At 35.2% G+C, this 258926-nt stretch overlaps 28 protein-coding genes, 3 long non-coding RNA genes, 1 other non-coding gene and 3 pseudogenes across 56 annotated transcripts; 16 read left to right on the top strand and 19 right to left on the bottom strand.

Annotated features, from left to right (window-relative positions):
* Positions 1-193: 193 nt before the first annotated feature.
* On the bottom strand, positions 194-4653 carry LOC133673998 (ABC transporter G family member 11). The gene is made up of 10 exons (XM_062094960.1): positions 3619-4653; positions 3100-3389; positions 2744-2915; positions 2536-2658; positions 2123-2251; positions 1742-1936; positions 1540-1626; positions 1143-1415; positions 896-1003; positions 194-789 (listed from the first exon to the last, which is right to left on the bottom strand). Exons 1-10 carry the CDS (start codon positions 4030-4032, stop codon positions 448-450), a joined length of 2133 nt encoding a protein of 710 aa, XP_061950944.1. The 5' UTR covers positions 4033-4653; the 3' UTR covers positions 194-447.
* Positions 4654-18039: 13386 nt separating this feature from the next.
* On the top strand, positions 18040-23945 carry LOC133674157 (uncharacterized). 2 transcript variants are annotated; one of them, XM_062095162.1, is made up of 6 exons: positions 18040-19049; positions 21017-21237; positions 21355-21595; positions 21725-21810; positions 21935-22026; positions 23236-23945. In XM_062095162.1, the coding sequence occupies exons 1-6, from the start codon at positions 18912-18914 to the stop codon at positions 23451-23453; spliced, it is 996 nt and encodes a 331-aa protein (XP_061951146.1). In that variant the 5' UTR covers positions 18040-18911; the 3' UTR covers positions 23454-23945. The 2 variants fall into 2 exon arrangements, with proteins under 2 accessions (XP_061951146.1, XP_061951145.1); XM_062095161.1 differs by lacking the exon at positions 18040-19049 and adding an exon at positions 19926-20660.
* Positions 23946-24831: 886 nt separating this feature from the next.
* LOC133674538 (uncharacterized) lies at positions 24832-31501 on the top strand. Of its 3 annotated transcripts, none has more exons than XM_062095702.1 (8): positions 24833-25212; positions 25318-25543; positions 25698-25933; positions 26499-27186; positions 27662-28028; positions 28881-28975; positions 29749-29943; positions 30468-31501. In XM_062095702.1, exons 2-8 carry the CDS (start codon positions 25337-25339, stop codon positions 31074-31076), a joined length of 2397 nt encoding a protein of 798 aa, XP_061951686.1. In that variant the 5' UTR covers positions 24833-25212; positions 25318-25336; the 3' UTR covers positions 31077-31501. The 3 variants fall into 3 exon arrangements, with proteins under 3 accessions (XP_061951687.1, XP_061951686.1, XP_061951685.1); XM_062095701.1 differs by having other exon boundaries at positions 24834-25212; positions 25312-25543; XM_062095703.1 differs by having other exon boundaries at positions 24832-25543; positions 29749-29793.
* Positions 31502-32631: 1130 nt separating this feature from the next.
* On the bottom strand, positions 32632-35217 carry LOC133674539 (pentatricopeptide repeat-containing protein At4g21065-like). The gene has a single exon (XM_062095705.1). The coding sequence runs from the start codon at positions 35041-35043 to the stop codon at positions 32887-32889; it is 2157 nt and encodes a 718-aa protein (XP_061951689.1). The 5' UTR covers positions 35044-35217; the 3' UTR covers positions 32632-32886.
* Positions 35218-35413: 196 nt separating this feature from the next.
* Positions 35414-39942, bottom strand: LOC133674363 (alpha-galactosidase-like). 5 transcript variants are annotated; one of them, XM_062095418.1, is made up of 15 exons: positions 39694-39941; positions 39344-39625; positions 38295-38353; positions 38148-38204; positions 37994-38028; positions 37777-37880; positions 37513-37588; positions 37300-37424; positions 37039-37122; positions 36875-36939; positions 36648-36730; positions 36469-36559; positions 36335-36384; positions 35979-36119; positions 35414-35798 (listed from the first exon to the last, which is right to left on the bottom strand). In XM_062095418.1, the coding sequence occupies exons 2-15, from the start codon at positions 39577-39579 to the stop codon at positions 35712-35714; spliced, it is 1293 nt and encodes a 430-aa protein (XP_061951402.1). In that variant the 5' UTR covers positions 39580-39625; positions 39694-39941; the 3' UTR covers positions 35414-35711. The 5 variants fall into 5 exon arrangements, 4 of the variants coding, with proteins under 4 accessions (XP_061951402.1, XP_061951403.1, XP_061951405.1 ...); XM_062095419.1 differs by having other exon boundaries at positions 39774-39936; XR_009835215.1 differs by lacking the exon at positions 36335-36384 and having other exon boundaries at positions 39344-39942.
* Positions 39943-42960: 3018 nt separating this feature from the next.
* Positions 42961-44447, bottom strand: LOC133673736 (probable aquaporin TIP3-2). The gene is made up of 3 exons (XM_062094611.1): positions 44089-44447; positions 43677-43927; positions 42961-43555 (listed from the first exon to the last, which is right to left on the bottom strand). Exons 1-3 carry the CDS (start codon positions 44216-44218, stop codon positions 43160-43162), a joined length of 777 nt encoding a protein of 258 aa, XP_061950595.1. The 5' UTR covers positions 44219-44447; the 3' UTR covers positions 42961-43159.
* Positions 44448-47385: 2938 nt separating this feature from the next.
* On the bottom strand, positions 47386-48983 carry LOC133674030 (uncharacterized). Its single transcript, XM_062094984.1, has 3 exons — positions 48484-48983; positions 47958-48181; positions 47386-47486 (listed from the first exon to the last, which is right to left on the bottom strand). Exons 1-3 carry the CDS (start codon positions 48768-48770, stop codon positions 47386-47388), a joined length of 612 nt encoding a protein of 203 aa, XP_061950968.1. The 5' UTR covers positions 48771-48983.
* A 13080-nt stretch (positions 48984-62063) lies between these two features.
* On the bottom strand, positions 62064-65940 carry LOC133673956 (uncharacterized). 2 transcript variants are annotated; one of them, XM_062094903.1, is made up of 6 exons: positions 65579-65940; positions 65063-65222; positions 64216-64570; positions 63426-63453; positions 63134-63293; positions 62064-62399 (listed from the first exon to the last, which is right to left on the bottom strand). In XM_062094903.1, the coding sequence occupies exons 1-6, from the start codon at positions 65628-65630 to the stop codon at positions 62288-62290; spliced, it is 867 nt and encodes a 288-aa protein (XP_061950887.1). In that variant the 5' UTR covers positions 65631-65940; the 3' UTR covers positions 62064-62287. The 2 variants fall into 2 exon arrangements, with proteins under 2 accessions (XP_061950887.1, XP_061950886.1); XM_062094902.1 differs by having other exon boundaries at positions 63134-63296; positions 65579-65939.
* Positions 65941-72501: 6561 nt separating this feature from the next.
* LOC133673648 (organic cation/carnitine transporter 7-like) lies at positions 72502-75584 on the bottom strand (annotated as a pseudogene).
* Positions 75585-78965: 3381 nt separating this feature from the next.
* Positions 78966-83500, bottom strand: LOC133674346 (organic cation/carnitine transporter 7-like). The gene is made up of 6 exons (XM_062095399.1): positions 83113-83500; positions 82641-82981; positions 82027-82264; positions 80657-81170; positions 80294-80496; positions 78966-79445 (listed from the first exon to the last, which is right to left on the bottom strand). The coding sequence occupies exons 1-6, from the start codon at positions 83188-83190 to the stop codon at positions 79194-79196; spliced, it is 1626 nt and encodes a 541-aa protein (XP_061951383.1). The 5' UTR covers positions 83191-83500; the 3' UTR covers positions 78966-79193.
* Positions 83468-88203, top strand: LOC133674029 (uncharacterized). Its single transcript, XM_062094982.1, is given in 8 exon segments — positions 83468-83719; positions 85364-85481; positions 85484-85527; positions 85602-85655; positions 85724-85804; positions 87080-87149; positions 87236-87324; positions 87780-88203. Coding segments are annotated over 8 exon segments (843 nt in total). The 3' UTR covers positions 87915-88203.
* Positions 88204-88773: 570 nt separating this feature from the next.
* On the top strand, positions 88774-92207 carry LOC133674541 (myb family transcription factor PHL6-like). The gene is made up of 8 exons (XM_062095708.1): positions 88774-89035; positions 89294-89957; positions 90126-90321; positions 90408-90484; positions 90577-90616; positions 91070-91151; positions 91236-91305; positions 91747-92207. The coding sequence occupies exons 2-8, from the start codon at positions 89370-89372 to the stop codon at positions 92041-92043; spliced, it is 1350 nt and encodes a 449-aa protein (XP_061951692.1). The 5' UTR covers positions 88774-89035; positions 89294-89369; the 3' UTR covers positions 92044-92207.
* Positions 92208-92674: 467 nt separating this feature from the next.
* On the bottom strand, positions 92675-95259 carry LOC133674540 (protein REPRESSOR OF SILENCING 3). 2 transcript variants are annotated; one of them, XM_062095706.1, is made up of 4 exons: positions 94876-95259; positions 94461-94712; positions 93951-94352; positions 92675-93836 (listed from the first exon to the last, which is right to left on the bottom strand). In XM_062095706.1, exons 1-4 carry the CDS (start codon positions 95242-95244, stop codon positions 92967-92969), a joined length of 1893 nt encoding a protein of 630 aa, XP_061951690.1. In that variant the 5' UTR covers positions 95245-95259; the 3' UTR covers positions 92675-92966. The 2 variants fall into 2 exon arrangements, with proteins under 2 accessions (XP_061951690.1, XP_061951691.1); XM_062095707.1 differs by having other exon boundaries at positions 93987-94352.
* Positions 95260-102045: 6786 nt separating this feature from the next.
* LOC133674792 (vacuolar protein sorting-associated protein 26B-like) lies at positions 102046-107476 on the top strand. 4 transcript variants are annotated; one of them, XM_062096040.1, is made up of 12 exons: positions 102047-102187; positions 102290-102335; positions 102443-102517; positions 102618-102692; positions 102810-102882; positions 103450-103494; positions 104120-104231; positions 105061-105127; positions 105459-105503; positions 105752-105807; positions 106090-106265; positions 106574-107476. In XM_062096040.1, exons 2-12 carry the CDS (start codon positions 102333-102335, stop codon positions 106750-106752), a joined length of 906 nt encoding a protein of 301 aa, XP_061952024.1. In that variant the 5' UTR covers positions 102047-102187; positions 102290-102332; the 3' UTR covers positions 106753-107476. The 4 variants fall into 4 exon arrangements, with proteins under 4 accessions (XP_061952025.1, XP_061952024.1, XP_061952026.1 ...); XM_062096042.1 differs by having other exon boundaries at positions 102443-102536; XM_062096039.1 differs by having other exon boundaries at positions 102443-102692.
* A 967-nt stretch (positions 107477-108443) lies between these two features.
* On the bottom strand, positions 108444-112361 carry LOC133674432 (probable protein phosphatase 2C 44). The gene is made up of 5 exons (XM_062095531.1): positions 111361-112361; positions 110790-111047; positions 110423-110699; positions 110056-110210; positions 108444-108947 (listed from the first exon to the last, which is right to left on the bottom strand). Exons 1-5 carry the CDS (start codon positions 111430-111432, stop codon positions 108810-108812), a joined length of 900 nt encoding a protein of 299 aa, XP_061951515.1. The 5' UTR covers positions 111433-112361; the 3' UTR covers positions 108444-108809.
* A 2570-nt stretch (positions 112362-114931) lies between these two features.
* On the bottom strand, positions 114932-118008 carry LOC133674434 (uncharacterized). Its single transcript, XR_009835231.1, has 2 exons — positions 117715-118008; positions 114932-115559 (listed from the first exon to the last, which is right to left on the bottom strand). It is a non-coding gene; the product is annotated as an uncharacterized LOC133674434 (long non-coding RNA).
* Positions 118009-118203: 195 nt separating this feature from the next.
* LOC133674433 (organic cation/carnitine transporter 7-like) lies at positions 118204-121363 on the top strand (annotated as a pseudogene).
* A 2122-nt stretch (positions 121364-123485) lies between these two features.
* LOC133674408 (organic cation/carnitine transporter 7-like) lies at positions 123486-126530 on the top strand. Its single transcript, XM_062095494.1, has 7 exons — positions 123486-123768; positions 123874-123924; positions 124018-124286; positions 124436-124673; positions 124835-125348; positions 125472-125674; positions 125956-126530. Exons 2-7 carry the CDS (start codon positions 123883-123885, stop codon positions 126211-126213), a joined length of 1524 nt encoding a protein of 507 aa, XP_061951478.1. The 5' UTR covers positions 123486-123768; positions 123874-123882; the 3' UTR covers positions 126214-126530.
* Positions 126531-127561: 1031 nt separating this feature from the next.
* Positions 127562-140299, bottom strand: LOC133674407 (uncharacterized). The gene is made up of 25 exons (XM_062095493.1): positions 140060-140299; positions 139764-139908; positions 139569-139631; positions 139334-139435; positions 139017-139185; positions 138785-138883; positions 137789-137938; positions 137485-137524; positions 137190-137247; positions 136995-137077; positions 136768-136866; positions 136550-136665; positions 136342-136460; positions 135771-135841; positions 134384-134489; positions 134065-134204; positions 133611-133772; positions 133428-133531; positions 132056-132234; positions 131157-131346; positions 130486-130585; positions 129347-129515; positions 128741-128823; positions 128557-128633; positions 127562-128193 (listed from the first exon to the last, which is right to left on the bottom strand). The coding sequence occupies exons 1-25, from the start codon at positions 140123-140125 to the stop codon at positions 128022-128024; spliced, it is 2862 nt and encodes a 953-aa protein (XP_061951477.1). The 5' UTR covers positions 140126-140299; the 3' UTR covers positions 127562-128021.
* A 3750-nt stretch (positions 140300-144049) lies between these two features.
* On the top strand, positions 144050-148608 carry LOC133674114 (glucan endo-1,3-beta-glucosidase 6). Its single transcript, XM_062095100.1, has 2 exons — positions 144050-145378; positions 147242-148608. The coding sequence occupies exons 1-2, from the start codon at positions 145047-145049 to the stop codon at positions 148356-148358; spliced, it is 1449 nt and encodes a 482-aa protein (XP_061951084.1). The 5' UTR covers positions 144050-145046; the 3' UTR covers positions 148359-148608.
* Positions 148609-148832: 224 nt separating this feature from the next.
* On the bottom strand, positions 148833-150664 carry LOC133674028 (3-ketoacyl-CoA synthase 15-like; annotated as a pseudogene).
* Positions 150665-151937: 1273 nt separating this feature from the next.
* LOC133673676 (heavy metal-associated isoprenylated plant protein 28-like) lies at positions 151938-152602 on the top strand. The gene is made up of 3 exons (XM_062094524.1): positions 151938-152020; positions 152112-152187; positions 152283-152602. The coding sequence occupies exons 1-3, from the start codon at positions 152015-152017 to the stop codon at positions 152534-152536; spliced, it is 336 nt and encodes a 111-aa protein (XP_061950508.1). The 5' UTR covers positions 151938-152014; the 3' UTR covers positions 152537-152602.
* A 1430-nt stretch (positions 152603-154032) lies between these two features.
* Positions 154033-155642, bottom strand: LOC133674090 (uncharacterized). 4 transcript variants are annotated; one of them, XM_062095069.1, is made up of 3 exons: positions 155418-155642; positions 155063-155225; positions 154033-154304 (listed from the first exon to the last, which is right to left on the bottom strand). In XM_062095069.1, the coding sequence occupies exons 1-2, from the start codon at positions 155577-155579 to the stop codon at positions 155070-155072; spliced, it is 318 nt and encodes a 105-aa protein (XP_061951053.1). In that variant the 5' UTR covers positions 155580-155642; the 3' UTR covers positions 154033-154304; positions 155063-155069. The 4 variants fall into 4 exon arrangements, with proteins under 4 accessions (XP_061951053.1, XP_061951052.1, XP_061951054.1 ...); XM_062095068.1 differs by having other exon boundaries at positions 154033-154332; positions 155070-155225; positions 155418-155641; XM_062095070.1 differs by lacking the exon at positions 154033-154304 and adding an exon at positions 154384-154662 and having other exon boundaries at positions 155066-155225.
* Positions 155643-156862: 1220 nt separating this feature from the next.
* LOC133673964 (chloroplast envelope membrane protein-like) lies at positions 156863-161291 on the top strand. 2 transcript variants are annotated; one of them, XM_062094915.1, is made up of 7 exons: positions 156863-157891; positions 158541-158626; positions 158799-158972; positions 159255-159369; positions 159846-159943; positions 160404-160440; positions 161081-161291. In XM_062094915.1, the coding sequence occupies exons 1-7, from the start codon at positions 157229-157231 to the stop codon at positions 161147-161149; spliced, it is 1242 nt and encodes a 413-aa protein (XP_061950899.1). In that variant the 5' UTR covers positions 156863-157228; the 3' UTR covers positions 161150-161291. The 2 variants fall into 2 exon arrangements, with proteins under 2 accessions (XP_061950899.1, XP_061950898.1); XM_062094914.1 differs by having other exon boundaries at positions 156865-157891; positions 160404-160539.
* A 2707-nt stretch (positions 161292-163998) lies between these two features.
* LOC133674516 (squamosa promoter-binding-like protein 12) lies at positions 163999-169800 on the top strand. 4 transcript variants are annotated; one of them, XM_062095668.1, is made up of 8 exons: positions 163999-164180; positions 165836-166263; positions 166413-166456; positions 166606-167340; positions 167505-167650; positions 168026-168226; positions 168425-168820; positions 169478-169800. In XM_062095668.1, the coding sequence occupies exons 4-7, from the start codon at positions 166688-166690 to the stop codon at positions 168769-168771; spliced, it is 1347 nt and encodes a 448-aa protein (XP_061951652.1). In that variant the 5' UTR covers positions 163999-164180; positions 165836-166263; positions 166413-166456; positions 166606-166687; the 3' UTR covers positions 168772-168820; positions 169478-169800. The 4 variants fall into 4 exon arrangements, with proteins under 4 accessions (XP_061951652.1, XP_061951650.1, XP_061951651.1 ...); XM_062095666.1 differs by having other exon boundaries at positions 167975-168226; XM_062095667.1 differs by having other exon boundaries at positions 167505-167671.
* Positions 169801-171139: 1339 nt separating this feature from the next.
* TRNAI-UAU (transfer RNA isoleucine (anticodon UAU)) lies at positions 171140-171213 on the top strand. Its single transcript has one exon. It is a non-coding gene; the product is annotated as a tRNA-Ile (tRNA).
* A 48-nt stretch (positions 171214-171261) lies between these two features.
* Positions 171262-176226, top strand: LOC133674581 (YTH domain-containing protein ECT1-like). The gene is made up of 8 exons (XM_062095769.1): positions 171262-171652; positions 171748-171788; positions 171866-172058; positions 172160-172242; positions 172352-172741; positions 173113-173643; positions 174510-174722; positions 175303-176226. The coding sequence occupies exons 1-8, from the start codon at positions 171616-171618 to the stop codon at positions 175726-175728; spliced, it is 1914 nt and encodes a 637-aa protein (XP_061951753.1). The 5' UTR covers positions 171262-171615; the 3' UTR covers positions 175729-176226.
* A 1365-nt stretch (positions 176227-177591) lies between these two features.
* On the top strand, positions 177592-183081 carry LOC133674179 (putative ABC transporter C family member 15). Its single transcript, XM_062095191.1, has 11 exons — positions 177592-177776; positions 177891-178214; positions 178299-179725; positions 179840-179926; positions 180013-180612; positions 180747-180911; positions 181092-181386; positions 181605-182125; positions 182213-182276; positions 182363-182602; positions 182714-183081. Exons 2-11 carry the CDS (start codon positions 177899-177901, stop codon positions 182815-182817), a joined length of 3819 nt encoding a protein of 1272 aa, XP_061951175.1. The 5' UTR covers positions 177592-177776; positions 177891-177898; the 3' UTR covers positions 182818-183081.
* Positions 183082-187248: 4167 nt separating this feature from the next.
* On the bottom strand, positions 187249-194174 carry LOC133674603 (uncharacterized). 3 transcript variants are annotated; one of them, XM_062095809.1, is made up of 17 exons: positions 194018-194174; positions 193657-193899; positions 192969-193502; positions 192480-192578; positions 192346-192398; positions 192125-192182; positions 191707-191789; positions 190954-191031; positions 190644-190723; positions 190000-190196; positions 189832-189906; positions 189500-189540; positions 189291-189396; positions 188878-188960; positions 188492-188565; positions 187807-187929; positions 187249-187649 (listed from the first exon to the last, which is right to left on the bottom strand). In XM_062095809.1, the coding sequence occupies exons 2-16, from the start codon at positions 193837-193839 to the stop codon at positions 187817-187819; spliced, it is 1857 nt and encodes a 618-aa protein (XP_061951793.1). In that variant the 5' UTR covers positions 193840-193899; positions 194018-194174; the 3' UTR covers positions 187249-187649; positions 187807-187816. The 3 variants fall into 3 exon arrangements, with proteins under 3 accessions (XP_061951793.1, XP_061951791.1, XP_061951792.1); XM_062095807.1 differs by having other exon boundaries at positions 187249-187929; XM_062095808.1 differs by having other exon boundaries at positions 187249-187929; positions 193657-193871; positions 194018-194136.
* A 1061-nt stretch (positions 194175-195235) lies between these two features.
* On the top strand, positions 195236-210977 carry LOC133674169 (uncharacterized). The gene is made up of 27 exons (XM_062095176.1): positions 195236-195397; positions 195488-195796; positions 195891-195950; positions 196044-196136; positions 196222-196450; positions 197120-197226; positions 198160-198222; positions 198821-198921; positions 199479-199573; positions 199709-199729; positions 200103-200198; positions 200287-200407; positions 200563-200742; positions 200949-201145; positions 202005-202276; positions 203884-203985; positions 204228-204404; positions 204519-204707; positions 206849-207090; positions 207168-207314; positions 207809-208025; positions 208718-208846; positions 208972-209112; positions 209728-209790; positions 209869-210036; positions 210243-210302; positions 210568-210977. The coding sequence occupies exons 1-27, from the start codon at positions 195392-195394 to the stop codon at positions 210640-210642; spliced, it is 3660 nt and encodes a 1219-aa protein (XP_061951160.1). The 5' UTR covers positions 195236-195391; the 3' UTR covers positions 210643-210977.
* Positions 210978-216050: 5073 nt separating this feature from the next.
* On the bottom strand, positions 216051-218242 carry LOC133673658 (beta-amyrin 28-monooxygenase-like). Its single transcript, XM_062094500.1, has 3 exons — positions 217212-218242; positions 216697-216884; positions 216051-216568 (listed from the first exon to the last, which is right to left on the bottom strand). Exons 1-3 carry the CDS (start codon positions 218167-218169, stop codon positions 216269-216271), a joined length of 1446 nt encoding a protein of 481 aa, XP_061950484.1. The 5' UTR covers positions 218170-218242; the 3' UTR covers positions 216051-216268.
* Positions 218243-231421: 13179 nt separating this feature from the next.
* On the bottom strand, positions 231422-232530 carry LOC133674328 (uncharacterized). Its single transcript, XR_009835202.1, has 2 exons — positions 232421-232530; positions 231422-232205 (listed from the first exon to the last, which is right to left on the bottom strand). It is a non-coding gene; the product is annotated as an uncharacterized LOC133674328 (long non-coding RNA).
* A 678-nt stretch (positions 232531-233208) lies between these two features.
* LOC133674327 (uncharacterized) lies at positions 233209-234536 on the bottom strand. Of its 2 annotated transcripts, XR_009835201.1 has the most exons (3): positions 234228-234536; positions 233823-233982; positions 233209-233708 (listed from the first exon to the last, which is right to left on the bottom strand). It is a non-coding gene; the product is annotated as an uncharacterized LOC133674327 (long non-coding RNA). The 2 variants fall into 2 exon arrangements; XR_009835200.1 differs by having other exon boundaries at positions 233209-233982.
* Positions 234537-238278: 3742 nt separating this feature from the next.
* LOC133674555 (probable serine/threonine-protein kinase PBL17) lies at positions 238279-242446 on the top strand. Of its 2 annotated transcripts, none has more exons than XM_062095736.1 (6): positions 238279-238661; positions 239121-239443; positions 240004-240139; positions 240586-240722; positions 241052-241175; positions 241439-242446. In XM_062095736.1, exons 1-6 carry the CDS (start codon positions 238526-238528, stop codon positions 242242-242244), a joined length of 1662 nt encoding a protein of 553 aa, XP_061951720.1. In that variant the 5' UTR covers positions 238279-238525; the 3' UTR covers positions 242245-242446. The 2 variants fall into 2 exon arrangements, with proteins under 2 accessions (XP_061951720.1, XP_061951719.1); XM_062095735.1 differs by having other exon boundaries at positions 239118-239443.
* Positions 242447-251134: 8688 nt separating this feature from the next.
* Positions 251135-258362, bottom strand: LOC133674490 (cycloartenol synthase-like). Of its 2 annotated transcripts, XM_062095613.1 has the most exons (19): positions 258250-258362; positions 257851-258073; positions 257554-257739; positions 257372-257461; positions 257086-257280; positions 256906-256990; positions 256596-256762; positions 255908-256096; positions 255458-255571; positions 254991-255113; positions 254738-254860; positions 254564-254662; positions 253743-253799; positions 253102-253148; positions 252866-253009; positions 252479-252656; positions 252228-252308; positions 251794-251877; positions 251135-251621 (listed from the first exon to the last, which is right to left on the bottom strand). In XM_062095613.1, exons 2-19 carry the CDS (start codon positions 258049-258051, stop codon positions 251502-251504), a joined length of 2283 nt encoding a protein of 760 aa, XP_061951597.1. In that variant the 5' UTR covers positions 258052-258073; positions 258250-258362; the 3' UTR covers positions 251135-251501. The 2 variants fall into 2 exon arrangements, with proteins under 2 accessions (XP_061951597.1, XP_061951598.1); XM_062095614.1 differs by lacking the exons at positions 257851-258073; positions 258250-258362 and having other exon boundaries at positions 257372-257476; positions 257554-257694.
* Positions 258363-258926: the final 564 nt, after the last annotated feature.

Genomic DNA, 258926 nt, shown 5'->3' with positions numbered 1-258926 from the left:
TCACAAGACCTTAAATTGAAAGATCCCATTCCTAAAAACAGTCTAGGTTTTGGGCCAGCATTCTACTTGTGCAATGTACGGCCGAGTTTGAGGCCATTTCAAGTTTATTTTTCTTCTATCCACGTGGACAGAATATTAACGATTCAGGATTCCTTCCCTTCCCTTCCTTTACTTGATTGAAATAGGTAGTGCGTTTGATTCACAAACTCACAATTGGCATTGCCAAATGCACATTATGACAAAGCCTTTGGTTTGTAAGTACACATTACACAGACAAAAGTTAATTTTTGTCATCATCAACTTGCACCCTATGGTTGAAACATAACTTGTTCTATATATTTAACAAGTGGTAGAAGTAATATCAATATCAATATCGTCTGTTTAAACTGGAAGAAATTGAGCATGATACATTAATCCATTAATTTTTTGCATTCCTTGATCTACCTTTTATTTGGATCGATGATCGGCAACATAATTCCTCAAAGAAGGTGAGTGGGTGAGACCATCAGGAGCAACTGTTGTATTTTGAGTTCCATTCTTCTGCTGCATTCTTCTCCTTGCTATGTAACCTCTGATCCAAGGGGTAACATCCTCACTGATCTTGATCATGATAAAGAAGATGACGCGGTAGATGACAATCATACTGAATATGACGCTGAGATCTACCCATTTTGACCGGTGCACATCAATCTGGAATATGTTTTCCAGTATGTACTCACCAGGTATCTTGGGAAGATCAGGTGATTGGTTGTCGAACAGCAATCCTTTCAAATCATTTTGGTATTGTCCCTGAAAGGCATACATAGACATGCCTCTTTAATTGCTTTCAGCTACGTACAGATGTAAGGATGTTCTTGATAAATGAACGAATGTATGCATGGAGGTTCACTGTTACCTGTAGAGCCCAGAAGTGGAAGCTAATGTATGACATTGGGTATCTCCACACAGGCTTTGGTATGTCATTTGGGAGCCTAAAGTATCCAGATACTAGCATGAATATTCCCTGACAATGACATGAAGAAAACATGCAGTTAGTGTTTGTAAGGGTGGTTAATTTATTTATTTATTTATTTACTACAAGTAAATATTAACAAAAGAAAATATATATATATATATATATATATATATATATATATAGAAACCTGAATTCCTGCCCCAATGATAATGCCCATTAGGAAATTGGGGACAATGCTGGCTATGGCCATCATCAAGCTTTCAACTACGGTGACACTAGCAAAAAGGCACAGCACGAAGAAAAGATAATGTTCAAATCCTGGATGAAGGCGAACCATGAAATAACAAACAGTTCCAGAGATAAAAGTTATCATTATCAGGAACGGCATTGCAGAAATGGTGTTGCTAATCACAAATGCGATCACGCCATAGTGCCCATTTAGCCTCTCTCTCTGGAAGACCTGCGAAAAGAAAAATAATTCAACTAGCAAGCGCCGTCATTATTAATTAGCAGTTTTGACAAGGCAAGTGTACGTAACTTGTGAGCAATAGCAAAAAATTAAAAAAAATTAATTAATTAATTACCTTCATCTCTTCTACAAAGGAAGGAAACCCACCAATTGACATGAACGTGACAAAACCAAAGACAAACGAGGCACATGACCCTCTTGCCTGTTCCGGATTAATCCAGAGAAACAAATATTTTTAGTTAGAAGATATATACTCCTCGTAAATAACAACTAACTAAGCTTAGGAGCAGAGGATTGATACGTTTCATTAACAGTACCAGTATAGAATTGTAACCCGTCCCCACGTTGAGATAGATAGTTCCAATGCAGACAGTGACCACAATATAAATCACCAGTCGAAGCCAGTAATACCCGAAATCCCTTGACATGTTAATGAATGAACGCTTTGTCAGAGTAAAGGCCTGCATCAAGAAACTAGCCCGGCTTCCTCCTGATTCTAGCACATCTCCTTTCTGCGACAACAGCATCAATTAGCTAGCAATTTTGAATCCTATTTAAATGGTACACAAACGAGAAAAATGAGTTGATGGCAATAAGCTGCTACTGTATGAGAATTGCAAGGCTTTGCTAAAATTAAATCTGTGAAAATGTTGATCAGATTGCAAACTGGAGGAGCACCTCGAAATTAAAACACTTACAACTTTGGATATCTCCTCCACCTTTTCTCTTGCTGCATAACAGTACTGAGAAGTACGATAGTAACCAATCAGAGATCTGATAGCTTCAGCCGTGGTTATCTTCTCTATAGGATCATCACTTGCCTCAAACTGAGCAGAAACACAAGTTAGTTAATTAAGAGAATTAATTATCAATCAGGCCTAAAGCAACAAATCTAGGGAAATTTAGAGAGAGAGAAAATGGGCAAGAATAGATCAAACGAAGGCAATCCAATCAGTTCTTTCATTGAGAGATGCAAATCAATATTGCGTGATCTCCTTTAAAATAAAACTAGCCTGTAAATTCCTGAAGTTGCTAGTACAAGTCAACTCATTTTTCAATAAAAACCAAAAAAAATAGATAATTAATAATTAAATAAGAACAAATGCTATACCCGCAGTTTCATGGACCCTTTCAGAGTAGCCTTCACTTTGTCGAAGTCAGAATTGATGCACCTAAGGAAATGATCAGAAGGGTTTCTCAAAGCAGGGCAGGGAAAGCCAGCTTGTGCAAAGAACTGTACGTAAGGAAGGGTGCTCATTCAGTGTTTGAGTTAAATGATCATGTAGATTATATATATATAAAGGAGCGAGGATTCTTGCCTCGTATGCTTCTGCAGCCTGACCGAAGTAAACAGTTTTGCCTCCTGAAAGCAAGTACAATCTATCAAAAAGCTCAAAAACTTCGCTGCTAGGCTGGTGTATTGAAGCAATGACAGTTCTTCCATCTCTAGATAAGCCGCGAAGCGTCTGAGTTACAAAGAAAGCTGAAGCACTGCCACACACACGCACATACACACACATATAATTCCACAAATACACACACACACACACATATATATATATATATATAAAAAATTATTAGAGTCTGGTGAAGGAATTGAAAAGGGGAAAAACAATTATCTCATTAAAAAGAAAAGAAAAATATTAGGAAACAGAATAGAATTATATGTATGTACCTGTCAAGTCCACTAGTTGGTTCATCAAGAAAGAGCAGTCTGGGCCTCATCAGGATTTCAAGAGCAATGCTGACCCTTCTCTTCTCTCCCCCACTGATCCCACGCAAATGCCAATTCCCAATAACAGTATCGGCACAATCTTGGAGACCCATCTCTATTATGGTACTCTCAACCAACGCACGCTTCTCGGACCACGGCATCTTATCAGGAAGACGTAGCCGAGCTGAAAAGGAGATTGTTTCCCTCACCGTCAAAGTACCGAGCAAGTTGTCATCTTGTGTCACATACGCCTAATTAATTAAGTTCAAAACGGTATTTTAATTAATTTATTAAGTAATTTCTCTCTTGGAATAAATAATGATATTGCTTAAAATTAATATTGTACAAAAGGTAGTTAATTAAGAGCTAGAAAAGCAGAGCATATATATATATATATATATATATATATATATATATATATATATGGAGTAATAAACAGAGAAGAAATGAAACTAGTAGAGAAACAGCTTGTATACTCACAGCAGTCCCAAAAGAGAGCTTGGTTTTGCGACCATTGAGGAGGACCGTTCCAGAGAGGAAGGCATTAGCAGCAAGGCGACTCGAGAGAGCATCAAGGAGAGTAGATTTGCCAGAGCCAGAAGGACCCATAAGTGCAGTGAGAGTTCCAGGCTCGGCATAGCCAGTAAGTCCCTCCAAAACATTTTGTGTTTCTCCACTACCTAGGGTAACCATCACAGTCAGATCCTTCCATGTAAGCCTTGCCGACACATCTCCTACGAATTCTGTGCTCGTTCTGTCTCTCCAAAGGGTCTCGCTCAGAGGACTCAAACCTCCTACCACTGTTCCATCCACCGCTATTCCCTCTACAATCCCTGATGGTATGCTTGCCTCTATCTCCATTATTACTTTATTCGTTGATGGGTTCCTCGCCATCCTTTAGATAATATTATAGCTTGTATTGATCAAGAGAGAGAGAGATCAAATGCAAGAGAGGATCGAACCAAGGCAAATTAGGATGCAGCTGGAGGCAAGAAAGATGTGATGAGAATATATAAATGTGTGGGGATCATAAAGAAACCAAAGGTAGAGTAGTGAGGTATATATTGTATGAATTTGACCGATTGAGGTAGGAATAACTAAAGCAGGTTAAAATCACAAAGTCTCGTGCAAAGAGAGCCTCGACTGATCAACAACTTCGTTAATTTTGCTTAGTCGTCTTTGTTGTGTGACAAAATCTGACAGCAAGCTGCAACACAATTTGTTTTCGCTAGCACTCCACATATAAATGTCATGTTTGAGATTCAGCAAGCTGGTTGGCTTCGAGAATCAATTAGATTAAAAAATGATCTTAAACATAACCGAAGGAGTAAGTTGATGCATGGAATTAGGTAGAGTAGTAGTGTAAGAAATACTCCTATGGCTCTGATGGGCGGTTTTGCTAGAATGTCAATAATGAGAAGAGAAGATTGGATTCATAAAAAGAAAGAAAGAAGATAAAGAAAGAAGATGACGAGCAGAGTGAGGGAGTTAACAGATATTGGATGCACCAACAAGATTACCATTTTTTCCCATTATTATCCAATAAATGTTTTCTGGCAGGTGTTGGTAGCGGCATTTAATTCAAGACCCACCAGCATTGAAAACCCAACATCTTCTACACAGCACATAATATTATTATTGACTCGTTTATGAACTAGATTTTGGAAACCAAACCTGCGTATACGTACGTGCCTCATCATCTATACATCCATACACGTACGTACGTACATTTAACTGTATCAATTAAAGCTTGATCAAGTGATCATGACTAGTTTGTAGTAGAAGAGTCGACTCTTGTACGCGCATCACTTGGGGCATCACCTCACTCTTTAAATTATTATCACATGTATAGTTATTTTTTAAATTTTTTTTATTTAAAAATATATTAAAATTATTTTTTATTTTTAAAAAATTATTTTTAATATTAATACATTAAAAAAATTAATTTCAAAAAAATTTTGATTTTTTTAAAAAATATTTTTTAAACGCAACATCCTCACATACAAACAAATCTTTGATACTTTTTTTAATTGGATTGAAGGCATGAAAAATTTTATTTTTTATAGTGATTAAAAATAAAAATTATCTAGACATTTATAAAATAAGTTACACTTAATTTCTTTTTTTTTGGTTGACTGATTCTTAAAAGGAGGGGTGTTGAAACTTATCGAGTAGCATGTAATTCCTCTAGCCAATTAATAATAAAAAAAAAAATTAAAAATATTAAAGTTCAAAAAAAATAGTCAAATAATTAATTTGATAAAAATAATTGTAACTTTAAGTTCGATTATTACATCGATTTAAAATTCAACAAGGAGATTTTATAGATTACGTTCTCTACAGTGGTTTTACTTTAAGACAGCTAGTATTTTTTTATTATTATTATTAATATGGATGTTCGGGTCAATTTGTTTGCACCCCAATTAATCCCATAAAATCTAAAATTAACGACCATATTATAATATTTCCTTTTCTTATTCTTATTTACAAATGTTCAATGTAGTTTTGAATAGCCTTACTAGTTCTAATAAGTTAATAAGTTAAGGTTATATTTTTATCTAAACTACCTGATCTTATGAATAAATCTAATCACCCAATTATCTCCTAATAGATCATTAATCTTGGTATTGAAGAATTCTAAATTTTGTGAAATGTTGAATTCTAATAGTCAACTCACTAGAATTAACTAAGGTAAAAAAATACCCTCAAATTAGATTCAAAATATGTTTTTTTTACTTTTCTTAATATTTTTATTTTAATTATTTTTTTCTAATCAGTTCCCAATTAGAAAATAGTTTGTATAAATAGTTTGTATGTTATTTTCAGAAGAGTTTCATAAATTATTGATTTTTCAAAATATTTTAGAGTTTTTCTATATAATTTAGGATTATAACTATAGGACTTTAAAAAAATCCTAGTTTCATTTTTATTTTCATGTTCTGCTGAACACTATGTCATCAAGTCTCAACTTTACTTTAGACTTTATATGATACCTAGAGCTCCATTTTTTTATGAAAAAAATGTTTTTGAAAAAAAATTTAATTTTTTTTATTTTTGCATTTGCTTCAATCTAATTGATTTTTGTATTTTTTACTCATTTTAATATGTTAATATTAAAAAAAATTAAAATTATTTAAATATATTTTCAAACGAAAAGTATTTTAAAAATCAAACGTTACAATAATATTAAACTAAACGGCTCTTAGCTTAATCATAACACTCTACTATGAGTCTATTTATCATTATATAGAACAATGGCAATCTCTATTAGTGTTTGCTAGATATTTCAGTCATGCTTTGCTGTAAGTTGGATTATTTTTTGGCTAAAAAAATCAAATATGTAGTCTTTTTTAATATTTTTTTGACCGAAAAAAATTCATAATTATAAATTAAAAAGTCTATACATGCATTTGGGTTAAATAAACTTTTTTAATGCCAAATAATGAACATGTAAGTGTTATTAATATATTTTTTGACATCGATTAAAAAATTAATTGTGAATTAAAAAGTCAATACTTGCATATAATAAAATAAAGTGAAGATTATATGTGTTAATAAAAATATGTAAGATGTCAAATTTTTAATGTAGTAAAAAAATAGGATAATATTGCAATTGTTATGGTGAAACACCATTTATTTTTAGTTTTGTATAATAATTTTTGAAAAAAAATGTAAAAAAAAAGATTGCAAAAAACAATTACAAAATAATGAAGATAAGAGCAAAAAAATATAAAAAAATAGGACAAGTGTAAAATGATTAATATTCCAACAATAAAGAATAAAAATTAATATTAAAAAATATTCAAATTGAAAAAATGACATTCTAAACTTTAAAAATGTCAATAAATAAATATGCATGGAGAGAATATATATATATATTAAAAATATTATTTTTATTTGTAATGATATTATTTTTATTCAATTTTAATTGGTAAATAGTTAAATAGTTAACTGGGTTGAATACACATACGTATGTAATAAAAACGAATTTAATATGTATATATATCAATTCAAATTTTAGTAAATAGTTTTGTCTTTGATGTTGGACCTAATGACATTTCTTTTACATACTGAGAACAATACAGATAAAATTAATTATATTAGTTATCATAAAACACAAGTTAGATATATTTTGATACAAAATATTCTTATACTCAAATTAAATAATTACAAATAAATAAATAGTCAAAATCAGGTCACATCACATTATAGACAACTAGGCCTCTAACGATATTTTATTTATTTATTGAGAGTGCTATGTGTTGTTAACCCAAAACATAAGCAGTTGTATGGCTTTCCTTTCGTTTAGTAGAAAGATTACTTTATTTGTAACAGCTGCCTCGATAGCGAAGGGTCTTCCAAGCCCCGAGGAAGCTGAGTGCTTAGCACTGAATTTGGAGGCATATTCGTTTATCTAAAATTATTAGTCTTTAAAGATTATTTGGGTTCTATTAATGATTCAATACACAACTATTTTAGTGTCAAATCAATACAATATAACGTTATAAATTGTGTATATGACACAATACTCAACGTTTAGTTTAAACATGTACATAAGATGTAGCAATAATTAGGTGCAATAATTTGATGGACACCGCATCATGATGGTAGGGGCACAGAACAATCACACGTAGAATTAAAAATTTTTTAAAAAATAATTTCATGAGGGGTGTAGCTAACTGGTTAAGTTTTGAATTTGCTTTGTAAAAGTCACCAGTTTTAGTCTTATAAATCTTAGAGCCACTAGAAGTTTACATGATCGTTAACTTTAGAGCCCAAAGAATTAGTCGAGATATGCATAAACTAGCCTGAATATTCACGTTAATAATAATAAAAAAATCTTTTCTTGATGGCTTTTCTTTTTGTCTACTTCATGCAATTCACATCAAAAAATAAAAATGACAAATAAGTCGTAGTTAATTTTTTCAATTTCTTAATTGTTTGCAAATTGTATGGTTTATAATTCCCACATTTTATTATTATTATTATTATTTTCTTGATGTTAATAAATTGCAGTTCTAATTAAAACCTTAGGTTTTTTATTATTATTTCTCTAATCAATGTTTTATTTATACATATATGTAAGTTATTGTTTTTCTTATAATATTGGAATTTATTTATTTATTTTTAATTTATTAACATATAAAACTACTCTTTTAAAATGATAATTTAAAAGTAGAAAAAGAAGGAACAGAGAATATGATAACAGAGTTGATGCTCTGGAAATTGCGGTACCTTTATTATATAATGTGTCATATATATATACAACGCAGTAGAGGCATAAGTAGAAGTGGAATAGAAGTCCATGATTACAAAGGAAACTAACAATCTAACTGTCAATCTTTATCTTATAAGGACTGTATATCTTTTTCCTAAAAGCATTGGTATAATTAATCTTTTACGTATTAGATAACTGTTGCTAAAGAATCGGCTAATATTCAGCCTTCTTCCAATACTCCCCCTCAAGCTGGATCAAGGGGATTAATTGATCCAAGCTTGGACAACAGTCGGTGAAAATGAGCAGAGGTCAAAGATTTTGTGAACACATCAGCAAGTTGATCATGACTACGGACATAATGAGTTTGGATAATCTGAGACTGAACTTGTTGACGAATAAAATGGCAATCAACTTCAATGTGTTTTGTTCTTTCATGAAACACAGGATTGGCTGCAATATGCATGGCAGCTTGGTTGTCACAAAACAAGGTCATAGGGATGCTACTTGGAAAACCCAGTTCAGATAGGAGACCTTTAAGCCAAATTAACTCACAAGCAGCTGATGCCATGGCACGGTATTCAGCTTCAGCACTAGAACGTGCAATGACATGTTGTTTCTTGCTACGCCAAGAGACAAGATTACCACCAACAAACATACAATAGCTAGTAGTTGACTTGCGATCAATAGCATTGCCAGCCCAATCTGAATCACTGTATCCGGTTATCTGAGTATGATCGTTTTTGGCCATGACAATTCCACGTCCAATAGAACCCTTTAGATAGCGTAGGATGCGCTTGACAATACTCAGATGGAGAATAGTAGGTGCATGCATGAATTGGCTAACAAGGCTAACTGCGTAGGCTATATCAGGTCTCGTAATGGTAAGGTAAATGAGCTTACCTACAAGATGCTGGTAGTGATTAATGGATTGAAGGGGCTCACTGTTTTTGGCAAGCTGCAATTTACTGTCCAATGGAGTAGGGGCAGGCTTGGCATCCATCATCTCAGCATCTTTGAGTAAATCAAGAACATACTTGCGTTGATTAAGAAATAATCCTTTCTGAGAAGCTGCCATTTCTATTCCAAGAAAATACTTCAATCTGCCAAGATCTGTAATTGGAAAGTGATGTTGTAAGGTGGCTTTGAGATGTGATATAGCCTCACTGTTATTTCCTGAAATAATAAGATCATCAACGTAGATAAGAACCACCAATGTTTCCTTAGGTCCAAGATGAACAAATAAGGATGAATCTGCATTACTTCTTTTGAAATCAAGCTCTTCAAGAACAACACTTAATTGAGCATGCCAAGCACGTGAAGACTGCTTCAAACCATAAAGTGATTTGTGAAGTCGGCATGCTAAGGTAGGATCTGAAGCTTGAGGATGACCAGGAGGCAATTTCATGTAGACTTCTTCCTCAAGGTTCCCATGCAAGAAGGCATTTTTTACGTCCATCTGACACATTAACCATCCTTTGTGTTACGGCAACTGATAATAAAACACGAACAGTGTTCATCTTTGCAACAGGAGCAAAGGTTTCCTTGTAATCCACTCCAAAGGTTTGAGTAAATCCCTGAGCTACAAGACGTGCCTTATGTCTGTCAATGGTGCCATCAGATTTAAACTTTGTTTTATACACCCACCGGCTGCCAACAACATGTTTTCCTTTGGGAAGTTTGACAATACTCCAGGTTTTATTCTGAGCAAGGGCTAGGAGTTCATCATTCATGGCACGTTTCCATTCATCTTGAGTATTAGCTTCCTGAAAATTTCGTGGCTCTTGAACATTAGATATAGCAGAAAGATATGCTGTATGATCAGGGGAGAGCTGTTCGTATGTAAGGGAATCTGAAATAGGATGTCTTGCTGCAAATGTGACAAAATCTTGCATTTTAATTGGAGGAGCACGATTACGAACTAGATTTTTACGAGTCTGTGGCAAAGGAATAACATGAGTCTCCAATTCAGATTGCTTATTTAGGGAATCACCCTCAGGATTAGCCATAACAGGATTAGCAACCCTTGTGCTAGAAGGAGGTCCTGTAGTAGACACAGGGATACTGCTACCGGAATTTGCATTGGGTTCAGAGTGTTCATGATCTTTTTCAGATTCTGAAATAATTTGACCGAAACTCTCTGTACCTGAGGGCTCATCAGTGTTTGATGATGGGGTGTTGCTAGTCGTGGGAGGTAAGACTGAAGGAGATACCGTGTCTGCAAGAGCTGGATAGGGAAGAGGAAAAATATCTTTTGAAGATGTCTGCTGATTTATCTCACAATAGTATGGAATAATTTCTTCAAATTGAACATCTCTTGATATGAATAGTTTCCGGGAATGAGGGTGATAGCATTTATATCCCTTCTTGGTTGAAGAATATCCCAAGAAAATACACTTAGCAGCCCTTGCGTCAAGTTTATCACGATTTGAAGCCTGAATATGCACAAAACATATGCAACCGAACACCCTTAAATGTGATACATCAGGTGATTGTTTCTGCAAAACTTCAAGTGGTGATTTAAAAAACAACACTCGGCTAGGTAGCCGATTAATAATATATGCAGTAGATAATACTCCTTGAGACCAAAAAGTTTTGGGAACATGCATTTGTATCATCAAGGCTCGAGTTTTTTCTAGCAGATCTCTATTTTTGCGTTCAGCTACCCCATTCTGTTGGGGTGTACCAACACAGCTAGACTGATGTAAAATGCCATGAGAAGCTAGATACTGTGTCATTTTTTGAGACATGTATTCGGTGCCATTATCAGATCTAAGAATTTTAAGTTTCGTAGAAAATTGATTTATGACTAGCGTATGAAAATCCTTAAAAACATCAACAACCTCACTTTTGAATTTTAAAAGATATATCCATGTTACACGAGAAAAATCATCAACGAAAGTAACAAAATACTTGTAGCCATCAAAGGATTCAATAGTTGGTCCCCAAACATCAGAGTGTACAAGTTCAAACATCTCATTGGCTCTAGACATAGAGGGTGAAAAAGGCAGTCTGGTGGATTTTGATAAGTGACATGTATCACAAGTGATGTTTCTGGCATCTAAACTGGGCATTAATTTTGTAAGAACATTCTCGGAAGGATGGGCTAAACGTTGATGCCATAAAACTTGATCCTGACTAAGAGAAGAAAGAGCAGAAATTTGAGGACGCTTAGAATCATTTGAAAAATAATAAAGCCCTTGAAAAAAGAAACCTTCACCAATCATCCTCTCGGTGGCGCGGTCCTGAAAAAGAACTCGGTGAGAATCAAATATAACACGACAATTTAATGTTTTGGTGACCTTGCCAATGGAAAGTAATTGGAATGGAAAAGATGGAACATATAAAACCAAAGACTTAATATTTTCAGAGAGCAATTTAATTTTCCCTTTACCTTCGACAGGGACATGTTTTCCATTTGCAACAGAAATATGGGTTGGAGTAGTGATTTTTTTGAAATGATGTAAGCTAGTCATTTTATTTGTTATGTGATCAGAGGCACCCGAATCAATGGCCCAAAAATTATGCACAGTACTAGCAACTAAAGCAGTTTTAAAAGTAGTCAAAATACCTTCTAAATTCTCTTGGGATAGATGATCAGAGTTTGCCAGGAAACCAGCAAACTTACCAAGAATAGCTGTAGAATCAGAATTGCTTGAGGCTGCCAAGCTAGCATCACCCTTTTCCTTAAGATAATTGGCAAAATCATTAAGAAGAGCAGACGGGTTGGTAGAAAAGTTCACTACATTACTTGGAGAAGAATCATCAGTAGAGCGAGCAACAATGTGAGCTTTATATCCATAACCCTTTTGAAGTCCCTTTTCCTTTTCAAAGTTAGGCTTTAATTCTGGATGAAGGATCCAACACCGCCCGATTGTGTGTCCAAGATTATGACAATGAGTGCACTTCAAATCTGGTCGTTTTCCTTTGTAAGATTTATTACTTTTCATCTGTCTGGTAACAGCGTATACACGGGTTTCTGGCAAGGTGATTCTTGGCTCTGGATTCATGATTTTTCTGCGAGCTTCCTCTCGCTGTATTATAGCACAAACATTCGCAAGGGATGGAAGATCAGAGTTCATTAGAATTTGACTTCGAAGGTCTTCATAATCTGGACCAAGACTGGATAGTAATTGGAATATCTTGTCTTCCTCATCTCGTTTTTTCAATACTGCAACATCAACAGTATGAGGTCGATATAATGCAAGTTCACTCCACATACCTTTTAGAATTCCAAGTAGTTGCACATAAGTCTTGCCATCTTGCTGCAGATTAGCAAGATCTCTTTTGATTTGAAAAACACGAGCTGCATTGTTTTGATTTCCATACATCTCCTTCACAGCCTCCCAGAGCTCCATTGAAGATTCTGAATAACTAAATATTTCAGCAATATTGTTCTCCATAGAATTAAATAACCAAGACATGACAAGTTGATCTTTGCATTGCCATGCTTCATAATTCTGCGAGAAAGAGTCAGGGGCCTTGATATGGCCATTAATATAGCCAAGTTTGGACCTTCCACCAAGAGCAATTGTTACAGCTCTTGACCAAGGAAGATAGTTGAGTTCATTCAACAAAACTGAACCTAGACGTTGGTTTGGATTACTTTGATCTCCTTCTGATGTGTTAAAAAATCTGTTGATGTCATCAGCACCAACATATTTAGAAGAGTCTTCCATAGAAAGCTTTAAGTAAAATGCAGGTCAATCGAAACCTGCTCTGATACCATGTAGAAAAAGAAGGAACAGAGAATATGATAACAGAGTTGATGCTCTGGAAATTGCGGTACCTTTATTATGTAATGTGCCATATATATATACAACGCAGTAGAGGCATAAGTAGAAGTGGAATAGAAGTCCATGATTACAAAGGAAACTAACAATCTAACTGTCAATCTTTATCTTATAAGGACTGTATATCTTTTTCCTAAAAGCATTGGTATAATTAATCTTTTACGTATTAGATAACTGTTGCTAAAGAATCGGCTAATATTCAGCCTTCTTCCAATAAAAAGTTACTAGATGACACTGGAAAAAATTTCTAGATCTGCCACTAACCGGTACAGATGCACATATTGAAGTAGTGTCCATTGAAGATCTAACAACTTCACTACCCTCTCATATTAACACATTAGCTAACATGCAATGTAGAAGAGCAATTAGGTCCCTTCAATTTTTGAATTTTCAACAAAAATAAATTTTTTACCCTGAAAGTGCCTAAAAAACAAAGATGGGCTTGAAAAGATTTTTTGTTTCAGGTTGATTTCGGGTTTTGAGATTTTTTTTTTGTTTTTTAAGGTTATGAATGAGTTTATCAAGATATCTATGGTGTTTTTCCAGGTGTTTTTGGTAAAAAAAACAAATATTAAAAAAATAGGTTTTTTGGTAAAAAAATGCATTAATCCTAATTTTTCAACCACCATAATGGTCAGAATCTAACCAAAATCAAACAACATGTCGTTCATCGTCTGATTTAATCTTCTACAAAAAAAAATCATGTCATTTGCCCCATCTGCAATAAAATAAGGCCCCAAGTGTGCAAGCCCTTACTAAATTGAATATATAATTAGCATTATTATACCCTTCTAATACTATTGGGTGACAGTATATGTAGTATTTAAGATTATGGTAAAAATTGTTTTTTATTTGGAAACGCATTAAGATAATATTTTTTATTTTTTTAAAATTAATTTTTGACATCGACATATCAAAAATATCCAAAATCATAAAAAAAAGAAGTTAATTTGAAGCGAAAAAATAAAATAAAAATTTCAAAAAATGTTTTTTGAACACAAAAACAAACATAATCATAGTGTAATTCATAGTCTAAAGTGTACTTAAAATACTTGAGTATCCTTTTTATTGTCTTCCAATGATCCATGTTTGGATTACTTGTAAATCTACTCAGTTTATTAAGTGAGTAAGCAATATCAAGTCTTATTTAAATTATTTAAGAATATTCTAATTGGTTTATCTTCTTACCTCTATTCTTGAAAAAATATACACTTATATCAATTAGTATTTTGATAGTGTTTTCGTTATCTTTAAAAAATTTCTCAAGAATTTTCTTAACATAATGAAATTGAAACAATATGAATTTATTGTGTCTTATAAATTCTTATTCCTAATGTGACATCTACAATACTTAAGTTTTTTTGTCAAACTTGTTCGTTAACACTTTTTTAGTAGACTTGATTATATGATCATTAGTACCTAAAATTAGTATATCATCCATGTAAAAACATACAATGACATAATCTTTATATGTGTTTTTAATATAAACACATTTATTAAGTTCGTTGATTTTGAATTCATTGAACAACATAACCTTGTTAAACTTTTCATGTCATTGTTTAAGTGTTTGCTTCAAACCATGTAATAATTTGACAAGTCTACAGACTCTTTCCTTGTCCATTGATAATAAATCCCTCGGGTTGTTCCATGTAAACTTCCTCTTTAAGGTCACAATTTAAGAAAATTATTTTAACATCCATTTGATGTATTTCAAGTTTATTAATAGCTGTAATAGCTATTAATGTTCGTATACAAATTATTTTTGACACAACTAAAGATGTGTCAAAATATTCTTTATCTTTTTGTTATCTAAAACTTTTAACAAGTCTAGCTTTATATTTATCAATAGTACCATCAACTTTTATCTTTCTTTTAAAAATCCGTTTATGGCCTATTGGTTTACTTCCAGGAGAAAGTTCCACTAGTTCTCATGTATGATTATTCATAATAGATTTAATTTCATTTTTAATTACCTTCTTTCTATAGAAAGCTTTCAGACATGACATTACTTTGGAGGAGGTTCAATGTTTATTTTCTAACAAGTATGTTAAAAAATCAAGACTGAGTGTTTTGGTCATTTTTTTCATTTTTCTTTTTCTAAACTTAATTTCATCATGTTTTGATTAATGATGATTACTCAAGCTAGTCTCAATCATTCTTTTAAGTGAATAATTTCTCGTGCTTTCTTTCATGAAAACATATCCTTAAAGAATGTAGTATTCCTTAATTTTATAATAGTATTAGGATGAATATCCTTAATACATGACTTATGTACAAGAAATCTATATGCATTATTATTGTATGTATATCTGATAAATACATAATACACAGTCTTAGGTCTTATCTTGATTTTTTTTAGGATCAGGTAGTGCTATATTTGCAAGACACCCCTATGCTTTGAGGTATTTATATGAAGATCTTCCATCTTTCCACAATTCATATGATGTTTTTCTGAATTTTCATGGGATACTTTGTTAAGTGTATAATTGGCAATTAGAATTGTCTTCCACCATAAGTTTTAAGGTATTCCTGAACTTATCAATATGACATTCATTATTTTTTTTAACGCTCGGTTCTTACATTCCACAATGCCATTTTGTTATGGTGAATAGGGATTAGTAGTTTGGTGGATAATATCATTTTGGGAGCATAATTTATCAAATAGTGCTTTGTATTCTCTACCTCTATCACTTCTTATTACCTTTATCTTTTTATTAAGTTGATTTTCAACTTCATTCTTGTAATGTTTAAACAGTCAAAGAGCTTTATCTTTGCTCCTTAGAAAATATGTATAACAATATCTTATGTAATCATATGTAAAAGTGATATAATATTTTTTTTCCATTTCTAGTATGCACAAACTTTAAATCATAAATACCTGAGTGAATTAAGTCTAGAGGTTCACCATTTTTTTTAATTATTTGAAAAGAAGATTTTGTGAATTTTAATTCTACATAAATTTCATACTTATAATTTTTTTTTCCTACAAAATCATACTTAGTAATAATTCATGGTTTATTAATATTTATGTATAATTATAATTCACTTAACCTAACTTACCATGTCACACATCACAAAACTCAAACAAATAAGAAGAAGAAGCATTTTTATTTTTGTTCTTATCATTGGTTACAATGGTCATTACATTCATTTTAAAAAGATCATAATACAAATACTCATTTCCTATAAACATAACACTCTTATAGAGTATAAATTTATCACTCTAAAAAACTATTTTAAAATTATTTTTACTCAATAATGAGTTAGACGCTAACTTCTTCCTAATTTTAGTAACATGAAATACATTATTAAGGGTGAGAAGCTTTTTATAGGTCATCTTCAATATGACCTTTCCAACACCCAATATCTTAGAGGTTAATGAGTTTTCCATGTATAGATTTTCTCTATTCACTTATTTATACATGGAAAATATCATCTTCTCAGAGTGTATATGTTTTGTAGCACTAATGTCAACCCACCACTACTCATGATTGTTGATAATGTTGACATTTAATTGATCATTAAACTTTTAATTCTTTTTAATTTCATCCCTGATTTCAATTAATTGGGTCCCTAGAGTTCAATGCCTTTTTCAAAATAATCATTGATTGTGAGTTTCTTCAATTTAGCCCTTAATTGACCTTAAAATTCAATTTTTATTGCAATTTCACCCCTGATTTAAACTAATTGACTATATAAAAATTAAGTTTGGTCCTTTAAAATTTCAATTTTCTAAATTAAGCTAAAATTGGGCTCCAAAACTTAATTTTTCACCAATTAAGTCTCTAATAAAATTAATTTGACTTTATTTAAAGTATAATTAAGTCCTTATACCTAATTAAATCCTTTAATTGGATCCAAATTAATTCTTAAACATAATTAAACTTTAATTTGGTCCATGATTAAATCAAATTGGCCTATTACAATTCTAATTATGTCATTGGGCTTAATTTTTATGCATATTCATCCAATAATGATTTGATTTAACCTTGAATCTATATTATCTCTTTAGTTTTGGATACAATAACCCAAAATAGGTTATGACAACAACAACAATAAATATTTTTTTGCGTATTACATAAAGCCAAGTCTCTCAAAAATATAAAAATCTTTTTTTTTCAAAAAATATAAATTCAAAGTGTGTGTATGTGTGTGTGTATTAGCATTCATGTTGGATTTAATAACCAGTTTATTAAATCTACGAGAATTTGATTAATATTTCAATAACCCCTGAAATTTTAATTCATGGAATTATTGTATAAATGTTGGACCTACAAGTAGAGTGATATTTAAATATCAAGAGTTGATCATAAAATTCTCAAAATTATTTTAAATATTCATCAATTTTAATTGAGAGTATTTGTTTATTGCAATACATGAAATGTGGAAAGTTTTTCTATAAGAATTTATTTGAGCATACGAGCCCATAATAAATTTAAAATGTCAGATTTATTTACATGACTAAATTTCCATCCTAAACAATAAACAGACTACCGGTTAGAAAACCATTAAAACCTTTAAACTACATTCAGACCACTCAATATAATTTATCTAAGGCAAAATGTATTAGAGGTATTAATACTTTTCTTAAACATAATTAATTCTTTGTTTATAAAATTTCTGATAAAATCAGTATATTTCTTAATGACTAGATAATCTAGTCACTTGTAATATATCTAGTCACGTAACAATTCTAATACCCACGGCAATGGGCATGCTAATTTATAGAACGTTCATGTTTTTAAAATACAAAATGCATTATTAAATTTTAAAAGGAAAATCAGACGTAAAAAGAAAAAGAAAAAGAAAAGTTAGGAGAAGTGGGATAAAAAAGAAAAGACAAGAGAAAGGAAACTAAGGGATCTAAACAGTGGACACAAACACGCGGCGAAGCGAACACCCACAGCCCGGACACCACTGTGAATGACTCTTGCCGACAAACTTACACACAGCTCACACAGTCTCTCTCTCTTACGTGTAGTTACTGTCCGAAAGGCAGAAATATATACCGTCTTTGTCTTCTTTCTTGTTTCGGTTGAGAGTGCTGTAGTATAACATTTCTTCTAGGAGCTATAATTAATAAATCTCAGTTTGCTTTGAGATTGAACTGATTTTAAATTTAAGATGCATTGCGTTTTTCTCTTCACTACTACTCCACTCTCATCTCCCTTCCTCCTCGCCACTCCTCTTTAATTAATTAAACTCCTTCCAACCCTGTCCTCGATTGCCTAATAGCAGCTATCGCTGCTGCCCCCCTCCCCAACAAAAACTAAGCAAATTAGAGAGTGAATTAAGGCGTTGGTTTGTCTTCCAGTTTAATTTGGAATTGGCCATCAATCTTTCTTTCCCTTTTCTTCTGCTCTTAATCTGTTTCGGTTTTCATATTAATTTAGTTCTCTGGCTAGCTTGGATTTTGATAATCTCTCTCTCTCTCTCTCTCTCTCTCTCTATATATATATATATATATATGTGCGTGCAAGAAATGGAAACATAAATTTGGGGTTGCTTCCTTCTTTTGCCCGAGTATGATTATATATATATAAAAAAATCAGCGAAGAAATCGCCAAAATAGTAAGCTTGATGGGCCTCTCTCACCAGTCAATCAGTTTCTCTATCCCTTCGCTTAAATGAATTGGTCGATTGAGTTGCCCGCAGCCCGCTTCTCTCTCTGCCTAGCTAGCTAAGAAAATTGAATTCAGTGAAGAACAGGATACCGCTTACTCCTACTACTACTACTAGGTAGTATCATCGTCATCGTCATCGTCATGATGGACCTGAGTGGTAAAAAAAGCGCAACGCGGTCTGTGTTGGTGCCTTCGACAACTCATCAGCGGCAGCACTCCAATCTGGAACGCTTTCTTCAATGTGTAACTCCAACTGCTCCTCCTAAATTCCTTCCCGAGGTAATCTGCCCTTTAATTCCATTCTTCTTTTCTTTTTCTTTCTTGTTTAATTGAATCATTTTTTTCCTAATTTTTTTTTCGTTATAAACTAGTAGAAATTAACACAAGGGTTGGTAGGGTTATTCGATTGCAAATTCATAATCTAATGGTAAGTTACCATTAGGCCTAAATCTTCGTTTTTTGAATTTGTTAAATACACATGAAAACACACACGCACGCACAAACACACTTTATTTCTTTATAATTATTCCTCCTTTTTTTTTTCCTCTCTCTTTTTGGCTTTTGTCTTTTGCTTGTGTTTTCATGAAGAAAAAAAAAAAAAAACGAAGTACAAGAAAAGCAATGCAGTTGTTAAATTTGATCTCAGTCGTCGCTTTGGGGGAAAAACCGATTACCTTTTCTTTTTATTCCTTCCTTTTCTTTCTTCTTTCTTTCTTTCTTTAAATCAACTTGAAAAAATAAAAAATTTATATTTAGAGTTTTGATATTTTACATGAATTTTGTTTGAAACAATATAAGATTATAATTTTTTTAAAAAAATATGAAGTATAATTATTTTATATTAATTTTTTTTAAAACAATCCATATAAATATAAATTATTAAAAAATATAAAATATAGTATAATGATTAAAAAGTAATATAATTATTTTATATTGAAAAGTGAAGGGTAATATAATTATTTAATATTAAAAAGTTAATATAGATATTAGAAAAAAATATTAAATATAATATACTTATCTTATATGTTATATATAATTATTACAAACCAAAAAAATTATAAAACAATTAATGTAGGAGTAGATTATAAAAAAAATATGAAATTAAGTATTCATAAATTATTTTTATATTTTTTAAATTTATTAAAAAATAAAAAAAAATCCATCTGAATTACACCGGTTACCCGTATTTTTAGTTGACCCGGTGAATTGCACAAGATCAGAATTTTATGATTTGAAACCCGGTCAATTTTCCAGGTAAACCTATTAATTTACTCCTATTATTTTACTTGCTGTCTCTGACTCTGTGGTGTTGTGGGCCTAACTAGATTGATATTATTTGTCGGGTTGTACTGGACATAGCCCATTTTCATAAGGGTCTTATCCATTTCTATACCGTACCTGACGGATGCCGCGAATATCCTGTTTCTCTATATTTTATAAAGATTTTTATATCACGATGAACTGTCCCTTTCTTTAATTTTCTTTTCTTTACACACAGCCACGTGAATGATTTGCCATGTGTTTCCCGTTGCTGAAACTTGGTACTCCACCACAGACCAAACAGATAAATGTAGTATTTATTACTTTATTTATTTTATTTTCAATTTTAGTCCTTTTCATCTTGATGTCATGCCTCATCGCCAGAGAGGAAGAAAATCTCTCTCTCTCTCTCTCTCTCTCGACCAAGGTCAAAATGTTACTCTACGTGCTTTTATTGTAGCATATGGTCCCCGGTTCCCGGTTCCCGGTTCCCTGTCATTGATAATGGATGGATCGGTAGTGGGATTAAGGAATCCTTTCATTTCAGGCAGCCATGCATTCATTTCTCAATTTCAAACATGGTCCCATAGCACATGTGCTCTTGTGGTGTTGTTTAACCCCAAATCTTTGGTGAGTTAATCGATTCCATTCATGGACATGAATTAAAAGGGGACTAATAGCATGCTTCTCACTTAAGTTGCAGGTTTTTTTTTTTTTTACATTAAAGTCCCATTATATCCATCTGGGAGAGTAATCTGGTCAATCAATTGTATGCAAGTATGCCAAAAAGACCAAAAAGATGAGAAAGAAAATTTTAAAAAAGAGAACTATATTTTAATTTGAACTCTAAAAAATGTTGCCATAAGACATTACACTAATACACTCCATGTTAGATTGTCTTTCCTTGGGAAGTAAGCCTTGAACATGCGCTTTTAACATTAAGTACCGTTGTCGTTTCAAAATTTGCTTTCTTGAATACTTTGCAGAGCTGCATTCGTGATCTAAATAGCTTATGGCAACCACCTGGTACTAAGGATATGGTTGAATATTTCACTTTGGGAGATTTATGGGATTGCTACGATGAATGGAGCGCATATGGTGCTGGCACCCAAGTAGTGTTGAGCAGCGGTGACACCATTATGCAATATTATGTCCCTTACCTGTCAGCCATTCAGATTTACAGCAATAAGTCGGTGGTGGCTTCCAGGTTTTGTAACATTTTTTCTATTCATCTTTTATCTACCAAGATTCAGCTGATAGCAGCTCCTTTGTCTCTGATGATTTGCGGCAGTTAGGTTGAGCTACCGTGCTTTTCTTCTTGTAGGGACTCAAGAGAGTATAATGATGTTGTCGAATTTGAAAGTGATTCTTGGAGCGATGACAGCATGAGTGATAAACTGTCGAGGTCGCTAAGCAACAATTCCAGCAAGACATGGGATACCATTTCTGAGGATTCAAGCTTTGACCATGAGGGTTCTTTGTCAATGAGGGATAAGCTTGGCTCTCTGTCCTTTCAGTACTTCGAGATATCTTCTCCTTACTGGAGGGTTCCACTTTTAGAAAAGGTTACATTTTCTTCCTGCTATTGATTTCCATTTAGCACAAAAAGCCCTATAAATCCCTATAGAATGTTGTACTTTTATGTTTATTGCTATGCTAGGTACATGCCTTTCTGATTTTTTATTCCTTCTCAGATAACTGAATTAGCCAGGAATAATCCGGGATTAATGACACTCAAGAATGTGGATCTTTCTCCGGCGAGTTGGATGGCTGTTGCTTGGTAAAATCGATTGGTTTCCTTAATGCATTTTATCCATGGTTATCTAGCATTTGTAGTCCAACTCCAACGTTTTTCCTTTCCATAACAAGGCTATAGTAATTGTATGGTCTTGATTGTTGATTAGGTACCCCATATATCACATTCCATCTCAGGGAAATGAGAAGGACCTGTCATCATGCTTCTTGACTTATCATACACTTTCATCATCTTTCCAAGGTATCCTACTATCTTGCACCTTTTATTCATTTCCAGATTTTTGTCTGGATTTTCGAATTTCAAAGAATAAAGCATCTTTATCCTAATTCTTCTGAGTCTCATTTTTTATCACAGTTATTCAAAATGACATGGAATTGACTGATATGAACTTTCCTGGGGTAGCACAGTTTCAACCTTCTTGCACTCTCATTTTTGTGTTTTATAATATCCCATGCTTTACAATGTAGACCAAAAACAGTGCAATTTATAATGCCTTTCTGAATATTGATGTAAACAGGTATCATGAGATTAGGACTTGTAGGAATGAAAATCAGGACATGATTGGATTGTAAAATGTTCCTCATGCTTCAGTTCAAATAAGTAAAAGAAACCTGAGACACCTTTTTTTTTTTTCCATACGAAAGATATACCTATTCCTCAAGTGAAGGGAATTTTGAAGTGATATGAAAGTATTTAGTCTTGTAGCACAGAGATAAAACTCAGGGGATATTGGAAAGCAATTTTATTTTTCATCATCCCCCTAACAACCAGATGGTGCTTGGAAACTACTCAATCTTGTCCTACAATCCTTCACTTATGCTGGACTTGTGAAATTTGTTTGAACATTGCATTTTAACCTTGAAGTTGCAATTTATCCATATCAATTTCAAAATGTTTTTCTCACTCCGAGGATACATAAATATTGTGTTACCACTTATCAGAATACAAACTAATCATTCTTCTCTCCATTTTGGGCCAGCTGCCAAATCCTATAGCCTACCATGTTACGTCCAGCATTGACTTCACCAATTTCCTCCACAACTTACAACTTACTGATGTCTATTAGTGTAGTACCTGAAGAAGCATTCAGAATCCCCTAGAGAATTTAGGTCACCATAATTGATTGTTGGGCCTAATCTAGCCATCTTTGCAGAGCTTGTTGGTCTCAGATCCCATGAATCCATACCATCTCGTATCTAGTACATATTTGTAACTCACGTGACATATAATTTATGTGGCTTTGTTTGATTTTGTTGGATGGCTCTGGTTCTGGTTTTGCTCACTGTTCTTTGCTTCAATGCCTATCCAATGCCAAGGAGCTTTTGGATTTGATTTGTTCCATGGCCTTTCAGATCAATTCTCTCAATGCTATCCATCTATTTTAGAGAGAGTTGTTGTCACCTAATGTTTAACAAGTTTCTCCACCTTTGTTGGCCTTTGCTTCTGCAGATTGCGTCAATGAGGATGGAGAGGGAAATGTCTGTATATCCCTTCCTCCATTCGGTCTGGCCACATACAAATTGCAAGGGAATCTTTGGATAAATCCAGAGACATCTGATGATGAAAGAATGATTTATCTTGAAAGTGCTGCTGATTCCTGGTTGAAGCAGCTAAATGTCCACCATCATGATTATAGCTTTTTTACCAGCTGCCAGTACACCATGTAAATTGGTTTGTTCTCTAACTTGTTTCCCTCCCACCTAGGTTTGTTTTTCTCCAGTGATCCAGCAACCACCATGAAAACAGTCCCTCGTTGGCAGTTCTGATATTAACGTATAACTTTATTATGCCCGCCTACTTTGGATAGGCATACATGTAAAAAGGTTTCAAAGTTAAATGTAGTTTGAATAAGCCATGAAAGCAGTTCCCCAGTATACAATGGCTTATTGATCCAGAAAGTTTTGTTAGAGGGGGAGTTTGTTTTGTGGACTGAGTTGTTTTGAGAAGAGGAAATCTCTCTTCAGTTACACAATCAGCAGAGGATATCTCTCTAACAGTTTCCTTGGCAAAGAGGAAGAAGAGACTTAAAAAAATGAGAGTTTGTGGATCGGCAGCTTAGTTTCAGGATGTCCATTTTCTTAATTTCTTATTATCTTGTAATCTGAGCTTTGTATCACAAGGATCTGTTGCTAGTTTCTAATGTGCAAAAGTGTTGTAAATGGATTTTTTCTTTCTTTCTGTTTTAGAATTTGCACTGGCTACTTGTGTGATAAGCATGTGCATTTATATCACACAAAATCTATAAGTGAATGGATGGGGTGGAGAAGTGAGATTGTCTGTGTGCCTGTCTATCTATATTCGAGAATCAAATGATAATGAAGTGATACATGAGGGCTTTGCCGTTCCTTTTTCAATCATATTCCACTCTTGCAGCAGGATTAAGCGTGGGTTTAGTGTTGTGTTTCTTGCAGCTTGATTAAGTTCGGGCTTAGTATTCTGTTGAAGTGTACAATGGTTTTTTTTTAAATTGAAAATGTATTAAATTAATATTTTTTATAATTTTTTTTATGCCTGCACATCAAAATAAAAAAATAAAAACATCTTAAAAAAGTAAATCAATTTAATATTTTTTTTCAAATAAAAAACAATTTCAAATCAAACTAAAAACTAATCTCTTACCTCTGAAAGTTGAATATATTTTTCGTCCGGTGGAGTGTCCATTTGTTTTGAGTTTGTGAGAATGAAAACTGTGAAGCTTCCTCTCCTTTATTGGAAAGTTTCGGCTCTTTCACAAATAAGCAGAATTCAAAACCGAAATTCCTTATATTCTCCCACCATTTCTTAAACCCTAGTATTACTTGAAGAAGACACTTTTTTAGTTTTTTCAATGTGTTATATATGTTTGAGATGAAATGGAGAAATGGGTAATATATTTGGGGTCAATACTTCAATAATTATAAGTAAATACTGATATAACTGGGATGATTTAATTTCCATATATTAAATGTTATTAATTTATGGAAATAAATATATCAATGATATAAGTAAGACTCTTCATGTAAATCATAGAAGTGAAAAGGAAAAGAAGGGAGGTAGTAGCGGGTAATAATAGCAACAAGTAATATACCTGGTTCCCCCCTAAACCCCATCATCAACCCCTAAGCCATACTGTACTGTACAGGACAGAGTAGACGCGAGTTGCTATTGAATTCAAACGTATTCTATCCAACAAGAAGAAGATGGGAGGCCCAAGCAAAAAGCAAAAGCAAAAGCAAAAGCAAAAGCAAACAAGAAGCTATCTCTTCTCTTCTTCTCTCGAGCAAACAATAAACATACAAAACAAAGCAGCTAGTAGCAGTACCATTACTTATTATTATTGCAATAACATGATTTTATTGCTTGCTTGATTTCTTTCCAGTAAATACCATCTTGCTTACATAAGTTAACTTCTCCCCATTTCCCTTGTTTTTGTTCTTTTACACTCTAGTAAGTCAGTCAATCTCAGATAAACAATAACACCTCTCTACTCTTAGTTTCTTTATGTTTTTCTTATGTTGCTGACCAAATCATTTCATTGACTGGAAGCAAAAGGGAAGTGAAGTCGGTGATCATGTGTTCCGTGGCAGTGATATTCGGTGGTGGCTTTGTTTCTGGCCTGCTCACTCTTGTTGCTTTACAAGCTCTGGGTGTTTACTTCTTTATTAAAAGATTGAATCGAAAGACTCATCTTCAACCACAACAAGAAGCATCACAGTCTCCTCCTCCTCATCAAGACCTCGATCCCCAACAGTCCCTTTATTATGCCTTTAACAAGAAGGTCTCTTTATTATCTTTCAATCTCTACTGACTAGCTTCTTACGTTTACTTCTTTGAATTCTTGTCAAAATGCTACTTTTTCTTTTTTTATTTATATATTGTGAAAGACTGATACTTTCTTCTTATATTAGGACTGATTTACTTTTGTGACTTAGGGAATTGTCTGGGTTCTTGAATCAGATAAGGTTCCCGGGAATTGGCCTGTGGAAAAAGTACCAAAAGATCAAAAGAGGAAAAGGGAGATCCTTGAGGTTACTCCCATTCGAAAACATGCAAACATCAAGGACAGGTCACTTATTTTGACAGATTCAAGTGGTTCACATAGAGCTATCCCTTTGACAGGTTGTGTGATAGAAGCCGTTTCTGCTACAAGCCTTCCCTCAAGAAAATGGTAAATATTGTCTTTATGAGACTCTTTGGTTAGTTACTATTACATTGTACAGTTTCACACATTCTAATTATTCAGTTGCCTTTTTAATGCTTTCTGGGATTTGTTTTGCTATTGACAAGTAAAGGACCAAAGACGTCATGCCTCCTACTTCTCTGTGTGTAAATTTTGGCTTAGAATTTCTTGTTGGAAAAGGAACTTCAGCCTGACAAATCAGTATGATTATTTCTCATGCACAGCTCCTTTTAGTGGTCGCAACCATCAAGATTCCCATAACTGCATAAAGTGTTGCCAAAGTAATGGTCAGTGCCATTAAAGTGACCACATATGTTCAGGATATCAACTTCTCTCGTCATTTTTAACCAGTTTGATCAGGGCTGAAATACTCGCTTTTAAAAACCATACTGAAATTCCTTATTACTAAGCTCAGTAGAATCGAATTTTGCATTCATTTAGTGTTGGAAATATCCGCGTTACATAATGCAGTTACACATACCTTAATAAGTTATGAAGTCTTTTTCACCCTTGATATAAGCAGAAACATGACTCATCTCTAATGCTATCACAGGGCCGAAAGATTTCCGATAAAAGTGGAAAGCAAAACTTCACCAATATATAATGCAAGTAAGACAGTGTTTATTTTTCTTGAGACGTCCTGGGAGAAGGAGTCATGGTGCAAAGCCCTGCGTCTTGCTTCAAGTGATGACCAAGAAAAACTCAACTGGTTCACCAATTTGAATGAAGATTTCCACCGTTATTTGACATCCTTAAATACAGGATACCCTTCATTTATGAAACCTTCAGTTGGGTTCTATGCTGAGCCAATAGATAGGGCTAGTAGTAGGCTTGATGGTTCTGAATCGAAGGTTCTCCTGTTTTGGAAAAAGCTTGCCAGAAAGGCATCAAAGGCTAGTGTCGAAAATAAGGTGACTTCCTTGTTAGGCCGTGAAGAGAGAAAGATTAATGATAAATATCATCCATCCCAGGACCCAGCTTTTGCTGGTAGTGTGGGAAAGAATGCTCCAACATTAAAGGATCCTATCATCTCTGAAGAAGAAAATGTAGCATTACCTTCACCGTCAACCTTTTCTCGTGCATCAAGCCAAAGCCAGTTCTCCACCATTTCTAATACAGGCACTGATGAAAAGTTAAATATTGATGAGGGATCACTCTGCTGGAATTTGATTATTTCTCGGCTCTTTTTTGATGCCAAAAGCAATGCCAAGATGAAGAGTTTAGCGCAAGCATGGATTCAGGTCTAGTATTTCCCAAATTATGTCCAACAGAACTTATGCTTGTCCATTGATGCATGTTAGATTCTGCTATGTGTAGATGATGCTTTTGCTTGTAGTTTTATCATCAGCAGCGTGTAGCAATGTTGGGATTGGGCTATAAATTAATTTCCATTTTGATGTAAATGCACTTAGAAATATAGCCTCAATATAGGTTCTGTTGCGTACTCATGCTCTGGCCTTCGCTAATTCCAAATGCTTGGACTTTTTGCTTGTGCCCTGACATAGTAAGTAGATAGAACTCTTGCAACAGTGAATAAATCCTGCTTCCTTCAGAACTTAACTGTGGTCAAAGGGAGGAAATCCCACAGGCTAGGGTGAAGATATTTCAAATTAATGCACGTAATAGGTGTTCTTTGAAGAGTATGCTTATGCTTTTTTTCTGTTTTTTAGATTTAGATGTACTCAGACATTTTTCTTTCCTAATTTGGGATAACAGGGAACATTGTCCAATATGAGGACCCCCAGTTACATTGGTGAAGTCATATGCACTGATCTAGAACTTGGAAATCTTCCACCATATATTGATGGTATTAGGGTTCTTCCTACAGACATGAACGAAGTATGGGCATGGGAATTTGACATCGAATATTGTGGTGGGGTGGTGCCAGGTATTGAAACAAGACTGGAAGTTCGTGACCTAGTTATGGAGAAAGGTGTGGTGAATACAGACTCAGGATCCAGCTCTATTAGGGATGTTTCTTCAGACCTTCTGGAAGGTTTTGAACATCTTGGAGAGCAGTTGAATCTTTCTGAAGGGACTGTCGATTCACATGAATGGAAGGATGAGGGTAATACTAAGCCTGGTAAGTAATTCTTTACTGATTTACGTTTTGTATGCTCGTTTGCTAGCTAATGCTTTCGAATGCTATAAACTCTGATGCACAGAGATAAAAGCCTTATATGATTGTAAAGTTGCAATCAAACTTTCGTAGTGATTCTGCAATAGGATTTCATGCCTTTGGAAGAGTCTGATGAGTTTCTTTGGCTGTCATACGTGAGAAACAAAATACTGGAATGCTGCTAACTGCTTTTCAACTTTATAGTTAATTCAGACCATATTTGTGTTGATATTATTTGAAATGATAATGGTATGCATGCACTTGGATGGATGCATTCACTCATGCAAACAACATAACATCAGAGGATTTCAATGCAAACCAATTCTAGGATCCTGCTCTTTCTTACCTGGAAAGCCGTAAATGAGGTCAAACTTTCTCAAGGGATGTGCTTGTTTCACATTTCTCTGTTCATGCAGGAAGTGAATTGGTGTCTTTCCATTAATGAACATTGCATATATCCTCCAAAGAATTGTGGCTTTGTAGACAGAAACAAAACTACGAGGATGGGATGGTTATCTGCTTATCCTAGTCAAGATAGGTGCATGACATACATGGCCATTGAATTATCCTGGTCCATGCAATATCATCTTGAATTAGGAATCAAGGAGGAGGTAGACCTGTGTCAAGATGATAAAGATGTACTATTCCTTTATTCCACTTATTGCAACGGGATTCTTTATTCCACTTATTGTAACAGTGTTAATGATTAATGCTTTTATTCGTTGTTGGTTTGGACATTAGGAATTGTTAATTGACTGATTTAATGAAAATCCACAATAAACAATACCAATTGACTCTCTTCTTTTCTTGCTACAGATAAATTAAAGGACTCTAAAAGTGGTGCATCAACATCAACCGATTTATCTAGGTGGAAGTCCATTCTTAATTCTGTCGCGAAACAGGTTCTGCAGGTTTGTAAAAAACCTTTTTCTGTATGTCTAGAGTGTTTCTACTTGTTTATGAAGACGCATGTATCCTTATTTGATGTTGTTTCTCCCTTGAATTAATGTGAATTCAATAGTAGCATTTGCCTGTAATTCAGTATCTTAGTTATGTTACTATCATCGACACTGATATACATTTGTTTCCCACATTTTTTTTCAACCATTGGTTAGATGAATCCTCGTGACATGACTCCTGCTATAGCTGTATAATGAGAATAGTATTCAAACATAAAAATTTGCCATTTCTGTTGTTGGCCCTTCAAGCCGGAGTCAAAATCATGTGGCTAGCATTCTCTTGTGTTTCTTACTTCTTCATTCCCCATCAGTTGTGCTTGGCATGGCCTTTTTTTTTTCCTCATAAGGAATATTGGATCTACGATGCTTTCTTCTATTCATTTGCCTCTATTTCAACATCCTATTTTGTAGGGAATCTACTTCCTATGTTTATAAGACCACCTTAACCATGCAAAATTCATCATTGTAAAATTTGCAAATTGATTTTAACGGTAAATTATTTCCTGCTTGGTTGAACACTTGGAAAAGAAACTAATAAGAATGATAAAAGATTACTTAGGATGGTCACAAGAGGTGGAACCATACAGATGATGCATTATGGTTTTAAGAAGCGAGTCCTGTCTATTTCATATTATTACATGTATTGAACGATTTGGAGGGTACATGCAGAAGTCTCCTTAACTAAAAGTGAAATTGCCCAGTAACTGATTGATCATCGATTGCAGGTGCCACTTTCATTGTCAATAAGGGTCGCATCTCTTCGTGGAACGGTGAGATTACATATTAAGCCACCTCCTTCTGATCAGTTATGGTTTGGCTTCACATCCATGCCTGATGTGGAGTTTGAGTTGGAGTCTTCTGTTGGGGAACACAAGATCACCAGTGGACAAGTAGCTTCGTTCCTGATTAATAAATTTAAGGTGTGGAACTTCCTTGTTTCATAGGACTACTCTTCAGTATTTTTTTAAAAAAAACTTTCCCTCAACACAAACGCAATCATCACTTGGGTCGCTACGTTGCTTGACAGGATGTCTGCATTAATGAGCATGCAGCTCTAAGTACTTCATTTCCCTTTCTCAATGTTTATTGCAAGCAGTTCCGTCATTTCAGTGAATCATATTCTGATTAAATTACTTACGACTATTTATAGCGTGTGATTTTTATGTTCACCGATGGGAGCATTTTCTTATCACAACTCCAAACCCCTGTATTTGCCTTTGCTTTTTTTTGCTTTGGAATAGTTTAGGACTCTTACTTGTCATATGCGAGATTGACACTTCACTGAGACTTCCTTTTATATTATCAGTTTGTCAATTGTGATATTCCATCAGAGTGCTTTTAGTTTGCAGCTCATGTTTGGGGTTTTAGGTACTTTTATGGAAATAGGATAGGATGAATGATAGATGGAAGGTAGGTTCATCTGATGCAAGTCTCAATAATGCAGGCTGCGATCCGCGAGACGATGGTTCTCCCAAACTGTGAAAGTGTTTGCATCCCCGGGATGTTAGCAGAGAAGAATGACTGGGTCCCTCGAAATGCTGCTCCTTTTATATGGATTAATCAAGAAGCCGCTAGTGATAATGACATTGAACTTGAGCTCTTGAACTCCCAACTTGATGCAAAAACCAATATTGAAGTTAGCAGAGGAACCTCACTTGATCATCCAGAAAGCAAGCATCAAAAAGCTGAAAATGTTCAACAGTCATTTTCTGATTATTCAGATGCATTGCCACGCGCATTAAGCTCTAACAAGCCATCAATGAAAAATGACAAATCATCGCAAGATCTAAGAAGTCCTTTGTTGACAATCAGTGAAGCACAAGAAACTGGCCGAGGAAGCAGTGGATATATCTCGGAGAGTCAATCACTACTGTCTAGGTCTCTTATAACTCTGGAGAAACAGACTCATGCTGTTGAAGAAATACCTAAGAAAATGGGAAGGAGAGCGAAGATGCTTGATCTAGGGAAGAAGATGGGGGAGAAATTCGAAGAAAAGAGGCGGCATATTGAAGAAAAGGGAAGGAACATCGTTGACAAGATGCGAGGACCATGAAAATGCAAAACAACTAGAGATTGTTGGGTGAGACAAAATGGTGTCAAGTGCTTTTGTACTCATAGTGGAATGAAGGCATCGATTAATTCACATAGATGATTCTGTTTTGTGGTGCTGAAAAGTCCTTGGGTACAGATATTCATTCATGAAGAACAGGCTACAATAGTGCCCGTATAGAAGAGCAACTCAAGACCTTGATTTTATGTAAATAGGACTTTGTTGTGGGAGTGACATGACTAGTTAGAGTAAGGGGTTTTAACAATGCTTTGTTTTATTTTTTTCATTAATTTTTTTTTTATTTTTATATTAAATATTAATTTTATTTTTTATTAAGTTATCACACTTATCATGTATTTCACAGGTTAATTGATGTGTTAACCTGATTGATTAAATTTTTTTTCTTTTATAAATTAATTCTTTTTTAATTTCATCATTTAATATTAGATTGATTGAGCATTAGATTTCAATATTGGAAGCGGTGCATTGTTCTTTTTCCAACAATGTGATGTGTACTAACAAAAGATGTTTGGTTAAGCTGCCTTAAAGGTTTTCTCTTTTCTCTCATTTCATAGAAAAAACACTTATAAACTTAAAAAAAAATAATTTATTTGGATTTTGATCTTTTTTAAAGTTTGGAATTTTTTCAATTTCATCTCTGAAAATTTTGTTGAATTTGATTTTTTTATCCGATTTAATCCCTTTCAATTTTATTGCATTTTTTTATTCATATTTTTTTTTATTAATTATTTTGATTTGAGTGCTATATTCATATCATTTTCTTGATTTATTTTTTAAATTGTGCCTCAATATTTAATTTCATTTGGTTTTTTATGTAGTTTTGGTCCTCGTTTTTTCAATAACTTTTTTTTTAAATTATTTTCTTAGTTTTTTTTTGTTTTTCAATTTTACCCTTAATTATTTTCTTTTATTTTTTAATATTATGATTGGTCTGCATTATTTGGATTTTAAATTGTTTTACAATTATATATTTTACTCTTTTATTTTTTTCATGGTTATCTTCTAACACGGTAGTCTTTTATTTAAGATTTGAATGTTTTTATTTTATTTTAATTTATCCTTTAACATTTTTTTTAGTTATTATGATTTCAGATCTCGAGTAATAAGTTGATCAAGTTAACCATAGTTGTCTTAGATTTTATTTTTCTTGTTTTTTTATGAAATTGATTTTTTAACATTTTTATATTTTAACTCCTTAAATTATGTGATTTTTTATTGTTATTTTTTTAAATTAAAGGGCTATTTTGAATATATACAGGGGGAGACTTTGAGAATTCAAAAAAAAGAGAGGAAATAATAAGAAAAGGAAAAAACAGCCAGAGCAAAACTCGATTTTTTTTAGCACACACCCGCTCTTTAATGAACGCAGCGCCATGAGGAATAAAAAGTCATTGTAAATGTTCTACACTTTTAGTTTGTTTTAATTTAATAGTAATAATATTTAATCATTGTTTCTACTGTCTACCAATTTTGTTACTGCTTTATGGCCGCAAAAAATCTCTCTGCTTAATGACAAAAACTCTACATGGATGACAAATAAAGCAGGCTAAGTGTGTGGCTCGACTCATTTTGATGGGCTGAAGTTCAGCTAAAGAAGATACAGAAATTGTTAAGTTTCTAGACCTCGTTATCCCTACTTTCTGTCGATTGCAAGAGTATACAACGATTGAAAATGTCTTGTCAAGGTGCACCCTGAAATCCTGGGATTTCTTCAATGGTTTTTTTTTTTTTTTTTTATCACTTCGAGATCATGTAATTAGCGAGAGAGTGATTTGGGAGCAGATGAGTAAAATCACCAGAAATCCTTGCATGTGCATGTACCAGACTCAAAATGGTGGAAGCGGGAACCATCTCTCACAATAAGATGCCTACATGTAATCTTTGAGATGAATTTTAAAGCAGAATGGCAATCAACACAAGTTCGATGATTCTTCATAATCCTTAGTGTTGAGCCTGCTTCAGTACTGATGAGACCAAATGCAATAGCTAATCTCTCACTATGAACTTTCAATGCTTCCTCCTTCTCTTCCCTTTCCAAGTCATGAATCACAGTATCTGTTTCCGGAACATATCCAGCTTCTGCAAGTTTTAAATTTATTTCCTCTAGCTTTTTGTAGATATCAATAGACTGAGTGTGTGATCGATCTCCAGCAATGAAAACCTGGACAGAACCATTGATCTCTACCTGGCTCCAACCTGGTGCTTTAACCAACCCTCTGTCAATCATCAAGCTCCTTGTTACAGCGGCCTCCTTCCACTTTCCCATGGACGTGTATAAATTAGCCATTAATACATAATTAGCATGGCTTCCAGGATTCATATATAACAGCTTTCTAGCTGCTAGCTCCCCCAGCTCAAGGTTGCAATGTTTCGTGCAAGCACTAAGAAATGGAGCCCAAACTTGAGCTTGTAGTTTGACAGGCATCACTCTAATGGTTTTCAAAGCCAATTCAAACTGACCAGCTCTGCCGAGAAGATCCACCAAGCACATATAATGTTCTACACTGGGTATTATTCCAAAATCCTTCTGCATGCTTTTAAAAAATGTGAGTCCATCTTCAACCAATCCAACATGGCTGCAAGCCAACAATATGCTTGTAAAAACAACAGCATCCGGCTTTATTTCTTTTATTTCTAGCATCTTGTGAAAGAGACCAAGAGCCTCTTCTGCCATCCCATGAATGGCATAACCGTTTATCATGGAACTCCAGGCAGCTAAATCCTTATCTGATATCCTCTCAAACACTGATATAGCCTTGCCTATACTTCCGCACTTGGAGAACATGTGTATCAAAGAGGTTTGTACTTGCCTATCTGACTGAAACCCATTTGACAAAATGTACTCTTCAATCTCTTTGCCCATGTCCAACGACCCCAAGTCAGCACAAGCTGACAGGATAGTAGCCAGAGTTGCTCCATTCGGTTTGATAGCTGTCTTCAACAGCTTCTTAAAAAGAAGTAAAGCTTCAGCAGGATAACCCATGTGGGTGTACCCACCAATGATAGAGGTCCACAAGAAAACAGTTTTTACAAGTGCCATATCAAACACTTTTCTAGCTGAGATGAGGTCTCCACATTTTGCGTACATGCCGAGTAGCAAGTTGTCCAGAGGATCTTTATTCTCACATCCACATTTGAATATGAGAGAATGCAGCGATGAAGCTGCCATCAAACTCCCTTGTTTTGCACAACCTTTAATGAGATTTATAAACACTACAAAGTCCGAGTTGATGGTGCTAATTGTTCTCATTCTATTGAACATGCTGAAGGCTTTATCGACATTCCCTGTATCTACGTAGCCACCAATAATTGTTGACCAAGAAACGACTGATATTTCATGCATCGAATCAAGAATAGCACGCGCTTCATGGACTTGACCATACCTGATATACATGCTCATCACAGCATTGGCTAAAGGTATGTGATCATAGGTATTTAAAAGTCCAAGTTTAAATACGCAACAGTGTATAGATAAGCCTTGTCGAAGATGAATAGGGGTGGTAGACAGAAAGCTCAGGAATGTGGTGGAGCTTAGATCCAAACCAAGAAGCCGCATTTCTCGAAGTAGCAAAGTGGCTTCATGGAACAAAAAAGAACGACAATAAGCAGAGATGATGGAGTTCCAAGAGACGACAGTTCTCACAGGCATTTCATCGAACACCTTCCTTGATGAGGGCAGGTGATGGCATTTTGAGTACATGTCAAGAAGAGCAGTCTGTACAAAGACATGGGCTTGAAATCCAAGAAGGAAGGTATGGGAATGGACCTTAGTAGCGTCACGTAAGGAGTTAGTGTTGGAGCAGGCTTTGAGGACCAAGGGGAAAGTGAAGTCATTGCCATGAAGTCCAGTTCGCAGCATACAAGAATAGAGGTCTAGAGTTCTGGTGAAAAGGGCAGAATTGGTGGAATCCCGGATCATCAGGTTCCATAGGTAAACTGTTCTTTTCATGTGCAATATATTTTTTTTGTTGGGTTACTGTCGTCGTATAAGAGACGCATGGTCTGAGAAACCTGCACCACTACCTAGTCGGCCGGCGGCGACTCGGCATCCAGTCCAGCATTTCGAGGCACGAGAATGAGGATATGAAATTGAATATGGTGGTGTTTTGTTTTCATTTCTAAATTCTTATGAAGTAAGAGTGAAGGGCTTCAAGCACAAGCAAAGAAATGGAAGGGCCCATGAAATAAAATCCAAACAAGCAACTGAGAGAAACACAAGGGCCTCCCTCCACAAGGCCCATAATCAATCTTCTTTGTTTTCTATATATATATATATATCCTCTCAGAGGAAGGAATGCCAGTTTCCGCGCTAATCCAAATCAAATAACTTCTTCTGCATTTATTTGATTTGATGCATCGAGGACAATCTCATTGTTTATGATAGAAAGTAATAATAAAAAAACATCAAACTAATAAATTTTAACAAAGTAAAATAAAGAAATTGATACACAACAAAAAAAGTCCATGAAACGGGTCAACTATTTATTTAAGCACGTAAGGCAAAGGAGCTAATACAGTGAATGCTGCTACAATTCAACTCTTTTCCTCTTTCTCTTATCTTCCTTTCTTCTAGCCAGGCCAGCTCTTCCATGCATTCCGATCACAGCAATGTGATCGCTACTGGGGAGTCAGGACATACATTTTACAAGCATGGGAATCCAAATCAGCTGATATCTGTCCTTTAACTGATGGCTGATTAGAGTGCTGCATGCATGCGATTAACAAAGTAAGTGTATGCATGTCTCTCTCTGTGTGTGTGTGTGTGTATACTACTCCCTGGCTAACCTAACCTATCATATATATTTGTGTATAGATAATATCAATGCCATTAATAATCAAATGAAGATGTTCGAATAAATATATATATATTTTTAATGATCTCACCGCCCATAAATCTCTAGCATTGAAAGTAGTCGTTGGATCAAGGCCTATGTCAGACCAGTAAGCAGTAACTGTAGCTCTTGAGGAACCTCTATTCCATAGCACCACCGCTATCTTATTATTGCTAAGAGGGCCAGCCCACACCTACCACGCATATATATGCATTTTAATTAAATCATCAACCTGTATGCTATATAAATACATGATTCATGATCACAAATCATGAATATAAATATATATATATATATATATATATATATATATATATATACACTTATAATACAATTATTAATATCCACACTTACAAATACAAAATTAGTATACATTACAGTACAATATTTATCACGTATTTAGCAGACCTCTAAATCTCCATTATTCTTAACCTTTTTCCCCTGCACTCCAAGCTTATCTGCCCACATGCAATGCAGTACTTATTTAAAACCTTTCTTAACTAATAAAGCATTATATATATATATATATAACACGCACACACCTTGATTAACTGCAATAACTTCCCTGTTGCTTAATATTTCAAGTGTTTCATCACTCATTGTTCGAACATCACATCCAATGAGAAGAGGAGCCTGTGATTAATTAAACAAGAGATCAATGATTCATAGAAAAAATATATACATCTTCAAATTAAGCTAGCTACTTAATTTATTAATTTACCTTGGCTAACGCCCATATGCTGAAATGTGAGCGATATTCCTCTGTTGTCATGCCTCCATTTCCAACTTCAAGCATGTCAGGATCTGCATGTTATACACCAACTTAATCAGCTATATACTTTGGGTTTAATACATAATTAATGTTTATATATTAATTAAGCTTTGTCACCATTAAATCCTACTACATGCAAGCAGAAGAGTTTATTATAGTGAGTAGAACGTACGTACCGTTCCAACCTCCAGGTGCAGCATAAGACGCCCATTGATCGTTTTGATCTGCACAGGATGTCATGCTGCAGGTTTCAAGAAAAGGCAAATTAATACCAGCCAGGAGATTTAATTAGTATTAGTTTCCACAAGAAACTAAAACATACTACTACTTCATGACGTACCTATTCCAGTTATCAGAAATGTCTCCTGTTGTTCTCCAACTATTTCCAACATTCGATGCCCAAGTTGCTGGGTCTTCCTGCCCCCTGCGGTTGTTTTTTTAGCAAGTTAAAAAGGAGATTTTAAGGGTGATGCTAAGGGTATTGAATGAATGTTCTTACTGATTCTTGCTTATTAAAATAATGATCGATAAAAAAAAGATGAAAGATTTATAGCAAAAGAAGTTAAATGGCTCTTACATTATCCTTGAATGAAATCCTTACCATTCACACAGTGAAAAGAAGATGGGCCTTCCAGAATCTAACAAGGCCTTGCTCATTACTGGATATCTCTCCTTTGGGCTTGTACCATCATTGTTACAGTTATCATACTTCAAGTAGTCCACTCCCTTCATTTTGTTTCACATGATCAATCAAAATGTAACCGATTATGATAAAAGAGCAACTCCAGTACTGTATCTATACACGTATGTTTACCCAGGAAGCAAACGTTTTTGCATCTTGTTCCTCGTGGCCTAATGATCCAGGCATTGTTCTACTGCAGGTCTGACTCCTAATTAATTCACAAAATAAATTCAGTCAAAAAACCAGAGAACATTACATAATCTCTTAATTTATGATCGATGATAGGCGGTAACTCACGATCATATCTGGTATCTCCTCAACCCTTTTTAAGAAATAATTAATAAATATATTCATAATCCTTATCTGATAATTATATGTGAAAGAGAATATATATACCCAGCATCGGAGTAAATTCCAAGCTTCAACCCTTTTCCATGTATATAATCTGCCAACGCTTTTATTCCCGAGGGAAACGTCGAAGCTTTTGGAACCAAGTTTCCCTGGCAACAAACAAACATTTTTATTTTTATTCCCAATCCCAGAGCTGCACACGCTCCAAACATATATATATATATATTCAGAAGTGATCACAGAATTAAAGAGAGATTAGCACCTCAGAGTCCCTGTTAAGTTCAGCCCAGCAATCGTCTGCAAGAGTATATATACATGTTGGATGAATATATATTTATTTATTCAATCTTATATATCAATTAGGCAGCAATCTACTAATTAATAAAGTTACAGTTGACCGACGTCCGATAGTCTACCTAAATTTACGTGTTCATATCCTAGAGCAGCAAGGCCAGATGAAACCATTGCATCCGCTGCCAAGACAACCAAGGAAAAATCAATTTTGGATTTTCCAGATCTTTTCTTAAGAGCCAATCTTGAAATAATCAGTAGTATTCAATTACCTGTATCCCTAATCAATTTCTCTTCAATGTTACAGTGAAAATGGTTCCAACTATTCCATCTGATCATCAATATGGGCAAGCCATTTTCAACAATTCAACAATGTTATATAGCTAGCTCATACATATATATAGCAACCATAATAATTAAGAAGTGGGGAGAAGATTAAAAAAAAGAAAGAAGATAAACAATAAGAGTTAATATATGGAAAATAATTAAGTAAGATTGGTATGGGTATCGTCTAAAAACATGGTAGATATTAATTATTTTTAAAGTATATTTTACTTGAAAAGATAATGAAATAATATATTTTTATTTTTTAATCACAACTACAAATTATTATTATTATTTGAGAAATCCTAATTACAACTAGAAATTACTGCAACGACACAGTTTAATTGAGATCAAATACTAAATTAATTAGTACATACATGCCGGATTGATTATTATGTCTAACTTTTAATTCAAAGAAAGAAATGAGATGTATGTGATATATCCAAGGAAAATAAAAAAAAAATGTTACGTTGAATATTTTAAAAAAATAAATAAACTTATTGGATCCTATATTTATTAAGATCGACGGTCCATAGTTTATAATTTTCTTAAAGTTTTCTAGCTCTTGATATTTAATATTTTTTAACAGAATATTCATTGATTAAATTCGGTATATAACTGAATTGATTTTCAGTTTTCTTTTCCATTATTTTTCTCTCTATATATACATATGACACACACACACACACACACATATATATTGACCTTAAGATTAATCTAATCTTAATTGAATGGGAACAACAACTTGTAGATTTAAAAGAAAGGAAACCACTAGCTAGCTTCAAGAAGTCACACAAGTGGCGCCAGTGTGTAAACAGTCAATATAGATCATGAAAGTTGTATATATCGATCGTTGCATATATATACATAACAATTAATTATGATGATGAAAGTTATATATACTTGTGAAGAAGAAGAAGACAAAATAATAGTAATAACAATAATAATGAATTAAACGAGATAAAAGGGCGGCAGAGAGGGAGGGAGGGAAGGGTACCCCATGGGTGGTGCAAGACCGAGTCCATTTGCAGAAAGACCCCTCATCCGAGAAAGCTGACGATCATCATGACTTGAATTGGAATATTGTTTTCCCATGTTGATTGGACGACCAGCAGCATCAGCATTTGACACCAATCGCAAGAAGAAGAAGAAGAAGCATATCGATAAGGCAACCACTCCTGATCCGAGCTTGCCCAGCATAGATTGGCTGCTAGATTGATGATAAACCACCATATTGTATATACGCAGGTAGGAAACTGAAGTCAAGTCTCTATGATATCTGAAAGAGAGGTTCGAGTCAGGCTGGTTCTTGGTGGAAGATATATCTATATGTATATATACACACACATGTAACTGCCGGCATCGCTATATGGAATTGCGTGGTGTCGTATTTTATAGAAAGAACAAACAAGGGATCGTTGGTCTACCACAGCTCAGCTCCACTGCGTACGGCTATTTCATTTTCATGAAATTAAGAAAGCAAGTTCCCTTCATGGATTTGAGGATGGAATTAGGACAGGAAGGGAAAAAAAAGATGTTGAAAGTAACCGGCAGGTCTTGAATAGCGATATATATACCAAGAGTTCCTGAAGGCCTTTAACCTACATATATATATATATATATATATATATATATGCGCGCTATTATTACATTTCTCTTGGGAAGAAGTTAAGAAGCAGCAGAAAAGGAGTTAAGAGCAGGAGAAGAAAGTTCATGGAAGGAGAGCAAGAAATTCCTGTCCATCATTTAAAACGTCATGATCCTTTTCTCATTTCAACATCGATGTTATGCTGATATCATAAAAAGAAATTTATTAAATTTATAAAGAAAAAATATATTTATTTATATATATAATTCAACGCGAGGTGGTTTAAGGAATATAATAAAAAAAAAGTAAAAGATATTGAGAAAAATTCAGACTTGAGAGATTTTTTTTTCGATTTATCGAGAGATTCATTAGATTTTGCATAGCATAGGCCTTTCTTTACATAATAACCAAAATAAAATAAAGTTATTAGAACAAAGACCAAGAAAATTCTCGAATACAATTAATTAAGCATAACTATCTTAATATTTGGTATTGTGTTCGAAAATATTTTGTATTTATCTTGAAAGTATATTAAATTAATTATTTTTAGTGTGTTTTTGATGATTTTAATATATTAATATTAAAAATTAAAAAACATATAAAAAAATTATTTTAATATATTTTTAAATAAAAAATAACATATACCACAATATTAAAATCACTCGACATGACATTAATGAAGCCGCGTTGCTTTATGCAACCAATCTACACGAAATTAAGGTAAGATAACCGCGTTGATTTATGTAGCCAAACTTATGGAACGGGGACGGCTAAAAAGCAAAGTCTTCGCTTCATGACATCGACATTAATTTATGTCTTAAATCCATTTCAATGGGAATTCATTGAAAAAGACCTTGTGGAGATTTGAATTTCATCTGTTTAATTTCTTAGCCATTACGTATCGGCTACGGCACATGACGTATATCGACTAACTCTCTACTGTTTATTACATTTATTTATTACTACCTTCTTTCTTTGACCTCTCTTTCTAAATCGATGGACTCCTACATTGACTTATTTATTGTTTTTTTCTTGCTCCCCCCTCCCTGTTTATGGTGCTTTAGATTTATTTATTTTTTTTAAAAAAATTCCTCTGTTAAAACAAAACTATTATATATATTTTTACTTCCTTAAGTATATTCCAGCGCTAGTTATAGATTCACTTCCCTTGTTGCTGACTGCATTAACCTTTACATTTTGATCCCCCAAACAAATTTGTTAATGCATAAATTCTATTTTTTTATTTTTCAAAAAATAAAGTTATCTATTACCCCCCCCCCCATCTTATTTACTCAGAAATCAGCACAATTTTCTTCTTTCTTTAGAAAGCTTAATTTGGTCCACTCCTATCAGGTGAATGATATATAAGAAGAGGAAGTGTGTGTGTGTGTGTGTGTGTGTGTGTGATGTAATTGAATTTGTGATAATGATTAATTATAAATAGTCATATATAAGTTTGCCCGAACTAGATAAAAATTAACTCCAAACAAATTATGTGAATGACCTTTAAAATATATTTGTTAACTAGTGGAACAAGTTTAGATCAAGAGAAGATTTGTTTATACTAGACAATAATAACATTTAAAAAAAACAATAATTTTGATTTGATTATTAGATCGTGCTTAAATTTTTATATAAATTTTTAAAGGTAGCTAGAGTTTCTAACTAGAATAACAACTAGATAAAATTGTTAATTTAACTTTTAGATATTTATATTTTAAAAATTTTAATACAGGCCTGATTTTAATAGTTTTTTTGTGATTTTTTTATTTAATACTATTCTTGGATTTGATGTTTGAAGTAAGATTTGTTTATTTGTTTAAGGCTTTACAAACCTGCTAAAGAGGGAGATTTCATGATTATTATTTTATAGAAAATAAAATCTGTTAACTTGATGTTCACATCAATACACCCTTTTACTTTTACTTGTTAAAAGTTCCATAGTTTTTTTTTTTTTTGTTCTCTTCAGCTTTTGGTTGCATCAATACGTAGTGATGTCTATTAATCTCCCTTCTTCTCTGACGTTTCCTGAGACCACCGACCTCTGCATCTAATTATCTTTCTACGCAAATGCAATTCAAGATAAACTCAAGGAATCATTGCATTACGAGGCCTAAAATACTACCTTGTTCTGCTGATTCTTTTCGGGATGCTAATGGCTTCAAGGTCTTTGTGCTTTCTGATTTACACACTGACTACCCAGAACATGAAATGGGTCAATTCCTTATCCATCAAGGCCTACAAGAATTCTTCTTTCTGGTGATTTTGCTGAGACTTGCCACAACTTTCACTTCACCATGTCCCTTTTGAAGCATGGATTTCAACATGTCTTCTATGTTCCTGGGAATCATGATCTTCGGTGTCGCTCTGAGCGAGAGGACCAACAACAAGATGTAAGCAACCTTGTTTTAATTTCCTGCTATGCTTTCAACAATTTCACTTTATGTTTTTTTGATTTCACTTTATGTTTTATTCTCATTTCTTTCCTTTTGTGTAATTATACAAAAACCAAAGTACATAGGAATACGTACCCATATTAGTTTTCCTCTTTGAATGTAACTATTTTTTTTATATACTTTCACTGTCCCACTGTGGACAGTCCTTTGTATTAATGGTAACAAAACAGAAACAGAAAGAGACGTTGAGACATTGATTGATTATAGAAACAAATCAACTGCAGCAACAAGGAAGGTTACGTTGGAGGATAAGATAGAAACAGAAAGAGATGTTGGCTGATTATGGAAATAAATCAGCTGAGAATTAGGCTATTTAATGTATCCAATTTAAGCAACTTGTATTGCTATATAATAATCAGCAGCCCTTGCAGAATGTATTGCTGTATATTCACGTTGTTTTCTTAAGAAACAGATAAACCTTTTAATATACCTATCCTCTGCAACTTTTCTCTCTTTGTAGCAGCGTTTCACTTTCTTCGTGTGTGTGTTCTGCTACAGTGCTACTGCTTTGAATATTTTTTTTTGCAAAGTTGTAGCAAAAAAAAGAGAAAAACATGCGATAAAATACAGTAAAAGAAAGTGTCTGGCACACCTTTTATTTCCAAGCATCGTTATTCATGATCTAGGGAACCCTTAACAAAAGACAAACTCCTCACAATCACGATGTTCCAGACCCAAAAGGCAGAGAAAGAGACAAACACAGAACAAACGAAACAAGGTAAAGATAACTACTGACAATACATGAAGCAAATTTGATTAAGGAAGAGGACTAGTAATCTTCAGGAGCCAAGGGCTGATGCTGATGAGTATGGTGAGCTACTGGCTCTGCTGAAATCACAATGTACTCATAAATGAGGGCTGCCAAGCCTCCTCCAAGGAAAGGACCAACCCAGTAGATCCAATGGTTCCTCCATCTCCACCCAATTAGAGCAGGCCCAAATGCTCTTGCTGGGTTCATTGATGCTCCATCAAATGGACCACCAACCAAGATGTTTGCCCCAACGACGAACCCAATTGCTAGAGGTGCAATGATCCCCAAGCTTCCCCTTTTGGGATCAATAGCTGTTGCATACACTGTGTATACCAGTCCAAATGTCAGTGCCATTTCCAATAGAAGCCCATGCACCTCTCCAACCCCTGATTGCACATGGAATCCAGCTGGTATCTGCAGAAATCAATTGTCTGGTTATACGTACATATATCACTGAGAAGAGAGGGAAACCTGTCACAGAGAAAGTGTCAAACAAAAATCAAAGAGTGCTAAATATATATGCCATGTATCTTACCATGCCATTGGTGACAAGCCTCAACAAGAGAGCCGCGAAAATAGAACCCAAGAGCTGAGCAACCCAATAAGAGACTGCTCGAATAACCGAGATCCGGCCACCAACAAGTGAGCCAAAGGTAACAGCAGGGTTTACATGGCCACCTGATATGTTGATGCTGGATGCCACAGCAGAAAACAGTGCCAATGCATGTGCAAGTGCGACCACCAGCAGCCCTGAAGCTGGTGGTCCAGTTCCCTTGTATAACTTATCTGCGCGCAAAAGTAACCAAGATCAATTAAACATATGAAGTTCAAAGTGAAAGAAAAGAAAAGAAAAGCTTCAAGGTAGGCAGAACTTAATTAATAGAAGAGATTGAAGATGAAAGAGGATCGTGTTGGCGAGGGGATTAACAATATAAATTTTATAATACCGAGAGCAAGAATAGAGCCTTCGCCAGCAAATACAAAGATAAAAGTGGAGACCAATTCAGCCAAAGCGGCTCTCATGGCGTCAGGGCGGGTGGCCTCATCAGCCTTCCCAAATGCATATCTGCGAGGCATAGTGTGTCTTAACTTGGGTGCAAATGATATTTTTTTCTTTTTTCCTTCCTTTTAGCAGTACTCGATCCTCCGCAATATGAATATGGTAGCTGTGAAAGAGCTCAACCAGTACTGTCCAATAAGAAAATCCCACAACGAGCTAGAAGAAGTACTAGTACTGATCAAGGCGATATCAATATAGTTTCTCTCAAGGTAAAGATGAGAAGGGAAGAGTAGGGGAGAGTGGCTGGCAAGCTAGGCAGGTGGGTTATTGCATGGACGACGAGGTGTGTGGCTGTTATAGCTCAAATCAGCCGAAGAGGAGGTGGGACCCATATGGACATTTGGGGGATGGCAGGGAGTCCATGTTGACACGTAGGGTTGTATGTGCTACCTCTTCACTCCAAGTGGAGCGGTTGCTTTCCTTCTCCTATTAATCCCTATCCCAGTCTCATGTTGTAAGCTATGTTTTTTTTAAGTTTTTTTAGAATAGAGGTTTTTTTAAAAAATAATTCTTGTTTTATATTTAATTTTTGAAGATTTTTTTTATTTTATACAAATAAGCTTTATTTCATATAAAAAAATATTTTTAGCTAATATATAATAACAAAAATAAATAATTTTTTTAAAAAAATTAAAGGATATAATTAGAACAAAACAATTGAAGAACCAGAAAAATTAAAAAAATAAGTTAGGCATTTGGACTTGGTCCAGGTGGCCTGGTATGCCTAGGCCTTAAAAAAAAAACTTAAACCCTCATGCTTGTACTTTTTTTTTTTTTTGTAAAGAGTAGATGATTTATAACAAACAATATATCTACTTTTATCCAATTGGTAACCAGAAAATTTGTGGGATGAGTTTTTGGATAAAAAAAACTATCTGATCAATTTTTGCCTATAAACCCTTAACTAATACATTTATAACATCAAAAAACTAATTTATCAAGTTAAAAAACTTAAAAAAGGTCTAAGAACACAAAATCAAATCGAGTAATTTTTTTTCTCGGATATGTTTCTTCAGGTAATATTGAGATTCAAAATAACCACCATTAGACTCCTCTCATTAAATGAAAGTCATCGATACTAAAATTAAATTCTTAGAAAAATGTTAATGATGTCTTTCTCTCTTCTCACCAGAATTTAGTATCTTTCTATCTTCTCTTTCAAACCCATAGACTTAAGAAAAATGAACTTTTGGATCAATATTTAATTTTTGAAAATTAGAGGGACTATGAAAGTTGAAAAGATAAAATAAAAGGATAAAAATTAATTAATTTTTGAATCAAATTTTAGATTGGTAATAAAATTTCTTTGTGATTTACACTTTGTCCTTAATATTAGCCCCAAACTTAACAAAGTTTACCTCAACTTAATAAAGTTTGCTAATATGATGACAACTGGAGGCAGTGGCGGAGCTAGAGTTTCTTCAATGAGGGGGCAAATTATTAACAAATAATATATTATATAGATATGCATTATAAATCAATTCAAAACATATATACTAATTCATATCAAGTAAACTTAATTTAAAAATATTTTTAAACTAAAAAAAACTTACATTATAATTGTCGGGGTTGATTTCAATGACTTTTCTTTGAATTTGATGGAGTTACATGACTTGAAACTTTAATTGACTCTTCATCTTCAAAGAATTTATGCTTGAAATACTTGTCTAGTGACATGTTAATTTAATATGAACCTGTTGGATTTTTTTTTATCATCATTAGTGTCTATATAATAATTAACATAACTACACAATAATTCACTGTTAAATAAAAGTCAGTTGAGTTACACAATAATTCTAAATCTTTCATATGAAATTCATAGCAAAATACACATCAATTCATCAAAATTAAAACCTATTTCAATGCATATCTATATGCATATAATAAGTATGTTGATTAAATTATACTTAATCATTTCTAGATATTTAGTTGAGGAGCAATGCCAAGTGTATGTTTAAGAGGAACAATTCTTGAAAAACATGATTTCTACTTGATATTTTACTTACAAACAAATCATGTGAAAATATTAAATTTCAATAAACTACTCTGTCAATGCAAGAAATGTCTAGAATAGTGGTTTTGCATGAATATTAATTTATTCCTTTATAATAAGAAAAGAAATATTTAATTGATTAAATTAGCAGATTTAAATATTTATTTTCAATATATTTGAACATATTCATATCAAAACCCCTAAATTATCATAAACCCTAATATTTTTAATAACTAATTAAAAAAGAATAAAATAAAAATTAAATAATGAAATAAATAAAAAAAATTACTTAAAATATAAAGCAAAAAACAAAAATAGAGTAATTACTTAATTATACTTGATGAGAAATTTACGGGAAAGGCAGGAATAAAAACTCATAAAAATAACAAAGTGACACAGTATCTCATGAAAATAACAAAACAGCAAAGGCAGGAATGCAAAATACTCTTTGTTAGTCAGGGGACTCCATATTTTTATGCCGGTCCCATTGATTTGATATATAAACAAAAGGAAAATTGAGAAAAAATTAGGGAATGAGCTGTGTGTGTGTATTATATTATAATAACAACTTTTCTTCTTCCATCTTCCGTGCGTGCAGTAACAATTCACTATCCTCATATATTAATATTTTAATAAAACAAATTAAAAAAAAAAGTTAAGGGGGCAATTGCTTTTTTTTTTTTATCTTTTTGTGGCTTTGTTACTGACTAGAGGTTTATATAATCGTTAACTTTATAAGTTATGGAATTAGTTGAGGTACGTGTAAGCTGATCCGAACATCCATAATATTAAAAAAAAAACACAATCCCAAAAAAAGTAAAAAACTTGGATGATGAAAAGGAAAAGTGTTAAAGTAAATGTCCTAGGCTTTTTAGTATATTCTTAAATACGTGCCCGCGCTCCACAGCGGATTTTTTTTTCAATCATGGTGGCGAAGTTGGTTAAAACCTGTGCTAGATCATTGAGAAGAAGACAGACTTTAACGGCAAACAATCATAAGGGGAATTATTCTAATGCGTAAGTAGTGGCATAGATAGTAAGGCCTTAAAATGCAGAGGTGGTAACACACAATCATGAAATCGTATGTGAAATCCAAACAACAACCGAAGCTTGACCAAGGCAAGCGTTTTTTTTTTTTTTTTTGTCAACGACAAAAAAATTATAGAGAAAGCAGGATCTATCCAGGAAACATTAAAACATCTCCATGGAAAGGCAAAAGAGGTCAAAAAGCATCTTGTCAGGAAGCGCCAAAATCCTAGCAGCTCTTGGGACGAAGCATGTCAACAGGTGTCCTGCAGAGTTGTTTATTGTAATCAATATGGATGGTTTTAATTAAAATGTAGCTCATAGCAATAAGTAGCAGCAAGGTAAGGTAGAAAACTAAGCAGGAACCATGTTAAACAGCCATTAGAAAGCAAATCAGAACAGCCAGCAAATTAAAGCATACGAAAAACATAAGACTAATCAGGATATAATGAATGGAGGAAGGAGGGGGGGGGGGGGAAGCTAGATTGTGGATTATTTTTTGACAGTGCATTCTGCAGCCCAGATGGCTGAGGCGTGAGGTTGTCTCAAAAAACCCTGCAAGTTACGTGTGTCCTTTTCATTTTGACAGTGCATCTGTTCTCAAAAAAGAACAGCCAAACATTCAAATGTTGTGTTAAACATGACCAAAGAGAGAAAGCGGAGGAAGGTCAGGTGCATGGTAAGCAAAAGATGCCTAAAGATAATAACAAAGCATTTTAAAAACTTGAAGATCAGACCAGAACCACCCAAAACGACAGATAACAGCCTCCAATGTCCTGCAGATTTTTTTTTGTCATTAAAAAGATGTGAGTAGATGCAAAACAAATTAACCTTCAATTGGGATGGTGTCGTTGTGCGTCCCTTCTTGGCATGGGTTGGCGAATCACCGTGGTGCTGCATATGAGGCACATTGTTTGTTGCTGGTGCAGTTGTTGAGATTGCTTGTGCTTTCGAGCTCAACCTGTAACATTGGAAGCAAGAAAAGATGAGGAGGAAGACATACATGCACTTTTTTATTTTTTTCTTACCAGGTTAAGGGTCAAAACAGCCAAAAGCCAAGGAAAAAAAGACTTCGCAGGAGTGAAAAGCGCAAAATGGCTGTTAATGAAAAATGGTTTATTTATCTTGTTAACAAAAAATCTAGCGAGTGCATAGCAATTGGAACACAGCTTGGATTGTTAAGATAATTGAAAACAGATTAACGGAATGGCTGATAAACTGGAAAAGAATGCCAGCGGGAGCTATGCAAGGACTGTTGTGTACCTGGGCTGATCACTCTCATCATGGAAATCAAGTCTCCTTTTTGTCCCAGTTAGATTGGCTTTATCGAATTCCTGATGAGCATCTGAAGAAGTTACCTGGGATGAAACTGAAGAGGTCGCAGGGAGGGCTGGAATGGTAGTTGGAGTAGGCTGGGTGAAAGAGATGGATGCAGTAGCCTCCGAGAACGATGGAGTTATGTTTGAGGCAGGTTGTGACTGGACGCACATTGCAGGGGTGGCAGGAGGCTCAATTAATGTCATCAAAAACATTTGCGACCAATCTCGCATCGATTTAAAGCAGGTCTAAAAGCGCCAAAGTGAAGTTGGAAAATCCAGGACTTGTTGAGCTTAGCAATCATTGCAGGTGGCGCGGTTGACGGATCGCAAAACCCTTTGTCGTAGACATAGTGGTGTGCAGTAGAACAAAAGAAATTCTCTACGGTTTTTCCGACCATAATGAAGCTTGTTACATCATGTACATCTATGACGATGCATTCAACCCGAAACCTGTATTTAAGTGCCAAAAAAGATTTGAATAAGTAAAAATTGAGATGATGATTCTGTAATGGAAGATAGGAAACCAGTTTATTGTTTACAAATGAAGACATTATAATCTGTATCTAAGAGAATGGTACATGCCATGTGGAACAGGTGCAGAGGGCAAGGGATCGTGCTCAATACAGCGACGGTCACTCTTGTTGCCAGACAATCTTTTGTTGCATTGTGGGCAGCTATCGTACCCCCACCCATTGAACGGATCGTAGTCTGAGATCGATGCACGGCAAGTAAATCTCTCGTTCTATTGAAACAGATGAGGCTGTTCCACAAAGGTTCGGTTTTCCTGTAAGAAAAAAAATCCATGCTGTAACACGAAGTAATTTATTCAAATCAGATTTGAGTCTTTTCACAAAACATAAGGATCGAATGATTTAAAATTCTTGCTGGCAAGGATAACAATTATAACGTATGGAAGGAACAGATGAGAGAGTAGTGTTCAACAGGTTCTTCATACCAAGGTACTCAGACACATGGAAACCAGCAAACACCGCAATGACTGGTGCATCGACATTTTCTAGAACATTCTCATTAAAGCTTCTAGCAAAATCACCCCAAAGAGTCATCACCCCTTGTGTTTTCAAGCACGAACTCCTTATCCTCAAGGTTTTTTCCACGGACTAAAACGTGCTCTAGCCGCGGAATTCCTTTCAGCCTACCAATTAGTTGTTGGGAAATTCCAGAACTCAAACACACATCAATTTACGTGGTTCGGCAACCTGCCTACTCCACGGAGCTACTGGTTTGTATTAATCACTTCAAAGAAACAATACAAACAAAGGAGGAGGAGAAAAAACTCTTCTTAACTCAACTCTACTCACTCAAGCTCTCTCTGCTGCTCTCACTTTTCTTCTGTTCTCTCTGTGTTTTTCACACACACACGCAGCTCTTCACTGAGCTTATATATATACAAGATGGGAGTGAAGGGGCATAAATCATGCCTTGATTTATGCCCACCGTTTGTGTCCTCCACCATGTGTCAAGTGGGAGATTAGGTATTCCCACTTGCATATGGTGGGACATTGTTTGTCTTCCACTTGCTAACAATCTCCCACTTGGAGACAAACAATGAAATCATCTTTTATCCTTGAAGACCAACTGAAGTTTTGCACAACTTCAGTTTATCAAGTGTAACTCCTTTGGTTAACATGTCAGCTGGATTCTTGCTTCCGCAGACCTTTTCTAGCAGTAGTTGCTCCTCGTCTAGCAATTGTCGGATGAAGTGATATTTGATCTGAATATGCTTCGTCCTGGAGTGAAATGCTGGATTCTTGGCAAGGAAGATTGCACTCTGACTGTCGCTGTACAAAGTACCCTTTTCATTCATCTTGCCCAATTCTTTCAGGAAACTCTGTAGCCATACTATCTCTTTTGCAGATTCTGAAACTGCAACATATTCAGCTTCGGTTGTTGAAAGAGCGACGATCTTTTGCAAGGTAGAACTCCAGGAAACAGCAGTACCTCCTAGAGTATATACATATCCTGTAGTGCTCTTTCTGCTATCAACATCTCCTGCTAGATCAGCGTCTACAAAACCTTCAAGTTTCAAATCACCAGCTGTGAAGGTAAGACATGTCTCTGATGAACCTTTTAAGTATCTCATGATCCATTTCACCGCCTCCCAATGTTGCTTTCCAGGATTGCTCATATATCGGCTTACAACTCCCACTGCATGGGCAATGTCTGGTCTAGTACATACCATAGCATACATCAAAGAGCCGATAGCTGAGGCGTATGGAATCTTATCCATGTATCCACTTTCTAGCTCAGTTTTTGGTGACTGGTCTTTGCTGAGCTTGAAATGATTCCCCAGAGGTGTACTTACTGGTTTAGCATTATCCATACTAAACCTGCTGAGAACCTTCTTGACATACTCTGTTTGTGAAAGCTTTAGTATGCCTTTGTCTTGATCTCTGATGATTCTCATGCCAAGTATTTGTTTAGCAGCTCCCAGATCCTTCATTTCAAACTGTTTTGACAATTGTTGTTTCAGCTTGTCAATCTCTTCAATGTTGGATCCTGCAATCAACATATCATCCACATATAATAGTAGAATGATGTAGGAGTTGTCAAAATGTTTGACATAGCAACAGTGATCAGCCTGGCATCTTGTGTATCCCGAACTACACATGAAGTTGTCAAACTTCTTGTACCACTGTCTTGGAGCTTGCTTCAAACCGTATAGGCTTTTCTTTAGCTTGCAGACTTGGTTCTCCTTTCCTGGTATTTCAAACCCCTCTGGTTGTTGCATGTAAATGTCTTCCTCCAATTCTCCATGAAGAAAAGCTGTTTTTACATCTAATTGTTCAAGATGTAAATTCTCTGCTGCTACTATCCCCAGAACAACTCTGATTGTTGTAAGCTTCACAACTGGAGAAAATATCTCAGAGTAGTCAATCCCTTTCTTTTGTTGAAACCCTTTTACAACAAGTCTTGCCTTGAACCGTTTGCTTCCATCATGCTCAGTCTTTACTCTGTAGACCCACTTGTTTTGCAAAGCCTTCTTTCCTTCAGGTAGTGTGGTCAGCTCCCAGGTTTTGTTCTTCAGCAACGAACTCATCTCATCCTTCATGGCTAACTCCCACTTGCTTGAGTTTCCATCTTGTAAGGATTCTTCATAACTTAGCGGCTCACCACCATCTGTCAGCAAAATATAATTCAGTAGAAGTGTGAACCGTTGTGGGGGCTTTACAGTCCTTGAAGACCTGCGAACATAAACAATTGGTTCACTTGGCTCTGCATCATCTTGTGTAGTGGTGGGTACAGATGTGCTTGAATCTTCTTGTAAAGACTCTTGAGTTTTGTTTTGCTCGGTAACATCGGGAAGCCCTTCTAATCTGATGAATTCAGATTTTTGTGGACTTGTATCTGAATCAGTCATATCTGTTTCTGCACTTGATCTGTCTTTGTACAAAACTTTCTCATTGAAGATCACGTTCCTGCTTCTGATAATCTTTCTGTTCTGATCATCCCAGAACCGAAATCCAAATTCTTCATCTCCATAGCCAATGAAGAAACATTTCTTGGATTTGGCATCTAGCTTGTTGCGAGCATCAGAATCTATATGCACATAGGAAACACACCCAAAGACCTTTAAATGAGAAAGTTGTACCTCTTTTCCTCTCCATACTTCCTCGGGCAATCTGAACTCCAAAGGAACTGATGGTCCACGGTTGATCAAGTAAACTGCAGTATGAACTGCGTCAGCCCAGAATGTTTGAGGTAGCCCTGAATGCAGCCTCATGCTTCTAGCTCGTTCATTGATGGTCCGGTTCATTCTTTCAGCAATGCCATTCTGTTGTGGTGTGCCTGGAATGGTCTTTTCCATTCTGATACCATTAACAGCGCAATACTCCTTGAAACCTCCATCAATGTATTCTCCTCCATTATCAGATCTTAAGCATTTCAACTTTAAACCTGATTCATTTTCAACCATAGCCTTCCACTTCTTGAATGTTTCGAACACATCAGATTTATTTTTCAGAAAGTAGACCCATACCTTTCTGCTGAAATCATCAATGAAAGTTACGTAATACCGAGAACCTCCAAGAGATGCCACTGGAGACGGTCCCCATAAATCTGTGTGCACTAGTTCTAGCTTTCTTGGTCTTAAGGCCCTGCCAACCTTTAAGAAACTAAGCTTCTTCTGTTTTCCAAGAACACAGCTTTCACAAATGTCTAGATCAACATTTTTAAGCTCTGGCAGTTTTCCCTTCGACTGAAGTATCTTCATCCCTTTTTGACTCATATGGCCGAGTCTACAGTGCCATAGCTGTGCTTGATTTTCTGCTTCAGTAGAGGCAATAATGTCTGCAAATCTTGTGGTCATATACAGGGTGCCGGTTTTCTTTCCACGAGCCAAAACCATTGCTCCCTTTGATACCTTCCACATACCTCCAGAAAAAAGGATTGAATGACCACTCTCATCAAGTTGTCCGACTGAGATCAGCTTCTTCTTTAGTCCAGGAACATGCCTTACATTTTGCAAGTTCCATGTAGATCCATTCATTGTCTTGATCTGCACTTCTCCTATACCCACAATCTTCATTGGTTGTCCATCGGCCAGATAGACTACACCGTGATCTCCAGCAACATAGTTTTGCATCATCTCATGGTGTGGTGTACAATGGAATGAAGCACCAGAATCAAGAATCCAATCATCAATTGGACTTTGTACAGCAAGAATCAAAGCGTCTTGCACCTCATCTGTGGTAGCGTTTGCAGAGTCAGCTTCAGGTTTTTTCGGTTTTGTGCAATTCCTCATGAAATGACCAGGTTTGCCACAATTCCAACATTCAACCTGCTTTCTGGGTCCGAACTTGCTTTTACTTCTGTATCTTGATTTGGATCTGCCTCTGGATAAACCTCTATCCTGTCTCCTCCCTCGAGTGTTAATGTTGAGAGCTGATCCTGAACTTGAACTTTCACCTGAGTCTTTCCTTCGCACTTCTTCAGCTAAAATCAAGTCTCGGATATCATCATATTTCAGTTTGGATTTTCCAGCTGAGTTGCTCACGGCTGTCCTCATACCTTCCCAACTGCTTGGAAGTGAAGCTAGTAAAATGAGTGCACGGATCTCATCATCAAACTCAATCTCTACAGATGACAATTGATTTGTGATAGTATTGAAGTTGTTGAGATGTTGCGTGACGGAGGTGCCTTCTGTCATTTTCAGGTTGAACAACTTCTTCATCAAGTGCACTTTATTGTTTGCCGAGGGCTTCTCATACATCCCAGACAAAGCTTCCATTAGTCTTGCAGTGGATCTTTCTTTTGTAACATTGTGCGCAACTCTTCTTGATAAGGATAGCCGGATAATACCCAAAACTTGTCTATCAAGAAGCAACCAATCTTCTTCTGGCATATTTTCTGGTTTGCTCCCCAACAGAGGAAGATGAAGTTTCTTCCCATATAAATAGTCTTCAATTTGCATTTTCCAATATCCAAAATCTGATCCATCAAATTTTTCAATTCCCGCAGCCTTTATTTCATCTGCCATTTTTACTGTATCTCCGATTTGAATTTGTCAAATCTGACCTTACAGATGTGTCCGGAACGGCCAAAAATATTGGAAACGACACTGAGATCACCCCAATCGGACTTCGGATGGCTCAGATCTTAACAGTCAAAGTTTTGGATCAACGGACGGTGCAGATGAAGCCGCGTGTCAGTCCAGAATAGTGTCTGCGAAGCACTGGATCAAAACTCACTTTTGCTGACGTGTCAAGATGACGTGGCATCCACGTAGGCAACTGGGACCCACGTTTGCTGACGTGGCAAAAGCACGCGTAATTTTGGCTGACGTGGCAGTTGATGACGTGTCTGCTGACTGGACGGATGACGTGGCGGATGACTGTGCAGGGTTGCTGGCGTGGCTGCTGACTGGCTGCTTGCGTGGCGGGTCAACCCGGTTCAGTTGCAGACAATCGGGTGAAGACGACGCGTGGAGAGCGTGGCGCGAGTGGTCGCGCGTGGGCAGTGCTGTCGTCGGCGCGTGTTGGCGCGTGCGGGCATGCAGGACGTCGGTTCTTCGCCGGGTTTTCACCAGTGAATTCGTCTCTTCTTCCTCTACGCTATGGTAATGTCAAAAACACGTTTTGAGAACTTTGATTTTTGAGTTTGGATCAAACACCCTCTTTTTCAAGAACAAGCTCTGATACCAGTTGTTGGGAAATTCCAGAACTCAAACACACATCAATTTACGTGGTTCGGCAACCTGCCTACTCCACGGAGCTACTGGTTTGTATTAATCACTTCAAAGAAACAATACAAACAAAGGAGGAGGAGAAAAAACTCTTCTTAACTCAACTCTACTCACTCAAGCTCTCTCTGCTGCTCTCACTTTTCTTCTGTTCTCTCTGTGTTTTTCACACACACACGCAGCTCTTCACTGAGCTTATATATATACAAGATGGGAGTGAAGGGGCATAAATCATGCCTTGATTTATGCCCACCGTTTGTGTCCTCCACCATGTGTCAAGTGGGAGATTAGGTATTCCCACTTGCATATGGTGGGACATTGTTTGTCTTCCACTTGCTAACATTAATGACATCTTTTTTTTCTAAAATGAAAAACGAAGTTAGTGCATGGATAAAAAGAAATTAAACTAGAATAACCAAAGAAAAAGACCTTTAAGAAATTAGTTTGGCAAATGAGATTGTTAATTGCGCGCATACCTGCCAATAGTCGCAAACCCTTTGCCTTTGTGAGAACGTACGCAAAGTCGGTGAGCTTAAAATAGCATCGAGGAATAACGGGGACGAAGGTCTCAAGCCTGGCAATTTTAAGATCTGGTTTGAGATCGATAACTGATTCATGATCAACAACGGTGTTGGTATACCTCTTCTCAAAGTCTCGTTCCATTATTGGTGTGCCAATTTTAAGTGAAAGAAAATAGAAAGGTACACCTTGAGTTCTGATTGCTATATATAATAGAAAGGTACACCAGTGAGTGTCAATGGAATTTTAAATCTCGAATGGGCTGTGCGGCCCTCGGGTAATACAAGTGAAGCAATCCCAAATGAGGCAACGGCCAAGCCAATCAACCCTTCAGATCTTAATCGATTTATAATCGTGTGCCACAAAAAAGTCTTTCCAGTACCCCTGTGGCCGTGAACAAATACCAGAACATGTTGCTTGGAAACAACAGAACTGATGATACAACCATAAACGTCTCTTTGACATTGGTTGAGATTTGGTAAGGAGATTGATTGTTTCTCTCTTATATCACTGATATCATAATTAATCTCTTCCCTTAACTGCTTGTTTCTTATTTCATCTAACAAGTGACCATTTGGCATGGGCAAACTATGATCTTTAAGAGTTGATCCTTGGATCTTTCTGGTTTGCCCTTATATAATCAAGCTGATCCTCTTCAACACTAACGAACGCATCGACCGAAAATTGCTGGTAGAGTCGCCTACCCTTAGTAATTGTGTTCTCGACACCATCCCTAATGAGGTATGCATAATAAGCTCTCATGGAAACCCTGTCTTTTTCCTGTCTGACGACGATCTTTACTTGAAAGTGGAATGTTGCAATGAAAATCGTTTTCACCAAACGAGAACAATAGTGGGTACTGCAAAACCATAAATTTGGGATATAACTTAGAGATCCTTTTAAGTGTTCCAGAGAAGGTTTCATTGATAATGTCACGCTCTCAGAAGCGAACTCCCTAGTGTCTCCAACAACCAAACCGCCAATGTCACTTGATGCAGGATCATCGTATTACTGAGAATCATCAACCAAAGCCTGTAATAGAAGGCAGGGCCAGAACCAAGTCGGTCTCCGGCAGAATGAAAGAGCCTAGTAAGTTCATTTGTTATATCAAGCATATCCATGAGCCCATTGACAAATTTATCTGCGTTTTTATGATCACACAAATTAATTATTCTAATTTAAATAAATAAAATAATATAAATCAAGTAAATCGTTGATTTCACGGGAAAAATCTAATTCAAGTTTTTATATTAGATAATTCAAAGTTGAGAAATTTAAAAGTTATTTAGGTTATACTAGCTATAGTAAACAGAATAAAATAATAAAATTAAATTAAATAAATTCAAAACTTATCAAGAAACAAATCTTGGTTTCAAGTAAACATTCACCTAGAAAAATCAAAATTGATAATTGAAACGATACGTTAATTTTTATTCTGCATATCTATCTATTTTTAATATCAATCAATTAACCGATCTACAGTGTAACTAATCATAATCATTAAACAACCATAGTGTTCACATTAGTAATTTAATTCAATAACAACCTTAAGAACTAGATATGTTAATAAATTTAGATAACATAACTGTTTGTAGTTTATGTTTGATTTAATTGAATATTTTTTCTAAGATTAACAACATAGATTCTCTATAATTATTTAATCTAGTTACTTCATAAGTTTAAATATCAACTCCGGTTGTGATAGCAAATTTAGCGGTAGATTGGTTTAGACTAATAATTTAGAGTTTGTTCTAATAATCAAACTAAACAATTATAGAAAATAAACATAGAAAAACATTCATATTCATCATATAAACTGAAAAGAACATATAAAATAAATCTCACAGTTTTTGATATCTAAAAGTTTCTATATCCTTTCAACAAAAAAAAAAAAAAAAACTTAGTATTACATGCTTATAAAAAAACTAATAAATAGAATAGATGAAAACATAATTCTAGGTATAGAAGAAAATAGTGAAGTTTTCTTCTTCGTTCTGATCGTCTTTTCTCTTTCTTTTTATTTGATAGGAAAACCATAATTTTTACATCCCTCCAATTCGTTTGTTTTCTTCAAAAAAAAATTAATTCTTTATAAAATAAATAATTTATATTTAAAGAAATTAAACTTATTTCTTCATAAAACTTGTATGTTAGACAGAATTTATAGGTTATCTTAGAAAAATTATATATTTCTGATATGACTTTTTTTTTTTGCTGAACTTTGGTAAATTAATAGGTATTTAAGTCAGGAATCTAATAAAATTAAATTTGAATTAAATAAAATTCTCTAAATCAAGATTAAAATGAACGAAGAACAAAACTAGCAAAATTAGTAGTTGGGTTCTCATAGCTTCAGTTCTTGGTGCAGTCTCCTAGGCCTCTTGGGACTCTCCTTTGGCAACCCGTCACGCCCTTGTCGTGGTGTTAGCAGCCATTGACGATGAAGACTAAGCGAGCCTGCCGGAGCATATGCTACTTCAGCAGGTTAGAAGTCTTGTCCTTATCAGGTAAAGACAAGAGTACTTGTCTACTTGGTCTGATTTTCCCTTACCTTAATACTTGAATAAGGCAATCAGGGTTCTTTCACTGGTGATACGTACCATGGCTGGGTTAGATGCTTGGCTCCAGTCTTTAGAGATTTTTGAATAAGATGGTTTTTGATTAGCAGCCTCCGAGAGTGTGCTCCAGCCTTCAAAACATAAAATAAAAATTATTAAGGTATTTTATATATAAAACATGAAAAAAATATTAGATAAATATGACTAAAATGAATGTAGAGCCATTGGAAAACGGCGCAAGTTCTTCACCTCGTTTTCTGTGTCGTAAACATCAAGTTGACCAAATTTTTGTGCTTCCCCACCAGTGAGAAAAAGATTACCCATAAGATGATGGCAATGGCCATTTACTTTGAAGGCATGATCCTGGGCGTTCATTAACCGAATGATCTACCTCGACACCCATTGAAGTGAAGGCGAACATTGAGTTATATGTGCGGATGCTTTCACGAAACCTTTTGGCAATGCGTCTATGGTTTGGATCAAGAATAAAATCAAGAAGTTCCGGAGTTGGGCGTGGAGCAGGCAACTTGATTTTCCCATTCAAGCAGCAAAGGGAAAAAAGTGGCCTTGTCTGTGATGAACCCATAAGCTTCTCTTGACACCAGAATAGAGCATTGCAATATTGGCACTTGTAAAGTCTTATCACCAAAATCGACATATTAGTAAGACAATCCTAAAACAAATTTGGAGAAAAGATGAGGCCAACAGAAGTGAAAAGAAACAGAAATCGAAATCTTGGTATGCGAACTAAATTCAAACATTGTAAGTGAAAAGAAACCATAGGCATAGTGGCATCTGCATACGTTTTCTTCTCTTTTGACATGAAGATATATAGGTCAGGCACACTGTGGTTGGCGAGATTTGAAAGAGCTAAATTATCACTCAATGAATTATTGTTATCAGATGCAGTGGCAATGTCCTTTTTTGTGCTTATATTAGAAGGCGGTATAGATGGGCTAGACGAATCAGAACGCAAACCAGGATGATGCTCTGAGTACTCCTGAGCAGGGGGCGGTGAACAATCCCAAGTATCATGCATGGGCATTCGTGATTTATTATTATGATCAGAGAACAAAGGCATAACATGGTATGCATTTGCGTCAGATGAAATTGAGCCATTCTGGTTATCTTCATCGCCAAGAAAGTTGACAGCCGAGTCAACATGAGTCTCTATTAAGTGGTGAGGTTGCAGTCTTGGAGTCGGCCAGTCATAAGTTAAGGTCTATGCGGGAACTCGAGTTGCAAGAAAAAGGAAAGAGATCCTAAGAGTTTGAGGAAACATCATGGAAACACCTTTAACATCTAGCGACGCAAGGGTATTCATTAGAAATTATTTTTTTTCTTTCTTTGATTAGCAATTGCAATCGACCAAAGTAAAATGCTTAACGCAAACGGTCGCATATGATAAAAGGACAATAAAAACTCAATCAAGATGGCATGAATAATTTAAGATATATAGTTCAAAAAAGGCAAATTGATATAGAAGCAACTAATAAAAATGATCTTGCAAGAAGTGATTAAAAAATTGCAGTTAGTCCTAGAAATGAAAGGTAAACACACGAAGGAAGGCTAGATTTAAAGGTGTATGCTAAAATCAGAAAACTCATCGTAGCAAAACCTAAAGTATGGAACCAATCAAAGGATCATACATGCTCGAAATAATCAGCAGACTAAACCGTATAGCAATAGGATGTTCATTATGAAAAAAAAAAAAAAAACCCCTCAGAGAAGCAGAAAAGCCAAAAAGACTTGAAATACGACAACACTTGAAAAAATCGCAGTACGAAAAACAGAACAGTCATGAAAAACAAGAAGAATCGAAAGCATAGTAAAGATAATTAGCCAGCGAAGATCTCCATAAAACATCATAGCACTAAGCACGCGTATAAAGGCTTTTGATGTGGCAGTAAGGAACTTCAATCATGATATACAAAGCATGTTCTGCAACCGAGAAAAAGCCATGAAAATTCTAGAGGTTTGGGGATGAAAACCTGAGGAGACGTTCTGATACAGTGTGAAGCCCGGGAACGCAGATGCAAATCTGGGTAAAAAAGCATGGTCCGCAATTGAAGACAAAAAACATTCTTTGGATGGAAAAAAACTGGATGAGACCAAAATGCAAAAATACAGAGCAGGTAAAAAGAAATAAAATAAGCAGAACAAATGATGCATCGCTCAGAACATGCAGTCAAATCGAATTTCAAAATTCAGATATGAAAACACAAGCTGAATTACCGAATCTAATTTAACTCATAGCTGCATGTTCTTGTTGCAAAGAAGCATGACAAACTTGAAAAGCAGAAAACCAATAACTACTAAGATTATAAAAAAAAAAACCCATAAAGCTGAACCATGATGGTAGGATTGGAATCGATGGGATAAAATCCAAAGTCAATTGTAATCCTATATTTATGAAGCAAGAAAAAGAATGCTGGCAAGGCAGTCTCTAACAACACAATGCTGCCGTAAACTAACATTGTCTTGATAGCATTTTGTTTTTGTACCGAAGAGAAATAATGAAAATATTTGCGTACACTATAATAACATGCCAAGTCTAATGGACTGTAGTTAAAATCACCAAAAAAAAAAAACCGAATTAAGCAAAGATAGGCAGTCTAACAATTTCTGAAAAAGCACTCGCAGCCAAAGGTGAATTATAAGAAGCAAAAGATGCATACATGGAACATGCAAGAAAGAAGCAGAGTTTTGAACAAACCAGAAAGTGTTGTTTTTTTTACAGAAAAAGAAATGAACGCAGGCCAAAGGGCAAGCTGTAGCTGTAACATCGAATGGATAGTCAGCGCTAGAGAAGCTTGCAGAACCAGCTGTGAAAGCAAAGCTAGACATGATCCCTATGCATCTGCTAGTCATGCCATGTGGTGTACAAGATGGACTAACAACACGGCTCTCTGATTAATTGACAGAGATAATCGCAAGCAGCATTGAACTTGCATATAGCGTCCTGGAGGCAGTCTAAGCTAACGCAACCCCCTGACATAGTACCCAATCCTAATTAGCTCAACTGTTTCAAAGTGGAACCCCCTAAATTTGGTTTCTCAGAAAAAGCCAAGATTTTGAATTAACCGATAGTGCACCCCCTTGTCCCGACACATTCCAAGCAAATGTGGCTGCCATGCTAAGGAAAAAAAAAACGTTAGGTGCTCACAAACTGATTGAACAGTGTATGGAAAGTATGAAAGTGTATGAAAAGTATGAAAGTGTATGAAAAGTATGTAAAAATCCCGAAAGATGACTGCTACCTAACCCGATCAAGGAAAAAAAACCAAACCATCACAACCTCTCACTATGAGCCCATACTTCCAGCCAGAACAAAACGCAAAGCCCAACCAAAGAAAAAGGATGACAACCCTTCCCTTCACAAAGGACAACACCAGAAGCATGCAGACCTTAACGTGCATTAAATGGACGTCAACTCAGAGTCCAAAACCGTATGAATTTCCACCTTTCCTGGGCGCAGTGAAGCGCCTCCTAGAATGAGTAGCAGCCTAAAGAAAAGAAAAGCTTCCAGGATATGAGACAGCAGCCATCAAACACACGCGTGCCATGATTTAAGGAAAAAACTGATGGGCACCATGGAGTTGAGCTGCCAAATGCACGGCAGCTCCTCAAATTCAGGGGAAAAAAACATGCCAGCCGAAAGAAAAGGCTGCAGGCGAAGCACAAAGGGTGAAGGAAAAAAAAAACACTCTTCTAAGACCAACCAAACACATGAGAAGCCCAGCTGAGCAATGTCCCCTAGCCCCAATCCTAAAAGACCAAGCCCAAAACAAATGATCCAACAACCCAAAGAAAGAGAAATTAAAATTTTTAAAAAACAAAACGACCCCACAACCCAGCAAAAGAGAATAGGGAATTGTCTCTAGTGATTCTCTCCAAGGCCTTTGTAGTTTTTTTTTTTTTTAATTATAATTATTTAATTTCCCGTAAAATTAACAAAGGACATAGAAGGATGCAATAGAAAAAAAGGACAAAAAAGGAAAGTGCTACAATAAACGTCGTTAGCCTCGTTACGCAACGAGTGAACGATCTTGCCCCTGTATTTAAGTATGTTATTCTTTGTTTGCGTTGGCCATTGCCTGTACTTTTTTAATTTTTCTACACCATGAGTATGCAACTTGATCCAACTTTTATGCTATGTCATGTCATGCTTTAGGGTAATTGTTGTTAATACTGGTATTATGTGGTAGACGATTGGAATTCACTACTTGTTCTCTGCAGAGTGTAAGCTGAAGATCAAAACCAGTATATATTCAATACAAAAAGGAATTGATTTCTTCGCACGATTTTCAAAGCCCTGGCCTAGGGCCGACTCCGAGCTCAGTAAATTGAAAACAACTAGCAACGGCCACCAGCTTACGAGACAAGACATTTCAACCTTAAATACTCTCCATCTACCACATCATTAAAAATCTCCCGAGCACCGACTTCCAACAACTACCTACCAAATGAATTTACATTTTTCTCCACATGCTGACAAGGCCATCTGCAAATGACTTCAAGCTTCCCCACACAGTTAAATTCTTCGGAAGTTCCGCACCATCGGCGTGGGTACTAGAGATGTCTCTGGACAATGGAAGCATGGCGTTAATTGTCACTCTTAAGCAGTAAGGGGCAAGGAAAATCACACCATACGTGAGAATGTGAACTGATGATACTTTACAGGGGGCATTCAGGGACAGAATGCACATGCTGAGGACAGAAGTCTCCAAGAGGCTTATATTTAATAAAGCACGTTCTATTCTATAATGAACATCTAAAGAAACAGGAATTCGTATACTTCATTATATAATTATAGGAGTTACGGAATGCATGAACAAGTAACAAATTCAAGTTTCAACTGGACAATAAATATTCTATCAAGAAAACTCTGAGAGGACTACCCTAAACAATTCTCGAGCAAATTCTTGGCGAAAGAAACAGAAAAGGCAAGTGCACAAGAAAGATTGGGAGGAAAAAGGTCTGAGAAAAAATAATAAAATAAACAGAGAATGGGCGAAAAATTATCCAAACCAGAGGAAAGAGGATTAGAATATTATGGAGCGGGTTTTTTTTTTTTTTTTTTTTTGGGGGGGGGGGGGGGGGGGCGCTTAATTCTACGCTTCTTAGAGGACGTAAGCTAGTGTTGTAACTGATTAATTTTCTTGCTGAGGTGAGGTAATGAAAACATGTCCCTTGGTCATGAAGGCACTGGCTAGGCAAATGGAACTGGTAAAATGATAAGGACATCAGCAACAGAAACAACAATCACTACTTTAATAGCCCTGATAATAGTACTATATTGTAAGTGGAAAACTTACTTTTCATGTTTGTCCAGATAAGGAGACCCCTCATTGTGTTTTGAATGATCAGCATCCATCACTCTTTTGAATGCAGAAAGCTTCTCTTGATCATTTTCTGCTTCTACAAGGCCAGGATGAGAGACATTCTTGGTTTCATGTTTTCTTATATGACTTGCAGCTGCTACAAAATGACAATTACCATTAGTTATAACAAAATCAGAATGGTCATTTTGAGTTTCCATCACTTCATGTTCCACTGATTTTTCAGGGCAATGAGATGCTTCCTTATCAATTCTTTCCAGAAGCTTACCTTGAGTTCCAACTGTATCAGAATGCTCCTGAAAGTGCCATAGAGAGAAGGTAATGAGAAGGGTATAACACATGCTCCACTCTCACTTAATAGCACGAATTTGGTAATATAGCCTTTCTTTTAAAATAGATGGATGAAGCCATAAAAACACAAAGAAGTCAACAATTCTTTTTATAGCAACCAGTGAAAGGGTTCATATAGGTTGGGGAACACCAGTTACAAAAATTTATAGAAATTGTGTTGATTTATAGCCAACTCCAACTGTCATCCCTTTGGAGATTCTTGAAAACAAAGCTATTATTTACTGCATTACCCAGAGCGTGCATATGAGACCTCGTTTAATAGAAGCAGTAGGGCTCAACAGGAAATGCCTTTGTGTTTCTCACAACCTAGACTGCCTATGAGAATAAAAATAAAAGGTCCCCAGATGAAAAGGGAGGGCCACTTTAGGAACCAAAACTTCTTCAAAAACTAAATGCCGGATAGCATATTTCTATTAAGTAAACAAATTGAAATGAACAAAGTATGCCAAAATAAACTAGAAACCAGCTATATAATACCAAAAATATGCATTGTGCCATGTAACATAAAGCATTTTTAAATGGCTCATTAAACTTCTGACTTAGCAGACAAACAAACAATTATCATCCAAATATCAAACTCTGAAAATCGTTAGACTAGAGCAACAGCCAAAAATTTCATTGTAAGATCTTTGAGTCTAGTATGTTCCCACTTAAATTATGTCTCCTACATGAAAATTAAGACAGTGCAATAAACATCAAACACTTACAGGAGAAATGGGGTTTCCAAACTCTTGAGAGACCACCTTCTCACAAGTTTGCAGCCCTGCCTCCACTTCTAGATATCTGTAACTTGTGTCACCTACATCATTTAGAGGAACTGCACGTGGGTCACATTGAGTTCTCATATCTGACATTGCACCTCCAGTTGACATGTTTTTAACTTTAACCAAGGGCTCACTCACGATAGGTAGCTCCTTTTTCTTGTTTCCACTGTTTGAGGATGAAATCTTAGATTTGTATTCTAGTTCTTGAACAATTTTCCTAATAAAATAGTAATTGCCACCAACTTGTTTTCGAGCATCAGAAATGGATGGAAATTTTCCAGCATGTGTTTCCCTATACCTGTAAAAGGTAATGGCAATATAATAATTCGGTCCCACAATAACTTTCTTATTAACACAACATAGAACTCATTACTACCAATGATGACAATGTCTGAAAGTAGGTATAATCTTAAAAGTGGGCACTTCATGCAAGAACAATCTCCAATTTCCTCATCAACTTCGACTAACTTTCTAGGCGTCCAAATTGAATACAGGAAAATGTATCTACACTTCAACTTTGCACAGCATCCCAAAATTTTTACTGAAAAACAATATCAGTGATGAACCTTGAAGTCGCATCAAAGTAATCAATTTTCATGATAAGTTGACAAGTCAAAGTAATCACTAGCCCCTTTTATTTTATTTCGTTGTCTTAAACTAACAATTTTTTCCCTCAACTATAAAAATCCAAATTTAGCAACTTTGCCGATGGAATAAAAAGTTAGCAGCTGCTATATGATATAATTAATCAAGCTGGTTAGAGAAAAAAAGAAAGGGGGGGGGTGATTACTTGTTTACATAAGATTCCACCATAGCTCGCCGGTCATCTTTCGAAACTCTCTTCTGAGATTTGTAACTTTGTGGCATGTGAGAAGGAACCGACGCGGCATATGACCTTGCACGCCACTGCATATTCGCCCCATGTATGGCATTGGCCACCTCATCAAACACTGTCAAGAAGCGATATGCAGGTTTAGTAGCATGTCTGTTTGATGCAACAGCAGTGAAGAGAGACTCACTTTACAAAGACTCCTATTGCTAGATACTGTACATAAACTTCCAAGCGAAATATGAGAAGGAAAAAACAAATTATTGGTTCAGAACAGCAGCAAAGATTTCCACGATATTTTTTAGTTTTTGCAAAACTTTCAATTTATTTTCTCCATCAAGTTAGCTATCCAATTTACATCCAAAAAGGGGCGGCATCATCATCATCAACAACTCTCTTTGGACTGTAGGATAGAACCAACAATAATATCCAGATTGAATTAGAAGAAGAAGAAGATCAAATAAAGAAAAAACGTACCCGTAGAAATGGTGGATCGAGCGGATCCTCGTCTGATTATGTGGATCATCATTTATTTGTTTTCTTTTATTTACCCATCCACTGCTATGTACTGCTGCTAATTATTATTATTATTGAAAAACAGAAAGCGAAGCACAGAATTTGCAGTTACAGCTAGAGAGGGAGAGCTTGAGAGAGGAAGGAGGGTTTAGACCTGACTTTGAGAAGGGACGGAGGGAGGGTTTAGACCTTTAGGGTTTTAAATTTTCATTTCATTTTCATTTTATGGGCTGTTCTGGTTCCGAGTCTGCCCTTTTCTCCGCTAGGGAATTGTTTTTCTTTTGTTTTCATTTACTGTACTTTCTTCTTATAGATTTGTGACGAGTCCAGGACTATCACTCTTGTTCGTAGTTGCAATTCCACCAAACTTTTTAGTCTTAAATTAATTCTTGTAATGCTTTTAATTTTAATATTAAAAATAATTTTTTAAAAATAAACAAAATATTATTTTAATATATATAAAAAAAACAATTTAAAAGCCAGATGGACTAACTAGGCTCATAATTGGGCCCAGGAACTGCCTCTTTCTTCATCATGCCCTTGCACGTCATGCGCCCATTGAGGTCACAAGCCCAAGACTTGGCAGACTAGGCCCATTAAGGCCACCAGCTCAAACCTAATCGCCATAAAATTTAGAAAATAAGAGGGAGCTTGATTTGGTTGAGGAGGTGGGAAAAACTAAGAGAATTGTTGTTTAACAGAAATAAACCTGAAACAAGAGATAGCAGAGAGCTTTGCAAAGTCTGATAGCACGAAAGCTAAGAGAATTGTTATTTAACAGAAATAAACCTAAAACAAGAGACTCTGACACTTACGGCTAGGAAGCTCCAATAGTTTCGTCATTTCTGAATGGAATCTTTAGTAGTTTTTCCAGTAGATCCTCCATCCTCTCAATGAAGTGTAAGTCTAGGTGTGCACACATGTACAAGATAGATCAAGAAAGCATCCAGCATCTTCTTTCTCGATGAATTTTAATTATTCCATCCTTTTCTTTTCTTTTTTCTATTTCAATATGAACTTGGATTTAAAATGGTTAGATCTCTTTTCCATTATCATAGGATTTGTAATCTCGGATTGTATGGATAAGAAATTGGGAGCTGGAATGTAGGAATTATTTGACCATGTACTTGTGTGTACAATCTTCCTCTCCCTGTATCTACTTAAATGCATGGAAGCTTTATGAAAGTGAAGTTTGTTTCCGCTATTCTTGTCATTGCTAGAAATTGTCTTGAAAAATATATTTGTTCTCTTTAATGTTCATAAAACTCTAATAAATTTTGCACATCATTTTTTTCCAAACTTATTTTTAAATCTATCAATTAAATATTGCATGGCGAAGTAAAATGGTTTTTGTACATGAAACTGACAGACTTCATGAAGGATGTTTACAGTTGATGCTGATTCTAAATTTGCTTTCTGTATTCTCTCATCAATGATTACTTGTCTGTCTATTATCAGGTGAGGGACGAGATTGAACATCTATTAGATGACAATGAAGACATGGCAGATTTATATTCGACAAGGAAATGGATTCAGAATCAGCAATCTGATTCCTTGGTCGGAGCTGCGGCTTCAGGTAGCATAACCCCTGCTACACCACGTCTCCCTCGAGTTGGCTCTAACCGGAGTGCAATCATGGTGACTGGCGGCGTTTTGGATGATGATGGTGTAGAGGATTTGGAGATGTTGCTTGAGGCTTATTTTATGCAGCTAGATGGAACACGTAATAAAATGTTGTCTGTGAGTATTGCTGCCTTGACTTCAAAATGACAACAAGTTAAGTGTTGGGAATTCCGACCGGTGATGTACTGATATTTGCTCAAAGGAGGGTAAGGCACACTGACACAATATTTTACGTGGTTCGGCAAAACCGCCTACATCCACGGGAGAGGTTCATTTTATTAGAGATAGAGAAAGGATACAATAAATACATGTAGAGGAGGAGGATTACATCCACTCTACTCAACTCATCAACTCTCTTGCTGCATTTGCAGCTGCTGCAATGGCAGCAAGGTTGCTGCCATTGCAGCCCCTCACTTTCTCTCTTCTTCTCTACATTTCTTACAACTCTCACCATTTTGCTCTCTAAAATCATGCCTCTTTTATAGGCATTTCATGACAACCTTCTTGCTTTGTTGTCAACATTGATGGCTGCCAACTCCTACTCTTCTTCAACAAAGGTGGCTGCCAACTCCTCTTCTTCTTCAACAAAGGTGGCTGCCAATAGTCAATGGTTGTTGCACATTAATGGCAACCAACCTAACAATCACCCCCTTTGCCATTCATGTGGGGCAACTGTCCTCTTGCTTCTTCAGCACAGGCTTGCATCTTGCAGCACTTCCAAGCTTACCATTCTGAGAGCGTCTGTGGCCGAGTTTACAAGTACTCGCCAAACCTTTCAATCATCAGAGTTACCAAAGCACACCTTTTCTCACACAAAAGGATCACTACAACCAGATAGTCTGCCACTTCACATCTGAAGAGTGTTAACGCTTGTCTCTGGAACACAACATTCCCCTTCGAGCGTATCAACCATGCTCGGTCCGGAATGATTCATCAAGCCTTACACCAAGGCTTACAACACCCCCTCAAACGAAAATTTCTTTTTCCAAGTGCGACAGTCATTATCTGAGTATCTCAATATGATCACGAGCTCACCACTCTTCCAAGAGTCTACTCATTCAGGAGTTGCGCCTGCCCTCTGTTCCACCCTAGGAACCACGCCTTACTTCTCCGTGAGTCTCTCGCTCTTAGTCGTAAGAGTCTAGGTAGCTCTCCACCTTCACCTATGGGGACAACCCATTAAAGGTTGATCCATATATGTCTTTATACTCTGAGTATTACAATGCCATTACCGAGCTCACCACCTTGACAAGAGTCAACTCGTTCTCGGAACCTGCGCATGCCCTTCTGCTTCTTCATAGCAGCCGCGTCTTAATGCTCCACAAGTCACACACTTATTGTCCAAGGCAAATGTCTTCTAGCTCATTGATCTTTAGCATGGGGGCAATATCCATGAAAGTTAATCCTGCATTTGTCTCCATACTCATCATAGCCACTTCATTGGCTATACACCTGTCCACTCATATCTAGCCATCACATTGGCTCTGGGGTTGTTTTGAACTGGGCCTACATCGTGGCCCACACACCTTCTCCTTAGGTGTCTCCGCTCGTCGTCATGCGGCGGTCTAAACTGGGGCTTCTATCACGGCCCTCACACACCTTCCATCTAAGGTGTCTTCACCTTTCATAGGTGGTTGCATCCTCCTTCAGCTGAGATGCTTCAAAGTGGCTCCAGAATTCTCTACCACCATGTGCACTATGGGAGAGATAGCTGCCACTAATCACATAGAAAGAGAAACTTGCGGTATACTCCTCGCAATCCTCCACCTCGATTTCTATGTTTGGAGCTTCTATGCCTTTCTGCTTGACAGCTCCACCTACACCAACTCTCTTTGGTGTCTTCGCCTTTCGTCATAGGCGGTCGCCTTTTATCACAGGCGTTTGCACCCCCTCAATTAGGTGCCTCTACAACAGCTCTCTTTCCATCCTTGCATGCATTGGAAATGTCTTCGCTTGTTGTCTTCATCAAGAGCATAAAAGACTTCCTGTTGTACAAACTTTAACAGTCTCTGCTCTGAGCTTCATCTGGGAACACTTCTTCTCCTTGCACCTGTTGTCTCAAAAATAGTACCTCGTTGGATCCTACGGGTACTCGTGCACAATCTCTGCGTGCCCTCGTGCAATTTCTGTTCTCCAGATTTCTCCCTATTCCTTGCTTATGTTTGACAGCAGCTCATCCTATCACAACACCTGTCCAAGTCAAAATAGGGTGCCAATCTTTATCCCCTTGTTGTATTTCTCTTCCATTATTAGGGTCTTCATCAATTCTCCCCTCGAGAAATCACAGTCACCGAATCTAACTTCATTGGAGAAATCACCACTTCATCAGATCCTTGAACCTTCGGAACCCAATTGTTCCCTTGTGCCGTCATCTTGCTAGTCTTCAATCGTTTCATTACAAACTGCTATATATACGAAAATAGTACCGTATGGATAATCCTTCCACTAAGCAAGTTCCCAGGAAAGATTGGAGGGGTCACACTGGTCCCGCTTAAAACCCAATCTCCTAGACAGAACTTCTCAGGCCATATCTATCCATCGTACTGTCTTTCCGTATATACAACCATTTGCTAGCTTTGTTGCGGCTTTCCTTTACAAGTGATCTGGAATATACTGGTTTAATACATGATTTCTCAACATCTGGCGAGACTACCAGTTCTTAGATTCGTCAAGATTGGTCTTCGTCAATTTTCACTCTTCACCTCAAATTGTCCACATAACCGGGTGTCCAGAGTGTCCCAATTTTGCCTTCCCTCAAGGCAGTTAAAATTCTCCCCACTTAGCAGTTTAGCACATGTAATTGGGTAAACATGTGCACCTTCTTCTTCTTCTCTTCAACGACCACCATGATGACCTTCAGATGCCTTCTGATCGGGCAATCTCTCTTTAATAATTCACCACCACCACTTTCGGTCTCAAATCTCAACGATCGGACCGTACCATTGCATCCGGAACGATCAAATTAGCTGGAAACAAGTCTGAAATCGTCCAAATCGCACTTCAGACGGCTAAGATTTGATCAAAACAATTCTGGCCTGATCAACGGCTCAGATTCAATCTCAGATCCGGTTGCACATAGGATCAGCTATACTGGATCCTGTCCCTCGGCTCGCGGCTCGGCTCGGCTCACTCGGCTCGGCTCGGCTCGGCTCGGGACTGATGATGTGGCAGGTGGGTCCCACTTTGCTGACGTGTCTGCTGACTGGTCGATGATGTGTCTGTTGACCGTCGCTGAAGTGTCTGCTGACTGGCGCTGACGTGTCTGTTGACTGGCGCTGACGTGACACGATGACTGGGCAGTCTCTTCACCGGCCCGTGCGGTCGTTTTCCGACCTCCGATTTTGACGCCGTTTTCACCAGTGGCTTCGTCTCGGCCTCCTCTACACAGTGGTATGGTCAAAACATAATTTTGACAACTTTCATTTTTGAGCAAAAATCAAACACCACTTTAAACCATGTGCTCTGATACTAATTGTTGGGAATTCCGACATCAGTGATGTACTGATATTTGCTCAAAGGAGGGTAAGGCACACTGACACAATATTTTACGTGGTTCGGCAAAACCGCCTACATCCACGGGAGAGGTTCATTTTATTAGAGATAGAGAAAGGATACAATAAATACATGTAGAGGAGGAGGATTACATCCACTCTACTCAACTCATCAACTCTCTTGCTGCATTTGCAGCTGCTGCAATGGCAGCAAGGTTGCTGCTATTGCAGCCCCTCACTTTCTCTCTTCTTCTCTACATTTCTTACAACTCTCACCATTTTGCTCTCTAAAATCATGCCTCTTTTATAGGCATTTCATGACAACCTTCTTGCTTTGTTGTCAACATTGATAGCTGCCAACTCCTACTCTTCTTCAACAAAGGTGGCTGCCAACTCCTCTTCTTCTTCAACAAAGGTGGCTGCCAATAGTCAATGGTTGTTGCACATTAATGGCAACCAACCTAACATTAAGCAAAGAATTGTCTTGATAAATTTGAAAAATTTTGCGCGGGTCATTCACCAAGGATGCTCTTGGTCCAAAAGCTCGAATGCTGGTCAATTTTTATAGTATTAGAAGAATTCTATTATAATTTTCATATTGCTTTTCTTTTTTTCCATACCAAAGTGTGTTACATTTTTGTTTCTTCACTCTCACTCTCTCTCTTCTTTTTTTTCCTGGGACTTGAAAAATATGAACCTTACATTCATGTAATACTGAATTTTTTTTCCTTTTCATGGCAGCTAAACAGAGGGCTGTAAATGTTGTGTGTTCTGTTGCCATCTTTTTTTGTTTTTGTTTTCCTGGAGTGTATTATATCGTCAGCTTAAGTCTCAAGTTGTGAGAGAGGATGCAAGGATAAGTTGTTTAAGTTTTCTCTAATTGCTGACTGGTTTATGATCCCCTGCTTGGCACCGAAGGATTTATTTAGCTGCTTCCAGCTAGTTTGGGGTTAAGGCCTTTTTGTTGATTCGTCTTAAGAGGAGAGAACATGGTATAAATTCTTTCAATCTTATTATTTTTTCTCACCTGCAGGAGTTCTGAATTTGATTTTATTACAATCGGGTGTACAATTGTATATCTTAACAAACAGCAAGACCATAAGTTTATAGCGGGGTGCATCCTTTTTTGGCTGTGATTAGTTATTTTATCGTTGACTGTATCGATTTAGCTTGTCTAAGTTTTTATAAGCAGTCCTGCCTCCACAAGAGAAGAAAATAGTACACAGTATTACTTGGTCTCTGGCATTGGTTGTGTTTAGCTTTGTACTACTTGTTTACAGGTTTACATCATTTTGTATTTTTGGTAGATAAGAAATTTTGGAGCACAGTTTCGTGATGTGTAAAAAGTTTGAGCAGTGCATTGTTAATGTTTATTTTCCCTTTTCTGCGTCCACGAAGATGAAACTAATAAAGTGAGGAGGTGACGGCATGAGTTTCAATGGCGAAGGTTTTGGCAATTTTGTCTTTTAATTATTTTTTGGTAATTATTTTAATGTGCAATCAAACATGAGAAAATGGAAGGTTAGAAAACATCGCCGAACAAGTCAAAGATCTTTAGACGACTGCTTTTGCAATATTTAAGAAACTCGGAAGAGCAGGATCGCAAGTCCTTGGAGACTTGTCATGACAGTTTTTGCTGCTTTAGCTCAAAAGGAATTCAACGGCAGAAGAGATGAACATTTTCAACTCCTGAGACTTGAACTTCGGAAAAGAAAATTATGTCAATCAGCGTTCTGCTATGGTCAGAATCAACCTAGGGCATGCAATGAGTTGGCAGATATTTATCTAATGTAAGGAATCAAAATACATTTCTTTTCTACAATGGTTGAAGGGGTAGAATTACTGCCCAACGACAACCTGTTTTGAATCAGATACATCTATGCTGTCGCACAATTTCTGTCACTTGGTATCAACTGGGATGAACATGACACAGACTGCTGAAATAGGCATCAGGACCTCAAACAGGATGATGGCTTCTGTAATCTGGCAGCTAGTCACCAGGCCAACTGCCACTAGAGGACATATCATGCCACCAACCTTCCCCGCAGCATTTGCAGCTCCAGCACCAGTTGCCCTGACGGATGTCGGATATAACTAGATGGAAACGATACCAGTATAAATCAATTATTCAGAACCAATTCTCCCTGCCCCTCAGATGTGTGTGCAGAGGTTTCTAACAAATGCATTTTGGAGTCAAAGTCAAAAGAAAAATGATCACGGAAGTTAAGAGTGAGATGATGTGAACATTTTACCCAGTCAACATCTTGCTACGGATAAAATGCCCTGAACAAAGTATTATAGGGCTTACCTCCTGACCATATATTGTAGCAACTGAGTAGACTGCTTTGGTACTCATTCGAGCTCCAAACAAGAATGACATCGTTAATGTTGCAGACTGATGGTAAACCAGAGGTAAAAGGAAGATACCAGCCAAGACAAACGTAAAAGCTACCGTAAGCTTGAGGCCAATTCTATCTACAATAGTTGCTGACAAAAGAATCCCAGGAAGCTCTACAATAGTATAGATTTATAAGAAAACATGTTTTTATGCATTGCTTAATTTGGTAACTGTACAAGAAAGTTAGAGACAAGAGATATATAGTATATATCACATTGCAGACCAATTCTCAAAATGTCAAACATTAATTGCATAGAGATGAAGAGAGTAGGCATGCAATACCTGCCAAATTAGAAATAAATACATTTATGTAGAGGCTGTCAGGATTTTCTGATTTCAAGAGATTTGAGCCACATCTGCTTTGCCCACTACTTAGCTCTGAAGTCAGCAATATGATACCATAATATGAGAATACATTTCCAAAGAGTAACTCCCAGAGAAGAAGTGTTGTTCGGATTAGTTTTGATGAGAAAAGCATAAGAAATGATTGGAATCCTGATCTAAAATCCAAATCCATTTTTTCAGTGGTGGAGAGGAGAGGGGTATATTCTGATGTTGCAGATTCTTCATCCAGTCCAATTGTACTATCAGGAACAAGCTCTCCGGGAGGGAGTTTTGATTGGTTGAGCAGAGCTATTTTCTCCAGAATATTATATGCATCATTTATTCTGCCTTTCATGCATAGATACCTTGGAGATTCTGGTACATGAGAATAAAAGAGAAGCAGGGCAAATGCTGGTAAACAGGATACTGCGAGTAGCCATCTCCAACTCAACCTTGGCATTACCATCTGCAAGAATTACAGAAATACAATTAATTATGAAGAAAAGAATTCCCCGGGTGATAAGAATGTGAAGCATAAATGACTTTAATATCTGAACTTGTCCTCTCTTATGAGTTTTGTGCAATTTTAGCATGCCCCATGCTGCCCAGCTTGTGCAGACACTGTAATGTAATATTAGCCGAGCAATGTACCAAAATATCAGATAATGATGAGGAAAATTGGCCTTTAACACTTGCTACCATGAGCGTTTATGATAAAATCAAGTTTTTTTCAGCTACTTTTTTTGTTCAGAATTCAGGAAATGGTACACACCCATGCAAATAAAGCCTCAAAAATTGTCCCAAATGCCCAGAACCATGAGAGTAGAAGCATCCTTTTTCCTCTATGTGAAGCAGGAACAAACTCTAGAAACCAGGAGCTGAATACACTTCCACCACCCAGCCCGGAGCCAACCAAACAACGAAGAATCACCAGAGATGCATAATTTGGGGAGAAAGCACTCAGCAATCCAGCTCCACAAGTCAGAAGAGTTGCTCCTAGGAAACCCTTCCTGGAAAGACCATATGGAACTAAAACAACTTGTAAGATGAGGTAAAATATTTAACCATGGGTTTGTAAGAGTCTAGTGCAAAGATTCAAATTCAAACGGATGGTTTCAAAGAAAAACATCGTATTTGTACAGTAACATCTTTAGCAGAATGGATCAACACTTGATGGAAACTTGATCTTTAGCTTTGATGATGTAATGAGAAGGGTATTTACAGAATACTTGCCAGTTTGCCTATTTGGAAATCATTTGCACTTCATAAACTTTAAATTGGAAGCGAACAAGACAGCCAAAAATAATAGGAAAACCACCAAAATATTGCAAAACTGTGTAATTGGAACTTTGAAAGAGCAGATTTTGTCAACCTAAAACCTTAAATAGAGAAAGATCTACCATAGAAGCATCAGAAGTTTGTGCAAGTTTTTTCCAAATTCCTGAAGCTATACAATATACACAAATATATCCATACAGACATTATGAAGGATTCTTAACTTTACACGTCAAGGAAACAGTGAAGATTATTGACAAGGCACAGCATATAATTAATGCAAGGAATAAGGGGGGAAATGATGGCTTGCCTCCTTCCATGATGATCTGAAACGAGTCCCAAAAAAAAATGATCCAATAAGCATGCCACCAAAAACAGCAGTTGATAGCAGACTCTCTTGGCTTGATGAGAGATCCCACTGGGACTTGACCGCCGGTCCCACAAAAGAGAGAATCATAACTTCCATTGCGTCTGCAAACCAAGCAAGTCCAGCTTAAACAAGCACGAGACCTTGGAATTTCCCAAATCCCACAGAAGCAAGAGCCTCATCCACAGTGTATACAAGGTTTTCCCCGTCCATCTATGTGGTGGCCGGTCAACAACATACCAAAGAAATCAAAAAATTGTCACGGCCACAGGGTAACAAACAAACGAAAAATTATCATGTTTTATACATTTTCAATTTCAAGATTGATTGTATGATCATCAAGAAATCTCAGCGCTTACCCTGACGGAGGTCTCAGCTGGCTCATTCATGGGCGTAGCAGTCAGAGATCGATGCTATATATCACAGCTTTTACGTCAAAAACCAAATTACTTGTAGTTTCAACTCAAGAAAGAAGATCAATAGTGAAGTATCAATCATTGAAAAAAACAAAAGACTGAATACCTTACAGAAGCGGCCAACTGGATATAAGTTTATGTAGGTTTTTTTTTTTTTAGTTTAACGTGGGTGTTCGGGTTAGGTTATGCATACCTCGATTAATTCTATAAGTTCTGAAATTAATGATCATGTAAGCCTCTAGTAGCCATCATATGAGTAACCATCAGACTCAAACCTAAAATCATAGAAGAAATAAATCTTTTGATCTCAAGTTTTATCACCATACCACCACCTAGATAATTAAATTTACAAAGCATTACTTGTTAATAATAATTGCCTGGGTACTCATGGACACGAATCAAACAACACGAAACACTAATACTGCTGTGATACTTTCTTGGAAGATGCATAAATGGAGCTGAGCTGCGCATGAGAACATATAATCAAGAGAATATGAACTAACCTGGAACTAGGAAATGATAGTCTTCTTTGCGCTAACATATATACGGTTGTTACCATTAGAATTGTCCAGTACCTGGACAGGACAGGATGACTCTTTCAGTTGAAAAGAAGAGGATATAAGAACACATACATATATATATATATATGGACAGGACAGGATGACTCTTTCGGCTGAAAAAAAGGGAAAAATCGATAATTTGTGTGGAGTGGACTGCGGCATATGTAGCTGGACAGGACAGGATGACTCTTTCAGTTGAAAAAAAGAGGATTTAAGAACATATATATATATATATATATATATATATATATATATATATATATATATATATAGTACGAGTTTGGTAATATAGAAGTAATCGAAATACGTAGTTAAACATGGAAAATGAGAAAGCGCAGGCATGGTTGGTGTGGCCAAAGTAAGAGTATAGGCAAGAGCAGACAAGTGGATCTCATCATCAGCTAGTTGCTCCACGTACCCATAAACAGATCAGTAACAGTTCATTGATCCCACGTCGAGAGTGTTTGGTGGTATGATTGGAGTTATTTTTTAAAATGTTTTTTATTTAATAAAATATTCAAACTATATTTTTTAAAAAAATATTTTTAAAATATAAAAACAAATAGTTTTTTTATATATATAAATATACAAGAAAAACCCGTTTCGCCCCTCTCAAATTCTCTGTATAAAAATGCGAAAGCTTCGGTGTCGAGTGATTGATTTTGTCGGATGGAGGAAATTGAGTATTTGAGAAGAAGTAGAACTAGAAGATGAGTAACAACGTACAGTTTCTATAATTTCTTGGTTTAGAAAAGTTTTTGAGGAAGACGAAAAGAGTATAGAATTCACGAAAATGGTAAAAAACAAGAACCCTACCCGTACTTCATATCTCATCTGAATTAAGAGAAAAGATCACGGTAGCTTAAATAGATCTGCAACGGACCAAATCAAAATGGAAGAGGAACCTTAATAGGAAATTAAATAAGAACATGATAAGACTGACAAAAAAAGCATATATATTCTGAGCTTAATTTAAAAGCTTTCCATACCACGAACTAGTCACAATGAGCTAATCCATCATTGAACTTGTAGAATTTCCTGAATGATCTAATCAAAAGTTACGTCCAGTTTTTTCATATATATTATTTGAAACAGCCAGGCCTCTTCTTCTTGAGCTTTGACCTGTACATTTGATTCAAAAATGTATATGATAAGCTTTGTACGTAATCCAAATCAGCATATCCATATCCGACTATTCAATCCTTCTGCAATAACTACAGTACCACACAACCAGGGTGTAAATCGATAAGAGAAGAATAGAATTTGCTGGAATGAGAATTATTATTGATTGCATCGCATATTTATACAAGAGTATATACAGTTATTCTCATCTACTAGGAATCCAACACTTCCTCGGAATTCATTGTCCTATTACAGTAGGGAACTCATGTATAAGTTATTCATTCCTAATATATCTCTAACAGGATTCTTAACACAGTGCCGATCTCGATAATCGAAAAAAAGAACATGAAAAGGGAAGAAAAACAACTGTGAACAAGGTATGTTTAGAGCATATGATACATATATATGTTATGAACATTTTGCAAATATAACTATGAACAATTACCTTTTTTAAGCCTGCAGATAAACCACTTTTGCCAGGAAAGAACGTTAAGCCTGCACTGAAGCAATTTCGGTTGGGATAACCCGAAAAGATAAGAGAAAGTAGAATTTCTCTTTTGAAAAACATATATAAAAATGACCAGACACTGAAAATGCATGGTTCATGGTGTTTTTGCAGGCTGTTAACCAATTGTTTTTGCTCTCTTTACTGCATCCTCTCTTCTATTAGTGTGACTATTCTGAATTTCTGACACTCTCCCAATGGTTAATTCCACGACTGGTCTATTCGGCATTAAATTTAACACACTTCATATGATGCCCACGTAGGCAGCAAGCATATCAAAATTTAGACCTGCAAATTAATTAAGAGCATCGATCGGCCAGACTCCTTGATCTCTGGGAAATCACATAAAAGTAACTCAACAAGGTGATTAATTGGCAATTAATGGTAGCGTACCACCTATGACCTAATAGATTCTTCTTCACCCGCTAGGAGCTGGAAATTAAGAGATTTAAGAGATTTTGATGCAGGCAGGCGTGAGAGTCTGAAAGCCGTGGATCACGTAGAAGGCCTAGAGATATTGAAAGTTAAGTGTGTAGTCAACTTCAGAATATGAGAGAGGCTGGTGCGGCCAGTTACTGATTCCTGTGCTGACACCCACAAGGAAGAAATTAAAGATGAAGTGGATTGCCTGATTTTGCACTGCATGTTAATCTTGCGGACAAGGTCATAACAGGCATCAGCTGCTCCATCTGCTCCACAATAACAACCCATACCTTCCCCTAATAACCACATAATAAATCACAAGCATCGTTGAGCTCCAAAGTTGGAAGGGTGCTGTCTGGGTCCCAGAAGTCAAGCTAGCCGTGTCCCAGGGCATGCACCATTACCGAGCTAGCCAACTCAGTATGATCTGATGTAGTAACTTTGAGCACTCTATATCAGGAAAAGCAGGATAGTGCTGTTTAGCACTCCTGGAAATACATGTGAAGACAACTTTTTTTGTCCACTTCTGAGATGGCCTTTTCATCTAAATTTCTTTGTTTTCAACTTACATGAGACTTCATCAACCCGTTCCTTGATCATCACACGAAAAATTATGCAACAACACCGTTAAAAATTGAAAAGCATGATATTACCGTGCAAGATTCATTGATAGACAAAGCTAATCACGACGGGTTACAGTGATTTAAGTCAATATATATATTTTGATGTTTTATAGCTAGATACTTGTCATTTCAGAGCTTGTTGCTCTCGTTCCATAGATGTTCAATGAGAGGAGAAATGAAAGAATTCAACTCCTGAATTTGAACTGGCAAGGCAAGGAAGGTAAATGATACATGTCGCCTCGTACTCTGCTATACATACTTAAATCAAACGAGGGAATAGGCATACATATTTATCTATGTTAAAGGATTAGCATTTGTTCTCCCTTCCTAGACACAGCCAATTTGGCAGAACCGTGATCTGATACATGGACTTCCTGTTCTAAACAATCAAATAGCAAATACAGGAAAATACATCTAGTTTTCACTATGCTTGAATGGGTATAAATTTGCTACCCAACAACTACTTGTTTTGGATCAGATGCAGCTAAACTGTCACTCAATTCCCGCCCACTGGTCTCAAATGGGAAGAGCAGGACACAGACTACTGAAATAACAATCACAACCTCGAACAAAATGATAGCTTCCTTAAGATGGCAACCCGCCACTAGTCCAACTGCCACAAGAGGGCATACCATGCCACCAATCCTCCCTACAGCACTTGCAACTCCTGCCCCAGTTGCCCTAATAGCCGTTGGATACACCTAGGGAAAAAGGAAATTACCACAAATAAATTATTTAAAACCAGTTCAAAGGTCAACTTAAAGGTGCTTTAAGCAAATCGGAATGGCATTAAGCACAATGGAAAAGTAACCAACTTCCATGGGTCATGACCATGTTATTGGCTAATTCTAATGAAGACAGGGTTACAACAAAATCACCTTCCAAATGCAATGACATATTATTCCTATTAATGGATTCAAGATAGAATAATGAAGGATCAATTCAAAGGATGCGGCAGCTTGACGATGAACAAGAAACGGATCAATTTCGTAGAATTCAAAACAGCATCTTTTTAAGAGCAGCAGCAATTCATTTTGTATGCTGACTGACTATGATGAGAGTTATTCACTCCCAAAAGACTCCAGAATCATTCCCGTGTATAAATAAAATAGAGGAAACATTCTAGATTAGCACGAAAAGAGACATGTATATTTCTACTAGCCAATCTCAGCAGAGAAGAGAGTGGATTACATTCTTAACCATATTCCTATATTCGCCAATTGCCGATTGATCAATCTATGGTTTTATTAGCAAGAAAAATAAGCAACAAGAACAGAGAGAACAAGGGTGATGAGAAAGGGATTCCAGAAACTTGCATTTTCTAACAAATGCATTATCATGTTTCCCATCTAAAAACTACCTCCCTCAAGTTGGTTTCAATAGAAAAGATTATTGATCCTGATCAGAAAAAAAGATGAATGTGAGGAATATTTAAGCAGTGATTCATTAAAAAAAAATTTTAAAAAAAAAACAGAAGTACATCTTCAAGCAGTCAACCACTGCTTTGAATAAAAGGTCTTCAAAAAAAATTGAGTATTCCAGGACTTACCTCTGGGGCATATATTGCAGCAACTGTGAAGGTTCCTATGGCACACATGCGAGCTCCAAATAACAATGCTGTTGTCAAAGTCGCATGCTGATGGAAAACCAGGGGTAGGAGGAAAATACAAGCTAAGACAAACATGAATGCCATTGAAAGCTTGCGGCCAAATCTATCCACAATAATGGCTGATAAAAGAATCCCAGGAAGCTCTACAACATAAATTTTTAAGAAAAGATTTACCTGATCATTATTCCTTAAAATTATAACACTATATAAAAATTTAAAGGTAAGAAGTAATTACTTCATGTTGTAGAACAATTTTCAAATCTCAACATTAAGTGCAGAGAAAGTTTACTAGGCATGCAATACCTGCCAAACTAGTAATAAATACATTTATGTAGAGGCTGTCATCCTGGAGATTTTCTGACAGCAAGACAGTTGAGGCACATTTTCCTTCCTCACTACTTAGCTCTGAAGTCAGCAATATGATACCATAATATGAGAATGCATTTCCAAAGAATAACAACCACAAAAGAAGTGTTGTTCGAATTAACTTTGATGAGAAAAGCATAACAAATGATGAGAAGCCTGATTTAAAATCTGAAACCAGTTTTCTAGTTGAGGAGAGTAGAGGTGTATATTTTGACGGGGCAGATTCTTCATCCAGTCCAATTGTACTATCAGAAACAAGCATTCCAGGAGGAAGTTTTGATTGGTTCAGCTGAGCTATCTTCTCCAGAATATTATGTGCCTCCGTTATTCTTCCTTTCATGGACAGGTACCTTGGAGACTCTGGTACTATCCAATAAAAGAAAAGCTGGGCAATAGATGGTAAAGAGGAGAATGCAAGTAACCACCTCCAATTCAATCTAGGCAAGACCATCTGCAATAAGTACAGAAATACAGTTACCTTGAGAAAAATACTCAATAAGAACAGTTTTTTTTTTTGCAGTAAAAAGATGTCATTTGAAAAACATTGGAGAGAAAGCACAAGGATAATAACTACATATAACTTCAAGAGGTGCATACTAACAGATCAATGAATTAGTATGGAAGAAAAAAGGCAGCTGCCATATACCACCATGGAAGATGAAGAGTACGGTTATGTGTTTTTCTGCAACTTTTCTGGTTCAAAAAGGGAGAATCTAACTAAGCAGACAAGATTCCCCTGCAAGGACACTAAAGAATTTCAGACGTTAAGAACAGAGAGAATGTTTACAAGGAATAAGATAAAAGTAAATTGAAACTAAAGCATATCAGGAGTCTCCAATTCCTTGAGTGGTCGAATTTAGAAGTCTTGGATGAATAAACCTAACGTTCCAACAGTTGAAAACTCACTCATCAAGTTTCGAGTCTCTGCCTTAAATCTCTTTTTGACAACCTAACCCTCAAAAACTTTTATCATATACGGAAAAATCTGTCAAAAAACCAGAATGGAAAAGGCAAAAGAGTAAGAGAGAAAAAGTGCACAACCCCTGCAACAGAAGTTCAAACAAAAAAGAAAGAAAGAAGGAGAATACAAAGCAGATTATCTTTCTTCTCTTACAACCGGAACTGACTTCAACATTCAACAAAATTAAAGAGCGACACCTTTTTCTCAAATCAGAGTGCGAAAGCAAATGCCATATTCATATCAATCACCTTGTTCAGATAGTCAAATAAAACTTCAAAGAAATAAAATGAAGAAGCAACAACAGCTTGGACAGTAGTTGTAGTAGTGAGAAAATAGAACACAGTACCCATGCAAGTGCAGCCTCAAAAATGGTTCCGAATGTCCAGAAAGTTGAGAAGACAACCATCCAGGTGCCTCTATGTGAAGCCGGAACAAACTCTAGAAACCAGGAGGAAAATACAGGTCCACCACCCAGGCCAACCCCAACCAAACAACGGAGAATCAACAATGATACATAATTCGGGGAGAAAGTACTCAAAAATCCAGCTGCACTGGTTATAATAGTTATTCCTAGGAAACCCTTTCTGGAAACAGAAAATGGAATTAGAAAAACTAGATAAGATCAAGATACACACACACGCACCAGGTTTGACATAAAGGAATATGATTTGTGCTACACAATGAACCCTTGAATTGTCACAGAAGCTATTGAAAACTGAGCAGTGGAAATTGAAGATCTTTCTATTTGAAAAGTGGTGAACTCAATATTAATGATGAATGGAATCTAGATTAGATTCTCACTCAAAGAAAGCATCTTTAATAACGTAATATGCCCATGAGCGACAGAAGTAAAGGCATCATAAATTATATTGCCAGAAGCAGAAAAATGGCTAGTTTTCTGCAATTAATTTATAAAGTTTTCTGCAATTAATTTGCAAAGCTATACGGATACAAGTTTACAAATGGAGAGACAGATTCATTATCAACGGGGCAATAGGCATATGAAATAAAATATGTAGATGGACTTGCCTTCTTCCACAGTAATCAGAAAAAAGGCCCCAAGAATAAGCTCCAACAAGCATGCCAGCAAAAACAACCGTAGAGAGCAAACTCTCCTGGGTGGAGGAGAGATTCCACTGGGACTTGACAGCAGGACCCACAAAGGAAAGGATCATAATTTCCATGGCTTCAGCAAACCAACCAAGACCGGCATAAGCAAGCACCAGAAACTGGAATTTTCCAAAGCCCGCAGAAGCGAGGGCATCATCCAGAGTGTACACCAGCTGGTCCTCATCACCCATCTATGTGCGTGCGTGTGTGTGTGTGTGTACGTGTATACAAGAAATAAGACAAATATTAAGAATTAATTAATTAATCACAATATTGAAGATTTCATGACGTTAAATTAATTACAAATATACATATATTATACCCTGCTGCTGCTGCTGCTGCTGCTGCTGGTGGGGATGGAGGTCTCATCATCTACAACTGGCTGGTAATTAACGGGCATAGCTTTAGGAAGTGTGCAAGATAGCCTGATCTCTTGCAATGAATTAATTTATGAAGAAATATAAGTATACAGGAGGCAGTACGTTAAAAAGCTTCTTAATTGTATGGTAAGAAGGAGGAGGAGGAGGAGGAGGAGGAGGAGGAGATGATGATGATGAGCGTGGAGTAAGGAAAGGGAGGGGGGAAAGGAGAGCGCTGTTTGATTATTGTCTTGACTTTGACGCGAGACATTGGAGAGAAAGAAAGATGATATTATAAAACATGAGACAGATGATTCGATGGGGTGTGAGCTGAAAACAATGAAACGTGTGGTCAAACTTAAGACAGCAGAGAAAGGGTTGTTGGTGGCTTGTCTTGTTGATGGTGCAGTGCATGTGATGTGGATTCATTCGGATGTGGATTCATTTGGATGTGGATGCGACGTCAACGTGGGACGACATTGGATTAATACATACACGCCTTATACATACATACATACATACATACATACTGTATATGGAAGGAAGTGTAGTCGTGTCACTTCCTGTCAGGTAGGCAGACAACAAGAAGTGCCCGTACGATCTAACTCGAAAGGAAAGAGAGAGATGCACTTGTGTGTGGCATCCCTACCTCGTCTCTGTCTTCTCTTGACTCTCCTCCGTTCTGGGCTTCGACTATTATGTAGCAGCTATGCTATGCTATGCTTTCCGACAACTACAATGGCATCCGTATCAACATTACTACATTTCGACTCCTCCATGCCATACTCCTTTTTCTTTTCTTCGAGAAATACTAGCCAGGGCTCGCGATTTGTCATTTGCTGGCTGACCAGATTATAAGACCAATGCAAGTGTTTTTTTTTTTAAATAATAATAATAAGGTTCGGTTCATTAATTTTTTACTGTATTTAATAAGTTTTACTAATTTCAATAATATAAATGAATGCAATGATAATAATTAAATTGGCAAGAAAATTTGACAATGTAAGGAAAAATTATGAAATTTGTTTAAAATAAACTAAATAAAATTATAAAGTTAAATTACAAGATAACACCATATTGAAGAGTGAAACTGAAAAATAAACTAATTAAAAAAATAACAAAAAAAATATAAGTCACTGTAGATTAACATGCAACCATAATTATAGGATTGCGATAACCCTATAAAATTAAAAAGAGAAAACAACCATAAGGATCAATTTCTTATAAATCAAACGTTAAAGATAAAATTTATAAAAATATAATTTTGAAAAAGACATAAAAATAGATATGAGTCTAAGACTAACCCTATAGAATATAAACTCTAAAAAATAACGAAGTAAAATTCTAAATTTATAAAATATTAAGGAATGAAATTTAAAAAATAAAAAAATGATATGAAACAAAAAAAATAACAATAAAAAGAATAAGAATCATAATTGATATAAAAATAATTTACAATTAAATGTTAAGGGATGAAATTGAAAATAAAATTTAATTAAAAAATAATAAAAATAATAAAAATCAAATTTAATTTAAAAATTAAATGAAAATAAAATAAAAAAACTAAGGAGTAAATTGAATTTAAAAAAAAGTGAGTAGAAGGAGAAGAAGAAATACACGGTAATTATATTATTACAGTGAATTATGATTTGTATATTTTTTTTAATTTTTAATTTTAATAGGAATACCATTAGGATAGGATAGTCCTTCTTCACAACGAGAGATTCTCGGAGGACTACAAGGATTATTAGTTAATCGCCCTAGCTAGTTCATCACACTTTGAGCTTCTACCTGCTTTACCATCTTATTTATTTTCTCACATAAACGAGCTTAAACAATCTTGAACGATGAGATGGGGAGGGGGGGTATCTCTGGCCGAGATTCCCCGGTCTGCTACTACTTTCTATCGAGTTGATTAATGTATCATTGCTATCAATTAATTAATCATTTTTTAAATATAATAATAATAATGTCAAAAAGAGGACAAGACGACGACCAGAGACTTTTTCTCCTCCTCCTATGGGTAGCCAGCAGCAGCCTCTCCTTTTGCTCCTCCGCCTCTGATTTTGATTGATTGTTTTCTAAACAATTGGTCGTTATTGATCCTTCTACCTGTCTAATTTTTTTTTTTTTAAGTATCAATTTGATCTCTTTCTTTCTTTATTTATTTCGGTCTGTCAGGTAAATTACTATATGGTATTTGATTGATTATTTATAGAGAGAGAGAGGGGGAGAGAGAGAGAGAATGGAGGAGGAGGGTCATATAGGTATTGGGTGAGGGAAGCAACAGCTGACGCAGCTCCTCTTCCTCTTCCTAAGAAGCTCTCCCTCAGCACCTTCTTTCTCAACCGAACTCCCTCGGTTCTGTCTGGAATACGGTACCCACACCTATCCTTTTTCCTTCTCCCTCTCTTCTTTTATCCGAAACAAAATAAAAATTAATAAATTGCAGGCTGGAACATGGGAGAAGAAAAATCTTAATAATTGGGCCACCCATCGGATCAAGGTCTGTCATTTACTCTCTTTTGATCCCACATTATTTATTCCGCGCCTCTGATTTTTCCTTTATTGTAGGAACTGCTCGTGTCGGTGGGCTCCTTGGAGTTCTCTGGTGGCAAAGCACAAATAGCAAAAGTGTCGAAATGTTCTGGTGATGTAAGTTCTTTCTTGTTCTTGTTCTTCTTGTTCTTGTTCTTCGTCTTGTTTAACTTTAATTTGTAAAGATGGAGTGTTTAGACTAGATCAACACCATGTTGCATGATGCATGTTGAAAGGTCAAAAAACCAGAACCTTTAGTATGTAACATGTACAGAATTTACAACCAAAGTAAATGATCGATGGAAGTCTCGAAATTTCCCCTCGTTAATAAAAGGGTTATCTTGTCTGCTGCTACTGTGTATTGCTTTTTTGAATTGAGACTCCATTATCTTTGAAATGGGCAAGAGAAGTTTGTTTTCCCATGAATGCTTTTCCAGAAATGTTCTTAAAAACGTAGTTAGTGATCCAAAGGGCTGTTTATCGTTTCTGCTTAAGCAGAAGTGACGCCTTCGTCTGGCATCCAAATTTTCACCTCAATCAAACCTGCCTTTGATACTCTACGCACTAAATAGCAACAACTTCTAGCCCACCCACTTAGTGTAGCAATAGATGATTGATTGATTCAGCTGCTGCTTCCTTAGTTAAGAGTCAGTTCTATGAGATTTGCCTCTTTTATAGAAGTTACTAATGGTCATAAGGAATTCCTACTTTAGACAGGCCCTCTCTAGGTATTAAAAAACACTAAAAGTCTTAGAGGAGTTGAGATATCCATATTTCCTTCTTTTTAACAATTCCAGACTTCATATGAGCATGTAACGAAAAGTTGACACTTTGAGCTACTCCAATTTACTCTTGACTATATGATTCCTCATTTGTTTTTATCTGGGGAAACATGTGAAATGACATGACTTGTGTATCTTGCAATATGCTTTCTATTTAACCTCATAGTTTTTGAAGTTGATTGATTCTTGTGAATCTCTGTGTTTTGCCTTTGAATTGTCCTATACATGCCAAATATTAGGAAAAAGCAAACCAGAAGTTCTAGTACACTCTAGTGCAGATCGAAATTGGACTGAACATCAGAAAAAAAATGTGAGATAATTGGTTACCTGTCTTATCATCTGATGCACTCACATCTAAATTTGCCCTATTAAATTCAAACTCTTGTTCTGATTCACATTATTTCTAGTGCTTTTTCTTGCTATTTTACTTTGATTTCTCATTATTATTTAGCAAGAGGTCTTGCACAAATATTTCATTTCAGAATACTTTGATCTCCACAAACACACCGTTTTGTTTTACAGATGATATTATCGTTTTCTCATTATGACGTGTATTTGATATGCATGGGAAATTTATTTCCCTACTGATGGTTATTACTTGTGTGAGCAGGCATTCTTGGTAATTGTGAGGAACAAGAAACGTGTTGGATATACCTATGAATTGACACTGAAAATTAAAGGTAACCTGGTGTCACTTGAACTGCCTGCTTTCCCTCCTTCATCTATTTACCCTATCCTAAAAGAATTGGTATGTCAATGGGATTAGGGGAATGGATTGTCAAAGAGGAGAAAAGGATGGTAAAGGGCCACTTGGATTTTCCGGAGTTTTCATTTGGTGAGCTGGATGACCTGCAGGTAGGTCCTATATTTCCACTCAAATGTGTTGAGTATAAAATGAAATCTAGATGGAATTGACAGGAAAATATTGGGAAATTTAGGATGTCCTCTGAAAAAAGATGTGCATCTCCCTGCTGCTTGCTCCATCATCTTCTCATCAAAATAACAGATTCTCTAAAAGATGAGAAAATATCTGTCTTTTATTTAATAATGTGGTAATAGAGTGATTCCTACAGCTATTGGTTGCTTGTATGGACAGTGATAAATGGCTGTCAAAAGGTCAAATAGCCCATGAACTTACTAATCTGTGGCAATTGTAGTTGATCAAACCATTTCTCTGTGTTTTCATCTGTATGGATATTTGTGCTAGCCTGTCAGTCTGCTCTTATCTTTAAATAGACTGCCTAATGATTAATTTCAGTTCTTTTTTTTTTACAATGATTAATTTTAAACTCTTGGTCTTGCTATTCTAGATGCAAGTACGGCTTAGCGACGAGAAGGATCTCTCACGGCAAGATATGCTACAGATCAGTCAGAATTTGAAGCTGTTTTTACAGCCTGTCCGTGAAAAATTGCTCCAATTTGAGCAGGAGCTCAAAGATAGGTAGAAATGGGGGCCAGGAAAGGCATGTTTCCTCGAAGTTAGACGGCAACCTTAATAATTTGCAACGATCTTCTTTTTTTCCCCCAACATATGTAACGGAACAAAGGATTGTTAAAGGAGACAACAGTTACTTGGGCATACTCTAAACTTGAGATGGACTTTATTGGATACTTCTATTATGTCATATGCATCTTGCAGATTTATCTAGGACGGCTGTCTATGTTGACCTTATCCTCTACTTAGAGGATGAAGTTTGTTTTACATGGTAATGACATAGCATGCATTTTCTTGTCTGGTCTACTGGTAATGCGACTCATGTAAAGTAAATTTCCTTCCATTGTCAGAAGGTGGCATATTAGTGATTTGAATGAAACATGATGGTGTCGTTACTCTTCTATCTGAGAACCAAACGGCCAGTAAAAATTTGATACGACGAGGATTGGATTAGCCGGCGTTATTGTGTTTGATTTGGGAATGTCTGAAGGAGAAGACCAGATCCCAATTGTTATTCTGAAGGTGTTACCCGGCAATGGATTTTCTTTAACATTCATGCTACAGTACTGTTTAGATTTCAAAAACACTTTTTTATTTTATGATCCTGTTGTAATGAAAATGAATTGAATCTTTCTACATAAACAGAACATGGAATCCAATTAAGATCAATGATATAATGACAAGATTGGGGAGGCGAGGGATCTAAACAAGGCTAATCCAATAGAGCAACATCGTAACATCTTTATTTACCTTGAAGTTCTCGTAAACTTCTCCTACGATGGATTATTTGATAAAAGTATTGATTTGACGTATTGGTTGACTGGACTAATTCGTGATAACTACATGCCAAAATGATTCTAATGATTTAACAATGCAGTGCAGAGGAACACAAGCTACCAAAAGCTTCCCGACACGGGAGTTCTTTTTTACCCCCAAAGAATCCTAAACTTCATCGTTTTTGTTTTAACATCATTACCTTATTTACATGGAGAGAGGAGAGGGAAGCAGGGGAGCTTCATTGGTGGGCTTTTCTTGTTTTTGTAGAATACATGCAGGAAGACAGAAGCCATCACACCAAATACAGCACCCTCTTCCTCTTTCTTAACGCATGGCAATTGGGGTCATCTCAAGGTGATTTTCTTCTTTCTCATGGCCTCTTCCTTGCACTAACTTGTGCTGTCCAAATAATCCATGGTTTATTTTTAACTTTCTCTGCTTCTTTTCAGTTTTCAAGTGTTTCATTCAATATTTTTTCTTCTTCTATATAAGATGATGTTTGTATCTTGTACCGCTGCAAATTCTGAAAATATTATATTCTGGAGGTTTAGTACTTGTTGAGATGGTTTTGCTGCTATAATGTAGCTTGCCCTAATTGCCTTGTGTTTCTAGATATCCTTCCCTTTCTGCTAACCGGAGAGAAGGTGAAAAAGTGAAGGCTGAAGAGTAGACCTCTCGTTTGAGGATCATGAAATTCTATAGTACTGTCAAGTCCTTTAATAGAAGGAAAGGGGCGATGCAAACCCATCCTTCTTCGTTGAATACTGAGTCAGTAGGCTTATATTGTTTAAATAAAAATCTCCAATATTCTGCTGTCCTGCCTGATTGCGTACAACCAAAACCACCCAATTCCCTCCCACAGGCATCCTTGTTCCTAACACGGACATTAAACGCGAGCCCTATCTTGAATGATGCTGTTTCTTATGGCTCCATTGGTCAACCTCGCAAAGGCACCATGTTCTCCGCCAGTTTACAACCATCACCTTTGACAATTGCTGAGAGTGATCTCCAGCTTCCCACCTCACCTTTCCTTCAACGTCCTCTACCTGTCGATCATATCACTCCCCCTTCAGACTCTTTATTTCTTGGAGGACAAGATGTAATTACTGAGCCTGAAAACGAAAATTTGATGGGTGTCCTGGACGAGTGCTCTGGTGGGAGCTTTACTGGTTTGCACTGCACTAAGGAGAGTTTGACATCCACTGAGAAGCTTGTACTTCAATATTTGTCCAAGGAGCTTGAAATTCCCGTCGATGACGTCTCCCAAAATTCCAATGTGAGTAAATCAATTTTTATAACGTAAATTGTTCAAGACTTCTACTCAGTTTTATCAGGTGCTGATAGTTGTACTTAACAAGGCAAGGAGGTTGATCATGATGCAAAACGAATTGGATATTGACATTGATCTTGTATTAATGATCATCCAAGTTGAAAATGCATGCAGGAAGCACAGCGAGTTTCATCGATCCCTGTCACTGAGTTGAATCATAATGCAAACTATCGTTCGTCAGCTGCACAAATGGATGACAGCATTAACCGACTTCCTGAAGCTGCAACTTCACAAAAGCAAAGAATAAGATGGACGACTGAGCTTCATGACCTTTTTGTAGATGCAGTTAAATCCCTCGGAGGCCCTGATGGTGAGTCTCTTGTCTTTGATTGACCAAGAAAATTTTGGTGGTAGTTTCCTTCAATAACTCACATTCTCCACTGTTAATAACTGTAGTTGCAACTCCAAAAAGTATACTGGGTATTATGAATGTTAAGGGCTTAAGTATCTATCATGTCAAGAGCCATTTGCAGGTAATTTTTCTTGTCTAGACTATCCTTTATCATAACAAACAAATTCTACTAAAAATCTGTTCAATTGTTTTCATGTGCCTTGTGATTTGCAGAAATACCGCCTTGCTAAAAAATTTCCGGAGACAAATCATGGTATGACCTTCTCATAGAAACAAGTCCATGCTTCTTGTATTAGTGACATTGTCTCTTTCGGGCAGATAATTAGAACCATATATCCTGCTTCAAACATAAATTTGGTTTATGATTCTCTCATGTAATTGAATAGTTGGTTGGTGATTTTATTTTTGAAAATCTTGCTCTTGTACAATGGAATATGTTGTCTTCAAATAAGTCCTCCTTTTGTCATGCTAAATTTTCTCTTCTCTTTGAAAGACAAGTAGTTTCGTCACATGATTCCAAAACCTATCACAAGCAACTGCAAATTTGTGGTATACTGATAGCAATGAGAGAAGATTTTATATTCACCAAATAGCTCTGTGATGCTTCCAACTTCCAATCGATTCTACCAATTCTTTTCCTCTCTTTCTTTTAAAGCTTGTGACTGCCAATCCTAACTTTCCACTTGTTTTGCTACTTGGTGTCTAGACAAGAGCACTTCCACCGTGGTAGAGAATAAAGCAGCTTCATCGAACAGTAACAATGATGCACTTGTCATTGAGTCCAATAGGTGAATGATCATTGATCGGTATCTTCTTTTTCCCTCTTTCTTTATTGGTTCAAGCAAAATCTCCAATGAATCATTCTCTTGCAGAGACGTGCAAGTAACAGAGGCTTTGCGCACACAAATTGAAATTCAAAAGCTGCTGCATGAGCAGCTTAAGGTGCCTTGATGCATTCTCGATACTCTAGTCGGCTTGATGGCTTGTTTGTTTGTTTCCTTTTGTTGTAGCAATGATATCATGATAACTTCATGGCATTTATAGATGATATAATATTGACAGACAGAAGTAGGTCAGGCTTAAAAGAATGCACATTAGAATTATGGGGAAATAATTCAAAATACAAAGGGTTTTTGGAATTTGGATAACTGCTGAATGATAATTTAAAATGGTTTAAATCTAATTCATAGGCGACATAAGGAAGAATGGGTGCTTCATGTAGCAGGGACAAAAGGGCTAAGCAGGGTGATAAAAAAACATATGAACAAGTAATTAAGAATAAGAGAGCAGAATCCTGAACTTGGACACTGATTTTGTATCGCAAAGTTTTGAGAATTTCAACATCAGTCTGTAGCACCTGTTTGTTTTATGGCTATTGCGCAGGCACAGAAAGAGCTTCAGATACGCATTGAGCAGAATGAAAAGTTCTTGAGGGAGTTAATGGAACAGAAAGCGATTTCGATCTATGAGCCATCATCATTTGCTGTCCCTGTCTCAGAACCCAAACTGCTGCCTCACTCTCCATCTGCTGATGTTTCCTCACCAGGGCAAGCTGCAGTGAATAGTGATTGCTATTTATTCCAACCATCCAATCACAAAGACTCTGACACTGTGGAATCTGAGAAGGCAAAATGTCCTAAACGGGATCGAGGACAAAAGGAACATCCGATCCTACACTAAACTAGTTGACAATTGCAGAAAATGAAAGTTCACTGGAAGCCATGATTCTGAGCATTTGATGATTGAAAAGCCTTTTGTATGATTGCTGCACTCAAGTTCTCGTGTGTAATGCGCGCCACTTGCAATTATAAGAATAATACTATCGTGCGCAAATTCCATCCCAATATGAGAACTAAAAATGTTTAGGTTTGCATCTTCAAAGAAGCTGAGGAGTGTTAGCTGAGATTTCAAGGAAAGAAAATCAGTCAAATTTATGCAGCAAAAGTTCAATGTTTCTAGCTCAACTGTTGGTTTGACGCTTCAATCTCCATGTTGAGTACATCTAATTCAATTCAAGATGGACAAGCAGTAGGTACAACTCTCTCAGTTTAAAAAGCAACAAGGGAATAAAAACCATCAGGTTACCTTTTAATTTTACATCTCCTTCAAGATTTTAGTCCTGAACATCCTAAAAAAAAAAAATCGTTTCTATGCGGGTTATAGGTGGTAGTTAACTGCCACACGAAAGAGAGGAGGCAAAAATAAAAGAAGAAAAGAGAAGCGATCGATGCCATGGTAAAAGAGCAGTCAAGTCCATAAAATGACTCGTTTTGTGTCATCAGAACTGCTGCACATTTCGATCGCATGAAAGTAATAAAGCAACCATCAATCGATCGCATCAATTTTACCACGAAGTATTATCTGATAGAGATACAATTGCACAATGCAGCACTTCCATTTTTCTTCAGTTATCAGAGGTTTTGTCTATTGTAAACCAATTTAACAGGAATTATGAGCATGGCCAAATAAGAATTAAAAACACAGTTAAGGGAAAAAGAAAGGCCTCGTCTCCAATAAACCAACGATGGGTTGTAATCAGAGGCAGCCGGGGATTGCTGGCCAAAAGATAAGGAAAGTTGTACTTGGTAAGATGCTCTCTGAACCTACTTCTCATTGTTTTTTCTCTTGCGGGATCCGCTTAGAGCTGCTTTGGTCCGCGCCCATTCTTTCACTGAATCAGCAGTCCTCATGAATGAACAAGTTTCTCCAATGGAAATATCTCTGGTATATACTGGCTTCGTCTCTGAATTGGTTTTCTTCTCCACTACTGGAGCAGAAGCCTCAGCATTGCCTACAACAGTCTGCGGGCTCATTGCCACTCTATTTTGTACATTACCCTCCTTTCTGACCCCAAAAGCCAGCGTGCCATCTACGGTAGGAACAATATTGCTCTTCTTAAATATATCACCATGCATGCTTTTCATAGAACTGGGAACTTCCAACCCCTCAGGTTTTGATGGCTCTACCTTTCCAAAAGTAACACCCGGCAAGATATGAGTAATACTGAAAGCATTGCTGTTATTCCCACTAACCAATTGTGTCCATGAGGATTTATTGAGCCATGCATAACCTCTGCCTGGCTTATTTGAAGCAGAATCCAGTTTGGTAGACAGAGCCTCCTTGTGCCCTCCCACTTCTTTGATCCTGCCGAAATGTTCATTTTGATTTTCTTGCTTCCAGGATTTATTGTTCTCACTGTCCCTAGAGTCGGCGAATTTATCACATTTGGGTTGCTCTTCCTTGCTAGATGAATGTCCCGGCAGTGTTTCTGATGCATTGTCAGATTTGGATTGCTGTTCCAGCAAACTCCCATTACCTCCCGGCATAGCAGGCATTCCTTCACTTGTATTACTTTCTTCATTGAGAACTATTTTCCTCTTCTTATTAGAAGGTGTAGTGTTTCTTTTCTGCTTTTGGAGCACCTTTTGAGTCGGTTCATCTGTCGAAGTTTGCCTAACATTGAATCTTCGTCTCTGGATATTTGAGGTAGCAAATGGAGTTAAAAATCAAACTTGAAAGAGAAATAACCACAACAGCAGATGCCATCAAAATCAATGACTTTTGATGGACAGAGTATTAAACCGTACCTGATGAGTTAATATGGTTTCCTGTGGTACACTCACCATGTTAATTATGAGGTTATCATCATCTTCATCGATGTCCCCTTCATTCTCTTCAAGTGGTGGTTTATCAGTGGTTTTCATGGAATCATCTACTTTCTTATCCAATTCAATCTCACAGCATGCATTGTCTGAAACATTTTCCATCTGAAAGAGCTTATTCATCACAGAATTCATCAAAGTGATTTCTTCCTTGTCCATCCCAGCACCCTGTTCTTCCATGATAGGAATGTGTCTGCATTTAGCTGCAGCTGCAGGAGGCTCCGAGTGTTCTTCACAATCACAGAAATGCTTGGGAAGTGGAGGAACTTCAACACGTCTGAAACTGTATCTGTGTTTGCCAGTTCCTCTAAAAGGTATTGACTTTATCTGCAGCACAGACAGACATTTACATGTATACGCAAATATTTTTACAGTTGGAGACATATCCAAGATTGATAACGATAACGATAAGCAATAACAATACGAGTACTCTACCTTTCCTAATCCGGGGAAGAAGAGGCGAAGTTGCTTATTTTCTGAAAGAAGCTCTTTGTTGCTGGGCTTTGAAGAAATGGGCAGTTTCTTGTTGGTGGGATCATCTTGAGCATGATCAAGATTAGGAGTGGGAAGGAGAGGATGTTGATCTTCATCTTGATCTTGAGCCCATTCACATGTCAAGCGAGCAAGATAATGCTCTTTGGCCTTCTCAAGCCTAAGCTTCCCACCCTTCCAAGCACACCCATTATACTGAACAGTCACAGAAACAGGCACAGGCAGGTAGAATTAGCCTCGGTACAAGATAGTCAGGGTAGTAACATAAAGGAAGCAATCAGGCGGTAGCAGCGTTATCAATCAATGATTAAGATGAGAAAAAAGAAATACATGAAACAGAAATGGATTGAAAAAATACAGTGTTGAAGAGCTTGGAGAGGGAGTTGTTGGAAGAAGAGAAGAAGTCGATGTACGCAAAGGATCGGCCTTTGCTTCTGATGATCTCCACTGATTGAATCCCTAAGCCCAAATTCTTATTTGATGAAAATATGTTGCGCAGGTCTTCGCTGCTCACGCTCTCCCCCAATCCTCCCACGAAAATCCTTATCACTGCTTCTTCTTCTGCTGCTGCTGCTGCTGCTGCTGCTGCTACTTCTGCTTCTACGGGTGCGGGTTCTGGTGCGGCTGCGGCTGCGGCTGCGGCTCCATTCATCTTCATCTTCATCTTCTTCTTCTCAGTCCCCCCTCCTTTGTTTTGTTTGCTAATTACTATCCTAGCCTCCACCATCCCTCCCAGGGCTAGTATTAATATATATGGAGTCCCTTTGTTGATGACGACGACGACGGGGGGCTGTTGTTTAACATAAGTGGGCTTGTCTAGCCCAACCCAAATCTATTTATGTGTGTTTGTGATATTACTCTTGTTTGACATTTTTATCTGTATATATAAATATTTATGTTTAATGTAAAAAAATATTAAATTATTTTTTAATATTTTGTGTCATATGTTATATTGAATATAAAAATATATATAAAAAAACAATATTTTAATATATCTTTAAATAAAAAATCCTTTTCAAAACAACTCCAACGTCTAAATAAATGTGGGGTAAATTAATCAGGACACAACCACGCTGCGGCCACTTGATCGCATCAACAACCTGGTAATCAACCCTCTCAGCCTGCCAAGTTTTGAGGATGCATTGGATTTAGCTTTGTTGCTGTCTTGCTACTTCGAGGATGCATTGGGTTCAGCTTTTGCTTTTGTCTGCATGCAGCGGCCTCTGTGACATTATTGGTGATGTTAGCTACGAAGAATTGCGAGCTGCATCATGTGATGATTGCAATCAATTGTAAGTCAAATACAGAAGACTGCTTTTTTCCCACCGCCGCCGCTGCTGATGCTGCTTTCCCATACTTTTTTTTTGGTAAGACTGCTTTCCCATACTTGTTAACAGTAGATGCTAATGTTTTCTGCTTGCAATTCTGATTTCAAACACATGGAATTAAATCTGAGAGGGATGCGATAAAAACAATATGCAACTTTCTAGTACATGTCAAAGGAAACAACCCTTCATAGATGCAAAACTGAATCCAATGTTCAGTTATTACCATACCCCTTCTTCTGCGGGTTGAAAGAGAGAAATTTACTCGAGTACTCGAAGTTGATTGAGTTCAATAACCTTCTTCGTAATCCCTATATAGCACCCTCAAAGCCAGCTCCTGCCGGTCAGAGCTCCTTATTTAGAGCCACTCCTAATGCAATTCCAGCTACAGCTCAAAATGCTGCCCCTCCCTCAGCTTCCAGTTTTGCTCAACTGGAAACCTCTCTTAGATGGTGTTTGTTTACGCGGTAGCTTCTGCTTTTAAAGCTAACCGCGTAAACATCATGTTTGGTAACGGCTGAAAATTTAATTCAGCCTTGTGGGTCCCAGCAATTCCTGCGTTAAAAACGCAGGTTACTGAAAGCAGCTCTATGCTACTTTCAGTGTGGAGCGGAGAGCTCCACTGTGGACTTTTAAGTGCACAGTGGAGATATGTACAGTGGCGGAGGCTACAGTAGGTTAAAAGGGGGCAATTGCCCCCTTAATTATTTTTTTATATATTAAAATATTAATATATTAGTTTAATGAGTTATTGCTACACGAAGGAAGGTTTTTATTGTTAACTGACTTGATATATGTTAATATAATACAATATATATATATATATATATATATATATATAATTACAGCTGCCCCAATTTTTCCCCTTTCCCCCTTTTTTTTATCTTTATCTTTCATTGTGCAAATTTCTTATCAATTAATCTTTTTTGTGTTTTTCTTTATACTTTAAATAAATTTTCTTCATCTTTTCTATTTATTTCATTATCTAATTTTAGTTTTATTTTTTTTATAATTAGTTATTAAAAATATTAAGATTTATGATAATTTAGTGGTTTTGATATGAATATGTTCAAAATAAATGTTTAAATCTGCTAATTTAATCAATTAAGTGTTTCTTTTCTTATTATAAAAAAATAAATTAATATTCATGCAAAACCACTATTTTTGACATCTCTTGCATTGACAGAGTAGTTTATTGAAATTTAATATTTTCACATGATTTGTTTGTAAGTAAAATATCAAGTAGAAAGCATGTTTTAATTTCAAGCATTATTCCTCTTACACATACACTAGGCATTGTTCCTTAATTAAATGTCTAGAAATGATTAAGTATAATTTAATCAACATACTTATTATATGCATATAGATATGAATTGAAATAAGTTTTGATTTTGATGAATTAACGTGTATTTTGCTATTAATTTCATATGAAAAATTTAGAATTATTATGTAACTCAACTAATTTTTGTTTAACAGTGAATTATTGTGTAGTTATGTTAATTATTATATAGACACTAATGATGATAAAAAAAAATCCAAGAGGTTCATGTTAAATTAACATGTCACTAGACAAGTATTTCAAGCGTAAATCCTTTAAGGATGAAGAGTCAATCAAAGCTATATAATATAATATTTGTTAATAATTTGCCCTCTTATTTAAAAATTTTTGGCTCCGCCATTGGATATGCACCACTGTTCACGTGAACAGTGGTGCATGATTTCGGTCGGACCGGGTCCAGTTCAAAGCTAAATATATTGTACCGGGTCCGACCTAGTAAAGAAAATTAAATTTTCTTTTTAATTGTGTTTTATTGATGACATAACATTTGCAAAATTTGATCGCAATTTCAATTTTGTTCCTAATTATAATTTACCTGATATTGTTGCGCGCTTAAAAAACTAAGAAAACTATAGCATTGTTGGATGTATTTCATACGTGATGAAATTGTAGATAGTTTAATTGAACAATAAAAAATATTTTATATTAAGTATTATTTATTTCATGATGTAATAGCAATAGTTAAATTTACAATATTTAAATTAAAAACCATTAATATATATACATATATTAATTATTTTATAACCTAAAATTTGAAAAGCAATTTTTTAACCAAACACATTAAACTACTTTTTGTTCAACTTCAATTTCAACCACAATTTTAACCAAACACCTATTTTTTTAAACCAACCTCAACTAAAAGTACTTTTTATAAAACAACTTTTTTCAAACCACAACCACAACAGCTACCGCAATACCAAACACACTCTTAACACGGGATTTGGAACCAGGCATCACTCTGTCAGATGAATTTCAAAAATTTTCAATTAGTTTAGGAATAGGGCTATTGAGGTTAATAATCATTTAATCGATGGATACTAGTAATTTTTTTTTTTAATCAAAATACTGAAGATAATTGATAGAATATTTAATAGTAGTAAGTGATTTCTGATAGTATATATAAAAGATTTTATTTAATTCAACACTTAAATAAATATATTTTTAAAGAAAAAAAATATAATAATATTGAGAGATATTCTAAAAATATATATACCATAAAGAATGAAGATTGTAAATTTTTAATTTAGAGGTCTCATTGTATATTTATAGACCATAAATCTTGTTTTTTTTATGAATAAAAATATATGAAGTGTAATTTTATCCTAAAAATATTTAATGAGATATAAATAGTTTTTATATTTATATTAATATTTGATAGAAATATAACGGATATTAAAAATTTTAAAAATTAAAATCAAAGATGAGCTTTTGGAAACTGAACTCTCTCTTTATTCATCTTCTTGGACGTCCAGGTAGAATAGTCATTTTCTTGAACATGTGAAGGGAGGATTATCAGTGTCCTTTTAAATATGTTAAGCTATATTTTCTTTCAGCCCCAACTTCCGGCAAACAATGCCAACCAATTTTCCATCCATAAATCCCAGTGCAGTTTTGTAGGTTCTGATCATATTTTCAATTTTGATGTGCATGTTTTGATCTACGCCTTCTGATTATCAGTCATGCAACAAGTCTGCTTTGCAACCAACGTCCAAACCAGGCCCTTGGAAATTCCTTCTCCCCTCGGTATAGCACGACTCTTTGGCTACATTGGAGTAAACAGCATTCAAAGTATTTCTTCCTCCGTTGTCAATGCAAAACTCATCAATCCAGTCTCTTATCCCTTCCAATGGGAACAATTCTGCGTTAAATGCAGCAGGGCAAGCAACTACAAACAGTTAGCCAGCGTAAGTATGTGGACAGCCTGTGGTTTTAAAGCAAATTAAAAGCGGTCTATTCATGAATTTCTGAGTGCCACTTCATGAACTAAGCATACACTATGATAATGGTATTTCTGTAGATAGAACTTGAAAAATGTTGAGAAACAGACGATCCTCATTTATCTGTTAGCAGATGTTAGATCCTTGTACGCGTAATACTAACTTTTGATTGCCTTCTATAATCCTTCAGAAATATGGTGCAAAGGGAGACTGTTTCAGGGGATGCAAGCATCTGGTTAAAAGAAAGATGGCTTCCTGGAGAGGTACGAGATTCCTTGTGTGCTTCTCTTATATGGGCCTGCAATTAGATATGCTTTCCAAGTCACAGGTTTATGAATTGAGAGATTTGTTTTTGGTAGCCAGTAAAATCCTAGAAACAAAAATATGGAAGGAGCTGGAAATGCCAGCACTGCAGCTGTGACTTAGGCCTTTGTGATCCGATCCTTGATTTCTGGTCTTAGCGAGTCTTGTTGGTCTGTTCCTTGTTCACACCCAGATTCCAGAAGAAGCACCTCCAGAGGAACATGTCTTCCAGAAAATATTTTACAGAGCACATAGAATGTAAGGGAAGTTGATTGACGAGCTATACAAGCACATTGCTAATACTTGTATTAAAGAGATGGATAACCAGTATTTGGCAAGAGCAGAAGGGGGAACGCATTCTGCATCAGTTTTCCAACATTCTTGTTGCTGGGATTTGTGTTCTTGAAAAGAAAAGTGGTTTCACTAGTTGGGTCAGCTGCATCCTGGTGGTGTGATGTGAGCTTTTACCATGGTATCTGACTTGTTCCCAGCCCAGAAGGAGCATAATAGTGATTCTTTCCTGTGCAAATTAAGAGGGAAACTCCGAATTAGTAAAAGATAGCAGCATGGTAATAAGATACAATTGAAGGGTTGGCCCAACTCAGTACTTGGATTGCAAGTTAGATAAATCCAAGCTTTGATTAAACATCTAGAAGAACAATTGTTTTGGAAGAAAAAATCCTTAAAATGATGACGATTCAATAAAAAAACGCTTGTAGTGAAACCCAATCTACATCAAGTTTCATCTCGATAGACTCGTTAAGTTCTACTAGGTTTTATAACTGGTGTGCGATGCAGAAGAGAAACAGTCTGGAAAAAAAGAGAGGAGAAGAGCAGTCGGCAGCTGTAAACCTGCACCACGCGTGCGACTGTCTGTACTTTCTTAAACTTTGACTGTGATCTGTATTCGTAGATGGGAGAAAACGAGCAAATTAAGTTACATGGAAAGAAGTCAGGACCGCCTGCTTTGCTTAGCTGAACAACATCACCTCACATTCAGGGTTGGTTTTGAGCTTAAATTTGTGTTGTGATAGCATAATTCTGATTCACATCAGCATTTATGTATTAAAGAATCATTATTATTATTATTATTAACAGTTATTTAATTAATGCAAACACAAATGATAATAATAATTTATTAATAAAATCATGATTTTTATTAGCGGTGAAGTAAGAAATGTGTTATATTCCTGAGATTTTTTACTGAAATCTATTAGCTCGGTAAAAGACGCCACCCCTGATTTTTATTTAAAAGTTGGAGGCTGTGATAGACTGGCGGTGTATTTAAAACAGAAGGACAGAAAGAAAGGAAGGAAGGAAGATAGAAAGGCAAGAAACATTAATTTCTATCCCGTTCCTCGGCAGGGTCCGCCAAAGCATATTTAAATCAGCATGCATCACCATGTCTCTCATGCAGCCCAGCTCAAGCAATGAACTATATCCAGCTCCTCCTCCGCCAAGTGACATCTACGCACCACATCTTGCATGCATCCGCTGTAAGCTTACGATCGATGGAACCGCAAGATATTGGTCAGTACTAGGCTATTAACGTGGAACATTAGCCAAACAAAAAACTTGGTCTTTTCTGGAGCTTGAAGCCTCACCAACCATCTCCATATATCTAGCATTCTCACCCAGCTCCCTGGACCTTGTGATCAGCCAATAGTAAGCCAGTTGTGATCAGTCGATAGTAAGCCGCTGTCTGCAGCATTGCAGTGGCTCTCGTCTTCTCTTCTTGTTCTGGGCTAGCTGCAGAGAGAAATTGCAGAGCACGGATAAATACTGATAGTAAAGATATTTTAGTTTTATCTCGAATTAAAATATAAAAAAACAGATTTTAAAGTTTAAATTAAATAAAAATACCTCCATCTATAAATCAGAGGACACATGATTTAAACTTCATATCTAATACATAAACTCACTAAAATCTTTCATAAGCATAAAAATAACATTCCATAATTTACACTAAAAACTAAAAGTACAACTCAACCAAAAAAAAAGTTTGCAAATAAAAATAAATTGTCTTGGAGCATTTTTACTAAGCATAAATAAATAAGCATATTAAATAATTAAATAGTATAAAATCATGCTAAGCCTCTTAATTGGCAATTAAACTTCTCATGGATCATATGATTTTTTTAGCATAGTATTAAAGCCTTTTCAACAAGGATAAAAAATTTTAAACTTATTAATAAGATATAAAGAAGGAAAGAAAACACACAATAGCAATAAATTGATATGATATGATTTTCATGAGCTGGACATGGATGGATGGACCTTTTTTGTCTAAAATTTAATTTTTATGTTTAAAATTAATTTTTTTGGGTTTTTTTACTATATTTATATCAAAAATAAATTTTAAAAAATAAAAATAAAAATATTATTTTAATATATTTTTAAATAAAATACATTTAAAAAATAACAGTGAAAATAGAAACAGAACAACTAGGACCTGAGTAATGCCCATCATATCAGAGCCTGAATCAGATGGCCCATACCAGGCGGGGGCCTTTCCCAAATATGAAAACGGGCTGTGTCTTTGACATGCGAGGAATAGAATAGAAGGGCTAAATTGAATCTCGAATATCCGTTGGATGCTGTAACCAAAATATTCCTAGTTACGGGGACCGATTTGAAATTAATGTACGTGCGAACACAATAGACAGGAAGGAAACTTCTTGGTTTGCTTAGAGAAGAGAATCCAAATTAAATTCTCATTTTATTTACTCAACCATCATCGATCACTGACTCCCTCTTTCTCACTCGGTGAGTCAGGTTTCATTTCATTTCATCAGAAGTAAGCTGCGGCTGACTACTTAACGAGTGCTTCCTTTTATGTCGTTTTTTTTGCATCTTGATCGGCTGCAGGTCCTTGTGATTGGATTCGAAGAATTTAATTTAAATCAGCAGAATGGTATCTTCTTTCTTTCCTCCTCCTTCATTAAATTACTATTATTTTCGTATTTTTGGTGTGTGTTTGGTGATGAGATTTGAGAGTATACTGGCAAATGGATGGATCAGAATTACCTAATTGGAGCTTTCAAGCCTTCATGTAATATCTCCATCACCTTTTCCGATGCAAAAAATCGCAAGCAGGTTTCTCCTCCTTAATTATGTATGTTCTTATGTTTTAATTAAGTTGGTTGGATCCATCAATTCATCATTGTTTGTAATTGTCGACTCGCTGCCGGCGGAGGTTCCGATGAAAAAGGAGAATGGCCAAACGCTGATGGTTCCGCTCTTCCATAGTCAAGAAAACATTGCTGGAAAGGTGCTCTGCTTTGGATTCTTTATTTTTTATGTTTGTATCTTCGAATGCTTGCTTACGTTAAGTGGCTTCTTCATTTATTTCCATTCCATTTGCTTTGCTGAGTGATGACCTGTTCAGATTTCTATAGAGCCACTGCAAGGGAGAAAGGTCGATCACATTGGTGTTAAAGTTGAACTTCTTGGCCAAATTGGTTAGTTTTTTTTTTTTTAAAAAAAAATCGTTCTTTGGTGAAACTTACCTCTCTTGTTTCGATGATTGCTATCTTTCACGTGTTGCATTTCAGTCCCAAGTTCAAATATTGCTTTCTTTTTTTAATGGTCAGTTCAAAATTATTAAATATTTTTCCCTTAGGATTGGCCTCGCTGCTGTTTTGTTAACACTCCAGGCTTATAAACTAAGGACTGTATAACAGTGGTTTCAGCTTAGGCATCATACAAAGCCAAAACCAGTCTTTAAATTTATCTTTGCTAAGTAAAAATATAAAAGCTGGTATTTAACCCATGAAAGATCGTGCTGAATGAGTTGGTAATGCTAGCTGTGCAAATAATTATTATACATAGCTACTACTTTGCTTCTTTTGAAAATACCCATCAGTGAGTTTTATGAGTTTTGCTATCACTCCTACTGTGAATTTTAACTGTTCTGTTTGCTAGTTGATTGGAATTGGATTATTTTGTACTATATGCATTTTAACTTGTGTTAGTTGTCCTTCAATTGCTTTCCTAAGATTTAAGGAACTTTTTATTCTACTTCACAGAGATGTATTTCGATAGAGGCAATTTTTATGACTTTGCGTCCCTTGGTGAGTATACTATACATGTTATTTATTGCTTTTGTTTTAGATTTTTCTATAAATGGTCCCTTTGTAGTTTGTGGAATTCTAGTTTGTTTATTGCAATAATTTTGAAACCCAGATTGGATGAGCTGGCCTGACTTGAAAACCAGCAAACCCTTTAATTTGGTTTAGGTTACCATTCTAGTCCTTCCTGATAAAATGCTTGGTGAATTGTTTTGACTAGTGATGAAACTGGTCACTGAAGAGGAAGCACAATGATCAATGTTCTGGGCTTCCAATTTAACTTCTGAATAAAAAGGTTGAACTTACACTGGTTCAGTGTTCCAAACGCGTGCTGTGTTATTTTCTGGAGAAATCTGTTCCTGACTAAGCTATCAATTCTTTACTCTTTGTTTTATAAACATTAGAAAAAAAGTATATACCATGCATGTTCTTTTATCTATTTTTAAAATTTTCATGTACTTTTGCATACTTTTATTTGCTATCAACAATTGTGTTATTAATTATCAATGCTATCTGATTGCTTGTGCCTCCCATTGCTCTCTGCTCAAGACCTTGTAAACAGCCATATTTGTACCCACACAATAATTCATTTGATTTCAGACATGATTCTGGCTTCTCTTTCTTGCAGTACGTGAATTGGATGTTCCTGGAGAAATATATGAAAGAAAGACGTATCCGTTTGAGTTTTCCACAGTTGAAATGCCGTATGAGACATATAATGGGGTGAATGTGAGGCTCAGGTATGCCCCACTTATGTAGTCTTAAAATATGGAAGTTCCATATTTTCTTCATATCCTTCCTGTTGTTTATTTCAAGGGGTGTTTTGTGGACAATCTGCTGTTAGTTTTCCTTCTCAAATCATTTCCACTTCAACGTAAGCAGTTTCGAAAGTGGTTTTAGATTCCCTCCTTGATGTATTCTGTGCCCCTCTCATGGAGGTTGAATTGCTGTTTTCCTAATCCAATTGCACTAGTCCTTTTTTTGAAAATTAAATATGGAATTAGTGATAAACACGTAGCTCCTTGCATTGTTTTATATATCAAGGCTCAAATCCATATGTAGCATGACTTTATTTAACAATAAAAGGCTGCAGTTGATTACTTATCTCTACTATTGAAGCCAAAAGCAATTGAACATATCATCACAATCTTGTATCTTTGCATCACTGGCTTCTTGATCATAACGGTATCTCTATCACGCTGTTGGCTTTTCATGTCTCTTTACCGTTAATTTTTGTCGTCTTTGAAGTTCAGCCTGTGCATTAATAGCTGTTGTTTCCTGTTCATCCTATTGTTAATCTATGCTGTTTTAATGTACAAAGGAATTTTTTTCCCTTTTTTTTTTCCTCACAGTTACCAGTTCAATTTTATAGTGTATACACTCAATAGTATAGAGGGAAGAGAGATAAATGTGGAGTGCCAAAGGAGCAGCAGAGGAAGATTAGATTAGGAATAATCACTTGCATAGCACTCAGTATGGAAATCTAAAATAACTAGATTTTATGAAATGGAATAGGTAAATGATGTTATAATAGTTAACTCATGTCACAATAGCATTTGCCTTTTACAGGTATGTTCTGAAAGTGACTGTCACCCGTGCTTATGCAGGAAGCATAATTGAATCCCAGGACTTCGTGGTAATTCTTAAGAAATGTACCACCTTTCTTTCATGTGCACACGCACACAATGTTTGATGCTTATCAGTATATTTTTCATATTTTTTGGCTTGTATTTTGCAAATGGGACAAATCAAGTTGCATTTTCTTGTTAGTTTATGAACTTGTCTGTATAGCAGACTGCATTTTTGGGAACTGAATGGATACGTTGTTCTCACATATTTTAACCTAAATAGTTTTCTAATAGTTGCATCATGTTTAATTCAGTACAGGGTTAATTCTTGCACATTGTTCTCTTGCCTTTGTTATCAACATTTCTTATGTTTACCTTTGTTGAATTGTTATGTATCAGGTTAGCAACTATTCTCCCCCTCCACCAATCAACAACAGCATAAAGGTAAGTGAAAAATTCTACTATAAGTTCCTGGCATCTCAGCTGGAGTGTTGTCTCAATACTTTGTGAGGCTCTGGTAGTTTTAGTGGGGAATTCCTTAATGTACAAAGTAATGAATAGCAGCAAGCTAGCAATAGCCACTGTATACAATAACCAGATAGTTTTTTATGCCCTGTATGTCTAATTCACTGTAAGGTTGGCAATCTTTTGGTAATTCTAACTCATTATGTTCTTCCTAACAACCTGTGCAGATGGAAGTTGGCATTGAAGATTGCCTGCACATTGAGTTTGAATACAATAAAAGCAAGTAAGACAAGAAAGATTCTATGAATAGGCTTTTTGTCAATTTCTTTTTGTTTGTTATGTTCTTCTTTAGGCTCGAGTAATCCAAGTGTGGCAGGATAATGAGATCTGTAATTTGAAAACTCTTGTTCCTGTGGTTGCTGGATTATGTTGAACTGTGGCTTCTAATCAGCAAAGGAGCCTTTCCAGTTGAATGTGACTAAACCATTGGGAGCTAAATTATTTAGCTGTAGACTTGATTGAAATTTCTGCTATGTTTTGACTTGTTGGAAATTAAATTATGCAGGTATCATCTAAAAGACGTGATTATCGGAAAGATATACTTTCTTCTAGTAAGAATTAAGATAAAAAATATGGATCTTGAGATCAGGCGTCGAGAATCAACAGGATCAGGGGCCAATACACATGTTGAGACAGAGACGCTAGCTAAATTTGAGTTGATGGATGGAGCTCCTGTCAGAGGTATGTTCAGCATTCTTCCTGAAATTTCTTGTAATCTAACCTACATAACCACCGAGACAGTATGATGAACGTAGCACAAACTACTACACTAGATTTACAAATTATCTATGTGAAGAGTTGGTTGAAAGTCTTTTGACCAATGTTCCGACCTTTTTCAACTAAATACCGAACAAGTTTTTAAATAATCTTTTTTTTCCCCCTTCAAATTTACATATATTTTGATTACTTTCTGATCTTTGAGTTGGGACATATCCTTGTTTTTGTGTTTTTCAAAGCAATCTCATACAAGCATATGAATATTGTTTCAGGTGAATCAATTCCTATCAGATTGTTTCTTAGCCCTTATGAACTGACACCGACACATCGCAACATTAACAACAAATTTAGTGTGAAGTATTATTTGAACCTTGTTCTGGTTGATGAAGAGGATCGTCGCTATTTTAAGCAACAGGAAATTACAATATACAGGCTGCAGGAAAGTTCTTAATCACGTTTTGATACTCAAATATTGTTTTATCCATTGAAAAGATAATAGATGATCTACTGTGACACTTAGCCTTGAAATTGTTGGAGAGGGTCTTGTTCTGTAGACCGGTCTAGATTGGTGTTTATTCTTGCTTGGTCACTCCTTGGTGGAATTATGTACATGGGTCACATCTGGGTGGTGGAATACCTGTGTTTGCTTTCATGGTTTAATCATAAAAACAAAAAAAAATTGTCTTTCTGTAGCCAACAACCATTGTCGACGTTGACAGAGCTTGGCTCCCGGCACCTTATATAACAAACATTTTTTGCCCCTTCCAGGGGATTATCGAGAACAATTTCTGTTTATCATCGGGCTTGATATTTTGTTTGGAAATTTCTCGAAGAGTGGTTACACTTTTGTGCTTATTTGTACAAGTCTATGAAACATGTACAAGTACTTTCGTGCCTCCTCGTGTTGTCTGGCTTTACCATGTTCCGGTACAAGGCGTTGTTCGCAACTCGGTGCTTAAACTTGTTGCTTCATAGTTGGGTTCAGTACTTGTTTTGTTTGAGAATCTGAAAATGTAAAGTAAAAATAGAGCTACATGATCATATAATAGTATCATAGGATATTAGCAGGGTTTAGGGTTTTGGGGCTGTCAGCAATTTCTTGCTCTATTAGTAACTGGTGATTACTTTGATTGTATTCTTTATAAGAGACTATGAAGTATTTATGTTCTGGTAAAGATGATGGGCTTTTTTTTTCTCCTTTTCAAGGAAAAAACAGAAAACATGTTCGTTAAGAATAGAGAAAGATAATTTCATTGAAAAACAATTTAGGAAATATGTCTTACTACAATTATTATGAAAAAAAAATCAAAACCATAATTTATAATAGTTTCTTTGATAATTTAATTATTAAATATTAATTTTATTTGGTTTAAATTAAAAATGATCATGGCAAGGTTACTACTTGTTAAATAAAAAAGCAAAGAATTTTTTATATATATTTATAACAAAGAATAGGTTTATGACACTAATTAAAAATGATATCATAAAAGAAATTAATTTTAATATTTTATATTTATAAAAAGCACTTGTATATAAAATAAAAATATTTTATTATTCATCATTTTAGTTTTTGCTTTTTTTCATTTGAAAAATAATAAAAATCATATAAAAATAAACCATAAAGGACTTAAAAATATGTTTTTCAAACTCAGTTATAAATTTGAAAAACTAAAAAACTTCTCATATAAAAATTATTTTTTTACTGTTTTTTTTTTCAATTTAATATTTTAACATTGGGTTGATTGAGAATTGAAATTTCTAAGTTGTTTTGATTTATTTTTAATAGGGTTATTTTGATTTTATGACTCAAGTTGTGAGTTTAGTAGATTAACCTTAATTGACTAGAATTATTTTATTTATTTTAATTGATTTTTAAAAATTTTATTTTTTAAAGTTGAGTATTTATTTTATATTAGAATATTATCTTACAAATAACTTTAAGTTGAACTGATCCAAGTTGTCGTTTAAAAAAAAAAAAAAAAATTAAGGCAACAAAACGAGTTAAGGAAGCTGCTGCGGAAGAGCTGAAAGCTTCTGTAAAATCTAAAGAACGGTATAACGATGAATTTGAAGCTGCAAGAATGGCAAAAACAATACAGTATAGGCCTGCACTTTTGTTTTGGAGGCAAAACACATCGCATGTATACCAAACCAAAGCATTTATTATCATCACAGCAACAAAGACAGCACGCGAAAATTGTGTTATGTACACGGAATTAAATAAAAACCTAAGACCTTCTTGTTTCTCTATCTATCACCATCAATCCAGCGAAACAAGCTTGCCACTCCCCATGAATCATCTCTTCTATGGACAAACACCACCACCCCCCACCTGTATAGGGAGGTAGAGGGTGGCTCATGGATCGATGAGGAAAATCTTTCCTTGGTAAAAAAAAATGCACACATTTCCACCTTAACTCCCTTTCTTTAAAAGCAAAACTACTACAGAGAAGACATGAACAAAGCAAGCGGCCTTGGTAAGTAGGGGCAATGTGCTCTCTCACTGGTTCATCCAAACCGGATCACAATGCATGATATATCATCTTTACTCTTTCTTGCCAGTGCCTCGGTTGTCAAGCGCTTAGCTGCCGCTCTTGGATCCTTGATTGGTTTCACTAAATCAACTGCCTCCTGATTCTTCATGACCTGCAGAATATCACAGCAAACCAGTGGGTATACAGTAGTAATAGTTACTCTTAAATGTGGCATGACTCAGTATCATGGACGTTATGTGGAGTAGATTCAGGAACATAAAGTATTGCAGTTCCATTGCAATCCAGGACTCTCGTAACAGAAACCAAAGTAAACACGAGTGATTCAGCACATGCTTCTGCAATCCAACGACAAATATCTATATCTATATATATATATATGCTAGCGTACCACCAGCTAACTAGCTCATAATTTTCAGCCAAACAATTCAATAACAGAGAGGAAGCAAGCGGTATATGCTGTCGGAGTCAAGTTGCTGCATTTCTTACCACCATAAGTGAATTTTCATTAGTTTACAGTAATAAACACTCGACTCTTACGTCATTCACAACTGGGAAAAGATCAGGGACAGAAGAATTTCAGTAGAAGGGCACACTGGTTTTGAGGACTCAAGTTCATGCTTAATGTATAAATTCAATAATAAAAGCAGCCCAACTGCAAATTGAAATCAATCCCACCCTCGACATGCAGAAAGAAATTCCAAAAATACACTAAAATGGTCAGAATACACGGTAAAAGCTTCTCGACGAGTATCTTAAAATTGGCAGTTTTATTCTTAAATAAGCACAGCGTATCCAGTTGCTATCACAAGGATGCATAACTCAATATTAGAGTTCAATGTCAGCTAGGATTTAGTTTCATAGGATTTAGAGTTTGTAAGAGTTCTAATATTGTTAGAACTCTACAATATTAAGATTATTATCTATTAGAATTTTATCATTTTTAGGAGTTAGCTAATTGATTAGTTTTCATCTTAGTTGGATAAGAGTAAAAGTCTGTAAAGCTATATATAGAGCCATCTTAAACATTCAGAATTACGAATAAGAAAACATATGAAAATAATAAAGTGAAAGTGTTAGCTGCTGTGTTTTTCTTAGAGCAAAACCAACATGAGTTTTGTTCAACATTACAGCAAGTGTTACAATAAGTGACTACAAGTATTATCATTTCACACACACTTGAAGAAAAAATTATGGAGTGGGATGCATGACAATGAAAAAATTAAAAAACTACAAGTTATTAAGGTATTATAATCACTGACCTTCCACAATCCGTCGCTTGCTAAGATAACAAAGTCCATAGTTGAGTCTATAGGCACATATCTTACATCAGGCTCTGAGCTTAAATGCGCTCTAAGGCTTTGATCCCCAAAAGCTCGTGCAACTGCAAGTTGGCCATTAACCCTGGGTACATCTCCTGAAGTAATTATTAGTTTGTTCAGTCAGAAGAATCACAGCAGAAAAGCAATTCTTTAAAGAAACTAGAATGGTGTGATAAGTTTATACTATGGAAATGGTAACCCAATTAACTATCTGCATTATAGTAGCTGAAGTAGTCTGCAGAAAGTTCCACCAAAAGACAGAGACTTGAAAGCCATCAAACGTGGAAAAAAAATGGCGAAATGTTACCAGGAAAGGTTATGACAAAGCCACCCTGCTTCTCAATCCTTTTTCTTTCAGTGTGTGGCTCATGGTCCACTGTAAGTTGATTGGCGAAGCCTCCTACACACACAACAGCTCTAGAGTCACCAATGTTTGCGACCCATATGCCTTTTCCGTCGATAACAATTGCAGTGACAGCGGTAGAGCCCCCAGGGCCTAATTCCATGGAGTTCTCCAAAATGAAATGATTGGTGGAGCGATAAGCGTTCTTAATGGCAGTGGCAGGATCTTTCCAGAAATTGGGCTGCAAGCATCATCACAGGGAAAAAGATAAGAGCGAAAGGGTTGGTAATAACAATAGACATGGGACGGATGGAGGGAGGGACGGATGGACCTCGTCAAGGATGTTGTTGAAAAGATGATCTTTCAAATAACTAGGTACACGATTGCCAAGATGACCATCAAAGATGGCAAACAAACCAAGTTCATGATTCTTCTCTTTCCTGTATTCAGCGACATGGTAGTCTTCCATGGCATGACCAGACTTGCCCTCGACCAAGTGGAAGCCATGGGACGATTTTTTAATGGAAGATTTACTTTTGCCTTTACCAGAAGAGTTTGGGGAGTATGAAGGATCGAGACAGGCACCACACTGCAATGAATCAATCACTGATCATCAAAATGTTTCTTTATTCCCATCACAAAAGGCCAACAATCATTGTGGAATCGTGATCATACATCCATACATGTATGTGTGTGTGTGTGTTAACAGCTGATAGAGAAATTAAAAACAAAGAAAGAGAAGCTTTCCGGAAGGAATTCGATCGGTAAAATCCATAATACAAAGATGGGTTCAATTGATTGAAAGAATAACAAATAATAAATAAAGAAGAGGGAGCAGTATTTGATGGGATAAAAAGAAGTAGCTAGTAAAAGAGGGAGTGAAAAGGTAGATGATACGATACCATAAACTTGTGAAAGAGGCAGGTGGTGAAGTGAGAAGCACCTGCTTCTACTGCGACCGATTGTCTACTCATGTTATCTATACTTGTCTCTCTCAATCTCTGTCACTCAAGATTGATGATTTGATATGGTCATCTTCCTCCTGCTCCTAGTAAGACGAGCATCTCTTCTACAGATACATGCACGCGCATGTACGCAGAAAGGGAAAGAAAAGAAGAGGGGAAGGTTGGGCCTGAGATTCTTGTGCAAACAACTACCACAGAAATCCAATCCAAGACTGTCTGGATCAGGAGGAGTCAGAACGCAGCGACTCTTCGTTAATCCCCAGCGCTCAGATGAGGTCTGAAACCTGATAGATGGAAAGAAGAGAAGAGAGGAGGAATGGGTGCCCTTGTTTCTCTCGCGTTTACCAAAATGAATCTAAATTTATTATTCTCCGCCAGTCCACCATGCGGGCGTCAAACAAAACAAACAGTTAAAAAGAGGATTGTCTTACTTACTATTGTCAGATAAACCATGTCCGAAGGACTAATAAGCTCCATACATACTTGATATCGAAATTTTACATAACATCACACGTATTGTTCAAATAAAGACGGCAGCAGCAGCAGCTAGCAGCATTGCCTTTCACATCTCGTCCTCTTTTCCTTTTTCATTTTAAAATACAAAAAAATAAAAAATAAAAACTATGCGCTTGGTGAGTGCTTCATGGTTGCTTTGCAGTTTCCTCCTGAGGGATGGTGTGCCGCACGCGGTTTCTCAATTGCTGATCTTTAATTGGTCTTTCTAACCACCGATCCATTCGATTTTACCCTCTCTGTACATCCTCTATTTCTAACCACCGTAATTTGAAGAGCGTGGGTGGGGCGATCCGTCCAGAGTCCACCTCTTGAACTCACCTCTTTCGTCTTCTTCCTTCCCTTCCTTCCTCGAACCTTCCCACCACAATGACACCTTCCGTGCACCTCTCCCCACCCTGAAAGTACATTGAAACTGCAACTCGGAAACCTAAATTATTACCCCCTTTTTTCTATTATTTATTCTCAGTTGACTTTGACTCTTCTGTTCCTTTCCATTCTACTTTGACCAACCTTCAATGTTCCCCTTTTTTTCTTTTCTTTTTTTCTGTCTTCCAAGTGGGTGACGTTTTTATTTAATATTTTTTATTTAAAAATATATTAAAATAATATTTTTTTTAATATTAACACGTTAAAATCATTAAAAATAAATTAATTTAAAATATTATTTAAAAAAACTATATATAATTAGACCGCTTCCAGACACCCTTCATTAATTCTAAGAAATAACATGTCTCATATCGTGTTCTTTACTCTTTTTAATAAGATTTTATAAATTTTAATAGATATAACTCAAAATTTTAATAGATATAACTCAATTAGTCAGATTTTAGATTTGGTTTTTTAAAGATTATTAATTCGAGTCTTACAAATCTCAAGACCACTAAAGACTTATATGGTTATTAACTTTAGAGCTTGTAAGATTAGTCGAGGTACATGCAAGCTGACCCGAACATCTATATTAATAAATAAATAAATAATACTTTGCAGAGTCCATGATTTATTATTATTATTTTCAAATTTGTATCCATATTATATACTATACTGGTCTGCGCAGAACCTGTAAGCCAGCTGCTACTTCTGCTCCTGCACTCTAATTGTAATCACGCAATATTATTAGCCCTTGTTATGCCGCAATCAAATTAATTTCTTTAACAAAATAATTTATCCAAGTATTATATCATATTTTCTAATAAAAAAAATTTAATTATAAATTTAAAATATGATATATTAATTTATTTTTTGCATCATATATTGAATCAATTTAAGTTATGAGACATAGATAACCCCACAGAAAATAAATTAAAATAGATTGTGAATATTAATTCTTAATCAACTCAATATTGAAAAATCAAATTAAAAAAATAAATAAATAAATTACCTGAGTCAACCTAAGTTAACATATTAAACTCGCAACTTAAGTCCCGATATCATAATAACCCTATAGTAAATAAATAAATTTTTTTTATAAAACTTAATTTTTAACCAACTCAATGTTGAAGGATAAAATAAAAAAGCAGTCAAAAATCAGCGCAGACTAATTTGTTAAACTCACGACCTGAATCATGAGAAAATGATAGCTTCATAAAAAGCAAATAAAAAACCCTTTTTAAAAGAAATCAATGAGACCGGGATAACTCTATAAAAATAAAATTTTAAAAAATTACAATGTTCAATTCCCAAATAATCTAATATTAAAAGATGAAATTGAAAAAAAACTAAATAAAAAAAAAGACTAAGTTGTTGGAGGGTAAAATTAAAAAAAAACATATTCAATTAAAAAATGACCCAAAAAATGAATAAAATCAACTCAGACCAACTTGCTAAACTCGTGACCTGAGTCATGAAACCGAGATAACTCCATGGAAAACAAATAAAAAAAATTACAAAGACTAATTAAAAAAATATTCAATAAAAAAAAGACAAAAAAATAAACAATGCTAACTCAGGTCAACTTGTCAAACCTGTGACCCGAGTCATCAGATTATGATAATCCAATAGAAAGAAAATATAAAAAATTACAAAGTCTAATTTTCAACTAACACAAAGTTAAAAGATGAAATTAGAAAAACTAATTATTAGAAAAATTAGCAAAAAAAACTCGAGTCAACTTGTTATACTTACGACGTGAATCATGAGATCAAGATAAATATTTTCAATTAGAAAAACAAATCAATTTGAAAAAAAATGAAGCTACACTTTCAACAGATTTAATATTAAATGTTAAAATCAAGAGAAAAAACTAAATTTATGAGAATGATATATAACCTAACAGAAAAAATACAAAGCATAATTTCCAAAACAAACTAATATTAAAAAATAAAATAAAAAAAAATTGGGTTGTTAAAGTGTTAAATTGAAAAAAAAATTACAATAAATAGTGTCACGTGAACATGGCTACAATAATATAACCATACTTTTTAGTGTTTTTTTTTAAGTAATACTATTTAACTTAAAAGGTGCTTAGGTTTCTTGGTGTATATAATTTTATTTGGAACTGCGGTCCAACTATATTCTTAAAAAAATTTGAATTTTTTATTTTAGTTTCAAATTAATATTTTTAGGTGTTTTTTTATCGTTTTACTGTGTTGATATCAAAAATAACTTAAAAAAATATTATTTTAATATATTTTTAAACAAAAAACACTTTAAAAAATAATATTTACCACACTCACTTGGTATCATAAAATATTCGTGACGTACTAGTGCTTAAAAATATAGCAAGCATGCATAAAAACAATAACACATAGAAATAAATATTGAGTGGTGTAGTTCAACTGGTCATGTCCTGGGTTTGCTCCCTAGAGTTCATTAGTTCGAATCCCACAAACCTCAGGGTCACTGGAGACTTACATGGTTGTTAACTTCAGAGCTTGTGAAATTAGTCGAGATGCGTGTAAGCTTACCCGGACACTTACATTAATCCAAAAAAAATTAACACATAGAAATAATACAAAAAAACGACAAACATAAAAAATATTTTGAGAATAAAAAATCATACAAAACTTTAATTCAAAATTTTATTATTAAATATTTTATATTCAGTTTACAAATCCTTAAATTAACTTTAGAAAGTATTTTTTGTAGAGAGGAAAGATGATAATGCCTATGTATGAAACTGCAAAGAAACTTGGCTTCTTTTCTCTTTTCCCTTGCTCTTTCTGTTGTCGTAGTTGATCAATCAGCAAGTGGCGAATATGAGAAAGCATGGGTACTAGAAATATGATCAAGAGTATGATATGCTGTCTTCTTTGCTTTGTTGTGAAGTATCTTTATACATTATACTGCCCATTGTTTGCAAGCATGTTCAATGTCTTCTCATTCAGTTACAGAGAGGGGTCTTCTGGGAGTGACCGACTCCCGTTATGATGAACTTATCATGTGAAATTAACCACTTTTGTTGCCATAGAAGAAATTTTCGAATTCAACAGTCTCGAATAGCTTCTTCTCCACCGTTTCCTTTGCTGTAGTTATATCCAACAGCTGTGAGGGCAACTGGGCGCCGGAGTTGCAGATGCTGTAGGGAGGACCGGTGGCATGGTGTCCCCTCTCGTGGCAGTTGAACTAGTTGCTAGTTCCCATATTACGGAAGCTATTAATCTTGTATTTCAGCAGTCCGTGTCCTGCTCTTCCCATTGAGTGACAGTGTGGACGTATTCGATTAGAAACAAGCATTGTATAAAGAAGATGTTTTCTTCTAGATTTTTCAAAATAAAAAGTGAAATCATCCGCCAAGTTGTTCTCCATTAAGAGGCAGTGATGCTCTGCCAATGTAAATGTATCATGATCGTTGACATCAGATAAGCACCTATATCAACTCAAACTTACATATAAATTTATACTTTAAATAACTTAATCGAAGTTTAACGCAATATTGATAACAAAATTAACTTCATAATATAATTTGATTGTCTTAATACAAGAGTTAAATATAAACTTATGTAATTGTGGAGCACTAACTAGACATAAAGAAAAAATATCAATTACAATAAAAAAAATAAGTTTTGAAGGTCCAACAAAAGTGATCTGCTAACCATAAGTTAAAAAAAAAAACATAAGTTCAATAACTCAATGAATAGATAACGTTCAATATACATATACAAGGTAATACAACAATGAGGAATACACACACACACACACACACACACAATTATCGTTTTAGGTTCTTATAAGAAAGTAGGGGTAAGCAAAAAAACCGAAAAACCAAAAAAACCGAACTGTGAAAAAAAACGATTAAATCGATTATAATTTTGAAAAAACCGACCAGTTTGGTTTCAGTTTTATAAGCTTGAAACCGAACCAAACCGAACCCAAACAAAAAAAACCAAGCAAAATCGGAAAAAAAACGAACTAAACCGGTTTGAACCGGATTTTTTTCTAAAATAACTGAACCAAACCAAAACTAGTCGGTTTGAACCGGTTCTAGTTCAGTTTTCTTTTTTTAGAAAAAAAAACCGGTATAGTTACTTTTTTTGATAAAAACCGAACCAAACCGAAAATGATCACCCCTATAAAAAAGTTTCTCAAATAGATCATAATAAGAATATTATAAGATGAAAATCAAAATGCAATGAGCATGAGGCTCTATATTGTTGGATGATCAGTCCACACAGTTTGATGACTCCCTCAACAAACTAGGGTTCAGATATGATGTGCATAAAGACTAATATTATCCTATTAGCATAAGTATTCTAATTGGCATACCATAGGTTCATATCATAATCAAACAAATAAGTGTATATCTCAAGGCTCAACTTATAACACCAATCTAATGAGAAACTATCAATTCAGAAGTCAATTCAAAAATATATATTTGCTCATATCAAGAATTCAGATTCAACAATTGATCATGCTTTATCGTAAAAAAAAAAAAAATCAACATATATATTATCAGGAAGCAGGATCCAATTCATATTAATAATTTAAATATTTATACTATTTCTCATGTATATGAAAAATTATCCACTCACCTGACTAAAAAAACAAATAGAATTCGAAAGCAGATACTAAAAGAAATCTTATTAATATCCCGCGAGTAAAATATTAAGATTATCTGAATACAAAAAAAAACATACTAAAAATTAAAGGTCTAACTTATAACCTTATATGTTAATGAACCAAACTAGTCACTTTTTAGAAAAACTAAATGGTTTTCTTGAAATTTAATTCAAAGAAAAACAAATCATAAAACATGATAATAGTTCACCAAATAACCCTCAATTACTCATCAAACCAATCTAAAAAACTAAGATTATAGCTAAGGACCAACTTGAAATTTTATCAGATTTTTAGGGGTCAAATTGTATTTTATTAAATTGGAAGACCAAACTGAAAATGTCATAAATTCATAGCTATACTGAAATTTTTCCCATAATTCATCCTCAATTCTGTCCAGAATCTTGAATTATCCCTCGGGTACCAATGTATAATGTTTTCAAAGTTAAGGGACTGAACTGTAATTTTTATAAATTGAGGGACCAAACTGAAATTTCATCATCTTCAACCTCAAACCCAAATTTTTCCACAAATCACCTACTGATTTACCAAAATATCTAACTCAATTTCATCATTTAAACAAACCATAACTCAAAATCATCATCCTTACCCAAAATCTTTCAAAATCAACTAAATAAACTATTACTCATAACAATTAATTCATAATATTCTAATCAATTCATCAATCAAACCTAAGATAAAATCTTCAAAACCATAATCTTCATGAAAACCAAAAATCAAAGCTAAATAACACAATTATACCCATCAAAGCATAAATCTTACCTTTTAAGCTCATTTTCTCAAACTCTCTTCTCCTTCCTTTATCTATCCCTCTTTTCTCTTCTTCTTCTTTCCCCCTTTCTTATCTCAAACCAGATTTTTCTCTTTGTTTTTTTATTCTATTTATATTTATCAAGATTTATTCAATTACCACAGTACTTCTAATTCATTTAAACCGACTTCAAGGGTATTATTGCCTTTTTCCCATTTATTTTTCTCATAACATCACAGAATTATAGCCCACATTGTGAATATTGCAAATGCAATCCTCCATGGATCCTGTGTTTACTTTTTATACAATCAAATTCTAATATATTATTTTATTATCTTTTCAAATGAAAAGGATATGAGGCAGATATCATTTTATAATACCCCTTTGTCTACGTGGTTATATTTCTGGCCCCACTAGCATTTTTTCTCATCGGACTTGTTATCATTGGCTATCAAGTAAATATTGTGTTTCGGTGGTGTGTGTTTGTCCTGCTAGTAAGTAAAAGCATTCACCATCAATTATAACCCCTCTTAAATGGTATCTTATTTCCAGTAGATTAATGGTGCTTATTAATTTTCTCTTATTGAAACCACAACTTTTGTGTGTTATCAGATAGTGGTTTATTGATTTGTAGTTATGCCCATGAATGAATCCGCAGAGAGCTCTATCAGGGTAAGCACAAGCTTCTTTGATGATCGAAAATTGATGTCTTTACTGGAATATGATCATTTTTTTAATTTACTTCTTTCATCTTTGGTCCTTCCTGTATTTATAATACAGGTGGATGGTGAAAGCCCTGTGTACAGTCTAGATGAGGCTCTTACTTCTGTGGGTTTGGGAAATTCCAAGTACTGGTGCTTGCTTACTCTGGTCTTGGTTGGATTGCAGAAGCAATGGAACTTATGATTCTATCCTTTGTGGGACCAGTGGTTAAGTCCCAGTGGGATCTCTCCCCAGGCCAAGAGAGTCTGCTATCAACCGTTGTTTTTGCTGCCATGCTTGTTGGAGCATTTTCTTGGGGCCTTGTTTCGGATTACTATGGAAGGAGGCAAGTCATTTTCCACTTATTTCCTTCCATTATTATTTGCTTTACCTTGGTAATAATGGTTATGAAGAGCAAATGGTTTCCAATTATGTAAACCTGATCTGTATTCTGTGAATATCCTTTCTTATTATTAGTTATAACTTACTGTCAATAACATTTTCCTGTTAGTTCTGATATTTCTGCTATTTTTTTCTTGCTGATACAAGCTTCCTCTTATTTGTTTTCTTGATCTTATACATATTTCTGACCGCATTTAGCTTTTCCTGGAAGGGTTTGCTAGGATCAACTATTCTTACTGGCGGAGCTGGATTATTCAGTAATTTCTCCCCAAATTACGTATCCCTGTTGATTCTTCGTTGCTTTGTTGGCGTTGGCATTGGCGTTGGCGGGACGACTGTTTTCTGCCCCTGGTTTCTAGAGTTTGCTCCCGTTTCTAATAGAGGCAAAAGGATGGTTCTCCTATCAACGTTCTGGACAGTTGGAACAATTTTTGAGGCAGCACTAGCATGGGTACTGTGTATTATTAATTCCTCACTGCTACCGTTATTATCCAAACCACTGTTGCTTGATGATTTTATTCCTTTAAAGTTTTCCCTTTCCCTTTTTGAAATGGGAGATTGAAAGAAATGGCACTGGCTTTTGTTAGAACTTGACCGAGTTGAGATTTTTTTTATATGGTATTATATTCTTAATGATCAAGCGGTGTTGGCTTTTTTCTTTACTTTTGAGCAAGATGTGCTGAATGTTGGCTTTTTTCTCAAAAATATTACCCAAATCCTCAACAGCTGCATTAGTCCCTTGCAAGCGGACTCTTTCTCTCTATTTATACAGAAACAGAACCTACCTTTCTGAACAAGAGAAATTGTGGGAGTACCCTTGGTTTTATTCTCTTTGAATCTCATGGTGGTATGTGTCACATGCCATTTTTCATAGCCATTCACTGATCTTTTGGTATATTAGGTGGCTAAGTTTATACTAAAATTGCACATAAGAGTGGAGATGTACAGAGCTTGAATTCATTTATGCGTCAAATACATATTTCGGAACTTACTCTCTTAAAATAATTGTATATTTGTAATTGTTGCAGATTGTCATGCCAAGATTGGGTTGGAGATGGCTACTCGCACTCTCTTCTTTACCATCAATTGCTATGCTTCTCCTCTATTCTCTAGTACCAGAGTCTCCAACGTACCTATGCATGAAAGGTAGAATAATGGAGGCACATAATATTCTTGAGAAAATAGCTCGGCTGAACCAATCAAAACTCCCTCCTGGAATGCTTGTTTCTGATAGTACAATTGGACTGGATGAAGAATCTTCTGCGTCAGAATATACCCCTCTACTCTCGTCAACTAGAAAAATAAATTTGGATTTTGGATCAGGCTTCTCATCGTTTGTTATGCTTTTCTCATCAAAACTAATTCGAACGACGCTTTTTGTATGGGTGTTATACTTTGGAAATATATTCTCATATTATGGTATGTGTTGCTGGCTTCAGAGCTAAGTAGGGAGCAAAGCAAAAGTGGCTCAAGCACTGTCTTGCGATCAGAAAATCTTCAGGATGACAGCCTCTACGTAGATGTATTTATACTAGTTTGGCAGGTATTGCATGCACCGTCTCCTCCACCTACACTTAAGGTTGAGGTTTGAGGAATCCTCCATGGCATGAAATGTTTACTTTCTTTTTCTTGTTCTTTCTATATATATGCATACATGTATCATCCGAAGCAATGACCAGGTAGTATGTTTTCCTGAAACTCTATGTTGTAGAGATTCCTGGGCTTATTCTATCAGCAATTATTGTGGATACAATTGGACGCAGGCTCTCGATATCATTCATGTTTGCCTCAGGTTGTATTTTCCTCTCCCCTCTGTTTTACCATCAATCTGCAACTTTAACAACAACATTGATGTTCGGAGCTCGCATGAGTAGCAGAGTACTCTCCACGCTTGCTACAATATATGCTCAGGAGGTAAGCCCTGGAATTCATGCATTTTGTTGTATCCGAAAGGTGAATGGTCGTACTTGCCAGTTCTTTTCAAGTTTCACACCTACTAGCGGTTAGTGTTGCATGGTTCTGAATAATTGATAGTCTTGAATATGCTGTTCCTTCAGTTATATCCAACGGCCGTGAGGGCAACTGGTGTTGGGGTTGCAAGTGCTGTAGGGAGGGTTGGTGGCATGATAACCCCCCTTGTAGCGGTTGGACACTAGTGACCGGTGGCCATCATACAGAAGCTATCATCCTGCTAGACATTGTGATGGCTATTTCAGCACTCTGTGTCCTGCTCATCCCAGTCAAAACCAAGGGTCATGAATTGAGTGACAGCGTAGATGTATCTGATTCAAAACAAGTTGCTGCTGCTGGGCATTAAATCTCAAACCCAGTCAAGCATTGTATAAAGGAAATGTTTTCTGTTAGACTTTCAAAACACCAATGCAAATCATCCGCTAAGCTGCTCTGCATTATGTGGGAGTAATGGTTCCCCATTGTAAATCTCGTTTATCTCCGATTGCTTCTCCACCACTCTTTTTATCTTTTGCTCGAAATCTTCTCTACCTTGTAAAATATTATATTAGTGCCCCGCAAGTTAATATTAATGAATTTTAATAATTGTTATTTTTTAAAATGTTTTTTTTTACTTGAAAATATATTAAAATAATATTTAAAATATATATATATATATATATATATATATATATATATATATTTCTAACCTCACCACATTAAAATCATTCAAAAAAATAAAATTCTCATGTCAATCTCATCATTTGATCCCGACTAAGCAGAATGCTGATTTACATATCTGCTTCACACACCCAAACTGTTTTTTTCTGGGAGCGGATAACTAACCCCATCAGGAAATGAGAGAAGTCTTCTCATGGCAATCTCACCATGCTATCAATCAGTGGATCGGGTTTCTGCCAATGACACGACCAGTATTCCTTCACGACCTTTAGAGCTTGAAAAGCTGGCCCCGCCAAAACCTGGTAATTTTCTTGTTTGGCCCAGCAGCATCAGCTTTATGTCCATGTTTATATTCTGTCTTTTCCAATGAAAAGAATATCGGAGTGGGGACCCAACACTACCATTTCTTCTTCTCACATTATTGTTACTGTACCTGTTGAGAGTGTTCTTCTGCAGATGAGGTATTGTTCCTCTAATAGTCAGATGATCTATCTATTTTCTACTATACCTAAACATAAAATATGTATAAATCAACATATAAAAAAACAATTTATACTAGCTGTTGATAGAATATAGACTTGAAGATATATATATATATATATATATATATATATATATATATATATAGAAACAACAATCCATTTACTATATGTCTTCTAATAAATTGAAATATTGTTACTTAATCTTTTATTTTTGGTATAAAAAAAACTACATGCTACTCCTGGTAAGGAGCACAAGGTTTTGACAAAAAGAAGAAGCAAAAGGAGTTTTTGGGAAGACAGGTAGTTGCTTTTTTCTTATGAACCTTGTCAAAATTTTATATATGTAGAATTTTTTATGTTAAAACATTGTTTTTAAAATCAACAGACACAAGTTTAAATATACAAGTTTTAATATTTAATCTAACTTTTCGATGAATCCAGATAAAATAAATCTAAAAAATCATTTAAAATAAGCTCCACACGAAAAAAAAACTCCTTGGGCTTGAACCCAATGTACAACAAGGAGCCCAGGAGAGTAGGCTCAAGCGTGGTAGCTTGAGCCCAACTCTCTAATCTTCAACAAGATCAAAAATCAAAGCTAAATAACACAATTATACACATCAAAGCACAAATCTTACCTTTTAAAGTTATTTTTTCTAACTCTCTTCTCCTTTTTATTTCTCTCTTTTCTCTTCTTCTTCTTTCCCCCTTTCTTATTTCCTGCAGTTCTCTCCCTCTCTCTCAAAAGAGATTTTCCTCGCTTTTTTTTTCTATTTATATTTATGAAGCTTTATTCAATTACTACAATATTTCTTATTCATTTATGAGGGTGTTTGGGTGGGAGGTATGGTTGTTTTTTTCAAAAAGCTACCACACTTCTTACTAAAAAGCATGTATTTTTTGCTTTTAGAAAATGTGGTGTGTGCTTTAAGAGGGTAGTACCTTAAAAAAAAAAAAAGCTACCACACCTCTCACCCAAACACTCCCATCTACTTCTAAACCTCTAAGGCATTGTTGCATTTTCCTATTTATTTTTTCAAAACATCACACCAGCACCTCTATGGGCTCAGGGTTCCACACCCAAGCTCAACACGCTCAGGCTCGGGAGCGCACCCTGAATCCAACATACATGGGTCTAAGCAATGCGTCTGCACTCATTTTTTATCTTTAATAGGCTCGAGCCCAACACTCGTCAAAGATTTTTTTAGGAACCCACGCGGGTTCTTAGGTATTTTATATTGATTGAATACATATTATTTTGAGTATAATACAATTCAAAATATCATAAGGATAACATTACATTTCAACCCTTATTTTCCACAAAAAAAAAGATTCGTGAACTATAAATACAGCGTGAATCCTTTAAGTCAAATATTTACAATCTCTTCATTCTTAATATTTTCAGCATATATATTTTTAAAATTTATATTTTTAAAATTTATATTATTACATTTTTTCTCTCTATAAAATTAATAATTTTTTTAATTAAAAAATCCTCTCATCCATCAAATAAAATTTTTTATAAGCTATTAACCACTTAATTTTCCAAGCTTCACCTGCTACCAATTAACAGCGTGAGATTTTCATTGAACACCTTGACTATGAAAACACCTTAACTAAAAAAAAAGAAAAATGAACCATGTTGCTTGGAGTGAGACATTCAATCAATTATCCAACACATGAGTGATTCGGGACTCATCACTTTTCATTCACCTAACACGAGGAATGCTCAATATATTAGGTGGGTGCAGCATGACTTTTGCTACCCAGTAGTGTTTGGTTTTGTTTGATTCTTGTCCGGGCAGTATAAATAAATCGTAAGACTCCATGTTTATCCATTTCTGAAAGGTATCGTCATTTTTCCTTTAGTGTTTAAGATTAGTAATTTCTTCTTATAATTATTACAGTTTTTGTTTGCGATTAATGGTGATAGCATGTTTGATTTATTACTAGTTTGAAGCTATGCCGGTGATTGAAGCTGAGAGTTCCATCGGGGTCAGGGGGGTAAGCACTAGTTTCTTTGACCATCACATATCAAATCCATAATAAGGTTTTAATTTCTTTGTTAATTTATTTGATCACCATTTATATACATAGATGGATGATGAAGCCCCTGCTTACACTTTGGATGAGGCACTTGCCTGTTTGGGGTTCGGGAAATTCCAAGGTCTGGTGCTTGCTTATGCTGGTCTTGGTTGGTTTGCAGAAGCAATGGAGCTTATGCTTCTCTCTTTTGTTGGTCCAACTGTTAAGTCCCAGTGGGGACTCTCCTCAGGCCAAGAGAGTCTGTTATCAACAGTTGTATTTGCTGGCATGCTTGTTGGAGCTTATTCTTGGGGCCTTGTTTCAGATAACTGTGGAAGGAGGCAAGCCATTCATTTCTCCCTCTCTTATCTCTTTGTCTCCTTGCTATTTGTTAATGACTTCTCTGCTTCTATCACATATAAAGCAGAAAATCCTACTGTATCGACGTGCATATTGTTAATGACTTCTCTGCTTCCACTTGCTCTTCCAGGAAGGGTTTCCTAGGAATTGCTGTGCTGACTAGTGGAGCTGGACTACTGAGTGCTTTCTCCCCAAATTATGAATCTTTGGTGATAATTCGTTGTTTGGTTGGCTTAGGCCTGGGTGGTTCAACTGTACTCTGCTCCTGGTTTCTAGAGTTTGTTCCTGCTCCACACAGAGGGAAATGGATGGTTGTCTTCTCAACTTTCTGGACATTGGGTGCAATTTTTGAGGCTTCACTTGCATGGGTGTGTTTTGTCAATTTCCTCGCTTTTCGATGGTTATCCTAACTGTGGGAGATAAATAGGAAACCTAAACTAGATCAGAATTTATAGCAGAGAAGTTCAGAACCTAACATTCATTCTCTAGCATACATCTTTCTTAGGTGGAAATTCTTCTCTTTTGGCAGCTTGTCATGCAAAGATTGAGTTGGAGGTGGCTACTTGCATTCTCTTCTCTACCATCAATTGCTCTTCTTCTCTTTTATGGTATTGTACCAGAATCTCCAAGGTATCTATGCATGAAAGGAAGAATAAATGATGCACATAAAATTCTGCAGAAGATAGCTCTTCTGAACCAATCTGAACTTCCTCCTGGGATGCTTGTTCCTGATTGTACAGTCGGACAGGAAGAAAAATCTGCCCCATCAAAATATACTCCTCTACTATCTTCAACCAGAAAAGTGATTGTAGATTTTAAATCTGTCTTTTCATCATTTTTCATGCTTTTTTCATCGACATTAATTCAAACAACACTGCTCCTATGGGTCTTACTATTTGGAAATGTGTTTTCGTATTATGGTATCATACTGCTGACCTCAGAGCTAAGTAGTCAGCAAGGCAAATGTGGCTCGACTATCTTGAGCTCAGAAAATCTCCAGAATGACAGCCTCTACATAAATGTGTTTGTTACTAGTTTGGCAGGTATTGCATGCCTAGTCTCCTCTTTCAGTACTTCATTCTGAATTGTGTTACAAGAGAAATTGACATTTAATCTTCAATTTTTTTCATGCACTGTACTTATTTCCTTAAAAATCTATATTGTAGAGCTTCCTGGGCTGCTTTTATCTGCAATTATCGTGGATAGACTTGGCCGCAAGCTTTCCATGGCCCTTATGCTTGTATTGGGTTGCATTTTTCTTTTTCCACTGCTTTTCAATGTGTCTGCAAATCTGACAACAGCAATGTTATTTGGAGCTCGCATGTGTGTCGTGGGATCTTTCACAATTGCTACATTATATGCCCCGGAGGTAAATCCCTAGAATAATATATAGTTTTTCACCTTCCCTGTTTCTATCAACGTCGAATGGTATCTTTTTAGAGTCTAAGACAGGAAGCGTGATAATTGATTTGTTAGAAGTTTCAGGTTCTGTGCAGCTTCTCTAGAGTTTTTTCTCGTCCCCTCTATGCTTTATATAATTTCTTTCCGCCTTGCCATACAGAATTGAAACTGCAAAAAAGCTGTGCATACTTCTTTTTCTTTTAAATCTGGTTTGTTGATTGTTTGAATTAATTTCCTCTCCCTCTCCAGTTATATCCAACAGCAGTGAGGGCAACTGGTGCTGGAGTGGCAAGTTCAGTGGGGAGGATTGGTGGCATGATATGCCCTCTGGTGGCGGTTGGACTGGTGACTGGTTGCTATCTTACAGAAGCTATCATTCTATTTGAGGTTGTGATGGCTATTTCTGCATTCAGCTGTCTGCTCTTCCCGTTTGAAACCAAGGGACAGGAGTTGAGTGACAGTGTACATCATGTATCTGATTCAATACAAGTTGCTTCTTTTCGGTAGTAAATCCATCCCCCCATCATCAAACATTGCAAAAGGGAAATGCTTGAGCTGTGCTTGGATTTTCTGTCTGATTGTTTTGGAATAGAAAGTCCAACTATGGTTCCACCTCCACCAATTCCAGGTCTAGGAATGGAGAGTGTTATGGAACCCCTGCTCTAAACTGAATCTCAAATCATGGAAGATTTTTTCTTGGCCATTTAAACCCCGGAATATGTTTGAATTGAAATGTTTAAATTCTCTGCTTTGCAAAATATCAATATGCTATCGAACAGGACCGGGGATGATGAATATTTAAGAGCTGCGGTTTTCTTTCTTAATTTTATTTACTCTTTTGAAGCTGAGAAACGGTTCAATATCTGCAGTGAAGTCAGACAGACCCAGGACGGGAAGAGACTCTGAAAGAAGGAAAAACGTCGTGAACGTTGATAAAACGGCAGCCAACTTATCGACTGCCTTCACTTATATTTGTCCCTGCAGTCAGTCCAATGGCCATCAAAATTTAGCCTGGACGGACATGTTGGCATGTACATGGTTCCATCTGTGCGATAATACACTTGCATATTGTGCACAAGATTGGCACAATTTGGAAGTAAGCCGGTCGAGCTGTAAAAAGAAATGGTAACGAAATTTAACAGAGCCCTCAAGTTCAAGATGTCTGGATGGATTTTCCCTGAAAATAATCTAATAGTAACTTTTTAAGGAATTGAAGCAGTAAATCTTCTTCTTCTTCTTTATCAGAGAAACGAAGCAGTAAATCATCAAAGCCTTAGTTTCAAAGAGCATATTTGATCTAGAAGACTTGTCTCAATAAACTTGGTTGCACAATCAAACATTAAATTGATTATTTTAAGATAACGCAAAAAAGGTAATAGCTGCATGTGCTTAACTAGCTTCTTGTCATAGATTGATTTAACATATACAGACAAGGATAGAGGCATATCTCTATTGAATCGTAGTCTGCTTAACATCAGCATCCTCTGCTTCAATGTCCAATCCTGAAATGCTCATCCACTTCAGCAAGTTGATTTACTCAGTGGCAGACGCTTGAGAATTCACATTAGCAGATGAATTATCTATAACTAAATAAATAAATAAATAAAGCTTTGTCCTTGCTCACAGACACTGAAATAACAACCTCAACCTAGTTATATGATTTTCCATTCCCTCTGTAAAATACTTTTTGTGACCTAAATGGTTGAGTGAATCATTATTTCGTGGAATTTCTTTTTTTTTTTTTCCTGTGAAAACATCTATTTAATTCCTTTGTGTAAACAATAACACAATATTGAGTTAAAAGACTTCATAGTCTGAAATTAACCAGGAAGAACAAAAGCATGCCAATCTGAAATTAGAATAATTAAAACAACAAATTGAATTTCAGTGCTCTGTTTTTTGAGCTTCAATTTTCTTCCTCGTCCACAAACATATCTCGTCCTCCACTGCCCATCATAAGCACACTACGTCCATTATTAATGTACAGCTCGAATGTACGTTACAACTTCTTTCCTACACTTCCAAATTCTAAACGACAGATCACTATTGGGTGAGATATCATGATTGTACAGGACTCAAGCAACCATCCGCATTGCAATATTCTAGCTCGGTGGCTACTTCACACTACATCTCATTCCTATTTCCTCACTCATTCACTTATAAAATCTTGCTGCCTCGAACGGAAAACAAAAGGGTGTGTACTGAAAATGCTATATGGGGAAGAAAATTGCATCGTCATTCCCCTCAAAGTAACTTTGCAAGTCTTCATGATCAATCCCGCACAGCTTCGCAGCCATGACTTCCACCCAGAGAGATTAATTAATCTTGGGTTTTGGTCGTCTAGGCTTTAGAACTATATAAAGAACACCAAGAACAACCAAGAAGGCAGGAACTGTTGTCATGTCAATCACCACATGTACTTTTCTCTCTCTCGTGCAGTGAATTGGGTGAAGAATGGCTATAGTTGCATTCACTTGACTGGCAAACCTGCAACAAAAATGTGCTTCCTAAGTTCATAAACTAGCCACAGAAAAATTAGTTGTTTGCTCAGTTCCATCCAACCATGTTGAAACAAACAGAACAGGCATAACTAAGGTGATGTTTGATATACTCAAGGCTTTCATTCACCTCCAAATCTGAAACAATTGTGAAAAGGCATATTGAGAAAAGAAATTTTTAAAGAATTGAAAAGCAAGCACGTGAAGCCAGAATCGTGTCCAGTAACCAAAATGGATAGGCAGCCAACAGAACCTGTCCAGCTAAATTTATGTTTCAATAGCGCACCACACTTGTTTATGCTTGGATTCAATCAGGAAAGAAAATAGAAAGAAAAGGTCAACAGTGCCTAACCTTTCAGATGCATCCTCTAGGGTGTAAAGAAGTCTCATAGCATCCATGTAACGCAGTTCTCCATGGATAGTTGAAATCTGACAAAGCAAAGTGTATTACATATAAATCAAGCAGGTTCTTCAGATATAATGGACTTGAATAGTGTAGTAGTTCAGTGAAATGTTAGAGGAACAAGAATACTTACCCTTCTCCAAAGACTAACAACATAATTATACTTGTCCACAAGTTCTCGCTCCTCAGACTGAAACATTTTGAAGGTCTTCTCAGCTGGTTTTTGTCAAGTACTTTTCCAAAGACAATTAACAATCACAGCTGTAATTACAAATACAGATGCATCTTTCCAAGAATTCCTTTATATTTCCTTTTCTTTTCTTTCCTTTTTTTTAAAAAAAAAAAATCAACTATGGAAATTTTTTGAAGTGTCAGCCTTAAAAGGTTCTGTTGCAGCTCCCAGACAAATGAGAGGTAGAACCTTGTTCTATTAAAACAAAGGGCAACAAGAAGCACTGTCTTCTGAATGCCAATTTTCTAATTGATAGCATTCCCTGAGCATTCCAATTCTGTAATCCAGGTGGAACTTTTATAACTTGTGGTTATAGCGGGTACCATATGAAAGTACAGATTGAATACCAATGGATTCCAGATTAGTGACTCCAATTGAAGTTAGGAAAATAAAAGGTGAAAACCTTGCAAAAGTTTTAGAATGGTATGAGAATCATGGCTCTTACAACATGGATATTCACATGCATCTTTCTGGTTAGTCAATTGCAACAAAACAAGGCAAGGATACATGTGCGTTCCATCAGTAGACGGCGAACGGCTGAATTGACCAGTTGTATTGAATGTTCAAGCGCTGTGATGATGTAGCTTCGAGCAATTGTATCAGACTGAAACTGTGAAACATGCCAGCCTTGAGATGTGATTGAAAAAGGATTGCATCCCACCGACCAAACCCAATCCTGTCACATTGGTAGCCAATGTTTGCTATTCAATTAGTGTGAGAGGAGATGCAAGCTCATCTACAGAATCAGCAATCAAGGAAAAGACAAGGAATCTGAAGCATGCAAGTAATGTTCACCTTCATGTGGTGTGTGCACGCGCGAGAAAAACACGACATGGAAAGTTAAGTTACAGAAAAATGCCTAACATAAAACATGAAGATGGCATTCAACCATTCACAAGACATGACTCGCTAATTGGATAAAATAATTTCAATACTTCAACAATTAGAAACAAGGACCATTTGGTGAAATGAGAAAGGAGCTTACACCTAAAGCACACAGGTTTAAATTTTCAAAGCAATCAAGTCATGCAAACACACTGAAGGATCAGATTTTCTCCAAATTCTCTCTCCCAAAATCCCATTTGGTCCTAATGGTCATTTTCCCACTGTGGCAATTATGATAAAATAAGTGCAAGATACCATCATTAAGACAGTTCCAGGCCAGTTAAATTGGTGTTTCAAAGGCCATAGAAGAATGAGTATGTGAGTGCATAGTTAAATAATGCATATACAGCCTAAGAAAAACTTTGAAAGGAGTACATGATTGAAGAGCAGTGAACTAATTTTAACTCCTCTTTGGCATGTCTTATGCTGCCCTATTAGTGTTCAAGAAATGCAATGCTCTTAAGATATAGGAAATCAACATAGTTCCAATGTTAACTTCCTGATTTGTTAAGTTTTATGTCTCTCGGACACAAACCTTTGAGGAGTGGACAAAAGATCATTAAATCTCTATCCTTTGAGGGGGGGGAAAGAATTGATATGCTACATTAAACCTCATAGAATTCTATCACCAACTGCTGAAAAGTTCACCACAACATATCTCCTCATATGTAGCACCATAACATCGATTTTGGAATTTTATCATGTTATCACATAGAACAGTGAATTAAGCAGACTGATAACCTCTGCACTGTAAAAAGTACCTCAATCGCAGTTTCATGGGCATGGCTGTAGACAAGATGGAGGGGAAGTAAACCAGCCAGATGTTCAGAGACAGCGGCCAATGCAGCTTTTACAGGCCTCCTGGATGATGGGGGAAGGGGAGAATATAGCAATAAATATGAGTTAAGACTATGGATTTCAGTTTAAAAAGAAGAAGAAGAAGAAAAAGAAGCATACATTAGAATCCAAAGTGGATTAATATAGAGATTTCAAGCTTTTGTACTTTCATAATTAAGGTAATTTTTTTTTTAAATTGCTTTTTCTTTCTTTCGTTTTCTTTTTTTTTTTTTGTTCAAGTAAAATTTATTCTAACTAGCAGGAGCACAAATGGGCACCACAAGTTTAAAGAAGTTTCCCAGGAGAGAAAATCTAATCAAATGAAAATGAAAAATTATGCAAAAGTAGAAGATGCTAGGAAATCATAATGAGAGTGATGGGAAAGAGCCAATAACAGGGACAAGAAGTCAAGAACTGAAAAGCAAGTCCAGAAATAAGAGATTGCGCAAACTATGCATCAAGAGCTCCAACCCCTTCAGATACCACACATCTGCTTCTTATGGCAAATTTACAAATTATCTAACTACTGGACTAAATAGAAACGGTTGACATTAAACCAGTTATAAAAACAAAATGTGATGATCGTATTTCTAACCTCAGATCCCACAAAACTGATTGCCCATTACACTGCAGATGGCTTTCCCATGATGATGGTTCTGACTGGACCACAATAACCATGTCAGAAAGAGCCTTTGCCTGATAATGCTTGTCAACTAATAGTGGCTCGCCAGAAATGAACCAAAAGATAGGAACTTCAAGCGTGGACATACTATGGGCATGTGCTCCTGCGTTATTTAAAGAAATTGAAAACATTAGCTTGGCATATGTCAGTGATGAGAAACAAAAATAAAATATAATTACAGGTAGGCCACAGCTAATGGGTTGAAAGGCAACAGAAAATTGACTCAGGTTACTATGTGTATCTAGCTACCCTGTATTACTTACAAAAGAATCATCTTACTGGTCTGTCTTCCAGAACGAGCACAAGGGCAGCTCTCTAACAAACAGAGATTGTAGCCCACAAATTCATCTTACTTTATCCACAATAGTACAGGTAAAACAGAGGAGGACCATAAAAGAAGCCCAACATTCTATGCATATCTTACTACATCAACTATAGCATCAGCCTCCCCCTTAAATGTGAAAACCCATACTTCATCTATCAATTGTACATGCATCCACCAAATTATAGTACTTTCTAATTAACAAATGCACTGGTATCTACTCATGCACATGATCTCGCACACATAGAGAATCCAGGTTGAACAAAAAGGACAAGGTTTAAAAATGGTGACTGCTCAAAAATGGATAGGGTTTTAAACAAAGCTGGCACAAATATTACAGGATCACTTGCATTGGGGATTAGAAATGACACATTACAGGTATCATCAACATACGAGTCCCAGAAAAAGTACATTGCTGTCAGTAATGGAAAATTTTTGTCATTACAAGTCAAAAGTAAAGAAGAATGAGAAATATAAGCTCATAGATGACCTTTGAGAGAGCCATGGTCATGGAGCTGTCTCTGCAACTGATGCTGGAGAATGGAAGAATCAAGATAGGACCGAGTGGTTTTCCTATATGTTCCATTAACAAGCAATAATGGGACAGCTGCTGCTCGCCTAGCCACTGAAAAGGCCATCGCTAATGCAGGATCCTCTGAAAGTACTACCCTACATGCAACTTGGAAAATAAGCAAGTTGAATGGAAGACAAACCTGACTCTCTTTTTTAATCAAAACAAGCTTCCTTTAAGTCTTGTTCCACACGATACTAGAATAGGGTGCTTTATGCAATGCATTCTCTTAAAGGTGTTTTATTCCATATAGACTTCATTGCATACTTTTGTCACTTTTTATTTAAAATTGACCAAAGAAAAATAGAGAAGCAGCCATGATTTCTATCTCCCTCTCACATCATTTTGTTTGCAGGTCATGCATGCCATCATTTCAATTAAATTTGCTCCAATTCTAATTCCAAGAGTCCAATTATTATTAATAAAAACAAAATTAAAAGCAAACCCCAATTGTTCTTAACCAAATACTAGGCTTTTTGTAATTATGAAATGTTTGGATATCATTATAACATGTATGATTCATCAATAATTAGAGAAACTACAAAGGGCAAATTTAAGGGAGACTGTGCAATTCATTAACAAAAAATTAAAATAAATACAACAAAAAAAAGGTTTTGAGGATTATTAAAGCTAAATACCAAGGATGTCTAAGGCCTATGGTAAGAAAACATTCTAATACATTAAAACTCCTCTTGAGAAATTCATCCATCCGCTCACCAATAATAGAGAGAAGATGAATATGGAGAAGAATACCATCAAATAATCATGCTCAGTAAGCTTAGAAGGACCAAATCCATGGTGATCTCTGTTTCCATAAAACTTACATGGAAAAAATGTATTTAATTTAGAAAAGTAAGGATAAAACAATGTAGAGTAAAATACAGATAAGAAAAGAAGGTTATGAGACTTGAAGAAGAGGTGATAGTGGCAGCACCTTTACCTAGAATTTTAGGTACTAATTTCATGAAAAGTAAAAACTGAGGTGTCAATATACATGTGTGATGGAGTGTACTTGGCATAAAACATCCCATTTTAGTAAATAAGATTAAAAGCACCCTATTGTGGAAAGTAAGTTTCTAAAATGCCTTGCTGGGAATATAAACTCTCACAACTAACCATGTCTATATAAGTAGGGACCAACTATTGATGTAAGAAGATTATGCGTGAATTAAATGAATAATACAAGAGATAATGATGCCAGAAGACAGAGAGATCTTAATCTAGCCTTGACTTGTGCACAAGGGACTTAATGGGACAAAGTTTCAGAAACAAAACAACGGAGAAAACATACAGATTCTCACTGAACATAGCCTTTTGTGAGGATACCAGCAAGGAGGATAGCCCATTCTTTAGAGCCTTGAGATCAACAGGTAGATGTTTAACATTCCTAACTTTCTGCGTGGACAAAGTAGGGGTAAGAACAAATTGCAAGTTTCAGAAGAGCTTCTTCAAGAGTATAATAGACAAACCATACCTCATGTGTGACAAAAAACAACTGAAAGGATATCTTCTCATAATAGTGGAATGCTCCATCAGATAGTGAAGGTGAGATTATGTGTCTCATAGACCCCCAAAGGGTTGCACCCAAATGTGCAAGAAAAGTATCCCTTGCAACTGTGTAGTTTCGAAACTCCAGCTGGAAAAATAAGTCGCCAACTCAAAGGCATAACAAAGTACTGAGCCATTATGTACAAATAATAGAATGGGATAAAAGCTAAAAGATCGTTCACATGAACCTTCTATCTAATAAACCCACACAATCATTTGTTCATTCTTTAAATCCTTAAAATGAATTCTTCCAACTGAACACCCAGCGGTTTTTCTCTCTCATTATATGGGTAATTAATATCTGTCCTTTAGCATAATAAATCAAAAGGGAAAAAAAAAGAAAAGCATAATAATCCTCATCAAATGACCAAATGGTATACCTCATGGGTATCACTGAAAAGATTCCAAGTCTCCATTCGTTTTAATGCCTCTATGGCCTTTTTCTTATGACTTTCATCATTCTCTTCACCATTGAGAGACTGAAGCTCATTTTTCAAATCATGCATTCTCTCATCAAGCTCTGTAACCATAAATGTGACAGTTTATGATAAATTCACCAAAACATAAAATTCACACAAGATACTGTAAAAGTAAGGAATCATTACAAATTAAAGAAAGAAAGAAAGAAAAACTTCCAGCTATAAATGAACTAAACAATGGGCCCTTGTAGCCTAAACAAACAAGAAGAAAGAAAACTACCTTCACATAGAGCTAGCTTAGTTCTCCTTCCCTTGCAGTGCTTGAAAGCAAAAAGCTCATAAATGTCAATCTCAGCCAAAAGAATATCGATGGCCTGATGATCCTTCTGTAAGATTAGCAAACTCAATTAAAAATCGAAACCTAAAAAACCTTACAGTGCTTCATCTAGCTTAACAAACTCATATAGTTTCATCTCAAAACCCAGTCACGTATCATCATCTAGCCAACTGTAATGTTAAAAGGGTAGTTCTCAAGTCCATGCTTCAGTTTCACAATGAACAAACAGAACATTGGGGGGGGGGGGGGGGTGGAGTTGATTCTTAAGGGAATATTTGTGTAATGAAAATGCCGCTAATGGATCAATCCCTGCCAAAATGACATGCAATTTTGATACTTTTAGCAATTGCTAAAGGAACAAGTGTGCACACTAGACTCAACAAGCAGGCAGCACATAGTGAATCCATGGACTAGTAACCAGCCTCACATAGATGCATATCTGAACACACTCATTGTTTAAATTATAGGATAACTAGCTATTGTGCAGCACTTCCATAATTCTGTGCCAAATAATAAATCGATAATTTTAAAGTCTAACATACAAGGAAAAGTCTTTAACTAAGTAGATTACAGAGTTGCCAGGCTCAACAATAGTTAATTATGAAACAATTGCTGCGGAGAGGCAAGTGAAAGACATCAAGGTACTGCGTGGCCAAGCAACAGCCACATCATCTTTGCTTTTGATATCATTAGTCACACTGGCATCAGTCTCTACAATAATTTTTCTAGCATCAGCTTACCATTTTACAGATAAGATTGGTGCCAAAAAAACATTGGAGGAGGCCACAAGGAGAAAACAATTTCAAAAAGGTAAATGCGTATCCGACACTCAACTTGCTGCAAAAACACAGACTTCTGATTTGTAATCCTTTAATCAAATCATCAATACTTATCTTGGAAACCATAGACTAGGTAACCAGCATTTTAAATCAAGCCAAAATGGACAGTTCTTTCAGGGCCCTAGATTTGTGGCACCACCTATCGCTCTAAGGCTGCAAGTCTTTCTCAGTGGGATAGTTGGCAACTTCTATTTCTCAGAAAGCAAAGGTTCTATGCCATTAAGGATATGCATATCACAGCATCTTTAAGAGCTAGGAGGTGCCAAGGAAAAGCCTAAGTTTCAATATCTATCCAGAAGCCAGCCTACATCGTGACTCAAAAAAAAGAAAAGAATCCATCACTGGTCATAGAAGTAAGAAATACATTAATATTATTAGGTCTTAAATCTTATCAGCATGGTATAATCATGCAGCAACTTTTGTTTAGCAAAAGATATATGAAAGAGGATCTGGAATGACGAATCACCATTAGTTTCATAAATTGCACATACATCACCAAATACTGAAAACTTTTCCTGAATTGCTTCTTGCAAACGCTCTTCAGCTTCATCTTCTGAAATCTCTGAATTCCAGAAAAAAGAGTATATTATTGGTCAAAAAGCCAGAAAGACTGGTGTGAATGCTGATTGATGCATGATTCAACAATAAAGCAAAGTTTCCATGAAAACAAAATACAAAGAATTGATGGTACTTATGAACGAGTATAATGTTGCATTGTTCCTAATTTGTCAAAGAATCACTTTGACTGCTTTAATGAAGAATGACAAGCAGGTAAGCACATATCAAAGAAACAAATTCCACAAAGGGTATGCAAAGTTCTGCAGGAGGCCCAATTAAAGCACCCAAGAAAGAAATGAAAGAAGCAAAGTATCCTAACCCACAATGTATTTACCACAGCAACCAACACAGACATTCATGAGTCCCAAATAAGTGGGTGAGTCCAACATCAAAACCAGAAAGTTTATAATACATGACTTAAGAGATGGTCAAATCCAAGGAAAAACTGTACTACATAAATAGAATAAAATAAAAGACTTCAAGTGAAATAGCTATCAACAGTACCTGCTACTGCACCAATAGTTTTCTGCACATTTGGCAAACTAAGCTCTGTGCGCACACCTTCTCCACCAACAGCAGGACCCCATGAAAAGGGGCCAGCGGTTAAATCAATAAAGGCCCACCTGATGCAAAATATGCCACTAGTTGGGCATCCACAGAGCATGTATGTATGAATGAGAGGAGGGGAGGAAGATGAGGAAGAAATTGATACCTGTCCTTTCCAATCCATGTATCTGTAAGGCACTCCGCAGAAAAATCACTGAAGTCCCCAGATTTTAACTCTTTTCCAAAGAAAAGCTCCATATCCTCATTCTTCCCTTTCAATAACTTGGCATAGACAGAAAACAAAAGTCTCAATAAAAGTGACATGTCTTTAATCCTCATTTTGTAACAATTTAGAGGGAAGAGAGAAAGAGATAGAGAACATACTTGTAAAACTTTATTCTGAATGATATCATAAGTGTCCTTCCCTTGATATAACTTCTCAGCATTGTTCAACGCATCCAGGCAAAGATTGTACCATTCCACCTGAAAAACAGAAATAATTATTATATCTTACACCAACATATTGCAATATGATAAACCAGTTTAGGATTCTTTCTGTTTAAGGGATAAAATAGAACAGTTTTATGATTCAAGTTATAAGGAGTACTAACTGTATCAGTTTCTTCAGTCATCGTCCAGGCATACTTGGTCATAGGATGCTTTTCATACAGAGGTCTCTTAATCTTATCAAGTACTGCAAAGTGTTTCCAGAACATTTTACATTTGACGAGAGCATTATAGTATAAATAAAAGGCTTCACAATAGTTATAAAAGGAAATGAAATGGAGCAGACCATAGTTTCATACCAAGTACACTTTCTGAAACACCTCCTGACTGAAGAATTTTTGTTTGCAAGCTCTTATTCTAAACAACACAAATGAATAAATAAATAAATCCGGAGCTGGTCTATAATATCACATTAGCACCAAGAAGGAACAAGGATATCAAAAATCCCTACCTGAGAATTAATAAAATGAAAGACATTACCTAGGATTTTCATTGTAGCCAAAATTGTTGTATATCATAACAGAATGTCCATCTAATTATCATGCTTGAAGAATGCCAACAGGTACATAAAGAAAGAAGAAGCTAAAAGAATACCTCTTTAAGAAATGTTATTTCTGACTCTGACAAACCTCTCCTGCCATTTCAAAATAAATTATAAAACACAGCATATGTCACATAATCAGTCTCAATCCAAAAAAAAATATATAAGATGTATTGAAAAGAACAGTTAGATAATTCCAGAGGTTCAAAAAGAAAAATAAAAGTCTATAGATTTTATCCAAACCAGCCATTTGTTGTAGCTCATGTTCAAGGGTGTATCATATTGTAGTGTTATTATGTTCTAATCTTGTGCACAAAATGATCAAAGGAAGCAGGGATATCCTTAAAAAATACACACCTGTAGCCATATCTAGCCCTCTTTAAGTCATGCTTGGGATTCAAAATGAAAACGTTATATGCATTGTCAAGTTGAAGGTAGTCAACGAGACTGGTGAAAAGAGCATCCATCACATCCATATCAACTTGCCAAAGGACATCCTTGTCATCCCTGTCAAGGATGAGCCACAATTAAAAGAGGATGAGAGCAAATAGAGAGAGTGAGAGCAAAAGAAGGAAAACAGGCATAAAGGAATGGTGAAAGACAAACATTCAGTGAACATCCACAGAAAGAATCTTCAGAGAAAGAACATAATCTGTCTGAAAGAATCTCTAGAGAAAGAAAATAATATCTCTCTCTCCCCTTCCATGTGTGCTACTCAAGCAGAGAAGATTAGTATTCATGACAGCACCACATATTTGAGGCTGGGAGGGAGGATGCCCTCCCAGCCTCATTCACTCATTGGAAAATTAGGTGTGCAACAAAGTGTAAGATGCAAGACCAAAGCGCAAAATAAATAAATATATGTGTGTGTGTGTGCACGCGTGCGCAACGATGTTATAATAAAACATCAATTTACTGGTTTTCCAAATAGTTTGAACCTGTCAGATTTCCTAAACAGCATGTGCAGATATATCAACTTCACTGTCCTCGAAACAATCAACTTTCATTTAAGGATTACAATATTCTTGGAGTTCACATGATATCATTTCTATTGCCTCATTATGATCACAGAAACAAATATATATATCTTGAGTCTGTTTTGCTACAAATATTGTCAATTATCACAAGAAATGTAGTGGTTGATCACAAGTTTATTACAACTGATGGTGGCCATGCAGCATGTGTAAGGTGAAATTGGATAATCCTAACTATTAGTTGTTCCAACTAATAGTTATTAGTTGTTCTAGCATGTTTATTACAACTAAACATAAGTTTGGCATAAAAAATAAATTGAAATTTTTGGACATACAGAATGGGGAGCAGGGGGGTGATTACAGTTTTAACATATTTCACCTGTTATCAGTCAAGTCATCCTTACGAGCCAAAAAATTGATGGCATGCTCAAAGATAGAAGTAACCTTTTCCCCCATCTGAATGGCATGAACAGAAAAACTGCACAAGCAAGTTAATTATAATGACATGAGCAGAAAATCAAAACTACTCAGAGCAAATAATGCCACTGCATCTTTAAATCACCAAGCATATTCGAAAAGGAAGAAGTATGCACACTATAAGGAACCATTACTTGTAATTTATTTGACTGACTAAGGGAAGATGATGATGTTGCTCTTTGTCCACATGAATTTTGTAAAATGGGGTGAGAACTTCTCCGATTTTCGGTACTCGTGTATGCCCAAAGATGTGATCAATTTTTGTGAACCAACGCTCAAGTTCTTCTGAATGAAGCTTGAAAGCTATACATGGACAAGCAGATAAAAGAAGATATTAAAAAAAGGGTGTTAAGCCAGCGAAGAAAAAAACAAATACAAAAAAAAATAGATTACGCTAACTTAAAAATTAAAAACAAAAAAAAAAGATGATAGGCAATGAGATCAAATAGACCTTGGTTCCCTTTTCCTTCAAAGCCTATGAAAATGAAATTTACAGGAACCGGAAGATACATCGAATCCACTTCTTGGAGCTTAAGATAATTTGCAATGTTACCTGAAACATAATAAAAAGCATGAAAATCATTTAAAGACCTTCTCTAGTTAGCAAGCTTAAGTAAAAATTACAGTAACGAGTACATCTAGATAAACAAAAATCAATAAGACGCAAGGGAGGAATGAGGAATTACCGGCGTTGGTGAAATTGCGAGCTCCCATTTTGGCAGGGCTTAAAGATTCCAAATCATCAAAATCTGCTTTCAACAATCAAATGATATAACTAAGCTAGCCAGCTCACTCCTTAATTAATTGGATATCTAATATCTCAAAACGAAAATGTAAAAAAAAAAAAAAGGAAGCTAAGAAGAAACAGAGACATAACATACCACCGCTGTGAATAACAGACTCGCTCCAAAACCTACTCTTCTCTTTGAGATTGAATAAAGAAAACACCGATGATGATGATGAAGACGACGACTTTCCCGTTTTGCGAGTTCCAGAAGGAGACCCATACGACCCCGTTGCTATCAACTGGTAAAATGATACGATACTTATCAATCAATAATTTCGGCAGCCATTGAAAATTATATTGCTCTTTGTTATTATGATGAATCACTGTAATTTCCTAGAACCCTAATTCTTATGGAAATTAAGAATCGTAGGAGAAAAGAAAAGAAATTACCAGTGTCAGAAAGGCGGAGGTGATAGTAATAAATCTAAAAGAAGCTGTAGATCGATCGAAGCCCATTTCCGTTCGAATCAGTCGTCTCCCACCGCTACCTCCAGAGAGCAACTACCTGTTCTTGCTCTACTCGCTGCTGCTGCTCCTCTTTACTTGATATTGACTGTCATGCAGATTTGCAGAGTAACTGCAACACAGGATGGAGAACGTTTGGCAAAATTATATTAGTAGTGTAACTACTATAACTCCCCTTATGTATTATATTACAGTAAAATCTGACATCAATAGTGCAAAATCGGTAAAATCCAATCAAGTTTAAATAAATACTATGTAAGATAAGTGTTTCCCCTACTATTTTTAACTCTTTGTTTTTTTCTGATTCCTTGTATTGTAAAGTTTGTTGCAGTGAATTTTAATTCTTTCATGTTATTAATTTTTTATTTTATTTAGATTATTTATTAATTATAATATGTTTTTAATTATATTTTATTGTAATTAAAAATTTATATCTAGAATAGTATTATATTTTTACCAGCAATATTACATTTATTATTTGGTTAGAATTATTAATATTTAATTATTTAAAAAAAATTATTTAAAATTTTACAATTAAAATTTACATTATATTTTTCATATTATGTTAAAAAAAACTTTTGTCAACCCTGAAAAGTGTTTCATCTTTTTCTTTTTCTTATAATTTTTTTTTTAGGATTGCAAAAGAAAAAAAAGATGAGCGACGTTATCAGGTTGCTCCATTTTTTTCCCCTGATTTTTCTTTACAGGTCAAATAAAATTATAAAAAAAAAATTTACTTAACTTAGATTAATTGGTTAACTAATTCAAGACTTAAATCAAATTTAAGTTGAGTGAAAAAAATTATATAATTCGGTTAAAAATTTAGATTAACTCGTTAATCTAATTCATCTTAACAAAAACAAATTTTAAATTTTTTAATTTTTTTAAAAAATATTATTAAAATAATATTATTTTAATTTAAAAAGAAGTTTTGGTAGCAATTTTAATCGATTTCATTTGATATTATAATAAGGATTGTTTTTTAAGGTATTTTTTATTTAAAAATATATTAAAATTATTTTTTTATTTTTTTAAAATTTATTTTTAATATTAATATATTAAAATAATTTAAAACTACTTTAAAAAAATAGAAAAAAAAAACTTATACATCTCAAATACAAATTATGGCTACCCAGAACTCCGGCCTCTGATGAGAAACGCTATAACGTTTCCTAGAAAATGAAAAAAATTAAAATATAATACTCTTTTTCTTTTCTTTTTTCCCGCGGGTATGGACTTTGGATGGGCTATAGAGTATGGGGAGTCGTGGCCTATCCTATTGCAAAACAAGAATAGCTTCGATCTTAAACTGGGCTGAGGTGAATCCAAATTAACTAAGAACTACTTAAGAAAACTAGTTGGGCCTGATGTCGCGTGTCCCTGGAGGGAGTCAACAACCTAACTGGGTTCGGACCAGACTGGACAATCAGATCCGGTCTGGTCCGAACCCCGTTAGGTTGATGACTCCCTCCAGGGACATGCGACAACGTGAAGTAGCCGTTGGAGACATGAATGGCCAAGTTATTGTTGCCTCCTTGCCTTGCAGCGACAAAGATGGATGCTTCCCAGATGTCTCGCGAATACTTTATTTCCCTTTTCTTTTTTGAGTTGATTATTATTTTAGTTAAAGTAATTAACTAGTCCTTGTCACTTAAATATTCTTATAATCAAGTCCTTTTGTCATTATTTCTCAATTAATTTAATTTCTTGAAAAACAAAGGAGATAAGGAGAAATAGGTTATGCGCGTGTGGTAATTACATGTAAAGTATTTTTTAAAAATATTTATTAATTAAAAATATATTAAAATAATTTTTATCTACATCAACTCATCAAAATTATCAAAAAAACACCTAAAAATATTAATTTGATGTTTTTTAAGATGAAATATTTGTTTGTTTTAAATGTCAACTCGCTTTTCATATTGATTTTGCCCTATAAAAAGAAATTTAATGTTTTTTAAATGTTTTTCAATAATTTTGGTGTGTCAATGTTAAAAGTTAGAAAAAAATGATTTTGTTAAAATTAGAGCTAAATGTACACTTTAATTTTATAACTTTTCAGATTATAAATTTCTAGTCTCCGGTAATTTATAAAATTCAATTTTGATTTTAAATTTTATTTTTTTTATTTTCTGGTATCTAATTTGAGAGATAAGAAAGAGATAGTGGATTCCGGTGATAAAAAATCTCGATTTAATCTAACACTAGTGATAAAAACAAGTGATTTTGATTTCCTTGAGTTTTTTTGGTAAAGTTTAGATAAAGTGTTGTTTTTTCCTTAAAATTGCCTAAAAGAATGGATTTGAATCAAAATGAAGTTTGGTTTCAAGTTGATTGTGGGTTTCAGAAACAATTTACAGGTTGTTACAGGCTATAAATATGTTTAACAAGGTGTTTATGATATTTTTATTATTATTTTTGAGTCAAAATACAGTTAAAAATAGGTTTTTCTTGGTATGAAACAGACTTGCGTGGTTTTTTTATGATCAAAGATTGCCAAAATTTGGACAGTAGAGGTGATGTGTTGCCTTTATATTATTTTTTTTTAAAATAATTAAAGAGTGTACGACTTGTCATCCACCTCTTAAAAATTAAAAAAAAAATAAGGCCCGGGTGCGTGGGCCACTCCAAGTCCCCACACTTGGGTCTTTTGTGGAGGCCCACTACCTCTAAGCCTTCCTAATCCAATAGATTGTCCTTTTGTTTTCTTTTATCTATTGTAATTGCATTTGTTTTTTAAATTTTTTTTTTCCCTCCAATTCCATCACTTAATATTTAGTTGATTATTAATCAGGCAACATAATTTATTTTAATTTGATTTTTTTCCAATTACTTTGATATTTTGCTTGTTCTAAATTTTATAAATGTCTATTTTAAATAAAAAAAATTATACTATGAAAATTATTGAACTTAATTAAGTTCATGATCCAGGTCATGAATTTGATTTGGCAGATATTGAGCTTGATAATTTTTTTGTTCCATAAATAATTCTTAATTTATTTAATTAGATGTATGCATGGATTTTTTCGAATATTGCTTGAGATTTTTTATGTACAAAAACATGTCGTAAAAGTCTGTATATATACTTTCTTTTTAAAAAAATAAAATATTTGGCTCATTATGAAATATGGGTCAAATAGCTAGTATGAAAATAAATCTCGTAGTCCATCTAGTTTGGTCTTCGAATGTTATTGATATTGTGGTGTAGATTATTTTTAAAAGTGTTTTTTTACTTGAAAATACATTATATATATATAAAACTAATAAAAAATAAAAAAATTATAAAATTAATATTTTTTAAGAAAAACATATTTTTGAAATAATAAAAAAAACAAATAGCATCGAATTCTCGCTTGGGCTAGGAAGAGAGGACAAAGTATTTGAAGAAAGAAGCGGCATGGAGTTGTTTGAGCGAGATAAACAATTTCTTACTTGTAGGAAAACATAGTTTTGTTTGTGTTTGTAACAGTCGAAAGAAAGAAATTAGTAGTTTGATTAAAATATGTATCTACCTTATTTATTCTCGATGACGCAGATTTTTTTCCTTACACCTAGACTTTAGATTTGTTGGGCTTTACAACTCAACATTGCTAAGTATGTCGAGGACTAGTGTAGAATTCTTTAACGCTACATGGACTAACTCGTTAGTTTCAGTAAACTAAAAGGACTAAATCTACTTGAAAATACCTTTTATCTTCATAGTTTATAACATTTTGGTATTGTTGCAGTGAATATTCTAAAAATATTTTTTATTTAAATATATAATAAAATAATAATTTTTTAAAAATTTCGCAAGCATAATCTAAAAATATATAAAAAAAATTATGAAAAGACACCTAATGCTTATCTCTGTCTCTCTCTCTGGTCTCTAGAGACCTCTGTCCCTATCTCTCTCAACCTTTGTATGGGTGTGGGCCAAGCTCCGAGTCAGTGAGTGCGTGGTGTTGTGGTGTGGGATGGTCCTTTCCTCCTTTTTGATAGATCATAGATTTGATGAACAGATTCTTTCTCGAGTACTACAACTCTTTTAAGTTATAGCATAGCTAGCTACTCTCTAGAAACAGCAGTACTACCTCATCAGCAACAGGATCCTTAACTTCTTCACTAAACTCTTATCCCACCTGGCTCACTCTTTAATAAACCCCACTTTTCTGTTCCTGCTTTGTTTTTGCTGTCTGTGTGCTCTTATTTTTGAATCTGGTTCCAAGTTACCACTAATGTAAGTTGCTCTAGTTAATCAAGTAATTAACCACTTAAGCAGACCCATTTTTGGAATACTTGCTACCTTTTCTTTATGTATAGTGAACCACCTGTTCAACCTTGCTTATTCTCAAGAATCTTTTCTGGGAGTTCGGTCTTGTCTTAAGCTAAGCTGCTACTCTCCCTGTCTCACTGCTTCTGTGTTTCCAAATCTATCTTTCCTTGTTTAGCTTAATCCCATTCTCTTCCCTTTAGCTTACTCTCTTTAAATTTTAGCTTGTGTAATAATTTATGGAAGACGTACTCTTGCTTCCAATATTTCTGCGTTCAGATGTGAAAATTTTACTTTAAAGCCCGTTGCTTTATTGCCATACTCACTACTTTTACTTCTAATTAAGATCAACTATATATATATTTTTATATATAAGGATACATTTCCTTATCTTCGTAACTAGATTTGATCTGCCTCCTACTCTACTAGCTACTTTTGCATCTGGGGTTTCTGTTATTGGTTAGCCACCGAAAGATTAACTCCCTTTTAGTGCTTGCCAGTAAAATTTGTCCCTCAACTTGAGACTAATTCTTTAGCACATCTTGTATTGTCACCACTGTCTACTCCGATTCTGATCCAAGGGCCAGAAAGGGTTGCTAAGAGTTGATTTTTTTACTGTCTAGAAAGAAGTTTAGCTCATTTATTTGAAGAAAAGAAAATATGGGTTTGTATCATTTGGCTATTGGATTAATTTCCTTGCTTTCTATGGTGAGTGGTGCGATGACCATAGGTGCCAACTGGGGAACACAAGCATCCCACCCTTTGCCCCCAGAAACTGTGGTGAGGCTACTTAGGGAAAATGGGATCCAAAAAGTTAAACTTTTTGATGCAGATTATGATACTCTAAAAGTTCTAGGTAAGACTGGGATTGAGGTCATGGTGGGTATTCCAAATGATTTGCTTGCTTCTCTCGCTGGTAGCATGAAGGCTGCTGAGAAATGGGTTTCCAAAAATGTCTCCGCACATGTTACCAACAATAATGTCAACATCAGGTCAAATTTGCTCATGCTTTTATGTTTATATATATTTTGTTTCCTGAATTTGGTTGACAAGAAATTGATATTATTGGCTGAAATTAATTGTTCGTTGTTTTTCCTTTGAACTGTTTCTAGCCATTATGTGACACTTTATCTTTTAGTTTGAGTTTGTTGAGAGAAATATTGCTGGGAGGATAAGGATGTTGCTTGGTCTTATGATCGGTAACTACCAATTCCTATGTGGTGATATTTCAAGGTTTCATGTAGTAAGTTAGATGCTGGGATGTTATGTCTTGCCTAATCATTTTGAGAGCCTTTTCTCTGTACCTCATTCAAATTTATCTGCAATGACGTCTAAAGCCCCTTTGTGATTGGCGACAGATTTTATCTGTACGTTATGCTGTGCCCCCCTTGATTTATTGCAGACTGACCAAGCAAGGTCATATTCTGCAAAACAATTCAATTAGAATTTGAATTAACGAAAGCCTTTTTGTAATTGTTGATAGATTTTATCTGTGCATTTTGCTGTGGTCCCAGTAGATTGATTGCAGACTAACCAAACATGATTATATACTGCAAAAGGTTCCAATTAGAATTTGGATTGACTAAATTCAAGGTTCCAAATTCAAGCCTTTTTGGTATTGGGAGGATCTCAGGTCCTTTACTCTAGTGAAATTCAAGCCTCGTTGTTAGTCATGATTTATTGCATTTCTCAAGTGATCCCATCGGAAGGTGGTGTTTGGTTCAGAAAGAGTTGAATATGACGTCTTTTTGTCAATGCTTTGATTCATGTAAAAGGAATGTACTGGAAGAATTTATGATGGGTATGACAAACATAGAGTTGATTGAGTGAAGCATCATGGACTTTCTGACATCTGTGTACTCCAACATTCAGAGTTTAGGTGCAACCTGCATTTAGTCTTCAGTTTTTTGTAAATTTCTGTGATTTCTGTTAGGAGATTTGGTTTCCCTTCATCCATTTTAGATCATAAAATGTAGCATCCAAATAGGAACTGAACTATAAAAGCTTGAAAAAGGCAGCAAACTGTGTACAAAGCGAAGTCAGGTAACCTTGCCTGCAAAAATCCAACAAATGCAAGAGAGGAATCAAACTACAAGCCCAAGCCAACATCTCTTAACAACCACCTCTAGAAATATTAATGGTATGGGATCTTATTGGTAGAACTGAACTTTGAGGTCCCTTTTGTTTCTATGCTCAGCTAGAATAGATGTTGATGGCTCTATTTTCTTTGTTGATCCCTTTTTTTCTTGTAGAAATCTCATATTCAAACATCCAAAATACAGACCATGTCATTCTTTCATTGTTCATGTAAGCAGATGTGGATATATTCCTTCAATACAATCACTCGTGCTCTCTACTTTTTTTACATTACCCTGAATGTGAAATTGTCCTGTAATTCTTATCTAAAAAAAGCTCTTGAAAAGCAAGTGCATTTAGTATTACCTATTAGTATCATCTTTAACGTTGACAGATCTTTATGTATTTGGCTGATATAATCCCCCCCCCCCCTCCAAAAAAAACAAAAAAACAAAAAAGATCAAATGCCTGTACTTTCTAGATGTATGTTACGGAAATGATGGGCTTTAATAGATTGGACTGGCGCACATGCTTCTCTTGCCATGTCCTGGAATTTTTCATAGCCATCTCCCAGACATGTAGGTTCTCGAACATTTTCAATGTAATTTTATTGTCTAGATAGAGAATTGATGAAACCTCTGCAGGTTTATAAGAAAGGAAAAATGGTTCCCATAGGCTTCTGCTATTTCACCCTGTCATTTGAAAACTTGACATTAGGATCCATGACTTGACAATGTAATTTTATGCTTTTTGTCTAACATCAAATTTTTCTTGTACAGATATGTTGCAGTTGGAAATGAACCTTTCTTGCAGACGTACAATGGAAGCTTTCTCAGAACAACCTTCCCTGCTCTCCAGAATGTGCAATCTGCTCTGATAAAAGCCGGGCTTGGCAATTTAATAAAGGTCACTGTCCCTCTGAATGCTGATGTCTATGAGAGCTCAAGTGGTCTTCCTTCTGGTGGTGACTTCCGAGCTGATATCCATGATCTCATGCTTACCATCGTAAAATTCTTGAATGATGCCGGTGCCCCCTTTACTGTGAATATCTATCCTTTCATAAGCCTCTATATTGATTCCAACTTCCCGGTTGAGTATGCCTTCTTTGATGGCAATGCAAATCCTGTAAACGATGGTGGCACATCCTATTATAACATGTTTGATGCTAACTATGATACACTTGTGAATGCTCTACAAAAGAATGGGTTTGGGAATCTGCCTATCATTGTTGGAGAGATCGGTTGGCCAACTGATGGAGACAGAAATGCTAATGTAGAATATGCCCGGCGTTTCAACCAAGGTTTCATGTCACACATTGCAAGTGGGAAAGGAACCCCAATGAGGCCTAATGCCGGTATTAATGCCTATTTGTTTAGTTTGATTGATGAAGATGCTAAAAGTATTGATCCTGGAAACTTCGAACGGCATTGGGGGATATTTACATTTGATGGAATACCCAAATACAGTCTCAACCTTGGCACAACAAACACAGGAGCTTTGATTCCAGCTAGAAGCGTCCACTACCTGGAAAGAAAATGGTGTGTGATGAAGCCGTCGGCCAAGCTTGATGACCCACAAGTGGCACCAAGTGTAAGCTATGCGTGCGGACTAGCAGACTGTACTAGCCTCGGTTATGGGACATCATGTGGAAATTTGGATGCTAGGGAGAACATATCATATGCTTTCAACAGCTACTTCCAGATACAAAATCAACTGGGAGATGCATGCAAGTTTCCAAACCTGTCGACAATAACCAGGACAGATCCATCAACTTCAACTTGCAGATTTGCGATAATGATAGAGCCATACTATGGTGGCGCAGGACAGACATTCAGGTATGGCAAGAAGGTGGCCTTGGGTGGTTTGATTGCTCTATTTTTCCTAACGATTGTGTAAAACATGAAAGATCCTCCTCCTAACCTTCTTTTGAGGTAGCAGTTTTCCTCAACTATTCTCATTAATTAATTTTGGTAAGGGAAGCTAGCTAGCCAAGAGCGATTTCGGATTTGACAAGGTTGTATTTTTTCCTCTTTCGTGTTGGTGATCTAGAAACCAAATGTTCGCATTCGGATGTCTCAAGTATTTATTTGTGATAAACATGCTTGCTTAATTAATTAATATAATGAATCAGTTGTATTAGAACCTAGTTTGGGTTATGTCTCGTGTCAAATTAATTTTTTTTAATCAAAATATTACGCCCTCTTTTGAATATACTATTCACTAGCATAAGAAAATAGTATTTGAATGCTGAACAAAGAAAATGAGAATCAAATAGAGAAAATCACGAGAAAAAAAAAATAGATTTCTAACCTTACAAAAAAAATATTAGTGAAATGAAAATCAAATATTTTACAAATATTTAAAAGAAACTATGAGTATGTAAAACCGAGTGTTATTCGGAAACGGTACAATAGAAGAAAAAAAAAAAAAAACTATAACAATGATAATGGTTATAATATAAAAGCAGCAAAGCTGCAAAAGGAAATGTTGATAGCAGACTTCGAGATCGGAAAACCGTTAGGAAAAAGAAAATTCGGTAGTGTATCTAGCCCGAGAAGTGAAGATCAAATACATAGATAATGTCTTGGAATGACGAACTTTTCAGAGAGCTCAGGAACTCCAGCTATCTCACCGAGCAAAAAGCCGCCACCGTCCGTCTCTCTCTGGATTAAAGCGTTGTTGTCGTATTGTTTGAATGCTGATGTTTGCAGGGTAGATTGAGAATTGCGGATTTCGGATGGTCATTGCAATCATGGAGTAAGAGACACACAATGTGTGGAACTTTGGATTACTTGGCACTGGAAATGGTGGAGAACAAGGGTCAGGATTATGCTGTTGATAACTGGACTTTGGGGGTTCTTTGCAGGAATGTAAGGCCCGGTTTTTTTCTTGAAGAGCAAGTTAGTAAAGAAATGAATTTGTTCAGATACAGGGAGGACTAAAGGGCCTAGAGTGGTAATGTTGGCCTTGAGTGCATGGCCTCCCGTCTCAACCAGGTCCTTGCTAACTGAAAGACCTTGCCTACCTTCTGCATCTTCCTTCAGATGCATGCTTTTGAAGCTTCTGTTGTCCACGCCCTGGTGAGTTCGAACAAGCTGTAAATATTATTAGTGCTCTGCTTTGACAAGTATGGCTCTATAAATTCACTGAATAGCAAAAGAACTAATAGGACAACACATGATTATAGGGACTTTAGATTGCGATTAGTTGAAACAAATTAATATCTGAAACAACCAAAAAAAATAAAAGGGTAGTACCCGCTTCATTTCATACTTAGAGCGCCATCGGTCAAGCTTGCAACTAGATAGGAACATTGCTGCTGCTCCCATTCTGAAGAAACAACTTGGAAGGAGCATGTCCATATCATTGCCACTGTACCACGTAGAACTCACCACTTATGCGCTCACTACCAGTGCATAGGAATGAGGATAGGCATTCAAAAGGTCTTTAGCTAGATCAATAGCTATAATGCCAGCTGCACATCCCATTCCACTGAGATTAAAGCTATTAATATCATGCCTAAGCTTGTAGTGATTTATTACCATTGATGAGAGTGATGGGGTAGTATTTAGGATCCCACAGTTGACAATAAGAATGTTTATATCCTTAGGCCTTATTTTTGTGGCTGCAAGAAGGTCATCTACAGCTCCAAACATGACCATTGCTGCCTCTTCACGGCCATCCTTCTTTGTTATCTTGTGTCCAGGTTGAAAAACTATTCTGGGCATGTAGGTCTCATCTCCAATGCCAGAATTCTTGAGAGCTCGGTGCTGAAATTTGATTGCGGCATCATTAAATTTGCCTGATTTTTATTTGCCAACTCAATGAGTTCATCCTCTGTAATCTGTACACAACATAACAAGGAATTACTGTTGTTCTTTCTGTCAGTCTATTCGCATAGTTTTTGCTGATAAGATTATGATATTTAATGTCAAATGCCTAACAGAACAATCTAGGAAGAGTATAAGTAGAAGTTGATTACCTTTGAGCTCATCTGGTGCACGAAAACATGCAAAGTCGACCAAATAAGTAGACGGTGGGGTTAAATCAAGATAAATGTATATGATTAAACCCAAAAATCCCACAATGAAAAGTGCATCAATGGGGTAACGTTTTAGGCAGAAATCTTGCCAGATGAAGAGTTTTCCAATCTGAGCACTGAGGATCACTATGAGAACTGGTGCTGTTAGGAAATAAAACATAGGGCTAAGGAGATAAGAATATCCCGGCTCGACATATTTCAAGTTAGCTGAGTTCAGGAAATCTGGCAATCCCGTGACAGAGAAATTCAAAGAACCAGCATATGGACCTGAATTCTCTACACCTCGGTTCACAATTTCAGTGGATAACTACTCCTGCCGTCTTTCCATGGGAAGTAGTCTGATGAAACTAACTTTGATCAAGAAACCAAGAGGCAAAAAAGAAAGAAAGAAGGAAAAATAACCCGAGCCTGGCCAGCATGGGAAGTGAAAGGGGTGTGAAGAAAGGGGGTTTGCAAACAGAATCGATATATAGGTCTGGTAGGAAATAATATAATAAAGCATGGAGATAAGTTATGGGTAATACTAAGTAGGAGGAGAAGCTAACAGAAACAGGCAGGCTCTTTGTGCTTGAAAGCAAGTGAACAGCAGATTTGTATCATCCAGAGAACCCATGCGTAGGGGAGATGTTTTGCTTTGCTACCTCGCAGAGAGAGGGAAAGGGAGAGACTAGAGAAAAAGTGGAGTTTACATGATTAACATGTGTAATTATTCTTCTACGTGAAAGGCAACTTCAAAATGAATGAATTAGTACAGATAGTTAAGTTAATGTGTATGTAGTTTAGTTTTTGCGGATACGGTTTGAAAAGGTAAATTCAAGAAAAATTATTAATTGTATCTTTTTCTCGTAGTTCAATCTTAAGAGATAATTGATCGTGAGATTTTATTAAAACTATAATTTATATTAATTAACCAAAGATAAAACGCAAATAGTAGTTTAATTACTTTCTCAAATTTATGGTCTCTCGTATAAATCTGAGGTGGAGAATCGGGAGGAGGACTAATCGCTGGGCTTGATACTGGATCACAAGGGGGGTCATTTGGACTGTCTTTCAGAATACTTACTATCTTGGGGCTACTTGGAAGAGGCCTCTTCCCATGAGCTGAGAAAATGGCTGCAAGTTGGCTGGTAGGAGTCGTCTTCCAAGAATGTAATCGTCATCATATTTCTAGGCAGGAAGGACCCATTTCCGCTAGTGTAATCATATAAGCGCTGCCTTGTATATTATATCCAAGTAATGTGTACTTCAAGGGAAGGATGGCATGGCCACACGCATGTTACTGTGCAATCATCACCCATAATGATCCACCTAACAATCATTTCACTCACGAGTTATCCACCATTTGCTTCTTACATTAACCTACTAATTTACCAATTGTTATTACGTACCTTACACACGCAGACAGATATATATATATATATATATATATATATTGAGAAGTTAAGAGAGCAAGCTAGCTTGTGTTGATTACTACTGCCTGCCTAAGATATCTGCATGCCAATATACAGCCATGGAGGTATGCCGTTCTTCTCATTCTTTACAATTTGGATTCGCCTTCACAAACCCTTTGTTTTGATATATACCATTTGCATATTGCGTGATAACAGGTTATCGAGTTGAAGGTGCATCTGCATTGCAAGGCCTGTGAGAAAGCAGTACGCAAAGCCTTGTGCAGGATCAAAGGTAATAACGAATGCACCAAACCCATAATAAACTATTCTCTGTCATTCAAACTTATCATTGAGGGTATGGCTGAACGATGAGTGATCACTTTACAGGGGTAACATGCGTGCAGATCGATGGTATATCAAACAAGATTACAGTGATGGGGTATCTGGATAAAAAGATGGTGGTGAAAGCCATTTGGAAGACAGGGAGAAGGGCTGATGTGCTGCCATCTTCTCCATCACCTCGCTTGCAGGCACCGGCGCCTAGTCCTAGATTGCCTACTGGCTTTCGGTGCATCATTCCAGCTAAATGGTGTTTCAAGAAACCAAATACCATTCCCAGAAGCACTGCTGTAACATCATGAATAAATTGTACTAAGATATCTATTAGAATCTTAAATAAAATCATCTAATTAACATCATTATTTTAATTTGTGCAAGAAACATATTTTATTAAGCCTGTAAAAACTTAAATAATTAAGTAAGGTTCAAGATGTGATTGGTGTTTGTGATTGTGGTGGGAGTACCTTTTAAAATAGTTTTTTGTTGGAAAATATATTATATTTTTTTTTTACATCAGTAAATTAAAACAATAGAAAACACAAAAAAAAAACATCAATTTAATGTTTTTTCAAGGCAAAAACACTTTTGAGAAGCAACTAAAAACAAAATCAAAATCAAATTAATGATGATGAAGAAAAGTTGGCACAAATATTGCAGAAAATGCTGGAAAAAAAATATTGTAGCTGTTTTCAGGATGGAATCGGAAGGAAATAATGAGGAAATATTAAGAAGAGCCGAAGCCAAGAAAATTGATGATGATGTAGATGTTGCTAAATCTTTCTTCCTTACTGGCTGTTGTTTAGGTATTCTTTTTACATTTTGTTTCGGTCACCACTAAATCAGATATTAAATACCATCTTCTACTTTCTAGCTCCTATATATATATATGGGTAAAATGCTTCTCTTCTAGTTGTTTCAGGGTAGCTATTTTGTTGATCTTAATCTTTAGTGAATTGTGTCGAAGAGTCTGCTTTGTATTTGAAGTCTTGAACGGGTTAAACCATTAAAACCCCCATATTCTTCTTGGTTTCTTGAAGTCACCCATTACCTTAATAACAGCTAAGAAGTGCCATTGATATTATCTTTGAGTTTGTTCTGTCTATATGTGATAATATAGAAATTAAGGCATTTTTTGGAGATTGTTCATAATCTTGATGCCTAGTTTCAAAACCATCTACAAACACTCAAAATAAGGACAAAAAAACTTTGAAAAACATTTTCAAACTCAGTAACATTGCCAGCCTAGGGATTACTAATTGTGTTTCATCCCAGCCTGTAGGGCGTAAGGCATTGGCAGCTGAGTTTGGAAAGGTACGTATGTTTTCAGCTCGAAGCTAAAACAACCTTTCCTTTCAGTTCTAAAATTCCGAGTTGTTACCACATGACATCACGTACAATTTCCACACTTCACACCTCCATCCTGGCAATACAAGTTAATACTTCAGTGTTCCACAAGTGAACTTTTAAGATGGCGCAGGTGACTACAGATCATGCAAATTAGATGCGAACAAGAGAAGCAATGCAGCTCATGTCCAAGGGAGCGGAGCAGGTGGAGTTAACATGATAATGGCACTCGATGTTACAAACTTCACGTGGCAGCAGAGATACTGTCATGTTGTCAGCTTGCCATAGACCCAGAGTTTCCATTTGCAAAGAACAGAGATTGGCAAGACACGAATGTAATGCAGTCGTCACGTGGGCATTCTTAAATAAACAACTTAAACCTTGCTATTAAGGAAAGGGAACAGACAACTTTCTCCCGAGTAAAAAGATTATCATTCAATAGACAGACAAGATCTAGCTCATCAATATGGGATTTTTGTTAATGATAGAAGGTATGATTTATCAAATATGTCTGGATGAAATAAAACACAAAACAGGACATAAATCCCTCCTCTAGTTATGTTTCAGTAACCAAAGGTTCATCTTTCTAAAACACATACAAAATTTGAACAAACACAAACAACAATCTTTAATTTCAGCTATCAGCCTTATTCTAAGCAAAATGTTGTAGTTTGCTATCCCAATCCAAGACACCTTACTCTTTTAGATGCCTTGAGCAAACTGTCACTTTCAGATGTATAAAGCAAACTTTCACCTGCCATGGAGAATAAATGAAACATCAGGCTTATACACCAGGAGAACTCCATTTGGGTTAATATCAATTTTCCTTTGTGTGCTGGAATTCTCACACTATGGTAACATAAAACTATTCAAAACAATATTCCAGTACATTTACATGGCACACTGTATTTCTAAATTTCCAAGCATCACAAGTTGGAAGTTATTTAAGAGGGCATTAAACACTAGTGTAGACGTCACATGTTTTCTCCATACTTAACTAGTCTCTACCAAAACACAATACTACCAAAGACACGACATCATTCTCTTCTGTAGCGTTACCATGTTTGCAAACTCTGAAACCACTACAAAGAAAGAAAAAAGAAAAGAAACAATAATAATAAAAAAAGAACAAGATAAGAATAAAGACAAGATGTTAATTACAACACAAAGTTGTTATCACATTGATCATGCCTTCACAATTTTGTTCCCAAAAGCCATCCCTGAATCCATTAAGGTTTACATAAAGAAAGCATCGATCAGATAAGTATCTCCACCACAAAAAAAGAATCGCTACAATACCAGGATAGCATTATGTTAAACCCCAGCTAAGCAACCTATGATCGAAGTCTTAAACATGCAGGCATTCTCTCAATACGATAAACATGCAAATTAATCCAAGAACATGAAACCTTCACTCAGTCAACTTCACTTTTGGTTTTTTGCAGAAACATAATATGAAATGCAGATTGAATTGTGCACACAACACTTTACTTAGGAGGTCGAAGAAGCCGACGCTTTCATCCCAGCAGTATTCGAAGCACCGCTATCCCCTGCTGATGTAGGCACATATATCCTTGCTTTCTTGAGAATTTCAGCAACAACCCAATGCTTCCGTTTACTTAACGGCCTCGACGGATCCAATCTAACCTGAAAATCCACGCATTTCCACAAATTCCGAAATTACCACTGATTAATTATCGAAGTTTCGTTTTTTTTCTTTTCATTTAATTTATCAAGAACCATTTTTTTTCGTTTAATAAAATTATTAATTGAATAATCAATCAATGATTCAAAATATTAAGCAAATAAAAGTAAGAAAGAGAGTTAGAGAGTACTGACTCGATCGCCGATGTTGCAGAGGTCGTTTTCGTCATGAGCCATGAACTTGGAGGTCCGCTTGACGTATCGATTGTAGAGCTTGTGGTGGAACAGCCTGTCCACCGCCACCGCCACCGACTTCTGCATCTTGTTCGACACCACCATTCCCACCACCGACTTCATCCTCTTCCTCTCCCCCCCTCACTCTCTCCAATCAAAAATCCTTAAACCCTAAATCCTCACTAATTCTATTTTATTTTCTCTCTCTGCACTGTTGCACTTCAGGTACTAAAACGAAAATGACGTTTTCGCCCTTATTCTCTTAGAGAAATCTCTATTTAGTCCCTAAAGTAATGTGTATTATCCTACTATCAATCAAGTTTCAAATATTATGGTTTTATCAATTGAGTCCCTAATCTGTATCGATTTTACCTCAAGTGTATCAACACCACCCCTCCAAGCTCCATCTCTTTTTTCAGTAGCAATAGCAAGATTTTGTCCAATTTTGAAATACTTGATAAGTTTTCCAACCAAAAACTTTTGATTTTATCAATTAAGTCCCTAACAAGTACTAATTTTACATCAAGCATAATTTATATCAAATAAAATCACCCCTCCAAGATTCGTCCATTTTTTAGTAACAATAGTAAGATTTTGTCCGGTCAACATGTATTTGGTAGGCATTGCCATCAAAATGCTAGAGTAAACAAAGATCAATTTTAAAGAACATTTTCATGTCAAAATATAGTAATCTTTTCTTTTGTATAAGCAAGTGAAAAAACAAATGTAGCTTTGGTTTGACGCTAAAATGATTTTTTTTAAAAAAATACAGGGATTGTTTAATATTTTGAATGAAAGTAGTTAATGAATATGTCAATTAAGGGTGAACAAAAAAACTAAAAAATCGAGAAAATCAGAAAAAAAACTGAAAAAACTAAACCGTGAAAAAAACCGATTAAAATTTTGAAAAAACCGACCGGTTTGGTTTGGTTTTATAAGTCTAAAACCGAAAAAACCGAACCGAATCCAAACCGAAAAAAACTGAGCCAAATCGGTTTGAACCGGTTTTTGTCCTAAAAAACCAAATCAAAACCAGTCGGTTTGAACTGGTTTCGGTTTGTTTTTAAATTTAGTTTGATTATTTTTTTGAATAAAAATCAAATTAAACCGAAAATAATCACCCCTAATATCAGTTGGGAATTTCCTAACCCTCCCTTTCAAATTGGATGAACTATGAGCTACTATTAAAAGAATATTATTTAATGTTGATTACTTTTTATTTTATTTTTATAAAAGCGATAGTTTTGGCAATCAATTGATAATGAGGTAACACGTTAGGGGCTACATTGAAGATTCACCATTTTCCTTCCTATTATCTTTCACGAATCCACAAGGTTAACACAGTAATTAGCAATTTAAATGGAATTCTTAATTCTTTTATTATTATTATTATTATTATCCAGTACTGAGAGTGAAAGCTAAAAAACCGTCATCCTCTTGGCTTTGCTTTTGCTTTCCCTCTCTAGCCTTTAAGCTGAGGTTAGCTTTTATTTCATCACAATTACAAAAACCCCTTCTTTTGTTGTGAAGTCCACTTCTTTTCTTGTTTATTCTCCTTTTTTTTTTTTTTTTTTTTGTGTTCTTCAGCTCAGGGTATGAATTTCTGAGCTTATTTTTTTTCATGGTCAACTTAGTAGTCAAGATATTGAATTTTCAAGGAATTGTCTTGTTTTTTGTCTGATAAGAAGAAGTTTGATGGTTTCATGATTACAGCAATCTGGAGTAGCAGTTTTTTGTCTTTGGTTTGAGAAGATTAAAATGTTGGGTTCTTGATGACCACTTCAATGGTCTTAAGCAACAACCTTAGCTTTAACACTAACACTAACCAAACCCAAAACCCACCTAGGAACAGGAATTCATTAACCAAATCATACAGATTGCTACTCCAATTCGGTAATAAGAGCCGGGGATTTTGTGGGGTCGTTGCAAATGCAAAGAAGAAAGGCGAAAATCATTCTAAGAGAAAGAGAGGCTGGTGGCAAAGGTTTTTTATTGACGAAGAAGGGAATTGGCTTGGATTAGAGGATGATGATATGCTTGATGCCGAGGCTGAATTGTCTGAGAATTCGAGTGATGAGGAGTTGTCTGAGGGAGAGAAATTTGAGGCTTGGAAGAGGAGAGCTGAGGCAATTGTTGACTTGAGAGAAGCACAAGAAGATATATTGAACGAGGAGAGTAGGAAGTGGGAGGACTGGATTGTGGATTATGGTGATAATGGTCATGATGATGATAGTAATGGTTCATGGTGGAGTAAAGAGTTTGATGGAAATGGTGGAATTGGAAATGGGGGCTCAGTGGAGGATGTGCGGTCGGATCCTACTGACCTTGTACCTGAGAAAGGATTTGTCGAGTCTGTTAGAGATTTGGTTTTTGGTAGGGAAGAGGAGGATTTGCTTTATGAAGACCGCGTGTTCCGGTATGCCTCATTGAACTCGGTAAGTGAGTTCCACTTCATTGCACTTTGTTTCAGAGCACTGCCTTATGCCATCATTTCCTATGTCGGGGTAGATTGTTTAAAGGGTTTCCATTTCTATTCATTACATACTCATAGTGCCAATCGAGAATTTGTTGTCTATGTGACCATGTCAAAATTTGTGGCGCTAATCTCATGAAGTTGATGCTACCACTAACTTTAACATTGTTGTTTAGGGACAACACTAACTTGTGTATTGCGTAGACTGAATCGGATGGGACAGGATTTTGCAGCACCCTATGCTATAATGATGCAAAATAAAGGACATCCGTATGAAAAGGGATGGGCAATCCTATCCCCATATGGCACATCAATATATAGGATGATAAAAGTATCTATACTTTTAGGATCAAGTTTCATGTAATAAAACTAAATAGAGTATCATTGACTTGATGGATATTTAATTGGAAATGATTGAAGTGTATGGTTATCAAAACTGTTCAAAGTGGACATTTCATGTTTTGATCTTTGTTGAACTTGACTGCTTCATGTCAAGTTACCTTGCATGTTGTGAAGATGGATTTTCTGTATGCTCTGGTTAATTTTGAAAATTTGCTTATCAATCTGGCATGCTTGTACTCAATACCATAGCCATATTCATCTTGTTGCAGGCCAAATTTTTGGCTGTATTGATAATCATACCCTGGGCCTTGGACTTTGCAGTTCATGACTATGTTCTCATGCCCTTCTTAGACAGGTAAAAGTTAGGTCAAAATGGTTTCTTAAGCGACTTCTCCTAATCTTAAGAACAAGAAATATTTGATTTTCTATGTTGCTCTCTTCTTCACCTGATATGTTTAAAACAATGCTTATGGTGCGCTTAAAACTCTGTCTTCCTAATTAAGTTTATTAATCCATGTCATGAACAGATATGTCAAGACTGTACCGCTTGCAGCACAGATGCTTGATGTGAGAAAAAATCAAAAGCTTGAGATGATTAAGGAAATAAAATTGGAAAAAGCAAGATTGAAGCTTGAGGTAGAGATTGGTAAATCTCCACCTCTCTCCGATGAGGAGGAATGGAGGGAGCTAAGGCATAAAGCGTAAGAATAACATGTTTTTGTGCTTGCTTTGCCAGCTCGTGTTTGTTATCAATCTGATTCCTCTAGTGAATTGCGTCTCAATGCATTTTATGAGTAGAAGATTCATTCAAATGGTATTCTTAGACTTTAATTCTAGGATTATTTTCAAAACATTAAATCACATTGATTAATTCCCTATAAATACAAAACCTTGGAAAGCTTTCCTTGTGCTCTTTGATTACAAATGTAAACATCTTGATGTGAATTCTGTTCTTTTCAACTTCTGGCTGGTTGCTTAAACAGGTTAGAGTTACGAGATGAGTGGAGGTTAGAAAACCGTAGATCATTTGCCAACATATGGTCAGATATGGTCTTTGGGGTCTCAATATTCGTTCTTTTGAACTTCAATCAGAGTAAAGTGAGTAGTTATCAGTCGTTCTCTATGCATAATGCCTTTTATGTGTGGAATTGATATGTTTCACATCACTGTGAGGCCTCCATCACTGTCATCATAATTGCCATCATCTATCCATCAAAAACTGCAATTATGTGGAAACAATAAGTGGCATGTCACCTTATTCTAAAGTTGCAATTTTTTTCATGCTTCTATCAATTTTCACCTTGTCTGTATTCATATCCGTGAGAATCATTTATCTTTTTAAAGAAAACAACGAACCACTTATGTACCTTTCAGAGTTATTTACTCATCTAAATTGTTATAGAGCATTTCTGGAGTTGGTGCATAGAGACTTGCTGAATGGTTTTTGCCTTATTGTAGTTATATGCCCTCAATGGTTGTTCTGCTTAAACTACGTTTGGAAATGCTTAGTTCTATCATACTCTTGTGTCATGTTTGTTACAATTTTTTTTCTTCTTATTTTTATACTTTTGCAGGTAGCTTTGCTGAAATTTACAGGTTATAAAATACTAAACAATGTTTCAGATACTGGGAAGGCATTTCTAATCATACTTATCACAGATATTTTTTTGGGGTAATATTTTCTGCTCTTCACAAAATTATTCTCATTAGCACGTGTTTGCCAAAGACATTTTATTTTATATGCTAGTTCAGAAGTTGGCCCTGATCGAATTCATGCAAGTGAGAACAAATGTAAAATAACTTGGTGTCGGCCACTATAGTGAATGTGGAAGTCTGTAACTTCACTTCCTCCTCCCTATCTGACTTGATTTTGCTTTTAAATTTGGAATTTTTTCTTTCTTTTCAAACAATATATGTCCATGATGCACTAGTTGCAGTTTATTGAAGATATTTGAATTCCATATAATCTTTGCCTTACACACACACACACACACACAAGAGAGCAAGCTGACACGATAATATTTCTTGCAGGATGCGTTATTAAAAAAAATGCTTACTATTCTCCTAATAATTTTCACTTACACTGTTGTTTGTATAATGAACATTATCCCTTATGAAATTGATTGCTGTAGGTATCACTCTGAATCTGGTTGGCAGACCTTGCTGGAGGTAATCTTCGAGCACTATGGACTTGAAGTTGACCAGTCTGCTATCACCATTTTTATCTGCTTGGTACCTGTTGTCATTGATGCATGTGTGAAGCTTTGGGTATGTTATTTTGACTCAAATAAGTGTTTCATCGAATGAATTCCAATAAAAACCTTAATTCCGAAAAACATCCACTGTCTGTCTGTAGTTAAACTGGAACTGATTACCTTCCAAACATCATTAATTTCCACATAGGAATATCAGCAAATGAAGTGATTAGAGTTTACTTGAAATTTAAATGAATGAGGTGGCTGTGCTAGTTCATCACCCGGCTGCTACTGCCCTTCCCTGTGCCTAGCTATGAATTTATAAGACAAATGGTCGGGAAAGGTGTTACATATGGAAAGGAAAAGCAAATTTCCATGGGATGATACTGTGTCCATGGTGATAAACTGGAGAGATTGCTGAAGGCTATCAGCCATTTTAAGATTAAGATTAGATAGATTTTATAACCTCTATTAACTATTTGACAACTTGACCTCTGTTTACTTCTCATTGAAAGAGTTGGAAAGTAAGTTGGAGTCTTGCTTGTTCATAGGCTCACGATTTTATTCGAGAAATCTGATGATTTTGTTGATTGCGTATGGTGTTTGTGTTACAGGTGTTCAAATACCTACCAAGATTATCCCCGAAGGTGGCAAACATATTCCGCGAAATGAAGCGTCACTAGCCGAAATTTTTTGGTCTGATCCATGAATCCTTACATTTTTTCCTACCTCCCCAATTTTTGTGGCATATAGTCCCTCACACATGTATTACATTTTACTCATATAAAACATATTTATTATTAATATATATTTTTTAATTTTTAATATGTATTTATATTTAATTAATAAATCTAATGTTTGATAAATGAATTTAAAATAAAGACAAAGTCCATAGAATAAAAATATTCTACATAAAAAATTATAAAATTGTTATAATTATGAGATTCATATTACATCAAAGTTGTTGCAAAATATTTATGGTCAATATTCTATTAAAGATTGAACATTAATTAAAGATGTTAAGACCGATGCATATCGATGCATATGATCTTCATTCTTTTATGAAAGGAAGCAGTTGCTTTTATAAATTAAAGTATGAGGGATATCTGAAACTAATATACAGGTGCTTATCAGATAATATATATACTTAACTGAGTTGCAAAAGAATTTTGTATAGAGAGATCACTGATGTTTATGGAAAAAATCATTTGATAGTTGTACAAATGATGATTAAACTTAAAACCACTAAATTATCTTATATAAGAAGTGTGTGTTATGTTTTGATCCCAACCACATGTTATCCTAATCAAGGGTAACAACCTGACATATATTGGGTATAATATAAACTATATGAAGGTATTTGAATTATTAAGAGATAATTCATCACTCCTAGATGAATTAGAGAAAATGTTATATATGCTTTTAAATAATATTAATTGTGAAATCATTGACCAATGTGGAATGAGATTCAAATCTTATTCAAAGAATAAAAAATAATTTAACACAACAAACATACTTCATGTTATAATGTCTAAATCGAAACATTCATGATGAATGAATAATAATTATACTAAGAAATTAGTTTTTGAAAAGTTAAGTCAAACTACTTATGATTTTTCTAATATTCGAGGAATCATGACAGATTGTTAGATATTATATTTGATCTTTAAATATAAATTAATCAATTGTTGAACTGATAATAAATTAAATTGTTTAATTTATATAATCTTATTTTATTTAAAATTATGATTTATATTTGGATTAATTTATTAGGAGACCGAATTGGTAACACATGTAAGAACTGTTGGTTATAAATTAAAATGAGATGATTAATTAAATGTAATGTAATTGTAAATAAATTTTAAAAAATGATGATGTAATTAATATAGGAGATTACAATTCTAGACATGGAAAAAATCATGTAGGGATTTGATTTTATAAATTTCTAAAATTATCCTAAAATAATATATATTATATTATTTAAGAGGCAAATTGATATTTGTTTTTTATAGGGTTTTTAGGTTTACTTATTTTTTTGCCATTGGAAGATAGTACAACAGTTCAGGACATAAACATCTAAACAAAAAGAAAAGAACTGACACTTAAAAGTATAACAATTACTCTCTTCTAAAAGAATTTAAGAGATTTCTCATTAGTAGTGGTTTGTGTGAATTACTGTTAAAGACTGGAAAATTGAACAATTTGTGATTTGCAATAACTAGGCTTTGAAGAAATCATTTAAAGCCAAAAAAATATCTGATCTTTAATATAAACCCTAAACAACTCTAAATTTATCTAATAAGATCATTAAAATTTCTAATTTTCTTTAAATTTATTATTTTTACTGAGTATATATATTTTAAAAAACCCAACACCATATATCTTCATTGATAGAGGCGTGTCCAGTATTGTAAGTACATGGAGACAATGAACTCCCAGGCTAGACATTTATTCTCTGCGGAAGGAGTTTGTTCTTTGTTCAAATACCTTCTGTTGACATGATTTTCATGTGATTCAATGACAATCTGCATGTCTTCATTCGTTAGATCTGCTCCAATGGATTGATTTCCTTTTATATGCATAAATGATACATGTTCGCTAGTTATTCCTGATGTTTGAACAAGGCTTACTGATTTGGCATATCCCCTCCTGGTTTATCACCAGCACGGGACATCATTTATGCTCCTCCCAGATCACATCCTGCGTACGGATTCACACATCTCTGTCTTTCTGGATACTTTGATGGTTCATACTCTCGCGGGTTAATGGAGGAGGGTAAGGGCTCGGACCCCAGCTGACAAATAGCAGCAATGCTTCTTCTAGCTTTTCATGTTTCCTGCTGCTACAAAGTTGCATGGCAGGCTGTCACGCTTCGAGCTAAGATAGGAACTAGTTGAGCTCTGTAGCAGCAGGGACCAGAAATGGATGGTCCATGGCGAGGCAACTCAACAACAACTCAAGGTCCCCCACTATAAATATGCGTCTTAAATTACAGTGTCTCGGATGACACCAACAAGCACATGATCAAACCAGATGAATTCAGCTTCCACTTTCCTGGCAAAAGATAACCCCCAAGTTTTATTCTCTTGCGTGTTTGTCATTGTGTTCTTTCTTTCTTGAGGTTACGGTTTCAAAAACAAAAAAAAAAACAAGTCTTTGTTGACTTCTTTTTTTTATCTTCCCAATTCTTTGAATGGTTTTCGTGGATGTTGGAAAAGTCCAAGAATGAGGGACCATATTGTAATTCAGAAAGATAATTAAGGGCATTTTTAGTATTAAAAAGTAGCTTGGACTTTTCTTGCTGTCGCATCGCACCAACCCAAATGGAAAGAGGTATCACTGTCCAACCCCCAAAAAAACAAATGTTCCCTGACAGTGGCATTACCCGTAATAAACCTAAACTCCGAGGCCAAACTAAGAATTTGAATACGTGGCGAGGCTAACGTCACGAAGGACGCAAAGCAAATGCCTCTATAAGTGACTTTAATTATTATATACACAAATAAAACATAAAAAAAATAAAAAAAGACTATAAATAGTAACAAATCTATGGCTTTACTGCTTTTTCTCCCTTCCCTCTCCCTCTCTCTCTTTCCACTTTTAGTACATAACTCACTCACTGAGACAACACGGCCTCCTGACTCGGTTCAACTCAGCTCACATGCCCCCCCTTTCTGTCAAGCTGCATCAGCTCTCACTCTCTCAGTTTTACCTGTAAAGTCTGCAACTTTATCAAATTTCTCGCTCTATAATAACTAAAGCTCTCTCTCTCTCTAAAGTGTGTGTTTTTTTTTTGTGTGTGTTTCTGACATGGGTTTTGTGAGAGAGAAAATGGGTTCTGTTTATAAATTTGAAATATTTGTCTGTTATGTTTAGGGTTTTAGATTTTTAGGTGAATGAAATGTGTGTGGTTTTGGTTTTGCTTAAAGTAAATCCAAGAGCTCAGTTTCCAAGGAAGAATGTTAAAGAAATGACTTTTTCTTTTTTAGGTGTATTGATGAATGGTTGATTATAAGGATAAGGATGAGTCAATGCATGTATGGATGTATGTGTATATGTGTGTATTTATGTATGTGTGTGTGTGTGTGTATGTAGCTGTGAGTGCATGTGATGATGTGGCTGGCTTCTTGTGTGGGATGAGGCTAAGTGATAAAATGGGACTTATGGAAATTATTTAGGATTTACAATTAAACAAAAAGGAAAGATTTTGTAAATCTTTCTATGTTTGCTCCCTTGAGGTGTATAAGCAGATGAGGGTAGTTTGGAAACAATTGCTGACTTGAGAAAGATAACAAATACAACTCTTAGGATGCCAAAATTTATGATTTGTTAGTTGCTTGTGTGGTTTATTGTTGTTTTGTCCTTCAATAACATGTATTGTTGGTGCAATAGATGTTGATTCATTTAGAAAACCTAAGTTTTTGAATTATTTCTGAAGATCTGAATATTGAATTTGACTGTTAAGAGAATTATACATCACCATTGAAAAAAAAAACTATCATGTGGGCATAGAATTCTGATTGATTGGTGTATGTTTTCTTTTTCTTTGTAAGAGCTTCATGGTTTTGCTGAAGAATCATCATCATGATTATCTTCTTCATTGCTAATAGAATAATGGTTACACAAGTGCCTTTTGATTTGTTAAAAAAGAAGAAGAAATTGATAGCGTATTTTGGAAGTGAAAACTTGATATGAGGAGCTACATGTTCCTCTTGTTTTCTAAAAAGTGGTCCATTATGCAGCAACGTGTTATGGTCTCAATTTTTTATAATGAAATAGTTACTTTTCAAATCAGACTTATGTGCATTGAGAAATTGTCAGGAACATGTGAATCTTTGGGAAACCTATCTGTCAAGCTAATTGGAGAAAGACAGTTAATACTGCTGCATTCTATTGTTTGAAAATTGAATTGACATTATTTGTCAACTTCATTCATGAGGCCTTGGTGGCAATGAATGGACAATTTTGACTTGAATGCTTTCAGCTGCTGCTAAGGGTAGTAATTATTTAGGGCTGCAAACTGCTGCAGGGTTGAATTATCAATTTACCAGTAATCATATAGAGTTAGATAGCAGCTGATCATCTTTCTCTTTCGGTGAATCTATTTTACAATAACAAAAAGGTTATTTTTTATGTAAAGTGACTGCTTATTTGGGAACCTATCAAGCAGATGGCTCATACTTTTAATAGTTGTGATTGCTGTAAAGTTCAGATAAATGCTTCTTTTCACTTTATTCAGTTAAACTTTTGCATGGTCTGCTCTTATTGATATGAGCTACTAAGAAAACTTGCATAATAGTTCAGATGCTATGAAAATGGCACAACTTCTACTGATTTGGTTTAAACTTTTCACTATGTCTGGTTATTAGGATTCTGTTTTGTAACTTGGGGGTGACCTGGTGGAGCTTAGAGCTTCTATGGTGACTTTGTTAGCAACCTGGTGGCAGCATTGCTCAGGCTAAATGTGCTGAGCATTATTTTCTTGTCCAAGATGGGAAGGGGAAAGGTCCACTTGAATGACTCGACAGATTAGATTTCTCTTGTTTGTTTCTTGGGAAGGGAGTTTAAGAATCTAACTAGAATGATGGGCTGAAAGCGACCTTCTTATGTGAAGCCAACTGTTCTTCTTTGGCTGCTTCCTCCTTTTTTCTGTCTAGCTTCTGCAAGCCTCTTATAAACTGGGTCGTGAAGGTCCTGATCTTTTTTCTCAAAGGGAACCGTGAATTTTTACTGCCTTCCTAACACGATATTTGCTTAAACAGAGGATCCAAGAAACACCCTGCAATTTGACTTGAAGGTAACCCATAACCTAAGTCTAGATGCTGAATCTCAATAATTGAGAAATATATCAATTGCTTGCACATCTCTCATACCTTCACATTTCCTTTAATTACAGGGTAATTTTCATTTTGTTCAACTTGTGTGTAATTTAATTTCTCTTTTTAGGTCTAAGTAGTGCATTGGGCTAAACCCTCGCTGTAACTAGCAAGGTATGACTGTTTCCTGCGCTTTCTACACGTTTTACATGTTTCACATCACTTAAGCTTTCTCTGTTTCCTGCTCATTCAGCATGTTTTACATGTTTATCACTGAAGCTTTCTCCAGTTATGATTCTGAAACACTGAATTTATGCATGCAGAAGTGATTGTGCAAGGGTGATTGTATATGTATTGTATGGGAAGAAGAGAACCTAAATCTGTTTTGTAAGGTCAGTTTCTGTGATGGACTGGAACTCCACTGCATCTGAGGGGAACTGGGAGAACATAGCAGGGTTAAGTGCCAAGGCTAGTGACATTCCAAAGCAAGTACCATTGGCATACCATGAGACACAGGGAGATGGAGCAATTGATAAAGCGATAACTTATTCGTCTGGTGGTGGTTTATCAAGCTCTGATTTGTGGCATTGCTCTTCATCCAAGAGCTCAGTTTCACCCTCTGTCGACTCTTCATTGAAGGGGGGGATCAAGACTTATAGCACTGCAGATGGTTTTCCTGGAGTTATCATTAGAAAGGACTTGACTAGGGTAGAAAGTACTGAGAATATTCCATCTCTGGGTGCTTCTGCTAGCTCTGGTGAACCAGTAATTGGCTTGAAGCTTGGTAAACGGATGTACTTTGAAGACATTTGTACAACCAGCACTGCCAAATCATCGTCTTCATCCATTGTTTCCACTTCCTGTACTGCTACAACAAAGAGATCTAGGGCATCATATCCAAGTACACAGTCTCCACGTTGCCAGGTGGAAGGATGCAACCTTGATCTCAAGTCAGCTAAAGATTACCATCGCAGGCATAGAATCTGTGAAAAACATTCCAAAAGCCCAAAGGTTATTGTTGCTGGCATGGAACGCCGATTTTGCCAACAGTGCAGCAGGTTGGTACTTCGAACCTTGATTTCTGGGGAATTCTAGTAATTAGTTGTTTTTATTTTCCAGGGTTTAGCTTTGTTGCATTTGGTTTTACTTTCTAATGTAATTATCTACTGCTAAATAAGTGTGTTGATGCTGCATTTAAGTTGTAAAATAAATTTTTGTTTAGGTTCCATGAATTATCAGAGTTTGATGACAAGAAGCGAAGCTGTCGTAGACGTCTCTCTGATCACAATGCAAGGCGGCGGAGGCCACAACCTGAGGCAATCCGGTTCAATTCAGCAAGGCCATCATCATCACCATCATCATTTTATGGTTGTCATTTCAATTTCAAAGGTTTTAGCTGTCTTGTGTTCCATTATAAATCCTTATAAGAATCCCTATCTGCATCTGATGCTTTGCTTGTTATTTTGACTGATTCAATGTTGGTTAGCTCCTTACTTCCCTTCTGGCTGACTCTCTTTTTTTTTAAAAAAATCTTTAATCAAATAGCTATTTATCTGGAACCCTAGTGAACAATGTATGATAGGCGATTATTATATCTCAGTCTCTATAACTGCTAGTAGAAAGTATTTTCTTCTACATTATAATTCTTCCTGATCATAGCCTGGTTTGCTGCCATTTCTTGTACCCTTACAGATGGTAGACAGCAGATGAATGTTGTATTGAATAGGGTGCCTTTCCTGGCAGGAAATTCAACTTGGCAAAGCGAGTGCGGCTTTAAAGTCACTCATGCCGGAGATTTTTTTATTAGGCCTGCAAAAGCAGGGGGCATCCATAGGCAGCTTAGCTATCCCTGCAATGAAGTGCCAGATGCAGCTTCAACAATACCAACAGACTCGGATAAAATTCTCTCTTTTGAGAGAAGTACACCCCAGGTCTTTAGTCAAGGTTTGTTTCACTCATAAATATTAAGATTGTTGGAAAAGATTGGTTGGGCATAACATGAATTTTATGTTTGTTTTCCGTTGTTGCTCACTTTCTTAACATTCACACATTCCAAGGTTGACTCCCCTTTTTTGGTGCCTTTTCTTACACAAAACCAAACATCAATTTGGTGTGTACATTTGTTTGTTTTTTTTTTAACAGGTTTCGAGGGGTCTGCATTAACTTCTAACATTGAGGTAGCACCAGATCTTCGGCGTGCTCTCTCTCTTCTGTCAACCACTTCTTGGGGCTCGAATGAGCATGGATCCACCTCTCTGGATCAACTGATGCTTGCAAACCAAACAAGCATGACACAGCCAATGATAAATGCTGAACTCCAAAATTGTCCAGTTGCTTCATCAGAAAATGCACGGATGGAACAAGCATCCCTTGAGTCTCGGGTGCATTCTTTGGATTTACATGACAATGGAAACATCCAGTTGCAAGAGTTTCAGCTGCTCAAAGCACCCTATGCTACCGGCTGCTTTTATTCCAATCAATTCAGCTAATTATTGGAAATGATTCAGCTCTTCCTTTTTGAAATAACTGCTCGTTAAGGTCAGTATGTTCATCATCATTTTGCACATTTTTTGGGTATCTTTTTTTTGGACCTGATGTTCAATCATCCTTCTTTCATAGTGTCATGGTATGGTGTTTGACTTTCATTGCTATCTGACTTTCTGGAATGGATATCCACATGTTTGGTTGATGTTCTACAGTTAATTGTTTTGCACTTTTTTTGTGCATCTCCTTTCTTCTTCTTCTTTTGGGTCTGATGTTCAATCATCCTTCTTTCATAGTGTGATGGTATGGTGTATGACTTTCATTGTTATTGTTGCTTTCTGGAATGGATATCCACACATTTGTTCAATTCTATACAGTTAATATCGAGGACCTTCTATCTAGTTTTTCTAAACTTTTTTCCTGGACAAGTTTTCTGTTTTTACTTGGAGTAAGGTGTCAATTCTTGAATGGCTAATTCTACCAAAAAGGGCTACATCTGAGTATCATGGTTTCCTTGTCATTCTTTCTTGCACAGACACCTAGAAAAACTGGAGGATAGCTTTCCAACTCAACTTGCATGGGTCCCAAAGAGTTTATGTTTGATTGATTAAACTCCTTTGTTGATACATGTTGATTGATTAAACTCCATTTGATTGGAAGTCCTTAACTTTGGCATGCTCAATTAGTCAAGTAATTTCTTCTGATTTCCAGGTTTGCTTTCATCTGGCTATTTTTCAAAATCGAACATTTGGATGGTTTCAAAAGCATCAACTTTCAACCATTTGAAGTCTGCCAGAATTGCCAGAATTGCAGTTCAAACTAATGTTTGCCAGAGTGCAGTTTAAAAGGAAGTCCAGAATAAAGTTGCTGCTGCACCGTATTTTCTTGACTAAAAACACCATCTCATAACACCATTTGGACTGCAATGTGGCTAAAACCTTGCTATTACCTCTCTCTATCTGGACAGTATCATTGGCCATGACATTTGTAACTTTGTCAGACTGCAAAATGAATGGTTTGAGGGATTTTTTGTCTTTGCTTGATGATGACAACATTAATTCCCTGTTAGATTTCCATTTCTCCTCAACTAAACTTAGTTATGTTTTAACAAGGCTGCTTTTCTGGTAATAAAATCAGTCTTTGACAAGCTATTCATCATTTCCACATCTACAAGGAGCAGCGTTCCCAGGTTACAAGCACGATGCAACAAGTTCAGATTGCAAAATTGCCATAGTCTAGTAAGAGTTGTACAGCAATGATTTCGAAAAATATTCTAGCCAAGACAAGTTCTCCCAAGTATCAATGTAACATGATAGGTGCAAAATTGAAACATATTCCAATAGTTCTTCAAGAAATAACCCTTTTTAAGCTTCAAGAGCTGGAGATGTCAAATCAAACTTGTTTTTCCAGTGATGATCTAAAACAGTAGGCGATATTCAATCAAGAATCCAATTAAAACATGACGATACAAAAGACTAGTGATCAGTCTGCACAGCCTACAAGCTAGCATACTGCTGGTCATCTAGGTGGGCAAGCTCTAACTGAAGAGGATCCAGACCCTACAGCTCAGAATTGGCCTCGTCATAAGCATCATCAGCATCAACTTCAGCTTCAGTATCATCAGAGATTAAAATCATACCAGTATGTAGCATAATTATAACCACCAACAATACACACACTGAAGGAGTATGCACGCTTTTCACAACCATTGGGAATTCCAGCATTTGAAGAACCGGAAACATTCATCACCATAAATAAGATATAAAGATCATAATGTTCCACTAGTTTCGAGCATGCCTAAATAAAGTTGTTCTTTGTCCGGATGCTAGGAGGACGAGCGCTCTCTCTTCTGTAAACCAGGTGGCTTGAATGATCATGCATGGATCCACCTCTCTTGATCAGCATTCAGCTTATGCTTGTAAGCCAACAATGATGTCGACCCGGGAAATGATAAATGCTAGCTCAACTCCAAAATTGGACAGGCCAGTTTCTTCAGCAGAAAACGCACGGATGGAAGACAACCACCTCTTGAGCACTCCCTATGGATTCAAATGAGTGGCAATGGCAACATCCAGTTTATGAAGTTGGAGCGGCATGCATCTTGATTTGGTCGGATTGATATTCAAACTCCATTGTTATAAGATCTTAATAAGTCCTAACAATACAATGGTATGCTTATTCATCAAGTCAAACTAGCGTGTCTTAGAAGATCACTGCAGTTTTCTTCAAAGATACGGCAGTGATTTTACATCATTTGTAACCTCAATTTTCTGACCGCGACAAAAAAATTGTTCTAAGGATTGGTATTGTCATTATCATTTTAGGAAGCAGGAACTGGAACATATTTTATAATTCACACTGCTATAACTGAACGGTCCCGTAGCTCAGTTGGTTAGAGCGTTGGTCTTATGAGCCGAAGGTCGCGGGTTCGAGCCCCGCCGGGACCAACACAACATATATTTTTAAGAAATTTAATTTTCGATTAAGAAATTGAAAAGAGTGGTATCCCCACCCATACAATACAGTATTTGGTCCAGCTATTGTGTTTCCTCGCCTTGTTTGCAGGTGAGCGTATTCCGCCACGCCACCGCCACCGCCACCGCCACGGCGGACGGGAAGATAGAGCGCTCCTTAGTCATATATGAATAAAAAACCCTAAACCCTCCTTCCTCTTCCTTATACGGTGGTTTCCCTTTCCCTCTCAAACTCAAAAATATTTTAATTCCAAATCCAAATCAACTCCTAATTAATTATTCCTATATTAATTTCGTCCTTTTTCATTACTACAAAATTCATCCATCCCCAGATCTCCTCTCTCTCTCTCTCTCTCAAATTGAAATTCAAAATCCATGGACGAGAATCAACATCGTCTTTCACCCTCACCTGGTACCTATCTCCCTCTCTTTACTTATTTCATGCTTTTTTTTTCTTTTTTTCTTTTTTTGAAAATAGCCGAGTTTGTTAATAATCTCTTGTTGCAGGAGAAACACTTACTAATCGCCATAATTCTACCATGGACCAGGTAGTTTGTTTTTATTTAATTAATAATTACCGGGATTTTTTTTCTTATACCTTATCTATGAGTAATTTATTTATCAGTCGCTCTCGGCGGATGATGAGAGGATTGTTTCAGCCAATCCTCCTTCTGCGGAATCAGCCATTATAAAACGCCCCCAATCTTCTTTGACTGCACCCCCTCCTCCGGATCTTAGCATTGTTCCGCCGCCGCCGCCGCAGTTCAATGTTTATGATTATTCCTCACATGACCAGGCAATGCCACCACATTATGCCGGTTAGTTAGCTGCCTTCCCCGTTGTATTGTTCATGGTTAAGAATGAGCTGTATTTGTCAGAATATTGATTAGAGTGTTGCGAGTGGTTTTTGCTTATTTAGGTTATGGCCATGGCACTGGTGTTTGGGATGGGTATTCTCCACATCATCATCTTAATGCGGCCGATGGATTGCATTTATCATCGGTGAGAGCGTTTCCTTTCAATTTCGGATTTTTGTAGAATTCTGTTTCCGTTGTTTAGAATGAATAATTCTGTTTTTTTTTTCTTCCTCTTGTGTCATGGATGTGAGCAGGTTATCTACAATGATAATCAATCTCTTACGTTTCATTCTGGATATGGCTTTAATCCTGATATGGGATACGGCCAATATTCTCCAGTTGCTACACCTCTAACTCCTATAGTACTAGATGGCCAGCTATACTCCCCACAGCAGATTCCATTTTCACCATTTTACAATCCAAATATGCCATCGTCAGGTCCTCTAGGCTCATCAGAGCTAACATCATCGGAAAGCAATGGTGAGAACTCCTTTTTTGGACCAGGATCAGGTTACATGGTACATTATGGGTCATTTGGTGGGGGGAATGTGCCTGGGGCTCCTGGCTCTGGTTCTTTAACATCTGCATCTGCTTATCCTCAACCAATGGGCATACTTGGGCCATATGAGCACCATGCTGCACAGGTTTGTTTTATCTTGTCCCAGCTATTGCAAAATCTAGGATTTCCTAAAGTTTTGAGTTCTTTTTCTTATTCACCTCTTCTGCTTGTTTTCCTTGCTTGTCACTACTGCCATTTAGTTTCTTCAGAATTGATGCCCAAGTTTCTCAACCCAAAAAAACCCCTTAACTTTTATTAAGAGTTTTGAAGTAAATTTTGTTCGAGATCTTGACGCATCATGATTACTAGAATTTGTTAAGTTACCTGCTTAGAGCTAGGGGTTATTAGTTCTAGTGAGTCTTCTTGCATGCTTGTCCTTGTTCTTAACTAGCAGCTTCTTGTCTGACCCTTTGGTGTTTGATAACGAGCTTGTATTTTTTTTAAAAATGGTTCCAGGGTTATCAGCAAAGACCATTGCATGGATATGGATATACATCAACTTCCTCTGTTGGACATTACTCGCATGGTGGCTCTTATCAGAGCACTGGTTTTGGCGGTGGTTCAATTTCTTATGCAGGGGCTAATGACCGGACACAAGTTGGATTTGATAAGGGTAGGAGAAGAGAGAGAGATCAGGGTTCAATTTATTCTTCTAATGATCTGCTTAGTTTTGACCGTAATCGAGGACCAAGGGCTTCAAAGCTTAAGGGCAAGAACACCACTGAACAGCTTTCCTCCTGTGGTAAAAGCGAAGGCAATTCCGCTAGCTCTGGGGTTCAGCTTGATTTATATAACCGACCAGTTTTTGTCACTGATTACAAGAATGCCAAGTTCTTCATAATCAAGTCTTTCAGTGAGGATAATGTTCATAAAAGTATTAAATATAGTATTTGGGCAAGCACGCCGCATGGGAACAAAAAAATTGATGCTGCGTATCGTGAAGCAAAGGAAAAGGAAGGAAACTGTCCAGTCTTTCTCTTGTTTTCGGTATGTCAGTGTAACTTGACATCATTTTAATGCTTTGTTTTCCATTATCATCAATGTTAGGGGCAATGTGATTACTGGGAACCTGGTTGAAGCTAATGCTTTTAGAGTTTATTCAATTGTAATAAATGGTTGAATATGTTAGCTTGGACCGAGCTATCTATGGATAGTAAAGGGCATCCTCTTTGATCTGGGCATTAATTCTGCTGTTTTTATGTTTGGGATTTTACTTTTGGATTAAGTTTGTATTTGTTTTAGAAGCCAGCAGAAGGCCACAGACCTTTGTTGACAATGTCTTATCTTTTATTGTTTGGCAGTAGAAGTCAGTTGAATAAGCAGGTGATCGCTGATTTTTATACTGTGATGTGCTAGTCAGTTTAAAGGAAGTGGTAGTTGTTTCTTGAATACAGACCTATATATGTAAATGTTTACATGGAACTAGCCAACATGCTGAAGGTCTCATGCTGACGTCTTGTGCTTGTATTATTTGAAGCTGTTTATTTCCTGCATCTTTTTTTCTATTCAACCGAATCACTTCCATCATGCTTAGACTTGCTTCTAGCTATTCCTTGTAAAGTTGTCCTTCTGTGTCTTATATTGGGTTAAATTCTAAATTTTGGTGATCATGGTCTATGGGTTCATGTTGGTTGGTTTCTAACTTGTAGACTGGATTCTGAAAGAGTCTTTTTGGAGATTCCTGCTGCATCTTGTTATCTTTTACATTTTGAAGTACATCAGAATCATTTTAGTGAGCAAGTTGTTTCTGAAACCTGCGTACTTGTGTGTTATTTTAAATTGTCTCTTGCTCTGAAATAGAATTTTATTTTTGGTTTATTAATGGTCTTGGATTTGTTTCTCTCTTTGTGCAGGTCAATGCAAGTGGACAGTTCTGTGGAGTAGCGGAAATGGTTGGACCTGTAGATTTTGAGAAGGATGCTGATTATTGGCAGCAAGATAGATGGAACGGCCAGTTCCCAGTCCAGTGGCATATTATCAAAGATGTTCCCAACAGTCGTTTCCGGCACATACTACTTGAAAACAATGATAACAAGCCTGTTACTCATAGTCGAGATTCACAAGAGGTAAAGCTATAAAAAATTTTTTATCAACATTTCTCCTCTTTTATTATTATTGATATGGTTTCTAGAATGTAGGGATCATTCTCTTGATTCGTTATTTCTGTAATGAAACATAGGACAATTACTTAGGTTGCAAAATGTTTTTTTATGCTGAGTGGAGTGGTCTGGTGATCCAAAAAGCACAGCAATCAATTTTCTTTTTTGGTGTTGAATTGTCCTGGGCTGTGTACTATTTCTTTGAATAGGAAATGCTAGAGTGTTGTGCCTAGTTGCTTATGATCTAAAAGGATAATTTTTGGTGTTTATAACTTCATTACATTCTTGCTGGTCCTAATTTATATCTACTTCCAGCTGCTGACATATTTCTCGTGAATCAGGCATCATCTAAGCTTTTGCTAATCTCATTATCCCTTTTGAATCTGTGTTTAGCCTTATTTGCATATACCATTCAATCAAGATGAATGTTTTCTGGTCAAGCATCTTTTTTGCCTATTTTCTTTTGGCTTCAACTCCTTTTATTGATTAGTTCTTTTGGCCTAATGGGTTTTTTCATTTCTCTCCCCCTTTTTGCTGAAATACTCAGGTGAAACTAGAACAGGGTATTGAGATGTTGAAAATTTTCAAGGATTATGATGCACCTACATCTATCATCGATGATTTTGGATTTTATGATCAATGTGAGAGAGCTTTGAAGGAAAGGAAGGCCATACAGCAACCTAGTTTGAAAGTAGATGGTCCAGGTTTGCTTGCTGATGATACCATAAATCAAATGTCTGATAGTTTTGTGCAATCTCTCCAGTTGGATGATGTTAATAAAGAACTGGCTGCCAGAGAAGAGGTTGTTAGTTTAAGACCTTGTATGGAGGTTTTACCGGCTATTAATTGCAATACTTCTGCGGAACTTGCTAATGATTCAAACATTGAGGTTTCAGAAGCCGAAGATTCCAACAACCATAACTTGTCTCCTGCTTTAAAGTCGAAAGAGGGCAGCCACAAATACCAGGATTAAGCCTGTTGGGAAGATGACCACAGTTAAGTTGACAGATAGGAGCTGTTAGTTGTAGTTGCCAGAATTGCTGGATTGCTGGTCCCTGACGGAACAAACCCCTCTTAAAGATTTAATAGATTCTTTGCTCACTGACTAGTGGGGTGGTATATTGGGTATCTGAGTAGCCTGATGACAAAACTAACAAGCTGGTTTTTGTTTTTCGATCTTTACAGACAATTGAGGGAAGTTAATGTGGTCAAGGTGTTTTTTTTGTCTGGGTTATTTTGAACGGGGAAGACAATGGTGATTGGTGAGGTGGTGAAGTCGTGGGATGGCAGCGTAAAGTAGGAGTAGATTTTGTATACTATGTAGTTGATGCCCAATTTGAATTTAATCCTGGGTTCTCTTTCTACTGATTTTCCAGAGAGCATTTGGCTATTGGAAGGTTTGTAATGTTACCATTATGGAGACAAAATAGTGATAAGAAGAGTTCAATAAAAAAGAAAGAAAATTCAACAATTTCCCTCAATACAATTCCTTTGAATAATTGCCCTCCTTTTGTGCTGTTGTATGTTTAATACATTTAGCATTTGTTCCTTCATCTGTCACGGGGTTATCTTGTTGTCAGTCCATGTTTAGGTTGGAAGTGGAGGTGGGTAACCACATGCATTACAATTTGCAAATAGCAAGAGAGATTGTTTAAGGTTTCTGCAACATGTTTAAGCACGCGGAAGGAGGACGGAAAATGGCTGCAAAGAAGGGCTTGTATTGCCTTGTTTAAGAGCTCATTCTCTATTTTATTATGCAGTTGAAGAATCCTCTTTGATCATTTATGGCCACTTGACCTGGAAATGCCGTGATGATACTCTTCTTATTACCAAGAGACTAATCTGTTTGTTGCTCGGTCCGTCTCGTAGCAGATGGCATGTCTCTATTTATCAATTACACATGATAGTGACTGACCGGAAGATGGTGCTCCTCAAGCCAGCTCTTATGCGCCGCCACTAATTACTCGGTCTTTGTTTGTGCGGCCAGCAAACTTACTCTTAGTGGTCTACAATCCGGTCAGAAAAAAAACTTGGATGATGTCTGGTCAAGAGGTGGATATGGATGAGAATCAATATGTTATGATTTATTTTTTAAATAATAAATCTAAATATTATATATATGTATATATAATGTCAAATAATGGTAAATGTTAAAGAGGAAAAGGGGTGTGAAAGCTTAATAAATTAGGAAAGGAAATTTTAATTTTACAAGTAGAAATTAATATTAAGGTAATTTAAAATTAAAAAGGTCTCCATATAGAATATGGAAACAATATTCTATACAGGAATTCTTGAAAGTCTAGCCTTTTTCCTGGAAACAATCAGAAAGCTTCCTTTTAAGGAGGGCAATACAAGACAACACCAGACCAGACATCAGACGACTACTGTCTTGTCTTGTAATAAAATATAAAACATCCCTTCCCGCTATGTGTATAAGAGGAACTGAGCTCTCTCTGCAATTCTCCACTGCTCAGTCCCTAGCTATACTCTGCAAGTCTATCTTGTTGTGCCTTGTGTTTCTTGCTTTCGACGAGTACTGGAAGGGAAAAAGGTTGCCATTGCTTCCCTTTAGGAAATTCATTTATTACTCAAAAAAAAAAAAAAAAGAATCGGCAATGCCTTCAACATCCAATGAAAACAAGAAAAAAAATATAAAGTCAATTACAATTTATCAGTTATAGTCTACGCATTGATGTGATTCTATAATTTGAGCTGCTTCTCCGAAACTCATTCACTAGTCAGCGTAGACTATAACTGATAAATTGTAATATAAAGTCAATTAAAAAATTATTGTTTTTATTTTAAATTATTGTTTTTAATGTTTTCAAGTTATTTTAACATGCTGATATTAAAAAAAAATTAAAAAAAATTATTATTTCAATACATTTCCAAATAAAAAAAACATTTTGAGTACCATAATACAAAGCCAAACTGGCTATTAGTCTTCTGCTATGTAACTTGATATTCTTGTTCTGCTGCTAATTTTTCTTTTCTTTTTAGATTCTGCTATTTCATTAGTGTGTAATGCTTCTGCACTATTGCTGTTTTCTACTTCTTCTTTTTGGATTTGTTGTTTGTTTAACTTGTTTAGATTCTTGTTTGGTTACTAAGGTTTTGCTTGTCCTCCACTGTTAGATTGCTTAATGGAATACAAAAAAGAACTTGAGCGCCATCTCCTAAACAAGGATGTGGATGCTTTGAAAGTTGATGATCCCTTTACCAATGCCAGTTTTTGGAGCAAAATTACTTTCAGATGGCTTAATCCACTCTTTTCGAAAGGGTACAGAGAAAAACTTAAAGCTTCTGATATTCCTACTTTCCCTCGATCAGCTATGGCTGATAAAGGTTACTCCTTGTTAGAAGAATCTCTTGAGAAGGACAAGACTGAAACCCCATCAATAGGGAATGCTATTTTTCGTTCTGTTTTGGGATCCCTGGCCCTAAATGCTATGTTTGCTGGTATAATAACTTTGTTTCTTTGATCATTCTTGTTTAGATTTTCAATCTTGGCTGTGTACAATTTTTTGTTTTAAATCTTTTTAGGGGTTTATGTCATGGCTTCCTACACGGGACCTTTTCTGATCGCAAACTTCATTCAACTATTATCTTCCAAGGATGATGATAGTAGCCTTTATGGTTTTGTTCTGGCATCTGTCATTTTTGTTGCGAAGACAGCCGAATCCCTTTCGCAGAGACACTGGTACTTCGGAGCTTACCAAATTGGAATAAAGATTCGTGCAGACATTTTGGCATTGCTTCACAAGAAATTGCTAAGGGTGAAGAGTGATGGAGAGAGAAATGGAAAGATTATCAACTATATCAATACAGATACTGAAAAAGTTGTGGAATTCATCCAGCGATTTCAAGAAGTTTGGTTGCTGCCAGTTCAAGTGATGCTTTCATTGTTCATATTAATCAAACATCTTGGATGGATCCCTTCGATTCTTGCTGTTCTTTCTACAGTTTTGATTATGGCGAGCAACACCCCTTTGTCAAATTTCCGAAACAGACTCCACTCTAGGATAATGGAAGCAAAAGACTGTAGAATCAAAGCTACATCCGAGACTCTAAAAGGCATGAAAATCTTGAAGTTGCATGCTTGGGAGCCTACCTTTCTAGATAAGTTGCTTCTTCTCAGAGAAACTGAAAGAGGTTGGCTGGTGAAATTCCTGTACGCAAAGTCAGCACTTGTCTTTCTGTATTGGACTTCACCAGTTTTAATTTCCTTAATGACATTTGGAGTTAGCGCTATATTAGACAGAAAGCTTAGTTCAGGTTCAATCTTCTCAGCTTTAGCTACCCTCCAAATGCTGCATGAGCCGATTTATAACATGCCAGAACTTATTTCTGCTGTTGCACATGCAAAGATTTCAATCACTAGACTCCAGGAGTTCTTAAGAGAAGAAAACCAAGAGCAATCAAAGGTTAACAATTTGCCTCAGCAAAACCATTCAGTGATTAATATTACCACAGGAGAATATGCTTGGGAAACAAGCAACACAAACATCTTGCAGCCAACAGTTACAATCCGAGAGGATATAAGAATCATGGAGAGAAACAAGGTTGCCATTTGCGGATCAGTTGGATCTGGCAAGTCCAGTTTGCTTTTCAGTATTATCAGAGAGATCCCTAGGATATCTGGAAGTGGAATTGAGGTTGTTGGTTCCAGGGCCTATGTCTCTCAGACACCTTGGATTCAGTCTGGTACAATTAGAGACAACATATTGTTTGGAAACAATATGAAAAAGGCATTCTACAAGAATGTTATAGAAGCTTGCGCACTCCAAGAGGACCTTGAGAGGCTGATCCATAAGGACTTGACAGTGGTGGGAGAGAGAGGAGTAACTTTAAGTGGAGGTCAAAAGCAGAGGATTCAATTGGCTAGGGCAATATACAGTGATGCAGATGTTTATCTCCTGGATGATCCTTTCAGTGCTGTTGATGCACATACAAAAGCACATTTATTCAAGGTAAGCAACATTTTCCTGTGTCTTTTCTATCAGCCATGCGCCCATGCCCTATTTATTCAAGGTTTATTAGTTCTTTTGGATGAATGGTGCAATAGCATTGGAACTTTTTTGCAGCATTGTCTGATGGGCCTCCTGTCTGATAAGACTGTAATTTATGTCACCCACCAATTGGAATTTTTAGCAGCATCGGATCTTGTTCTGGTAAGTTTAATGATTTTTTATCCATGTTTATATGATTCACTCTTCGTGTTATGATTTTTCATCTGATTTAAATGGATATTGTGTAGGTAATGAAAGATGGTAACATAGTTCAATCAGGAGCATACAAAGATCTAGCTGTAGAAACACAAGGTGAACTTAGAAGATTAATGGTTGCGCACTGCGAATCTTTGAGACAACTAAGCTCAACAGAAGGAAATTCCATAACTAGTGAATCATATCTGGAAAATCAAAATCAAGAAAGCAGAGAAACTAACAAAGAGCAAGTCAGTAATGGGCAATCTGTGCCAGTGGCTAAAAAGGAGGAGAGGGGAAGTGGACGAGTTAGTTGGAAAGTTTATTCAAGCTTCATTACTGCTGCATACAAAGGAGCTTTTGTTCCTGTTCTCCTTCTTTTCCATATTTTCTTTCAAGCACTACAAATGGGAAGCAATTATTGGATTGCATGGGCAACCGAACAAGAGGGTAGGGTCAGCAAAAGGCAATTTATAGTGATATTTGCTTTAATTTCAGGTGCGAGCTCTCTTTTTGTACTGGCAAGAGTATTATTGTTAACAGCTATCACCATCAAGACCGCCCAACGGCTCTTCACCGGCATGATAACATCAATTTTCCAAGCTCCCATGTCATTTTTTGACACCACTTCTTCAAGTCAAATCCTTGACAGGGTTAGTCTTTTTGGTCATCACCATATTTACTAGCCCTCTAATTGTTTTCGTTTCCTTTCTAAAGTTATTGTTCTGTCAGAAGCTAATTTCTCATCTAGATTTTGATCTTTTCCTTACCTTTATTTGCTCTTCAGTCTTCAACTGACCAAGCGACTGTCGACACTGATATATCCTACAGAGTAGCTGGATTAGTATTTGCACTCATCCAGCTAATTAGTGTCATTGCCCTCTTGTCAAATGTGGCATGGCCGGTCTTCCTTCTATTCCTCGCCAGCTTCACAATCTCCGTATGGTATCAGGTGAGAATAAACTTTCCTTTTGCAGATGATTTAGCTATAAATCCCCATGAAAAAAATTAGCACAACCATGGAACCGCAGCTAGCAGACAAGCAAGTCGTTTAACCTACGGTTTCATGTATATGAAATAGTCCTATTTTTCATTTAGTTCTATGATGCTGAGTATTTAAATTTTTTGGCAGGTTTACTACTTAGAAACTGCCAGAGAACTTGCAAGGATGGCTGGGATTCAAAAGGCTCCAATTCTTCACCACTTCTCAGAATCAGTCAGTGGTGTAGTAACTATCCGTTGCTTCAGTCAAGAAGAAAAATTCTTTACCACAAATGTCAACCTGATCAATGACTTCTCACGCATTGCCTTCTTTAATTCTGCAACCATGGAATGGCTCTGCGTTCGAATCAACTTTCTCTTTAATCTTGGATTTTTTTCTGTTCTTGTCATCTTGGTGAGCACATCAAGCTCAGTTACTAACCCTAGTAAGCACCTCTTCGCCCTTCTCTGCATTATACTGAAGTTTTCTGTTTCAAGTTTTGTTCCATTTAGATATGATTCTTCAAGTTGGTCTGTACAAGCCCAGATAGCCCAAATAAATCATATTTTAGACCTTTTTAAGTCAACTCTCTTACTTTTGATTTGGCCCGCCAGTCTACGCACCAATTGCTAACAACCTGTTGTTTTTTTGAATTTATTTCAGGTTTGGCAGGACTTGCAGTCACCTATGGCCTAAACATCAATGTTCTACAAGCTTGGGTCATCTGGAACGTGTGCAATGTAGAGAACAAGATGATCTCAGTTGAGAGGATTCTTCAGTTTAGTCGGATACCAAGTGAGGCAACTCCAGTGATCGAAGATAAACGTCCTAGACCAGAATGGCCTGAGATTGGGTGCATAGAATTCAGAATCCTCCAAGTGCGTTATCGTCCTGATCTCCCACTAGTTCTCAAAGGAATAACTTGCACCTTTCCAGGTGAAAAGAAGATTGGGATTGTGGGGAGAACAGGGAGTGGAAAATCAACATTGATCCAAGCACTATTCCGGCTGGTCGATCCATCACAGGGACAAATACTTATCGATGGATTAGACATCAGCACAATCGGATTGCAGGATTTAAGATCCAAACTAAGCATAATACCTCAAGACCCTACATTGTTTCAAGGAACAATCAGGAATAATGTGGATCCTCTAGAACAGCATAATGATATGGAAATCTGGGAGGTATGAACTAGAATATTATACCTTTTCGATTAATTAGAGTGCTAGATCAGCCATCTTCTGATCATATAAAATCATTTGGTATTTCAGGTTCTGAGAAAGTGTCATTTGGGTAATACAGTAGAGCAAGATCAAAGGGGGTTAGAAGCACCAGGTAATTAAATCAGAAAAAACATGTATGCTCTCTTTGTTACCTTGGATGATCGTCTGTAGATTCTAAAATCATGAAAGCTACTGCAGTTGCAGAAGAGGGTCAAAACTGGAGTCTAGGGCAAAGACAACTCATTTGCCTGGCAAGAATACTGCTGCATAAAAGAAAAGTTCTTGTTTTGGACGAGGCCACTGCATCCATTGATATGGACACAGATAATATCATTCAGAAAACAGTGAGCAATGAAACAAAACAGTGCACTGTCATCACCATCGCTCACCGGATAACTTCTGTCATCAACAGTGACCTGGTTCTGCTTCTTGATGATGGTAAGGACCCGTAAACCATCAAACAGTAACACTTGCAGTATTTTGGCATCTGAATCTGCAGTTCCCATCTGGATCAATGCAAACACGATTTCTTTTCCCTGTTTGTTTCAGGCAATGCTGTAGAATGTGCAGCCCCAAGTCAGCTAATGAGAGATAGCTCCTCAGCTTTTTCAAAGTTGGTGAAAGAGTTCAGTGGGAACTCATCAGAAAGTTGACAAGACAAAACAATATCCATCTATGTGTTGAAGGCAAAAACTAAAAACATGAATCAATTTGTACCTTCCATCAAAGCTTAGAGTGGGAGTTTTTGAGGTTACATGGAGGAGGCAGAATCAACCAACAGTAGTCTTGAGCTGAATGAAGCTCATACACCTCAACTCATTCTTAAAATCTTAAAATGTCAATTGAGATCAAGGATTAATTAAGACAAATGATTGTACTCTGTCTATTGCCATGCAGTGGTCTTTTATTGTTCTTTACGGTTCTCGTCCTCTCAAATTCAAAGGTTATATGATTGGCTCTGATTGGGTAAAGAAAAAGAAGACGACCTGCTTTCTCGTTACCAAAAGGAGCTGTTCTGTCAGACACGACAGCAAGAGGTGTTGTAGGCCTCGGCCGGAAGCACCAGATCGAACAGCAAGCTATTTGGTCATGTTTAGTGGGCCTTGGCTCAAATAACAGGCCGAGCAACCTTATTGTCCGATCAGATTCGGTCGAGGCAACACGCGCCTTATCAGTTGCGACGCCTACTTGTCTCGCTGATGGATACCTGTATTTCTCACCAATGATCACGATGCCTATCTTTCCATTAGGGCACACCTACACAGCCTTACCTCCATGATTTTTATGCTATGTTCTTCCATGTGATCGAGAGCCATTAGTCAGCAACACACAACAAGTTACACTCTTCACCGCCTCATTCTCTTTATTATACATTATTTTTCTCTTACAATTCACTAACTTGCACATTTAATTATAGAAAACACTAAATGGCACAGCCAAGTCCCACAACTTTTTTGTTTTCATTTTACCTTTATAGGACCAAATTAAATTAAAGACCAATTTAAGTTAATTTTAGAAAATAATGAGATTAAAAGAACTTTTAATAGGAGAAAAAGAAGAAGAAGAAAATATGTTTTTTTTTTAGCTTTCATGGAATTGTTCATGTGTATACTTTATGAATTATAAATATTAGTCTCTCTAATTTTTAGAATTTCAAAAAAACCGAGATTTAGTCTAAAATTTTATTTTTTTATTTTTTAGTCAATGATTCGAAAAAAAAATCATTAAATTTAAACAATAAAAAAAATTCATCGTTGACATCAATTCTAGACATCAAAATAGTTGATTTTAACGTTAAAAATTTTTATTTAATAAAAAAAGTTCCATACATATATGTTTTGAGGTCATGTATGGATTTAAGGTGTTTAGAGTGTGTTCTAGATTTTTTAGATAAAAAAAATGAAAATCTAATTTTTGAAAAAAAAATAGAGTGAAACTGGGCTAGTAGATAATATTATCGTCTACAGTGATCTACTTCTTGCTGATGGTAAGGACCTGAAAACCACCAAACAGTAATTGTTAATGACAAAAGTTATTTAGTGAGCTACGGTGACTCATTTGTTTCATTTTTCATTGTTTGCGGAATGATATTATTAGTTGCCATATCAATGGATGTAGTGGTCTCATCCAAAATAAGAACTTAACTTTTGTTTTTTTAGATTAATGTGACTATTGGAGTGAATATTGGAATAGCTTGTATATATTTTGATTATTTTTATATATTTTAAAATTAATAACTATGTAAACCTTTCTAAGATTTGTGAGACTGAACAATAACTTAAATTCTTTCAAAAGACAAATGAGTTGTCTTTGCCCTGGAGTCCAGTTTTGACCCTCTTCTGAACGCAGCAATATATTCATTTCTCCTACTTTTCATATTTTCTTCCAAGCACTGCAAATGGGAAGCAATTATTGGGTTGCGTGGGAAACCAAGAAAGAGGGCAGGGTCAGCGAAAAGCAACTGATGGAGAGATCTTTTCTTTAATTTCTGGCGGGAGCTCTATTTTTGTATTGGCAAGAGCACTTCTGTTAACATTCATCACCTTTAATACTTATCATCATCTCTTCATTGTCCTAATAACATCGATTCTTCAAGCTCCTATGTCATTTTTCGACACTACTTCAAGTTAAATCCTTGTCGAGGTTAGTCCGTTCGCTCAGCACTGTTTTCTATTTTCTTTTTTTCCTGATTGAAGTCTAGTTCCTTATCTTATCTATATTCTGATACTTTTATCCTTGCTTTCACTGCAGTCTTCTACAGACCAAGCTACTGTCGACTTTGATATATCTTACAGAATAGCTGGATTAGTGTTTGCTCTTATTCAGCTTGTCAGTGTCATCGCCCTCATGTCACAGGTGGCATGACAGATCTCCGTTCTATTCCTTGCCATCTTTTCTATCTCTACATGGTATCAGGTAAGAATCTATTCAATATCTTATTCCAATTCATGATATCCTGTTGTATAATTCCTTGGAAAAGGATCTGCAGCAACAAGAAATTCAACCAGTTGGTGAATGAGTTCAATTTAGTTAGTTGAATATGAATAGCCAGCAGTCTCACATAAATATATGTGCAGCACGATAATCTGTTTCTTCCTCAAAACATGTATGTAGTTACTAGGCGCTGAATTTTTTCAAACTTCTGTGCAGGCTTATTACAGTAAAACTGCCAGAGAACTGGCTAGGATGGTTTGAATTCAAAAGGCTCCACTTCTGCACCACTTCTCGGAAACAATTGCTGGTAGTACCTATCCGCTGCTTCAACAAGGATGAAAAACTCTACACCTAAAACCTTGGCCTGGTTGATGATTTTTCACGCATTAGTTTCCACAATTCCACGACAATGGAATGGCTCTGTGTTAGGATGAACTTTCTATTAAATCTTGGCTTCTTCGTTGTTCTTATGATCTTAGTGACTGTGTCAGGCTCAGACACTAACCGCAGTAAGCACATTCTATGATAGTTAAGCTGTTCTTGATGCTTTATACTTGCTTGAACCCTGGAAACATGAAATTGCCTAACTAAAAATGGAGCCGATCTTATTTCAGGCTTGGCAGGACTTGCAGTCACATATGGTATGAAGATTAGTATTCTACAAGCTTGGGTTATCTGGAATGCGTGCAATGTCGAGAACAAGATGATCTCGGTCGAGAGAATAATTCTGTTTAGTTGCATACCAAGCGAGGCACCTTCGGTCCTTAAAGATAGAAGTCCAGAACCGAAATGGCCAGAGACTGGATGCATAGAAATCAAAAACCTCGAAGTGCGTTGTGACTCTGCTCTCCCACCAGTTCTCCAGGGAATAAATTGCACTTTACCTGGACAGAAGAAAATGGGAATTGTGGGAAGAACTGGAAGTGGAAAATCAACTCTAATTCAAGCTCTATTCGGCTGGTTGAGCCCTCATAACGACAGATAATTGATAGACTAGACATAACTTCAGTTGGATTGTATCATTTAAGATCCACCTTAAGCATAATACCTCTGGACCCAACATTTCCAGGGAACCATGAGGAATAATCTGGATCCTGTACAACATCACAACAATGAGGAAATCTGTGAAGTAAGAATCTGAAATCTTCCTCCTTATATCAATGAACTAGAATCATGTTCTCATCAAAAGCTTCTGATATTTTTTCAGGTTCTTAGAAAGTGCCATTTGGATGGGATAGCAAGACAAGATCAGAAGATTTTGATGTCCAAGGTAAACAATACAGAAAAACACAGATTAGCAGCACTCATTTTTCTAGAACTGTCCATTTTGCTTCATTTAGTTGTTACAATTCTGAAAAATGATGCAGTTTCTGAAGAGGGTGAAAACTGGAGTCCAGGCTTTTGCCTCGCAAGAACACTATTGCACAAGAGAAAAATTCTTGTTCTTGATGAGGCTACTGCATTGATCGATTCAGCAACTGACAGTATCATTAAACATTGCAGAAAGAAACAAATGAATGCGCAGTCATCAATGTTGCTCATCGGATAACCACTGTTATCGAGAGTGACCTCATTCTAGTTCTAGATGATGGTAAAGAATAAAACTCATCAATCAATATTGATGAGAATAGAATTCATGTTTAAACACATTCCTTTTCTTTCTATAACTATGCAGATAATGTCCTCGAATGTTCTTCCCTTGCTCAGTTACTCACCGATAGCACTTCAGCTTCTCAAAGTTGGTGGAAGAATTCAAAATAAGCTCATCCAATAGTTAGCATCATATATTCGCATACAAGGCAACAGTAAAACATGCAGAAAACATATTGGCCTACTGCGACAGCTCTCTCCATTCTTCAGAAGTTCCAACACAACAATATTTACTGGATGCCTGCCAGCAGCTATTCTTTGCTGATCTGTAATGCTACATTCAAGGCAGTTGTTGGATGTTCAATTTATGAGAAGCTGATCATGGCAATGCTGTGTTGTTTTTTTATTTGGATGTCTTTGTAATTCTGACATTTAACAGCAGAAAATCATGGGGCTAGTGATATGATTTTTTTTAAAAACTAAGTTTGCAATCTACTGAGGCATCAGTCTATCATATTTTTAAAGTTAATTGCCTATAATGACATATAAACTACCAATGGTTAACTTATAGGGTGCAGCAGCACCAGCATCTTTTCCCATTCCAAATTTTGTTGAAATTGAAATTGTTAAGTCAATACACATGAAACTAGCAAGTATGCTCAATAATCTTACAAAAATCCTTCTGGAACAGTACAAGCAGCTAGTATTGTGGATTCTTTGCCTTATTGTCTATTGTTCAGGCTGTTCTTCCTACTCGCTGTACATCAGCTTCATGCAAACAAAAACTCTCCATTGCTAAAACTTTAGAGCAGAATTGAAGGTTCCACAACAAAAGTGAAAGCGTGTTACTGGCCTAGATCCGGCTCTTGCATTTGTATCAGGGGAATCTAGCAATTTACAACTTGGAACGAATGCCATCACTGACCTGGGTGCCTTCAAGATCCTACTCGCTGTATGTCATCTTCATGTAAACAAAAACTCTTCAGTGCTAAAACTTTAGAGAAGAATTGAAGGCTCCCCAACAAAAGTGAAAGCGTGTTACTGGCCTAGACCCGGCTCTTGTATTTGTATCAGGGGAATCTTGCAATTTACAACTTGGAACGAATTCCATCACTGACCTGTGTGCCTTCAAGATCTCCCTCTAACTGAATTGTAAACTTCAATGTATTTCCCAGCCGTGTTGTTCCAGCTATTGTCAATTTCGATTACCTTCTTCACAATGCCATTCCACTCATCTGGTTCTGCAATTCAAATCGAGGACAGAAAAGATTCAAAACCCTCGAGCTAAAAACATTAACCTGATAGGAAGCTCTATGCCATCTTAATATCTGACAAGACCGAACCAGCCTACATCTACATGTCAGATCACAAGATGCACGCATGCATTCACTCATGTTTAAATTGAAATAATTATGCAGATCAACAAAACCCAATCCAAATTCAGAAAATGTTAACTGCAAGAGTGAACTACGTAGCAGTAGGGGGGTTGATATTTAGTAAGGCACATAGCTAAAATTCAAGATATTTTTTCATATTTTATACACCCTACAGATGATGATTGACTGAATTTTTAAAACAGATAGGTCTAGAAGACCAACAATCACAATTCGTCTCACCAGTTTAGTGATGGTTTTCATGATTTATGAAATAACAGTACCACCAGTAGTACTATGTTATCAAGCAAGTGTAACGAGCCATGTATCTCTCACCAATGAGGTCTTGTTGGAGCAAATTGTATATGGCAAAAAAGACTGTCATCCATGAGAAAGTAAACATGCAAGAACTATAATAGGCAGAGCTTACTATCTCTGTAGTAAGCAAATGCGCGGTCTAGAGCCCAGTTTAAGGATCCTTCATCAATTCCTTCAAAAACAAACCTGACCAAATAAAGACAGAAGTATTAAGTTAAAGCACTGGATAACTGTCTAGCCAAATAAGGTAAACCAGCACTAGACAATATCTCTTCACCAAATTATATTGAAAAGTTCATAAGTTTTCATCAATCCACTATTTTCATGACACCTACTTGGATTTATCTATAAGAAATTAATTTAGGTATTTGGTCCTTTTTTCCTATGAAGATAAAACCCAGAGAGCCTAAAACTTCAGTCCAGGAGAAAATGGTGAAAATTGTGTCAATATGAGGTTTTGAAAACATAATCAAATTTCACAAATTGAATTCAAATTACCCATTAGCAATCTCGGGGTTCGACTGGTCATCCATGTCAAAGACTGTGTCTGCGAGGCCACCAGTCTTTCTAACAACTGGAACCTGAAAAACCATTATGTTCAGATGAGAGCTTCACCCTTTTTTACATTCCCTACGCTTATGCCATGTATCTGCTATTCATTTGTATGTCCATTCAATGATCTTGTTGGAAGGTAGCAACCACACAATATGCACAATAGAATTACAATTAAAACTACTAATCATACACTCATGACTGTGTAAACGTTCATCTTCAGAGAATAGTACCTTAAGAATTTGCCAATAATATGACCAATAAATGAGCAAAGTCATTGATAAGTAGTTTTAGTAACACAATTTTATATCAAGATAACAATGGTTAATTTTAATCATTTTGCAAAGCTACATGCATACCGATCCATAACGCATTCCGATGATTTGGGAAAGTCCACATGGCTCATACATGGAAGGAACTAACACCATGTCTGCTGCAGCATAAAGCATGTGGGACAGCTCCTCACTGTGTCACAAAGAAAGACACAACCATGACAATAACTCCTAGCCAAACATTATACATCACTTCAAAATATTAAAAGCATGTTATTGCTTCTACGATGATTTACCTATACATCAAAAGGATACGGATGCTAGGACCTTGGTTATGCTGCAAAATATAAGAGTTTTTGTTATATTTATGTAGAGCAGCTAAGGAGAAAAAGGACCATATTACAGAGAGATTAAAGAAAATGAGAAACATAGCTAATGATTCCTGCAAGTTCACTATCTCAGTTGCTCATATCTTGCCTTTTGAGCATCACATTGTATTCTTCTATTGAAATGCAATTTCTTTCATTATCAAGCTCATGAAATACCAAGTGGTGTTAATATTATAAATGGTGTGGAAAAAAAAAAGAGGTTCCAATCATTAGTTATCTGAAAACCTCAAGCTCATTACCATATCTGCAAGATGTTTGAATTCCCCTTCAACTCGACCATCTGGAGCTTTTCCAAGGACAATCATCTGCCCCCCCTACATACACTCGAATAATATAGAAAGAGAAACATCAAATCCATGTTTAGCTGAGAGAGGGGGAAGGAGGCGTGGGTGGAGGGAGAGTCATACCAGTTCTTCAATATGCTTAAGTGCATGAGTAATCAAATGCAGACCCTTTTGAGGAACTAGTCTAGTAATACAGACTACCAATGGGATCTTAACTGTTGCATCTGGCACATGATTACTGCTGGTGATGCTTCTAGCAGCCAAACCAAGCCCCCTTTGTACGTAGTATTTACATAACTTCTTGCCCTCAATTTTTTGAGCTGTTAGAAACAAAATAGCAAGAAGTGAAAGTTGGAATGAATATCTAAAATTCATATGTTAACTTTGCGTGATTATGATGTGAATTGAAGCAGGGCAGGTTGAATAATTAGATGAAAGTAGATACTGAATGTGAAAGATAACAACACTTTCCAAGCAGTTAATGTATGAACATTCATATATCGATTCCTTTTGATACTATATGTTTATTAAGATATCTAGAAATGATACATTTATTGGAAAACAAGCAGCCTGCGGTTATCGACAAACTGTTCATACAAAATAATTGTGTGACCAAAAAATAGAACGGAGTATAGGTTCTACAGACGTAGTTGTATCACATCAAAACTGCGTCAATAAAAGTATTGGGCTGCTTCCAGGTTCTTTTCGAAGGACATATATAGAGACAGTTTTAACAGAGAGAGGTTTAAGTTGATCACTAAGGTTACCATGGAACTTAGCAGGCAAGAAAACATCGGTAGCAGGGTTCCACATTGCAGTGTCAATCCCATTCAAAACACCAAAGTACCTGCAGAATTTCATCCACATTGGAAGATAGATAGAATCATAAACCAGGCAGACAATTTTGCATCAACATTAGTAATGTTCAATAAGGCATTTACTGCAGCATAGTTATCGAATCACAAGTTCCTACAGCTAAAAAGTGAGAAGATAGTTGATTTGATTACGCTGAAGGAATAAACAGCTAAGAAAAAGAAATTTTAAATCATGAATTGCTTGTAATAAAGTGGAACCTACTTATCACAATGCATCATTAGAGTGCTGGCCAACCAACCAGAGCAGAGAGTTTCCTTAAGGTATGTTGGCGAGACTGTACTGGAAAGTGAAAAGAAAATTAGTTTCTTGGAAATAAAATAGACTTAAAGGGTAGTGCTGGATTCTATGTTTGTAATGGTTGTAAATGTGGCATCAGATTCAGTGATATGCATCATGTAAACAAATAAATTCACATCTAAAACATTTCATGCACGAGTTAAAACTCACTTTCTGTCAGGATTCAAATCATAATTTATGAAGAATTTAAATAAGGTTCTTCACACCTATATTTTATCCAAATTTAAATGTTTTCTAACCCCGGTGAATATGAGGATTCAATTTTCATAACTTTAAAATGCAGATTTCCCACTTTGGTGTTGATTTATGGGGATCCAAACATGGATCACAATTTGATTAGTTCCAATCACTGTCGACTACTCCGAGCATGGAATTATTCTCAAGAAACTAAGTATATATTCATAAAATGAAAAAAAAAAGCTATTGACAAAATAAGACTGCCTGACAACAGGTCTTTATCCATTAGAATCAAGAAATCAAGAAATATAATGAGTGTAATGCAACACTAGTTTGCCAAAGAGCAAAACCCTTTACAATACGAGGAATGAAAATCAACTTCAGGTATAGGCTATTTACAGTTCTTCACATGCAACTTTAGACCAAATGACACCATATCAAGAACGAACCTTTTGCAGACAAAACAACAAAACTACTTACACCACTGCGTTGCTGTATACAATTCCACCTTTCAATAAGCTTAGTCTCTCAGGATTATGGCCAATAGTCCGATCATCAACTGCCTGGCATGTTGAGAGATATTAGAAACAGTTTTGGGATTTGGCAGTATTTCTAGTAATTGAATGACTTTTGGTGAGAAAAAGGATGCACCACCTACAGATTCCTATAAAAAAAAAGGAGCCCCAAAGGATCTTGATTGTGAATTTAATTCCTTGTCATATCTTTCTGTGTCTTCAATGCTAATGAAAAGACAGATAAAGGCCACATGCTAATTCTTTCAGAGGAAATACAAATTCCAATTTTTTTAGGATGTTTATAAAATGTCTCCGCAACCTCAATATAAACAACATCAGATAAAAACTACAAACTAAAAAAATATATGCTATAAAATACACACCTTCTCCGCTGTTGCATACATAGAACCATCAAGACCACACTTGCTGAGTTGCTCTTGGCTGCCAAAGCAAAGAAACCACAAATTTTTTTATACAATGTTCAATTTGATCTGCTAGGATTAACACACCAAAAGGCCTATATAGTGAGCAACTGATACTGTTGAACAGGCTATGAGAAATTTAAACTTAAGAAGGTAAAAAAGACAGGAAAATAATAACTTACCGGCACTCTCCATAATGCTCCATGTTATGTATAGTTAATACAATCCGTGGTTTCTAGAAAGTACAATTTTGACATCATTGACACTAAATCAGAGCATTAAATTCTGAAGAGTTACTAATAAGAACAATAAATACCTTCAGTGAAAGATATTGATACATATCCCAGTAAAGCAGGGGCAAGGCGCCTATTTGCCATTCATGGACATGGATAATGTCAGGCTGAGCACCTGTTACCTGTCACCATATTCTATCTTGTCAGAAATTTCGAAAAAAGAGCTTGTTAAGAACTAAAGGATAACAATGATATGAACTGGGAAACAAAGGTCTGCAAAAGATGCTGAACAGAAATGGAGTGACTAAATTACGCAAACTTTTGAAGCTGGAGGGGTAAGTGCAGATGCTGGTGTAATTTTCTTCAGCATTATGTCAATGACTAAAAAAACAACTGCAAGTTGTAAATCATATATGTTCTTTATAGTCTGAGCATATTTTAGTTATACAAACTCTAACCCTTGATACCTCAACCTTCTATTTCCAATTTAGTGTAAGCTTACTCGAACTTCTAAGAATCGGAAGTCAAGTCAAAGGAAAAACCAAGATCATATTGAGGATCAACCGACAAACCTGCATCCATTCAAGGCAAGCACGGCTAAAAAACAAATAAGCCTCTAGCTCATTATATGAACCTCCGTATACTTGTTGCCCCTTGAAGAATTCATTTGATGGCTCAATAAATATCACTGGAATGCCCGAAACAACTCCACGATAGGCATTAGTAGGAATCCAATTCCCATCATGATAAGAATCATAAGTACTGATCAATGCCAAGTCATTGATTTGCTGCTTCTGAATGCACTCATAGAAGGGGAGCACTATATCCACTGTATGGCCACGAGAAAGACTTGCTCGAGCAAGTCCAGTAACAACATCACCAAGTCCACCAACTTTAGCTATTGGTGCCATCTCTGCTGTGACATGAATTATGTGCATAAGATCAGAATCCTTCACAGAACTTTCATTTGGCACTTCTGGACTCGCATTCCATGAAGGGAAATCCCTCTTCCAAAATGGGATTTCATCATCGGGAGAAGGCCAGACAATTTCTTGATCAGGAACTAAACCTTCATAACTACTTTCTTGTATTTCAACACCACCCGCCTGCAGCAAATAGTAGAACTCTGTTTCAATTGATTTCAACTCTGTTTCAAGAACATGCATCCTAAAGATCCCAATTCTTGCATGAAATTTTGAAACTTTTATGTGTTTAAAGTACAAACTATACACGAAAGGCTAAAGATTGGAAGAGTCGTACCTCTAAATTGGGGAGATGAAGGGGATGAGAAACAAGGGGATGAATCTTGAATTTGGAAGGATAGCAGAACTTGTGGGAGGTGCCAATTCCCTTCCTTTTCTGCAGTACCAATGTTGCTTTTCTTGAATTCAAATGGAAGCATGGCTTAAGAAACTTACCTGCTAATGCATTCTCCATTATCATTTCATGGACAGTCAGCAACAAGAAGCAAGAATCTGTTATGAGACAGAAACCCTTTTTTGCCTATCAAATGTTATAGGCGCATAAAGAGGGAAAGAAAAAGTAACAAGGTGAGGAAATCTAGAAGTGGAAATGTTGACCACAGAGTATATTTCCAGATCCCAACAAGATGGTCACTTACATATCTTTTGAGTACTTCTAGTACTTCTTCTTCTTCTTCTGTCTTGTGTCTTGTGCTGGAGATTTTGTGAAAAAAATCATAGTACTGCTACCCTCAAAAGTGACATCTATCTTTTAGGGATATTCCTTTTAAGATAGTATATTTTAAAAAATATTTTATACATTAGCCCATGAAATCCATTACTCGTTCAAAGTACCACCTGAACCTTTTATTATTGTACCAAGGACCTCTACGAAGTTCAAAGAAAGTTTTGATGGTAAAAGCCTTTTGTTTTTGTGTTTTTAAAAAATTTGATTTTTTTTATTTTTTATTTTTTTAAAATTAATTTTTTTTATATTTTCATATCACTTTGATGTGCTAATATAAAAAATAAATTTAAAAAAAATTAAAAAATATTATTTTAATACATTTCCAAATAAAAAATATTTTAAAAAACAACTGTTACTGTGTTACCAAATTAACTCTAAGTTTCAATCTAATCCACGATGAAATTCATTATGTCTACAACCATAAAATTATCTCATAAAAATAGTAGAAACATTATCAACACTTGTTTCTACAACATATAACTTTAAATCAAACAAAAAATTAAATAAACAACTTTTTTATTTATTAGAAAAATACTAATGATATCCGTGAGATTATATAATTGTTGTTCTATTTAGTAGTATAGTTCTAAGTTTTTTTTATTATAACAAGATGTAGTTGAAACTACGTGCTCTAACCGTGGTTTTAAAAATATTTAGTTAATCAATACATATTATAATTTTACATATATCCAATTAAAAACTCTTTTTTGAAACTTTTGTTATAAAGAAATAACAATTTATAGTTTTTTCATCTATTTTTAAAATTATAACTTTAAAAGTTACCGTAAATATCGAGCGCGTACTTCAATTATTTTTTAATAATTTTGATATATTAATATTAAAAATAAAAAATTATTTTAATATATTTTTAATTAAAAAATAACTTTCAAAAAAACACCTATACCATTAACAAACACACACTCAGCGTGAAGAAAAATTTCCTCGAGTCTTTAAAGTGTCAATTGATACTTCAATAAAAAAAATGTTGCGTTATGCTTACCAACAAATACGGATTAGAAGGGTATGACTGAAACTTCTAACACCTAACGGAGTGATTAGTAAAACTAGTGGAAGTAAATCAAATTAACCCCCAAAAAATTATTCATATAAATAAAATTTCCGGGCTGACTGCATCGAGTCGTCCGAAGTCCAAACCATTTCTATTACCGGGTCAGATCAAAACCCGTTTCAACTTCTTCCAAGCTCCCTGACTCTGCTTGTTTTTCCCATTTCTCCAAGAAGAAGATTCAAATTTGGTAGCACAAAACCTAAAACATCAACAATCATGGCGGTAATCATCCACTCTCTCTCTCTCTCTCTCAATTTCTTCTCTACTCCTCCACATTTTCCGCTAATCATTCTAATTTTCCTTCTCTTTTAGGATTCTTCGTCGGGGACGACGTTGATGGATCTGATAACAGCGGACCCCGGGCCGGCTCCGAAGTCATCGGGATCCTCGGAAGCGCCAACTCCTCCGGCATCGCAGCAACCGACTGGATCGATGTCATATTCCACGCCGACGACGACGACGGCAAGTTCGTCCTCGGGGTCAGGGAAGACAATGCTAGGAGAGAGAAAGTCGAAGAGAGCTACACTTATGCAGATCCAAAACGACACCATTTCTGCTGCTAAAGCTGCCATGAAAACTACTGCTAGTATCAATATCATGCCTCAAAAACAAAAGAAGAATGTAACCTAACCTAACCTAACCTAAGCTTCCTTCTCTGAAATCTCTCTAGAGATTCTGTTTCTTTCTTTAATTTGATTTTTCTTGATTTTTGTAGCCGGTTTCGTATTCGCAACTAGCTAGGAGTATTCATGAACTAGCTGCTACATCTGATCAAGTAAATCTTGATTTTCTTCTCTGTATATTTGTTTTGCTGTTCTTTTTGTTTTTTTTTAATGGGAATTTAAGTTTTTTTTCCCTGAATTTACAGAAAAGTTCTCAAAAGCAACTAGTGCATCATGTGTTTCCGAAACTTGCTGTTTACAATTCAGTCGATCCGTCATTGGCACCGTCTCTTCTCATGGTATGCTTCCACATTATATGTTTGAAGAAATTTTATATCGGTAATTTTGAAGAAATGATAGTTAATATGTTTGAATCTGCTACAGCTGGATCAGCAATGTGAAGACAGGACGATTCTGCGCTATGTGTATTATTACTTGGCTAGGATTTTATCAGATACTGGTTCTCAAGGTTTAAATCCAGGTGGTGGAATACCGACTCCTAATTGGGATGCTTTAGCTGATATTGATGCTGTTGGAGGGGTGACTAGAGCTGATGTTGTACCAAGGATTGTAGATCAGCTTTCGAAAGAGGCTTCAGATGCTAATGTTGAATGTAAAGTGGTTTCATACTGTTTTTCTTTCATTAATTGTTTTAATGCTTTGTGCTGTACAAGGTGGTTCTTAATCAAAAAATGATTTGCAAAATCTTTTTTCTAAGTTGCATGCAAAGGATGAAGCTGAATTTAGCTGTGATTGATAAATTGTTTGAATGCTTTATGCTGTACAAGCTTTATGCTGTTTGATAAGAATTTGTGAAGTTTTTTCCTGGTACAATGGGCTCTAATTTTGAATGTTGGATCTTTGAAATAAATATCATTAGTTCACATAAATCAAGTGATTTTGATTTAGGATATAAAAATGGCAACACTATGTTCACATCAAGTCCCAATGCTTTATGAACTTTCTGTGTTGTATTTTCCATGGATGAATTTGCTGGTGCCTTGGGATTTATCTGCGATCAGTAATTTGCTAATTTCATGCAATCAACCATGTGGATGATATTGAAATGCATAGAAGAGATATATTTTGCATGTGGCTATTCTGTGGGAACTTTTATTTTTATTGATAGAGTGAAACAAAGATCTACAAGGGAAAAAAATGACTGATGTGCCATACAAAAGAATAGTTATTTTTCAAGTACAGTACCTGTTTATTGAAAAAATTTCTCCTTTGAAATTGTAAGGTTTAGATTTTGATTTAAATTTATCTTGTATCTTTGAAGTTCATGCACGGAGATTGCAAGCATTGAAGGCCCTTACATATGCTCCCGAAAGCAACACTGGTATTTTATCCAGATTGTATGAGATTGTATTTGGCATTCTTGACAAGGTTTGTCGTACTCTAAATTTCTTCCATTTATGTTTCAACAAAGAATACTGCGTTGTCCTTTCTTTTTATTAAAGGTAAAAATAAAAATAGAACTCTAGTTTGCTCTGCATATGTATCCTTTGTGACTGTGTATAAACTAAAAAATTATTAAAATTTAATAACTCCTCTTCATTATCAAAGCTGTTTGGAATGCCAAGATTTATCTTCTAAAAGCCTTGGTAGATTTGTGAGTAGAATACTCCCCTTAAATACTCATTGGTTTCTCTCCTTCCAAAAAACTTCAAGGATCGCAAAAAAAATTACAGAATTACTGATATCTTTTGTCTATACAAAAGCAGCCTCTATACATTTAGCTCTTCAACAATTGAACCTGCCATAAACCAATGGAAGTACAGTTTTCTTGCAGCTTAGTTGCCTAATGATAATTCCATGACTCTTCTCAACACTAGGATATAATGAAATTTAAAGAAAGCACCCAAAGGAAGGTCTAACTGTTTAAACTGGTCTGATCCTGCTCTAACATTTATGGTTACGATAAGTTTGCAAATGTGTGTCAAGTCTTTTTTGAAAAAGATGCCATATAATGTTAATTTTCTTAAAAAATATCTCTGCAGTTACTGGAATGAATCTCTGTTGTACTGGTGTAAGTTACAAATATTTGTCTTCATTCGTTAACAAAAGATGAGGCCTTGCAATGTTTACTGGAAAGTATGGTTGTAACTTAATTACTTGTTCAGGGTATCAATTTATTTGTTTGTCACTATTTATCAAATTCTGGTGATTGTTGCTGAGTTTTTGAAATTACAAATTTGTATTGTTTCTTCTCACATTTCTGGTTTCATGGAGGTTTTTCAAAGCTTGACATTCACTCAATCAATCAAGCATCCTGGCTGCTTACTACAATAATTCTTGAGATTTCATATTGAATTTCAGGTTGGTGACAACCCTCAAAAACGAAAGAAAGGTGTTTTTGGGACTAAAGGTGGTGATAAGGAGGTAAAAATATCAACTTATCGATGGTATTTTCTGTAAAGTTCCCAATTTCTTATACAATGTTATTGCTGCATAACCTTCACGGTGATAATCTGTCTCGTGTTAATGATATTTAGAGCTACTTAAAATTGAGAGCTTGTACATTGACTGCTCATATAGTATTGCCTTGAGTAAATTTAGGAGTCATATATGTTGGGGAATGTTAATGTTCTAATGAAGCAAAACATCTAACTTAGCCCTTGTGCAGAGACATCATCGATATTATATTTGATATTATGATTAATGTTAAAGAGAGTTTTTCAGTGAAAATAGTGAATTTGTCACCACAAACTTAGGGAGAGTTATGAAGTTTGTTTAACTATCCTAATGCACAGGTTTTATATTCTCAATTTATTTCCTTAACAGGATTTGTTGTGGCACTTTTTTTTTAAGTCTGTTTGACACTGTGAAGTGCCAGTTCATTCTCTCATCTTAATCTTTTTATTTTGCCTGCGTTTCCTCTGTAGAATTATCCCATGATTATGAGTCATGTTCTTGAAATATTATACTTCATTTTGTATGTTTGCTTATTATACTTGTTTTAATGATTGCTACATATCAGTCTATCGTTCGGAGTAATTTGCAATATGCTGCACTAAGTGCATTAAGAAGACTCCCTCTTGATCCTGGAAACCCAGCATTTCTGCACCGTGCTGTACAGGGGTAAGTTTTCTTATTCTGGTGCTTAGATTTAGGTTCATATTGATGATCGCTGTTTCTTTGGGTACTTAGCTTTTGTTTTGTTAGGTTTGGTTGTTGTGTTTGGCGTGACTTGCTTCTTGTTTTTTAGTATTTTGTGCCTGCAGTCCCATAGTACAAATACTTTCCCCATTCTCCATCTCTACAATTTGCAATGCTGTATGCGTATCTTGGCTTCACTGATTAGCCTAGACAGAAAGAACCTTTTATCCTTGTATTTAGAATCCTTTTAGTCTTGTATTGATCAGCAGAAGCGGTGTATACTCACAATTGTTAAGAAAAAGCTGGATGCTGTGACTATAGTATTCTATCTTCTAATGCAAGATATCGTGAGATAATAAATACATGATCCGTTCTTGCTTTTGGTATAATACTATTGTTTCAGTTATTATATTCACTCGCCAATCCCTTTTTTTCTTCTTGCCCTCCTTGCACTTTAGACATCTAGAAGAAGCATCTTCCACATATTGGCTAGTCTTTTTTTTTATTAATATATGCAGCTAGCTTGTGTTTGACTGCAGGGTTTCATTTGCTGATCCTGTTGCTGTAAGGCATGCTTTGGAAATTCTCTCTGAGTTGGCAACAAAAGATCCTTATGGAGTTGCAATGGCTTTAGGTAACATTTTACTTTTAACTTTCTCATTCTCACCATTCTTTTCATCATGAAACTATTTCATATCATGTTAATATCCTAGAACTAAGATTGGCTGTTCTTTTTTATCTAATGCTATACCTCTGCATCTTTCTGCAGGAAAGCTTGTAGTCCCTGGAGGTATGGTCCCTTGTCTTTTTTGTGCTTATCATCTGCTTCTGCTTCTATGATCACCGATTGTTATCTACACCAGGGTTCAAGTGGCATTACTTTGTTAGATGTTCAATTGTTTCAACTAAAACTAAAACTGAATGAAAAATAGGAGGCTGTTTGATTGAAAGATTTGTTGTGAAATTGTGTGAACAGTGACTCATTTTCTTAACACATTATAATCATGAGTTACAATGCAAGACATATATACCTTTGTGTATTCAGGTTTTTGGTTCTAGGATGGTTCTATTTGCAAGTCATATGGCATTGTTAATTAGCTTAATCTCTATCACATGACTGCTTTTCTGGTTTCGGGTTAAGTTGTTGGTGTTATTTGAATCAGGGGCATTGCAGGATGTTCTTCATTTGCATGATGTGCTTGCTAGAGTTTCGCTGGCCAGGTTGTGTCATACAATATCTAGAGCTCGTGCATTAGATGGTAAAATGCAGTTTGCATTTCTCACTAATTTTGAAGGAAAAATCCTGAATTAATGAGATGATTAGCTTCTTGACCTGGTTTCCTGCAGAGAGGCCTGACATTAAATCTCAGTTCAACTCAGTGCTTTATCAACTTCTCCTAGATCCCAGTGAAAGAGTCTGTTTTGAGGCAATCTTTTGTGTCTTGGGAAAACACGATAATACAGAGAGGTAGTTTTTTAATCTTATATCTTTTTTCACTTTTATTTGTGTAACATTTTACTCGTGTTGTAACAAAGTTTTGTTGGCATGGGATGGAATCAGGATGCAATTGTGTCCTTTTTTTCCCCTCTAAAATATTCCTATTGTGTATTCCAATACTATAGGACTGAGGAGCGTGCTGCTGGCTGGTACCGTTTAACAAGGGAGATACTGAAGTTGCCAGAAGCACCCTCTCTATCATCAAAGGGAACTAGTGCTGATTCAAATGATATGTCAAAGGCTTCTAAAGATAAATCCCACAAGACTAGGCGTCCACAACCTCTTATTAAACTTGTAATGAGAAGGTAGATTGAGCTCCCAATTCTTTCCTTCTCTTCTACTTTCACCTTTTCTTTTTCAGGGTATTGTAATCTGTCAGATTTATTATTTCTTTTGAAAATTCTTTAACATGTTTGAACTATGATGCAACTTATTTTTTGGTTTCCTTTTCTTCTCATTTTCATTTGTTTTGAAAACTGATTCCTTTTTTTTCCCTTGTTTTTTTGTTCAGGTTGGAAAGTTCTTTTCGTAATTTCTCCAGGCCAGTACTTCATGCAGCAGCAAGAGTTGTGCAGGAGATGGGAAAAAGTCGCGCTGCTGCTTATGCTGTAGGATTACAGGACATCGATGAAGGAGTTAATGTGAATTCATTTTCTGAGAGTGCAGATCCAGTCGATTCGGATTTTAATGAAAATCCATATGCAGATGGTAATTTTTTGAGAGTCAAACTAAACTTTTTTTTAAAAAATAAAATTTAGGAAGATCCTTGATCATCAAACTATTAAGTTGTTACTTTCATGGCATTATTGTTGTGCTCCATCGGTGGTGCCTGAAGCAAATTTGTTTAGAATTTTCATTCTCTGTTGACTTGAAAAGAAATATTAGTCATCAACATCTTGTGTAGCCTTTTACAATCACCATCTTTTGGATTGCTTATGAAGCATGTATCTACATGAGAGTGGGATTCTGTGTCAATGCATATGCATATAACTTGTGTAACACACAAACCTGATGAAACTGTTAAATGAATTTGCATCATGTGTTTTAAAAATGTGTCATAGAAAATTGGTCTTATTTTCCTTGCTTGTTTCATTGTGTGTGTGAAGTGCCAATTATAAACTTTTCTCTTTTCTTTTCTCACGTTTCTTCTATCATTCTATTTTTAGTGGCTGTGAATTTGAAATGTAGAGGCCAATGTTTTGTGCAATGATATAACTTTTCAACTTTGCAAATGGCAACCTCAAAAGTGCAGGCTTGAGTCTCAAGATGAACTTCTGAATAAAGCTGAAGTACAGGATTGCTCAAATTCTTCCTCTTAAGAACTCAACTGCATTGGTCTTTTTGTTATTTTGAGTTGTCATCCTCTTGCAAGTAAAAAATCCTTGAGTTCATTTAGTGGGTTTAGGGTTTTCACAAGTTTCAGAGAAATTTAGTGCTGCTAGTTTTCTATTATCAGGGTTACTCATTCTGTTCAAATGTCTTCCTTGGGACATATGTCGTTTATATGATGGATCATTATCTGATTGTAGTCTTTCTCCTTCCATCCTCTCCTTGTTTTGTTTTATAGGTGCCCGGAAGGTCTCTGCTGTATCCAGTGCAACAGGTAGCAAGGATACAATTGCAGGTTTATTAGCTTCATTAATGGAGGTGGTACGGACAACTGTAGCCTGTGAATGTGTCTATGTTCGAGCAATGGTAATCAAGGCTTTGATATGGATGCAACTTCCACATGAATCTTTTGAGGAACTGGAATCCATTATCGCATCTGAGCTTTCTGATCCATCATGGCCAGCAACATTGTTGAATGATGTTTTGCTGACTTTGCATGCTCGTTTCAAGGTATACTATATATTGAATTATGTTATACTATCTTGAAAGCACAGCATATTTATTTGGAGCTCATGCTTTGATATGCCTTTGATGATTATTAGCTTTTCCCTTTTGATAAGTTTGTGTAGGCTAAACTCTTCTACCATGGGAACTTTGTGAAGGTAAAGAAGGTTGATGAGTGATAAATAAGTTGTGAGCTATTGGTAAATACATAAATCAAAGACAAATCACTAGCTTTAAGAGTGCTTGTAAAAACACAAATCAATTCAAATCAATCATTCACATGACAAATAAAATTCTTGTTGAAAACTGAAAAGAGTTGTCACTGGGTTAAATGGTGTTCCTTAACAATGGTTCCTTACAAAACCTAACAAGTTAATGGGATTATCTATCCTCGGTAAAAAAATAATGAAGGAAAGAATCAGAAAGAAGAAAACATAATGAGCTTTAACATGTAATGGATGGATACGTTCCGCACAAGTTTGAAATTTTCTCCACGTTACTATCTACGTTACTAATTTGTACTGTACATTTCCATTAAAATCATCTGACTCTACTCTGTTATCTGGAACGGTGGTGTTGCTTCAACTAGAGGCATGTTCTACTGTAACATGCCATGGCAGTCTAATTGCATGATTGAGCTTTTTATTTTTATTTTTAATAAGGACTCTGACTTTTCTGCTATTTCTCTGCTCAGTTTGGATCCTTGTTAATATTTTGTGCCGTTTGGTTTAAATTGCTTCTTCAGCGTGTAAGATTGTCAGAAATACATCTCTCCAAGCTCTTTTAAAAATTTCTAGTCATTTTAACACACAAATCAGAACTTAAGAAGAAACAATGCGGATAGCAATGACATAATACAGCATAATTTTCAAATCTCTATACGCCTTCCAGTTTCTAACTAAGGAAAATTGAATAGAGTACATAAAGAATGGCTAGAGATTAGAGACCAGTGATGGAGATGATACACTGTTTTTCCATGCCAGAGATACAAATGGCATCTGGTCAGTGATTCCAGTGCTGACATTGTATATATATAACATTTGAGCTCTATGAATGTGATAGAAAATGCAGAGGCTGTTGTTGGAGTGGATGGGTTAGCCTAGCTATACTATTTCTCTCCCTTTATTTAACATGCATATTCTAAATCAAAAGCAACTAATAACAATGATAAATCAGTCAAGATCTCTTTTTAGTTATGAAAACTATCATTTTCATTAAGATCCCTAAGAACTCATAGTCATAGTTGGTTACAGTTTTGATGATTTTCTTGTCTTCCTGTTCTGCTTTTTTTTTTCTCCCAGCTATGTTTGATTATGACTGGGGAAATAGTAGATAGAATAGGAAGCAGTCTTCATATTTCTCTCTGGATAGTGGATGAATACTTGAGCTTAGTTTATCACTACTTTTATTGTTTATGCCAATGAGAGATGCTTAGATAGTGAATCGCTCCTGCACCTTCTTAACTGCACATTCCAATGTCAAAAATTGGAAACAGAGGTTCAGTGCATCAACTAACATATGAAGAGAGATAGAAGAGGGTTTTGCTCTTTTATCCAATGTTTTAATGTGTCTCATCCCATGAAACTTCACTTGCTATAACTTCTCTTGCTCAGGCAACACCAGATATGGCTGTCACCCTGCTTGAAATTGCGAGGATCTTTGCTACTAAGGTTCCAGGAAAGATTGATGCTGATGTGTTGCAGCTTTTGTGGAAAGTAAGATTCCATTCAACCCTTGATCTCTCTGATACTTTTTGATTTTTTTTTTGTTGGTTTTCAATGTCCATTTTGAATTGTCTTGTTGTCTCTGCTCTTTGCATGTCCAGTAACTTATGAAGTGTCTCCAACTTGTTTGAGGTTAATCTGCTTGATATGTTGATAATGATTAAGTAAATCACTGATAGATTTGCTTAAAGAAAACACTAATTTTAACTGATGGCTGCCTGCTCCATTTCTAGACTTGCCTTGTCGGTGCCGGTCCTGATGGGAAGCACACAGCATTGGAAGCAGTCACTATAGTCCTTGACCTACCACCACCACAGCCTGGGTCGATGTTGGGGCTTACATCAGTGGACAGGGTATCTGCATCTGATCCGAAGTCAGCCTTGGCATTGCAGAGATTAGTCCAAGCAGCAGTAAGCAACTTTCTTTAGTCAACAATTGTATATTGTTCTACTGTTAATCTAAATGAATACTAGGGAATATATTTCTTTCCTTTTATCTGAATCTGTGACTGAAAAAATCTATAGGTGTGGTTCCTTGGAGAAAATGCAAATTATGCTGCTTCCGAATATGCTTGGGAATCTGCAACGCCTCCTGGCACTGCATTGATGATGTTAGATGCAGATAAAATGGTTGCTGCTGCCAGTTCTCGTAATCCTACTCTAGCTGGTGCTTTGACTCGACTACAGAGGTGTGCTTTCAGTGGCAGCTGGGAGGTATAAGTTTCCACCTTGATGATCATTCATTATTATAGTTATACTGTTGGTAGCTTGGGTCAACAGTGAAATTATTGTCCTTTAGGTGCATAGATATGTGATTGTACTAAAACAAGTAAGAGAGAACAGCCTGCTTCCCTATACAATTTAGTTCTCTGTAGAGAGATGAACATACACACATGCCCTTTTCTTCTAGCACCATCACATATTTTAGTGCTTGAAGGTATAATCCGTAAGAGTCTTTTATGAGCTTGATACCCCTTTGAATTTTTGGGTCTGTATAGCACAAAGTTCAACAGCTCCTATCAGCTATCTTTTGTGTATCAGATAACCCCCTCCAAATGGTGTGGCATTAGTTTTTGCATGCCAGAGTTCTTTATGAGAAGAAAGACATAGGCTGTAGTACTAAAGCCTAGGCTGACACAAATGCGCACACAAAATAAAAGAAGGATGTGTCGTGGAATAGCAGGTTGTATTGATGCATTTATTTTTTTAGTATGTTGCTTCTTCCCCTTCCATATTATATTTTATTATGGTCTTTTAGCACCTCTGCCAGTCTTGAATTGTTTTGTCTAGGAACTAAGAGTACAAACAAAAGAGACAAGAGAGTACTAAATTTTAGATTGTGTACTATATTTATTTGTCTCTGCACTAAATTTTAGATTGTGTACTATATTTATTTGTCTCTGCACGTGATTGAGCACGTCCCTTGAACTTCAAAATTATTAACAAAAAAACTAAATGAGGAGGGGTTTTATTGTCCCTCTTCACTAGTGGTTTTTTTCTTCCTTCTGTTTTTCAATTTAATTTTTTTTTTTTAATTTCAATTTCTTCCTTCAATATTAGGTTTATTGGAGATTAACATATTTTTTTTCATTTTGCTTTTTATGAAGTAATCCTAGGCTTATGATCCGAACCGTGAACTTGGTGGATTAATTCGGTTGTCTTGAGTTTTTTTCTCATATTCCTAATTGACTATTTTTTTTTTCATTTTCATTATTCAATAGTGGGTTTATTTGGATTTAGGGTTCTATAATTTGTTTTGGTCTGTTTTCTATGAGGTTATCTCCATCTCATGACTTGGGTCACAAGTTTGGTGGATTAACCCTGGTTGACGTCATTTTTTAATCAATTTTTTTTTTAATTTCATCTTTCAACATTGGGTTGATTGAGAATTAAGTTTTATAATTTGTTTCAACTTGTTTTCTATTAGGTTATTCCAGTCTCATGATCTGGTCACAAGTTTGGTAGGTTAACTCAAGTTTATTCCAGTCTTATGATCTAGTCACAAGTTTGGTAGGTTAACCCGAGTTGACTCGGGTTGTTTTTTTTTTTTTTTTAAATTATAAGATTATCGTGATCTTATGATTTGGTGCGGATTGACAGGTTAACCCTGGTTGACCCAAATCGGTTCAATATGTAGTCCCAATGTTTATTAAAAAGATCTCATCTTAAATATTTATTTTTAGTCAAACTACGTTTTTACCGGTCATTTAAGTTGTCTTTGGACCCGCTAAGACGACCAAGTCACATCAAATCAATTCTCATATGGTTTTAAGTTTTTCTTTTCTACTAGAAAAAAATCAGCAATGCCTAAATATTTTTTTTACGATAAAAAAATATTTGATTCGACCTGTGACGTAACACGGGCTAATGATCTAGTTAAGTACTAAATCGCTAGGGATAAAATGATTGATATCAACAAATTGGGGCTGCTTTCGTCATTCCTCTTCTCTTTTTCAGTACTGAAAATTCTGTTTTCTTAACTAGGTTTCAGTATTTATTTGCACCGCGGCCAATTTTAACTGGCACCCCTCATGGTGATTGTCATTTATTTTCTAGAACAGAATGTGCACAATGCTTAGTACTGGTATTTATTATCTTTACCAGAACTTATCCATATACTGAGACTCTCTTTTACTTCGTTTTAGGTATCCCAACCTACCTTCTTGAAATGATTGTTCTCGAGTCTTGACATTTTAGAATAGCATGCCTCATTTTGTTATGGTCTTCCTTTTCTTTGCACTAAGGTTTTATAAGACCTTTGTATTTAAATGTGCCTTAAGCTTTCTACTACAAATATAGCTGTTTGCTTAAATTTCCACTTCCCTTATTTGTTTCAATCTGTGAGAAAACTCCAGGTTCGAATTGTTGCTGCTCAAGCCCTCACAACTATGGCAATCAGGTCTGGTGAGCCCTTTAGGCTGCAGATCTATGAATTTTTAAATGCTTTAGCACAGGGTGGAGTGCAGTCCCAGCTATCAGAAATGCATCTTAGTAATGGGGAAGATCAAGGAGCCAGCGGTACAGGCCTTGGAGTCTTAATAAGTCCCATGGTAAAGGTCCTTGATGAAATGTATAGAGCACAAGATGAACTGATCAGGTAAGAACCAAACCTTGTCCCCTTGTTTCCTTTGTCATTATCTATATTAACACTTTTCCAATTTCACCATGTTCCAGAGATATAAGAAACCATGACAACACAAATAAAGAATGGACAGATGAAGAACTGAAGAAACTTTATGAAACGCATGAGAGATTGTTAGATACTGTTTCATTGTTTTGTTATGTTCCAAGAGCAAAGTATCTACCTTTGGGACCAATAAGGTACATATTTACTGGCAAGGTCTTTCTTTTGACTTTATCAGAATGACTGGTGTGTGTTTTCTGTGGAAAGAGGTGAGCACCCATGATTTAGTGCGTGTAAATAACAGATCTCATTCATCTACCCTTTCCTTGGAGTCGATGGTTATTCATAGCTATTACCTTGACACCAAAGGAGTTGACCATTTCAATTACTATCATAAATCATATTTATATGAACAGCAGCAAAACATTTTAGGGTGACAACATCACTTGCATTGGACACGTGCCCAAGTTTTCTAACTTATCTCCATTTGCCTTCATAATCAGCCTTTGAGATTGAACTGTTGAAGTGTTAAATGACGTTACTGAAACATCTCTAATTTTATGTTGTCAAAGCCTGCATGGGTTTGCTTTGCAATTTTGATGTGATTCATTCATTTATGATGTGGTTATGCTTTTGTCCTAATTCCTATGCATTTCTGATAGTTGTGGTTTTGATTAAAATTTAATGACAGTGCTAAGCTTATTGATATTTATCGCACCAAGCACAACATTAGTGCATCAACTGGCTTAAGTGATCCAGCTGTTGCCACTGGAATTTCTGACCTAATGTATGAATCAAAGCCGGCCCCTGTTGAGTCTGATGCGCTTGATGATGACCTAGTAAATGCTTGGGCAGCAAACCTTGGTGATGATGGTTTATTGGGAAATAGCGCACCTGCAATGAGTAGGGTAAGGAATTTTCTTTCTTTCAATATGTATTTGGAGACGAGTTAAATGACATGGAGAATGTTAAACTCAAATCTTTTCCACAACAGAAGTGTTAGTGATCTGTAAATATCAACCATAAAATGTTTCCAAACTCCAGTAACTTGAAACTGAAATAAGTTCTCCTAACCCACATCGGGGAACCCTTCTTCCAAATGAAGCATGAAATCAAAAGCCTCAAAAAATTCTTATTTATTGGGCTCTGTGACTGGAGTCCAATGGTTTTCTATTTGATTTATAGTATTAGGAAAGTCTGGCTTCGATCATATATAATGCTGGTAATCTTTTTTGTGTTGAACAGGCCTGGCCAAGTTCTAGTTTAATCTTTTGAATCAGAGCCCCAGCATAATGTTTTAGTTATCTCTTACTCCTGTTGTTGGCTCATTGTTATTTCATCTGTTCCACTGGTGTAATTTGTTGCTCAAGAATATTGTGGTGAAAGAAAATTGTTTTGGCAACCTCCCTTAAAAAATTAAAATGGCAGAACCAATTCCAAATTGAAGCAGTTCATGAATCTATGTCAATGATTCGTAAGCTGATCATGCAAGTATTTCCAAATTTGGATGTTAATGGAAAGTGAATGCTCAAATTGTTTGATATGATGGCATGGATTGATTTGTGCAGCTTTTTATTTGAGTTTCTGTACTCCATGCTAGGTCAATGAATTTCTTGCTGGTATGGGAACTGAAGCTCCGGATGTTGAAGAGGAAAATATAATATCTAGACCTTCAGTCAGCTATGATGATATGTGGGCAAAGACACTTTTGGAGTCTTCAGAGTTAGAGGTAAGAGTTTTGCTATTGTGTTTACCTAGTTTGAAATGGCATACATTACATCTGGAGCTTGGGTTTTGTATTTATGACCAATGTGGTCCTTGAAAAGTGATTTAGCCGGTCCTCTGAATTTGCAGGAAGACGTGAGGTCATCTGGGTCCTCATCCCCAGACTCAATAGGGTCAGTTGAAACTTCTATATCGTCCCACTTTGGTGGAATGAACTACCCATCACTGTTCAGTTCTCGGCCCACCAGTTATGGAGCATCACAAATATCGGTAAATGTTTGAAAGAATTTGCTGAACTAACCTAAATTATTGTCATTTCAATAGAAGTAAATATGAAACTTTTCTTGTTTCACGACATTGTCAATGCATCACTTTCATCTGCAATGTTGATTGGTAATGCTGTGCCATTTTATTTTTTTTGAAGCATAATGCCTGGGCCCCTTCTTTTACAAGTCATGGGCTCGTTCCATTTGTGTGGGTGTACTCCATGCTGTTATTTGCAAATAAAACTGCTGATAATTGTCATTAATAAATATCATTCCTGATTGCTCCATGTAGTGGTAATTTGTGAATTTGACTAGTGAAGCATTCTGCAACATGATTCAGTGTAAACTACTTTCACATATTATGGGTGTAAGGTCTCATATAAAAAGAGAAAAGAAGCTCTTTGATTAAAACACTACTTATATTTAGTTCTCTTGCTCTTTCATTGTCTTATTCAGATCGCTTGATGTGTAATCCATTTGATGATGGTTGAAGAAAATTGAAAAGGTCCTTTTGTAGTTAGATGAAAAACGAGTCCTCCAAAGCATTTGACTCGGTGCCTCAGATCCCTTTGTTTGCTTATCTGTGTGTTTATTAATGCACTTCAATTGTTTATAACAGGAGAGGTCAGGTGGAAACAGGTATAGCGGTCCCTCGTCCTTTTATGAGGGTGCAGGTTCTCCGGTGAGGGTCTTGGCCTCTTTTTTTACTAACTGTTATGCATTTAAATCAGCTGTGGCTCTAATTCCCAACCCTTTTCAGATTAGGGAAGAGCCCCCGCCATACACATCACCTGACAGGTCATTTGAAAACCCCTTGGCTGGGCATGGGTCCCGGAGTTTTGAATCACAGGAATCAGGACGAGCATCATCTGCAAATCCACAATATGGCTCTGCACTCTATGACTTCAGTGCGGGTGGAGATGATGAGGTTAGTTAACTTTCTGGTCTTTGTAATTAGAAAGCTGGTTCCTGATCCAAGAAGGCAAGGTCTTTCTGATGTTTCGGCATGATTTTTCTCGATTCTTTCTCTTCCTGTGGAAATTGAAATCAAGGGTATATGCATGAGACGATAAGCAGAATAATTTTTATTTTAGTGGAAACACAGGTGGTGATCAATTATGAATTTTCTTGCAGTTGAGTTTAACAGCAGGAGAAGAGCTTGAAATTGAGTACGAGGTTGATGGATGGTTTTATGTAAGTATACATGAATAGCTGAAACTTAAATAAGGAAAACTCCTTTTTGAACCTTTTCTACTTGCTGTAATTAGTTAGAAATCACGTTTTCTTGGTTGGTCATGGTTGAATGAAAATGTAAAATGGCTGAACTCCTGCCAACCAAGTTGATTGATGGGGGGTAGGTGGTTGATCTCTCTTGGTGGGTAGTTAGCCTACCCAAAAAAGGGTTGATCTCTTGGTCATGCGGCTAATCAAATGTGCTTTTATTCACCACTCATTCCAGGTCAAGAAGAAACGCCCTGGCAGGGATGGCAAAATGGCCGGACTAGTTCCTGTACTCTATGTCAATCAAAGTTAAAGCAGCTGAATCTTCGAAGCAATCGATTCTCATACGCACTGAGCTGCTGCCACTTTATTCTTTCCAATTCATGATTACTCGAAGACACCTCTTACCGGATTTTCACTTGGCGTGCTGGAGGAGCAGCTCCATACAACTTGTTGCTTATTTTACTTGAATCTTTCCTTCTACATTCCCGCTGTAGAATGCGAGTTTCTTTCACCCGATTTTTCAGAGCAGAGTTTTGATGGCTTGTTTTCTGTTATCTGTAATTATTGTATGTCTCGTCTTCATGTTTCTGCATTTTAGGCTTGTAGAACATTAAATCCAAATAAATGATGTGTGATTTTTTGGCACCTCATGTTCACATTAAAAAAGTTAAAATAAACGAGCGGATGCAATAACAAATTATCAAATCTAATCCAAATTAGAGAGAATTGAACAAAAACATCCAGCATGGTTTAAAAATCCAGTAACAACATCCAAAAGATCCAACAGCAGCAAAAGCTAAAAAATCCCGCAAGGTTAATGTTATAAAAAAAAAATTACTAGTAGATTACCAGCAAATTAGAGTTCGGCCGGCCAGTAAAAGAAATAACATTGCAAAAAATTAATAAGGTAAAGTAAATCAATCATCCAAAAAAATTATACTCCATGATCAACAAAACATAACTGTTGTGCTTGAAAGTTGGAATTGTCCCTGTTGCTAGGTAGGATCTGAGCTAAGGCAAGAATACATATTGGAGCTAAAGCATTGTTTTTAGTATCAGATTTGTTCGAATAACGCTTGGTATTTTAAACTAACATCTTCATGTTTCTGCATTTTAGGCTTGTATAACATTTTGAAGCCGCGCTTTCTTTTGAGGGAGACACCTCGTCAATCACGTGCTAGGGCATCTCCAATGAGAAAGCTACGTGGAGAACAAAAAACTCTCTCCTCTCTGTCTGCGTGCGTGCGTGCGTGCGTCGTGTACAGATCTGGACAAGTTTTGTATTTTATTTTTCCGTAGATGAACATTGGATTTAAAAAGTCTCATTGAGCTGATGAAATTAATTACGGTTTAGAAAGCCCTCTAAGGAGTGCGTGTGAGGTGAGATTCTTGCCATATAATTATCTTTACAATTACAAAATTCATACTGATCAAAGCAACCACTGTTAACGATAGTTTAATTGTGCTTATGAAGTTGATTTATGCTTTTCCGGTGAGTTCACTCCTGTCTGTTTCTTCTGCACTTTCTTTTTTATGCTACTAAACTGGTTTTTTAAAAAAAAAAGATATTGTTAAGATAAAATTTTAGGGAAATGATACTGTTTAATTTTTATTTTTATTTTTTGTTTTGAAGAAATAATATAGTTTAACACAACTGTTATTTTGAGTGATGATTTTAATATATATAATTGTTATTTTGAATCATGGTTTTTTAATCAAAACCATTATTCTGAATAACGTTTTTAATTAATAAAAATATCATCCCTTAATTACCTGACTGAGGAGGAAGCTCGAAAAGGCTACAGAGAGAATGCATGGCAAGGTATGTTCTACGTGTCATTTTCTTAGGAAATTGTGTAAGCTAGAGAAAAGGTGGGCAAGTGTTGATAAAAACAACATTTACGACATGCACTAGGATTGTTCATAGTTTGGTATGGTTTGGTTTGTGCTCTACAAAAATAATTAAACTGAAACATACTACTTTTGAAGAATAAGAATCCGACCAAACTCAAAATAGGTTCAAATTATTTTGTATAAACATGGAAACCTAGTGGGCTTTTTAATCAAATTGTTTTTATTAATTTTTTAATAAATAAAAAAACAGCCATATTAAGCTAAATTAAACAACAAATTCATTAGTCTATCGTTACACATTATATATATATATATATATATATATATATATATATATATATATATATAACTTGTCCATGTATGTTTTTCATACTCATCAATAACCTTATAATCTTCATTGAAGAAATTAGAAATATAGGCTTTTAATTGTATCAAGTTTATTTTCTAAACAAACATAGTTACATACTAATTTAATAAGAATCCCAATTTAATAATAAGAACTCATCTAATTAGATAATTTTATTATGCAATATTTGCATTAACCCAATTTAATAAGAACCTAATTTCCCCTACCCATTCAATTTAATACATTATACAACATACATGATCAAATTTTAATACCTCGGATTAACAAACATGTTCACATTTAAAAAGTTAAAATAAATAATAAGATACATTAAAAACAAGAAACAAATTATCAAATCTACTACGATTAAATCCAAATTAGAGAGAATTGAACAAAAACATTCAGCATAGCTTGAAAATTCAGCAACAACAACATCTAAAAGATTTAGCAACAGCAAAAGCTAAAAGATCTCACAAGGTTAATGCTATAAAAAAACACTAGCAAATTACCAATAAATTAGAGTTCGGCTAGTAAAAAAATTAACAATGCAACATTTAAAAAAATTTAACAAAGTAGAGTAAATCAATCACCCAAAAAAATTATATTCCATGATAAACAGAACATAACTGTTGTGCTTGAAAGCTGGAATTGTTCCTGTTGCTAGGATCTGAGCTAAGGCAAGAATACATTTTGGAGCTAAAGCATTACTTTTAATATCAGATTTGTTCACCTAAAACTTGGTATTTTAAACTAACGTACGTCCTTTTTCTAAATCCTTTCTAAAAGGCTAAACTCCCACCTAATCCAACATAAAGAATTTCAAGGATCATATTTCAAGAATCAAATTGAACGAGTAATATTCATGTGCTGAATTATTTAATTGCATTTTGAAAAATTAAGAAGTTTATCATTAATATGCTTATTCTGACTTATTTGAATATCATGATTTCTAAACACCCCCCCGAAATGCAGGGTCCATCACAGCAAAGTTACCAGAAATGCAGGCTTCTTTAATTTTTTAATGAATGAACATATTCCAAAACCATAAAAAAGTATAAAACATCCATCAGGGACTGATTCTTGAGAGAAAAGTTGGCTGTTAATTTCCATTGCTTCTGCTGAGCAGAGTTGCCATAGGTTATTGATGGATTAATTACTTCTTCACTACAATCCATAGATGACTATGTATAGCCGGCATTAATGGTGGGTGGGATAATTAAACAGAAAGTCTTATATGCATGCCATGGTTCTTGTTTACCTAATCATCTTAATTACAGGATGTAAATAGTGTATATATATAGAACAAGCATATATATATATATATATATATATATATATAGGAGTATCAAGGTCATTCCTTAATTTTATCTTGTAGCATCCATCATGAACGATACTGACAAAATACTCTGGATTTTGTCGACTTAATTAAGAGGCAAGCATGACCTGCACAAATGTAATACCTAGAAACCAAATCAGGGACTGATAGATTCTTGAGAGAGTTTACCTTTGATTCCCACATGACTTTTTTTGTCGACTTAAGAGGCATGCAACTGTATAACTCTAGATAAGCTTAATCAAATTAATTAGTTGAAAAGTATTATAGTGGCAAGCATAGATGCATGTTCATATGACTCTTTTTTGTAGGATCACCATGCATCTAGCTAGCTAGAAGTATAACAAAAATGAAAAATCATACAAACAGAAACCTCAAGCCAAGTTTTCTTCTTCTTTATTGTTCTCTTTCATTCATTAACCAGAAAAACCTCCCTCATCCATCCAATGCTTGCTTGCTTGAATCATAGTTGATCTACTCTAGTACTTAAATCTTAGATCAAGGGTGGTGCGATCTGCATATTCCGGAGGGAAGCTGGAGAGTCCTCCAAAAGATCATTTTCAGTTTACTTAGACTGAGTCTACTAGAATGTCGTCATGATAGCCCATGCTTTTTAGTTCAAGGGGCAAAGTTTAAGACTATTAAATGAATGCTTAACTACTTTTTTTTTATAGCACTTATACATGAAAACACCATTGTAAAATCTAACTTGAAACATCAAAATAAAAACAAAAGAATGAAATCAATTTTGTTTCAATAAAAAAAAGCAAATGAGTTTAGAACTGAGTTTTTAACTGGGTTAATTGAGTTTTTTATTTTTTTAATCTAAATAAATTTAGTCTCTGTATTAACTTATCGGATGAATCCAAGTTTTACAATTTTTCAAGGTAATTTATATTTAATTTATAATAAACTTGTAACGTAACTTGATATTTGTATTCTTTTTCTAGAAAACAATATCAGGTTAAAATTAAACTTTTTTTTATAAAAAAAATCTAAATTTTCACAAGAATTGTAGTTAAAATAGCTTTGGTACCGTTGATAACCTGTAACACCATAACTACATCATCCAAAGGTGCTAATTAGAACAGTTTTTCAAGCTTAGATGTACGAAATAAAATTTTAAAAAAATTGCTTTGATAATTGGAGTGTAATAACCTTTCCACTTTTTGTTTGCAATTATTATTATTATTATTACTACTATTATTTCTTATATAGCCAGTAGCTAGCCACCATCAAGAACGCAACCTTGCAAGAGAAGGGGTTTCTCTCTATTAAAACTAAAATTATTTTTATAATACATACAGAATATATATATATATATATATATATATATATATATAATAGTAATAATAATAATAATAATAATAATTGCAACTGGGTCTCTTAAACCGAAAACCAATGCAGGTATAGAGTTGTAGCTTAGAGCATTAAAAAAAAAAAAAAAAAGAGGTTTGAAATTTCAATTTTTGCAGCTTGATGGGTCAGCAACAGAATCACCAACCCTAATTCAGAGCATTGGAAGATGTTTTTCTTTTGATTGAAAAGGAAAGGCAAGGAAAGTTCACGAAGTTTATATCCGCTAACGTAGAATTGAAGGTAAATTTTGAAAGGTATTATATTTATATCATATAGATTTGATTTTAAAGTTGGATTCCACCATAATACCCCCAGATTTGATTTTATAAAAATTCAGTGATTGAAATGAACAAATTTAAAATTATAGAGACCAAATATGAAAAAATAAAAACTTCAGGTACCAAAGTGCAACAAGCTTTAGATTATATATAGATACCAAATAATGGAAAACTAAATCTTTTGGGATTAACATGGTAAAACACTATAGCTACAGTGTTTTATGATGTTCTTTTGGTATTATTTATTATATAATTGTAATAGTGAATGCAAACTATTGGTGTGCTTGTTCTTGCTCTTGATTTAATTTAATTGTTTGGAATTTTCTTAGAAAACTCTCAAGTAAAATAAGAGTTTGTCGTTGTAAAATGTGTAGAATATTTTGGAAATTAAGTGTAATTTGAACATGGATTCTATTTTTTTAAAATCATTTTCAATGAACGAAAAATAACTATGATTTAAACTTTTATTTTTTTGAAAAAAAATTCTGAAACTTTAAAGAACAAGCTTTAAAAAAGAATAAAAATTGGAAATGAAATAGAGCTAGTACTAGAGTTGTAAAATGAGAAGTATATTTCATTATTGAGCAGATCCAAAGGTTTCATATATATAAATATAAGCACAAGATCATTAATTATATATATATCACACGACAATATAGATGGCAACAAATTAAGTTACATTTTATGGCTTCTAATTTCTAAGACAAATGCCTTATAAGCTAGAGATTATATCTAGTATCAGTTGATATTGTAGTCTCGTCTCTTGCTAGGCCTTGTGAGGATGAAGGCGAACAGGAAGTCCTTTATCAGGGATTGGCAGTGGATTCACTACAATCTTTTCATCTTGAATCAACTTATCAAATTTAAACCTTCTGACCAAATTATGCATGAAAACGAGTATTTCCAAGCGAGCATACTCCTTTCCAGGGCACATCCGAGGTCCTCCACCAAAGGGGACAAACGTGTATGGAGCTGGCCCACTTCCTTCAAACCTCCTAGGATCAAATTTCTCAGGTTCAGGAAAGTAGACGGGATCTCTATGGGTTGAGTTGGTGCTCCAATATAACTGTACAGTGCACATGCATGTGAAGAGATTAATCTTGTGTTAATTAGGTCCATGAAAACCTCAAAGTAAGTAAAAGGAAATATTTTATGGGAGTCAAGATTTGACAGTGGATATATAGAAATTAATACCTTCCAACCCTTTGGAATGGTAAAGCCATTGAAAATGAAATCATTGAGAGCTTCCCTAAAAGCACCTTGAAGCGGTGGTGAGATCCTCATCACTTCACAAGCTACTTTCCATGAGTATTTCATCTTCTGAATGTCATCCCAATTCAAGAATTCACCAGGAGTTTTGGATTTGGCTATCTCCATTTGTTCTGTCACGAGTAAAAACAAAAATCAAAAAGTCTTATATTAGCCACCTCAGTATTCATAACAAGGAAGAATATAGTGAAGAAACAAGTAATATTGTCCATTAATTATTGAAGGTAGCTTTTGCAGTCAATCTTGTATCCCGTCGCTTCATCTAATAAAGGCATGATGACCTCGACAAGCACTAAGAAAGAAAGAAGGATTTTTCCAAAAGTTCATTATATTGTTTGGCTGTATGTGTGGGTGTAATATATATATATATATATATATATATATATATATATATATTGTAAGACGGACGAACCTCTCCTTTGTAAAATAGAGACACTTACCCTTGTAAACTTCCTCATAAATATGTGGAAGCTCTGCAAGATACTTGACAATGAAGGTACAAGCAGCGCTGGCTGTATCATGCCCACCAATCAACAATCCAATGATCTTATCAGCAATATCAAGCTCATTCATGCATTTTCCATTTTCATCGCATGTCAACAACATATGTGACAATATATCCTGCGTGGGGGAAGCTTTTCCCTCTGCAAGATCCTTCTTTCTTTGTCTTATAAAAGCTAAAAGCTCAGTTCTGATGAAGTTTGAGGCTTTGATGGCTCGGTTGAATGGAGTCCCGGGCAAATCAATGGGGATGGAAATGATACCCGAGGCTAAAAGATTAAAGGGGTCAGAAAATTTAGCTACGTGGCTTGGATCTTCAATACTCAGAAACAATCTACAAGCCAAACGAAAGGTGTAATTCTTTGCCAAAGGGAACACCAGCACTTGTTCTTTATGTTCCCATTCCGAGGCGAAGTGTCTTTGTGCAATGGTATCCATGATACCAATGTATCCTTGCAAGGCCTCAGGTTTCAAGAACTGAGGGAGAAGTTTTCTCATTTTCTTGGCTTCCTCTTTAGATGATGTTTGAAGTGAAGAGGGAAAGATTTTGTTAACAGAGTCGGGCCACCAGGATACAACGAGCTTGTTCTCATTGGAAAACAAAAACTTGTTACAAGCAACACCACAAAAGACAACTGCTGGTTGACCAAGAATATTTGTCTTGAAGATGTGAGATGAGTATTTAGCTATGCGATCAAAGATGAACTTTTCAGGATGGCCTTTCCATCCCGTGGCCAAGAACTCAAAGCTTTCACCAACAAGGGGAAGGCCTAGCTTGCCTGGAGGGAGGTTGGGGTGGCTGTTCTGGGATCGATGATTGTAAAAGATGAGAAAGAGGGGAATAGTGACGGAGGAAACAAAGAGGGCGAGGAGGAGTGAGAGGAAGAGAAGCTCCATTAATTCTGTAGGACTCTTCCTTGTGCTAGCTAACGACGCAGTTGTGAAGGTGATGATGAGTTTATAATGCAAAACTATGTATTAGGGCTATTTATAAGCAATGTTGCATGGTGTCTATAAGATGGTTGGTAGGGGGGAGTAAGGTCTGGGATAGCCATTGACTGTAGTTGTTTTTTTTTTTTTTTTTTGGGGGGGGGGGGTGTCGTGAGAATATGTATATTTTGTATATAATTAGTATGTAAATGTAAAGTGGATTAATTTTATGTTAAGTATTTTGTAAAGATAGAAGAAAGTAATTAAGTGGAGGTGTGGAAGTTGTTAATTAGCACTTAAAGTGGGGTTAATGGTGAGGAGGCCTCCTACCTCTCTAAGCCAACAAAGTCAAACAAAGCCGCAAGATGTAAAATTAGATGCCTCTCCATTAATATCAGGGAGTCAACTCCACAGCGATGCCTCTTCATTGCTATTTTTAGAGACAAAACTCCTCCATGGAGATTTCACCCCTTTTTATATATATATATATAATTACATGCCATGGAGATGCTACTTTCTTTTTTAATTAGATTTAAAAAAAAAAATCTTATAATCATTCTATGCATGATCACTCCTTTTTAACCGACTTAATTTGTTTAAAAATAATAACAAGTGTTATTATTATTACTAGGAATTTTTACTCGTCAATATCTCCACTTGCCAAACAATTATTATTTCTTATTTTTTCTAATATATTTTCTATTTAATATTATTAGGTTTTCTATTTAGTATTATTACGATCCTTTTAAATAAATAAAAAACTAGAAAAGTATCTTAATAAATAATAGAAAACAAAAAAAATAGAAATAAAATTTAGTAATCCTTTCCTAAAAAATCTCTATTAATTTTTAATTGTTTTTTTCAAAGGAAATTTTAGCATTAGAGAATCACTTGGACTCGTACATGAGTCTATATACTCGTAAGGGTTCATATATCTAAATATTGGACATCACTTTGAACTCAATAATCTACGCCAATGGGGTTTGGTGGGTCTATTTCATTTATAAACCCATCACTTTTTTATTCATTTTTAATATAAGATATTTATTACAATTCACCTGTGCATATTCCTTAATTAAAACTTTTTTTAAATAAAAAAAATCTTACTTTTCTCAGTTGGTAAGTACTTTTTACAATTATTTTTTTTTGTTATGAATTAGAAGATATAATTAGCTTCTGATGTGTGATCATTATATATTGTTCCATACGTGAACAGGGAATAGTGTACAAGTAATTATAATCAGGAGCAGGATCCAAAGTAAGGCCATTCATTCTATTCTATGTTATTAGAAAATATTAGTTTTTATTATCAAAACAATTTTCTGTAATTAATTATTATCTTAATATATCAACAAATTCAAAACAAAAAACCTTATAAAATGACCTTCAACTACATATATAAATAGTCACACAGTACTCTCGATTTTAATAAGATGAATATAGCTTGCACGTTTTTTTTTTCTTTTATTCAAATTGGTCTGTTTGTTTTGTAAAACATTTTACATGTTTTTTTAAATATTTTACCTGTAAAATATTTTTTAATGATAATAATAATGGTTTAATAAAAATAATGTTGATAAAAAAAAAGGTGGTGACAAGATGATCGTGAAGATGATAAAAAAAAAAGAAGAAGACAATACTAATGAGATAACAGTAATGGTGAATCAATAATGGTGTTGTTGAGATAAAAATGATAGTTGAAATAGATAATATTACAAGAGGATTATTATTTTTAAAATATTTTACTTTTATAAGTTGAATTAATTATGTTTGAAAATTAACAATAAAATATTTTTATTAATCAATTTTCCTATAAAATATTTTACAAGAAACAAATATAACAAAATTTAAAAAACATTTTCTTGTAAAATATTTTATATATACAGAACAAATGACTCTAGTGTTAGTTTCCAATTCCTGTAGTAAACTACCAATTATTTGACTTTACTACTTTTTGCTTAAGCAGAAACCATGATAAACTTCTTCTTTTATTTTATTTTATTTTGTAATAATGCCCCTTTTTCTTCTTCTTCGTCTTCTTCTTTAAATTCCAACAAGGAATGACCCTTAGATTTGATTTTTGTATTATTTTTACCATGTTCTTTAAATTCTTGATTGTTTAAATGGGAGGAAATTTAAGCTTTTGATGTATTGGCCCATAGGAGAAAAGGGAATCTATATATATATAATAACCGGGATCGATCAGGATCTATATATATTCAGAAAATATATTCTATGTTACGAGTAAATACTACTTTTTTTATTATTATAAAAGAATCTTGTGTTGTCTTTCTTCTTGTATGAAGTAACTAATTATTATCTTAATAGATCATCAAATTCAAAAGAAAAAACTTTAAAAAAGACCTTCAACTATACAGATAGTTATGGTCTCGATCGATTTCATCGACGTCCAAGAAGTTGCCTAATCTTGAGTTGATTTTCAAAAGCTTTCAATTAAATAATCTTTCTATCCATATGAGACTATGAATTCCATCCAAACTTTATGTAAAGGAATTTTAGAAATTACAAGGATGCAATTCAGAGATCCAATTGCTTGAAGGCAAAACATACACTATCTCAACAATTGGAGGGTATGGTATATTCACGGGTTTCCCATTTAAAAAAAATGAAAAAAAATGAAAGAACCAAACGACGTTCCGAGAAGGTACCTGTCAGTATTCCTTAATTCACACTCTACCAAACCCACTTATTAATTTGGACTTTTCGGGTAAGCAATACGGCACGCATACGCAGACGAGACTACTTTTTCTCATTGCAAAAAGTGGGTCATTTTGCCGATACTCACGAGAGAAGAAGAAGAAAAAAAGAGTTTTTTCCAAGGAGAAGAATCCCATCCTCTGCCAAGTAACGTGCCCTGAAGTGTATATATCCATCAGTCACTTCCAGAGATTCGTTATAACCAATAGTTTGAAGTGAGAACTCATGGAATTTTCTTTTCTGCGTGAAACATGAGTGATCATGACTGGCAAAAAAAAAAAAAAAAAATTGTAAATGGTACGCATAATCTTATTAATTAGAATTTAAAGCACTACATATTGTTTTAAAATGCGAGAATTGTGGTTTTTAAACGGTCAAGTCATAAAAATAATAATTAATATATGTAATTAGCTCGTGCATCGATCATAGTTGGTATCTTGAACACTCAAATTGTGAATATAGTGAATACAACACGCGAAACACATAAGTTATATACAACTACTATTTTGAGTTATGCTATTTACCAAAAATAAAATAATAATAAAATACTGTGATAAGGCACTAAAAAAATAAAGGGAAGTGTCCCAAAGTGTGTTTCCTGGGTCTTCATCCGTCGGTCACGTCCAGAGACTTGTGATAATCAACAGTGACAGGTGAGAACTCATAGAACGTGAGACATGAGTGCATCATGACTGGAAAAAAAAATTATGATAAAATTGATACCGATATAAAAACTAGTTTATGTGCCAGATTGAGATTACTACAGTTCGTTTTGGGTTTTATATATTTGAAAATTTCCAAAAGAAAAGAGAGACAGAGAGTTAAGATGGCTTGACTGATTTACAAAGGATATACTATCTTTGAACCATTTGGTGCACTGTTTTTATTTATGAGCTTAGCTTTTGCTGGCTTTGGTTTGGTCCTTCTGTGGCTTTTCCTGCCTGCTCAATATCCATGGCCTTGACTTGTTCTTTATTGTATCTTCTTTTTTTTTTTTTTTGGTTATAATAATCGTGAGAATTATATATAAAGCAGCCTCTTCATCAAGTAGATGAAGGCTGAAAGAGAAAGGAGAATACGACGGCAAAACAGGAAAGAAAGCAAATAAACAAGAAACCAAACTAATTAATTCAATTTATAATACATTTAGGATTTTTAGAAAGATTAGAGTATGTGTAGCTGAATATCAAAGGATTGCAAGCTATACAGATCAACCAATAAAGTTCTTTGTATAGAAAAGTAATAACATCACACTAAAAATTATCTTTAACCGAGTCGAACTATTTTTTCAGATTATGATTTAGGTCAACGGATACACCCAAACTAATTCATGAATCTTTATTTTCACAATTCATGAATCTGCCCCCAGAAAGACCATACTATGCTACAGTAAGATTTATTCGTCAACTTTTGAATTATCAAAAATGCTACAGTGAGACCACAGTGTTTAGGGCCTCCACACAGTAAGATTTGTCTCCCCATTTTCATAGTCTGAGAATCTTTATGGATTTTGGTTGAAAGAAAATTGATGAATGACTAGTGGTGCGCTCTCTTTTACTTGTTATGGCCATGAGGGCGGGCAGTGGTATTTCTATGAAGTTTCACACAAAAAAACAAAGGTTTACATGTGTCAAGCTTAACCTTTTAATTAATGAATATTTTTAGGAGATTCTTTGATGGAAATTAATACAAATAATTTCTCAAATGCTGGGTTTTCTAAGATCCAAGATGCTCAGGACCTGCATCCAAATATTTTCGAACGATCGAGAAAGGTCTGCGAGAGAGATGTGTAGCCTGAATAATTTGTCAGTTAACATGTTTGACACGGAGGCTTTGTAGGACCAAACCTACCAAGAAATCTGGCATTTGAAGACAATATTGTTGATTAGGATTTGTATTTGGTCCTTTACCCTCTTTAATTTGTAGGTGGGATAAATACAGAACTTTGAAAGCCAATATATGATCATTCAATTTCTTGCTTTCAAATCAAAATGCATGGCTGATATTGCAGCTGATAATTAATTACAATCGATATTTTGTCATTTCTACCGTCTAATTTTGAAATTGACGGTGTGGAGTTTGTCACCATTTCAGATATTAATTGGTGAAATACCATTTATCTACCATGAAAAGATGTTGATTCCATGCAAAAGTAATGTATAAAAAATAGCCTCAAGTGCATCAGAAAATCAGCTCTTGCATCACAGGATTTGAAGTCTTCGCTTGCATACAAATTAAAGGTGTGAAGCCATGATCAGTCGTCCCATGTACTGTTTTAGCCAGCTAGGTTGTATTATTTTAGGCCAAACTCAGTTGAATCATGTAGGACTCCTTTTGTTTCTTTTAATACTTCCATTCAAAAGCTGTTTGATTCCTTCTTACCAGCATAGACCAGAGTCAAGTAAGTAACACTAGTTTGGCAGGAGGCAGATCAGTGCTTGACATTGATTATTCTATTTAATTAGCCGAAGCCACCAAATCAAATGGTTTACAAGATCAAAATGGTACGCGGTAATAAGAAATTAAAACATGAAGAATTAAGTTTCTTAAAAACAATCCTCGAATAACCCATCTTAATTCAAAAATATACCACGTACTATATATCTAGTATACTTTCTTCTTAAATGAGGATTTGAGATTTATGTAAGTTCTTCCTTGTTTTATGTTTAATTTTATTAAAATACAAATAATTATTTAAAAAAAAACTTCCACTATTTGACGAATCCCAAATGAATGATTTTATATTTACTTAATGCATATTTTAAAGTGAAAGTATTTTAAAATTTGAAACTTGTATATGTTTACTATTATTTTTTGCAAATATCCATCATTATTTTATACTTAATTTTATTATTTTTCTAGTGAAGGTCATTTAAATATGAAATTTACATAAACCTACCATATTATCTTATTAATGTCCATTACTATTTTATATTTAATTTTATTAATTCAATTAAAGTAAATAAATATGATGAGGTTTGAACTTATAATTATTTAATTATAAAATTTTATGATATTACCATCTAATAATATTTAGATGGTTGATTTTAGGTGGTTGTTTTTTTAATAATTAGCTATAAACACCGATCGAGAGATGATTACAAATTGAAAGCATGCATGCTCAGCGTAGATAGCTGGGATGACAAATTGCTAAATTAAGAAATGCCCGGAGGAATGGCAAAACTGGCCAACCACAAATATTTGGCACTAAATTCACCAACAACATTAGAGGCTGTGAAAATCATAATTATGGAAGAAGTGACTATGAGCACTTGTCATTCCATGGAGAAACGTAACGTACGTAAATATATAATAGTGCTATATAGCTTGGAATATATGTTTTGGAGGTTAGCTGGCTAGGAAATAAGATTAATATATCGATAGTTATCTATCTAGGATATATATCAGTCAATATTATCGTAAAAAATAAAAATAAAAATAAAAATAAAAATAAAAATAGTAGTTTTACGGAGGTTGATTTTGAATTGGATTCTTCGATGGATAAACTATGACTTGTTTTTAGTTTACACCGGATGGGAGCGATACACACACACACACGAATATTTTTTTAATTTAATAAAAACATATGCATAATTAATTTGTATAATTATCTCCCCAACCCCAAAAACAAAACAAAATAAAACCACAGGGGTTATCTTATCTAGTTGGTTGCAGCTCTACTAGTTTTTCAACCATGCATGAATGATGATGTTTAAAATCTCGTCAAAAACTTCATATATAAATTGGATTTTTCATGATTCGTTCTGGATTAATATTGTTGATGTGATTGGATTTGATTACAAGTACGTACACGAGCTTTTCTGTAAAATAGGTGTGTATATATACATGTTCTAGAGCTGGAATAAAAGAGAAAGAGTTTATACCCTGTATCATCACTGGCTTCGAGCTGGAATTTTATGTTCTAGAGTGGTTAGTTTGACTGGCTTTCAATGTTTAAGTTGAGCTCTGGCTTTCAATGCTGCATATATATATATATATATATATATATATATATATATATAGAGAGAGAGAGAGAGAGAGAGAGAGAGAGAGAGAGATTAATTATAGGTACGCGGTTAACTAATAAAATAAAGAACGAGTATATATAAGATCCATCCATTGAGTATGGGTGGTGCACTCTATGAGTCTTATTTTAACAAACTAAAGAACGTACCCAATCCCCCTCTCGGAGAAAATAGGTATTAATATTAATACCTATTTTCTCTGGTTTTTTATTTTTTTAATTTAAAGTTGTTTTTTAATTATTTGTATGTATTTAACTTCTTAAGAAATTATTCTAATTCATCTATATCTTTTTTAATGCTTTACATAATTAAAATTTATTTTTTAATAGTATTTCTAGTAAGTACAACCTTACAAGATATTTTTTTTTCTTTGATTTTATTCAATCAATTTTATGTGTTTGTCTATATCTACGATTATTTGATTAAATAAAAAATTAATATTAATTAATAAACAAAATCATTAAATACAATGGGATAAATTAATAAGTTGTGTTGCGAGATCAAATATTTTGATTTATATTCGTATCTCGATGACTTCTTCATATATGTATTTAGTTATTATCAATGACTTCTTTTTCATTTATTAACATAAATGGTTCTTAATTTTTTTAATTTGATATGTGCATAAGATATTTTTTTATTTACATTTAGTATTATTTATGTAAAAAAAACATGTCTAAATTAAAATCTTGTATATTTAATTTGTTTTTTGAATAAAAAATTATCAAACTCATGGTGAAACATGGGTCAAAAAGTTAGTTGCAATGATGACAAAAAAAATTATCAAATTGAAAGAAAAGATTCTATTGAGAAAGAGGAGGCAAATTGCTTATTCCTACTTTTGGTTCTTCCTAGAGGTTTCCTTTTTTATATATATATAGTTTTTCTATATATGTCACAATTTTATTGAATTTGGCAATCCATGCCCTGTATCTTATGTTTTTTCATTATATATATATATATATATATATATAATGTTAAATATAATTTTCTATTTTCTTTTTTAAGATTTATATTTTGATATAAAACTCTATTTTTTTAATATTTTAGTTTTTAAATTGAAGAGATGGAAGAGAAAGTTACCGGAAATGATGACGAGAGAAAAAGTCACTAGTTTAGCTACTTTTTGGTTGTGAAAAACGAATTGATAAATTTTATTGAATAGAGGAGTTTAATGTTATTCAATTTGAATCTTAGTTATTCAACATGAAAGAAAGGTGATATTATGTTTAATTTTTCTTCCGTCTTTTCTTTTCTTTTCTTTTCCACTTGGTCAAAAAGAGGAGAGACTATGGCTGTCAGGGAGATTGTTTGGCGGAGGTTAATTTATTGTTTTGTTATTTTTTGAAAAAAGAAATATTTTAAAATATTATTATGTTTTTTTAATTATTTTAATGTATTAATATCAAAAATAAATATTAAAAAAATATTATTTTAATATATATTTAACCAAAAAATAATTTTAAAGGCAATCTCTAGACAAAAATAAATAAATAAATAAAGTGTAGATATACCCACGGGCCACCAGCACATCTGGCATGTCAAGTTGCAAACTTCCTCCAATAATTCAAGACTTCAGATTACCGGCAAAAAAAAACAAAATCAAGTGTGGATAAAGATGGCGAGGTTATTATGTGAAATACTCGGTAAGATACTTCCCGACAATAATATTAATTAAACTCTGCTGAGAAATTCCTAATACAAAATGTAACACAATATGGATAAATATATTACACGAAGCAGCAACGACCATTCTATATATTAACCTGAGCTAATTCTCTTACATAATCATGGGTTTTTGTCGACAAGAGAAGTGAAATGACAGCCCAATCACAACGGTGCTGATCTCATCAAGGAGATTGCCGATCATCGTATGAATTTCTGATCATAAATCCCACTAATTAATTTGATCATCATCCCTCGAAGATAGACACTTCGACATGGGACTACCTAGCTAGTTGACCATAGATCTCAGTTATGATTCTTCTCTGTCATTATACTGCAAGCATATGTTGAAAAATAAAAACTGGGTATAGACAAATTAATGAATCCGTCACTGTAACTTTTTATCTTATCACCAAGTTACGGATATTATTAGTGACTTTTCTTTTTTATTCTCTTAAATTAATGGATTCCTAGCTGTCCTAGCCAGCGAGCTGACTTTGAAACTAGAGAAATTTAAGTAAGAATCTTTGAAGAAATAACTTGTGACAAAAAAAAAATTGAAGCTAGCTGGAACTGCATTAGAAAGTGACAAGTCCAAGAGTTATATATGTTTATACATGAATTATAGACTGAAAGATGATGGTGAAGATGATACCCTATGCATAATTAAGGGAAAGTTAACTGCGATCAAGACAAATTAAACATGATTATACGTTCTTTCACGTTAACGAAAAATCAAGATAAATTAAACATAATCATAATGAACGTATGATTATGTTTAATTAAGGTAGTTGATTGTTTGGTGTTTTTTTAGTTGTTAAATTCGATTTGAGTGGCTTTAGGGATGTTTATTGTGTGTTTTTAAATGAAAATAGATTAAATATTGATTTCCAAACCATGGTTGAATTCTAGGGAGAATAGGCAATGTTTAGTCTGCTTGTTTTTTATTTAAAAAAATATAAGAGGTGGATAAAAAATTATTTGTCTTTTAAAAAAATAAAAAATAAATTTATGAGTTTTTATTTTCAATTTCAACCTTAAATATTTAGTTGATTTTTAATTTGTCTCAGTTAATTTGTTTCAATTTACTTTGCATAAAATTAACATAATTTAAAATAAATATCTTAATATTTACTTTTTATATTTGTTATCTTGTAATTAAGTAAGAAACGGTTTAAGATAACAAAGTTATTAAACCACGTGGATCTCTTTACTTGGGTTGTAAATTTGATAAATTGAACCACAAAACTTGAATTTATTAAATATATTATAATTTTAATATTTTTTTTTTAATTTCATCTTGAATTTTTTTTTAAAACCAAATCATATTTTTCTAATTGTACAGATCAACTTTCTACCCGTATAGCCCATGCCTTTTTAATCTTTAAGTTTCAGCATGAAACACGCAAAGCCATGTGTATATTATATTTGAGCATGAGATAGTGTAATCTTGCCAGCTACTGATTCCTCATAAGCAAAATTTTATAATAACTACATGATGACTTGCTGCAAAATCTGCAAACTTTAAGAAGATTGAATTTCCTACCATCGTGCAATAAGAGACAAAAAAGATTAATTTTGTTTCTGAAAACAAAAATTTTGGCAAAATCTGCGAACTTTAATTAAGAAGTTTGATACTATACACTTTAAATTTTGATCATGATCTCCATGGATAATTGCAATTCACATGGCCCGATAATACATTTTATTTGATAGAAATGGCTTTTTCAAAGGACTGCGTGGAGCTCTCTCTCTCTCTCTCTAAATTGTATAGAAAAATCACTATAGATTAAGAGTTTTTTTACTGTGGATTGTAATAGTAATTTTATTTTTAATTTCTTATTTTTTAACGAGTAAATAAATGTTTCTTTGGTTTTTTTTCCTCAACGAATGGACGGCGCCCAAACCATTAAGAAGAAGCATATGACGCTTCTTGGTGGTCAAATCTAGTTATCTGCCGTTTAACTAGATGCGCAACCGTGTTTTCGTTCACATAGTGTGGCGCGTGTAGATAGATAATGGTTGGATTATCGTCAGTGATCAATTGTTTGTGTTTAGTCTTTTTTTTTTCTCTCTCCTAACAACTAAAGTGCACAATTATCCTTTTTGTTTGTTATTTGTCTAATCAAGCATGGTTGTCAAACCCAAACACCTTAAGTCTAGGAACCATATGCAAGTGTACCCACTACAGATTTGCACAACGGATTTTCCAAGCTTTGAAGGCTTGAGATAGAGCTCATGTTGTCTTTTCATGGAAATTTAAATTATCATTTTGACCTTTGGTTGAAAAAATTAAAGCTCTAGTTCTTGGGGTATTTCAGTATTTTTCATAGGCTCATTGGTCATTAAATATTTGAGCAAGGGTATGGTAGTCTTTTCACATTTATTTGTATAGTAAAAATATTATTCTACCCCTAAGATTAACAAAATTAAGACTTGTTACCCAGAGGTTTTTTTTTATCATTTACAAACTGTTAAATAGTTAAAATACATCTTTAGCCTTGGAAAAGACAGAATAAACTTTGCATATGCGAGTATTTTTGTTTTTTGTGTAATTGTCTATAACCATAGGGGCATTTTGATATTTTGATATTGTTTTATTATTTTTAAAATAAAAAAGTTGCGCCGAACCCACGTTTACTTGGATTTGACAAACATGTCAGACTCAACTTACTTGGGTTTATGTGGGTCTGACATGATTGCCAGACCTAAGACACCTTGAGTCTGGTAATTATATACAAGTGTATTGTGTATCAAGACACAGTTTCACTATAGACTTGCACAGTAGATTTTCCAAGCTCTAAAGGCATGATATGAGACTAATATTGTCTTCTCACGTAAAGTTAAATTATTATTTTTTCCTTTGGTTGAAGAAACTAAAGCCCTAGTTATGGGGGTATTTTACTATTTTTGTTTTTTCACATTATTTTTTTATATGATTTTCTATAATTATAGGAGAAATTTTTGTATTGTTTTATTATCCAGACTCAAGGCTCTTGGACCTGGTATGATTGTCAAACCTAAGTTGTTTGGGTATGACATGGTTGTCAGACCCACGTTACTTGGGTCTGACAGAAAGTTGAGTAGAGTTTTAAAAATTAACTCACATGATTATATTTAATAACACCATTAAAATATTCTCTATACTCTTAATATTTTTTTATATTTTTTAAAAATAATACTGACCCGCTACAAAGATGATGAATGAATTAGCATTTTCTAAAAATATCATGCTGTTCCTAGTATAACAGGAAGGTTATCCATCAAATTCTTAGTTGGCAGGGTTTAAATTTTCTAAGGAAATGTTAGAAAAATTAAAGACGGCCGTAAATTATGTTAACAGGGAGGTTATCCACCAACTTCTTTGTAGGTTAGGTTTGGCGTAATCAACTTCTCATAAATTAGGTTGTGTAGGTGCGTAATGTATTCATGTCTCTATTCAATTGTGTTTGTGCTTGATTTTTAATTGTATCCTTGTCTGCCTTGTGTACGTTACTGCAACAATTAAACACACAAGCAACAAACCCAACCGAAGAGTCCCTTCTAGAAAGCAGCTTCACTAACCTGTAAATCTCGCATCTTGTCTCATCTTTCCTTTGTTTTTTCTGTGGTTTCCTGGAAACCAAACAGTGTGTGATTTATAATTGAGAGCATGAAAATGGATGCAAGCAGATAAGGAACTGAGTGTCACGTGCATGGGAAACATAAATGAAAAGGGCGGTGAATTCAGCAAGTCGGGATTGGTGGGAAAAAGGTAAAAAGCAACAACAAGAAAAAGGAGATATGAAATTGAATGGATCGGGAAAAAAAATGGTTAAATGAAACCAAAATAATCCTCAATAAATCGGCAGTAATGGAAAAGATTGGACATAACTCGGCTAAAGAAGAAAATAATCGGCAAATAAGCGTGGAGTGTTTGTTTTTAAATCCCAAACGATCGACAGGGTAAATAACCAGCAGTGAAATGGAAGCAACAGCAAATCACTCGGAAAACTACCGATTAAATAAGGAGTTGATGGGTGATTAATTGCGGGTGAAAACGATCGGCAATCGGATAATAACAGGCATTTTAATCGGGGGGCGATTATTTTGAGATTTTAATCGGCGATTAATATGCATTTGCTTGTCAACTAATCGGGGACGATCCGGTGAATGCTAAATCGGCAACATAATCGGGACGCGTACGATTAATTGGAAGTGTTAGCCAATTACTCGGCGAGCTTTTCAGAAAGGAATTGGCGATCAATCGGTAATTAATTGTAAATTAATCGGAAACGAGTCCAATGAATATATATATATATATATATATACGATTAATTGGAAGTGTTAGCCAATTACTCGGCGAGCTTTTCAGAAAGGAATTGGCGATCAATCGGTAATTAATTGTAAATTAATCGGAAACGAGTCCAGTGAATATATATATATATATATATAAAATGGAAGTTTGTACTTTAGGCTTCCAGCTTCCGTCGCTGTATCTTTGATCCTTGAGAAATTCACTTCCTAATCTGCCTTTCATTTTTCTTTTTCCTTTTTTTTTAGTGTTCTCTGTTGACGGTGGTGGTGGTTAAATTGTTCAAATATGATACATAAAATTTTGATAGGTGTTTAGCCATCAAAGAGCATGTTGAAACAATTTTCTTAGCATTAATAAATGAAAATAAATTACTGCAATATCATATACTTTATTTTTTCATTTTAATGTCATCTTTCTTATACTTTTTTTCTTATTCAAATGAAAATAAATCCTAAAATGCACCATTTGATACCTTTTCTCTATTTACTTTATTTCATATATGTAGAAAAGAAAATGGAAAATGAATTTTTCTATTATTAAATCCAATATAATAGGGAATAAATAATAGGGAATTTGAAATAAGAAAAGGAGGACTTGTGAGAAGATTACAATGGAAAAGAAATTGAAAATCTTGACACTTAAAAAACGAGCTTTTCTTATTGACTTTCTTTCTCTTCCTTCGTCCCTCTTTTCATAAGAACTGAATGTCTCAAGCATGGGCTCTGTGATTTCAGGCAATGATTCTTGAATTTTTCTTAGTGGGATGTATCCTTATACTTTAGCGTTGCATGCCATTGCCAGATCATCATATCTTTGAATCTCTACTGTTTAGTCTGTAATTTGGTTGTTGATTTTAGGACTTCCATGAAATCAGATTGCGATCAAGATAAATGGCGTAGCCACCGGTAGATATACATTCATCAAAACTAGCAGCCCAACTGGCATCAGTGAATGCATGGAGCTAAAGGCCTGAAACAGTTTGGGTAATTAAACCATAGCCAAAAGTACACTGAAGATACCTCAGAATACGTTTAACAGCAGACCATCGATCTTTACTTGGTGAATGGACAGGCTTTGTTCACAGAGTCCAAATGTCAAGCCTTGTAAGAGTCAAATACTGAAGGCCTCCAAACACCTTGACGATATCGAGTAGCATCCAAACATGGCTTGGAGCCTGCTACCGAGAATTAAAAGTGGTGGAAAGAGTTGCAATGGGACGACAAAAGGACATACCAGACTTTTGCAACAAATCTTGAATATACTTGGGCTTGGAAAGCAACAGTTCAGTCGTCAATGTCCTGGTACAAGGAAGATATGATGGATGGAGCAGTATTCTAATGGAAACAAATAAAACTTTGCCAACATACAACCATGCAACAGAACAAATCTTGTCAGACAAAATTACAAGACAATAAAAGCTAGGAATTGCACAAATATGTTTCTTAGATCCCTTTCCTTTCAGTGATAAACAGGATATCAGTTGATGTAAATTTTCAGTGACAGCAAGATTTACATTACACTCATGGACATTATCTGACGAGCAAGACCTGGATCTTGCTGGAAAAGTTCCCTCGGGTTGTTCTCAACCTCTGACATCTGTTTTTCCAAGTATTCCCTTGAGGTCTGCGCGAAGCACAGCAAATAGATCATTTCCACTAAATTATAATGGAAGAAAAATAAACATATTGTGTTTAAAGTACAACTAAATTAATCGAAAGGATGCTTACAAAAATTTTAGAAAACTAAGGCAAAGGATGGTTCGAATATAGACCAAAAGCAGCAGAAAGATTGGCAACTCTTTCATCCATGACTCTAATTGCAATTTATACGTGTACAAAAAATCTAACATGGCCTGATGGATAACTTGTTCAAGCTGTGCAACCTTCCACTCTCATGAATAAACTAGGAAATTTTTCATCGTGCCACTTGTAGATTGAGACTCCAGCTTTACATAGCAACTGCCTATCTTAATGATCTTCTTTTGATTTTATTTAAAGCCATCAAGAAAGGTTTTAGCATTCGTGAAGGGAATTAGCTTCTACAGTTTGCCAACAAGTTACATAAATTCAATAGAAAAACACTTTTGAAAAGATGATAATACAAGTTTGACCAAGTACAAAACTCCAGCATTACTGGGAATAACTTCATTATAGTAATATTTGCTGATCACCCGCAGACATTCATATTCATCATTTTAAATTAAATCCTAAAATGTATAATTCATGGCCTACTTAATGTAATGCAAGAGGAAAAATAGAAAAGCTGATATTGAATATACGAGAATACAAGGTAGACCAAGCATTAAACTCATGGACTAATAACTGTCATGCAAGAAGGGAAAAAGTAATATAGCAGTACATCTGATATCAAATATAAGATAAGCCAAGAAGAAAGTGAAATACATAATGATTTTAACAAACAATAACTCTGAAATAGATTGGGAAGATACAGCAGATGAAAAGAAGAAACAAGTCCCAGGCAACATGGAAATAGAGCTGGTTTGGACATGCATTTATAGAAATAAATGGATGGTTTTATCGCAATGTGAGTATGTCTGTGCGTGAGAGAGAGAGGAGAGGAGGTGGGAAAGGGATTTGCCTCTGTAGTGAGGATATTGCGGTCTCCCTATCCTTGAGTTTCTGCTCTTGTTCACTCATTAAAACTGACTTTGGCTCCAAGGCAAACCTGACCACCATGTGACAAAGAAAGCATGAGTTCATAACAACCTGCCATCAATTCAGACAGCCCGGAAAACACGATTCAGTCTAAATCATTTGACCTTTGCACCACTCACGTTCTCCCTGGGAAACAACAAAGAGATGAATGTCAAATTAGAAACCCATCCACAAATACAGAGAAGCACATATAATCCAAAATAACCATTAGAGGTTCACTTTATTAATTAAAGATGTGACCTCAGCCATAATGTGCTAATGCATTCCTGTGGGACAGCAAGTGCCTACGCATGCCTATAGATTTGTATGTATTTGTATCATCAGGAACTTGCCGCAGCTCCTCCAAGGTTAAGAAAGCACGCTTCTTTTCTCCCTCCTTGGTTCGTATCTGGTTCTGGACCTGAAAGCGAGGGATTACTAACTTCACAACTCAGTGTTAACTAATCTTTCTACAGATACAAATAAAGGACACAGAAATTCGCCACGAAACAACAAATCAAGAACAAATATCAAGACCTACAGACCTACAAAATAAATTTAGTTCAGTTCATAGTTTGAAAGAAAACCATTTCAAATCCAACAAGAAAATGACATATAAATTGCACCAAACCTATTCTATAATAAATCCAATCAAATCCAAGTTACCTGCTTGAATTTGGAAGTGGTCTCAATCATGCGGTCTTGTAGCTCTATAAAAGCCTGTTCTTTTTGTCCAAATAACAATCAAATCAAATTGTATGCTTAAAAAAGTTGACAACTTCGATCTTCAAATGAGTTTTTTATCAGTCTCTCTTGTCATGTACAGAAGAAACAAGGATGTCAAAAGACTGAAACTTTGACAGGTGGAAAGAGAGGGGGAGTGAGAATAGAAAGGACTTGCGGTTCTGTTGGCTTCGTCTGCCATTGGAGAAAAGTGGAAAGCTTCAGACTTTCAGAGAGTGAAGCGAATTAGCAGGGAAGAAGATCCAAGCTAGGATTTCTTATGGATCCGATTGGCCCATTAATAGCCCATTTTATTTTGACGCTCTTGGCCCATAAAAGGTTTTTAAAGGCCTCAATAAAAACAGTTATTCTTTTTTTTGTTATTTTTTATCATGGATTTTTTAATCATTTCTATATTAAGAAAAACTTCAGAATTGTTTTCTATATTTTAAAATAAAGTGCCTAATTCCATTAAAAAAAAGTATGATATAACATATATTTTTATAGTTATTTTTGTTACAAAAATAAGGGGTGGTGACTATTGATTGATATTTTAATCAAAATAATAATTTTGAATGTTATTTATTATATGGATTAATTAAATAATGATTTTTGAATGGATTGATTACATCATAAAATTTCATTTCTCAAAATATTTATCTTAATATCTTTTAGGATTTTGATTACATATTCCATCTTAAGATTGTTTTTATATTAAAACTCTTAATATGGAGTTTTAAAAAACAAAAAAAAAAACAATTAATGGTGCGGATGGAAATTAATTTACCAGTTCTTGTGTTCAGTATTATATTTATAATTTTTATTCAATATAATATATTTAATTTTTATATTGTATATCCAATTATATTTCATTAATTACATATATATATATATAATACACAATTGTTTTTTCTTCAAATTGCAAAAATTGTTTCAACAACAATTAAAAACATTTTCTTTCTAGTTGCAATTACAACCTTAGTAATATGATTGGTTTAAAAGAAAAAGAAAAGGATACAAAACCTTATATAGTTTATGATACAAAAAGTTATACTCGTCTCCATAATCTTTTGGAGACTTAGAAGAAAATAATTTATACATAAAATTTATTAAATATGCTTTCCTTGTAAACCCCGTAATAGAGTTTTTCATCTTAAAAAACAAATCCAAACGGGTCAGAGATGTTGAATGAAAGCGAGAGAAGACTTTTTTTTTTTTTTTACCATTTTATTTTGAGTTAGATGTTGGATTTCTCAAGATACATTTACATAATGAAAATAATAAGTTTAGTATTTTTTTTTTAAGAGTTTCAAGATTTTGTTAGACATATTTAGAGTTATTTAGAGTTTATACAAAGATCATTCAAATGTTTTTTTTTTGGATAATTGTTTCAGGGTTGAATTGTCACAAATCACAAGTTATTTAAGTGTTTAGCCTCTAACGATAATTTATAAGAACTATCAATGAAAAATCTCTTAAACTCTCATAGAAGAGAATGATTGTTATATCTTTGAGTGCTAACTCTTTCTTCTTCTTCTTTTGTGAGTTTTCAGGTGTTCTTTAACTTACGTGATTTATACAATGTTTACCATATAGAAAATAAAAACATGAAATTCTATTTGTAGAGAAACCTGAAAAATCCTTTTCTAAATTAAAAAAAGAATCACAATCATATACATATGTGATCATATAAATGATAAAATATTAACTTACCTCCTTAATATTATCAAATATATTATTTCAAGATAATTTTAGAAATCTATTCGATCAAGTCTTTACTTGATTTTTATATGTCTGGAAGTGTAATTTCTTGTATAAATTACATTATAGTCCTCAAATTCTACATTTTATTTATAATTAAGTCACACTTGATTAATTATCTCATTGTCATTTTTTATCAATGGTTTTTATATATATGTGACCTATTAGATTACCTAATAAGTTGATCCAACTATAAATTATAATTATAAATAAAATAGGATTAAATAAATTAATTTATTATCAATTCAACAATTATTTGATTTATATTCAAAGACCGTGTATAATATCCAATAACATATCATAATCTCCCAAATATCAGAAAAGTCACAAGTGTTTTGATTTAACCTTTCGGTTATCAGTTTCTCAATGTTATTATTATTATTTCATCAATAATATTTTAATTTAAAAATTATGGCATGAAGTGTGTCTACTTTGTTAAATTATGTTTGTTTTCAATACCATAGTCATTGACTCTTATAATAAGATTTAAAACTTTCTTTAAAATCTCATTCCAGTTTATGTAGGGATTTACAATAAATATTATTTCAGAACAAATAAAATATTTTTTCTAATTCATTTACGGTGTTGAGTTCTCTATTGATTACTCAAGTATCTTCACATAGATCATGTTGTACGCAATATCTGCTTGTTTGCTACCTTTAATTAGGACAGCGTGTAGCAGAATCAAAGTATATAATTTTCTATATAAGATAACTTAGTTATTTAATGTGTAAGGATTACTTACACAACCGTCATATGACCATTTTCATAAATACATGTGATATTTCTATATGAAATTTTTATAAAGATAAGTTTAATGTATGTTATCTGACAAACACCATCATCTAGGTATCCTTTATATTTCAGTTTATGAGAATAACTATTTCTTTTCATAAAGAAAATAATATAATATATATTAGTCCCAACAACTTTAATTAATATCAAGTTTTAATGGAGTATTGGTTGAGAACTTTTATGGACAATGTTTTGATGTAATAAAAAATCTATAATTATAATAATTTAATAATTTATTTTGCAAAGTATTTTCAATCCGGAGACTGTATTTCTACTCTAAATTTATTAATCAAACATTAAATTCATTAATAAAATATTTAAAGAATAATAAAAACAAATAAGTTTTTATTAATAAATTAAATATATTTATATAAATAAAATTAAAATCATATATAACCAATCTATTAGCTCTAACAAGGTAAATAAAAAAAATATTATAATTTTTTTCGGTAAAAAGATTTTTTAAGTGGATTTTGATATTTTGAAGAAGGATGTCCGCAAAACCAGAATCGTAGATTCATCGAATAAAGACAAAAGGAGCCTACGTATATGGATGAGGTTGGTGAAGACTTTGCTTGAAGCTGATGAAAGATGGGAGGAGATGACTCCAATTAATGAGAGTGAAAGGTTATTTTATATATAATTATTATTTATGAAAATGAAAGGTCATTTGGTCTTCCGTTGAGCCACATTCCTTCTAAGAATTTAACTCCTGTAATTCTTCAGATAACATTTTGCCACGTTTTTAATATAACGACAAAGACAAAAACAGAGATGAGATAGTTGGGATTAAAAGAACATATTTTTATTTTTAAAAATACTTAAATTTATTTTAAAAATTTATTTTATTTTATGTTCTTATTTGCGTCTTTATAATAAAAATATTTTTGCTTTTAATATATTTATGGGTTCACAGTAACTAAACACGACTATGCTTTTCTAAGAAGTTATTTCTATCTAAATCAAAACCTTTATTTTTATGCAATAAAAAATGATGAGAGTCTCCTGCATTGTCACGTATACCATCCAGCGTGATGAGACGTCACCTCACCTCACCTCACCATTGATGAAAATTTTCATAGAAAGCTCAGGTCAATTTTCATGGGTGGACTCACCCACCACCTTCCCACCAACAAAAACAAAAAGACCACATTTATGGAATAAGAAAGAAATGCCCCCTCAAATATGGAAATTTAATGGCAAAATTAGTCTATAAATTAATTAATATTAGTAGTAATTTGTGTTGTTGCATTAAAAAGAGAGCAATCCAGGGCTTAAAAAGATAGGTCTTACCTGAAGGGGCCCGCATGCTTTGGCGTTTTTGGCGGCTATTCTTACAAGATATCACCTTAACTCATCCTTCCATTACCAATCATTCTCTTTCTCTCTCTTCAAAAACACGAAGTAACTTCCTTCTCTCTCTCTGCCCCCCCCCCCCCCCCCCCACCATTTTATTGTTGGAGTCCTTCCCTTGCAACTTTGAGGTTCTGTCTTTATTTGTTTCCTGAGAAAATCCGTACATTTCGAGGTGACCCTTTTGAGATTTGAGTGAACCCAGATCGGATCGAGACTCGTTTTGTCATTTCTTTGGTCTTACTCTTTTTGTTACAGCAACCAAAGAAGAGGTTTTTTAAATTTTTTTTAAATTTTTGGTAGAAGGGGGCTAATGTGGGCGGGGTTGATATATGGTGAATGTGAAGATGAAAAGCAATCATAAATCAAGATTTGGTCTAAAGTCAAAATTAATGGGGATTTGTTTCAGTGTTGATGGCGACAAAATCCCACAAGAACAACGGCAGTTATCTTCTAAGGGAAACCAAGGTATAGTGCTTTATAAAGTCAACATCTTTTTAGTATTTGTCTGTGTTCTTTGTGTTTATTGTCTCTTGATTTCTTTTTTTGCGTTGATTTTTATTAGGCATAGTTGATGAGGGAAATGAGGTTTGTTTGGATTTTTGTTTGTTGTTATGCCCTTCATGTTTTTAGCAACAAAACGAAGCATTTTAGTGAAGTGGATTCGTTTATTGGACTCTAGAAAGTGTTTGCGTGTAGTTTAATATGTGACTTTGGCAATTAAGGAAATTAATTCGTGTAAATGGTCTCATATTTTCTGTTAATTCGTGAAGTTATTAGTTTACATCATCATATAAAAGGTTTCTAACTTGTTAAATGCTACTTAAATTGCCCTTTTATACAAAAGGTTTAGGGTTTGCTGATTTGTGTGCGTGGTTAGTGAATGCATTGTAGCTTATTAATAATTGTTGTTGTGGAAAAAAGCAGGGCATGTCTATGATCAGTCTCCAAGTGGACCAACTGAGCCGGAGTTGGTTGAGACCAAAAGAGCAACCAGCACGCCTTCAGTTCCCAAGAATGTTACAGATCTCCGCAATAGTCCTGGTTATGGTAACGTTGATATCTTTACATACGAGGAAATGAAGCTGGCCACAAAGCAATTCCGGCCAGATTATATTCTTGGTGAGGGTGGATTCGGAGTTGTTTACAAAGGAGTCATAGATGAGAGCGTAAGGACTCTTTACAAGACCACATATGTTGCAATCAAGGAGCTTAATCCTGATGGGTTACAAGGTGACCGAGAATGGCTGGTATTCACCTTTGCATACTTTCTCAGAACATCCATTTCTTTCCTGTGTTATTGTGGTACTAATTATCTGTTCTGGGTTCATGTTTACTATTGCCTCCATAAATGGCTGGAAGTGGATGAACTTAACTTCCTTTTAATTTGGATTAGGAGTGTGTAGAAGGTTTATCTGGGAGACTTAGTTATGAATCCATCAATTTGTGGTTGAGGAGGATAATAACACATGCTGATATGTTCGAGAATTGAGAGTGAAATGAATGAGATTAGAACCTAGTATCATATTTCATCGTGCTCAAGAAATGAGCTTACATATTGGATGTGAGAATTTTCTATTGTTTGAACGGAGAGGGAGATATTAAACAACAATATGTATATATCTATCTCTTGAGAATGCCCATTAGCATTTGGGGAAAGGAGATTGGATAGTCATGATGATGCTATTATGTTTGTTAGGAACAGCATAGTTAAACCATTAAAACCAAACTTGTTTTCTTATGCAAACACTATTCTGTCAAAGATGGCAATCAGTTAGCTTTTGTTTATAGTATCCTGTTTGCTTTGCAGGCAGAAGTTAACTATTTAGGTCAACTCAGTCACCCAAATCTTGTGAAGCTCATTGGGTATTGCTGTGAAGATGAGCACAGGCTGTTGGTCTATGAATACATGGCAAGTGGGAGCCTCGAAAAGCATCTGTTTCGGAGTAAGTGGCTTTTGAATTTTTGGTGCATATAGGGAGTGAAGTTGTGTACAGTGTCGCAAGGAATCTTATACATTAGCATAGAATTAATCAATTTATGACGGATCTAAACTTTAACATAACTATCTTAAAATAACCTTTTGGGGTGTTTCTGTAGCTTATATTGTTGATTGAATGTGAAGGGATTAGGGGTTAGGGAATGGGCTCAACTTTTTAAGAGGTCTGAGTTGTTTGATCTCATGGTTCAGGTTGTGTGTGTGTGTGTGGCCACAAAAGGGAAAAGGAAAACATAAGAACATTTTATTGAGGCGGATAGTCCTTTGTATTAGTATTAGATTATGCTGTCTCTCAATGTTTATTCTGTCATACCCTTGATAATTTTGAAGCTTAAAATATTCTCTTCCTTTGGAAGAAGATACAAGTTCTTATTCTTCCTATTTGTTTGTTAGGAGTGGGTTGTACTTTGACATGGTCAAAAAGAATGAAGATTGCTTTAGATGCTGCAAAAGGACTTGCTTTTCTTCATGGTGCAGAAAGATCTATCATATACCGTGATTTCAAGACATCAAACATCTTGCTTGATTCGGTTAGTTATCTTTCCACCATTTGTTATTATTTATCAAACAAATTCATCTCCTTCTTGGTGCTGTTTCCTCCTTTCAAAGTTCAAATAACTGGCAAACCGGGCATCATCTTGCTGAAAATTTGTCTTACTTCTAGTGTCTCATTGTTAAATCGAAATTTTGGATCCTTGAAAGAATAAAAATGATCATTGTTTCATGCATGATGCTGTGGAATTTTTTCTTGGCAAGTATCATTTATTCAATCAAGTGCACAAGTCTTCAAGAAGAGAGTGGTCAAGCTTGAGGAGGTTTTCGACTGTTCTGTTGCTGAAGTTTTAATAACAATGTGCAGGATTTTAATGCAAAACTTTCAGATTTTGGACTTGCTAAAGATGGACCGATGGGAGATCAGACTCATGTGTCAACACGTGTTATGGGGACATATGGATATGCTGCTCCTGAATATGTAATGACTGGTGAGTGCTTAGTGACATATTGCGCTGATCATTCCAACATCATTTTATGATATGGTAAACCTATTTTCTTTTTCTATTTTTAAAGTTCTTCCTCATTAGTCCATCTCTAGGTACATTCTTTTAGGAAAGATGCTTGTATTTGGTACTGAAATCAGGATGTAGTTCTTAAGATGAATTTAAACATTGACAATCTATTTAATCTTCAACTGAGATCATTGATATGAATCCATCATTAAATAACCTTATATGATTTTTCTGAGCAGGGCATCTAACTGCTAGAAGTGATGTTTATGGGTTTGGGGTAGTACTACTTGAGTTGCTTCTTGGAAGGAGAGCTTTGGACAAGAGCAGGCCTAGCCGAGAACACAACCTTGTTGAGTGGGCTCGCCCTCTCTTGAACCACAATAAGAAGGTTCTGAGAATCTTAGATCCCAGAATGGAAGGGCAGTACTCATCCAGAATTGCAATGAAAGTGGCTAACTTGGCATACCAATGCCTTAGCCAAAATCCGAAAGGTAGACCTCTCATGAACCAGGTGGTTGAACTACTTGAGAGTGTGCAGTCCAAGGATGAAGAAGCCGTGTTTGAAACCACTGGAAGAGGTGTAACCCTTTATGAAGACCCAAGGCGCTCTCCTCACACTCCTGGGAAGGAAAGAAACCGAGCTAGAACTCATGATTATAGAGAAGGGGAACCTTCTCCTTACTCTCCTTCTGAGAAGCAAAGAAACCGAACTAGAAGTCATGATCACAGAAAAGAGGAACCTTCTCCTCACTCTCCTTCTGAGAAGCAAAGAAACCGAACTAGAAGTCAAGATCATAGAGAAGAGGAACCTTCTCGCACTACTTTGAAGGAAAGAGATCAAACTGGAAGTCATGAACGCAGGGAAGGGGAACCTTTTCCACACACTCATGAGGAGGAAAGAACCCAAACTAGAAGTCATGATCATAGAGAAGGGGAACCTCAAAGGAGGAGCAAACCTGCAAATGCAAGGAGCAGAACTGAGCCCCTAACTGAGAGTGATCTGTATAGCCCTCCTGATTTTAGAATCTCAAGTCCTATGAGATAAGCATCTGCATTGAGTTGAACTTGTTCCAATATGGATGGAAGTTGAAATTGTAAGAAATGTCTATCCATTTTGTTGTTTTGGAATAGTAGTTATTCTCCATTTCTTGGAATTCCAGATTCTCAAAACAAATATGCTGCTGAAGCATCACCTTCTCTTCTCATATTTCGTAACTTACAATCATATGGCAGTTGCTTTTTACTTACATGAGGTTCATATTTATTTTTATGGCTTAATTTAAGCATTGCAGATGTAACTGCTAATAACAATTTTTACTTTCAGACTTGTATGATCACTATAATTTTTCCATTAAAAAGAAGGTAAGGCAACACCAACATCCAGATCTCAGATTACTGAAGGCAGGAATCAGGATTGTTTAATGGGATTTGGAAAATGAGATGGAAGCCGTCAGCTCAAATAAACTTAAATTTTCACCTACACTTCAGTATTTTATATTGGCCTATTTCTCGCAAAATCGACCTTGTACCATTAATTCATGCAGTTATCCTACAATCCTGCTTCTTTCTGCGTTAAGAACAGCAGTCACGATATGAAGCAAACGACTCATAAGAAAAACATCCCAGAGCAACTACCAGCATCCGACTCCATAACAAACACCTGGGCTTCTTGGGCATCTAAACTCATTGTGGAAAGCTAAGGTCCGAAGTGGAAGGTTCAACATTGCTCGTGCGAATCCCTATGTGGAAGCAACAGATGGATTGGAAACCATGCTTCAGATGGGACTAAAATTACCAGGGAGTCTTCCCTGCAGCAAAAAAAAAAAAAAGAAAAAAGAAGAAGAAAAAAAAAGAAGCGACATCCAAGTTTTATCATCAATAAATTGGTGACATTTAAGTCCTGAATCGCACAAAATAATTCCCTTCTTGTTTTTGCATAGAGAACAAGAGAATCAGGCCCATTGATTGTGCTCAAGTACACCACCTAGAAGGTGAGAATTTCAGAGGGTTTTTAGTATAAACTTCAAACCACTGAAAGTAATTGAAGCGCAGTAATGAAAGATAAAATATGAGAAAGTAAACTACTTGCCTACTGAAACCAAGGGGTACAACGAAGCCAAAGTGCTAAGAACATCACCGGCAATGGGGGCAAGCTTTCCAGTACATGAGCAGTTCTATCGTCTAGCATTGGCACTAGATAGGGAAGCAAAGACACTATCATCTTTTCTTGTCTGACCCATCATGCTCTGACATGCCCCCTGCTCAGAGCATTTCTGCATGTCCTTTCCTATAGCATTCCTACTAATCTTTACAGTGGGATTGGTTGATTCATCTGCTCCTGCAGAATGTTTTTCCTCCCATAGATCAGATTTCTTTGTAGAAAGCAGTGAAGGTTTTCTGTTGCGAATATCTTCAGATGGCCTAGGAGGGTATGTTGAAACTCTGGGAGAAGAAACACTTTGATTCTGCTTCTTAAGTCTAGATATAGCTGAATCAGAACGTCTCCCCTCTAGCATAGAACCCGAGCTATTCTATCTCCGTCATGTTCTAAACCAGACACGATCATTCAGAATTATTACATTGCTTTGAATAATCAAACATTCATTAATCATTCGAATTAAGAAGCATTTAGATTTGCAAAGGCGAAGACAAACAGTTCATAATTTCATAACATCCATTTTAACACTTCAAGTGAATTAGCATGGACACGAAACCTTTTATAAGAGATCCGGTTTCTGAACGTTCAGGGGTACCAGACCATCTTACTCAAATGGGGTGGTCCCTCTAAGCCCTCTGAAAACTCATCAATGTAACTGTCAAACTAACACCCACCGCACTCTTCTTCTGCTCCTCCTCCTTGTCCGTATCCAAAATACAAGAAAGGAACGGGGCAAACCCTTCTGGGGTTAAACATTGAGCCAGTTTTTGAAGCTCATCAACATCAATGTGACAAGTATCTCCATCAGCAAGCTTGTTCAAAGCAAGATCCACCTTTTGCTTAAGCTCAAAACCACCATCTGTTCATGAGTATTATTATCATTAGCCCTCCTAGAGGAGGAGGAGGAGGAGGAGGAGGAGGAGGCTCTGATCATCTCTCTCTATATATATGCACATCTTTACATTAAAGAAAGTAAAGGAAGCCCAACGAGAAAATCATTATGCTTATTTAATTACATTGCAAAACACACACAGCATGATCATAAATTTAACCACACACAATCTTATTTGATTACACCACAAGGTGGTGAAGGAAGTGAATTAACAAGATCAAGAACAATAGGAAAATCAAGGGGTAGTTGCCTTCTTTCCATATGATGATGCTTTATATAAAATAATTAGATTCGTCAAGTTTTAGATGCCTGATTCATTGATAAATAGGTTTGCTTTTCACATTGTGATCCCGATTGAGATTGGAATGTTGGAAGAGACGGGAAGAAAGATGTTTTATTGCGAATACATCAATCCTTATCTTAATTAGATTCGAGATTTAGGATTAGTCTGTCTACGGGTCAATCGCATTTCAAATTACGGTTAGCCTCGCAAAATACATAAAAAAAAAATGATGATTTTTGCGGTCAACCGAGTTTGAACATGAACAAACACACTTAGTTTTGATATGAGAATACAACACCGAAAAAATCATTACCTTCAAGACCTGAGAAGAAAAGGAAAAAAAATGAAGCTGCCATGCATTGATGGTGCAAGGGGCAGTGAATATGTTTCTTAGTCCCTTCTCATCAAGCAACATGCTTGTTACAAAACGAGGAAGTCAGACAACTAGATCATTTGACATTAGCAAATACAAGTCAATATGATCTTGAAAATATAAGATGCAGAGTTTATTAGAATATCGCATAATATATATCAGCTGAAGGGCTGCGTTTCTTCAAAGAATGGAGCAAATCTGAGCCTGATAATGGGGGAGAAAGCCAATGGCAACAAGCTCACATTCCTTGCAACAACTAGGGAAGCCATCTGTTATATAATCTACTTTTTCTTCGACTGGCTCTTTCTTAGGCGGCCCAACACTAACGACTTCTGCCATTTTTCCAGATTTTCTGAGTTTTTTAGCCACCAGCACTGGGTCTACAACTCCAATTACTGTTAGTGTTCCCTTCGCAATATCAACTGCCATCTCATCAATGCCTGTTACAAGCTCAAAAACAACTTATAGACATAACTACAGTTACAATATTTTCTACATCTTGCAATTTTATAGAACTTAATATTTTCTGTCATGAATCCCAAGAGAAAGCTCTAATTTAGAAATCGAAATTGTTTATAGATAAAATTGATACAGAAAATTGTTTGCGAGTCAAATTGATACTAGACAAATAGTTGAGCCAAAATCGATACAATAACGGTAATGCATACAAAAAATATACAAAATAAATCTAGACTTATTTTTTTTTTAATTGCAAGGTGAAGAGAGAAGGTCTAATTTAGATGAAAATTATCATATATAGTCACCTTCAAGCTTGGCAACGGTTTTCAGCACCTCCGTCTGGCATTTCATGCAATTGATATTGACTTTTAGCACTGTTGTCTGCATAATTGTTAAGAGCAAAAAAAAGATTAACGTGGCAAATGCAGCATATGTGAAGGTTTTCTGTCTATAGAATGTGGTAGCTAGATATATAAAGATAGGCATGCAGAAGCCATTGCCAATATGATGATTCAATACCTTCATGGTTGCTGGAGATCAAGGTTGCTCATGTAAGTATTGAACTTGTCATAGCCATGAGTGGGTGCAAATGTAGCCTTTTATAAACCTCAAGCTGGCCATAGCTCAATAGCTAGCTAGCTCAATATATCATGCAGTTTAAAATAAAAAAGATAGTCTTCTCCAAACACCATTTGACTTTGGGCTCCACCCCCCATCCTCCTTCCTCCAATATTGCTTGAGAAACTCTTTTGAAGAGAATATGAACATGATGTATATATCTACTGGTTGACCATTGGCCCATTCCACAAGGGGGCCAGAGAATCCCTCCCGGTGGCCGCCACGTCGGCCACCTTTCCCCGGGCGCCCTTCATTAAGAAAATGAACGTTAAACTGCTATATACATGGAGCATGGACCCATTCAAAACGTTTTTTCATTGTATCCTTGCCTCGAATTATCTTAGAGCTTAGTTTTGGTTTTTGATTTCTCCCATTAACAATTGATATGCACTGATCAACTAGTTCCATGACAAACCAATACATTAACGTTTTTCGTGTTGTTAATTGGAGAGCATCTTTTTGAACAGAACCAATCTGTGGGACATTGGTACGTACGTATAGTTTATCTTCAAAAGTACGAGGAAAATTCTAATTTAAGGAAAGTAGAAAAGTAAAGTCATTTTTTGGCCTGAGCCTTCGAGTTGTATCTTTAGTTATTTATTGGGTCTCTAGGTAGTTGAGTGCTTGTTGATGTTGGATCTTTATATTTAATGTCTAGAATATATACTTAATTAGTTTGAAGGATTCACGATCGACATGTGATTGATTTTGATTGCTTGCAAATGGAAGCATTAATTTCTATAATTATTAGGTGAGATTTTTGGTTTTATATATATATATATATATATATATATATATATATATATATTACGTTGAAAAGTACTGAATCTTCCATGCAAAACAAGGCAACAGCGTACTGTTTTTCCATTAAGAAACATGCCCGGAAGCCAACTCGCTCGAGAATAGTGTCCTCGTTTTTAAAATATTTATAGCTGGTGAGTGACAGGATGTATACAAGTTAGGTCGGACCTTGAAACTAGGACAAAATCAACTGGTTTTGCGTTGAAAAAACAGAAGCTTGTTTTCCATTAGATTTTTAATACGTAATTGGAGATTTTCTGTCTTATACTTGTAGTGGTCAAATAAAATTACGTAAGACAAGTATACCAGGATCCTGATTACAAAATTAATTATGTCAAATTGTGTAAATTACTAGGTGCGACCGTACAATCTGGTACGTAGGCATGCAGGATGTAAGTTACCAGACAATTCCTATATATATGAAAAAAACATAAGTTAAATTGACTGATAGTGCTATATATTAATTAATTAAAATGAAGAAAAATATTTTTTTTTCAAGATTTGCAACTCTAATTCTGAGGAAATTGGAAGATAAAATGGTTTCTGTTTTGAGAAATCGCTAGCGAGAGTTAACCTAGCTAGGGCATGCTTGCTAATTACTTGCTTATTGAAAATTAATTTCCCAACAAAATGAATAAAAACATATCCCAATGAAGGAACTAAAATAAAAATATAAAAAAAAAATTTATTTTGAAGTGGAGTTGTGTCCTTAATTTTAAAATAAAAAAAGTCTTAAAATCCTCTCTAATTTAACAATATATCTGTGTTTTGTTTTTTCTAAAATAATAATCAAATACTATCTATCTATATATATAAGCGTGTGTGTGTGTGTATAAATATATATAGTAGATGAATAAAATGATATTTTAACAGAAAAAAAAAGAGAAATATTATTTTACTGATGTTGTTATCTTAATTAATTTGACTTGCTTGTAGAATCTTTCTTGTTTCATACCATCTTTCTACCCATTTATGTATCAATAAAAAAACTCTATGACGCAACTATAAGAAATTAATTAATCTCTTCATTTAGTTTGAATAGAAAAAGAAAAAAATAAAATAAAATACATTATTAATTCAATTTTTTTTTATTTCATTTGAAATACAAATATTTTATTTTTATGTAAACGACCGTTCAATTTTTCTGAAGTCATCTTTTAAATAATTATATTTTAATTAATATATATATAATCATATGTCTCTCATGCATATTTTACACTCTCATTAATTTCCAAAGAATATCTATGAGTACTGCAAATCCTTTAATTTTAATTTCTCGGTTAAAATCTGGGTGTCGCCTAATCAACAAAAAAACAAGGAATATATACCACAATTAATGCACCTAGCTAGCAATACTAGCTCAACCACAGCTTATTCTTTAAGAACCGATCGAGTCTGTAATAGCTGCACCTTCAATTCTTCTACTTTCTGGGGATTCTTCTTCTCCAATTGCTACATATTAGCTCCGTACGTGCTTTGTCTAAGTGGCATAAACCTATAGGCTGTCAACGAAAGTCCCAAACCATTAAGAGCTAAAAATAAACGTAAAGAAAGAGTGTGTTGCAATTAAGAACTAGCATATCGGTCAAATTTATATATATATATATATATATATTGCACGGTTTTCTTATTTGCTAAGAGCTTTCAACAACTCCTTTCACTCCACGCAATTGATATTGACTTTCAGTAGTACTGTTTCACTAGAAGAAAATTCACAAATATAAATGGATATATTGATATAAATATTTTATTGGTAAATTGTGGTAATTGTTTTTGACTGAATATGCCCTTGCAGTAACCATCGATAAATACCAATAAAAATACTTTTAGTATATATTGAGAGAATTACAATGAATAAAAAAGGTGAAAAAAAACAAAAAAATTACGATGACATGCTATTTTTACAGACATAATTACCTAATGAATTTAAATTTACTTATAATATTTAATTTATAACATGACAAACAACACCTCCTCCATTTTTCTCTACAACAAACACCACACATCTCTAATATGAATCCACCGCTGCTACTATCGAGTGAAAAAAAAATGATTTTTTTATTGACAGAGTTAAAAGGGATGTTGTACCGTTGCTACTATCAGGTGAAGAATTTTATGATGTGATGTCGTTATCTGATAAAATTGTGTTTGGTATTCAATTCAGTAAGTAGAAAATTCTTGGTTTTGGTTTAACCTACAATTAGATCAAACAAATTTTTTTTTAGAGTTTTTATTGAATGATCAATATCCTACGCCATAACTTTGATTTCATGCATATTGAAAAGAACGTGTTTGAAAATATTTTCAACACAGTTATCGACTTATTAACAAATCATAAATTACTAACGAGTTTTTTTTTTTGACGGATTATTTTTGTTTGTGATTGTTCAATGATAAATCTAAAAATTCTAGTAGTGTTTCTGGTAATGATCAATTAAGATGGAAATAAAAGAGGAACAGCTAGCAACTACTTTAATTAGTGGCTCAACTCTTCAATAACTTACCAAAGTAATAACACATTTCGTGTACGAAGATATAGTCTAACGTCGGTCGATGACTTTCTTCAATGAAGCAGGTTCGAGTTCTAATAACTATATATTTTATTTGATAATTATATAATACAGAATGGCTATCTTCAATTATGTAGCTCAATATCCAACGAGCCTCCTAATAATAAACCAAACAACTTAATTTCTCAAATATCATTTTTTGTAATTATATTTTTTAAAAATGTAGATTGAATAAAAGGACTGCAAGTGTTTATTGTATATGTTGGTCAAGATAAATAGTACAGGGACCCCAACAAAAAAAAAAAAAACTCAACTTGATTAGTAAGAATTCGACTTAAATATTAGGTAAATATGTTGGAGTGTGGAATGAACAACCTTTGACTTATGGCCTTAATTGTTATTATTAGTTCCTGCAAGCAATAATTAACATTAACAACACTTAAAGTCTAAACCCAAAAAAATACTTTAAAATAATATAATTAACATTTTTATCTAGCGAATTTCCAAAGGTTATCATAAATAATTCACGATGAGTTTCTATCTTATTGACTCTTGAGGTCGGTCGAGGATGGCGAGTCAAGCAAGGTAACCTGATGGGTTCTATAACACGGCTAAGAATTAGCAAAAAAGTCTTTTACTTTTTCTAAATTTGAGAGTATTCTCATTTAAGAAAGTCAGAGATCATGTATTAGTCAACCTTTTGGGTTTGTTAACTGGTAGATTAAGCTGCTGCCGTAAGCCTACAGAGATAGGCATGACTAAGGATGTACAAAACTCCTTTTTTTTTTTACACGATAATAAAAATACAATGAATTCTATAATATTTTTTAATTAATTATATATTAATAATTTTAACCGATTAATAATAATAATAAAACAAAAATAAAATAAATGATAGAAAAATTCAAGTACCTTAAATAATATTATAACTAGTTAACCAGTTTATGAAAAATCCAGAACTACTTTACCAATAATTCATATATAACCAAGAAAACTACCTATCTTACATAGCATTTATACTTTTTACCAGTCAAATATAATTTATTGGTTTTCAAGTTTTTAATTTGATTTTATATTTGATATGTGCATGAGTAATATTAAACTCATAATCTTGACATCAATGGTTACTACGCAATATAATTAAGCATTGAAGATTCCCATCAAGCCTTGAGTATAAAATCTTTAAGTTACATGTCTCCGAGGTTTGACTTGAATTACTTCGGAGATTTTTCAGCTTGAAGAGTTCATAATGGAGTTGATTATTTGCAAATAGATGCATTTGAGGGTGGACCTGATTATTTGCAAACCCTATTCGTGTAGAATTACTTGAAGGGACCTTTTAGTTTGAAGAGTTCATGATGTGATTGGTTATTTGCATTTTCTTTTTTAATTAAAACATCAAATGGATGCATTTCTATGTGCAGACTTGCCCTTTCAAGGCTGACAAGTTAGGTTATGGGAGCGGAGCTCCACGCACAAGCATTGTCCGCTAGATTTGCTATTTATTCAGGCCCCCAGAGCCGCTATTCCTATGCTCAAATTGAAGGCTGTCTACACTGCAATGTCACGTTAACAAACCTCCACACTTTAAGGTTGAAACAGTTATTACAAAAAAAATAAAAAATAAAAACTAGTCACTTTCCAAGAGGTAGATTTGTTTTTATATATTCATGTATATCCATCCATTCAACCAAACACAATCATATCCCTTCCATGTCTGCCCTTCACAGAAAATTAACCAGACATAACCTAAAAATATACTACTGGATTACTTTAGTATCATGATCCAATAGTTTATATGCATTCTTCAATTTTTTCTTACCGTACTCTCTTTGCTAAGATTGGGATAAAATAGATAGATAACATTACAAAGGATATAAATTACATAAATTAGACAAAGATACAGGAGTCGCTTACCAATACTTTGTGTAAGGTTTAGATTCTAGCAATTAATTGATACTGGACATGAAGCTACTGCACCTGAAATGGATTTTGAAATTGCAGAACTTGATCTTCTTCATCCCATTTTTTGAAGAAGTTTTGATTGATTGCTCTTTGATTTCAAGTCTTTTTCAACTCTCTTCTCATTACAAGGTTACAGCTTGTTCTTCGTGATATTCCAAGCAATGAGGAGATGCATTGGGCCTGAAAGAAACAAACAATGGAGGCGCAAAGCATTGAAAATGGTATCGGATTGGCTAGGTACTCTTATGAAGCCTTAGCCTGCAACACCCGACACCGGTATTCTCCCAATGCCCAAATGGGGAAAATGTCCCTGTAGGCAGCGTATGTTATCATACAATTCCTGTTGAAAACTCCCATGATTTCCTGTGCCGAGGAAAAAGAATAAAGATTTTAAGTGTATGAAGAGCATTGGAGAACAAAGAACAGGCAAGGATAGAGGATATGAGCAGAAGTACATGACCGTATGAAGTAAAGAACCACACTGCCCAATGATGATTAAGATAAAGAAGTGTTCAAAGAGTAGGTATAGAATTACCTCCTGCGGAAAATCTCCATTTTCCATTTGGGAATTTATCAAGAACCTCGCTGCACAGTGCAACGGTTCTGGATCTCTCTCAGCCTGCATATTTAATGGCATATTAAACAAATTTGCATGCACAAGACAGGAAAAATAGAGCTTGCTAGCACATCAATACCGTGGTATGCAATTACAATATCAAATGCCCCGTATAATCCCCCGTATAATCAATCACACAAGTTAGATACAACATACAAGTTATGAATGTGGTCAAAGTGATTTTAAGAATATTACTAAAGAGAGGACATTCCTTTTCTTTCTCCAAATCCTGATTACTTACAGTATGATACCAGTCAATTTTAAAGACTTCAGATGATGTAACACTCCATGTATCAAATGAAGAGTCGTAATAAGAAGTGCATTCAATGTCAAAACAGTGAAATTTGCTATACCTGCCCAGCTTCAATGAGAGCCAACATAGCCCATGCTGTGTTTACCACGTGAGTCTTGTTCCCTTCAAGATTTGAATAAACCTGTGCAAAAACAAAAAAATATTGAAACAAGAAATATATGCAGTACAAAACTTGAATCAAAGAAAATTTATGGATATAACATAAAAACTCGAGAAACATTAATGATTACACATGACATGCATCAGAAGTTGGGAAAAGGGAACAAATATTTGACAGTACAAGCATCTAACCTTGTTTTGACATGAAAGATAACTCTCTCCCCAGCCACCAGAAGAACATTGTTTGGATAGCAGAAAATCACAGGCTTTGCGGATACTGGAGTTATCATTAAAAAAATTTCCAGCAGCCACCAGTCCATTTATGCCAAACCATGTGCCATAGGTGAAGCAAACACCCCATGAGCCATACCTGTTTAGAAATTTAAGATATTAAAGGACTGGTTATTTTGTCAGTTGAAGTTATTGAAACCGTGTATCTTAGGCACTTAAAGAAATTGTTGAACAAGCAATCTTTACTAGCCATAGATAGAAATTAGGAAAGCAGTGACAGTGACACATTAATGACTATATAATCAACCAGTCCTCCAAATACAGGTTTTTAATGGAAAAGGAGCAAACCATGAGCCATCCTTCTCCTGGATACTTTCAATGAACTTAGTTGCCTTTCTGATACATCTTTCTATTTCTTCTTGCCGATGTCCAGGATATAATTTCTTAAATGAAACCAAAGCTTGAATTGCAGCTGAAGTACATTCAACATATCTATAGAAATACCATAATTTGCTTTCAAATGAAGCAATGGAATGGACAGATGAATATCACAGCAGATATAATGGAAAGCACTGATATCTTACGGGTAATCAATAACAATGTCGCCAAAAGTTTCAGCAGGGTTGATCAACTGACAATGGTAAAGTGAAAAATGAGTGAGAGTGAGAAAAAAAGTAGTAATCAGATATATAATCCAATTACCATGATAGAGTACAGTTAAGAAGTTCATTGCTACTGCAAAGAAAAAAAAAAGGAGTTATGATTCATTGTATAACAAGCAATATAAACAGATCATTTCCTCAAGCGAACCATCAAACTGATGACTCAAGATGCTCACTTGGGATCATTGTGTTCCTTCATCATTCCAACAATGCAAGGATTTAGTTTAGCAAGGGGCTCGCATAATGTGCACAGGTGAACCTGGTGTTCTATAGTCCATAGCTTCATTATCAGGTAAAGAAAACACAGTAAACAAATTCAAATGAACCACTTTATGGGCAGAATTTTTTTTTTTTTTTGGATAACATAGACATCAAACAACCTCTACCTTTACAAAAAGCTAGAAAACAAGGCCTATTGATCATGTTATAAATGTTTAAATATTCAATCTGACATGAGGTCAGAAATTATAAAAGGACAAGCTTTCTATTGATCCATGCCAAAACTATCTTCTTTAAATAAAAAAATGTGGAAGAGCAATAAATGAAATTGTCAAGGTAATCACCTCTAACCAGCTGTAAGATCTTGTGAGCTCATATGTCGCAAAGCCACCATCCCCATTCTGCACAAAGCAGGAATGAGCGTTCAGTTGAATCAAGAATAGGTTTTCCCTTGAATAGAATACAGAGTTAACGAAAAATCTTTGAAAAGAAAATCTAAATGATTCACTTTTTCTCATAACAGTAGATGTTTCCCTAATCCCTACTCCCTGCAAAATACCCAATGATCTTTCACATGTCAAAGAACCATTTCTTCTGGGATAGCATCCAACTTCAAGTAAGAAAATCTGATAACAATTTATGACAATATACCATTGCCCAAATTTTAAGAACAAATGACAATCAGCCACAAGACTTTTAAGTGCTTGAGTTAGGACAAGTTCATTAAAGGAGATTGTTCCCCTTCAATAATTTTCCCAGTCCCTTTTTGAAGAATATAAGTAATAATGCTGAACTTTGAGAAGAAATCATTTTTTGAATACCTTTTATGTTAAAAATTTAAAAAAAAAATGGATAAAAAGAACTAATAAAATAAAGGTTAAAGTCTTGGGTATGACAACTTGTGGTTGCAAGTTCGAGTCTCAAGACCAACAATTTTGAATATAATTATGCTCAAAGATAGGGTTCTCCCCAAATTCTCCTTTCCAGAACTCCACTTTATAAATGTGATGGCCTTTGGTATAGTTGTTGTAGTGGAATTTTATATCTTTTGGCATGTGTAAACACTCAGGACCTTTATGTTGCAAAGTACGAATGTCTGCATGTTGTCACGTTAACGCAGACTATGAAATCGATTCACCAACATTATCATTAAGTCACCAATTACCTGTAATGAGAGGATGACATTTACTGCATCATAAAATCGGTTTGCAGCTAATGGTTCCCCAACAATCTCAGGTGTAATTTTTGATAATAAGAGAGCAGCCTGCACAAGATTGGATGGATAAGTATCAGAAATAAAACAAGCTTAATGAACTCTTTTAATTTGATCAGCCCCTACTTTTAGTCCTTCTGCTGTGCAATCTGAGATGGGCCATCCATGATCTGCAGTTGAGAAAGGCCATGCACCTTTGGAAATATGGCGATACCAGAAACTAAGATCTCCAGGGCAATCTTCCAAAACCTTCACAGCAAAGATAAATGGATCAACAACTTTAAAGTTTAAGTAGTTAAGAGACAACATAATTACAAATTCTCTGACATTAAACTTCAATGAATTATATATATATAAAAAAAAAAACACAAACACACACCTGTGAATTTTTAATATATGCATGTGCTTTTCTTAAAGTTGGACCATATTCCTCCACAAGCTTAGTTGAAATAATTGCTTGAACAGCAAAAGAAGTGTCCCACAATTGACTTCCATTGTAACCCTGGAACAAAATTATCACGTCTACTTAGCTTGTAGTTTAGGCATTATAGTGCACAGTATGATAAAACATAAGAAACAAAGCTATTGCCAATAGGACCTCACATGAGTTTTCAACAACATAGCTCGCATGCATTGAAAAGACAGCAAACAATATGAATTAAAAATCCAACTCATTATATTGCAAATCTTTGCAAATAATGACTTGCTTGAATGCTTATCAAGTAAAACAGTCTATCAGTAACTTCTCCCCAATAATCCTTTTTAACACCCACCCACTGTTTGTGAAAGCAACAATTAGACAAAAAGAAATTGAGACTAAGAGTATGGAAATTAGGATTTGTGGACCTGCATTTTCATTCCATCTTCAGCAAGCCAGAGGTAATCCTGTATTCTAGGAAGATGCAACTTGAAAGCTTCAGAGTTAGGGTCTTCCACCCAACAGCATAGCATATTTAACACCTGCATACCAAAAAACAAACAGGTTAGCAAAACAAAGAAGACATCCATTGTAGCCTAAATGCAATATTGTTGATGGCATTTTCCCACATGCATGGACTGCTGCTAAATATTGACAAATCAAGTCATATATATTGGAAAATGATTTCAAGAAAATGAAAGGACCAAAGGAAAGTGAAAAAAATCATCTAAAAGAGACATCGAAACAAGCACTAAAGGAATCACATTCATGCCATATCTGAAAAAGAAAGAACATGTTACTTTAAAAGATCATTTTCTCTTCACAATTTCAAATTAAGAATCAAATTTTGACAACATTAACCAAGTTAAAATGCATACCTTATTTACAGGTCCTATGCAAATATATCGAGTATTTTCATCTTCATAGTGCATGTGCTCCATTGCAGTATGAAGAGCCTGTTCTCTCAACTTTTTTCCAGGCCAATGCATTAAAACTGGTTCAGCAGCCTTGTCAAGTAAAGCCCATAGTGCATCTTGCACCAGTGGGTGAGGGTAGTACAAGTCCTCCTGCAAAAGTTCAGTGATGTATTTTTAAGCAATACACAAAGTGAAAATCCACCCTAAAAGAAAAATCCAAGAGAATTAAGGAGTATAGCATCTCTTATACTAATCATTACAAGTCCTTGAGCTGCACCTAATGGAACTAAAAGTTGGCATTGATAATGTCATCATCTGCCAAAGTAATCACTTTTTGGATCATTGTTTTCAGGGCAAAGCATCTTGGGAATTAGCATGTCATGGATGGAAATTATCTGCATATCTTTATTATTGGTATGCTAATCATATTTTTTTCTCATTTGACTAATAAACCACGGAGGTCCTGACTACACATCTTACACATATTTAGAACAGCATTTACCATATATCAAACAGGAATACTAATTAAGATGGCTGTTCATCTCAATATCCAAAAGGTTCACTAAAAATCTTCACATTTAAGTAAATGGTGCAACTCTTGAAAATGTAAATTAAGTTTTCCAAAGGTTTAAGATACCAATTTACCAACCTTAGCACACAGATTGCGTGCTTGATTCCAGTCTATTTCATGATATGGGACAGTGAACAGCTCCTTTCGCAAAGATAAAACTATTGGAGTGATTGGACCAACAAACCTCTTCCCATATAAGTAGGACATAGGCAGATAGACCATCCGGCAGTGACACCACATCCTTCCTGCAAAGGGGAAACAATATTATATCACTTTCCAATCATATTAACATGCCTATAAGAACAGGTCGGTAATGTTGAGATAATATATTGTGAAAAACATAGAAATAGAAAACTAATACTAAAAGGGCATGTAAATAGGCAAGAACCTGGATGGACTGGGAGTAAATAAGGGAGAAGCCACATCTCAGGGGGCATTGGATTATTTCCAGACCACTCAAACACTCCAAGTACCTGTTGCCGTCGATTAAAACTTCAAACATAAAACAAAACCCCCATAACAAAACAAAAACTCAAAACCAAAGTAAAAGAGATTTTTATTACTGAACTGAAAGCCACATTTTCCCCCACGATGTTATCATAGTTGCACTACCATGATTCAGAATCCAATCATGCCCCTTGTCCATTGCCCCATCTCCATCATTCGGCCCTTCTCCCAGCAACCTTAAAGTAACATAATTCAACACGGAACCAAACATTGTACTCGGTCCCTCAATATGCAAACCCCACCCCCCATCTCTGTTCTGCAAATTACAAACATCTCCACATTAAAAAAAAATCACACTAAATCCCAATAAAGCTAGAATTTTTTCAAAAAAAAAAAAAAAAACATGCCTGGTGATTGTAGAGATACCGGATCATCTCCTTTTTATGTTCATCCGATAACACTGCATTCAATGCTCCCGTAATTGACAAAGTAATCACCTAACAACGAATCCACTAACAAACAAATAAACAAACAACCCAAACTCTGCTTAAAAAGTCCGTTTAAAATTCAAATGAAAATCACAGATTACCAAGCCAGGCAAGAGAAACATAGGACCGCCATAATCACCAGGCCAATGTCCATCATGAGCTTGTATACTTGAATAAAAATTCAAAGCTCTCTTCAACGTTGCAGCAACCGCCTCCTCCGTAACCTCCTCGCTCTCCTTCACCTTCACTTCCGGCAACACTTCCGGCACCGGATTCTCCTTCACAAACTTCACTCCAACAAAAATTACCATAATGTCACTCACTATAATCTAAACAAATAAAAAAAACGAAAAAACCGAATTTGAATTATTATTTTTTTCTAAATTAAACTAAGTTACCTGCATGCGCATGATTAGATCTGCACTATGCTTGAATAGGAACCTATTTTCCGTAAAATTTCGACGCGCATTTTCGATCTCTTCGATCTCTCGAGGAGATAGAGTTAGTGTAGGATCGAACTCCCAAACCTGTCTTCCGATATGATTATTCGTCGTTCTTAGCCATGGATTTCCTCCTGCTGCTATCTTTAACCTCCACATTTCCTATCTGTCTCTAATTTATCTTTCAGAAGAGAAACAAGCAGTTGTTAGCGTTCTGTTTTCAGAAATCAGTAGAGGTAGATAAATTCGATATGGTTTTGTAGAGAGATAGGAAGTTAAGTGAGACACGGGAGTGTTAGTGCTGGAGATTCGGTTTGGTTCTCGTGAAAAGTCAAGTGAGAAGGAGAAAAAGATTACCTTTTTCGGAAAAGCACGGGAGAAGAGAGCAGAGAATGTGTGCATGTGGCGCTTCTGCAACTTTTTCATTAGAGGGTTCAAATAGAATATTCAGATTTTATGGGCGAGGGAGAGCAGCCTTATGCTTTTCTTTTTCTTTTTCTTTTTTTAGAAAAATAAATTTTATTTTATTTTAAATTAAATATTTTAAAAAATACCATTTATAACTATTAGTCTAAAAATAAAAGTTTATCCATAAAAATACATTTTACTGTCTCTCTTTGGATTCTTACAGTAGTTGGGGTAGTTATTTAGGTGAATTTTAGATAAGGATGTGACAATAGATCTCTATGGGTTGACTTTTCTATATTCTTATCCTATTAATTATTTACCAAGTGAAAAATTTAAAAATTTATATTTTATTTATTAGATTTCAAGTGTCCATATATCTATCTATCATCTAATTATTATTTATTATTCAACATAAAATAAAATAATAATATATATTTTAAATATGTGAATATATATTTAATGATAAAATTATAAATGTAATATATGTGTGAGTGTCAAGTTAGTTTTGAGTTGAATTTCATAATATTCATATTTTATTCATTATTCAAAGTTAGACATTTATTAAAAAAAACTTATTTATTAAGTGGGTTGAGGTTGGTATCCATCAAATTTGAATTAAATTATCA

This window comes from Populus nigra, chromosome 15 (genome assembly GCF_951802175.1).
Source record: "Populus nigra chromosome 15, ddPopNigr1.1, whole genome shotgun sequence".
NCBI classification, from domain to species: Eukaryota; Viridiplantae; Streptophyta; class Magnoliopsida; order Malpighiales; family Salicaceae; genus Populus; species Populus nigra.
This window is presented reverse-complemented; position numbering and strand designations above follow the sequence as displayed.

Coding starts and splice junctions, on each gene's coding strand:
- LOC133673736 (XM_062094611.1), bottom strand. CDS start 44,218: ATGCCTCGCAGATATGCATTTGGGAAGGCTGATGAGGCCACCCGCCCT. Junction 43,928..44,088: donor AGGCTCTATTCTTGCTCTCG/GTATTATAAAAT, acceptor TTTTGCGCGCAG/ATAAGTTATACAAGGGAACT. Junction 43,556..43,676: donor GGCTTGTCACCAATGGCATG/GTAAGATACATG, acceptor TGATTTCTGCAG/ATACCAGCTGGATTCCATGT.
- LOC133674090 (XM_062095069.1), bottom strand. CDS start 155,579: ATGAAGTCGGTGGTGGGAATGGTGGTGTCGAACAAGATGCAGAAGTCG. Junction 155,226..155,417: donor TCTGCAACATCGGCGATCGA/GTCAGTACTCTC, acceptor GTGGATTTTCAG/GTTAGATTGGATCCGTCGAG.
- LOC133674157 (XM_062095161.1), top strand. CDS start 20,277: ATGATTTGCCATGTGTTTCCCGTTGCTGAAACTTGGTACTCCACCACA. Junction 20,661..21,016: donor TGTTTAACCCCAAATCTTTG/GTGAGTTAATCG, acceptor AATACTTTGCAG/AGCTGCATTCGTGATCTAAA. Junction 22,027..23,235: donor ACTTTCATCATCTTTCCAAG/GTATCCTACTAT, acceptor TTGCTTCTGCAG/ATTGCGTCAATGAGGATGGA.
- LOC133674030 (XM_062094984.1), bottom strand. CDS start 48,770: ATGCGAGATTGGTCGCAAATGTTTTTGATGACATTAATTGAGCCTCCT. Junction 48,182..48,483: donor GATGAGAGTGATCAGCCCAG/GTACACAACAGT, acceptor CCAATGTTACAG/GTTGAGCTCGAAAGCACAAG. Junction 47,487..47,957: donor TGTCGTTTTGGGTGGTTCTG/GTCTGATCTTCA, acceptor ACAACTCTGCAG/GACACCTGTTGACATGCTTC.
- LOC133673676 (XM_062094524.1), top strand. Junction 152,188..152,282: donor AGCCTTGTGCAGGATCAAAG/GTAATAACGAAT, acceptor ATCACTTTACAG/GGGTAACATGCGTGCAGATC.
- LOC133673998 (XM_062094960.1), bottom strand. CDS start 4,032: ATGGCGAGGAACCCATCAACGAATAAAGTAATAATGGAGATAGAGGCA. Junction 3,390..3,618: donor AGCTCTCTTTTGGGACTGCT/GTGAGTATACAA, acceptor TTAATTAATTAG/GCGTATGTGACACAAGATGA. Junction 1,416..1,539: donor CCTTTGTAGAAGAGATGAAG/GTAATTAATTAA, acceptor TTCTTTTCGCAG/GTCTTCCAGAGAGAGAGGCT.
- LOC133674603 (XM_062095807.1), bottom strand. CDS start 193,839: ATGATAATGGAGAATGCATTAGCAGGTAAGTTTCTTAAGCCATGCTTC. Junction 191,790..192,124: donor TGTATGCAACAGCGGAGAAG/GTGTGTATTTTA, acceptor TCAACATGCCAG/GCAGTTGATGATCGGACTAT. Junction 189,397..189,499: donor CGTATCCTTTTGATGTATAG/GTAAATCATCGT, acceptor TTTGTGACACAG/TGAGGAGCTGTCCCACATGC.
- LOC133674408 (XM_062095494.1), top strand. CDS start 123,883: ATGCCGGTGATTGAAGCTGAGAGTTCCATCGGGGTCAGGGGG. Junction 123,925..124,017: donor GTTCCATCGGGGTCAGGGGG/GTAAGCACTAGT, acceptor TTATATACATAG/ATGGATGATGAAGCCCCTGC. Junction 124,674..124,834: donor TTGAGGCTTCACTTGCATGG/GTGTGTTTTGTC, acceptor CTCTTTTGGCAG/CTTGTCATGCAAAGATTGAG.
- LOC133674516 (XM_062095665.1), top strand. CDS start 166,688: ATGGACTGGAACTCCACTGCATCTGAGGGGAACTGGGAGAACATAGCA. Junction 167,341..167,504: donor TTTTGCCAACAGTGCAGCAG/GTTGGTACTTCG, acceptor ATTTTTGTTTAG/GTTCCATGAATTATCAGAGT. Junction 168,227..168,424: donor ACCCCAGGTCTTTAGTCAAG/GTTTGTTTCACT, acceptor TTTTTTTAACAG/GTTTCGAGGGGTCTGCATTA.
- LOC133674179 (XM_062095191.1), top strand. CDS start 177,899: ATGGAATACAAAAAAGAACTTGAGCGCCATCTCCTAAACAAGGATGTG. Junction 180,613..180,746: donor CAAGTCAAATCCTTGACAGG/GTTAGTCTTTTT, acceptor TTTGCTCTTCAG/TCTTCAACTGACCAAGCGAC. Junction 182,603..182,713: donor GGTTCTGCTTCTTGATGATG/GTAAGGACCCGT, acceptor TGTTTGTTTCAG/GCAATGCTGTAGAATGTGCA.
- LOC133674539 (XM_062095705.1), bottom strand. CDS start 35,043: ATGAAAAGAACAGTTTACCTATGGAACCTGATGATCCGGGATTCCACC.
- LOC133674540 (XM_062095706.1), bottom strand. CDS start 95,244: ATGGTGGAGGCTAGGATAGTAATTAGCAAACAAAACAAAGGAGGGGGG. Junction 94,353..94,460: donor TCTTCCCCGGATTAGGAAAG/GTAGAGTACTCG, acceptor TCTGTGCTGCAG/ATAAAGTCAATACCTTTTAG. Junction 93,837..93,950: donor AAACCATATTAACTCATCAG/GTACGGTTTAAT, acceptor TCAAATATCCAG/AGACGAAGATTCAATGTTAG.
- LOC133674581 (XM_062095769.1), top strand. CDS start 171,616: ATGGACGAGAATCAACATCGTCTTTCACCCTCACCTG. Junction 171,653..171,747: donor TCGTCTTTCACCCTCACCTG/GTACCTATCTCC, acceptor CTCTTGTTGCAG/GAGAAACACTTACTAATCGC. Junction 172,059..172,159: donor AATGCCACCACATTATGCCG/GTTAGTTAGCTG, acceptor TTGCTTATTTAG/GTTATGGCCATGGCACTGGT.
- LOC133674114 (XM_062095100.1), top strand. CDS start 145,047: ATGGGTTTGTATCATTTGGCTATTGGATTAATTTCCTTGCTTTCTATG. Junction 145,379..147,241: donor AACAATAATGTCAACATCAG/GTCAAATTTGCT, acceptor TTTCTTGTACAG/ATATGTTGCAGTTGGAAATG.
- LOC133674792 (XM_062096039.1), top strand. CDS start 102,498: ATGCAAAAAATCGCAAGCAGGTTTCTCCTCCTTAATTATGTATGTTCT. Junction 102,883..103,449: donor TGAACTTCTTGGCCAAATTG/GTTAGTTTTTTT, acceptor TCTACTTCACAG/AGATGTATTTCGATAGAGGC. Junction 105,128..105,458: donor TTGAATCCCAGGACTTCGTG/GTAATTCTTAAG, acceptor GTTATGTATCAG/GTTAGCAACTATTCTCCCCC.
- LOC133673956 (XM_062094902.1), bottom strand. CDS start 65,630: ATGATGATCCACATAATCAGACGAGGATCCGCTCGATCCACCATTTCT. Junction 64,571..65,062: donor GTGGAATCTTATGTAAACAA/GTAATCACCCCC, acceptor TACCTTTTACAG/GTATAGGGAAACACATGCTG. Junction 63,454..64,215: donor TTGGAAACCCCATTTCTCCT/GTAAGTGTTTGA, acceptor TGGCACTTTCAG/GAGCATTCTGATACAGTTGG.
- LOC133674432 (XM_062095531.1), bottom strand. CDS start 111,432: ATGAGTAGACAATCGGTCGCAGTAGAAGCAGGTGCTTCTCACTTCACC. Junction 110,211..110,422: donor CTTTGTCATAACCTTTCCTG/GTAACATTTCGC, acceptor TAATTACTTCAG/GAGATGTACCCAGGGTTAAT. Junction 108,948..110,055: donor CAAGCGACGGATTGTGGAAG/GTCAGTGATTAT, acceptor GATATTCTGCAG/GTCATGAAGAATCAGGAGGC.
- LOC133674541 (XM_062095708.1), top strand. CDS start 89,370: ATGAAATTCTATAGTACTGTCAAGTCCTTTAATAGAAGGAAAGGGGCG. Junction 91,152..91,235: donor CTTGTCATTGAGTCCAATAG/GTGAATGATCAT, acceptor ATTCTCTTGCAG/AGACGTGCAAGTAACAGAGG. Junction 91,306..91,746: donor TGCTGCATGAGCAGCTTAAG/GTGCCTTGATGC, acceptor GCTATTGCGCAG/GCACAGAAAGAGCTTCAGAT.
- LOC133674407 (XM_062095493.1), bottom strand. CDS start 140,125: ATGGGCTTCGATCGATCTACAGCTTCTTTTAGATTTATTACTATCACC. Junction 136,666..136,767: donor TTCAGAATAAAGTTTTACAA/GTATGTTCTCTA, acceptor GTCTATGCCAAG/TTATTGAAAGGGAAGAATGA. Junction 132,235..133,427: donor GCTATGTTCAGTGAGAATCT/GTATGTTTTCTC, acceptor AGTTGCATGTAG/GGTAGTACTTTCAGAGGATC.
- LOC133673658 (XM_062094500.1), bottom strand. CDS start 218,169: ATGGAGCTTCTCTTCCTCTCACTCCTCCTCGCCCTCTTTGTTTCCTCC. Junction 216,885..217,211: donor TTATGAGGAAGTTTACAAGG/GTAAGTGTCTCT, acceptor TACTCGTGACAG/AACAAATGGAGATAGCCAAA. Junction 216,569..216,696: donor CCATTCCAAAGGGTTGGAAG/GTATTAATTTCT, acceptor TGCACTGTACAG/TTATATTGGAGCACCAACTC.
- LOC133674538 (XM_062095702.1), top strand. CDS start 25,337: ATGTGTTCCGTGGCAGTGATATTCGGTGGTGGCTTTGTTTCTGGCCTG. Junction 28,029..28,880: donor TGAGGGTAATACTAAGCCTG/GTAAGTAATTCT, acceptor TTCTTGCTACAG/ATAAATTAAAGGACTCTAAA. Junction 28,976..29,748: donor TCGCGAAACAGGTTCTGCAG/GTTTGTAAAAAA, acceptor CATCGATTGCAG/GTGCCACTTTCATTGTCAAT.
- LOC133674490 (XM_062095613.1), bottom strand. CDS start 258,051: ATGTGGAGGTTAAAGATAGCAGCAGGAGGAAATCCATGGCTAAGAACG. Junction 253,800..254,563: donor ATGTCATCCTCTCATTACAG/GTAATTGGTGAC, acceptor TGCTTTGTGCAG/AATGGGGATGGTGGCTTTGC. Junction 253,149..253,742: donor GATCTTACAGCTGGTTAGAG/GTGATTACCTTG, acceptor TACCATTGTCAG/TTGATCAACCCTGCTGAAAC.
- LOC133674169 (XM_062095176.1), top strand. Junction 196,451..197,119: donor TTCAGATGCTAATGTTGAAT/GTAAAGTGGTTT, acceptor GTATCTTTGAAG/TTCATGCACGGAGATTGCAA. Junction 209,113..209,727: donor ATGGAGCATCACAAATATCG/GTAAATGTTTGA, acceptor TGTTTATAACAG/GAGAGGTCAGGTGGAAACAG.
- LOC133673964 (XM_062094914.1), top strand. CDS start 157,229: ATGACCACTTCAATGGTCTTAAGCAACAACCTTAGCTTTAACACTAAC. Junction 159,370..159,845: donor TGAACTTCAATCAGAGTAAA/GTGAGTAGTTAT, acceptor ATACTTTTGCAG/GTAGCTTTGCTGAAATTTAC. Junction 160,540..161,080: donor ATGCATGTGTGAAGCTTTGG/GTATGTTATTTT, acceptor TTTGTGTTACAG/GTGTTCAAATACCTACCAAG.
- LOC133674555 (XM_062095735.1), top strand. CDS start 238,526: ATGGTGAATGTGAAGATGAAAAGCAATCATAAATCAAGATTTGGTCTA. Junction 240,140..240,585: donor CGAAAAGCATCTGTTTCGGA/GTAAGTGGCTTT, acceptor TTTGTTTGTTAG/GAGTGGGTTGTACTTTGACA. Junction 240,723..241,051: donor CAAACATCTTGCTTGATTCG/GTTAGTTATCTT, acceptor AACAATGTGCAG/GATTTTAATGCAAAACTTTC.
- LOC133674346 (XM_062095399.1), bottom strand. CDS start 83,190: ATGCCCGTTAATTACCAGCCAGTTGTAGATGATGAGACCTCCATCCCC. Junction 82,982..83,112: donor GCAGCAGCAGCAGCAGCAGG/GTATAATATATG, acceptor GCACGCACATAG/ATGGGTGATGAGGACCAGCT. Junction 82,265..82,640: donor ATGAATCTGTCTCTCCATTT/GTAAACTTGTAT, acceptor TTCTGTTTCCAG/AAAGGGTTTCCTAGGAATAA.
- LOC133674363 (XM_062095418.1), bottom strand. CDS start 39,579: ATGGTGGTTTATCATCAATCTAGCAGCCAATCTATGCTGGGCAAGCTC. Junction 37,589..37,776: donor GGAATTTACTCCGATGCTGG/GTATATATATTC, acceptor TGAATTAATTAG/GAGTCAGACCTGCAGTAGAA. Junction 37,123..37,299: donor TTCTTTTCACTGTGTGAATG/GTAAGGATTTCA, acceptor AAACAACCGCAG/GGGGCAGGAAGACCCAGCAA.